The sequence below is a fragment of the Pantherophis guttatus genome, chromosome 3, assembly GCF_059756535.1.
Source record: "Pantherophis guttatus breed Tessera chromosome 3, ASM5975653v1, whole genome shotgun sequence".
NCBI classification, from domain to species: Eukaryota; Metazoa; Chordata; class Lepidosauria; order Squamata; family Colubridae; genus Pantherophis; species Pantherophis guttatus.
In genome coordinates, this window is record NC_142065.1 from 180,114,782 (window position 1) to 180,340,974 (window position 226,193).

At 37.1% G+C, this 226,193-nt stretch overlaps 2 protein-coding genes and 1 long non-coding RNA gene across 5 annotated transcripts; all 3 read left to right on the top strand.

The window, feature by feature from the left end:
- Window positions 1–26,659: 26,659 nt before the first annotated feature.
- Window positions 26,660–202,520, top strand: KCNB2 (potassium voltage-gated channel subfamily B member 2). Of its 2 annotated transcripts, none has more exons than XM_034429967.2 (3): window positions 26,660–27,599; window positions 38,812–39,489; window positions 194,042–202,520. In XM_034429967.2, exons 2-3 carry the CDS (start codon window positions 38,914–38,916, stop codon window positions 196,184–196,186), a joined length of 2,721 nt encoding a protein of 906 aa, XP_034285858.2. In that variant the 5' UTR covers window positions 26,660–27,599; window positions 38,812–38,913; the 3' UTR covers window positions 196,187–202,520. The 2 variants fall into 2 exon arrangements, with proteins under 2 accessions (XP_034285858.2, XP_087746807.1); XM_087890681.1 differs by lacking the exon at window positions 26,660–27,599 and adding an exon at window positions 27,882–28,156.
- On the top strand, window positions 77,850–84,877 carry LOC117672884 (uncharacterized). The gene is made up of 2 exons (XR_004593408.3): window positions 77,850–78,669; window positions 84,536–84,877. It is a non-coding gene; the product is annotated as an uncharacterized LOC117672884 (long non-coding RNA).
- An 11,445-nt stretch (window positions 202,521–213,965) lies between the features above and the next one.
- TERF1 (telomeric repeat binding factor 1) lies at window positions 213,966–224,924 on the top strand. Of its 2 annotated transcripts, XM_060681939.2 has the most exons (9): window positions 213,966–214,293; window positions 215,456–215,551; window positions 216,828–216,958; window positions 217,940–218,026; window positions 219,422–219,571; window positions 220,493–220,614; window positions 220,861–220,964; window positions 222,139–222,209; window positions 223,657–224,924. In XM_060681939.2, exons 1-9 carry the CDS (start codon window positions 214,059–214,061, stop codon window positions 223,813–223,815), a joined length of 1,155 nt encoding a protein of 384 aa, XP_060537922.2. In that variant the 5' UTR covers window positions 213,966–214,058; the 3' UTR covers window positions 223,816–224,924. The 2 variants fall into 2 exon arrangements, with proteins under 2 accessions (XP_060537922.2, XP_060537923.2); XM_060681940.2 differs by lacking the exon at window positions 222,139–222,209.
- The last annotated feature ends 1,269 nt before the right edge of the window (window positions 224,925–226,193 follow it).

Genomic DNA, 226,193 nt, shown 5'->3' on the forward strand with positions numbered 1-226,193 from the left:
GTTAGTTGTGAAGTCGTGTCCGACCCATCACAACTACATTCCTCCAGGCCTTCCTGTCCTCTACCATCCTCTGGAGTCCATTTAAGCTCACGCCTACTGCTACAATGACTCCATCCAGCCACCTCATTCTCTGTCATCCCTTTCTTCATTTGCCTTCAATCTTTCCCAGCATTAGGCTCTAATCCAGTGAGTCCTTCCTTCTCATTAGGTGGCCAAAGTCTTTGAGCTTCATCTTCATGATCTGGCCTTCTAAAGAGCAGTCAGGGTTGATCTCCTCTAGGACTGACTGCAGTCCAAGGAACTCGCAGGAGTCTTCTCCAGCACCATAATTCAAAGGCCTCAATTCTTTGGCGCTCAGCCTTTCTTATGGTCCAACTTTCACAGCCATACATTGCAACTGGGAAAACCATAGCCTTGACTATATGCACTTTTGTTGACATGTGATGTCTCTGCTTTTTAGTAAGCTATCTAGATTTGCCATAGCTTTCCTTCCAAGGAGCAAGCGTCTTTTAATTTCTTGTCTGCAGATCCCATCTGCGGTGATCTTGGAGCCCAGGAAAATAAAATCTGTCACTACCTCCATTTCTTCCCAATCTATTTGCCAGGACATAGTCGGATGCTATGATCTTAGTTTTCTTAATGTTGAGTTTCAAGCCAACTTTTGCACTCTCCTTCTTCGCCCGCATCAAAAGCCTCTTTAGTTCCTTTTCACTTTCTTCCATTAGAGTAGTATCATCTTCATATCTGAGGTTGTAAATAAATTTACTTATATATAAGTAAATAATTGTGAATTAAATTGAATTGAGTACTTTATTTGGCCAGGTTGATTAGACACAGAAGGAATTTGTCTCCAGTACTGAAACATTCAGTGTATATGCAAAGCAACATAGAGTGAATAAAAAGGAAGGACTTGAAACAGTTTATGTTCAGGATATGAGAGGTTTGCAGATATTTTCTCACCTCTCCTTCTGACCCGCACAATATACAGGTCTCCTATGGAAGACAGGCTGGTGGCAATTATTCTTTCTACAGTCTTAACTATCCATTGGAGTCTGTCCTGCCCTGTTTGGTTGCTGTAATTATTTAATTTACTTATAATTAATAAAAATCACTTATATATATTCAAAAGATAAAGGAAAGTAACATCTTGGAAGTGGATAATGACTAAAATATCTGTCAAGAAAAAAGCTACTTAGCATATTGTTCAAAATTCAAAATTACTATATTAACTTTTTCTCCATATGATCAGCACCAAAGCAGAATTGAAAAGAAATGCAACCATAACTTGGGCAGAACTAAAGGCTACATTCCTATAGCTCTTTCGTTTAATTTATTACAGACCTTGTACCCAATAATAGTTTCATTTCAGCTTGGTGATGAGCGCCAGAAAAGGCATTGTACTGTGATATTCATATCTAAAAATAGACCTGGAACACTATCAAACTTGTCCTTTAAATTCTTTGCCCTCCCTCCCCGCTTTTCCCCTAAGGATTTAGTTTGTTAAGTATCTGGGATCACCATAAATTTTGCAGCTTCCAGGCCTTCAAGTCTGAGGCACATTCAACACAAACTGGGAAATATGGCTTCTCATATCTGAGATTCCACACTTTAGCTACCCTCTGACCTGGGAGAAATATGATACCTGTATTAGACTTTACAATTCAGAAATTTAAATCTTTATTAAACATGTTGTTACATACACCACCACCACCACCCTTATATCCTTATATCATCCATAGTACTATAACTATGACAGAGATTTAAATAGATCAGCAAGTTTAGGTCTACTTTACTTGTCTCAGTTGTTAGGAATATAATATAAACATAAACATTCCTTTTTTTACGGAAGGTCTCAAACTTCATTGAGCTTCTCACTGAATAGCCTTCTTTACGTTAAGACCATTCTAGTACAACTACTTTGGGGCATGTTAGAGGTGACAGTCCCAGCATACATAAAGTATTGGTTATATCATGGTAGCTATATACCTCAATTGCTATTTGATCTTTGTTTATTCCCAGGGCAGTGTTACTTGAGTGAGGGTACCAGGTGGTATGGCCACTATGCAGTTAAGCTGGGACTGGACTTTTTACCTTTTCTGAATTTTTTTTAAAAGCTATTTTTTAACTTTCTTTAACACATTTTAGTGGTTATGTCACATGCCACTGAAATTTAATTGTTGAGACTACGAATAAATTATTGGGATCTTCCGTATGTTGTATGCTTTTTAAAGGTATATTTCATAGGCTCCTAGCATTAGAAGAAGACCTGTAGTCCATGCTCATTTCAATGTAAGAATCCAAATTAAGGCATTTCAAAGACCTATTTATCTAGCTTTTTTTTGAACACTTCCAATGAAGAGAAACCTAAAACATTTTTGGCCAATTGGATCAATTGTCAAACTCCTTTTATTGTTCAGAGATTTCTTCAAACCTTCAGTCAGAATTTTTATAGAATTGAATGATTTGCTCCCTAATATTTGGAATTATATTTCTTTTGATGCTGCCTAAAATTATATTTGATTTATTTACAGCCACATCCCATTGCTAGCTCATATTCAATTTGAATGTATTTGTACATGCATTCCTTCAAGAAGCCGATATAAATTTATGTTCCTACTTTAATATTTTGATTGTTATATGCATTTTCATTCATTCATTGCCCAAAACCAATACATGTTTTTATTGCACAGAGCTTTTTCTAATGCTCCTTCTGAGGCCAACATTTTTCTTTAAAACTTATATCCTCCTTTTATATTTTCTGTAAGGTGCCTCCTGAATAAGCTTATGATTCTAAAATATATTAGGCTGTACTAATGTTGGAACTTTGGAAAACAAGTTAATCTTTTTTTGTATTTTTGTTTCTGAAGGAACCAGATAAACACAGTTCATATTCTTTTTTAAACAAAGAAAGTGAGATGTAATCAAGGTTGTGACTGGTGAGACTTCCATATATTTTTCCTAGCTGAATGCTCTTTATTTGTACACTGACTGCTGGGTAAGAGCTCCAGATCTTGAAACATTTCTTTTTCTTACAAAAAGCCCCTCAACCAAATTCCATTTTGGAAAAAAAGTTCTTACAAATGAGTCTTGCAATAAGACTGAGTGAAACAGTCACTTCAGGCAGCAGATTTTGAATGTAATGGAAAGTTAGCGATCGAAATGCAATTAATTGATTCTTTGTACTCTCATACTACCTCCTTATGAGCTCCAGGCATTTGGTTGGCCTTGGGTATAATGTCTCTCAATTTAGAAAATGACAGGCACCTTTACTGTTTTGGGCATATCTTTACTTACCATTTAAACCACTCCTGTCCTGTGTTTATGTGGTTTTGGCAACAGCTTGCAAGGTCTATAGTACAAACTTCATATTACAAAACCTTCCATTGGACAATTCCCTGCTCTTCTATCCCACCACTTTCTCCTGTATAGTATATGTATATGTATATGTATATGTATACGTATACGTATACGTATACGTATACGTATAATATGTATACGTATATGTATGTCTTACATATGTGGGATTCACTACCTTCCCTACTGGTTTGCAAATGTGAGCACATGCACACAGCCTTCTGCGCATGTAGTCACACATTACATCTGGGAGGGTGGGTGGAGCCTCCCACAGTTGCCGCTACCAATTCATGCAATCCGGACAGAACAAGGTGAATCCCACCACTGGTACATACATGTATACACTTACATACAAACTTGTGCAAAATTAAATTGCATTATTATATGTACAGGGGGGCACAATGGGTCAGTGGTTAAAGACTGAGCTTATCAGCTGGAGAACTGACAGCCTGGATTCAAGATCTGAGCTCTGTGCAACAGGATGAGCTTCTGTTACTTGTCCAAGCTCCCACCCACCTAGCAGTTCAAAAGCATGCAAATCAGGTGTGGTTTCTACTTACCTTTACTACCGGTTCGCAATGGCGCCGCGCATGCACAGAAGCTTCCTGATGACATCAGGGTCAGTGGGCAGAGCATCCCACCAGTTTTACTACCGGTTCTTGCAAACCAGTCCAAACCGGGGGCAACCCACCACTGATGCAAATGCAAGTAGATTAATAGTTACCACTTCAATGGGACTGTAACAGCATTCCGTATGTCTTCGACATATAATAATAATAATAATAATAATAATAATAATAATAATAATAATAATAATAATAATAATAATAATAATAATTTTATTTCTATACCGCCCTTCTCCCGAAGGACTCAGGGCGGTGTACAGCCAATTTAAAAACACAAGACACAACAATAATTAAAAATTAAAATAATTAAATAGATTTGGCCGATTTAAAACCCCAAAAATTTAAAATACCCCAATTTAAAATTATTAAGTTGATAGCCCGGCCTGGCGGAACAACAGGGTCTTCAAAGCGCAACGAAACACCCGGAGGTCGGAGATCTTACGTATTTCCGGGGGCAGTTCATTCCACAGGGCTGGGGCTCCCACAGAGAAGGCCCTCCCCCTGGGTGTTGCCAGCCGACATAACTTGGCTGATGGCACCCTGAGGAGACCCTCTCTGTGGGAGCGGACTGGTCGGTGGGAGGCTATTGGTGGCAGAAGACGGTCTCGAAGGTACCCGGGTCCTATGCCATGGAGCGCTTTAAAGGTGGTAACCAACACCTTGAATCGCACCCAGAAGACCACTGGGAGCCAGTGCAGCTCGCGCAGGAGGGGTGTCATGCGGGCACAACGAGTTGCGCCCATAACCACCCGCGCGGCCGCATTCTGGACCAGTTGGAGCCTCCGAGTGCTCTTCAAGGGGAGCCCCATGTAGAGAGCATTACAATAGTCCAGCCGGGAGGTGACAAGGGCATGAGTGACCGTGCGCAAGGCGTCCCGGTCCAGAAAGGGCTGCAACTGGCGGATCAGGCGAACCTGATAAAAGGCCCCCCTGGCCACGGCCGTCATATGCTCTTCTAAAGACAGCCGTGCGTCCAGGAGGACACCCAGATTGCGAGCCCTCTCTGTGGGGGGCAAAGATTCACCCCCAATAGTCAGCGATGGCACCTGCTGACTATATCGGGACATATAGCTATGTTGGTCACATGACCACAGAAATTGTCTTCAGAATGTGCTGGCTCCCTCGGCCAAGAGATGAGCACCTTACCCTAAAGTCAGACATGTCTGACAGGGAAACCTTTATCTTTTTTATTATATGTACAAAATGTACATGCATGTAGGCATATAAAAAGCTTTTTTTTTAAAAAAAATGTTTCTCTTTGTATGTTATTTTTGCCTTATCTTTAACATGACTGCTATAATAGCATAGTCATACAAGCCAGCCCACTACAGTGAGGAAAAGGAGGAAAAAGAGTCACATATACCATCTTGAGGTCCTGAATGAAAGGCAGGGTACAAATATAATGAATAAAGTGTATAAAGATTATGTATTTGTTCCATGAATGGGGAAGACTGTACTATTATTATATAAGTTACTATTATATTACCAATATTGCATTAGGACTGTGATAATTTCCAGGATAGCTGTATGAGTTGAATGCACACACACACAAAAACCAACCCAACCCTAACCTATTTCTTTTAAAGTTGGGTAAAGTTTCATACAATCCAAAATAATGTACATGTTTATAATTCTATGACTGTGGATAAAGGTTTGATGGTCTCTGTCTATTTCAAGATAACTCAAAATATTCATATCACCTCAATATTTGTGCCCTTCTCATTCCAGGACTCGGAACCAGTGCATAATTCATTCAATTCATTCTCATAGGATCTTATCCCTAGCAAAATAAAATAACACTCTCAGGCAGTAGTCCTTTTCCTCCATGGAAGCAGATTATATTCCATGTTATTGTCTGTTTTTGCCCATTCTAGGGATGAAGGAGTTGCTAGTCCAAAAGTGGGCATAGGAAACAATTAAGCAATGGAAAATCACTGCAGGCTTCAAGCAGAGTCCTAAATGTCATGACATATTTTAAGACAAGCAAACAAGAAGTTGAACAGGATCCTTTGCATTCATAGGTGCTCCTTTTCACTTCTTCAGAATGTCCCCAATTGTGTTGATCCCCTTTCCATGTCTGTCTCTGTTCACATAGCATTCTTGGTTTCAATGAAGTTCTGGGTTTTTTTTGACATCAGATACAATTGGAATTGCAGATGCAACTGTCCAGATGAGAAATCAGATCAAACATTAGAGCAGCAGCTAGAATTTAGGGCCAAATAAATGGCCCACACAGCTCTGCCCTGCTGTCAGAGCAGAATGGTTGGATGACCTCAAGAAAAGCAGCCAACAAATGCTTAGTAATCTGAATGTTGCCTGAGCAAAATATGTCACCATAGCTTCATGGCTTGTCTTGCTTGTGCAAGTATAATTTGTTACTTGGGTGCACCCAGCGGAACCACAATCTTGGTGCTTTATCACATGGGATAGATTATGCACAGAGTAGTGATTGCTGACACTTCCCAAATACTAAGGTGACAGTAGAGCTTGAGACCATAAGGCACTACCCTGCAAGATTGTCTTACACAGTTATAACAAAATGAACACAAAATGAACCTAGTACCAACAGTTTTTTTTTTAATTGTCAATTTCATCAAAAGGCATGATTATTTTTTTGCCCATTAAAAACTGACCTTTTCAGAGTATTTATTCATTTGGAACACATTCTTATTAGTCTGAATTTGAATTACAGGATCAATAGAAAACAATAAAACATTAACATTTTAATCCTATCTTTGCTTCAGTCACTTCGTTCAGAGTTGGCATTAGATCACTTCTGTTTGCATGTATAGAGAGAGCAATTTAGCATCTTTATCTGCTGTGTTTGCTCTTTTTTCTTCAAATGGAATTTGAATAAAAGAGAAAACTTTCAAGAGTGAATGCGTTCTTTTGAAATATCCCAAATGAAAGATAACTTTACTTTATATGGCCTGTTTTTAATTATTTATTTTCATCCTCAGAAACCTTTATACCATTGTACTCGTGCTAGGTCATTATCCTGGGCAGTTTGCCAATACAAACTGAAGTAAAGCTCTCTTCACAAAATGAGTGAAACTCACAAAACTATCATGAAAGTTTACCTGAAACTCACAAGCCAATCTTCCTGTGTCTTTGTCTGTGAGATTTTCCAAAGAAAATTATACTCTACTTTGCTTGTACTTACAGCTAGAACATTGTGTTCTTCTCCGGATGAGTTCTTTTGTCTTCCTATACTATTCAATGCAATTTCCCATCTTACTGTTGAGAGGCACTGTACTTGGCTTGGTATCAAATGGTTGTTTGAGAATTGCAAGTTGAATAAGATCAGGAGGCTAGCATAAGTCAAACCAATATAACAAGGCATAGATATTTTACCATAATACATTAAATGTTCTTGAAAATCTACATTTTTAAAAATTCCTCCTCGTGGCATAGGAAAGGGTTACTTGAGAGATCAGATCTCCTTTATTTCATCTCCCCATCCCACCAGACCTCTACTAACAGACCTAAGATAATGTAGATAAAATAAACTTTATTATCATTTTTTTATTGTGGGCACCCTGGCACATATTAAAAATAAAATTCTGTTGCCTGCTCTCAAAAGAAAGTATATACCCATACATAACACACATATATACATGATTGCTTCTGCCAACCTAGCAGTATGAAAGCACATAAAAAATGCAAGTAGAAAAATAGGGACCACCTTTAGTGGGACATGACCACGGAGATGTCTTCGTACAGCACTGGCTCTTCAGCTTTGAAACGGACATGAGCACCGCTCCCTATAGTCGGGAATGACTAGCACATATGTGTGAGGGGAACCGTTACCGTTATACATGATTGATTATATATATATATATATGTTCTGCTTTGGGTACCACGTAGAGTTCTCTTGGAAGGTAATAAGGAAAACAGGTCGTGAAGAGGATGTGTAATGTCCCAGACAATACTAAAGACCCTACTTATATGCTATATCCTAAATAGCAGATATGTTATAGATTTCAACATCTAGGAAGATACATTTTGTGGACTCTAGGTGGTGGGTGTTTTCTGCAGTGGTACCTAGTCTAAGGAATCTCTTGTCTGTAAGATGAGGATGGCCTCATCACTTCTGAGCTTCTATCAGTCCTTTGAGACCTGGATGTGCCAGCATGCCTGGGGGCCCCAAGGGATGGTTGACTTCGTGATGGGACTCCATTAACATCCCTTTGTCTATTATTTCTTTTCTTTTCTTTTTTATGGTTTTTAATGTTTTTATAATGAATTATGATAGTAGTTTTACATATTTATTCATTGTTTTCATACTGCCCAGATTCATTTTTGGTGATAAGGGTAACTATATAAATCAAATAAATTTTAAAAATAAAAAAAACAAATATTTAGAAAACAATTCCAATTACTTAGCAGTTTCTGGGGTGAAATTATAAATGGAGAGGGGGGAGGGAGGGAGGGAGAGAAAGAGAGCGAGAAAGAGAGAGGGAGAGAGAGAGAGCTGTCAGAATATTTAAATCAAAGGTAGGCCACCAAATCTATACTTGAAAAATTAAGTTGATCACTCTATAAGAAATAGCAATAGCAGTTAGACTTGTATACCTCCTGTTAGTGCTTTACTACACTCTCAGTGTGGTTTACAGAGTCAGCATATTGCCCACAACAATCTGGGTCCTTATTTTACTGACCTCAGAAAGATGGAAGGCTGAATCAACCTTGAACCGGTCAGGATGAAACTCCTGGCTGTGGCCACAGTCAGCCTGCAGTATTGCATTCTAACCACTATGCCACCATGGCTCTTTTTTGAGCAAAAAGAATACAGTATGTTCTGTGTATCTCTTAGCTGACATCTACAAGTTTGGTGGGTTTTCACAGGTAGCCTACACTAGACCTAATCAGAAACTGATACCCATAGACCGTTTTAGACATTTTCTCCTAATAGACTTAACTAATAAAGGTTGAAGACTGCCCTCCTTCATGCCATAAAAATACTCTTTCCAAATGACATCAGGAATTTCTGGCATTGAAACCAGTAGCCAAATCAGAAACATCCTTAAATGCCCGAAGAAATGAAAAACCACCATTCAGTTATTTCTGTAACACTTCCTTTAAGTCAAGAGTTTGGATTTATAAATGGTTTCCAAAATATTTTTTTAGTTTAATGTTGACAAAAGCAAGATATTCCTCCTTCCCTAAAAAAAAAAAAAGATCATTTCTAATGTATATCCTGCCCAGAGCCTCAAATTAAATACATATTTCTGGACAAGATCGTGTGGGTTACTGCCTGCACATTACTTTCTGCATGATGTAATTGCATATGAGCTGTTCTTTCGTGTACTTAGAATTGCAACTGAATAGCCTGATTCTATGGACTGGTTTAATTTAGCATCTAAAAAAGAGATCCCTGTCAAAGGCTTAGTCACGTTCCACTGCCAGCACACAGAGGCCAACTGCCTTAGCAAGGCAGTACGTAAAGAGAAATCAGGTTATATGTTGATGTTTTATTCTTTCTCCTGCACAAACAATTTTCAATTTGCCACAGCTGTGTCATATTTCTTCATGAAGGTAAGTGACTTCCTTTCTTAAAAATCAAAAAGCAGGTGAGAGTGAGAGAATTTCACATATAGTAATATTTTGGTGGATAAACCATTGCTTTTTTCATAGAAATCTTAACAATTGTTACAATCTCATTGGTTTAAGATAATGTCCCATCGCTTGCTTTGGTAGAGATAAAACTTTTCTCACAGTTTACTTTTTGATTTCACAGCCTCCTCTTGCCCTTTCCAAATGTTTTGTTCTGAGGGAAAGCACACGTGTGTTATAACAAGAAAGCTATTTGCAGTGGTGACAAGTACAAAAAGAAAAAGCAGGTGTAAAGATAAGTCATACAGGAAAACATACGGTATATCTTGCTGGAGCAACCATTGAAGGCAGACACATATTATTCGGTACTATAACCAAATCAAAGAAAATATGCAAAAACCATCGGTTTCAATAATATCCCAAAATATTAGATACTCAATTTGGTATACAATTAGAGGTGGGGGTGGGTTTATCTATCTATCTATCTATCTATCTATCTATCTATCTATCTATCTATTTATGTCTACATTGTGACTACTTTATATTTATATTTATGTCTACGTTGGGACGCAGCGGCTCAGTGGCTAAAACGCTGAGCTTGTCAGTCGAGAGGTTGGCAGTTCAGCAGTTCGAATCCCTAGTGCTGCGTAATACGGGGTGAGCGCCCGTTATTTGTCCCAGCTTCTGCCAACCTCGCAGTTTGAAAGCACGTAAAAAATGCAAATAGAAAAATAGGGACCACCTTTGGTGGGAAGGTAACAGCGTTCGTGCGCCTTTGGCATTTAATCATGCCGGCCACACGGAGACGTCTTTGGACAGTGCTGGCTCTTCGGCTTTGAAATGGAGATGAGCACTGCCCCCTAGAGTCGGGAACATAGTACATATGTGCGAGGGGAAGCTTTATCTTTACATTGTAACATTTATGGAAATTTCATCCATAAAATTTTCAGTAAAAGTAGCTTGAAAGTCTATAAGATTATGGAGCTCAGGCTTCATTTAGGCAATTAGCAAGGCATTTCAGGTTTATGACTAACCCACTTCTTCCAACAGAATTTAAATATTAGCTCCTTTTAGAACTCTTCCATGGAACTATCTGTGTTTTCACTCAGCACTAGGACACGAATCCAGATGCAGTTGCTATGGCAAATGAATTTTTCTTCCAAAAGTTAGCTCCTATTTAATTATTTGCATTTCTTGTATGGCAAAGTTGATGAGAGGATGTCATAAAACATTTATAAAGTTAACCCATTAATTTGAAGAGAAGCATTTTTGTAAAATATCTTACTATTTCCTGGCACATTGTCCTCCCTCCCTATCCTTGCATGTGATTCATTTCCTAATTGCTCAGCAGATTTACTTGATTGTAAATCCCATTGAATTTAGTGAAGTCAGCTTTTGTTTAGACATAAATCAGATCGACTTCTCTGCTTTCAACAGGAAGAAAGGAAGGCATGGATTACCTTTGAAATATCTGATTCTCCTTTCACATTAAGTTTCCTTGGGTCTGCTCATCTTATTTTGACATTTTCTCCCCAAAAGGGATGGACTAAAATAATCCATTTCAATGCAAACAAATCAGCCCTGAAATTATCTTTTCCATTTTAATGAATATGGTTTAAAATGCTGGAAGATCTGAGTTTTAGTGATAGCGAAGAAATATTTGCAGGAAATGAATCCTTCTCTGCAGGAATTGGCAGGAAAGGATTATGGTAATGTGAGAGAATTTGTTTCCCAGGGCCTTATATGAAGAGGATCCCATCAATGTATGACTCAATTTTTGAAATAATCTGATAGATCAATTCTTTTTATTTAAGGCTATAAAATGAATCACATAAAATATGCAGTAAACCAAAAACTTTAGCAATTTAGCTTTCATTTTACAAACTTGTTTACGAATCCTTTTACTTCATTGGACAAAAAAGAATGGACGAAAAATTACAGTGCTAGAGAAATAGACCGTGTGTGAATATTCTCGTTCTAATAGGACTACCCAGATTTCAGGGTATAAAAAGAAAGCTCATTGGCATACTAACCTGTATAAAATTTGCATGTGAACTTGCCTCTACTTTTAGTTATTTGTGGTAAAAGATTGTGGGGGTATTGAAAAGGAATAGGAGAATAAACATAAGTAATTGGGGTAGCTTATCTTGCAAATGGTAATTCAGTCCAAGCGGCAAGAAACTGAGAAAACGTTTCTAATCCTTCAGAGATTCCCTCTGAATGAACTCAATATAAATAAAAAGGAATCTGGTAGCATCTTTTCCGACTAATAAGTTCTATTTAAACTGGTATTGTTCAAATTTGGCACCATGTAGGGGCATCAACTCCTAGCATTTCCCATCCAGCCAAAAAAAAATAGTTGCATTCCTGGTTTTCTTGGTGTTATTTTTTTTTTATTGTTGTTGTTCTTTCTCTTAAAATAAAGCTAGGTTTGTCTCATTGTTAAGTGTTTGCCAACAGCAATGTGCAGACTGCAGGAGACTGAATAATCTTCAAATTACAATTCTACTGATTCTTATTATGGAGAGAAAGAAAATATTCTTAAGGAAACTTGAGAAATGCTTTATTGTTTTGGCCAGAGGTTTGTAATTGCTTCCGAAAACTGATTGCGCTTTTAATGTCTTTTTCTCTGCCTTTGGAAATGCTGGTGAACTTCATTGATCCAACAATCACCTTGTTCTCCCAGGCAACTACTAGCAATGCTGTTTGAGAAAAATCATGGGAAAGAAAAGTATGCTGAGAAAGTAACTATTACTATGTGTGGTGTAAATGCTGAACTAAGATTTTACTATATTTATCAACTAACCCACTCTTATGGAGTAATATCCAACACAATAGAAAGAAACAAAACAAGGACAGTACTAATAATAAAATAGTAAACAAAAATACAACAAATGTGTAACAAGAGCCTTGGTGGTGCAGCAGACTAAAGCACTGTTAAGTAACACCATCTGCCTGCAATTACTGCAGGTTCAAATCTCACCAGGCTCAAGGTTGACTCAGCCTTCCATCCTTTCAAGGTAGGTAAAATGAGGACCCGGTTTGTGGGGGCAATAAGCTGACTTTGTATAAAAATGAACATTGCTTTGGGGGGGGCAAAGCCCTACTAAGCAGGTATATACAAAAGTATGAAGGCTATTGCTTAACGCATTGTAAACCGCCCTGAGTCTCCGGAAAAGGGTGACATATAAATCGAACCAATAAATAAATAAATAAATAAATAAATAAATAAATAAATAAATAAATAAATCATGCAAGAGCATCTGTACACCAGTCAACAAAACCCAAAACTCATTGAAAAAGCCAGTTTTTACAATCTTCCTAATTCTAAACAAGGAAGGCATCCTTCAAGCTGCCAAGAATAACATGTTCCATACTTCAGGGGCCACCACAGTGAAGACTTCCTGCTTTACACCCAAGTACAAGAGGGCAGGCTCTCAACAGGCTTTTTTAAGCTGGCTGAAGCGGACAGGTAGAACTAATTCTGGCAAATCAGTGCTTGATTGAAAGTAATTAAATAGCATATTCTTGATTTGAAAAGACAGTACAATATTAAAGAAAGCATAGTAATAAATATACATTACCATGTACATAATGGGTATACAAGAAACAAACATGTTTTATAAGTAAGAAGGAAGGGAGTAAAGACAGAGGTGTTTCAGCTATTTCCAGTAATAAAGTTTCATAGTATATCAGTATATCTTCTGTGATTGGGAATGTGTGATGAAATGTTTGAAATGTTTATACAAATTACTAAGCGTGAATAAAAGTGAGAAATGTGAAAATGGTAGTTGGGAAGGACAAGCATAGTGAGATTTGCTATCTTTGTCAGTTTTAGATAAACAAATAAAACTACCCTAAAACTAAAAAAAATAATAATTATTGTTTTTGTATTATTTTTATTAATGTGATATTGATGCAACAACTATTCTCAATTATTTTTAGGATGATTTTTTTTTTTGAAAAAAATGTTATTGTACCACATGCTGATGTAAATCATAAATTAAAAAAGCATTGCTAGATTTGAATATGATGATTCTATTGGCCTTGTTATAGTAATTTTAATTCTGACTAACTGCTACACAGGTAATTTCAAAGTTCCTACTTTCCATTTCCTTCTATGCTTTACAGAAATTAAATAGATAGTGAACCTGGATAGGAGACAGTAGTTAGAATAAGTGTTGGGATGACAAGTTGAATGAAGAATTATTTCTGCTACAGCAGAAATTATGGCAACTCCTCCATACAGCAGTATCTTTACAGTGATGAACTAAGAGCAGGGTTCCCCAAACTTGGCAGCTTTAAAACTTGTGGATTTCAATTCCCAGAATAGCTGGCTGGAGAATTTTGGGAGTTGAAGTCCACAAGTCTTAAAGCTGCCAAATTTGAAGTCCTCTGATTTAGAGCTACATGTGATCTCCAAACTACTATTTCTGCCCTCTAAAGTCCCTCCTGTTGCCCCATCAAATTTCATTTCCTGTTTTCAGGTGGGAAAAACCTGAAATCTTAAACCAGACTAATTTTTAAAAACAGGAAACTTTCTACAGAAGAAAGCCTCATCCTGACTATGTGTACAATGAAGCTATACTCACTTTGTATTATTGCCGTGCCAATTAAAGTTTCAACCACCGTCAAAAAGAAAAGTAACCATGGTTCCTAATTCTTCAGTAGCTGCTAAACATGGTGATGTCATCATGTCATGAGTCATTCTTTCTCAAGATAGTCCTATTTCTTTTTTTTCAGCTTTGCTTCTGTCCCTTAGTTGCATTAAAGGCCCATGCTTCGTCTATGAATCAGTGCTTCCAGATTTGTTTGACATGAGCCTAGAAACTATCATTTTCTCCACTAGACTAAACATCCAAAAAAAATTTTAAGCTGCTGCTCCATTTCAAAACCAACAGAGGGAGCAGCAAAGGGATAAAAGTACCCAGCTATCCCTTTTTGTAAAGGGATTGGGATCACACAACAAGATAGTTTAGGTCAGAGTTTTTCAAGCTTGGCAATTTTAAAATATGGATATCAACTGCATGGATGGTTGCTGGGAAATTCTGGGATATGAATTCCACGTATCTTAAAGTAAGTCATGTTTGAAAAACACTGGTTTAGTTATTGAAGTTGAAAAAATGTTACAGTAGAATTTTTGATTCTACTAAAGAGTTAGTGATCTTTACTTGTGTGACTGTAATGATAGTAATTAATATTATTTGCAAAAGTAAACAATTTGTGAACCATTTTTAAATCAACATTTTTGCACATTCCTAGGGATTATTCTTTTTGAAAAACTGTATTACATGTATAAATGTATCATTCACATATTACTGGGCTAGAAGAGGTGGGGAGAGAAAGAGATTGTTATAAGAAATGTTTAATAATAACAGAATTGAAAGGTACCTTGGAGGTGTTCTAGTCCAAACATCATTCTATGCCATTCCGGCAAGTGGCTTTCCAATCTCTTTTTTAAAATCTCCAATGATTGAACATCCACAACTTCTAAAGGCAACCCGTTCCACTAATTAATTTTTGGGAAATTCCTTCTTAGTTCTAGGTTGGATCTCTTTCAGATAAGTTTCTGTTCTTACTTCTTGTCTTGCTCTCAGATGGTTTGAAGAATAGGCCAGCCTTCTCCCCTTTTTTTTTATGAGAGCCCCTCAAATATTGGAAGACTACTATCATGTCATCCCTAGTTCTTCACTTTGTTAGACTAGACATACTTAGTTCCTGCAACCGTTCATCATATGTATTAGCCTCTAGCCAATATTTGTTGCTCTTCTCTGCATTCTTTCTAGTGTCTCAATATCTTTTTTGTATCACAGTGACAAAAATTGGATGCAGTATTCCAAGTGTGGTCTTACTAAACCAGTACATTCCTGTACTAATACTTCATATGATCTTAATAATATTCCTCCGTTGATGTAGCCTAGGACAGTATTGGCTTTTTTTGACAGCTGCAGCACACTTCTAGCTTATACTTGAGCAGTTGTCCATTAGAACTCCTAGATTCTTCTCAGTTATTGCTGATACCTGAACCAGGTATCACCTATTCTGTACCTGTGCATTTGGTTTTTTTGCCTAAGTGTAAAATCTTACTTTCTCACCATTGAATTTCAATTTGTTGGACAGAGCCCAGTGTTCAAGTTTGTCAAGATTCTTCTGGTGTAAAGTGTTGAATATTCCCCCTAGGTTGGTGTGGTCTGCAAATTTGATGAGTTCTCCTTCTAGCCGGTCATCTAAATCATTTATGAAGATGTTGAAGAGTTCTGGGCATACTTCTCTTCATGTAGATGTAGTTACATCAAGGACTACATATTAGTGTGGTTTCCAGCCAGTTATTTATTTATTTATTTGTTTGTCAAACATGTACAAGATGACAAGTATAGGTATGAACATGAACATAAACAAAGGAAGTAAATACAAATAAATGGAGACAGTAAGACAGGAACGGTAGGCATGCTGGTGCACTTATGCACGCCTCCTTTATGGACCTCTTAAGGGAGTGAGGTCCACGGTAAACAGCTTGAAGTTGAAACTGTGAGGGTTTGAGACTGTAACAATGGAGTCGGGTAGAGCATTCCGGGCATTTACACTCTGTTGCTGAAATCATATTTCCTGCAATCGAGACTGAAGCGGTTTACCTTGAGTTTGTATCGATTATTTGCCCGTGTACTATTGTGGTTAAAACATGGTTATGAACCCATCTGGTGGTGATGCTGTCTATCCCACATTTTTCTATCTTACATTTAGACTTGTTTGATTCAGAAAGGGAAACCATACAATATATTACAAAATTATATTTTTCAAAGTAATAGTTGGACATGAATCTTTTGCTGTTTTTTTTTTTTATTATTATTATTATTATTATTATTATTATTATTATTATTATATTCTTTAAGAGATATGAATCTCAAAGAAAGAAGGTTATTTATATAAAAAACCAAGAACACTTTCTTAGAAGGTGTCATTTTGAACAGAAGGGGACAATCTTGACACCAGGATTAATCAGATTACTCAAACGGATAAAATCTGGTTATTCTGTACTACATAAGTGGAAGATAATATGTGAAAGCATACAGTTTGGTGGGATCTGTTTTAGAAATGTTTGGAGTTATAAAAGGGAGGGTTTACTGGGAGTAGAAGAATGTTTACAAACTTTATGATCTGCAGAAAGTGGAAAAGATGCTTTTTATTCAGTCTACTAGTTAACAAGGACAAAATGTTCAGATTAAAGTAGACACACTGTTCTGAGATTAGTAGTGAAAAGAAAGGGAATTATTTCCTGGAGGTACATCATGCTCAATTGAAGCAGATCATCACAGGAGCTCTGTATCAGTATTTTGATATATTAATTAATTCTCTGAGATTCAGAGAGAAGACATGCTGTACAGTAAATTTCCCTCCTTCATTTCTACAATTACTGGAATAAGTTAGAGACACAAAAAGGAAAGAAGTTGTTGCTGGCAACCAGGATGTTTCTTCCAGAATTGGGAGAAATGTTCCGATTGAAATTTATTTTGTTTTTGTCGTTATTTTTTTGTTGTTTTGAAATGATGATTTATGAGCGAGAACAAGTAGATTAATAACCACACCTAAAGAGGACTCAAGGCCAAATTCTGATGATGTTATTGGCTGAAGAATTAGGATTTTTAGCATCTCAACTGTGCTTACAATTTATGTAGCCTGTATTAAATTGATTTTTATGAAAACAGTAGTGAGATGGGCAGTATAGAAATTTGATAAATAAATAAAATTAAATGCCATCCCCAAAGAGAAAGAAATATACTGATTAAGAATAATATTTTTGAAAACAGCGTGAGTGGGTTGGGTGCAAACATGTATATAAAATTCTAACATCTGAGGAAAGCCTGGTTTAAAAGTCCAAGCCTTAAGATGAATCTTTGCCACATATATAATCATTGCTACAGATTTTCTTAATATTTTCTGGTTTCTTTGGGAGATTCCCATGTCATCTTTTTAATCCTTTTTCTTTGCTTAATTTCCTTTCATGCTTTTTTTTTTTTTTTGCCCTTTTTCTTAATCCTCCCTCCATGGTACCTAATATATCAATCTCACACTGAGTGTCCTGAAGAACATATAGTATATTTTCAATTTAATCAAAAATCATTAATGTGAGTTTGCTGCCTTGATCATATATGATTTTTTTTTGTAGATTTAGGATGTTACACATGGAATATGGTCCTATATTGGACAAAACAATAATTTTCTTAAAGAGGCTGGTTTTCCTTTATCCTTAGTGGAGGTCAAATGCTCAAAATAAGGAAAAGGAAGAATAAGGAGAGAGATATCTACAAACAGTTTGGAGGGCAGCAGAGATAAATGTGGTTAGCGATCATGGATTGGCTATCCTACTCATCAACAAAACTCCAGCATTTTCCATTCACTAAAAAAGATGGAATACTATATTGTAGGAGTAATATGGCAACAACAAGCTGATACAAACTTTGATCTGGTTTGCCCAGAACAGCAAAGCTTGTAGCTGGGCATTAGGGAAGTTATCACTTTATATTCACCAGACCACAACCCAGCAAGACTGTGTAAATATAACCTATGTAGTGCAGGAGTTATATATAAAAACCTCTGCAATCCTGGAGCAATTTTCTTTGTGAATTGGTTCAAAAGACTACCTGCTTGGAACTGTGATATCTAGAATAAACATAGCAGAGATTGAAATTTATCTTGTTCATGAAAATATGGTAAATTAAAACAGAATGGCTGAATATATACATTAATTGGAATCATACATATAAATATTAACTCAAATGTGGGTGAAAGTATAGTCCAGATCTTTACCTCCATGTAACATTTAATAGAATGTCACTTTTTCTATAGTATATAATTTCTTTACAAGAATACAACTCTCCCTGCAAGTCTATGGTTATGGTCATGTAATATTAAGAAGAAAGACTCCTCTTGACTTTAACAACACCCAGTGGGAACTACTGAACTCATGAGAACCACAGATTGAAGATACAAGGAGTGTTTTTACATAAAGGGTTGTTGAATGCAGTTATCAGAAGCTGATAATGTAATACATTAACACTGAACAGTTTTATGAAGCCAGCTACGTGTTACTTTAAAAATACAGCTAAGATTGATTTTTTTAATATGTAGTTGGAGTTTGATTTTTATTGGTAATCCCCACCCCATTTTCCACTAGATAAGGTGACTTAACCATCTAATGAGTCTAATGTTTAAAGGAAAAAATAAGTTATATTAGGAATTCTCACAGCATAATTCATGACCCTCCAGAACTGTCCCATAGTAAGAGAAGCTAAAAATATTAGCCTTTTTAGAGCTGGGGAGTTTAAGCATATCATGCTTAAAATCCTGAACATCCCTCATAAAATGGCTTTTGATTCTGTCTGCTTTTGAAGGGCAGCTCTTGACATGTTATATTTAGCCTGGTGTGGTTCACTACTCCATAGAGTGGAGTTGCACATTGGTGGCTGGGAAAGGAAGAAGCAAACCATTCCTGCCTGAGAATTGGGGTGGATGGGGGAGTATAATAGCAATAACATTAGATTTCCAATTGTTGGAAGAATGGAAATACAAATAGTATTTTATGCAAGCTTGAGCAGAACTGCAAATGTTTGATTCATTATGTGCTATACAATATATAAAATACTCCTAATCATACATGAAAATCTAGGTAGCATTACCTATGAGTCTAGGTGCTCTGTTTAGCAAGGTCAGTGCACAATCAGCAAGAAGTTGCCCTAAGGATCCTCAACACTTAAGTGACCTGTATAAGTAAAGACCAGCCCAAAACCTGCTCAGCTGGTCTTCTATCCCATCCCCATCATTCCAGCCAATTGCATTGTATTTTCACTTGGAATTATTTTTTATAAACTGCTTTAGGAGGATTGTAATACTGAAGTTTAGGATATAAATAATTATGAATAAATATATGAGAGTATTTCCCATTCTATTTCTTCTTGTATTTATTTTGGGAACAAGTTTTCACTCCCATAGTTGTGTAGATTGATTCTGCATGGATGGTTCCCTAAAAAGCATTTGTACTTCCTGCAGATGCTCAAACTCATACACAGCCCATATCATTGAAAATTAAACTTTAGTTTTATTTAAAAACTAAATTAAAATTTAATTTTAACTGGGTTGGAATGTGAGATCTAGATTCCAGTTCCCAATCCTCCAAGGAAATTTACTCCGAAAATTTGGGCCACTCTTTCTCTGTTATCCAAGTCTACCTTTCAGGGTAAAATACAGGAATGCTCATTTAAGCCACTAGCAACTTGCTCTTGAAGGAAGAGGGACATAAATCAAACAAATAATAAATAATATTTTGGGAGGGGGGAGTCTAAGATGTTGAGTACAATATTTTATTTAGCCCTTTCTTTGCATTCCTCAATTATATAGTTTAATCCTGCACATATGGGCAACTGTTGGCGAGCAGTAATCAATAATCACATCAGTGTTCTTTATGTCCAGTTGCTGAAATAAAATTCATAATCGAAACAGAGATGAGAGCTAAGGACTAAGTGTTAAAGTAAGCACTAAAAGCAATCACTCTATAATGCATTTCAGGAATCAGCAATTGACTAATGCAAAGTTTCTATCAAGCTTATTTACTTATGCATTTATGGTATTTTAATGTTATGTCACTATTACATGCCCCAAATAATTATGATTGTACATGGTCTACAAACCCTGAACCATAAATATGCAGAACCCATTCCCTTAGAAAACTGGACTTTGAAACGTACTTATTAGAACAACTTTTAGGTACCTGTTCAAAATCCATTTCTTTCTCCAGGCCTTCCTGATACAAATGCTAGAAGAATGCTTTTTTGTTTTCTTTCTTCCCACCTTTTATTTATTGATTGGATTTTTATATACAACTTTTTAAATAATAAAACCATATCAAATAACATACAATATGCACATGCTTATCATTTATCATTTGTTGTTTTCTGTTGTTTTCATATATAATTATATTTTTATTAATGCTTTGAGTTGCATCTGCATAGAATATACATAAGTATATTAATAAGTGAATAATAAAGCCTAACAAGGTAGCCAAAAATTGCCTACTCTAGGTGTGATGGGAGAGGTGTGATGGCATGCATATTCCACTGAAATAACCTGCCTGCTAAGGCAAAGATCGTCTTGCTCTGCTAAAAATTTGGCTCTTCCAGGAGGCCTTCAGGGACTGTCTGTTGGAGCCATTGGTACAAATCTTTGATGTCTAAGATAAATGATAGTTATTTTATATATTATTATCTGAAAATAACCTATAGCCCAAATTAGGAATGAGTCAGTTGCAATAAATATTGCACCAACAGTAGTTAAGGTAATACATTCTTAATATCAATCATATCAAAACAGTCAAAAGTATATTAAAAATTGGCAAAATCAGATATACAACCTTGTGGCTGTGATTCTCTGGTTTGGTTATCATGGCTAGCAGATTCCAGAATGTAGAGATGGAAACCATGGGAAGACCAAGCAGAGGATCTGAAGGACCCAAACCAACTCAGCTTTCTCATACAGCCCCTTTCTCATACTTAAAGAGATCTGGACAAGCTGTTAATCTAATCTTCATATATTTCATATATTTCCATCTGTTGTCCCAAAGGTGCTTTTTCAAAAGGCAACTGGATTTTCTTTGTTTTTCCCTGAAGATGTTTTGATTCTCATCCAAGATGCTTCTTGGATGAGAAGCAAAATCTCTTCAACAAAGAAAATCCAGTTGCCTTTTGAAAAAGCACCTTTGGGACGACCATAGACATGTTCATCTATTATGTACAGTGAGAAGGTTCCCATCTCCACCCCACCCCTTTCCTTGGGAGAGAAATCAAAATATCCACAAATTAGCCCTTATATTTTCATACCTTTAGTTCAGACTTTCCAGTCCCCACTTATGTCGGACTGTAACTCTATCAACCTTAGTCAATATTATTAACAATCTGTGCTGAACTCTAGTTCCCAGTTAAGTCCCCAAGATAGACATTGACCATGGTGGTGAAGGATGCTGGAACAATCATTCCATATTGGCATGGAATGACAAGGATTATAGTCCAAGTGACCTATAGCTCACCAGACTGGGGAAGACAGCTTTTGTTTGAGGTCAAAAAAAGAAGTGACACATTTAAAATTTAATTACTGAGCTATAGCATAGCCATTTTGCTCCTAAGATCAACTTGTCTATCAACTTTGGCTCATCTCCCATAATTCTGCATCATAATTAAGATGCAGTTCCTGTTGAAAAGTCATTGAGCCTTGGCTTCTGGGCAAAACTAGCCATCCTCATTGATTGAGAAACAAATCACTAATAAGCCAGAATTACCATTCCTGATCTAGGGATGGAAGAGAAATTCATTCACCTCACATCTGAATGTGAACTTTATCTGATTTGAACTTTCTAAACTAATACACAAAGTGAAATGCTGTTATTCAGTACATTTTTTCTGAATTTTATGATACAACAGTACTTTGTATCATGGCTCTTTCAGCAACTTCCCTGATCTGCCATGGATTTTAACTTGGAGATTTGGGGATTTTAAATTGGTTTTTAATATTATTTAATATTTATCTATTGTCGGGTTGTTTATTGTTGTGAGCCGCCCCGAATCCTACGGGAGAAGGGCGGCATATAAATCTGATAAATAAATAAATAAATAAATAAATAAATAAATAAATAAATAAATAAATAAATAAATAACATACTGTACATAAATGTGTACATTACAAAACATCCACAGAAATATTAATGTGCATGAAATTAATATATGAAAAGGATTTTAGGAATTAGGAAACTGCATAAATATAAAATTGGGAAAATATATTCATACATTTAAATATTGATGTAGATTTTAGCTAAATATACGTATTGCAAAATGTGGTTTTTCATTTAATTGAATTGTTCATAATTGTTTAAATGTAGGAATTGGCAAGTTTATCAGTCAGTATTTTTCAGTTTCTTGAATTCCTGATCTAAAGTTTTGTTTTGGAACATCATTGTTTCTGTTTCTAGATATACACGAAATATTTATGTTAATATGTATTTTATGAATATTTCCTAGTATGCGTACCTTTCACATATAATTTTAATTCATTTGTGTATTTTTCTAAAGTAATATACTTACATGTGTACACTATTTTTAGTATGGGTATACAAAATTTAATGTATATAGTTTATTGTAGAGCAAATCGCTTTACAAAATTAATCAGCATACAAATGTGTTCTATATACAGTAATGTGTTTATTGGTTTGTAAATTAGGTGATTTCATACAAATTTTCCTTGGAGAATCTTCTGAAAGAAAAAGAAACCTAATTAATTTACTGTTCCATATTCAAAGATGCCCACATCTGAACAAATTAGCTTAGGCGATGCTTTTTATCATATTATTGGCATTTTCCTATATACTTCAAAGGATTTTTGTCTACTTACAATCTCTAATTCATGCAAAAGTCTTTGCCCTTGCAGCATATTGCCCTTTTTATCCTGTTCTGGCTAAAAAACTGAAAACTTCAGAGCCTTCTCCTAGAGCAGAACAAAGAACACAGGAATCAATTTCATTTTCTAAAAACAGCCCAAACCCTGAATGTTGTGGTTCTTCTGAAAACAGCATCTTGTCCATGATATGCCCTTCCTGGAAGGAAAGAATATTTTCAGTGAGTTCTTCTTGATACTCTTGTCTTATGAGCTTCCATTAATAGAACTGAGAATAGAGAAATCCAGAAAACCACACAGATGGCCTGGTTGAAGTAATTTATCTACCACTAGCACACTGACTTTATACCTGTGACACTGTGTGAGCTAATTTGGCATGTGGATCAACAGTCTTCCTCAGCCTTGTGGCCTCCAAATGTATTGGATGGCTAGTGCAAACATGATCAGCTGGAGAGTTTACCTAATATATGGAGATGAGGGGCATCCATTTGGTGAAGGCTATTTTAATAACAGAAAGGAGAAAAAATCTCCTTCCTGGTTGCAGCAATATAATTGGGATGGCTAGAAAGCTCCTATTAACACCGTCCCTGGTCCAGCCTGGCAAGTAGACAAAGCATTTGTAAGGGAACTCAAGTGTTTTTACTCATTTTTCTGTCCTCAAAAGTAGCTATAAAAATTGTCCGGGTCTCTTTGAACAATGTCTTTGTTCATTTCCAAAGTTTATTAGCTGATGTACCAGCTGAGGATTTCTATAGGCTACATTGCAGTAGGCTTCTCACTGTCTCCCAGGGATGAAGACACCTCATATTTTAATCTCCTTCATTCTGAAAAGGCCCTAGACCAGTGATGGCTAACCTTTTTGCGATCGTGTGCCAGGAGTGGGTGGGTGGTGCGCATGCCCACACCCATAATTCTATGTACCCTGCCCCTGCACATGAGACCCCCCCTGCTCCTGGCATGTGATGGTATGGTAGGCCCATTTTTTGCTGTCCCCAGCCTCCAGAGCCTTTCTAGGAATCTGGGGAGGGCAAAAATGCCCTTCCCCATCCCCCCAGAGGCCCTCCGGAGGCCGGAAACAGTCAGTTTGCCAATTTCCAGTGGGAACTCCTCCATGCCGGAGCTGAACTTGCGTGCCCACCGATATGGCTACGCGTGCCATAGGTTCACCATCATGACCCTAGACAGTATATGTAGTTGAATGAGAGTTGCCCATTTCTTATCCTATATTAGTGAGGCTGTCATTCCTTAAATCTTCATAGAGGAAACAACCGTCCAAACACTGTTGAATTACAACTTTCAGAATCCCTTAACAGTGGTGAAGATTCCTAGGGAAGTTCCAACTTTTATTTCAGTCTTCCAGCCTTCCAACCTTTTCTATCTCGTATTCGATTCCATTCATTCTATTCCACCTGAGACAAATAGCTTTGTTTTCTTGAAAGGTATCCATTTATTAAGTTAGTGGGGAGAGAAATTAGCTATGAAAAGAAAATGTTTTAATGAAATAAGACATATATCATATTAATGATAGAGATGAAGATGGAAGTCACAGAAGATTTATTCAGTAATCCAAAACTGAAAAATATGAAGTGTCATAAAACAAGATTATAATAGCCAAAAATGGCAGCTTTGTAATACCCATTTTAAAGGAATTAGTGAAGGAAAATGGCTTTATAAAAGTAAGAAACATGCAACTTTATTCATTCATTCATTCATTTGTTCATTTGTTCATTTATTCAGTCAACTTCTAGGCCAACCAACTGCAAAGATTCCAGGTGGCCTAGAAACTAAATAACATCTACAAACAATGAAGTTAGAGGAAAAAGGCAATCATTTTCTCACCCACAGACATAGTGCCTAACACAAGGTCTAGGGCAGGGGTGGGCAATTGTGGCTCTTTTACAACCTGTAAAAGAGCCACAATAAGCTTGGCTATGTCAGGAATTCTGGGAGTTGAAGTCCAGAGGTTGTAAAAGAGCCACAATTGCCCACTCCTGGTCTAGGGGAATAGCCACATTTTTAATATGGTTTTAAATATCAGTAAGGTGGTACAGTCATTCTGAATGCTGTTCCAGAAGGTAGGTGATAGACATGACCTTCCTTCAGAGTCCTGCTAGATTGCTTGATTGATGGGACTAGGAGTGAGGAAACTGTTTCAGATCTTATAGGAAGGTTAGAAACCATAGGAGTTAACAGTCCCTCAAATAAGTATTGTAGACCCCAATGTCATGTAGGTCTTAAAGATGATAACTAGCAAACATACATGTAGTACCACTATATCAAAATCTGACTAAATAGGCAAGGGAATAAAGTTGAAGTTGTAACACAACTAAGGGTTTTGCAGTTGCGCTAACTCCTAGTGAGAAGAGAGGAGATGGGCCAATCATTTTGAAGATGTTTCGATGGAAATGTTCTTCCTAGTTAATAGCATTTCCATAGTCATGGAAATAAATATCTTCATGTGTGTGTGGAGTGCATTCAGCATGTCTAGTGAATTATTCTGCAAGCACAGTAACATTAACACCTTATTAAGAAAGAAACCATAGGAAAATCAATTTGGATGTATGCCTAAAATGGTACAATTAGATCAAGTTATAAGTGATGGATTGAGTGTGCCCTGAGGACGAAACAAAGTTTTTTGGGTTTTTTTACCCAATTAGCTTTTTGGCACAAATTATACTATGAAGCTAAAGAAGCAAACGGCAGTTTGGCGTAGCGGTTAAACCATCAGGCTAAAAACTGAGAAACCATATTCTAATCCCATTTTAGGCTCAAAGCCATCTGCCTAACCTTGGGCCAGTTAACTCTAGGAAGAAGGCAATGGCAAACCACTTCTGAAAATCTTGCCAAGAAAACTGCAGACCCTAATCCAGATAGTTGCCAGGAATCGGCACTGCCTTGAAGGCAACTCCCCCACCCCCAAACAAAACAAATCCACCCAATACAAAATGAAAGGAGGATATAATTCCCAACACCTTTTTTTAATAGGCCAGAAGTTATCATTTCTCTCCATGATTTCTGAAAATTGATACTAATGATTTCTGTAAGTTTGAGGAGAAAATAACATAAGTCCTAAAATAAGTCTTCCATAAATTTAAATAGCAAAGAAGCCTAAATCAATTCCCAGAAAGAATTTAAACATCACAATCCCAACCATTATGTTAAATATATAGTAATATCCACTTGACAGCATTATTTCTCCAAAGAGCCAGTTTTGTCTGGTGATTAAGGCACCAAGCAGAAAGCAAGAAACTGTAAATTCTAGTTCTGTCTTAGGCATGAAAGCAGGCTGGGTGACTTTGGGTCAGTCACTCACTCTTAGCCCAGCTCACCTCACACAGTTGTTGGGGGTGGGGGAGAAGGAAGGAAGGACAGGACAGCAAAGAAAATGTAATGATAATGAAAACAACTCTGCGTGTATTTTAAAATGACCCTCACACTTTGACATTCCCTTGGCAAAAAAATCAGGGGTGACATGATAGTTTTAATTCTAGTTGTCAACAGATAATTCTATTCCTAAGGGTAATTTTAAAGAAAATATTTACATTTTGACACGTAGCAAAAAAAAAAAAAAAAAGAATATAAGATATTTCTGGCAGCTATGTGGAAAGAAATACTGACAATATAAACTCTGCTGCACAGCAGATATAAACACACCCACAAGTGAAAGCAGAAACAAAGCCAGCCACTACTGGCTGAACGCATGGAGGCCTGTTGATGACCGAATGGTGAGAGAAAGACGGCTTACACACACCCCAGCAATTCCCCCACCCCCCCAAAAAAATACTTCACAGGGTTCCTCGGGTAAGCTGGAATTAAAAACTTGGCTGCCTAGTGCAAAGACCAACGTAGTTCAACCTGAGTCAATTACACGGGGGCGGGGACGGGACTACGAGCCCTTTGTTGGTGAAAGTCCAGGAAGCCTGCGCCTAAGTGGTTCTAATGTACGTCTGACTTTTGGCCTTTGCACTCGTGTCCCTGCTGGGAAGGCGACCAGATGGGCAAATCTTGCGCGTGTGCGTGTGCGTCCCCTTGTAGCGCTGGGTAGAAAACAGCTGCTTGCTCGGTTTACGCGGCGCATCCACTGATGCACACCCGAACGCGCGCATAGAGGCTCGCTGGCAGTCGCCACCGCCAACACCACCAGCAGCATCAGCAGCAGCACCCAAATCCCATTGCAAACAAAGGGAGATGACGGCGGGGCTGCTGGAGAGCTCTCTCGCCTCCTCCGTTTTGCAAGCGGCGACCGCCCGCAGCCTTTCGGCTCTGCCTTCCCCCTCTCCCTCCCCGTAGCTGTCCTCCTCCATCCCGCAGGCGGTGGTAATTCGGGAGCCGGGATTCAGAGCAAGGCGAGAGGGACGTCGCCCGCGAGGGAGAAGAAGCGAGCGGGGCGAAAGATTTTCTCTCTCTCTCACACACACACACACACACACACATGCGCGCGCGCGCGCAAGGACTCACACAACCAAAACAAACCTCGCCCGCCTTCACCTCGGCGGATTGTCAACAGATCATTTGCAAAAAGAACCCCAGAGCAGGAGCAGCAACCGGAGGGGAGGCGGCGGGGGAATTCCGGGCGTCTTTTGTGCTTTCCCCCCGCCGGTGTTTATGCTGAACGTGGTCTCGCCGAGTAAGGTAAGCGGGAAGGAGGGGGAGAGCAGAGGATTTCTGCCTTTTGGCGGAGTCTGGAAAGAAAGAAGGCGATGCATGAATCATCCCTGCTTCTTCCTACCCGGCGGATATAGTTGACACACGGCTCCAAGTAGTAGCTAAGTGCGGAGAGATGCCTTCAGGTACGGTTTAGGAGCAGGGGCGTGTGAGGGAGGGGGGGGTCTCTTTTCCACCCCTTCCGCTCCTCGTTTAATGCCCACAAAAAGTGTTTTGTTTTGTTTTGCTTTTTATTTTTTATTTGTTGAAAGGCGGAGAGCTGGTTTGACAGACATCACCTGCCTCCCTGAATGACTGCAGCGGTAGGATTGGGGTGATTTCCCGTGTAAGGTGGACCCCTAACAAACGGTGCCATGCATAGTGAGGAGGACATGCTTCCCGAGCTGTCAAAAATGGGAAACATAAGACCTCGTGGCCACTGAGGTTGACATTAAATATAGGTGCCTTTTCTTCATCGTGTCACGGATGTTTCAAAGAGCAGGAAGAGAGGGGGGGGAATATCTCTCCTCCCTTCTTAAGTCAAGGTATGTTAAAGAGGAATAATTTGCAACTTGTCAAATGCCCATAGGAGTGTTAGCTGTATATACAAACAGTGTTGCCCATGTTGTATACTTTTAAGGGATGTCTTCCTTTCAATATTTATGCGGTGGAGCATCTTTTTGCTTAAAAAAAACTTGAAGACCAACAGTACCACTTGCATACCTTTGGCTATCTTCATGGCATTTCTTGGATTTATTTCAAATTGAACTACCCAAACATTAATCTAAAAAATAAATAGTACATTTTACAGCTCCTTTGACATTTTAATTTCCCCCCTCCCCCACGGTCTCCAGCTGCTTATATCCCTACAAATAAAAAAAAAGAATAGAAACTCCTGCTTGCTCCTTTGCCTCTGAAGGCAGCATTAACACACTCAAGAGGCAGGACTGTCACTTTGCAAATAAACAGCGATCAGGCTCCTACCTCTAAGAGAAACAGACTTCAGTCAATAATCCTTCCCCATACAGTAATGCAGAAAAGCTGCCAGGGCCAGTTTAATAGGAGAAGAAGAGAAGCAAAGTAGGCAGGTTTCTGAAGGGAGAGACCAGCTGGAGGCTTGCGAGACCTTGGCTTGTAAGACAAAAAGACTGCCTCTGTTCAAGTTTGCCTGCCTTCCCAGAACTCTTAACTGAGGTTCAAGAAAGAAAAGAAGGAAGATCTGTCCTAAGCTTTTCTTCAAAACACAGTCTGAGGTTAGTGTTCCTGTCATGGTCATGGATTTGAGTAATGGTCATAAGTGGGTATGGTAAAAAGCATTTTCTGAACGACCCAGTGAAGAGTTGGATCAGAACAGTGAGATACAGTCTATCGCCAAGCCCATTCTTTAACCAAACACACACAATTTATCTTTAAAAATCCATCATGAATTTAAACTATTTTATTAAATGTTTTCAATGCCCCAGTCATTCCCTATTCAATGATTGTCATCCTGAGGATTCACCCACCTGTACATGGCTTTTTCTGATAATTGTCAAAACATCTTGCCCTTCGCACCAGGAACTGAATGATGCTGTAAGCACATCTACGTTTGTTTGAATATTTTGGTTTAATTGGACATTCACGATGCCTATTTCTATTACCACTGTTTTTATAAGCTTGATTGGCATCTTGCGGTTCAGCATCTAAAAATGTGAAGTTAAAAAATAAATACAAAAACAGATTCACTGGAGTGCTTATAGTTCATGTTGCTTGCTTTGTTCTCTGATTTTCAACACATAAAGATCATGGTTAGCATGCATTCATTCCTAAAGGAAGAACATTTTATAAACTTTTTTTTAAGCTAGGAACTCCTTGGAATTCTGCATTTCATTTATATCATTATAATATTTTAGAAATGACTGTACAGTTCACTGTTCAAAATGAAGGACAAAGATTATATTTTCTGAAAAACAGCGAAGGCCTTCTGATATTATTGCTGACCACTCCAGAAAAGATTATCTCCTTATGTATCGACAGTCCTTTTATCTCTCTAATATACATTACAGCAGGTATAGAGAAACAAGCAATTAAAGAATCTAATAGTATCATAACTTATCAATATATGTCTATATGGCAGTTATATTCTATTGCTGCCTCTTTTTCTTAATATGCATTCGCTATACCTATACTTTGATTTGAAAATTAATTCAGAACTTGAATTAATGACTTGAATCCTTCAGATCTTTGTTTTGACAATTACAGATTCGATAACTACTTCAGAAAGCACATAAAAATATTGCTGAAAATTTTAACAAAAGAAATGCAACTGAATTCATACATTTTCAACTATAGTGCTTGGTAGTCATCTGTCAATAAATACTTACCTCTCTTGTTGTACTATCTGACTCACCCTTATGAAAGAAGATTCAGTGATGTTAAAACTTGTTGCATCAGATGACATAACAAGCATATTAGTTTGCTTGTTGTGGTATTGCGAAGACAAACAATATTCCTTCTGGAGTTATACTACCCATATAACTTGCATACAGATTCATACCTCACCTTTAAATCAAGGGCTGTTCTGGTTATCAATTTGTTTCCAGTTCAACATGTTAATGATGATCTTTAAAGTCCTTAAGAGCTTAAGTCCAGAATATCTTAGAAGAATTGCCTTTCTCCATACTTGCCTGCCTACAATTCAATACTGAACCTTTTTTTATAATCCTGTTGTGAAGTCCAGGCCAATAGTGTCTTTTTCATGGCTGTACCTCAAATATACCAAAGACTATTTAAGAAGGCATTTGCTTTACAGAAAATATCTCATTTTCTGCATCTGCCTACTTCTTACTGCCTATTCTTTACTTTTAAACTCTACTTCTCCCCTCTAATTTAGTTTTATGATCTTGTATTGTAACTCCCCAGAATGTTGTATAACATAGAAGTTTGCTTGAGGTTGATCATTGAGATTTGTATGGACCCTTTCCTCCCCAAACTTTTGCCGCAGCCAACAAAAGCCTCTAAAACTTGCTAATAAGCAATACTTTAATATGATCAAAGAGGGAAATATTAAATAGATGACTGGAGAATAATTATACTAACTATATTTTAATTAAATAAGTGTTAAAGATAGATTTTTTTGCAGCTCCATCCACTCATTTTTGGAAAGGGTTATACCAGTCAAAAGCCAAGTCCTCTAAGTCTGGAAAACATTGTAATTCACCAATATAAAACTTTGGGTGGGCATAAAGGATTAAATAAAAAAGAAACTTGTATTTTTTAAAAAAAGATATTTTCATAAATATACGTTGTAGTTTAAAAATATTTATTATTTCTAGTGATATGGCTCCCCATTTCACATTCATGACTCTGGATGGCTAACAAAAGTAAGAACTGTGTGAATATATAATCATATAAAAACATATAAAAACCTTAAAAGCACAAGCAGCAGCCTGCATACAAAAACCATCATCACCGATGAATATAACTACTGCCTTCTAAAAAGCCAGTAGGGTAGAGACCAATCTAATCTCCAAGGGAATGAAATTCTAAAGGGCGGGAACCACAGCAGAAAATGCTTCCTTCCTAGACCCTAATAGATGGGAACCTCAGGCATGAGTCTTCTGATATATCAAGTATCATAATCAGAAGGAGGTGGTCCTTCAAATAATGCATCCCTGGGTGTTGAAGAGCTCTGTGGATCATTAAATGGACCTTGAATTGAACCAGGAAGCATTCTGGTGCAACTTGCAGTGGAGAAATGTAACATACTCGCATAACTGCCTGGGCCGTTGCATTCTGCTCCTGCTGTAGCTTCTAGATGCTGTTCAAAGATAGTCTCACGTAAAATGTTTTCTACTTTTAGTCTTTTTTACTTTACATTCATCCTATTATATTGTTATTTAGAAGGGCATAATATAAACTTGATTACCACCCATAGCTCGTATGCTGCATGCCGTTAATCTGTATGACTATGTATAGATGTGAAATCTCGACTGATCAGCAACCATCTATAACTTTTATTTTTTTGCCCTCTATAATCTGTATCACATTTTAAAAGCTTCTGTGACTGCTTATTTTTAGGTTATAATATTCAGTATAAACAAACAATACTGTTCTTTAGGGAGTAAAAAGTTAAAGTTCATGTTCAAAAGAGAGAAACAAATATATGCAGTATTAGGGCTGTGCATTACTTTGAAAATAGTTTGCAAAAGGTCTTCTGAAGTGGACAAAAAGACTCTCATAGCCCTTGTCTGCAACTCTTTTTTAAAGTAGTTCTGTCTTTCCCAGAATCATAATGGCTGTCATTTGCAGCTGCCATGTGCTGCCCGCTTTTGGAATCAATTCTAAAGCATCGTATAACCCTAATATACTTTAGGAAAAAAGACAAGAAGATAAAGAACAAAAACAGCTCCTGTCATGACATGCTGATTGATGTTTAGAACAGATGAAAACTGTGTGTGGGAAAACACAATAAAAGATTTTAGAAAATGAGCATGACTACCTGGCTAGAAGCTTGAATAGAAACATTGTATTATATGTTACAACATTTTATTGCAGATTCCCCCCACAATAGATTGTTTGAATTTTTATTTTAACATCTCTTCGGGAAAATTAAACAATAGCAGCATACAATCATATTTTTTCTGATTTTTTGAGAGTGAAGAGAACTGCAGTTGGTGTAAACACTCTTTTAATTTTGCTACTTTATAATAATTGTACTAATGATCCATACACAAATATGGATCTTCAAGCATATGGATCTTAATCATAGTTCATGTTTAGGAGGCAAGAGAATTTCGAGTATTTCTACTTCTCCTTTTCCTGCTAGTGAAATTGAGAGTCTAATGGAGGGCCATCCACATATCTATGCTCATGGTTAATGGGTAGATTAAAGCCAGGAAACATCCTGCTTGCAAATACCATCTTCCTCCTGTGAAGAAGAATCCTAACTTGAGACTTTATTCAAACTGAGCTGCCTTTTTGGTGGATGCTTTTTATAAGATTTGATTGAGCTACGTATGGATCACTGCTTCTACATTTCTTAGTAAGAAACCCATTTTGTGGTAAGATTGTAGACAAATAAATTGTCACAGCTCATCCTATCGCAATACAGGCTTGTGCCTTTTCTACAGCATTTCCATTCTCTGGTTTGTGCTAAACTGACCTCTTTGCCAGCCTTAATGATATACATACATACATACATACATACATACATACATACATACATACATACGTGCTTTAGCTTCTTTATCCTCTCTCTGTCCCTCCCTCCCTCCCTCTCTCCCCTCCTTCCTTCCTTCCTTCCTTCCTTCCTTCCTTCCCTCCCTCCCTCCCTTCCTCCCTCCCTTCTCTTCCTCTTCCTCCCCTTGTAATGCATTTTGTCAATTGCTCTTGAGAGAGGGTTCTGGAGAGGGAAAACATAAATCTTGGGTAGAAACTGATTGGATATAAATATTACAAGATAGGAAGATTAGACAGAAGAAGGGGCCATAGCTTAGCAAGACAGGAAGCCTCTATACCTGAGCCATCTAACCAGGTGTTTTGACACCACCTGGCAGAGCTAGAAAGCAGATAAGAATTTTCTAAGTCTGTTTGGAGTTACTGAACTTTAAACCTGGAGAGGTCTGAGAGACTTAACTAATGTTTTTATGACTCCTTCTGTAGTTTAAGATCCAGGAGGGAGAGGAAGTAAATTTCCTGCCTGATCCACTGGAAATTTCATATATTTTCATGTGTTCACCAAGTATTTAGTGTTGAGAACACTAGCCAGTGAGCACAAAAACAGTAAGCTGCCAAATGTTCCCAGCAATTCAAAGGCCTCTAACAATTGCTTGCCTTCTCAGAACTGGAACAACCTTCAGGGTTTCAGTCACCTTTCAGTGTTACTTGGAGCTATAAGAAGAGACTCCCAAGGTAAGTCAGTGAAAAGGAGACCCTGACTCAAAGTGTAACATCCAAATGTTTCCCATCTTACACTTGAACTACCTAGATTTTTTAGGCAGAGATATAAAACTTGGACAGTCAGTTTGAGAGTGTTATGGAAGACTAGCAAATACATAACTTCACAAGCACAGAAATCCTCAACTGATTTTTATCAGGGATGGGATGTTAGGACTGTTGTGGGGTAAGGGGAAGAGAGAGAGGGAGGGAAACAGAAAGAAAAGAAGGAAAAAGAAGGGGGAGGGAGGAGAGAGGAAGGAAAGAGAAAGAAAGGAAAAGAAAGGAAAGAAATGAAAAAGAAAATGAAAGGAAAAAAAAGAAAGAAAGAGAAAGAAAGAAAGAAAGTAGATGTCATACCTGTTTTAGTAGAGAAGTTCCAGCCATCCCAAAATTAATTACTTTGATCAAAGAAAAGACTTAACTAGCTTTTTTTCTTGTAACTGAAAGAAATGAAAATTTAATTTTGGGATTTGAAACAATTAGAATTGTTTATGATTATAAAAATATTATGTACTATTGAATTTTAGGCAAATGGTTTCTGTTTGTAACTGTATCAAAGAAAAGTAGAAAGTTACTTTTCTTCTTTTCTTTCTTTTATACCTTGCACTTTCCTTTCTCCTACTGTTTCCCCTTTTAATTTTTAATTATTTTTTATTTTATTTTATCTTTTGTAGAATTTCCGTTTCATAAACACACATATAAACAGAAACATACATACATACTGTGTGTGTGTGTGTTTATACAGTATATATTACAACCTAGCAGTTCGAAAGCACGTAAAAAATGCAAGTAGAAAAATAGGGACCACCTTTGGTGGGAAGGTAACAGCGTTCCGTGCGCCTTTGGCATTTAATCATGCTGGCTACATGACCATGGAGACGTCTTTGGACTGCGCTGGCTCTTCAGCTTTGAAACAAAGATGAAACTAGTACATATGTACAAGAGGAACCTTTACCTTTAATAAAATGGACTCCCATTGATTTCAGAGGGTTTTCTCTTTCTTTTTCCATAATTACTGCATTTCAAACTATAGAGGGATGGATTTTTTTAAAGTTGTGTATCTTTCATTTATATTAGTTGCTTTAGCTTTTTTTTTCTAAAATAAAGTAAGCTAACAATGTAAAATTTAAGCAGGTAATAATTTAGTAATGATGTGTATTATTCATAGCACCCAAAAAAATCTATTCCAAGTTGTTTAATTTATATTAGAGTAGCATACTCTACTCGAGTAGCAATATATTTCATTGTAAATCTGCATTTCTTGGGTATAAAAGGACTGTGATTCTATAGCAATAAGAGCAGTCACTGCGGTAGCCACAGAAGATGTAGGAGTGGTTTTAATTTGCCACCAATCAAAATTCAATTATGTCAGCCTATGTCTACATCTTACTATAATCTAATGTATAAAAATTTAATTCTGAAAATAGAATAGCCTTTATTTACTATGCTTCTGTTCTAGGTTTTAACAAAGGCTGTGCAATTGCTGCTCAAAAGGTAGCAATCCCAAAGGGTCGGTTTGGGCCATTGTATCCTGCTAAGCTATTCCAAGTCAGAGTTCCAGACAAAATTGTTTTTTTTTCCTCACCCCAAAATTTTAAAGGAACAGCCAGTGAGCCAGAAATAATCATAATTAAATAAATCTTTAAAAAATCATTTGTGTTTGGGAGTGTATACACAGGTAGTTCTCAATTTACAACCAATCATTAGCGACATTTGAAATTATGACAGACCTATCTTGGGGTTACTTACAATCCAGATTCAAAGTTCTATCAGTTGCCCCCCCCCCGCACCACCACCACCCACAGTCACATAAGCAAATTTTGGGAGCTTGGCAAACTAAGGTTGTGTTTACAGCCATTTACAGGGTCCCACTGTCATGTGACCACATTTTATGATCGCTTGCCAAAAACTTACATTAACTTTTGGTACATAGCGGCATTGTGTTTGCTTAATGAGCACTGCAAAAAACGTTGTAAAATTGTTTCATGACTGTCATGACTTACAATCGGGATGGGCAGGCTCCATTAAAATAATAAGTCAGGGATGAAATCTAAAATTTGTTACTGCCGGTTCTGTGGGCGTGGCTTGGTGGTGGTGGGTAATGTGACTGGGTGGGCGTGGCCAACTTTTTTTTTTTTACTTTTAAAAGCATTTTTTCTACAACCTTAAGAAGTTCAGAAAAAAATGCTTTTAGAAGCCTCTGACAATCGGGCAAGTCAGCTGGGATCGCCAGAGGCTTTTCAAGGCATTTTTTTTTCCTACAACCTCTTCGGCTGAAGAGGTTGCAGAAAAAAATGCTTTGAAAAGCCTCTGACGACCCCAGCTGAACCGCGCAATCATCAGAGGCTGTTTTTTTTACTTTTAAAAGCATTTTTTCGGTCGAAGAGGTTGTAGAAAAAATGCTTTTAAAAGTAAAAAAAAAAGCCTCTGATGATCGCGCGGCTCAGCTGGGGGTTGCACAGGGATTTTTGCTACCGGTTCTCCGAACCACCTGGCACCATTGCTACTGGATCGAGCGATCCGGTCCAAACCGGGAGCATTTAACTCCTGTAATAAGTCAAAGACAATATATATACACATATATACTTATAATATACATCATAGTTATAATGGAAATTAAAATGGCAGGCCCTTGATGATATATCATAGTACGGGGGCCTAAATATGTAGATTTCAATTGCTCATATTTTAGAGTAGGTAAGATAGAAGTAAATTGCATATAGTGAGGATAGAGTATGCAATGCGGTAAGGCAGTATTTTGCAGCTTCACTCATTTTAAATTGTATAACTTCCACTCCCTGAATTCCTCTGCCAATATGGTAGGAATTCTGGGAGTTCAAGTCCACACATCTTAAAGTCACTGTGACAGAGAAAGACTGACATAATTCATGTGGTGGTGAAGGTGATGGGAAGGTGGTCTCACTTGCTTGATAAAGGAATAAATATGAATGATGAGCTGGACACAGGCAGCCAGTGAACTAAGCAACAAAAGATCATTCTAGTGCTTTGCAAAGCATGACTTATTGTTACAACTGTGTCTGAAGCTAAATTACTATACATCAAATACACGAAAAATGCAAAGAGCCACAGCAGCCTTTATTTTCATAAGAATGAAAAAATATTGCAGAATTGAAATCAATTTTTTTAAAATCTCCACATTTCAACATATTTTACATTCACGTATAGTCTGTCCACAGCGACATGTATAAAAGAATTAAATATTAATTCTAAGTAATTTGTGGTTTTACCTCCCAAGCTGTCAGCAGCATTTTCATAGGGCTCTATTTCTACTCTTAAAGAGATCTCACCTGTCCCCTTCCACCAGCCACCTGGCACTCCCCTCACCTAGCCTTTGGGGTAGAACTAAAACAAATTGATTCTTCACCCTCCTTTGTTCTTTCTTCTGTGTTTATTTTTAACTAATTTCTTGGTGATAAGAAAAAAGTGAAAAGGAACAACTCCTAGTAACTAGACACTATGAACAAACTCAAGTTGGAGGGTTGGGAACTTCTGGTACTTCTGTTTTAGAAGGGAAGGAAAAATCGCAGGAGATGGGAAGCAAGACAGTCAGGATTTCCCACCATGGGGCTCCAGAGGAAACATAACAGAACTATATTCAGTGTGGGTTTTTTCTGCATCCTCAGTTAATCAATTAATTTCTGGAATTAATTGTCTCAGTATAAGAAGAGTGCTGGAAGTGAAGGGCATCATAGGAACCCACAAGAACAATGCCAATACCCCAAATCAATGCTGATTTCCTTTAAAGCAGCATTTTAAAGAGTTAAAAACATAAGCTTTTGGTGAAATAACAGCATAGAAATTTACTGTATACATCCTTTGACTCTAAACCTCCTTTGAAGTTTACTGTTTCTTGATATAATCATATTCTTATGGGGTAGAAAAGGGACTGCAAATAAGAAATAAACAAATCTGAAAGATTAGCAAAGCAACATAGAATGGTAGTGTCAGAGTGGTAAGCATTTCCCAAATCTTTTATATAATTATTCTCCTTTCAGAATTTTTCCAGATTCAGAGCATAGACCGTCTGGACATACATAGGTTGACTAGCTTGTCTATGGCAGCTTTTTGCAAATTGATGTTCTCAGATAGATTGGGTAGAGCTCCTGTTGCTCATGCTGCTTCCAGTGATGTAAACTTTCATGAAAGACATTTTATGAAACTAGGTTCCATGATCTATATTCTGTAATATTCATGCCTTCTGGAAAAGGACAGCTCTTTCAAAGGAAAGTTAAAAACACTATTGAACTAATATGACATTTATTTTTACAAGATGTCAAGTGAAGATCAATGTAGAGAATTCTCTCTATATTTACATGTTTTAGACATTTTTTTCTTTCTCTTTGTTAGAAAAATCAAGATATTTCACAGAAAGCAGGATGGACCTTTTTGTTTTACAATATTGCAAAAACTAGAAGCAAGAATAAAACACCTACTGATATTTGCAATTGAGAGTTCACAGTAAAAACATAGATGAGTTTTATCATGGCTTTTTATGTCTTCATCTGTCCATTCACATTGAATGAATAGTCTGTTCGTCTGAAAATAAATATAAATGTGATTAAAGCCGTTTTCTTATAGTCATCGATGGAGATCAATCTTTACTAATTCTTAGAGAAATGGAAATGATTTCTTTTCATAATATCAAAACAAAAAAAGCTTTACATGTTAAATAAAATATTGCTGTTCATTTCTTTCTTTGTTTATTTATGAGAATTATAGGTTGCCCCAATTTGTTGCAATTCTGATCAATTTACAAAATACAATAAAAAAAACATGGTAGAAACACAGACTATATTATCAAAAAAGAAAGTCTAAGGGGGAAAAAATCATTACACATCCAGACCAGAACTTCACATGGGGGTTCCATCACCCACTCTGATCCAGGGTCCAGGGAGAACCAAGTGGCAAGGGCTTGTTTAAATAGGGACAATTTTGCTTAATATAGATGAAAAATGATGGGTTTTTCCGAAATCTCCTTCAACAAATTATTGTTAAGTATGCAGTAGTTTGCATTTCTACCTAATCATTCTCCCATAATAACATTCCACTGTTTTGGGGAACTAATTTTTCAAATTATTTTTCAGCATTGCAAAAGTTGCTTTCACTTTTTTCTTAAAAATACATGTAGTCAATATGATATTACATGATCCTATAAGAGTATTATCAGAAAGGAATGTTCCTGGTTAAAATATTTATTTATTATAGAACTGAGAGTTGCTATTTTGCTGTACTAAAATGTGCCTTTTTATCCCCTTTTCAGCTTCAGAGATGGAAGAACTTATCTAAGAAGGACCTAATTTACCATATTAGTCAACTTTAATTCTCTTAAAGACTCTGGCTTTGTTGCCACTTCCTTATCAGGATGGCCGAAAAGATTCCAGATATGAACAAAAAGACATCCAGGTCTACACAGTCTCTTCCACCAGAACCAGTGGACATAATCAGAAGCAAAGCATGTTCTAGGAGAGTGAAAATCAATGTAGGTGGACTCAATCATGAAGTTCTATGGAGGACTTTAGATAGGCTTCCACGGACACGTTTAGGGAAGCTCAGAGACTGCAATACTAATGACTCTTTACTAGAAGTATGTGATGACTATAATCTTAATGAAAATGAATATTTCTTTGATAGACACCCAGGTGCTTTCACCTCTATCTTGAATTTCTACAGGACAGGAAAGTTACATATGATGGAGGAAATGTGTGCCCTCTCTTTTGGCCAAGAATTAGATTATTGGGGGATTGATGAAATATATTTAGAGTCTTGTTGCCAGGCAAGGTATCATCAGAAGAAAGAGCAAATGAATGAAGAATTAAGGAGAGAGGCAGAAACAATGAGAGAAAGAGAAGGTGAAGAATTTGATAATGCTTGCTGCGCAGACAAAAGGAAAAAACTGTGGGACTTGTTGGAAAAGCCCAATTCATCAGTGGCTGCAAAGGTAGGAACAGATACTTTAGAATTTGTTTATGTTGCCTATTTATATCAATTAAAAGCCAATCCATATTATTCATTGAATATATTATAATAAGAATTACATCCCATGAAAAGGTGTTTGTTAATTTGGGATGGGGGAAAATATATTTTATTTCAAGACATCATGTGGGCAGCCTGTGCTGTTAATCAGACTTTTGAAGTTTGTCACATCAGATTTTTTTTCTATATATTTTTCATATATATTTGGGTATATGTGACACTATTTAGAATTTATGGGATGTTTCCTTCAGTATAGTAGGAGCAGTTATGATCAGCAAGGTAATAAGTCAGAATGTTCATTACATCAAAGACATCTTGGTATATTAAGTCAGAAATATTTACTTTTATAATGTACAATTTTGTTCATAAGTACATTCTTTTGAATTCAACAAAACTTTCAAGATAATTTGATTAGCATAATTTGGCTTTCATGAATCCTTGTACAAACAGAGTATTGAAAGTATAACAGTATAGTATTATGATCATCCAGAATTGCTAAGTGTCCCACTTATTGTTAGTATTGAAGACTAATATTGATAAAGGTTGCCAGATTGCCCTTGTTTGCAAGAACAGTGAAACTCACCAGAAATGGAAATGAAAGCAATAGCTTCCTTTTGAATCAAAATCTTAATCTTGGAGCCTCATTTCCCTAGTAAACCAAGGAACTGGAAATTAGTTTCACCATTCCAGTACAGAGTCTGATTTGCTTGGGAAGAGACAATCAGGATTCCAGTTTGGAATGTTATGAAAAGCTTTTGCTTTCTCGATGGTTTCTGCTTAGTTTTATTCTTTCCATGAGTGGGAAGCGTTAAGTGAGGGGTTGATTGGGCTTTTTATACAATTTTCAGCATTCTGGATTATTGTTACTTCAAATATTATTAAGTATTAAATATATAACATATTTCATTGTATCTTATTAATACAAAATGCCTCCCCACTTAGATCAGTTGTTCATAATACACTGGCTGTGTTTGTTATAGCTTTGTAACATTGGTTAGTGTTTCCTTTGATTGAACCCTGATGATGATAGGCTGTTGAGTCTGACAAACCTTTTTAAAAGTAAATATTCATTCTGCACATTTTTCTACCACATGCTTAGGCTGATGTTAAAAGATCTGTTCCCAAACTGGCAAGCTAGTAGATCCTTTGCTTTTGTCTCTGGGAAAGACATAAATACATTGTTGTTGTTTGGTGCGAAAATGGATAGTGTTGAAATCTTTTTAAACAGGCAAGTTTTGAACATTTTATCCTGTGTGAAATGCAACAAAATGTGCCTTTTGTTTTGTAAATAGAAAGAACCGTATGTCCATTATGACTTGTGGGCATTACAAATACAGGGTCACATTACAAGTTGTAATGAGAAAATGTAAAGAAGTCTTCTTTAGCTGCTAAACAAATAAAAAAGAACCAAACTACAGCACCCAAACCTCTGGATAGCAGGTTTCTTTTTGTGTCTTTTAATTGTATTGTTCCCTACCCATCCATGCACAAATTTAAGGTATACTGGCTTAATTTCCAAGGAGGATTTTTGCAAGAGCCACCTATAAATCTTCCACATTGACCTGAGAACTCTGACAAGCATTTAGGAGTTTACCAGTGGATGAGGAAACAAGAAATGCCAGGGGTATCTGCAAGATGTGATCAAAAAAGGCAATCATACACTTGTATGGTTGAAACTCCATCTGTTTCTTAGGTGTGATGTATGTACAACAAATAGACAAACAAACATGCAACATTTCTATCACATCATTGTAGACACTGTCTTGAATATTTTGACAAATTTTATTGTGAGAAAATTTGGAGATGTATGGCTAGCCTAGCAGGCTACCCTAGATTCTTAGGCCCATTCAGAAATAGGTTACAATCCTAAAGAGAATAAAGGCAGGGTATGTGTGTGTGTATTAGTATGTATGTTTATAGCAGTTAAGGCACCAGGGTAGAAATCTGGGGACCATGAGTGTTCCTTCTTAGGCACAAAGCCAATTGGGTGATATTGGACCAGTTACTCTCTCTCAACCCCAGGAGGGAAGCAATGGCAAAGCACTTCTGAAAATATTACCAAGAAAACTTCAGGGACTTGTCCACGCAGTCACCAGGAGATGAAAGTTGATTTGAAGATGCACACAGACAAGGCCACAGATTCCTGTCTGGTTCTTCCCTCTTCTAGCACTTAGGATAAATTCAGCTTGCTGTGGATTTTTTCTCTAAGAGCACTTTAAGTAGTTCATGTGAGTTTGGGATGCATCTCATAGGTCTTGCAGTGAACGGAGGTTACATATGTATTGAGGGGTATCTTTTTGCACCAACAGATAAGGCATTTATGTCTGTGATGTCAAACTGAGGGACTTGTCTTTCTGGTACAGTACCGGTAATTCCGTGCATCAGATTAGCAGTGTACTAAATGAAAGCAACAGGTGCCAGCTTTATCTTTGTTGTATACAATTCTGCCGACATTTGTTCTGACTGTTCAAACAGAACTGGAAGTGCTGCCGCTGCTTAACAGAATCCCTCCTATAATTTGTTATTAATTAGCCATTCACCCAAGATCCCAGAGATTAGTCTGTGGGAGATGGGCCATGTCATTGAGCTGACGCATGAAATCTCTACGGAGCAAGGCAAGATCAACATTCCCTGCAACATAGGCAGCTCAGTGATCCAACATCCGTTGATGTTAAGTTTGCAACATACTGCTGATCTGCTTTCATTGCATAAGGAAAGGAGGATCTTTGAATGAAACCAGCCTTGTCTGGGAAATGAAATGGTGTGATTTTTACATCATCTAATACTACTGTTCTTACTCTTGCTTGGAAAAATGCTAGGACAAAGTCTAATTGTCACTTAGGGGGCCCTGTATATCCACATCTCAAGCCTTTGTCAGTTTTATTTGGTTTCCTTTAAAAAGTTCCTTGGAAAGATGCTACAAAGAGGGTGTTGAGGGAAATACTGCTTCTTCAGAGAGCTATCATTTTCAGGGTTTCCTATGTAAAAGGAGTGATTAATGTACCAATTTAATGTTTCAGTTTGAACAAATGGTTTGAAAGAAATAGCAAGATGCTGACTAATAGATACAATTAGAAACCTTAATGCCTATTAGCCAGTCTGTAGCTAAAGTGAAAAACATAGTGAGTCTTTAAGACCTGGCATGAATATACTCATCTGCATTTCAGATTATGCAGGGAAGTGATTTCTTATTGATTTATTATACTTTAGCTGTAATTAATGATTTATTATTCTAAGCCTGTGCGTTCATTGTTCTAATATGTCCACACAGACTTAAGAAATAAAAAGACACAGAACTGTAGTTGCTGATTTTAAATTTTACAATCACAGCAATGACCTTAACTTTGCATTTCTGAAATATAAAATAAACTCTCCAATCAAATAATTTTCCAACCTATGCCCTCTTCTTGTGTTGGATGGGGTGAATGAAATATTCAGAAATTGTGGAAACTTCTTCCATTGCAAAGTATTATTGGGTCATTCATTCTTCTGAAGCATAAAGCGTATATTTAGAAGTAATTATATTATATAATTCTGAATATGAGTATGAGCTGTGGTATTCCACGATGATTAGTACTACATCTGCTGGGATCCCATGAACTGGGATCATGTTTGGAAAAAGTTATAAAATATTCCAGATACACTGCCTTAGTATTTTCATTGTATTTATTATTAGATTTATATCCTGGCTTTATTTTGTACAACTCAAGGTGATGTTCATACTGTTCCCACTTCCTATTTTGTCCATAATAGAAAGTCTATGAGGGAAGTGCACTGAGCAGGTGAGACTGGCCAAAGTTACCCAGTTTTCATGCCTACAGCAGGATGAGAATAATGATCTCCTAGATCCGTGATGGCGAACCTATGGCACACGTGCCACAGGTGGCAAACAGAGCCATATCAGTGGGCACACGAGCTCAGCTCTGCTGCACATGCGCACGCCAGTCAGCTGATTTTTGAGCCTTCGGGGCCCATTGGAAGTCGGCAAACAGGCCGTTTCCGGCCTCCGGAAGGCCTCTGGGAGGGAGTGCGGAAGGCAGTTTTCGCCCTCCCCAGGCTCCTAGAAAGGCTCTGGAGCCTGGGGAAGGCAAAAAAATGGGCCTACCAGGCCCACTGTGCCATCACATGCCAAAAGCGGGGGAAAAACAGGGAGGGGTCACGCACACATGCGTGGGGGCGGGGAGCATAGAATTATGGGTACAGGCATGCGTGCGGCCGACCCCCCCCTCACTCCCCTCACTTTTGGCACGCGATGGCAAAAAGGTTAGCCATCACTGTCCTAGATTCTAATCCAGTGCCATAACCACTACACCAAACTGGTTCTCAGTTATAGCTCACATGGGCTAAAAAGCTATAGGTGAAGTTTATTTATTTATTGGTTTGATTTATATGCCGCCCTTCTCCGGAGACTCAGGATGGCTTACAATGTATTAAGCAATAGCCTTCATATGTATATACCTGCTTAGTAGGGCTTTTGCCCCCCCCCAAGTGGTGTTCTTTTTTATACAAAGTCAGCTTATTGCCCCCACAATCCGGGTCCTCATTTTACCTACCTCAAAAGGACGGAAGGCTGAGTCAGCCTTGAGCCTGGTGAGATTTGAACTTGCAGTAATTGCAGGCAACTGGTGTTACTTAACAGCACTTTAGTCTGCTGCACCACCAAGGCTCTTGTTAGAAGTGCTCTCCTAGCTGACCTTATAAGATTGAGTTCGCTTTCAACATGATGGAATCTAATGCTGAGGTTTAAGCTTTTAGTGATGGCATTGGCATCCTGATATAATATCGAATGAAGGAAATTGATGTATGCTAGGACTTGATGACATATAATCAATCCATCAAAAGAAATTGTAAAACCTGATGCTAGATGATAATTCCCAGTATGTCTCACCATTGGCCATGTGCTCTATGAGATCAGGGGTATCCGGAAGGCCACAACTTCATCATTTCCAGATGATCAAATGATCCTGAAATAGTACAGTGAAACCTCATTTTATCAGACCTTGATACAAAAACTTCACATGTACTGTCCAAACGTTCACTGTGATTTATGCTATTTGCACTGTCATTTCTCAAATGAAACAAATTGTCATTGGTATTATTTTCCATTATTTGTAAATGAGATGCCCTATTCTCCAATTCAACAGCTTTCTTAATATGAATACATGAAAATCAGAATTTACTCTATATTAACATTGCACATGTCTCACAACAAATTAGTTTTAACATTTAAATCCATATTGTACATAAATCAGAGTTCCCCCAATCTCTGGAGAGGGGAGAGGGGGATGGTTCCGCATGAGTGGCAGGCAAGCATGCGCTCACAGCTCCATTCATGCAAGTGGTGGGCACTCGTGCAAATGGAGCATGGACGCACTTGCCCACTGCTCACACAAGTGGAGATGTGCACACTTATGTGTGCTTGCCCACCAAACTTTTCCAAACTGTTCAAAGCCCGGTAGTTGGCCACGGCCCAGGGGCTGAGACCCCTGACTAGATTATGCTTCAATCACTGTTAAAATAATTCAGACTCTTTCCTTGTTTCACAGTTGAATGAGAGAGCATTAGCTGTTCTCTGAACATAGATTGTTTCTTTAAAGTTCCTTTAAACTGTAAAAAAAGAAAAAGAAAAAAGAAAGATAAAGGTTTCCCCTGTCCAGTCATGTCCGACTCTAGGGGGCAGTGCTCATCTCCATTTCCTAGCAGAAGGAGCCAGCGGTGTCCGATGATGCTTCCATGGTCGTATGGTTGACATGACTGTAAGCCGGCGGCCCCAGAAGGCTTCCCAGCTATTTATCTACTCGCAGTTGCATGCTTTTGAACTGCTAGGTTGGCAGGAGCTGGAGTAAGAATGGGAGTTCACCCCATCATGTGGTACTTGGGTGTCAAACTGCCAACCTTCTAGTCAATAAACCCAATATCTTAATTTATAACTTTATAAACTTTAAATTCCATTAAGTAGCTTGGGATATATTAGAGAATAGCAATTGTTTTAGCCCTGGTTGATGAGTTCAGTTAGGTCAATGTTCCTATGACAAACCAAATGAGATAAATAACAAAGTTTTGAAAGCCTGCTGGCAATAAAGCAGGCCTGATAATAAAGCAGATGGAGCACTATAAACAGTGTTATAATCTTTCTTTCCTTCCTAGTTACATATTATTTCACAAAATAAAGGAAGGGCCTGGTGGCTCAGCAGACTGATAGCATTGTGATTAACACCAGCTGTCTGCAATTACTGTAAGTTCGAATCTCACCAGGCTCAAGGTTGACTCAGCCTTCCATCCTTTCTAAGGTAGGTAAATTGAGGACCCAGTTTGTGGGGGCAATAAGCTGACTTTGTATAAAATATACAAAAGTATGAAGGCTATTGCTTAACACATTGTAAGCCACCCTGAGTTTCCGGAGAAGGGCAGCATATAAATCAAAAATTAAAAAAAAAATAGATACGTATTATGAAAAAATGGTTCTGTTGGCATTGTACAAAAAATTTATGGTTATGCCCCAAAAAGAAAATACCACCGTCGAACCAAGTTGATCTCTAATGAGAGCATGCAGTCTTACTTCTTACATTATCCGGTAGAGGTCTTTGTGTTTTTTTTAAATAGGGGATGGATAAAGTATGCATTCCTGGATGAACTTTCTTCTTTATTGTGACTTCTAAATATAAATTCTAGCTTAATCCTAGATCAAGTAAAGCCTTGCTAATGGATTTGTCAGGTATCCAGGTGATCCCTGCTAAGACAGAGTGCAGCACAGAAGCGTAAAGATGATGCATATGGAAATGAAAAGTAGAAGTGCCTGGTAGTAATCAGAACCTTAAATATATACTGAAATTTTTCTTTTGTGTCTGTGTATGCATGTTTGTAGTTCCCTCCCAAATGCTTACGTACAGAAAGAATTTGGAAATAGGGCAAGTTTATTATTGGGATAACAGAAAACAGGAAAGATATACAGGATTTCAAAATGGAGAAAGAGAAAGATATATCCTGAAGAATCTTTTCTTTTGGCCTTTTTCTTGAGAGTAAACATCTTCACTGGATTCCTGATAAAAAACATTCACAAGCTCATGGTCTATCAGGTTTTGTACTTGGTTCAGCTGTAAACCTCAGCTCTCCAGACATTTTACATGGTCAGGATTAGTTTATCTAGAAGGCTCTGAGATTTGATCCAGCTCAATTAATTCCTTTATTGCAAATAAAGCCACATACAAACTGAGGATTTGTCCATGCAGTACACAAAAATCAAACTTGTATAGGTTTATTTCCCAGAGTTTAACTTCTGCTTTTTCCCTCTTGCCTTTCCAAATCCAAATCCACAACATGAAAGATACTCATCCTTGTCTTGTCTTGGAAACCCAGGTTCGTGCCTTGCCAACTGCATTCCTTACATCCTAATATGTGTATTGTAGTACTCTAACTAGTTGAATATCCTCACAAACAAAATCATATCTATCTTACCTTCTCTAGAGAAGCATCTCTTGGCAGCTTACCTCAATTATTACATTTATTTTTAATAATTAAAGTGCAATAATAAATGTATTCCTCAATATTGGAAATTACACAGAAGTTTCATGTGAGGTCCACAGATTATATATTAAGAATGCAATAGAATGCCAGTTGATAATTGATTTTGTTTTAAAAGCTGTTGTATCTATGGTCTGGTAAGTCAATTATTAAAATATTATTTACCATCCGTGGTTTCTAAGCAAAGTATTGTGTAACTAATGATTCAGCATTATTTTTAGCTGGCACAGCTATGAAAAAATAAAACCAGTATCTGAGCTATCTTATCTTAGCAATGTTTTAATGCCTTAGTGAATTATGTATAAGGGTTCTTTTTAAGTCGTAGCTTGGATTATTTGCTAATATAATAGGGCAATAGTATTGTATTGCTGCATATTTTTGGGTAGAGGGAGACATAATAATTGCTAAAAGTAGCCTTAAGTGTAGACAGTTCTTCATAACTCAGTTACGGTAATACCCAGGACTCTGAGCCATAACTGTCTATTTGTGACCTCCAACAACCAAAGTAATGACTCTGCTGTTCATCAAATTTGCCAGAGAAAGGGATATTTTCTGACATAAACTAGGAGGATTAAAGGGTCTGCATTGGTTTTGTAGCTTTGGATAATGACTTATGTTTTAAATTCTGTGGTAAATTTCATTACCTAGATTTCCCAAGCCTAAAATCCAGAATATTTGTTTTATATCATGAGCTAAATATTAACAAAAGTTCCTCATTGAAAACTGAGACACCTAATGGCTCCATCACAAAACTTTCTAGACAGTGTTTATTCCTTTTTGCTGCTTTAATGAATGACCCTAAATCTAAGATGTGTCAAGTAGCTTAGCATTTTATAAATGGATCTTTAAGTCACGTGATATTTACAGTAAATAGACAAACATATTTGATGCTGCCTTTCACAGAATGGCATTGTTGTCATACACATTAATTTAAGTAGTTAGTTACCCGTTGTTTGAAACAGTGAGGTAAATTAATGCAATTAATGGAGTTTTTATAATGTTCTAGGAACTTTCAAGGAACAAAGCAAATTCACAAGATGTTCCTGGGTGCTGCCTTTTACATGGTGATTGCTGGCTTGCCTGCATGATGTAATAGCACACTTGAGCAGACAAAGCCCCAAAGACAACATGGTTGAAGAAGTTTGCATGTGTGTGTTGTTTATACCAGCAAATGAATGAATTGTGAAACCTGCATGCTATTCCACAGGAATATCTTGACATGGGGTGGAAACCTTACAATTCTGGAACCCTCAATGCTATGATATATTAAAGTCTGACTACATCAGAATGTCACAGTTGTGGAAAGAAAAAGAGAATGTCTTATCAGAAAGGTCCGATCCAATTCTTAAATGGAAAGCATCTATATCATAAACTGAGATGTATTGAATGGAAGTCTGTTGTTGTTGTAATGCTGTTGTTAACTGTATCCATTCAATGAATAAGCCAAATCATGCATTCAGATATGCCTCCAAACGTAAATTGCTGGATTAGTGAATATGTTGTATTTCCTATAGGATTTAATATCCTACAAAAATCGGTTTTGCCTGATAGTAATAGGAAATAACTGTTCAGTTAGATGACAGTTGTTTTAAGGACTGCCTTTCAAAATATAGAATGGTAAATTTGGATAAACCCCTATGGGGAGAAAAGTACATTAGAAAGGTGGTTTGATTAGTTTCTTTAGTGGGAACTGTGAAGTGAAAAATGGCAAGATAGAATGTACCCTTCTTAGTTTGTTTGCTTGTTTATTCCTACAACTCATGTTGTAGGAATAAACTTTTAGCAACTTACACTATTAATATAAGAAAATTAGAAATAAAAAATGATTAGAGAAGGTAAATCTTCTCTGAAAAGCTGTAGAGTTCTTGAAGATGGCATTCCTTCATTTCTGGGGTGCTTTCTTCCCATATTGGACAGGCAGATTTTACTCAGAGAGGATGAATATGGAGATATTCAGATCTTGAGTAATGTGACATTTTGATGATGACAACCAATGCCTTGAAATCTACCTGCATGTTAACTGTCAGCTGGTATCACACCTGTAGTAGTGATTTTCTGTAGCAAACCTCAATGTATCTATAAATATCCAGCCTATTGTATTTGGAGATTCTCAGTTATGGTCATGGTTGTTCCAAAGGTGGTTTTTCAAGAGGCAACTGGACTTTCTGGTTTTTCTTTGAAGGCTTCTCACCCAAGAGGCTGAAGAAACTTCTTTGATGAGAAGTGAATCAAATTCCCAGAAAAACTCACACAGTGGCTCTGGACCAGTCATTCTCTGTCAACCAAACCTGTCTCATATGGTGATTCTTGTGGAGAAAGTAAGAGCAGTAATGTCTCCTTGGGAGGGAGGGAGGGAGGGAGTCATCTTTTGGTATCCAAATGTTTATGTTCTTCCCTGAGTGATGAAAACCAACTATTGCAATAGCATAACAACAGCAAAGATCTTCCCCTCTTCCAGAAGTGATTGTGTTCCCCAGATTTCAGATTTCACTTAGCTTACATTGAGTGCCAATTGACGCAACCACAAAGGTTTGATAGTGCTTAAAATAGCAGGGGGTAGGACATGCTAGATTTATCCCAAGGACAGCCAAGTAATAATAATACAGTTCCGGATGTCAGCAGTCAAATCTAGGATAGACTTTTGGAAAAGAGCTGGCATTCTTTGCATTGCCCTGTTCCTTTTAATGTATCTTTGGCTGATGTAAAACTATGCAAGCCAGAATTTTCCATGGTGTGACATATATGGAAATCAAGATCTGAAAAATTATTCATATTGGAAGAAATTTTTTAGAAGTTTATATTTTTTTAAAAGGTACATTCAATCCTGTTCCCTCTACTCTCCTTTTCTTCCTGGGAATGGTTTCAGATTTCCGCTTGTTTATTATATATTAAGAATCTGGTCCATATTTTTCTTGATAGTTTTGTTCCAGAGTATCACAATCATATTGTTAGGTTTGTTGCTCAATCAGCTTTAGTGGTACATAAATTCTACTGAAGAAAATGATTGTAATTTATTGAATATGATGGCTTACGGTTAAAATGAAGAGAGTAATCTGCAAATGATTTCTCAATTAGGTTCATTCCAATTTATTCTTTCCCAGTGTGATACCCTCCCATATGTTAAATTTGGGGGAGTTGAACTTTTTCCCTTTTGGAAAGTACTTATTCCAAAGTACAGGCAGTCCTCAACTTATGACCACAATTGAGCCCAAAATTTATGTTGCTAAGTGAGAAATTTGTTAAGTGAGGTTTTTCTCCATTTTACAACTTTTCTTGTTGTAACTTCAAATTGTCACTAAGCGAACTGTTGTAAGTTGAGAACTACTTGTATTAGAACACAGAAAAGCATACTTTAAATACATTGACTCATCTTATTTGAAGGCTTGCGTAGCCGGTGATGCTTAGACAAATCTGCCCTTCCAGTCCTAGTCTTAGTCTTGCCAAAAGCTGTGCAGCATAAAAATGGTTCTTTAAATGATCAAGTATTGACTATGTTGTTTTACTGGTTTCAGTTTTTGTGTTTTCATTTCAACCTTCCCACTTATATATCCATATATGGTTTAAGGTAATTAATATAAATCAGTTGAACAATCATCTGTGTCCCGTTACATATATTGGAATAACATTGGGCTGACAAGTTGTTATCTTAACTATGCAGCAGTTTCTCATTGGCAAAGGCATTTGCATAGACAAAGAAGAGCCTTTGACTTGGGATATTTGTGTTCCTGCTATGGAAATTGAGAAATTGTGGAAGCTGAATGGAAGCTGAAATTCAACATTTATGGAAGATATTGCTTGCATATTAAGGGCTTAGCCCTGGGTTCATTGGTAATTCCTGGTAATATTCCATTATGTCCACCCAGTTAATCATTTATTTTGTTCTTTGACCAATAGTAGAAAACATACATGCATGCTGGCTAGCTGATCTTTGCACATGTGGGAGCGCCAGAAACCGGAAGAGCAGCTTCCTGGCGCACATGCACGCACCAGGAAGCTGAGCTGCTGGTCTTCATGTATGCATGCGGGCCAGAAACCAAAAGACCAGGTGACCGGCGCACATGCCCACACCGGAAACTGGAAACTCAGCATGCACTCCAGGAAGCTGCTCTTCCGGTTTCTGGCAGTGCCCCCCCCCTCGTGCGCATGTGCTCCCATTTCGGCACTCGGTGCCAAAAAGGTTTGCCAACATGATACATATCTTTAGAGAGGGTACTTGTTTCTTCTAATTTGGAGAACCCAAATAGAAGAACCCAAATAACGTTAATTTGCCAGATCTAATTTTCTTCCAAGTGGTTTGATATTTATACACCAGCATTAAGGGACTAAAACCGTTATAAATAGCAATAGTCTTTGTCAAAAGTACTCTAGCCTACACTATCTGCTTCCATTCATAAAGCAGAATTGACACACTGTTGGAGCATCTGAAAAACTACTTTAAAAATTTAGATTGTTCCAACAGGACAAAAACTTGACAAGAAGACCAACTTGGCTCCACAGGGATATTGCGCCACTGATTTAACTTCAAAGTGTTTAATAACTGAAAGTACATAATGTCTTCCTTTTGTTCAGGACAATTTTGATATGGCAGCAATATAATCCTTTCAGTGCTTTGTGTTTTAAACAAGGTAATTTTACTGACCTTCCTAGTATGGCCTTTGGGATAAGATCAAATATATATTGCTACATATTTTAGAATATAAAATAAAGAAATAATACAAAACTGATTTCTTCTGTCTTCATTAGTGTGTGTGTGCGTGTTTGTGCATGTATGAATAAAATGTACTATCATATATTTTTGTTAAAGTATATCATAATGCCAAAGATTTATTGTAAAAATAGAAATGTCAATGAAAGCCATAAAACAATAGAGCTATTTAATTCATTATAGCTGTTTAATTAATTAAACAGTAGTGAATTAAATAATTCCTATTCTAATAATTGTTACTGATATTATTGGCAATTTTAGAAAATGCAAGCATCCCTAAATATCCTTTTTCACTTTCTGCCTAAATATACAACCTGATCTCTTGGGTAGGAGGTGAGGGAAGGAGGAGGAAGAAAGGAGAACCTTGTTCAGATGAATCAACATTTCTTTCTTAAGGCTTTTGTTTGTATTTCAACGTGAACGGTTTTTTTTCTTTTGCTTGATGGAGTATGAAATTGAAAATAGTAAATTGTTAAATTGGTCTTGTAAAGATGCCATTGGTAGAATATATTTCTGATTCTATATAAGATTTGTCTTCTAGCAGTATTAAGCTGCACATAGGATGGTCCTAAACATTAATTAATTGTAATCCAGGCATCACAAGTATTTTAATTCGTTTGCATCAACTTTACCAAGCCATTAGAAGACTGAAAAATATAGTTGTATTGAACATTTATAGGAAAATATTTTTTCTGCATGTCTCCATACCTCTTTTTTCTCCAAGAAAAGAATTCTGCCAAGGAAAACCGACCATTCAAAAGGTCTGCAATAGGGCAGCTAAGAAAAATACCATCTTTGCTACGATTTCCAATAAACTAGACAAGAATCATAGATTACTCTTCAAAAGGATAACATCATGATGTAGTATCAAAAGACCCTGGAACTGGTAATAAATTGGTGCAAAAAAGTGATATGGAAATACCTTTTGAATGTGTTATGTTTCTGACTGCAGCAGATTCTACTGCCTATAAGAAATTTATGAATTTCTCCCTATCTCCAAGTCTGAAAAAGTATTCTTTCAGTTATGTACATTAACTGTTGGGATAACAAGTTTATGAAGATAGTTTCAGAACAGTATTTAATTGTAGAAACACTGAGATCAGTAACATTTTTTAATTAATCGACTTTCAGAATTACATTACCCATCAGACTGTATTCGTTCCTTCCTTCCTTCCTTCCTTCCTTCCTTCCTTCCTTCCTTCCTTCCTTCCTTCCACCCTCTCTCCTCCCTCCCTCTCTCTTCTTCCTCCTCCCTCCCTCTTCCTTTCCTTCCTTCCTTCCTTCCTTCCTTCCTTCCTTCCTTCCTTCCTTCCTTAAAATGGTCCTGCATTTATAAAGTAAGCAGGCACTGACATTTTCAAAATTAAATCAAACTAAAAGGGAAAATACATTGAGATAAATTCTACTGAAAACTGCATATTCACTTTTAAAATGTCAATTACCATTTAGGTCCATACAGTACTTTAGTTTCCAGAATAGGTTGGTGTTATAAAAGCCAGCCAAACCATACAGTTGGAAAGATAGATAAAGAGATAGAGAAATTGGGAGGTAGGTAGGTGGATGGGTGGGTGGGTGGATAGATTATAGAGAAATCGATGGATGGATGGATGGATGGATGGATGGATGGATGGATGGGTGGGTGGGTGGATGGATGGATGGATGGATGCATGGATGGATGCATGGATGGATGCATGGATGAATGATAGGTAGATAGGTAGATAGATCCCTTCAGTGTAAATGGTGTTATCCATGAAATCTTGGAGTGCCTTCAGTGACAGGATTTTGCTGTTTAACAAAAAAGCAGTGTTCCTATACTGTGTAAAATACTTTCTTGGAGTCTCTGCACCAATCTGTCTGAATGCACTAATTTGCATAGTAATACTTTCTTAGTCAGAGGTACTTGGTGATTTCAGAAGAAAAGAAAGGATTAGAAGAGAGAGAATGCTTTCTATTGAAATGCAAATAATATACACAACTTACCGCAAAGAACTTGATGACTTGACTATATTGGGAAAGTACAATTATAGGGGTTTCCTTTCATTGTATAGTTTCCAGCTTTCCTATGCCTGCTACGATTGCCTCTGCTTTACATTGTGCAGTTATCTAGTGAAAAAAATATTAGAGGGAAAGAACTCTAGGCATTTCAGCTTGTGTGTATTCAAGAAGAGGAGGAGATTTGAAAAGTACCCTAGCACAAAACTCACATCAGTAGTGGCTTTGCATGCTGCTATAAGTATAGCATACCAGGGTTTTCTTTCCCTTTTATGAAGTGGCAAAAAAAGAAGTATTTCCATTTTTAACCATATAAAAATGCACTCTATCAAATATGGTGGACAATACAGGCTTGCAGAAGATTTTATTCAGAAATTTTAAAAGGCAAAAGCAAAGAGGAGACTAAAATCCATATTTTGTTTAGTTTGAAATGAATCACTAGTAGAGGATGGAAAGTTGCAAGACTTTCAGGATTCAGGATGAAAAATACTGAGTAATTTACTGATGGTTTAGTCTTTGATGGGAGTAAAGTAGATAATGGTTATTCATAATTAATTTACCTCTTTTCCTGCTATCATATTTTTTCAGAGTTCCTGAATAGGAAAAAGGAATGATTAATCAGTTCCTTTCTTTGAAACTTCTGGCTATATGATGGTTTTGTACTGCGTTGATCCCCAGTTTCAATAAAGATATAACCCCTGCTGAAATTATACAGTAATCCAGATTAATCTTTCTTAAAAGTACATTTTTTTCATAGAGGAGTAATGTCTGTCACATATCTTGAAGCCAAGAAATAAGAATGTCTTTTAAACATTAATTTTATTTATTTGTCAAATTTATATGCTGCTCATCTTGTGGTGCGAGAGGGCACTGAACAGTTTACAGCATAATAAAACATATTGAAATAAAAACAATTATGAAATATATAAAACAGACTTAAAATGATGATTAAAATTACAGGAGATTAAAACTAAAACCCTATTGATTTAGAGCGGAGGGGTAGTGGTAGCTTCTCTGTTACTACACTAGTCACCTCCAGCCAAAGCTTCTCCTTCAGGGCCCCATAGCCAAGTTTTAAGGAAGACTTCACCTCCCGTGGCAAGGTGTTCCAAATTTAAAGTGATGAAGATTCTGCGATGAGTAAAAACTGTTCACCTACATGGTCTAACTGGAAGAGGATGCCATGAATGTGCACCTTAGAAACAACGACAGGCTTAAGATCCAGAAAAGGTTCCCTTAAGTAGCTTGCCCCTGGATGGTAATTTATGTTCCACCTTTTGGTTTTTAAGAAGTTGGATAAAATGCTCCTGTCTCAGAGGGTGTTTAGTGAGGAAGAATTTAGCTTCATACAGAAGAGATACAGTTTTAGTGTGAACAAGAGTGTATGGATCAGTGGTGAAATGTAAAATTTGTTACTACTGGTTCTGTGGGCATGGCTTGGTGGGGGTGGGGTAATGTGACTGGGTGGGCTTGGCCAACTTTTTTTTTTTCTTTTAAAAACATTTTTTCTGCAACCTCTGACGGTCAGGCAACTCAGCTGGGATTGTCAGAGGCTTTTAAAAGCATTTTTTCTACACTCTCTTTGGCCCAGGAGGTTGAAGAAAAAATGCTTTTAAAAGCCTCTGACAATCTCAGATGAGCCACGCGATCTTTTTTTTTTTTTTTAACTTTTAAAAGCATTTTTTCGGGGCTGAAGAAGTTGTAGAAAAAATGCTTTTAAAAGTTTTTTAAAAAGCCTCTGATGATTGCGCTGCTCAACTGGGCATGTGGGGGGGTGTGCAGGGATTTTTGCTACCGGTCCTCTGAACCGCTCACCGCCATCGCTACCAGATCAGGCGATCCGGTCCGAACTGGGAGCATTTCACCCCTGGTATGGATGCTTTAGTTTTGCACAACCTGTTGCCTAGAATTGCTTGGGTAAGCAGAATATAAATAATGCTAAAGAAAGAATAGAACGAAGTTTGGATTTATGATATTCTAAGTGATTCCCCCACACATTGTTCTCAGAAGATTTCTGATTAGCTTCTTTAATCAATGATTTTTAAAAAAAAACAACAAAACAAAATTTAGAGACTGATTACGTGAAATTTTAAAGAGGAAGAAAATCAACATGCTTGCTATATCTCTGTTTTTTTTTTTTCAAAAAATGGCAAGCTCTAAAAAGTATTTAAAATTATTTTAAGATATTCCTTCCCAAAGCTATTCTATTCCAAATTAAATTCATACATGTCTTGGTTATTCCTAAATTTGGCAATATTACTGGATTTTTTTTAAAGGGGGAAAAACTGTATGTTTTATATTAAAACCTTTTGAATTAAGAAAGAAATATCTTTATATTGGTGATAGGTCTTGTTCAAAAAAGCTGAATGATTCAAGTGCTTTTAATGCAGCTTTTTATTGGTTATGACTAGCTAAGTTTTGTATGGTTTATAAAGGAAAAATAACTCCAAAAATACATTATTTAAAATTATAAGGGCATATTCATTATTACTATTTTATTTTACCGCTTTATTATTTTTATAACTTAATCAAGGCGGTGAACTTCCTCCTCCCTCCCTCCCTCCTGCTATTTTCCATAACAGCCTGTGAAGTGAATAGTGCTGGATAAGAATGGCTGGTTCAAAGTCACCCAGCTGGCTTGTATGTCTAAGTCAGGACTATATAACCATCTTTAAGTATATTTTTTTAAATTTTTGATTAGTAAAACATTTCTAATTGATACATTTAAATCTTATGAAACAGGCCATCATTGGCCTGCCTACTTTTTACAACTTCCTATATAATACTTCTAAATGCTTCCATGTTTACGTTTATTATGAATTTTTCTACTAGCTAGTTTATGATTTTTAATACCTTGTCCAATTACAATATCAATGATTGTAAGTGGTTGATTAGGAAACAAGGGAGATTGTTTCCTAAATGATTCTTGATGTTGTAAATGATTAAGAGACTAGGAATTTATTATTTTCTAGTCACTGCCCATTTCCAGTATCTACTTGCTTACAGAAAAAAGCCTGAAAGAAAAACCAAATCTAGTCTTGTACCAAAGCACAAGAGGAAACGTGATCAATTTTTTACAAGAAACTTAGGGTGGTTCTAGTCAGTTTGTATTTGCCAGATAACTCATTTGCAATAGATCTGCTCTTCTTCTGAATTCTGAATTTAGCATTGATAAAACATTCATATAAATATCTGGCTGAAACACAAAAGCAATCAGTTGCAAAGTTAGGAAATTTTAGACTGGATTTAAATATTTGTTTGAATAAATAAATCTGCCTTCTGTTGATTCTCCAAATGTAGATTTTAGAGATTATGGTCCCAAAAATTCTTTCTTTCAGAAGAACAGTAACAGCAAAAGTGATTTAAAATATGAGTACATATTTCAGTTATACCGCCTCTTGTTTTCAACATATCCTGACCATGTTTTCCGTCCTAAATATCCCAATGAGCTTATTAGTAAATGGTTTCAGTAAATTGTGCCGGCAGTGATGGGAATAGCATGAGACAAGGTTGTTAATTGACTCTCAAATATTTGAGAACTCTGTTTGCTGTCTGGCAATATTATTTTCTGTGTCACTGTTGTTTAACTGAGGGGATTGTAATCATTGGCCCAAATCAATATAGCTATATACTTCTAAATTATGAATTTTGATTATGAGCTGCGGTGGCGCAGTAGTTAGAATGCAGTATTGCAGGCTACTTCTGCTGATCACCGGCTGCCAGCAGTTTGGCAGAACGAATCTAACCAGGCTCAAGGTTGACTCAGCCTTCCATCCTTCCAAGGTCAGTAAAATGAGGACCCAGATTGTTGGGGGCAATAGGCTGACTCTGTAAACCAGTTAGAGAGGGCTGTAAAGCACTGTGAAGCGGTATATAAGTCTAAGTGCTATTGCTATTGCTATTGCTATGTTCTATTATCATGAAATCTTGGTTGGTTTCTGCAATGTTCTGCAATATTTCTTTCTTTTTCAATAACATTATTTTTTCAGCAACTAACTGAGATCCTGGGGGTGGGGGAATGGGCTTATAACAATTCAGGACTTTGTGATCAGGGTCTGTCTGATTATCACATTGACTTGCATTGCAGTTTTGTACTGTAAATACCCCTTCTTCATACGTAGATTATGAAAAGAACTCACACATCTCTAAAGGTTTGAAGTCACGCCGGAGGAAACCAAGATTGGGCAAATCAAACAAACACAAGCCTACTGATGTATTTAGATATGTGCATCTGCTTTTTACATTTTGCTTGTTTATTGAGAAAAATATTGGTATGTGGTCCCGTATACTTGATAAAGTGTATCATAATTGGCATGTAAAGAATGGAAAGAAACTGAAGGAAATCTTCTGCCCTAACTGTTGTATAGGAAATGAGTTATTCATTACTTCCTTAAAATTCATTATAGGAGAAAATCTCCATAAAATAAATTGTGTATAGTACATGGATTTCTTTCAGTACATGGATTTCATTCCAAAGCAACATAAATCCCATGCAAAATGCATTTGGGGCTACTTGCAGCTTCTTACAGTACAAGCTTTTGATATAGTCAAACTGCATATCATGGACATGCCCAGTCACTTTGGGCTGAAGTGTGTAAGAAAAGGATTGTTTCTCTGCCTATTATTTTCAACAACTGAAATGTATCAGGTACTGCTTTCCTTATCAATATGGTTGTTTTTGGATTTGGACAACAGCTTGTTTCTCTCACAATGAATTTGGGAAACAAAAATAATATTTCTTGACTTAATTGCTATGTTGTTATGTTTCCCATCATGTCTTCAGTTGTGATACATTATTACATGTATGCCTGTATTATTATATGCTTCTGATCTCTAAAACAGGGATATTCCAGAATTGAATTTCAGTGCATTTCATTCAGCATCTTGTAGGCTTCCACATGCATCCACTTTTTTTTTATTAAATTTTTATTTATTTAAAAATACAGACAAAACAAAACAAATAACAACAAAATATACAAAACGTGTAAACATGTAAACAAGAATTCAAGTATACATCTTATCCAATTTGTCGCAATTGTACTGTCTATTCTTATTTGTGCTTTTGACTCCTCCTTGTTGGTCTTTCTCTTATATTTATCTTTGTAATTCACCGTTAACCTACATTAGTAGTGTATGTTCCTATTTTTATATTAGGTCATTCCACTTATTTCCTAATCTTTTTTCCCATTTCTATCTTCCAACCATGTGTACCACTTTTCCCATACTAGATAGTAGTCATGTTCCTCTCTGTTTTGTAATTCTTTGTGAGTCTGTCCATTTCTACACATTCCATGATTTTACTAATTACTTTATCTTCTGTTGGTATGTCACTACTCTTCCAATTTTGTGCAAAAATTATTTGTGCTGCTGTTGTTATGTGAATGATTAAGTATTTTATTTTATTTTCATATTGTCCATTTATTATGCCTAGTAGAAAGGTTTCTGGCCTCATTTCTATTCTTGGTTATGCAATTTCTTCTATTTGTGTTCTGATCATTTGCCAGTATTTTTGCCTTTGGGCAGGTCCATCACATGTGATAATAGGTTCCTTTGTGAAGTTTACATTTCCAGCATGTTGGAGGAGTATTGGGGAACATTCTTGCCAGTCTGGCATGCATCCACTTCTTAAGCCAAAGATTCGAAGTATGTGTCCAAAGCTCTTACATTTCTGAAATAATGAACTAAATCTGTCAGTAACACTTATTACACTTTGGTACAACAATGACTAAATTGTTGAAGCCACTGGGTGAGATCATTTGTGGCTTTGGGGTGAGATATCATCAATATGCTGATGATACCCAGTTATACATCTCTACCCCAGACCACCCCAGAGATGCCCTTTCCATGATGTCCCGTTGCCTGGACAAGGTACGGGCCTGGATAGGCAAAAACAGACTCAAACTCAATCCCTCTAAGACTGAGTGGCTGTGGATGCTGGCATCTCGGGTTTCAGAGGCTCCATCACTTTTGATAGATGGGGAAAAACTTGCACCCATTGATAGGGCTCACAACTTGGGTGTCCTCCTGGATGCTCGGCTATCCCTAGAAGACCATCTAATGGCCGTGACCAGGGGGGCCTTCGCACAGGTTCGCCTGGTGTGCCAGTTGCGCCCTTTCCTGGACCGAGATGACCTTCGCACAGTCATTCATGCCCTGGTTACTTCCCGCTTGGATTACTGCAATTCCCTCTACATGGGCCTTCCCCTGAGATGCACCTGGAGACTCCAGCTGATCCAGAATGCAGCTGCACAGGTTGTTATGGGAGCCCCTCGTTACTCCCATATAACACCCCTCCTGCGTGAGCTGCACTGGTTACCAGGGGTTCTCCAGGTCTGCTTCAAGGTGCTAGTCCTCACCTATAAGGCCCTTCATGACTTAGGTCCAGGATATTTGCATGACCTTCTCCTGCCTGCCTCTCACCGTCCTGTTCGCTCACATAGGGCCGCTCTCCTCAGGGTTCCGATGGCGAGCCAATGTCACCTTGCTGTGCCCAGGGGTAGGGCGTTCTCTGTGGGTGCTCCCACCCTCTGGAATGAATTACCTACTGAGCTCCGGACGGCTCCTGATCTCGGCTCCTTCCGTCGGGACTTGAAGACTTGGCTTTTCAAACAAATAGGCTGAGACTGATTCCGGGCTTTATTATTTACTACTAATTAATTATTTGGATTAAATTATGATTTTATTGTACTTGTTTTCTTAACTTGTGTTCGCCGCCCTGAGTCCTTCGGGAGAATGGCGGCATATAAATACATGTAATAAATAAATAAGTAAATAAATAAATAATAAATCACGATCTCATCTAGATTCCAGAGACTTTAATATTATTCTTTATTTATTTACTTAAGTGTATTGGCTGACCAACTCTGGTGACACCATATAATAAATATTTTTAAATCTTATTGGATTTATATTGAAGAGGTCTTCTCAGTAGATTTGGAATGCCAATAAAAGAAAGACAAAATTATGAAAAGTCTTTGGGAAATTAGTATAAATTGCCTAGTTGGTTACAAGTTGCACCATATGAGGGGATAATGTAAAGCAAGGAGATTTGGATTATACATGTGGGCAGTGACCAAATTAACTTTTTCTGAAGGGTTTTTTTTACTGTGGGGGTGGAGTTTGATTTTGTTACTTTTAAAAAAAGCTGTAACACTTATTACTAGGAATTGCACTTCACTTTTCATGTGTTTCCTACTTAAAATTGAGAGATGCTATGTTAGTCATTTTAACACTTACTATAGGAAATGTTTCCCTGGCTATAAAATGAGGGTTTGAGGAAGTGAGAGGAAAGTGCTCTTGGGCCTCAAAGTACCCAAGCTTTCTGCAAGTGGACAAGCTAGATTTTATTACAGCATCATAACAAACCCAACATTCAGATTCTTGTAATTGTAAATACCCAGACATTTAATTCTTATATTCCCTGACATAACATGCTCAGGTGAATATTACTAATCAGAGATGCATTTCAAAATTAAGAGCACAGATTCAAACCAATGAATGATATATTCCCACAGTATTTTCCCTACTCCTGCAAGTTGTTTGACTATCTCATGTAATGCATTAGACACAGTTAACCGTGTTCTCATAAAACGATTCTCTTGAAGTCTAAATGTACATTGGCATTAGCTATGCTATGCTATAAATGCAGCTGGTGCTTTTGAGGGAAACGGAAAAGCTTGTTTTAATCTGGAACAAATGACTCAGATGAGAGCTCTTAAAATACAATCAGATTGTCTTCTACTAAATCATGCTCACTTGCAAAAAGATTTGGGTACAAACAACATAACAAAATTAAAAACAAACCAAAAATATGACAGCTGGCTAGGGCCTGTTGTGACAATAAGTGTCTCACATGCCAGTATTTTAATTTGCATCCAATAGTTGCAACACCATATTCATGCCTTTAAAATGCTGGTGAGAAATTTCTCATCCAAATTCTACTCGTGAATGAGAGCACTCTTCCTTTGAGATATGAGTATGTTAGCATTGAATCTTTTTGCTAAAAAGGCAATTTCCCTTTTTAAGAAGTTTTTTGCTTGCTCCTCCTTTCTGTATTTCTCTAACCTATGTTGAAAGTTCAGAACTGTCAGGACATCACATCTAAAGAAAAATTCATTTAAGATACCTGTAGTTCTCATTTTTCATCATTTTACAGCTGTATAAAGCAAAAAGTATGAAATAGGCATCTTTAAACTTATGCCATCATAATATTATTTTTAGTTTTTCTCTTTTAAAAATGCCCCTTAATTTTCCTATGTTATAAAGAAAAAGCTTAGTTTTCATTTAAGTACATAAGGCTTTTTTAATTAATGTCCATTTATCCCAATAGTTTCAGTGCCATCAACAACAAGAACATCTGGATTGTGATCACTGTTTTATATAGATAAGTTTGCAAAATATTAGCATATTCCAAACAAAGCTACATTCTGCACATCTAAACACCTCTGATTTTAATGGAAAGGATTAAAATATATATTTGGCATCTATTTTGAAATTAAGGAAAGGTTTATATCTAAAGAATACTATGAATTGGGGTGAAATCTAAAATTTGTTACTACCGGTTCTGTGGGTGTGGCTTGGGGGGGGATAATGTGACTGGGTGGACGTGGCCAATTTTTTTTTTTTTTACTTTTAAAACCATTTTTTTTACAACGAAGAGGTTGTAAAAAAATGCTTTCAAAAGGCTCTGACACTCCCAGCTGAGTTGCCTGATCGGCAGAGACTTTTTTTCTTTTAAATGCCTCTGACGATCAGGCAACTCAGCTTGGATCGTCAGAGGCATTTAAAAGAAAAAAAGGTTTTTTTTTCTTTTAAAAGCCTTTGATGATCCCAGCTGAGCCGCACAATCATCAGAGGCTTTTTTTTTAACTTTTAAAAGCATTTTTTCAGCTGAAGAGGTTGTAGAAAAAATGCTTTTAAAAGTAAAAAAAAAGCCTCTGATGATTGTGCGGCTCAGCTGGGCATGGAGGCGGGGCAGGGATTTTTGCTACCGGTTCTCCAAACCACCCGCCTCCATCGCTACTGGATTGGGCTATACAGTCCGAACCGGGAGCATTTCACCCCTGCTATGAATACTATGTTTTTTACTTTATGTTAGTGTAATTGCTACCATTGAAGAAAATTAATAGTTTCCCCTTTTCACCAACTTAGTTCTAAAGATATCCTAAAGTTTGAAAAATAAGCCTTACCATTTTTCTTTGGTCATAACATACAAAAACTCCATAGTAGAATGGTTCTCAATCTTTTCTTCACCATGACACCCCCCCCCCCTTAAATACCTTTTGTCGCCATGGCCATGGACCACCAAGACTTAACTCAAGAATTAAATCATAACATTTCTTCAAGCATTCGTGGACCCCTGTGACAACATCATGGTCCCCACAGGGCTCCATGAACTACAGGATGTGAACCACTGCCATAGACCAATGAATTTAACTATGCCGGTGTATGTATGTGAGTATGTGAATTTGGGGTGGGGGGGGAGGCTGCAAATGGGGAAGGTTAGATATCTTGTGCATCCAATCAAAATTGGACCACGATGCACTTATATTTGAGTATTATACATAAAGTTAAAAGGAGAGCTAAACAAAAAAAATATTTTGATTATTTCAAACTGTATTGAGTTGTTATAACTTTGGAGATTCTTTTTTGTCAAAAACTATTTAGCACATAATTTTTCATTGTTTCCCCCTTATAATGCAATGTTCTCCGATAAAGCCAACATAAAGATTTGTAATTATTTGCTTAATTCATATTCATTTTATTCATGGGTAGGTAAAATAGTCACCAACTAAAAGGATTATATGTTTTAAAAGGAAACAAAACAGCTCCAAAAATATACCAGGTAGTAAAGATTTAACTTGTGCACAGCTGGACTAAAATTTTGGTTTGAGATTTTCTTTAGATCTGCTGCTCTTTTCAACAGATCATGTTTTCCAGGCTCTGAGTTCTTTTTAGAAGCCTCAACAAATCTCTATATTCCATATATTCGGTGTGCCCCAAATTTTCTAAAACTATAAAGTATTCCTTAATGTTCAGAAATAATAGCACAATTCATATCTTGTCTGATGGCATATGAAGAGTAAGATATGAGAGGGTCCAAGGTAACTTACTACTTGACATCTCACATGAATCTTAACCAATTTTTGTTCACTTTCAGTCTAATCAGTTCCATAAACCTCTCCTATACATACATAGGCATCTCCTATTCACTTCCATATATGGTTGATGAAATTTATTTGCCTGTAGAGAATCCTATATATTTTGAATGTTATTATGTGTGAGTAATCTACTTAGAGTCTCCTGATTTTATTATTTACCATTATGTGATCATTGTTAACTATTATCATCAGTATATTTATTAAGATACATAGCTGAAGAATAAGAATAGCCTGCCTGGAACAAGCCAAGGCATATCTTATTCCAGCAGCCCATCCACTTTCAGTGTATTCATAAGCAGAAAATGAAAAAGTATTGCTCTCTTTTAGTTGTTCCCTGCAATTGGTATATAGCTGCTCCCAAATTGGAGGTAACATTAAGTTCCAAGATTAATATTCCTTGATAGACATGCACCACTACCATTTTATGGTAATGAATTCCTCAGGTTAATGCTCTGATGTGTGTAGAAGAGTTTTTTTGTCTGCTGTAAAACTCCTTCCAGTTAGCTTCATTGGATGGCCTTTGGTCCTGGATTTCTGGGGGAGAGACAAAAACTTCCTCCTACTCACTTTTTATATGTCCGTGCCTTATTTCATACCTCTCATTCATGTCCCCATTGCATTTTCTTTTTATCAACCTAAAAGAATCCCAAACATGACAGCCTTTGCTTTTCATGAAACTGTTTGAACTCCTTGACCCTTTTGACTGATTTTTTTTTCCTGCACTTTTTACACAGCTCTGTTATATTCTTTTTCAATGTGGCAACCAGAACTTCATATCCCACTAGTTTCTCTGCATTAAAATTAAAACAAAAAATTAACACCAGCTTAAATGTCAAGAGTTTATGTGAATAGTAAGCTCTTGCCTGCCACTAGAAGGAAAGCAAAATAATGTAGCCTAAGGTGTGCATCCAGAAAATGTGCATGTTTCCATCAAATATGTCTCCAGTAGTCTGTGAGGGTGTATGTATCTGTTTGGGGAGTCAATAGATAAAAAGCATTTCTCTGTTGTCTTTAGGCTTTTAAGCAGCTCTGTAAGGAAGAATAAACTTTTGTAAACAGCCTGGTCAATTTGTGTGGAGCTTTAAAAGTCAATATAACCTGCCCAGAAGTTGGTGAAATGTATTAAAGTCTTTCTTTCCTGTGGGTGTAATTGAAACATGGAAACCAAAGAGACTGCAGTGCCCTGGAAAATTAATTGTGTAATGAAATACAAGACAATCTGGTGCCTCAGAAGTAAGAGTAAGGTATCCATATATAATTCCTGATGATTTAAGCAAGATTTTCTTCTGTTTTATGCAATTATTTTCCTTTAAGATGAGCAAGAGAATCAAATCAGGAAAAAAAATCTCAAAAAAATTATTGCAGCATTAGTTTATGTGCTTGTTTGTGTGTGTGTGTGTGTGTGTGTGTGTGTGTGTGTGTGTGTTATATGTGCATATGGGTGTAAGTGATGTGGCCATCTTCACCCCAAAATCCTGATCTCACTGTCCCTCCTGTTTCTGTTTCAAGGATTAGACCAGTTATGGTTAAGACACCAAGATAAAACCAGCACATGGTGAGTTCTATTCCCATTATAGGCATGAAAAACTGGTTGGGTGACTTTGGACTAGTCACTCTCTCTCATCCTAACTCACCTCACAAAGTTGTGAAGAAAATAGGAGGAGGAAGGAGTATTAGACATTTTCACCACCTTGAGTTATTTATAAAAATAATAAAGGTAGGATATAGGTAAAAGTACAGATGTCAGTCATGTCCAACTCTAGGGCGCGGTGCTCATCTCCATTTCTTGGCTGAAGGAGCCAGAATTGTCCGAAGACAATTTCTATGATCATAAGACAATTTCCATGGTCATGTGGCCAACATAGCTATAGGCCAAAGGTGCACAGAACACTCTTTCCTTCCCACCACTATGGTACCTATTAATCCACTTGCATGTGTATGCTTTCAAACTGCTAGGTGGGCAGGAGCTGGGGTAGGAAAGGGAGCTTACCTGATTTTGTGGCGCTTGGGTCTCAAATCCAGGCTGTCAACTTTCCAGTTGACAAGCTCAGCATCTTTAATCACCAAGCCATTGCATCCCTTTAAAAGTGAGATATAAATACATGAATAAAATTATGGTAAATATCAACAAAATGTATAAATCCTTCTATTATACTATTCAGGTTTTTCCTTAGCCAGATAAGATTGCTTTTGCAAAAATAGTTTTGCAAAAATTGTTTTCACATATTGGTATCTTGAGAGTTACACTTTAGTTTATGTCTTAATTGTACTCATTTCAAGCACTGTTAAACACATCCTGAAGCCCAGTCTCCATTATAAGCACTGAAATGAATACATCTGATAGCATGAATGCATATATCCATCAGCAAATCTGTTCTTTAGCTCAATGTTTTATCAGAGCTACCTTTCCTACATGCATTTTCATTGGGAACACTGTCTGTGTTACAACAATTTATTACACAATCTATACATTTTCCTTATTTAGATAGTGCTTTTAAGACAATATTCTATATATTCTCCAAAAAATCACCTGAAAAATATCACTTGTCTCATGCTACTACAAACAAGCAACAATACACATATACCTCTACATTAATTGGACAGTTGATAAATTTCTTTAAAGAATATATTAATGAGTAAAACTGTTTAATTCAGTAAGAGATTTATTAACTGCCTACGTATCTTATGGATTTCCTGATTTTTACCATTCACATATCTGAAGTGGATGCAACTAATCTATACAGCAAGGACTAAATCTAATTAAAAAGAGTGGAGTGGAGGAAGGTACTCTAGAAATATCTGGAAATCTTCACTATCTTGCAGGATCAGTGTAACTCAACTTCACCTGGTCAAAGGCTGAAACACTGCTACTTAAAACTCTTGTGTTTTAACCATAGCAATAGCACTTTTCAGCACTCTCTGGGTGTTTTACAATGTCAGCATATTATCCCCAACAATCTGGATCCTCATTTTACTGATCTCAATCTTGAGCCCATTCAGGATCGAACTCCCAGGCTGTGGGCAGAGTTTGTCTGCAATAGTGCATGCTAACCACTGCGCCACAGTGCTTTATTTTCTGACAGCTGATGACAGACCTTATCTAGAGTAAGCATGCATTAGCCAGTAGTAAAGTGCAGATGGACTCCTTTTAATCCTATAGTCCTTTATTTATGCTGATTCAAGGGAGAGAGGGAAACTGGATTGTTTTAAAGTAATAAAATGCCCCTCCCCCCGGAGCCAAAGGACATCAAATATTAAGCATTTCCAGGGGTGAAATTCAAAATTTTCCTCTACCGGTTCTGTGGGCATGGCTTGGTGGGCGTGGCAGGGGAAGGATATTGCAAAATCTCCATTCCTATCCCACTCTGGGGCCAGCTAGAGGTGGTATTTGCTGGTTCTCCGAACTACTCAAAATTTCTGCTACCGGTTCTCCAGAACCTGTTAGAACCTGCTAGATTTCACCCCTGAGTATTTCCTCTCAGGAAGAGATTTTCTTCAGAACTGTTCGTCTGAAACTTAAAAAGATGCAGACGGAAGAAGGTCTTTTCCATAGCTACCCTGATCTTATGGGATGGCTTGCCCTTGGGGCTTGGATGGCCTCCTCACTAACTAACTCTTAGGAAGCAAAAAAATACCATATGATTTAATGTTGCTTTCAGAGTTGAGTTTCTGCTGGCTTTCTTCTATTTTTACTTATTTTAATGAAGGGCATTGTTGTTTATAATTTTAATTTAGTTTCTAATCGTTCATTGTTATAGTTGTTTGATTTTGCACTGTTGTAATCCATCTGAAATCTATTGGCTAGATAGAATAGAAATGAATTCATATATTAAAACATGCTGCACTCCTATATATTTAAATAAGTAATTGAAACAGATATTCAGTTTGTCAGGATATTATAAATAGCATAGGAATGGTTATTTATAAGTTGCAGAGTATACTGACTAAACTACTCAATAATATTACTTTATCATATGATGAAATGGTTGGACAGCTTCCACTTTAAAAAAATGAATTCATTTGAAGGGCAATTATCCTTTATTTCCTTTCCCTTGTCATAAAAATATGATTGGATAAAGATTAACAATTATTCAGAAGGAGATGAAAACTAAAGAGAAAAGGCACATCAACATTTTCTCAACACTACTATGTGAGACAATCAAAATTTGTGGAAATGTTGCAAATAGAAATGTAATAGTTTGAAAGCAACAAGTTTAAAATTACTTTTAACATAATAAAAGTTGCATCTTGGAATTGTGACTTTGAATATTAATATGTCATTTTTCCTTGTTATTTATAGTAAGGTGTTTCCTCTCTGTACTGTTTTGCTATTGTTTTTTTAATTTATGAAGGAGGTAGACAGAGCATTACATTGCAGTGTTTCCTTGCTAACTCTTGAATGGAGAATAGAAAACATGTTTGTGTTGATGAAAAATAAGGTGATTTCACTTGTCTTCCTATACTTACCCAGTTATCTTGTTTTTATTGTTTGTTCCTGCACTACCTATTACCTTGCTTTTATTATTCTAAATTCTTAGGCTTAGCATACTCACTTTAAGGATAGGTAATAGAAAACCACAGTGAGAGTCACTTTGGTGTAGTGGTTAAGATCCTGGGCTAGGTGACAACAAATTCTAGTCCCAACTCCACTAAGTTGATAGTATAAAAGATAAAAGTGATATTTATTGCATTTATGGACTGAAATAACTGTTAGAAGGTATTATTATAGATGTCCAATCATATTAAGGGGAAAGGAACTAAATATGGATCTCGTGGCAGCAGGTTACTCCTCCAAATTAGGAACTTTTCATGTATTCATAGTTGTAATAATTTCTTGTCAAGCTAAGTAACTTGATCATGTATAGTAGGAAAAGCTGTTTTTATATGATATACAAATGTATTGATTTCTTCCTCAATTACATTTGAGTCAGTATTACACATGATATCCTGTTTTGTTTTGTTTTGTTTTGTTTTGTTTTGTTTTCGAATCGTAAAATACTTTATGATGGCTTCCATTACTTGAAGATATAACATAACATTGTTGTAGCTATTTCAGCTGAGAGGTTAGTAATTTATTTCACTTCTAATATATTTAATTTATATTATTCAATGAATATACTAAATATTCAGTTAATATTTTTGGTTGCATATAAAGAAAATTAAATAAGTTTAATTTCTGTATGTTTAGCCTACAGATAGTCCTTGACTTATGTATAACCACTATTCCATCATTGTAAATTGAGTCATCATGACACTGGACCTGATTTTATAACCATTTTTACACAGTTGTTAAGCAAATCACATGATTGTTAAGCAAACCAGCTTCCTGAGTTGATGCTTTTTTGTCAGAAAATGTCTAGGAAGATTGCAGGGTGGCCTGTGAAGAGTTTGAGCCCATGGAACCTGAGGAACAAGGCCTTTTCAGCTGTTAGTTCATGCCCTTCTAGGCTTATTAAAGGGCACGAGGAGATGCAGAATTGTTTCTGGTTGGTAGTTAACTCCTTGAAAAAAGGACTTATCTAACCAGCTTTTAAAGAGACGGTGTGCTCCTCCTTCTCAAAGGACCATCACTTGATCCAACAAACCTGGGCATCACTTGGTCCAACAAAGCATTCAGTTTCCAATCTTTATTTCTTAGTGAAGATTGTGTAGAGAGTTGTTACAAGGCAGCTGAGGAAGAGTTTGGATGAAGAAGATTAGCTAGATCTCTTTTAGGTGAAGTTCAGGCCAGTGCTTGGGACTGAGAGGACATCAATCGCACAAATGGATAACCTCTGGCAAGAGCGGCATGACAGAAGCTCATCGATCCTTGACCTCTCAGCATCAATCACATTATCCTTCTGGACCAGCTCCAGGAGTTGGGGGTGACTGGCACTATGTTGTGCTGATTCTTTCTTCCTCCGGACTGGTTTCATTTGGTGTTGATAGGCAGAGAGAGAGATCCAGGCAGAGGCCTCTACTTTGTGGGATGCAGAGGGTTCTGTTCCCATTCCTCTCCTATTTAACATCTACATGAGGCTACTGGGTGAGGTGATCCAACTTTATATTTCTACGTCAGGCACTCTCAGTGATGCTGTGGATATCTTATCCCAGCGACTGAAGACTGTTGGGTTGGGATGAGGCAAAATGGGCTCTACTCAACCCTATTTACTTGTCTTTTCCAAGTAAATTGATAATTCCTTTCTCTGTTGGAGGAAATCATCACTGTGGTTTGTTCTATGTAGATTTATCGTATCAGTTTCAAGTAGTTACTAACCCTTCTGTTCATAAGGAAAGAATTAACAAAGGCTTAGCATCTTGAACTAAAGCTTAACTGTCCTATTCAGCTGCGTGTATTTTATTTTGCTTGCTGAAAAAAAATGTATCAGAATTAAACTATGTTTTCTCCCATAGAAACTGGGAAAGAAAGTGAAAACTTGTTACATTATATGTAAAATGTAATCCAAGCTATAATAATGGGTTTTCTTCATCATATTGGCAAAGCTGTCCTTCAGTATTATGTAGAATTTACATTAAAGCCAAGTTTGATTTCCTTTTTACATTAAATTTGTTATTTGGCTTTTCTTGCTGTCAAGTTTTTGTCTCTCAGTGAAATCAACATGTGGTGCACAGTTGTAGAGATAATTGTAATGTATTTTAAAAGCAACAGTAGTAAAAGCATCAACAATAATGTGATTAGTACAGGGAAACTTAAAAATATCTACATTTCTGCTGCTTTGAAATAGCACAGTTAACTGCAGAAAATAGTATTTTCTGTGCCTAAATATTAGAGTTAACAATAATTAGCTGCTTTCATTCTGTACATAATTACATAATCTTGATCGCACACAGTGTATTTATTTGTTGTAATACAGATTCCACCACCCAGCCAACAGAATTTGAAGAATTCCTTAGAAATTTAGTTGGTCACTGCTCATGCTAGTGACAGACTGTGCTTACTTCTGCAAGAAAATGTTAGGATCAATTAGTAAATAAGAGAGGAAATACTTTATCTTTCTGTTTGTTAAAAAGTAACTTTCATAAATATATAAAACAACCACCCAATTAGCTTCCAATTTATGGATTTAAATCACCAAAATTTTCAAGACAAAAATTATTATTTTGCTGAGAATTTTGGAAATTGAACTCCATGTACTTTTTCGTAACTCAGGCTGAGAAAATGTGATGTCAGGAATAAATGATTTTGTTTTCTTTGGAATATGCTGACTTTACAGTTGTTTTAGTCTTTTGGAAATCATAGATTCCTATTGAATCTAGAGCAAATTCCATGAAGATAGATTCTTTCTGTCTTTCTGTTGTCTGTCTTCACTTTTGCCAACTTGAAATGCTAAGAGTAAAGAACAAGTATCACTGCCCACTCTGAGCTTGTTCAGCTCCTGCTGCAACAAATATCCCTCATACCATTTGACATAAAAGAAAAAATAAAAGAAATGGGATAAATCCAAAATCTCATCTCACTCCTGCTTGTTTGACATGGACAAATGAGGAAGAACTGTAAAGCTATTAAAGTAGCAATTGCTTCTTTGATAGTATTTGACACTGTGGAACTGAAAGAATAGGTGAGGCAAAGATGTTTTGTTTAGTTTTGGAAAACATTCATGTATACAATCTCAAATGAAGATTCTATAGACATTATCAAGTCAGTATCATCTCGTCTGTGATTCTTGACTATCAGTATAAAAAATATTTCAAAAACTGTGTCCCTCAACTGCATTTCTTTACCTTAAGTGAAGGAAGGTACTCTATGCAAGCTTTAGTGTCATAGGCCTCCTATGCTAAAGATGAATGAGGGTTAGAGTTATATAGGTTCTGTCTTTTCTTGACAGGTCTAGGACTTTTCGGCTTGAACCCTTGGCCCTGCCTGATTCTCCCTCAGGGTTTCTCCTCCACTTTATTATCCACAAACTGTGGCGGGGCGAAAGGATGTGGGAGGTTCAGCCGAGGAGAAAAAATTGGATAATAAAGTGGAGATAAAACCCTGGAGAAGAAACAGGCAGGGCCAAGGGTTCGAGCCAAAAAGTCCCATTCCGTTCCTTGACAGCCCAGCAATCTCTCTCAAATACACAGAGCCACACACAGAGGCATAGCTGATGGATATTCTGAGGCCAGGGGAATACTGATTTGCATAAGTATTGTTGCTGTATTCTTGGACCAGGTGTGATTTGGACAAGACATTCCTGTTATACAATTTATCTTTTAGCTGCTGCATGAACAGCAGCTGTCCTTATTTGCCAGATTCTGTGTTTGTTTTATTCTATTATGAATGAGTACATCAGGTGATCAAATAGTATCATCATTTCTGTTAGTTGCATACTTTATTTAGGCTCTGTCTCTTGTTTCCTTGCCAGAAGGACAACATTTAGTAATTACAGTCCTAAATGATAAAATCAGTACAATAATAAAACATTGCAAATTACTAAATCAAGGCCAAATGCAGCACTGGTTATAATCAGAACCTAATCACAGGCAATGTGGCAGAAAGAGAGGCCAATTTATCTTTTGTGCCAAGGCAATAGTATAGGCCCAGGTGCTGGATTGTAGCAGTCCCTGAGTGGTGATGTTTCTGCTGTCCCTGCTTTATTTCTTGAGCATTTCATTTTCATCCCAGCCAACCGTTTTGGCAAGTATTGTTGCCTGGCAACTTCTGGACAGATTCCCCCCAATATTGGCATCAAAAGGGCTCCCACAAGGACAGCTAAAAAGGATACTGAACATTTAATATTTCCTCAAATGATGCATCTGCAGCCTTCTTGTTTTCATCTTTCTTTCTGTATAATGTGGCATTCATTTACCAATGTCAAAATGTATCTTTCAAGAGGAAAGGCCTGTGTTATAAAACAAAGAAAGAGAGGAAAACCCTAAAATCCAAATGTTTCTGTTTTGATCAGAGTGACTTAAATATTTCAGGAAAGGAAGAGTAAAAATCTTTTTCCATAGGTGGAATTTTTCTGAAGACAGAAGGCCCTTTTTAAAAAATGTCACAGTGAGTGCAATATGACTATGACTTCAGTGGTGGTTATGAGTTTAGTCTGCTTCTTGTCATTTTAGAATCAAAATAGATAATGCACCACTAATAGATTCTAGAGGCTGCCAGCAATCTAGCTTTGGAGGGGAAAAAATCCAACTAAATGCCTGTCAACATTGCCAAGCTCATTTTTTAAAAATACATTAAATATCATTACAGACAGCAATATTTTTGTATCTATAAAGCATCTGAGTATCTGCAAAGTGAAGTCATGGAAATATTTTATCAGTTCTACACTAATAAGCATTATTGACCGAGTATAGGGAATTTACCTTTTGCTTTGATAAGTCTCCAGATAAACATCATTTACAGTATAAGAACTACCAGGCAATCAATAAATATGAAGTTGCTAGCTATGACAGGGGATTCAGACATCTTCAGACACTTATGTGATGAAATGGCACTTGCTTAGCAATCAAATTTCATCATGTGTTCCTGTAGAAAATGCAACATGATTTGCTGTCCACACTTGTTAGTGTCCTTCATCAGTGTTTTAATTTGACATGTTCTGTGAAATTTGCTTATATTATTTCTTTATTTATTTGCATTCCACTTTTATTATTTTTACAAATAATTCATGGCGGCAAATATATCCAATACATCTTCCTCCAGTTTTTCCCGTAACAATCCTATGAGGTGGGTTGGGCTGAAACAGAGTGACTGGCCCAAGGTCACTAAACTGGATTGTATGCCTAAAATCCTAGAAATAGAACTCACTCACTTTGTAGGCTGGTGACTTAATCACTAGATTAAACCGACTAGTGTGGTGCTTTGCAACCTTAGCAACTTTAAGATGTGTGGACTTCAATTCCCAAAATTCCCCAGCCAGCACGTTGAAAAATACTAATGTAGGATATTATTTATCACAGGATGATAAAAATCAATTCTTATATTCAGAGGTTAAATTAGCTTTCCCAACCTTTCATTTATTACAAGTTCAAATGTCAGAATTGGGAGTTGAACATCCTGGCTAGGACTTCTGTGAACAGGCTCAAGCATTCTGAACGTTACTAGGGTTGCTTACTTATACTGTACTACTGTAGCATAGTAATTCTTGTGTTCGTTTTAAAGTAATAAATACACTATATAATACTAACAAGTTTCTTTCTGTACATATTAATCTACTTCTTCACATATCTTTCTCCACATGCACACTTAAATTATTATTCTAAACTTTTCTGTGCGGTGCATTTCTCCAGGGAACAGGTAGTGTACAAGCATAAGATTAGTATTCTTTTAGCAAGGCTACTTTCTATATATCCTGTATGGTGGTTCAATAATATTGTGTTCATGATGGATTGAGATTATTATTGTCTGTAAAACCCCTAAACTATTGAGTTATTAGCTGTCAGAATAATTACATATGCAGTATAAATGGCGTGTGCTTGATTGTAGGATTACGCCCCCTTTTCCCCCCTCTTCTTTCACTTGGGAGACCCATATGTGCATATGTGTTTTAAGTTCATCACAAAGATAAGATCAACACTGGGAACAGACTTTATGCAGCTGTTGCATTTATTCAGTGCAGTCCTCATCAGCTCCCTGTCTGCAGAGATTATGGGTTTATACTCCTACACTATTCCTTGGATAATGACATAAACTCTAAGTGTAAATGTAGATTATCTAATTTTAGTCAAGGAGCAGTAAATTATTCTTCAGAAAATGCAGTATATTGGCTTTCTTTCAGGAGCAAACGAAGCAATAGGATATGTACATTTTAGACAAATCATTGTTCGAGATGAACAATTACTATTTAAATAGCAAATCTGTGAACACCTAGAAGCAAGCAAAGTTATAACCAGAAGCCAACAAGGATTTCTCAAAAACAGATACCAGACAAATCTTACTGCATTCTTTGACAAAGTGACAAAATTAGTGGACTAGCTAAATGCTGTGGATATAATTTACTTGGACTTCAGTAAGGCATTTGACAAAATAGACTACAACCTACTACTTGATAACATAGAAAAATGTGGGTTAGATAGCATCAGTACCAGATGGATTCTGAATTGGCTGACCAATCACATTTGACATGTAGTCCTTAATAGATTTGCATCTACATGGAAGGAAGCATGCAGTTGAGTGCCCCAAGGCTCTCTCTTGAACCCAGTACTCTTCAATGTCTTCATTGATGATTTAGACAAGGGGATAGAAGGAGAACGCATCAAATTTTCAGAAGACACCAAATTGGCAGGAAGAGCCAACAGTCCAGTGAATAGGCTCAAGATAGACAAGGATCCTGACAGAATTGAATACTGTGCCCTATCTAACAAAATGAAGTTAAATGTTGAGAAAAGCAAGGTTCTACATTTAAGAAAGAAAAACCACATGTATAAGTATAGAATAGGCAGTACCTGCCTCAACAGAAATAACTCTGCATTGATAACTGGACTATATTATTTCTCTATGGCACTGTAGTTAAATTCTGAGAATTGGCTTGTTTTTCTTGTAGTCAAAATATTTTATACTGAAATTGTATTAGACTAGAAATCTGCACAGTAAAAAATCTCAGATAGTGATTAAGATGTCTAAAAGAATCTTATCCATATATTGACAGGTGCTGAAATTATGTGCTTTGTATGAAAGATACATAATGATCCCAATTTAACCCAAGAAAACCAGCATCCTCCACCCCCTCCATTCTCTCTGATGTTCTCTTTGCAATGTGATTGGCAAAAAAGCTCTTCTATGTCTGATCAATAACCATAGACGTCCAATATGACATTTATTACAATACAAAGTTACTACAATTTTCATTACTCAATAATTCCCTTTTTTCATCAAAGTGGATACTATACAAGACTCACCTTGAAAGTTAATATTTTATTTAAGACTTTAACAGGCATATGCATACCACAAAAGAACATTATTTTCCTTTGCTTAAAATACAGATTTTTGCTTATATTATTTTTGGAAGAAAATAAAAGTATGGCAATAGTAGGAAAAAGTGACTATTTGGCCCATAAGGTTATTTTCTTTGTTCATTGAAGCTGTGCACTGGATGATATGAACATTGCATGTTGCTACAATCTTCATTGATGGTGTAGAAAGTCAATAGAACAAATGTTAAAATTACTGATGTCCTCAAGACATCAAGTGATTTGCTTTGAAGAAATGACCTCAGGTCATGAAGCTGGAGGCCGGATATACTGCAAAGAAACAAAGCTTTTGCGATGTCTGGAGAGACTTAGTTAAGTCCACTATGAGATTAAAAAACCACGTCAATGAAATTGACAGCATAGGCTGGCTCTGCTGTTTTGATTTGGTAGAACACAAAACCTTTCTTTGACTCCTCACAATAAGCCTTATTCCATGTGTATTTTTTAAAAAACATAAAAATATACTGTAGGAAAATATGCTGAGGATCACAGCCTCAGACTATAATCATGGTTAAAAATATGTAAATATGCATACATGTATTGTAGGACATTATTTCATTCACAAGAAATTAAGAATATCAGGCAACTAATGTTACATTGTGAGCCTAGACACTGGGAGAAGAAAGCAATAGTAGCGTGTGGTAGCAAAAATGCGGTGCTTTATCCTAATTTAAATCCTACAAGCACACTCCAGTCACTCTACGCATATGATGAAGTTTGTTCCTATATCTCATAAAAGTATGACATTTGTTAGTCAGAAAAGATGCTACAACACTCTTTCTAACTGTGAGTATAAAGCACCTTTTTCCATTCTAGTGTCCCCCAGCTCTCAGAATTCCTAGCCAGTCTTTTTAATTTTGGAAATTACAATCCCAATATAATTAGATGAAGCCAAATTAGGGATGCTGGCTTTGTATCCCTTGCTATTATTATTTTTTTTGTCAGAATAATATGTAGGGGCACAATAAATAATATTACCATCATTATTGCAACATTATAACAATACATCACCCTATCTAGCTGACTGGATTGGAGAAGATTGTAACACTTGTACAAACAAGATTGTTTTTCAAACTTGGCAACTTTAACAAAATTGGCATGCTGGCTGGGGAATTCTTTGAGTTAAAAGTCCACTGATCTTAAAATTGTCAAGTTTGAAAAATACTGATATCCAGTTAGCCTCTGTTTAATTACTTTCATTGAAGAAGACTCTGCTATTTTTCAAGACAGACTCTATTCTATTGTCACTCACAATGCCCAGTAAGCACTATTGAGCAAAGCCATACATTTCTAAATAGACATGTAGGGTTTAGTTTAGAAGTGTCTCTTTTAGAACCTGGTTTTTTTAGTGAAGGAAAAAAGAAGAATACAATTAGATGATAGTATTGTATGCTAAGATTGGATTGTTAAGAATTAGATGTTGTTAATTATTGTTATAATTAAACACTGTTATCTTCCCACATTCTCTTACAATTTTTTAATGGCATAGGTTGTTGGTTTTTTTTGCCTGTGTTGTAAAACAAAAATTGTAAAACTTTTATCCAGTTTCATGTTCCAGAATGCATTGTCTATTGATAAAAAACTACTTTTTAAACAGTTAGCCAGTTACCACCTCTTTTTTAACTAGTGATTGAGGCTGCTATTCAAGCCAGGGAAAAGACATGGGTGCTTTAATTATTTGAAAAGTGAGTGATGCTTTATATGGGCATCCATATGTTCTGAATGAATTCATTCAAAGGATTTTCACAGTACTAATAAAAACTCTCCATTGCTAGCAAACTCAAACAAATTTGGCTGATCTCTGTGAGTGAGATTTTCAGATTTACAGCCTAGCTTAATCAGAGAAACCCAGCTGCCTTAGCTGATTTGACAGAGCTTCTTCTCTGTCTCCTCTCCTATTTAGAAATGCTATAATCTGTTTAAGTCCCATGTCATAATGAAGATTATGAGATACAGTACGTCAGTGTTCTGTGCATGACAGCAAGGGTTCTCAGTTGTGAGCTGGGAGTGACATTGAAGCAAAGTATTGCCTTCCTTGAAAAACATTCTAATTTTATGGTTTCACAGTGGCTTGGTTCAGCACTCCTTTTTTACTTTTATGTAGAAATTTAGAAATACCTACTCAAATTTCTACTTTAGAAATATCTACTCATATAACTAACAGCAAAAAGACACAAAATGCAAAGACAAAGAAATTAAACTAACATTTTTGAGAAACATAGCAGAACTATTTCTGTTGGGACTAGACTTTGATTTAGAAAGCTTTGTACTTATTGACAGTTCATTCTGCTTTCATTTGAAACTTGTAACAGATAAATGTATTCTTCTCCCAGCAGACTGCGGAGTGGGTCAGGAGTGGGATGATCCCAGATGGTCTGACTGGATACTGAGTCTAATTGAGCTGGCCACGCCTCCTCACGTGTGCCCTGCTTCCAGTTTCTTCGACTCAGTGGATCTGGCCAGACGTGTTCTGAGTTATCTCACTCCTCACTCCAGCCTTCATCTTCTTCCTTTTTGCTTCAATTCGACTGTGATTTCTCCTTATTGCTGTGCGTGCTGGCCATTCCAGTTTAGGCTGGAAACACCGCCACCGCGCCACCGCCGCACCACCACCGCCTCACAGCTGAGAGGCTTTCAGGTCTAGCGGCTTCTTCTAGCGGCTCCGCTGACCCTCTCCGCTATCGCCGCCGCCTTTGTTCTCCCATCTTCGACCGACGCCCAGCTGACGGAGAACAGCAGTGAGGAGGATCACAGCAGCTTGGAGAGTTCCACTCGCCGCTTTAACCTGTGCCGCTTCGCTGCTGCCGCAACAGTTACTACGCCCCTCCAGCCAGCAACCAAGCTCGCTGAGGGTCTCTTTCAGGTATTAGGGCTTTTGCGGAGACAGCGGTTGGCGCTTGCTTTCAGTGATCAGGAGGCGGCCATTTGCATCGTGGCCGTTTTCCCCTCGCGCGTCAGCCATTTTAGGGATCGGAAGCGGCTATCTTGGGATTCCCTCTTTCAGCTGCGGCCATCGTTTGACACGGAGCTGCTGAATTTCACAGCTTCCTCTGCCCTTCCCAGCAGAACTAGACCAGCAGGACTTTCTATTCGGCTGCAGAGCCTTCATTAATTCCTGCAAAAAAAGAAAAAAAATGGACCAGAGTCTCAACACCTTTGTGTGTAATGGCGGATCAACCTAAAGATAGTTCTACTAAATCTGGCCAAAAGGCCACTTCTAAGTCATCTTCCGGAAGGAAGGCCCATCAGCCTTCTCAGACTAAACTAAAGGACCTCCAGCGGCGCCACAAAGCCCTGGAGCGTCAAATTTTACAGGCTGAAAGGGAGAGAGCAGGTCAGGACTGTCCTTCGATTCAGGCCACCCTTGGGTCTCCTGACCAGACAGAGGATGAAGATCTTGACCTCTCCCGGGCGCTGTCTCCAGAAGAATCAGATCAGCCTTCCGTGGCTGATTCTCCTCCCGCCACTATTTATCTCTTGGTGTTCAGCGCACAAGATTAATCCTGTTTCAGCATCTGTCCCACAGGTCCTGGATTTCCTGCACGCTGGGCTCCGCAAGGGTCTAGCGCTCAATACACTCAAACAACATGTTGCCGCCCTGTCCACAATTTTGTCTCCCAGGGACGGCCCCCCCTTCTCCCACCACCCCTCTAGCCACTGGTTCCTTAGGGGAGTACGCAACATTCGCCCACCCGTAGTACATCGGTACCCATCCTGGGACCTTCCACGGGTGCTACAGGCCCTTACAAGCCTCAGGTTCCTCACCTTCAAGGTGGCCTTTTTAGTGGCCGTGACTTCGGCCAGACGCATCTCCGAGCTCGTGGCCCTTTCCACTCGGCCTGATCTCTGTGTCATTCATCCCAACAGGGTTGTCTTTAGATTAGATCCCTCGTTTGTCCCCAAAGTGAACTCCCGCTTTCACAGGGAACAAGAGGTCATTCTACCTAATTTCTGTCCGAGACCCTGTCATCCATTGGAATGTAAATGGCACACCCTAGACGTCCGCAGAGCTCTTAAGATCTATATTTCGTGGACAGCGCCTTCAAGGTGAACTGAGGCTCTATTCATTTCCTTTCAGCCAAGCTCCTTAGGCTCTAAGGTGTCTTCGGCCACTATCGGACGTTGGATCCGGGCCTGTATTGCCCGGGCCTATGAGGCGCAGGCCCTTCCCGCGCCCAGAAATATCACAGCGCACTCCACGCATAGTGCAGCTACCACCGCTGCTTGGGCCACGCAAGCTCCCCTAGACGAAATATGCAGGGCTGCCACCTGGACTATTCCGGTGCCGTTCATTAAACACTACCACCTGGATGTCTTTGCCTCCGCGGAAGCTTCTTTCGGCAGGAGAGTCCTCCAACAGGTGGATTTAGCCTCGGGGGCATCGTCCTCGCAGGCTTCCCACCCGTAAGGCGACCTAGCTTGGGCATATCACACTCCTGACCCACTCTGCAGCCTGCTGGGAGAAGAGGCATTGGACTTACCGTGAACGCCATTTCTCCGGGGGCTGCGGAGTGGGTCAGCCCCTCCCTGCCTGCAAGCCAAGGGGGCATTGTTATGACTGTCTGCCTGAGCTTGTCTTTCAGATCCATCTTCGTCTCATAAACTGGAAGCAGGGGACATGTGAGGAGACGTGGCCAGCTCAATTAGACTCAGTATCCGGTCAGACCATCTGGGATCATCCCACTCCTGACCCACTCCTGACCCAGTCCGCAGCCCCCAGAGAAATGGCGTTCATGGTAAGTCCAACGCCTCATAATTTAGTTTTAGATGGTGGGCGATAGAAAACATACATACAAAGTCTTTAAGAAAAATATAAGGTAATTAGAACATCTTTTAAAATATATCTTAAAAATATTTAAAAGTTGTTTATCTTTTCCATTTCGATATAGATTAGGACTAATGTGCAAATTATGTTAGTTTCAATATATGCATTTAGGTGTTTGATGCATAGCTTCTTTGCAAAATGCATAAGTATATATTTAATCCATTTTTAGTCTGCTTGTCATATCAGAAACATCTCAAAATTGTATACCTAAGGAAAAAGTTTACAAATCAGAGGTGTTATTTAGCAGGTTCTGACTAGTACTGGAGAACCGGGAGCGAAAATTTTGAGTAGTCCGGAGAACCAGTAAATACCATCTCTGACTGGCTCCGCCCCCATCTATTCTCTGCCTCTCAAGTCCCAGCTGATCGAGAGGAGATGGGGATTTTGCAGTATCCTTCCCCTGGAGTGGGGAGGGAATGGAGATTTTATAGTAACCTTACCCTGCCATGCCCACCAAGCCACATCCACCAAGCCACGCCCACAGAACCAGTGGTAAAAATTTTTGAATCCCACCACTGTTTTGACCATGTATTCATTATATTCCTGCTAATTTTTAAAATTACAGCTATGTAGTAAATCAATCTTTTTAAAAGTACAAACTAAACACACACACACACACACACACACACACACACATAATACTTATCAATAGTCATTGACTTAGCAATGAATTCACTACTATTAAAAAAATAGAAGATGTTATTGTAAGACATCCTAGAATCTCTGCTATAGTAACTCATATTGCTGCATCATTTGATTAGTTGAAAATACTGCCTTTCCCAAAACAGATGGACCACACATTTCCAACAACCATTTGCTGACACTTGGAATAATATCATTTTCCAATTTCTTAGTATAATTTTATTTTGCCACTGTTTATGATTGAGAGAACTCCAATTCCTGATTAACAGTCAAATACCAAACTTTGCAAATAGTCAATATTACATTAACATTTAAAGATTTTTCCATAAATCTCTAGACATTAATATACAATTCCAAAAGAAATATTAAATTATCACATGACCGTATCATATGGCTCAAGAAAGCCCTCAAATTTCTTAGACCTCTGTCATTAAAAACCTGATGTTTATCCTTTCAGATACATTCCTAATCATAACTTTTTGTTGCCTTATGTGCCTTATCTGCAGCCAATACAGGAATGTTCAACATTTTTAGATTATTTATCGTTTTTATTCTTAAATTTTATGCTTTAGTTTCTCTTTTGGAGCAATACTCTATGTGACCTTCTGTGTGAAGCTTACCTGATTGGTTGGACTCTACTTATAACCAAAATATTATGACCCTTTGGGCCTCTTGTTAATAAATCCTTCATCTTCTCTTGTGGCATATTTCCAACTATAGATTGAAAGTTTAAGATACATTTTTTTCCTTTCTCTTCTTCTACTCTATTTGGCAGTAATAGTTTTATATCAATAATCCTATGTACTATATTATTAGGACCAATTCAGTCAAAAAGAAGGATAAATTTTGACCAACTCTTTCTCATCATTCATATAACTATATTGTATATAGACCAGTATTTATAGTTATAAAGGTACAGGTAAACTTTTCATAACTCCTTATAAATGAGAAATCATTTGTCCCTTCTGTAGATCATTGTTCTTGACAGTAAATTGGCAAATATTGCAATTCAAGCTGTCATTGTTGATCCTATTATATTATATTACAGTATATAGATTCTTTTCTACATTTTTAATGTTGGCTTATCTCTGAAATACATCTTCCCCATTATAATTGCTTGTCTTTTGTGATCTGAACCAAATAACTTCTGACTGAAAATTTAGAATAATTTCTGCATAGGTTTTTTTTTTTTTGAATTGGTTTTGAAACTTGGAACAAGCAAAGCTTTTCAACCAGTATTAATGCCATTCTAAAAGGCATTCATAATCTTTCCAGAGCACATTTTGTAATAGTGTTGAATAATTTGCATGACAAAAAGTGACTTTGCCATATATAAAAGACATTGTTCAATGTTGATTGCAGCCATTAAACTCAAATGCACTAATGCTCTTTCTTATACATGCACCAAGTTACTTCTTTATGCCCATACTACTACCAAAACTTTCTCTCTACATCTCTCTTTTTCGTTTGTCTTTTAATCACCACTTTTGGCATTAATTTTTCTGTTGGTTACTGCCTAACTGCTGCAGTTGGGAGATTAAAAACACTGAAAGTGTAACTATCATACTTGTATTAACCAACTGTGTTATTTAAAGTTCCTAAAATATTTGTCATGTTGTCAAATATCACAACTTCTAAAACTGAACTATAACTGTGACTGTTAAATATCCAAAATACTTTTATGCTAGACTGCTATCCAAACTGTCTGACATTGTGATACTCAGCAAAAACAACATTTGGAAATCCTTTGAGCCATAATATCTGAATAAATTCTAGGGTATTATACATTGACATTCTAGAGATTTATAATTAGAAATTCTTTGTAGCAGTATTATATTTATCAATTAAGAAAGTCTTACTTAAGATGCAAGTTAAATATCACTGGGGGAAGTAAGTTAGAAGGAAATTCTGGAATCTGAATTAAATATAATTCTGAATAATATTTTTCAGAGTTTGCAAAAACAGTAGCTTGGGACAACTGTAGCTAGAAGTACTTTATCCACTTTAGACAGGGTGTGCTACTTGCGATATTTCCAGAAAACTGAGTCCTAGAGATTGGATCATTGTAGAGCAGTGTTTCTCAAACTTGGCAACTTTAAGATATATGGACTTCAGTTTCCAGAATTCCTCAGACAGTCATGCTGTCACCATCCTTCCTGACCCTATGCTGGCTGGGAAATTCTGAGAACTGAAGCCCACATTTCTTAAAGTTGCCAAGGTTGAGAAACAGTATTGTAGAGTATTCTGCATAGACCTACATATAAACTGGCCTTAATCTAAGTAGTACATTTCATAGTAGTGAATTCATAGGGATGATAATGAAACATGGCTCCTTGGAAAGACATTTGGGCACATTTGAAGATTTTGCTACTTCAAATGGTGACATATCAGGACTTTCTTTGTTGTATGGCATTATTGCATTTTCTTTCAAGTTGTGTTGTAATAGTATTTGTAGACCACATTTTCAACAGAGCCATATATTAGCCAAATCAATCAGTCAGTTAGTTCTCATCTTTGAAGAAGGATAGGGAGTAGACTGTTTGGTGTGGGATGGCAAATAAAATTCCTGGTATCCTGGATGCAAATAATTTAAGGTTTTTAAAAATACCATAATCAATCCTTTCATTGACAACTAAAGATATGTGTCAATAGTTCCTAGATAATTCCTACAGAATTATGTCTCTTTCTCCATAGAAAGCTTTTTCTGGCCATCAACTTTGTATAGACAGAATGTATTTGCTTTAGCAATTAACAAAAAAAAAAAAAAAACCAAACCCAACAAGTTTAACTCCTATAGGCAAAGAGATGAAAAGAAAAATATTATCTGTGAATTCTGCAGATTTTGTGGTTGCTAAACACAAGTATTAGTACTTGCACCTTGAAACAGTTTCCAGAGAGAAATTCATGTTAGTCTATTTCAATATATCATCTTTTTGTGCCATTTTCTCCTTTCCAGAGTTGCAAGGCAGCAGCAGTGGTTACCTGGCAGTGTCTTATACTCTACAGACTTTATGCCTACTCAAGAGTGCCAAGGGCAATAAAAGGGTAGAAGGAGAATGTTGCTACCCTTCCAGACTACCATCTCCCTCAGTTACTTTAGGGTATCTGCAGCTGTAAAACTATTAAAGCTATTGAGCATAGCTTTAAGGGTAACCATGAGACATGGAACTTAATATTTAAAGTATGTGCTTACATATGTGCTTTAGAGGATTTGCATATGAGGAAGAAGTGAAAATCATGTGTGTACTGTAATCTTTTCCAGACAAATATCAACTATTCCGGCAACTTTCAACTATGAAAGAATGCTTAATGAAGGGGGAATTATTGTAGCAAGAATGTTGACCAGCCGATGACCAGAAAATATCAGCACATTAGACCTTGTTGCAGTTCAAAGCCTCCTGGATATAACCCTGTTGATCTAGCATGTAGGAAGTTGATACATGTAGGAAGTTGAAATCACAATAAGTGCTCCTTGTGAAACTTGATTCCAACTGTGACTGCTAGAAAACTCATTGCAATCAGCGATTTGCTATACATCCAATACTAACCTCTGTATATTTTTATCTGAGGACCTTGTAAATAAAGATGACAGGGATTTCCAGAAGCTCCATGTTCCATAATTTCAGCATGATGTGAATTTAATAATTATGATCACTGTATTTTGAGATTAAGAAGTTCTTTGCAGCCTTATACAATCCACAGGTTATTTTTTTATTTTATTCGTATACTGTCTGTTCAAAATAAAGAATTAATATGAGGTCAGCTATATTTAGCATTTTATAAATATAGCTCAGCTAGAAATATAAATGAAGCTGCAATAATTTAGGTCAAAAAGACTATTGGATGCTCTATAAATGAAAAGATTTTGCTTATGGATATTTTTACAAACATTTTAGTGAAAAATAGAAAATTTTAATAAGGCACAAATAAATCATTTCTTATTATAAACTAAGATATACTTTGTGATTCTTTTTGTCATCTGTACTAAGGAAAATGTCCAAAATAGAATTAACATAATTTGCAAAGCTAAAAAAAAAAATCCAAATTGATATGAGATGCAAACTGTAATGATAGTATTGCTACCTTTAGTTTTATTTGGTGTTGGGTTGAATTTGAGACCTGAATTATGTTTACTGCTGCTTTGTAAAGATATATATCTTATCCTTACTTCTAATGCTAATGCAGTTGATGGGGTTGGTAATTTCATATTACTTTGAGATCCTCATCCAGCAGTTCTCAGAGCTGAAGAGATTTCGGTTCCCATGCAGAAGGCAGGGCTTTTTTTCAAGCAACTCTTGGTAGCCTCTTCTAGCTCCCGAACCAGCCAAGTAAGATCTTTGAGGCTATGCGAAGAACCTCAACATAGAGGATTACATTATATTTTCCTCTTGTGAGAAAAATCATTCCTCCAAATCATCTCAAAGGAGCAAAGAACAGCCACTTGTATTACAGTACTGCATTTGGTGATAATAGTAAAAAAAACCCATTATTAAATATTTACATCTACAGTATATTATGCTAATCTATGGTTTGAATAAATTAATACCCTTTGTGTCTATATGTTAAACAAACTATAATTTACAAACCATAGTGACTAGATTCACATATGCTAAGCGAAAGATGAATAACTTTTGTTTGTGTGTGTGTGTTGCATGCACATATTGTATTTTTTACACTCTTATCATTGCAAATATTTTTAGGTCACAATGCTATAATTTCCTAAAACATTAGACTTACTGATGGTTGTTGGGATGTGAATACTACATTTCAATGATAGATACTTACCAACAGGTATCTTTTGCACGCGTAGCCAAATCATTTCATTTATGGTAGCTTAGATGCATTCAGATCAACTTGTCTTTGAATCTTTTAACACCCAAGCTTGCTTTTTCCCCGCTACTCCTAACACCCACACATTTCTGCACAGATGGAGAGATGTGATAGATCATGGAATTAGCAAACCCAAAGCTTTTTTTTCCTTGCTACATTTTTAATCTACTGAAGTCTAAGCACCCCCACCTCTGCAGTCCTTTGATCTACAATTTTATTCAAAGTGAAAGAAGTACTTAACAGGACATCTGTTCATAGCATGTGTTAGCTTTCAGCCCTGAGGTTGACCCTTCAAATGTTGATTCCTTACAAATAGAAAAGCTTAGTTAACATATGTTCATAATAGTTGGTTTATATACATCAACCTCCATTGTCTTATTTCTGGCAATAGAAATAATAGCAGTGCAGGGGTAGCTGATGTTTCTATGTGCCCATGTCTACTAAGAATTACAAACAAGGCTGTTGTCTATGTAGACCTCTTACCTACTCAGAACTGTGCCAGATCTGTAAAGATCTTTATAAGGAAAAATCTGCATTCCAAATTTAAAACATAATACGTAATAACTTTAACTTTGGCAATATTAACTATATTTTATAGTTTTTATTTTAAGTATAACTTTGGCAATATCAATTATTAGATCGGGCGAGTGAGGAGACAGGAGACAGGTCGAAGTGAACAACAACTCTTTAATGTACAGTGAGAATCCAGCAACTTTACAATAGAACAGCTCTCCTTATATATCTACTTGCCAAGTGTGTTAGCCAATAATCATCGAGCTTTTTCCCGCTCTAATTTTCCCTCCAAAATTAGATACATAACACTCCTTCCCTCCCAGAAGGCATTTAGACAGATATTTACATACATAATCATGCAGGTGACTAGGGCGTTCCCTGATTCTAGTTGACCTGCGCAATTCAGTCTGAGGCGGGGATTTGGGCTGGTTGGAGGGACACTTTGTCTCTCCTAACCCAGCCAATGGAACCTCCTGGATTTTTTTATGGGCGTCGCACTCTTTGGATGGGCCTGGCTTCTCGAGGTGGCAGTGGACACCAAAGTCATCAGGTAAATCCTCCGGCCACTTTGGATTTGAGTTAGCTGTTGGATGAATGATTAGTGAATCAGGGACTGGTTTGTCTGTTTTATAACCTGGCTCGTTGGGCATTGTTTGGCCTAGACGTTTTCTTAACTGGTCAATATGTCTGCGCCATACCCTTCCATTACCGACTTCGACAATGTATGATCTGGGCCCGGTAATGTCAGAGATCTGTCCAGCTACCCAGACGGGGCCGTCGGTGTAATTCCTTGCAAAGACCGGGGACCCAATAGAGAAACTTGTAGTCTTACTTTTGGCTTCCATGTACCCCTCAGGGGAGTAATTGGGGTGTAGCCTATCTAGGGTGCAGCAGAGTCTCCAGCCCATTAAAAGCTCTGCGGGACTTTGTCCCATTGCCATGCACAGGGTAACATGTTGGGCTGCCAGGAAGGTATCAATCCTGGCTTGCCAGTCCCCCGGCCTGAGTCTTCTTTGGCTGATCTCATGAATCTTTCCACTTGACCATTACTGGCCGGATGAAAAGGTGCTGTGAGTGCGTGACAGACCCCTATCTCTGCTAGGGACCCCTCGAATTGAGTAGCCGTGAGTTGAGGCCCATTGTCTGACACCAGGGTGTCCGGTAGCCCATGCGTGGTGAATAGTTTCCGGAGCGCTTTAATTATAGCCTCCGCAGTGGTGGAGTGCATTAATTTTATCTCCAGCCACTTAGAATAAGCATCCACCACGATTAGAAAGGTTTGACCATGGAATGGGCCAGTAAAATTGATATGAATGCAGGACCATGGTCCCCGGGGCCTTTCCCACTGTTTGGATGGGGCCATGGGGGGAGTGGGGGGAGATTCTTGACAGGGGGTACACTTGGCCACCCATTCAGCAATGCTGTCGTCCATACTGGGCCACCATACATAGCTCCTCACCAATCTCTTCATCCTCACAATTCCCGGTGCCCAATATGCAATGTGGTCAACACTTGTTCCCTTAGACACTGGGGAACAACCACCCTGTCACCCCATAGCAAACAACCGCCTTGCATAGACAGCTCGTGTTGTTTACAGATAAACGGTTTAAATTATCCACCAACGGGGTCTTTCGGCTACCCCCTATGCACCCAGCCAATAACAGTTCGCAACACAGAGTCTTTAGCAGAGGCCCTTGCAACTTCAGCAGAAGTGATAGGACCAGAGTCCATAGAGTCAATAAGCAGAATAGGAATGCCTGTAGTCGGGTCCTTCAGCAAGTCTGGCAGCGGGCACCGACTGAGGGTGCCAGGCGATGGATGAGTTGATAAGAGTAGGCAGCCAAAAAAATAGCCCACCTAGTCAGACTGGGGAACATGGCTGCCGGAGTGGGGTGATCTCCAGCCAAAAGTCTTAGCAGGGGTTGATGATCAGTAACAAGTTCAAAAGTTTTTCCAAACAGATACTCATGAAACTTCTTAACCTCCGTAACAGCCGCCAGGGCCTCCCTGTCCAGCTGGCTGTAATTTCTCTCAGCGCTGGATAGGATATGGGAGAAATAGGCGATGGGGACTTCTAGTCCATTCGGCAGTCTATGACTCAAAACAGCCCACACGCCAAAAGGGGAGGCATCGCAGACTAAGACAAGGGGAAGCAGTTCATTGTGTTGGATGAGGAGGCTGTCCGCTGAGAGGAGTCTCTTGACAGCTACAAACGCCTCGGTTTATGCCCTACCCCAAACCCACAGGGATTTTTTTGCTAACAATTTGTGGAGTGGTTCAGCCACTGTGGCTTTGTCCTTTAAGAAAATCAAATAAAAGTTTAAAAGTCCCAGGAATAACTGTAGCTCCGCCCTGTTCTATGGGGTTGGCACATTGTGGATAGCTCTGATTTTACTTTCCGTGGGGTGTATGCCTGCCCCATCAACCTTGTACCCTAAAAATTCAACAGCAGGCGCTGCTATTTGATATTTGTCTTTTTTAACTCGCAGTCCCGTGTTTCTAAAAATAGTCAGCACCCGCCTTAGATGGTCCCCTAGTTGTTGCTCGTCTGCTGCAGTGACAAGAATGTCATCAAAATAGGGGATGACCCCCGATAGTTCTTGCAGCAGACGTTCCATCACGCTTTGGAATAGTCCAGGGGAAACACTTACCCCGAACTGTAGTCTTGTGCATTTGAAGGCACCTCTATGTGTTACTATAGTCTGTGCTTCTGCGGTAGCACCATCTACCAGCAGTTGCTGGTACGCCTGCGCAAAGTCGAGTTTAGTGAAAACTTTGCCGGGGCCCAAGGAATGGAGTAGGTGCTGCAAAATGGGGACAGGATAGGCGCTTTGCTTGAGGGCTTTGTTTAGGGTACACTTATAGTTGGCACAGATGTGCACTGACCCATCAGATTTGAGAGGGGTGACTATCGGGGTCTCCCATTTTGCATGGTCGACCGGTATTAGAATGCCCTGCCGTATGAGCTTATCCAGCTCCTGATCTATTTTAGGCTTAAGCGCAAATGGCACTTTCCTTGCCCTCATTCTTATGGGGGCTATATTAGGGTCCAGGTTAAAAGAAATAGGGGTCCCCACATACTTTCCAAGATGGTCATCAAAAGCATCCTGGAATTCGCGGAGTAGGTCATCCATCAGGCTGCCGCTAGTAGAGTGGATTCTGGTGACCCCCGTGGCCAGGGCTTTGAACCAGTTGAGTCCTAGGAGGCTTGGTAGACGTCTGCTGACCACGGTGATGGGCAGCCACTTGTTGAAATGGCTGAATTTCACCTGGAACGTCCCACAACCTTCAACGGGAATGCAATTTCCTTGGTAGTCATTTAGCCTTAAGCGCTGGTGCTTCAGCTGGTGTTTTTTGATGTCTGGGATTGCTGCTTTTAGCTTGGCCCAGGACATGGTGATGGACGAGCCATTTGGCATGGGGATCCCTCAATTTCGACGGTTACATGCAGCTTTTTCTCCGGGGATGTTGTAGTTTGGCCGATGCGGGTCTGGAATGTCTCAGGTGTTTTGGAATAGGCACCTCGTTTTTGCTGGATGTTTCCATCCTTATGCGGTCACAGCTGGCCGGCTTGATTGGCGAATGCTCTCTGTTTGTGACTGGACGGTTAACTCGTTCTGCACACCTGCGCCAAATGTCCCTTTTTGTCACAGCGCTTGCAAATGGCATCTTTGAATCGGCATGTCTGTCTCTGATGGAATTCCCCGCAGCTAGCACAACTCTCTTTCTGGCCATCATCAACCCACTTATTTCTGTCCGTTTTGAAGACGTCCTCATTGCCTTCTTCATTGCTATCAGTCAGGGCTGATTCTCTGTTGACAGGAGTAGATTTTTGTGCTGCCTGGGGTGGCGCTGGCCGCTATAGGGATTCTGCTGCCTTGTTAGACAATTCATGCACTCTGGCTTCATCTAGGGCAATGTGCAGGGTGAGGTTTGTCTTGGCAGCAGTCGCCTCTGGAGGTGAATATCCCGGACTCCGCATATTAGTTGCTTTAGGACGACATCGTCTAGATCGCAGTACTCGCAGTGTGTGGCGGCCTTGCATAGCGCTGCCATGTATGTCTCCTTCCTTCTGGACTCTTTGCCGGAACTCATAGCGCTGAACAAATTTGGATGACACAGGGGCATAGTGTGTGCTCAATGTGGTCTGCAGGACCTGCCATGATACAGACTGCACTGGTGTTGGCTCTGAAAGCGATTCGGCCGTGTCAAACACTTCAGGGCCACAGTGACTCAAAAAGAGGGCTCGCTTTCAATTGTTGGACAGCCCTTGGAGGTCATTTGCTTCGAGGAAGCATTCAAACTGCGTCATGTACAATCCCCACTTTTCTTTCAGATTGAATGGCGTTGGCGGTATGAAGGCGGACATTTCTCTGCTGTGCTCGGCTCGTGCAGACTTTCCCGCCTGATTGGATTCTGTTGTCAGCTCTTATTTGCGCAACCTGTCTACATCAATCCCATCCTCGTCGCCAGTGTTAGATCGGGTGAGTGAGGAGACAGGAGACAGGTCGAAGTGAACAACAACTCTTTAATGTACAGTGAGAATCCAGCAACTTTCCCATAGAACAGCTCTCCTTATATATCTACTTGCCAAGTGTATTAGCCAATAATCATCGAGCTTTTTCCCGCTCTAATTTTCCCTCCAAAATTAGATACATAACATCAATAATTCATTTTTTAAAAGTCAGTATCTTATAATTATCTAATGATATGATAGGATATGATAGGAGTAGGTTCAGGCCTGGTTTCTCTGTATTTTTCTTTCTTTTTTTTAAAGAAAAATCCTCCAGAAAATATATATATTCTTAATTTTCTCCTTTAACTTTTTTTTAATTTAAGAAATTTCCTTAAGAGGTCTAAGTTCAACTCATTCAATCCAGATTCATCCAACCCAGAGGTTTTAGCTTTCATTCTGCCTTTGGCCTGTCCTGAATTGGAATTCTGAATATCTATCCCCCCCTCCCTCCTCATGAAATCAAATTAAAAACCAAAATCTACATTTTAATAGGTAGCAGGATCAGTTCCAAAATTAAAAAGCTGAATATGATTATTTTCAAGCTGAAGCGAGGAAGGTAATGGCCATTTAAAATAAAATAAATCAGAGTGGCATAAAAATAAAGAAGTGCATATCCTATGACCTTTAATCTCTGTATTCATTTGCAGACACAGTTTGTGCAGTTTCAATGGGTTGACAATTGTATTTCTTACAAATAATTCATAAGATTGCTTCCTGTGAGAACGTTTACATCAGGAAGCACACTGGCTTCCACAATACATTGTAGTAAATGCCATGCTTTAAAGCACAGAAATGTTGTAGAATCTGCCAGCTCTATAAAGGCTGGGCAAACAAAGAACTTTGGGATTAGGCCAGAAAACAGGCACACTTTTAGAGGAAGCTCACTTAAAAGCACTTACTGTATTTTAAAAAGATAATATATTCTCATCAGGAACAAAGGGCCTGCTATTTTCCATTTAGAAATGGGTGAATTGCTGTTGTTTGCAATTTTTTCCATGGCAGAAGCAAAAAAACAACAACACTATTTCAAAATAATTGGTGTTCTGAAAGAGGTCCATAGTTGTGGTTGATAAAAAAAGTTCCTCATTCAAACTTACTTTTATTTCAAAAAGTATGAAGAGCAAATATCATCCCGTTCATCCATTGCTTGAACAACTGAAAATATTCTTCAGGAATATACTGTACAACTACGGTAAGTGCCAATTAGAAGCCCATATCAGTTCTTATGAAATTTCCTGAAATAGAATTTGCTTTAGAAATTCTTCAAAACAAAAATGTAACTTTGAAGAAATTCTTATGGGTAACTTTTTTTTTCCACAACTAAGATGATTAAAGGCCTGGAGACAGAAACATATGAAGGATAGTTGCAGGATTTGTGTTTTTCTAATCTGGAGAAAAGAAAGACATGATATGCCAGTATTTGAGCCGTTGCCATAAAGAGGAAGGGGTCAACTTTTAAGAACAATTAACCAGTGGAACAGCTTGCCATCAGAAGTTGTGGGTTCTTCATCACTGGAGGTTTTTAAGAAGAGACTGGAAATCACTTGTCTAAAATAATATAGGGCCTTGGACTAGAAGACATCAAAGGTCCCTTACAACTCTATTCTGATTGATTGATTGATTGATTGATTGATTGATTGATTGAAATGGGCAAAGAATGTATTTGAATCTCCTGCCTGCCACTGTAGAGTCATCTCTCCAGCAATCTCCTTGGCTTCTACTATATCGGTTTTAATTGGGTGGTTTTTAATATCTTGGGCCGAAATTATTTAATTGTTTTTAAATTGTTTTTAAATTTTATATGCAATTTTTTATCTTGGCTGTACACTGCCCTGAGTCCCGCAGGAGAAGGGGGGTATAGAAATAAAATAAAATAAATAAATAATAAATAAATAGGCAGAGACGGGTCCTCAGTGTGCTAATTTCAGGACTGGAGGATTCTACTTTAACAGGACATTGAGCAAGAGACTATAATCACTGATGATACCTAACCGAATTAAATTTGGGACTATGTTGTTTAACATAGGGTCTCCAACCTTGGCAACTTTAAGACTTATAGACTTCAACTTCCAGAATTCCCCAGTTAGCATGGCTGGGTGAAGAAGTCCACAAGTCTTAAAGTTGCCAAAGCTGGAGACTCCTGGACAGATTCCCTTTGTTTCAGAGAATGTCTACATAAGAATAGTACTATCCAACTCCCTATCGCATTCACTGTAGTTCAATTGAATTTGAGATAGAGACATTTCCTCAAGTTTCTTCCTCTTGTTTTCCCACTCACCCATTCAAACCTATTAAAGAGTAAAGTATGAAAGAGATACACAATTTGAATGTCTTTTCACTAGGAATATCAATTGATGTCTCTCTGGAAGAGCACTGTTCTGAAAAATTAACTTGCCATTTTTTCAGTATTGTGTGTTGGTTAAAAAGGCTCCTGTCTTCTTGCCACTGTGAATCTTCGTACCTTTCTGAAACTTATTCTGAATTTATGACGTTGGAATAAGCCTGATGGATTTATGACATTCATGAATCAGATATTTTTAATTAAGAATCTTATGATTCTTTACAAATATATTTTACTTTTTCTTTATGTACACTGAGAGCATATGCACCAAAGACAAACTCCTTGTGTGTCCAATCACACTTGCAGGATGATATTCAGCCGATTCGTACCAGTTCACGTGAACCCGTAGCAGAGATCACAGGTGGGCCCGCCCACCCGCCCCACCTCTATGCCATCCTATTTAGGCACATTTTTGAGGCCGGGCGCATACATGGAAGGTGCGCAAGCGAGCAAAGCACATACACGGAAGGCTGGGCACATACGCAGAAGACGCGCATGCAAAACGAGCTTATGCTCGTGCAGCAAACTGGTGGTAAGAATATTGGAAACCCACCACTGCACACTTGGCCAATAAAGAATTCTATTCTAATAATAATTAAGTAAACACCATTAATGAGGAAAGGACAAGAACATCTGTTGAGATTTTCAAATCAGGAATTATGAACAGTCGGAATGGCAGGAGAGTAATAAAGAGATGTACCCTAATTCTTTACAACCTCGGAAAATTATGGTAAACTTTTGAAAATATCATCCAAAGAATTTCTAAAAGAATACTCAAGCATCCTGAACATGAGCTCACAAAATAGAAGTTTCAATTTTATTGGATAGTTTATGCAGAATGGGATGGGATGCATCTATCATGTAAGGATTATATTAGATAAAGTAAAACCTTTTAATTTTTTTTTGTCCAATGAGTAATTTGAAATTTGACATAAAATCAAAGATGCAGTGGCATTGGGAAGATTGCCTATTTCTCAAGAAGTTACATTTATCAGAGAGTAATTTGACCACGCTGTTTCTTACAGTTTCCTTAACTCCTTTTCTCTCAGGATGGTTTTTTTCTAAGCTTATAGGCACACTTCCAGACAAATCACTAAACCACCGTGGTCCATCATTACAAGAACAAATGGTTCTTGAGGCTATTGCTTTCTTTCACAGCATGCCAACTTCTTGTTCGATTTTGTTTTAATAATAATAATAAACTTTAAGAAATGTTGAAATACTCTACTCATTATTAAGCATGTGCTAAACTAGTTGAAGGGGGACTTTGTGAAGTAGCTGTCCAGATGAAATATCTATGCAAGTGTGGACATTGCTCAGGTGATCTCAGGAACCTCTTAGAGTATTTTCATGGAACCTTCAGGAGAACATAGTGTGTATGCTGAAAATTGTTTTGTGCTGCCCTAAACTGTATTGTACTAGCCTACATTGCACTGATTTTATTTTGTTGCTTCTTTTCAATAATAAGTTATCATTGCAGCCAAAACCAATCAGCAATATAGCAATAAAGGGAAAGAAATTGGCTTGAATGAATAAAGTGCTTGCTGTAAAAAATACAACTTACATTAGATAATGATGGGCTTGGGCATGTAAGCTATTTGTCTTCAGTACTGATCTGAAATAATTGGTCTTTATTCAGCTCAAGGAATCCTTCCATTGACAGTAAGAATCCTATATTATTGTGGCCAAATATTTATGAACGGAATCCAAGAAAATCACTACCCGGTATTTTCTTTAAATGGTTGTAATTTAAATACTTTAAATACTTTATACTTTTAGTTCTAGAGTGAAGATTTCAAATGCTGTGATTCATTTTCCATGAACATTAATTGCTTCCCAGATCCAACTGGAAATAAAAAAAGGAAGAAAGTCACATTTTCAATTTTATAAAGGTGATAATCTGAAGCCTAACTGGATATCTTCTGAAGATTTGCCTTTTGTTGTTATGCCATCCAACTACCTATTAATAAAACTGGCATGTGTATCATTTCACATAGCCATTTCAACTGGCTATGATTTTGCAATATTGGTAAATATTAGAATCATGAATACTTCAACAATTAATCAAAAGTGCTTCACGTGTTAGATCCATGTATGCACGGAAATGTTCTGTATTCATTAAAACAATTAAAACTTTATTTTTCAGTTTTTATGTCCTTTAATGATGAAAGAGAGGATGGGAGGAGAGGAAAATAAAGTTTACTTTTGTAATACAGGTATTGCAAGACAAAATAATAAAAAGAGTTTAATGTAAAAACACAGTAAATTTAGAGTCCAAAGGGATGAGATTTTACTGGTAGCGTGACGTGGATATATTTTTTCCTTTACTTAATTAAATTGACCCAAACTCAATGACCCACAAAAAGACCTTTGACAATCACTACATCTTTGATACACACACACACACACACACACACACTACCTATAAGGATTGTAAGTATGTTTTGTTTTATTTTGAAAAAGTATACAATATATAAAAATTAAATGTGAACTTACAAATCTATATGTAACTATTATTACCATTGTTTCTATCTTATATTCTATTCTATTGATATTCAGTTATTGCAATATTTCTTCTGTAATATACTTTAAAATATACCTATTCTACTATTAATATAACATTTTCCACAAGTATGCTTCATTCTGTATTATTACTATTATGTAATAATATTTTCTTTTACAAATCCAGTTCTGCCTTAATTCCTTTCTGTGATTTCTTCTGCCTTTTGTTGTCTTCTCTGTTAATGGACATTGTGTAGAGTACTTGCACCTTTCTATGTTGTGCTTTGTTTTCGCTTTGCCTGTATTTTTCTTTTTTCCCTGGGTCATCCATTCCTTTTGAAGAGAAAAAAAACCCACCTTTTATTTGGCTGTTTTTCTGTTTGCTGGTGGCTTCAGAGCTTGAGAAATACATGTTTCCTCCTGTCTTGTTATCCCACACTTGTTTGAAGGTTGCAGAATTATTGACAACTCTACAGTGCTGATGTTGGAGAAGAGGCTGAAATGGGAGGGGAAGAAGGCAGCACAAGTACCTGCAATTTTGCTAACAGTTTGCTTTCTGCAATATTTGCAACTGGGCAGTAAAAATAATTTAGTTTCTTTTATTTTTATTGATGATTCTATGGTGGTCTAATTCTATTTGTTTGTTTGTATCCTGCATTTTATTATTTCTATACATAACTCAAGGCAGGGAACATATCCAGCCTCCTATTTTCCCTACAACAGCAACCCTGATGTAAGCTGGGCTATAAGAGAGTGACTTGCCCAAACTCACCCTGCTGGCTTTTTAGGGCTAGGGCGGGACTTGAACTCATGGTCTTTCTCTCTCTAGCCTGGTGCCTTAACCATTAGATCAAACTGGCTCTCTTGATACACAGTATGCTATTCTCTGTTTTTTTTTTACTTCTTTGGAATAAATCTGGCTTCTCATAGTAAAAATCATTGTAGTGAATACATCCACATGCTAATTAGATAAATGATCAGCAAGTAAAGTAGCTTGGTTACCTTTAATCTCTACAGAAATTAACAGTCTATTTTGAGCACAGTTTCCATTATGTAGTATGGAAGATAGGGAGATATATTGAGCTACTATCACTTAATCACATAATTAATCACATAATGCTGATTCCACAATAGGGATATGGTTATTCATTTCATAGCCAGTGTGTATTTAGTCTCCTGACAAATCAGGCAACATTGTTAAATTGTTTAGTTATAAATGCAGAGTCTAGTACTTATACTTCTCCTTCCCCATAAGTATTTGGCAGATAACTGTATAATTTGGAGAGAAAAAGAATGTGTTGTATTGAAATATCTGTAGGATCTTTGATAGCATAGAATATGATACTGTCAGATATACTGTGGACACACACATATACACAAGTTTATATATGGAATACTAATGCTTTAGTTATTTAAATGAAACCTATTATTTAAAACATCCTCTTAGGCCGCTCATTGAAGTGAGGATATAACTAAGCAAAAACACGCTGACTTACACTGAGAGAACACTGAGAATCCATATCTGGCTTTTCTCCTTATAATAATCAGGCAGGGAGTGGTAAGATGGAAAGGGTTTCACAATACATACAATATAAAACTTTAGACCATCTGTAAAAATGGTGAAACTTAAGATAAAGCATGATACTAGCTTTTGAAAGTATGGCTTTATTAATAACATGTGCTTTGTAGCTTATTGTGCAACATGTGGAAATACGCTGTATTTTTTGTAAATAAGTATTTTCAACATATTCCAATAAATAAAGATTAGTGTTTTTACTTATTAGATGATATCTTAGAAGTTCTACTCCAATAAAAGAAACAGATTTGACTAATCAGACCAAAAATTAACACTAAATATAAGCAATTTTATGAATAGGCATTTTGTACAACTGAACCATCTTTCCTTCTTTAACCTGTTTCTTGTGATATGTAGAAAAAATAACATAAATGGAAAATGCCATTCTCCTGTCCCTATACAGTTCTTTGAATGGGACAGATTGCAGAACAAAGGACTCAGTTAGAATCTATCTCCTTCTTCTTTGACTGTGATTAAGTTTTAGAGTGATAAAATTGAATCCACCAAGCACCAGTGGGTCATATTGTAGTAACCATTTCCTGTTCATAAAACATATTGAAAATGGTATAGGACTCTGGAGTGCAGCTATTGTCCAACAAGTAGTCAACCTCCTACCTGATATTAAGCTGGAGGTTTCACAGGATTATTTCGACAACTTGCCTTAATGTTCTTAGGAATGGATAATCTGAAAGCCTATTCCAATAAATATAAACAAGATTCTATAGGCTCTTCTAAAATAAAGACCATATCATCTGCGAAGGCCTGGGTTTTATATACCTGTTGACCAATTCTAAGGCCTTTTATTCTTTCTTCGTTCCTTATTTTACGCAGTAATATTTCTAGTGATAAAATAAAAGTAAAGGGGATAAAGGACATCCCTGTCTTGTGCCTTTACCAATAGGAAATTCTTCTGTCAGGTTCCCATTTATCAATAGTCTGGCCGTTTGTTTTGAATAAATAGCTTTAATTGCATTTATAAATCTCTGTCCAAAGCCCATATGTTCTAACTGCAATAATATAAACTCCCAGTTAACTCTATCAAATGCCTTCTGAGCGTCTATAAAGACTAGTGCGACCTGTTTGCCTGGGTGTTCTTCATAGTATTCCAATATATTTAGCATGATTCTCATATTGTCTCGTAGTTGTCGTGATGGTAAAAATCCATTTTGGTCCATATGTATAAATTCGTTCAGAAAACCTTTTAATCTGCTTGCTAAAATTGTGGTAAAATTTTTATAATCCGAATTCAGAAGGGATATTGGTCTGTAATTTTTTATATCTAATGGGGGGAGGGGTCCTCTTTAGGGATTAAGCTAATATTGGCCTCCCTCCATGAATGGGGGATCTCTGCTTTCCCAAGGACTTCATTAAATAGGTCTTTCATATGTTCTCCCATAACCTCAAACTTTGTTTTATACAACTCCGCCGGAAGCCCGTCTGTACCAGGTGTTTTCTGATTTCCCTGTTTCTTTACTGCTTTTTCAATCTCAGCTAAAGTAATTTCTTCTTCTAGTATTTCCTTCGTTAAATTGGGTATCTTAGGTAGATCAGAATTCTCTATATAATTTTTTATCGTGTCTGTTAAGATCTCCTCTCTTTTATATAATTCTTTATAAAAGTCCACTGCAATTTTTTCTTTCCCTTTTTTATCTTTTATTAAATTCCCTTCCTTGTCCTCTAATTGATCAATTCATCTTGTTTATATTTATTAGAGACAATTGATTTGGGGCCGTAGCAGGTTTATTAATCAATAAAAAGAAAACAAATATATTAACTAAGAACATGTTAAAGGAAGCTAAGAAAGGCCTACAGGAAGTAACGGGATTAAAGGTAGTTAATAAAGTCAAACATTTGGGAATTTGGCTAACTAGTAGATGCTCGAGCATACAAGAAGATAACTACAATAAACTACTAATTCAAATAAGAAAAGACTTAGACAAATGGGGAAAAATACAACTCTCACTTCTAGGACGAGTAATAACGGTAAAATCCTACGTGCTACCAAAATTTAACTTTCTGTTTCAAACCACCCCAGTGAATCTATCTAAAAAATTTTTCATGGACTTAAACCAAATAATAACTAAATTTATCTGGCAGGGGAAAAAGCCAGGATTTAAAAAAATATGATGCAAGAGATAAAAGAAAGAGGAGGCCTGGGTTTACCATGTTGGGAGAATTACTATGTAGCCACTCTGTTAATCTGGGTAAAAGAATGGATTACTTTAGGTAATAGCCGTCTCCTTAAAATAGAAGGTTTCAACCTACATCAGGGCTAGCATATGGCACTTTGGCGATATAATACCCCACAAAGCAAATGGTTCACCCGACATTACATAAGAAATAATTTAATTCGGAATTGGGAAAAAGTTAGTAAAAAATATTATGTTAAAACACCGTGCTGGATATCACCCTTAGAAGCACTGATATACCCCAAACTTTATAACTTTGTGGAAAAATTAACATATAAAGATTTGCTGAATGTACAAGGAAAATTAAAATCTAAACAGGAATTGAACTCCCAAGGGGTACAAGTGGACTGGTGGACCTATCTACAGATTCAATCTAAATACAAAAAAGATAGAGAGAAAGGTATTAATGGTAAGTTACAAGAATTAGACAAAATTTTGATGGGCCAAGAAAAAGGCATGATTTCGAAAACTTATCAATTGTTGATGAAAATAGAGATAGGTGAAGAAATAATTAAGGATACACTGATTGCCTGGGGGGAAAATTTTGGATATTCAATTCATTTAGAGAAATGGCAAGAGATTTGGTGGGAGAATATGAAATTAGTAGTCTCCACGGCATACAAAGAAAACTTCTACAAGATGATATACAGGTGGCATCTTCCCCCGGATAGACTAGCTAAAATGTTTACTGGACAATCTGCAGAATGCTGGAAATGTGGGTTTGAGCGTGGCACCTATTACCATCAGTGGTGGACGTGTCCAAAAGCAGTAAAATTCTGGGGAAAAATAAAAAAAATGGCTGAATGAGATTTTAAATCAAAAGATTGAATGGCGTCCAGAGACATGCCTGTTCAGCTCCAAGCCAGAAAGTATGAAAAGAGATATACGGTATCTTGCATTGCACATCATCACAGCGGCGAGATTGGCGTACGCTCAACTTTGGAAAAATCAAAATATCCCATCAGAGGAAGCTATTATAAAGAAGATTTTAGACTGTGCGGAAGCAGATAAATTGACCAAAAAATTAAAAGACAGAGACCAAACACAAATATGTTTATCATGGGAAAAATTATATAGGTGGCTAGAGAAGCAGAAAATATAACCCAAATTAGATGAGGAATTATATCTATTGAGAAACTTATATAATACAAGTAAAGTGAGGTCAGATAGACCTAATTGTTTTATAAAGGTATGCAAGATGTTCTGTCTTCTCCGGATTATAATATAGATATACAGTACCGAATACTAGATTATTAAGGTACTGCTTATAGGTATGCTTGCTTTTTTGTTTTTTGTTTTTTTTTCTCTGTTTGCTGTTGTTGTCTTGTTTGTTATTTATATGATGTGTTGTTTTTCTTTTGTTTTTAATGGAAAATGTAAATAAAGATTTTTTTTTTAAAAAAAGATAATCTGAAAGCCTATTCCTAAAACACACACACACACAAAAATCAACAGCCTTGGTGTCCAGGTGCTGTTACTCATTGTTTTCTATTCACATCTAACTGTTCCCACAGCACCTTACACAAGTTTATTTTGATGGTTTGGAAGCACATTCAATAAAATAGATGTCAGCTAATAATACAATGCAATAGAAAAATAGTGGATTTAGCATTGTATGCCAACATGAATACAAACTAAAGAAAATATCATTATTAACATTTTTAATAAATGCCAAAATAATTATTCACTAGTCCATAATTCTTTCTCATTTTGCCAAGCTGGAAATCATAGATGCAAATAATTTAACAGGTTGTTAGCTGAAATTGCATACCTAATTAATTTTCCATGCTCTTGCTTGGAAAATTGTTCCTGATATATTAGATGCATTTTAGTCTTGATGGAAGTACATTTTTCTTGCAGCAGCTGCTCAGTAGAATTGGTGTTAAACAAATTTAAAGTGATATAGAAGTCAGAAAGCAAATTTACTAAGCAAATGGAAGGCTGCTTGAACTAGCAGTGTTCATAATGCTGCTAATACCCTGTTCCCCCAAAATACGACATCCCTGATAATAAATCCAATCGGGCTTTTGAGCGCATGCACTAAAATAAGCCTCCCCCAAAAAATAAGCCCTCCCCAAAAATATTTAAATGCAGAGCTGGAAATCAGGTAAGATGGCAAGAGGAGCCCGTCTTGCTCCACGCGCCCCAAAATAATAAGACCTCCCTGAAAATAAGGCCAAGCGCTTATTTTGGAGTTCAAAAAAATATAAGACAGGGTCTTATTTTCGGGAAAACACGGTAGAATGGACAAAAACATATTTTTTTTAGAAATATAGTGTTTATTAATGAACAGTCACAACAATTTGTATCTCATGCATCTGAAACTTCTGGAACTCCTTTGACAGAAATCATATGCTTGAATGCATTATGCAATAAAGCATAACTTTATTGGTTATAAGAATCCAAACTAGACTAGAAGGAGCTAATAATAAATACTAATATCAAACCCAGACTGCATATGTTTATGTAGCCAAAGCCAGGCTAAGTCTGTAGCCCTTGTAGAAGCCAATATTTTAAATAAATTGCCTAACTGATTAGTGAGAAAGGATTCTCTTCTGTTTAGCCAATCTGTCCCTTCTGATAGTGCTTAGTGATAAGCACCAATAACTAAGCAAATAAGTATAATTTATCTGCAGAAGGACTTTCCAGACCATTCTGAATAAAACTTGGGCTCTGTTGTTCTGGGGCCACAATTATAAGAGTTGAAAGCCACACTTTTTAAAGTTGCTTTAAGAATTAAAAAATACTGTTTTAGGCCTGAAACATATCTAGCCAAAAACAAAATATAATGGCAGTCATAAGAATTCAGCCTTGTGAATTAGCCTTGATTCAATTCATAGTGGAGATCTGTATTTTAATTTACTACCACAGATGATAAAAAAATTAGATGTTGTATGTAAAATACATGGTTGAAATTTGTTTTGTTTAAGTAGTTTTATGTGGAGTAGCTTTATTTGAGATGATATATGATATCTGCATATATATTCCAATTGCTGGAGGTGAAATAAGAAAAAAAGGTCCTAGCTTTTGGACCCGGGCTTTTTGCTGCCATATAAGAGAAATAATGCCTGCAGCGTATTTGTAATTCAAATAGTGTCCTTGATTGCATGACAACATGAGGATTCTACAAAATGAGAGTTCTACAAAAGTAACCAAAGATAACCAATATGAATTGGACAAAATCTTTAACAGGTCAGGTCAGGGAAGTTGCTATTGTGTGTCCTCTTTAAAAAAAAAAAAAAAGCAATGAGAAAGAATTCATGGTTAAAAATTAAATAGACTCTTAAATTAGCATTATAACAATTTGCTGGCATTATTGTAAGCATTATGGAAACCACTATAATTCCCTGTGGAATAAATGAGTTTGTAACAGACCATAAAAGCTCCAACTTCACTATTTGGAAAGTAGGATCTGTATTGTTCACCATCCCCATGTCTGTCTGTAGGGTTTTGCGTGCTTTAAGTATTATCTTGAGGTAATACATTGGGTTTAATTAGTCTTTTTAGTTTTTTTGTGAGCATAAAAAGGTGCCAGTACTTTAAAGAACCTATCCAATAAACTGAACATGAGCATATTAAAACTTTTCTTCTTGTTAGTTAGCAGGCCTTGAATTGCACATGATACACAAGCCTCTTTTATGACAGTTTCTTATCTACTATTTTATTGCAATTTGCAAAAGATGTGTGATCTAGTTAAATTTGGAAGACATGAGTGTTAATTAATTAATTAATTAATCTTTACTTTTCCTGTTAAAAATTGTTATTCTTTAAGTTGCAAATGGCATGTATCAAATACATGAATCAAGATATTTTCTAGAATAAAGAAAGCTCTAGAAAAATAAGTCCACTCAATATATTTTTTTCTCTAAAGGATTATTTTGAATGGAATTAATATGCAAAAATCTTCAGGAAGCTATTTGTTAATGTGTAATATATTTAATTATGTCTAATTACATTGAAACAGTTGATTACTTCAGTAAAAAAGAGTGAATGATCCAGGTTGTAGAATCACAAATGCAGGATCCGAGCTCTATAGTATGTTGTAAATGTAAGACATTTGTTCAAATACAGAAATTGTCACAAAGAACTGTCACTGAAAAAGTCCTTGGACTGTGAATTTTTTTTTATGAATTCTTGAACCAAGAGGTCAGTTTTGCTACCAGAAATGATGCTTCCACTGAATACAACAGAGAATGAAATCCCTTGAGGCACTCAGAACAAATTTTTTTCTTTCAGCTAAAATTTGTGTAACTAATTTTTTTTTAATGAAGAACATTACAATAAAAAAATATCTGGGAAGAAAAGAAATCTAGTAGATGTTTATTCTAAAATAATAATAGATTTATCCTTATTTCCCAGTGTTATTCTTCTCATTGAATAGACACAATGAAATATGGTAGGCTAAAACAGGCATAACTAATTTATTATTTAATATGTTGTGGACACTTAAACTATGTCTATGACTTTTTGCTATAACATGTTGTAACATGACTAAGAATCTCCATAGACATTTAAAGATAAGATAAGGCCTTCAAGATAGTCCAGACCAGGAAATCAAAATCTTGACTACTAGACTACCTATGGTTACAGTAATGGAATCTTTCAGAAAAATCTGAAAATGCTTTTCTCCACCCCTGCCTTTACATTACAGAGAACTAGGGAGGGTCCCTTCTAAAGCCTTTATCCACCCTCAATCCTGCTATCAACTCCATAGTGTAAATTTGACTGCTCAAACTTTGAAACTCATTGTAGTGAACATACTGAGTGTTGACAGTCACTCATGCTCTAGTCATTTTCAGATTGGACTACTGCAGTGTGCTTTACATAGGGCTGCCTTTAAAGAGTATCTGAAAGCTTCATCTAGTATAGAATGCAGCAGCATGGACAGTGCTAGAAAAGCACATGTTATACCTCTGCTACTTGAGCTGCATTAATTGCCAGTTTGCTTCCAGATCCAATTCAAAATGCTGGTTTTAACTTTTAAAGCCTTCGTGGTTTGGGACTGGGCTATTTAAAGGACCATGGTTACATCAGTCTACCCCATGGCAGACAAGGCAGGCTATGGTACTATCAGCTAGCGTCATGCAATTGGGGGGTTCCTAGGAGATGTGCCTTCTCTGCTATGCCACCTGCCTTATGGAACTTCCCCTAAAATTAGATTAGCTTCATCTATTATGACAGTTTGGAAGTCTTTCAAGACCTGATAAGTATCAGGCCTGCAGTTCCCTGGGAACCTGAGACAGGCTTAGATGGCTCCATTACTGGGGTGACAGTTTTTATATTTCTATGTCTGTTGTTTTATTGATTGTTGTACACTTCCTGGAGTCACTTGGATGAAATGGGAAGCTATACAATTTTAATTAATAATCAAACAAAGCAAAACACAACAAAACAAAACTAACTAAGGAAAGAAATATAGAATTGAATTTCCTTTTCTCATTTTCAAATTGTTGAATTAATTTCATCCTTCCTAAGAGATAAAAGTTTTAAGAAGAGCTCTTAGAATCAAAGAAAAGGTAGGGAAAATATTCAGCTTCTGTCTCCTACTCATCCAAACAGAATTTCTCCATTATCTTTTTTTAAGGATCAAAGTTACAACCTGTTGTATCACTTTCATCTTTTGTGATGTACAATTAAGTACCAAAATGCAAAGTCAGTATAATAGTGGGCAGTGTTTTTAAAAGCAGAAGTCACTATGTCCAATGTACAATGTATCTGTCTTTATTATCTAAAAGGTCATATGTTTGAGCTGTTTCCTTGATAATTTACACATAGGAGTAGCAGGCAGGTCATGAAAGGACTTAAGCAGATTTCCTACTCATATTGTCAGAAATGACTGGTAAGACAACTGCCTCCTATTACTGCACACTGGCAGTTTCTGTACAGTAACATCCCTCTTGTCATTTTTTGAAAGATTCAACACACCACAGGAATGACCTTTGGAAATTCTTGAATTTGCACCGCAACGGTGAGGTACTTCCATGACAGATAGCAGAAATTGCTTCATTTACCTATTTTAAGATTTATTTACAGAAACAAGTATTCCAAGAAAATTGATATTCTTGTTTAATTCATTAATGATGATTATAAAGAGATAAATAAGTTGTGATAAGATGAATAATAAGATCCTTTGGGATTTGCCCATTGTTGCATTTTCAGCATGGCAAATTCAGTCCAATAACTGTTATATTTTAAGTGAATAACTATCATGCTTAAACTTTAGCGACATTTAAACTTCGCAAACAGAACTCCATGGTCCTAATCAGCTAATTTTATCCCCAGTTGTATCATCTGAAGTAAAGATGTAAAGTATTCATACCAGTCATAGCAAAAATAATGAGTCATGCTAGTAACAAAGGTTTCCACAGGATGTAATCATGACCTTATGTAGATCACATGAACTTTATGTTGATCACATAACACACATATATAATCTTAGCTCAGCCTTCCTCAGTGGGGCACTTCTTAGTTATATTAGATCAATACTCCTAGAAGCCTAACTAAATTTGCCAAAGGTTGGTTGGAAAAGCTGATATCTATAGATATATTATTCTGATAGATCCTATATTGGAGAACTGATGCTAGTAGAAAAAAAGTCAGCCTTTAACATTTTGTTAGTGTCACGCATTTTACAAAATCAACTTGAAGTTCACAATGATATATCTTGCAAACATTGCTATATATATTTGCCTTGTGATCTTTATTCTTGTAGTTTATTCTAAAGTCTTATATTAGCAATGCTCTAAGAATGTCTTCTGTCTTTCCTGTTAGTAACATAGTAAAAAGAATGTTCAGTTTGTTCCTTTCCAGATTAGTTGTTGATCTTTACCATAGCTTCAAGACAGTAATTAGAATTGACTAGAAAGTTAAATGTTTGCTTTTCCATAAGTAATACTTAAGCGTCTGTTGTTGTTTTCTGTATATATAAGCATTCAACTGAAACATAACTGTATGTGTGGACTGAGCTACAGAATGTTCATATTTTCTCTTTTTTACATTAGACTGCATCTGGACAAAGCTATTTTGCTAAATCTAGCTGCCATCTATATGAAAAGTTATCTATTCCTGATTTAAATGCTACTGAAATTAATAGGAACCACATGCAGCAAAGTTGCTTGATGTCCAATCCATTGCCTTCTTTTGTTTTCCCACAGGCAAAGGTTTTTACATTCTTAATGTGAAGCATTCTTCAGTGTAGCATAAGTATAATGTTTTCAGTTTGCTGAAATACATATTGCAGGAATTATCGTATTTAAATTCTGTATATTATTGTAATTTAAGTTAAAAATTTAACAATAGTGAAATTAAAGCCCATTGTTCAGTCAGTGCTCCACGATGCTTGCAATTAAAGTAATGCAGTCCAAAGAAAAGTTTATCTTTCTTGATACTAAGTGGATGGATGAATGAATATGTTTTGTATGTCTTGATGCTGGCTTGTCCTAGATCACTTTTCAGGTTTAGTAGGAAAATACTGAAAGTGTCAAGCAAAACTTGACACTTGTTTGACTTGTTTTGAGTTGTATGTTCTCTCTGCATGGATCATCTGCTGAGAGAATCAAATATTAATAATAAAAATTATGTAACTTCTAGTCATCACATTTTGAAGTATGAATTAAACTGAATTGTCAAAAAGAGTTTTTTCTAGAGAAGAAAATCTTTTTCAAAACCTTTCTTGTGTTTTTTTTTAATTATTATTATTTATTTGATTTGTATACCGCCCTACTCCCGAAGGACTCAGGGCGGTGAACAGCCAACAATAAAATACATAAATACACAAAATTTAAAAACCCGATAAAATCAAATTAAACTTTTTGGCCCAGACAAATTAAAATGCCCCAATAATTTAAAAACAGATTAAAATTTACATATTTTAAAAAGGGAAGAGATCAGGCCAAGCCCGCTTGATGGAATAAAAAGGTCTTCACAGCACGGCGGAAGGAGCGCAGATCCGGGATCCTCCGTATCTCCGGGGGGAGCTCATTCCAGATGGTAGGTGCCCCCACAGAGAAGGCTCTCCCCCTAGGGGCTGCCAGTCGACACTGTTTGGCTGACGGCACCCGGAGGAGTCCCTCTCTATGAGAGCGTACTGGCCGGTGGGAGGCTATTGGTGGTAGTAGGCGGTCCCGTAAATAACCAGGCCCTAAGCCAGGTTTTAAAAGCTATTCCTATATTTAATGAAGAACATCCTGCCATATAAGTTAGAAATCATTTAATCATTTTATATGTTATGCTGAGAGGTGAAGTGGGAGGCTAGGAAATAACATTCTGCCCACTCAGTTTGAGCATTGTCTAATGTTTGGGCTGCTGAGGGCCGACCTGTACTTGTGTTCGGTGCTGCAGGGGCTGGGCTACAGCTACACCGAGCCAGGCGCTTTTCAGGCTCTGGCCCTGGAGGCCTCTGCAACTCTCATGCCAGCTCTGTGAGACAAGTCCCTCACTTCTCCCCCATCCCACCACTCCCCATCTGCCACCCCCAATTTGTGCCCCCCCAGAAAATAAGCCCAAGCCCTTATTTTGGGGTTCAAAAAATATAAGACAGGGTCTTATTTTCGGGGAAACATAGTTCTGCATACAAATGCAACAAACAATAAATCAAGCTGTTTTAAAAACGTAAGAGGATTAGTATTCTTTAGGCCCTATTGACACTGTTTCCATTGCAAATGAAGGCAAATATACATGTCTCAGGATAATGTTGCAGAATCTAATGTGAGTCGGTCATCAGGACCGAATATTTATTCTTCCAAGCTTTCGGGTTCATGCTGGAGCCCATCCTCAGGGAACATCTGTCTCTCCAGAATGACTCAGGTTGGATACTGTTTCCCTTAACTGAAGCATAATGTTATACTTTTCCTCAACTTTCTAATGGGATTGTTTCTAGCCTATGCTGTTGTTATCCCATAACTCCCAGTCCACACTGTGATTGTCCATGAAAGCTGGGAGTTCCATGTCACTGAAAGAAAAAAAACAGCTTGGGTTTGCATGCCAATAATAGATAGTTTATCAGTATCACGCAATTTTATCAAAATACCAAACTTCAGATTCCATACTGAACAACACTCAGTATCCCAAGCATGGTTTTTTCCCTATAAATTTGGCTCATTTCCACTCCAAAGGCATGTCTAAATGTAAATTTGAGGGAAAGCCTTTTGTGGCATTTAGTTTTGTTACAAACAAAATATATTTCATAGCACTGAAATCTATTTGAATGGTATTGTTTGTCCAGAGCTATGGACATGGTGTTTTCCCAGATGTGCCAGTTTACCTATTCTAGTAAATAGAAACTTTGAAAAATGCTTGCTTCAGAGTTTTTACTTGAAGTTGGGTTTTTTTCTGGAACGCTGACATTGTTATTAGCAAGAATGAAAATATCAACATAGAACAAAAGATTGAGAATATTTTCCTAACGTGAAAATAAGAGTAATGGTAGATTGCTCCGCCTATCTTTTTCATTTTGATTCTTTTTGTATAATTTTTTTGGAAAGGGGCTGCTTTCTCTTGCCATTGGTTTTATTGCACTAATCTCCTGTGTCATTCACTTTCAAAATGTCAAAGTGAAGCAAATCAGTTTAATTTTCCCAAATGATAAGCTTATTCGGCTTACACAGAAGACTCCCGAAGACCAGGATTGCATTGGCTGCATTTTCATCTAAGAAAGCATACTGCTGTAAAAGCAATACAAGGTAGAGTGAAAGCTCCATGAACTCCAACCCCTGAAAGAAAACCTTGGGGATTGCCTTGACTGAACTCTCCAGTTCTCAGACTGTAATTTTTTAATGTGACAGTAGGTGGAAGTTATTAAATACATGATCAGAGAGTAATCCTATCAACTATATTAAATTTAATTAAAGTCCCGGCATGGCCTTCAAGGGTCATATAAGGCGATTGGCTTAGAAAAAAAGATGCACATTCCTGCCCAACCTCATTCTATTTTTGTCTTCTTTAGTAAAAAATATATAACATAATTTAGGCTGGAATACTATATTCAGTTGGTTGGAGGAAAGTCCTAGGTAGGTAATCCCAGTGTTGAGCTGCTATTTCAAAACAACTTTTTTCTGCTCTAGAATATTTAAGGTTCAAAACACCAGATGTCTTGGCTTCTGTAGTTTCTTGTAGAGAACTCCTTAAGAGTTTAAAACCTCAAGGTGATTATTCCTATGTTGATATGCACTGTTTTTCTTATGTTTCCATAAATGAAAAAGATGATTAAGAGAAAGGGTAGGTGGTGGATTGCAGGGGTGGAATTTTTCATGCTGAAGAAATGTCATTTTTGAAATGTTCCCCAAATACCAAAGTGACTTATAAAACGGGGCACAAGATTGCTACTAGAAGATGACCTCAAAAGGTCCAATTACACATGGCCTCAGTGCCAGATTGTCTTACTTTCATCCTCCTCCTCTTTTCTTGGTTAGTCTTGCTGTGACAGTGTTCAAGGTACAGATGAAGGAGACAAAAATATCGCAGAACTTAATAAGTTACATAAGATCCATTTTGGAAGCAGAAACTCTAATATACATACATAAAATGATGCTTTTTATTATCATCTTTTTTTCTGTACATTACATTTTTGTAATGTACTGGGCCTTCTTATCCCGTCGTACCCAATTATATTCTTGAATATGTATCTAAGTTTGGATTTGCTTCAGATGCAGGTATAAACAATTCATTTGCTTTTGACGTTTAGATTATTTATTTTTACTGAGTATTTGTCTAAATAACTTGTGCTACAAAGGTGCATAAAACTTTTCTTCTTAAGAATGAAATAAAGGTTTAAGTCCGTAACCTTTATGATATAACAAACATATGATGTAATCTGCTGCAGTTTCTTTTATCTGCCTATCTATCTGCGAGACCGCCTGCTGCTACCGACGACCTCCCATCGACCCGTGCGCTCCCACAGAGAGGGCCTCCTCAGGGTGCCATCAGCCAAACAATGTAGGCTGGTGACCCCCAGGGGGAAGGGCCTTCTCTGTGGGGGCACCTACCCTCTGGAATCAGTTGCCCCCAGAGATAAGGAGAATCCATGACCTCAATGCCTTCCGTCGTGCCCTTAAAACCCATTTTTTCCAGCAAGCCGGGCTGGCTTGAGAAGAAATTTTTTAAATTGTTTTAATCGGTTTGTGATTTCTTAACTTCTGGGCCAAATTTATATATATTTTAAACTGTTTTTAATATTTGTATTTTATGTTCTTATTCTGGCTGTATACCGCCCTGAGTCCTCAGGGAGAAGGGCGGTATAAAAATTGGAAATAAAATAAAAAAATAAAATAAAATAAATAAATCTAATGTTATACTCAACTTTGGATGAAAGTTGAATGAAAATGTCAAATAATTTTATTCTTATAAGTAGACATCTTAAATTGAAATTAATATTTATAGAATATTTATTTCTCTTTTCTTTATTTCCAATACTTTATCTAAGTAGAATTTCAATAATTTAAATTAATATTGTATAAAATCATTGAATTGAAATAATATAATGTATCGAGACTTACAACAATGTTGTAAAAAGGGGGATAAGAATTTTTTTTAAAAAAAGAATGAAGCAAAGGTGTCCACAATATTTGATGCCTTTATCAGTTTTTAAATTTGGTGAAATGTAATAAAATAAAATAATACATAAGTGAATGTTCAATTATTAAACTAAATTAAAAATTAAATGCATACAATGATTATAAACTAAACTAGAAAAGTGAGAAAAATCAATAAAAATCAATTCAGACTATAAATTTATTAAATTTAGACCATGTCCCATCTTTTAATTTTTACAATATAGAGATTTCATAAATTGATAATGAATAGATGTCTTTATCTTATTCCATTATATTAAGGGAATAAATTATCTCATCTACGTGAGTTTGCTCTTCAAACTCAATGAAGCCAAAATTCTTCATTAAATATCAAATTTCAGAGATATAACTCATTATTATACATCTTCAACTAGTATTTTTCCCCAGATCTATATTAGTATATGCTATAACTTGGAACCAAAATGTAGCCCTCCTGGAAAGGACTAAGCTATACAAAACAATGAGCTCTCAAATTTTTTGCAATATGACCTCAAGAAATCTAGCATTCAGTTAACACAAAGCAAAGTATGATGATGAAATAATTTTTATTCTCAATTTAAGCTTCAGTAAGATAATAATGGTTACTTTATTTACACAGCTTTAGTAAGCTAATTAATTATCCAAAAGAGCTAAAATATTTTCTCCATAGAGAAAAAGTTTACATTTAGTATCTACTGCTTTAACTCCTTTACTGTCTTGAGATTCTGTTAAAAAAAGCTAAAGATTCAGAATTAAAATAGAAATCAAAGGAAGCAAAATACTTCGTTTAAAAATAAAAGGAGACAGGTATCATGTTATAGCTATCTGTAACAACTTAGACATACAATATATTCATCGATAGAAATATATTTAGTTGTAAATATATTTAGTTGTAAATGTCAGGTGTGCTTCCTTCAAAGTCCAGGAAAGAATGACCCAAACTCCATTGTTTATAGAGAAAGGTACTTTTACTAGAAGATGAAGTAAACGCAACCAAAGGAAAGTAGAATCTAAGGCAATACACGTGAAAATTGCATATAGAAAGCATCCCCTCCCACTGTCCACCGTAAATCATCCAATCTAAAGGTCTCCCAGGGGTCAGGTGGAAGCACACATCTGGCAGCGTCATCAATCAGGAATGCCACGACCGTTGGCCCGACGGCAGCTTCAAAGATACAGTCCAGTGGCTTAACTATCAGTTTTGTTTTCCTCCAGCACGCTTCCCCCCCCGCTACCTAGCTCTCCCCCCTCCTGTTACTATGGCAGCCAAAGCAGTAAAGGCGGAGGCTGACATTCGGCCCCTCTGCAGAAGAGATGTTAGTCCTAAATAGGGAAAGAGAAAACAACACAACACAGAAATTAGGGGTTATCAGGATATTTAGTGTGAAACAACTGAACTTTCTTTGGCGCCCGGACATCACGTTTATTCACCCATTCAGCTTGAGATAATGGGAAATGCTTCCAAGCCCCCAAATACTGCACTTTACCATGATGCTTCCTAGAATCCAAGATTTCCTTAACTTCAAAATGTTGTTCCCCTTCTATCAGTATGGGGACTGGAGGAGAGTCCTGGTTCGGACGCAAAGAGAACGAATGTTCCGGTTTCAGTAAGCTAACATGAAACACAGGGTGGATTTGTCTCAAATGTTTTGGCAATTCCAATTCAACTATGACTGGGTTGATGAGTCTAGTAATTGGGAAAGGCCCCACATACTTTGGTCCGAGCTTTTTTGATTTATGGGAGGTCTGTAAATATTTGGTGGAAAGATAAAACATATCACCCACTTTGTAAATGTGTGCTGGGCACCTCTTTTTGTCAGCTTGGGCTTTATGTGCTCGGTGTGCGTCATCTAAAGCTTTTCGAGTTACTGCCCAAGTACCCCGTAGTTGTTCGATCCACTCAATTAAAGAGGGGTTCTGTGGGTTATCCTGTGGTAGCTCTGGGATTGGCACAAACTCTTGGCCAGAGGCCACCTTAAATGGAGTGAAACCGGTGCTGCTATGTATGGAGTTATTATACGCCACCTCCGCAAATGGCAATAAGTCCACCCAGTTATCTTGCTGGTAATTTATGTAACATCTTAGGTACTGTTCTAACACGGCATTGGTTCTCTCACAAGCCCCATTTGTCTGGGGGTGGTGGGTGGAGCTTAACCCCTGGGCGGAGCCTATTAATCCTAAAAACTCCTTCCAAAAGTTGGAGGTAAATTGCACACCCCTGTCCGAGATTATACGTTTTGGAGCCCCATGTAATCGATAAACATGTTGAATAAACAATTTGCAAGGGTGTTAGCTGAAGGGATTTTAGAACAAGGGATGAAATGCACTTGTTTGGAAAACAAATCCGTTATTGCCCAAATGACTGTGCACCCCCCCACTCTCCGGCAGGTCTACAATAAAATCCATGGATAGCTCATTCCAAGGAGCATTTGGCCTTGCCACACTCTGAAGTAAACCAGGTGGCTTCCCCGGAGGTCTCTTAGCTGAGGCACACACTGGACAGCTAGCTACATATGACTCTATGTCCTTTTTGAGTGCAGGCCACCAGAATTGTCTTTTAATAAGATGTAGAGTTTTAACAAATCCAAAGTGTCCCGCCGTCTTGGCATCATGAGTGTGCTGCAACACCGCTACTCTTAAACTGGCCGGAACATACAATTTGGGCCCAATCCAAGCTAGTCCATCATGGAGTGTACATTCATTCGAGTGGGTTCGAAACCACTCATCAGTCTTTAGAGCTTCTTGTAGTTTCTGAAGCAAATCTCCCAAGAGGGCTGGATCGGCCCTTGCCTGTGCTTTGGTAGTTACTGGCGCTGCTAGTTGTCTCACAGGTATGATAGGCCGAGCCACTTCCTCCTTGGTACTGTTGTATTGAGGCAATCTGGAAAGTGCATCCGCCATGAAGTTCTTTCCACCAGGAAGGTAGCGTAAAGTGAAATTAAAACGGTTGAAGTGTTGAGCCGAGCGAGCTTGCTTTGGTGACAGCTTACGCAGTGTTTTCAAAGCCTCCAAGTTTTTATGGTCAGTCCAAACTTCAAAAGGATGCTTAGCTCCTTCAAGAAATTTTCTCCACGTTAACAATGCCCATCACACTGCAAAAGCTTCCTTCTCCCATATGGCCCATCTGCTTTCGGTCTCTGACAATTTGCAGGACGTATAAGCACAGGGTTGTAATTTCTGTAACTTCTGCATTCTTCTGCAGAAGTACTGCTCCTACTGCCACGTCGCTCACATCAGCCTGTACTACAAAAGGCTCTTCCATGTCCGGATGTTTGAGGACTGGTTCAGCAGCAAACAACCGTTTCAACTTTTCAAATGCCGCCTGACAGTCCATACTCCATTCAAGGGCTTGTGAGGGCTTTGGTCTTACTTCACCTTTTGTTTTCAGAAGATTTGTTATTGGCAGCGCGATTTTGGCAAACGAGGGGATAAACTGTCTATAGAAGTTAGCAAATCCGAGAAAACTTTGTAGTTGTTTATTTTATTTATTTTATTTGGTTAAATTTCTATACCGCCCTTCTCCAAATAGGACTCAGGGCGGTGCACAGCCTAAGTAAAAACAAAGCATACAAAATTTAAAAAACAGTATTAAAATAATTAAATATTCTGGCCGTAAATTAAAACAACCCAATTTAAAATCAATTTAAAATTTAGCTCAAGCCAGCCCAGCTAGTTGAAATAAATAGGTTTTCAGGGCCCGACGAAAAATCCGGAGGTCTGTTATTATACGTAACTCTGGGGGAAGGTTATTCCAGAGGGTGGGCGCTGTCACAGAGAAGGCTCTTCCCCTGGGGGTCGCCAGACGACATTGTCTGGCGGACGGCACCCTGAGGAGGCCCACTCTGTGTGAGCGTACTGGCCGGTGGGAGGCTATTGGTGGCAGTAGGCGGTCTCGTAAGTACCCTGGCCCTAAGCCATGGAGCGCTTTAAAGGTGGTCACCAACACCTTGAAGCGCACCCGGAAGACCACCGGGAGCCAGTGCAGCTCGCGCAGGAGAGGTGTCACATGGGAGCGCCTCGTCGCCCCCATAATCCCCCGCGCGGCCGCGTTCTGGACCAGCTGGAGCCTCCGGGTGCACCCCAGGGGGAGCCCCATGTAGAGAGCGTTGCAGTAGTCCAGGCGGGAGGTGACTAGTGCCTGAGTGACTGTGCGTAGAGAATCCCGATCTAGAAAGGGGCGCAACTGGCTTATCAGGCGAACCTGATAAAAAGCCCCCCTGGCCATGGCCGTCAAATGGTCTTCTAGAGACAGCCGTGCGTCCAGGAGGATGCCCAAGTTGTGAGCCCTCTCCGTGGGGGCGAGTGATTCGCCCCCAATAGCCAGCGATGGCGTCAGCTGGCTATATCGGGACGCTGGAAGCCACAGCCACTCGGTCTTGGAGGGGTTGAGTCGGAGCCTGTTTCTCCCCATCCAGGCCCGCACGGCCTCCAGGCACTGGGACATCACTTCAAGGGCATCGTTGGGGTGGCCTGGGGTGGAGATGTACAGCTGGGTGTCATCAGCGTACTGATGGAACTCCACCCCGAAGCCACGGATGATCTCACCCAGCGGCTTTACATAAATGTTGAACAGAAGGGGCGAGAGGACCGACCCTTGTGGCACCCCACAAGCAAGGTGCCTCGGGGTCGACCGCTGCCCCCCCGTCAACACAGATTGCGACCGGTCAGAGAGGTAGGAGGAGAACCACCGCAGAACGGTGCCCCCCACCCCCAACCCCGCCAACCGGTGCAACATGATACCATGGTCGATGGTATCAAAAGCCACTGAGAGGTCTAACAGGACCAGGATAGAGGAGCAACCCCTATCCCGAGCCCTCCAGAGATCATCCACCAACGCGACCAATGCCGTTTCCGTGCTGTGCCCAGGCCGGAAGCCGGACTGGAGCGGGTCTAGATAGACAGTTTCATCCAGGTACCGGGGAAGCTGTTGCGCTACCACACTTTGCAGTGTGTGGCGCGGCCCATTCCAATACTGCCCACACTTTTCCAGGGTCCATCTCTATTCCCTCATGTGATATGCGATATCCAAGATAGTCAATTTTGCTTTGGTGGAACTCGCATTTAGAGAGTTTGGCATATAGTTCAGCAGCCCTGAGTTTTTTCAGGACAGTTCGCACCAATTTCACATGGTCGTCCATGCTCTCAGAGTAGATAAGAGTGTCATCCAAGTAAACTAGCACCCCCTTATACAGGTGCTCATGCAGTACTTCGTTAATCAATTGCATGAACACAGCAGGGGCTCCTTGTAGTCCAAAAGGGAGCGCTCGAAACTGGAAACATCCCAGTGGGCAGTTAAACGCGGTTTTCCATTCATCCCCCTCCTTATTTCTCACTCTGTAGTATGCCTCTTGTAAGTCCAGTTTGGTGAAAATTTTCCCCTTTCCTAAATGTGCTAGCATGTCCTTCATGAGCGGCAGGGGGTAAACGTTTTCCACGCAAATAGCGTTGATATTCCTATAATCAACTACCAAACAAAAGGAGCCATCTTTCTTTTCTCGGAACATTACAGGTGCCGCCACCCTTGGTCTGGCTGGTTGGATAAAACCCCATTCTAGGTTTTTATCAATGAAGTTTCACAATTCCCCTAGTTCTCGAGGGGTCATGGGGTAGATCTTTGGCTTAGGGAGCTTCACCCCAGGGAGTATTTCAATGGTACTGTCCGTAGCTCTGTGGGAGGGTAGCACATCTGAGGCCTTTTCACTAAAAATTTCTTGGAGATCCCAATACTCCTTTGGAATCTTTTCCTCCCCTTCGATGTGGCCTATTGCCACTTCCGCCCTTTCATGTTCTACTCCGTCCTCCAGGGGGTTTTCTTCCCTCTCTAGTCTCAGTTTTCCGGTGCGAATGCGCAAAACCCCCGTTTTCCAGTTAACACGTGGGTTCCATCTACGGAGTCAGGGCAGTCCAAGTATGAGGGGTCGTTCCATGCCAGGGGCCACAATAAACCTGAGGGTCTCTATGTGATCCCCCAATTGCATTTCAATGGGTTCGGTCACAAAACTGGCTGGGCCCCCTCCTGCAATCGATCCGTCCAACTGACAGAACGCAATGGGCCTTTTTAACGTTTTTAGCCTCAGGCCCATTTTCTCCACCACTTTCAGCTGATTATACACCTGGTGCACCCAGAGTCTAATAGGGCTAACATCTGCGCATGTGCCCCTGTGGATGGCACCCTTATTTCTATGGGGATGAGCATGGGGCCCTCAGTGTGACTCACCAGATCATCAGAGTCGGAGTTCGTCCCGCTGTCATCTGCGGTGTTCCCAACTCACCCTGGTTTCGGGGAGTGAACTCAATGACTTCTCCTTTCAGGGCGGTTTCGCGAGCTTTTGCGGGTGCTTTGTCAGCCTTCTTTGGTCCCGAGCCGGTAGATTTTGGCACTGGCTTGGAGAAACATTCGCATGTATTGCCTTAGATTCTGCTTAATGTCAGGTGTGCTTCCTTCAAAGTCCAGGAAAGAATGACTCAAACTCCATTGTTTATAGAGAAGGGTACTTTTACTAGAAGATGAAGTGAACGCAACCAAAGGAAAGCAGAATCTAAGGCAATACGCGCAAAAATTGCATATAGAAAGCATCCCCTCCCACTGTCCACTGTAAATCATCCAATCCAATTGGGGTCAGGTGGAAGCACACGTCTGGCAGCGTCATCAATCAGGAATGCCACGACCGTTGGCCTGACGGCAGCTTCAAAGATACAGTCCGGTAGCTTAACTATCGGTTTCGTTTTCCTCCAGCACGCTTCCCCCCCCCCATGCTACCTAGTTCTCCCCCCTCCCATTACTATGGCAGCCAAAGCAGTAAAGGCGGAGGCTGACAGTAAATATCAATAACATAGAGCCAGTCAGATTTAGTGGTTAAGGCATTAGATTAGAAAGCCAAAGACCAGAATTTCTAGTCCTGCCTAACCCATGAGATCCAGCCAGGTGACTCCTCCTATTTTCTCCACAACAACCCTGTAAGGTGAGTTGGGTTGAGAGAAAGTGACCATGGAGAAAATAGGAGGAGAAAGGTGTGTTCAGTATGTTCACTGCCTTGAGTTATTTGTAAAAGAAAAAGGCAGGATATAAATAAGCAAACAAGCCTTAGCAAAAGGATGGAAATACCAGATTATAATCCAGTGTACAAAACTTGGTGTGGAAAACTTTGTATTATTAAAATACACTTCAAAAAGTTGTCTGAACTATAACAAAGGCCTCTTCAGCCTGTAACAAAATTAAGACAGCCAAGTCTGATTTATCTGCCATTATAAATAAAAGTCCAATAAAAGTCCAATAAAAAAAATTATCAGTCCAATAAAAACAATTATCAGTTGAATAGTATATATCCCTGTCTATTTGTTATTTCTTATTAATTTGGACTGACATATACATAGACAGGTATTACATTCTGTGATCTCCACGCTAATGTCATTGTTTGTATCTTGGCATCATGATTAAACAGCAATATTGCTCTAGGTTTTGCACATCTGATAGAATATTTTTTGCTTTAATATTACTGTAATATAAGCCTTAGAATGAAGGAAGGAGGAAGTCTATTAAAATAAATACCTCATCATAAATTTCTCTCTCTCTCTCTCTCTCTCTCTCTCTCTCTCTCTCTCTCTCTCTCTCTCTCTCTCTCTTTCATATAGTCCCCCATATTCTAACTAACCGTGGGTGGTACCAGTGGTAGGATTCAAAATATTTTACTAACGGTTCTGTTGGCATGGCTTGGTGGGTTGGCATGGCTTGGTGGGCGTGGGAAGGATACTGTAAAATCTCCATTCCCACCCCACTCTAGGGGAAGGTTACTGCAAAATGTCCATTTCCTCCTGATCAGCTGAGACTCAGGAGACAGAGAATAGATGGGGGTGGGGCCAGGCAGAGGTGGTATTTACCGGTTCTCCAAACTACTGAAAATTTCCACTACCGGTTCTCCAGAACTGGTCAGAACCTGCTGAATACCACCTCTGGATTGCACCCAATCACAATGGAGCAATGGAGCTTATGTTGTGATGGTGCAACATTGCTTTTGTCATTTTCCCCACAGATACATGGATGCCTCTGCGCTGAGAGAATACAAAGAATAATCACAGAAGTTATGTCTGGAAACCAGTGGTGCTTACATAGTTCATAGTTTAAATCATAATTATTAACTGTTAACAGAGATTTAAATAAAATAATCAGCTTTTCTGAACTTCATATGATGCACTTAAAGTGGTGAAAATTTTAATGTGCTGAAGTTGCTGGCCTGGCCTGTCAATTTGCTGTTATAAAACATTGACTGTAAAGGTTAGAAATTAATTGTATTTCAAAGCTTGTTTGTGGGGATGCTATTTTTAGGCAGGGGTTTCTGAAACTTGAAAATTATTTCAAGAGTTTCTTGTAGGTAAAAAGGTTGAAAAAAGCTGCTCTTGATTGAAGAGAAAACCATATCATTTTGCTTGGCTACATTGCTTTAATTTTTTTTTTGTAAAGTTTTTTTTTTAATATACATCAATATCAATACATGAACAGTGAAGCATCTGGGTATCATTCATTTGGATACAAGTAGTAATGATAGTATTAATAATATTTGTTACTTAGATCATACATATGTAATTGTAATGTTATTATACATATTTGTGTTAAAATATAGGCCTTCATTATTTAATTGTTCAGCATTTTAGTCCACCATTCTAATGAAATAACAATATCATTAAAACATATATGTCACCATCTTTCAATATCTAATGTTTACATCTAGCTACTACTTTTAGTATATTATATAGAAATATGTATAATAATATTCCACCTATTTGTTTCTGCCTCTGTTCTAGTTCCTAGTAAAGCCAATCTTGTATTACAAAACATTTCCTCTATCCATCATCTCTTGTCCATTTTAATATTTCAATTCTTATTCATTTTTTGGTTTGTCTCCCAAACTCCTCCCTTTGTTTACATTGTTTTAATTCTGATCATGAGTCCATATAATGATCTACAAGGATTCTTTTGCTTTGCTTTTTCTTCTATCTGTGTGGAATACTTTAAACTACTTTTTTTTTAAAAAAAGTGGTCAAGATTCTGATTATTTCTTCTGTAATCACAAAATTTAAAACTTAACTCAACTCCCCAATATTCTAAACCTGCTAGAAACATTATATTTCTCTCTGGATACTTGGGATACTTGGGATGAGAAAAAAGGCTATTGTCATCAGAATTCACAATTTTTGATACTGATGCTATCCTTTTAATTTCCTGTGTCTTCTCTATAGGCCGGATAATAATTTTAAAATTAATTTTGCATTGTTTTTCATAGTTGCAAAGAAATACATCGTCAGATTATTTAGATTTTTCACCCAGACTATTTTAGTGAGAACTGAAAGGAATTTACCAGCTGAAAGGGAGAAAAAGTAATATTTTTCTTTCAGGAATTTCCAATAAATGGGTTGAAGTGCTTTGTTCTGTAAATATATCTCTAGACTAGAAAAGTGAAGTGATTATAGGAAATGATTATGTCATTTTTATATTAAGAATTGTTTCAGAATCCCCAAAGCATAAGATTACAATGTAAACAGTAATTATTTTTCCAAATATGTGACCTCTCCAATGAGTAGAGAATGACAGGAGAAAATAATACACGTCCCAGTCTACATAATGATTTCATCTGTCAGAGAAAAGAGATCTAGAGAGGTTGAAATCACAACTGCTATTTTTCTAAAGACAAAGCAAATGGCATTATATAAGAATATAGGACACTACTAATAGAGAATGAGTAAACACTTTCAGTTTATCTAGTCTTGCCAAGATGGATGAAGATGAACTGTCCCATTCCTATTTGATTCAGTTCTCTCCAGCAAAAACATATGTGTTCTACCAAGAAATTTTGAAGGGCAGGATAAAGGGGTATAAGTGAAGCATGAGACTAATAGGAATCTAGTGGGTTTATATTTCCAGGAGTAGATTAATTCTACTCTAGAAAGAACTGGAGAACTGGTAAAGTATCAAATAGGCAAATGTTGTCCCTGTCTTCAGAACGGAAAGTTCTAGCAAACTACAGAACAGTCATGCTATTATCAGTATCTGAGAAGATGTAGAGCAAATCATATGGAGATTGATCTATAAGCATCTTGAAACAATGCAGCAACTCTCAGAAATTAGAATTGATTTTTCAAAAAGTAAATCTTGCTAGATTAATATTACCTCTTTTTTGATTGGATGACTTTCCTTATAGATTGATTTCAGCAAATCATTTGACAAAGTACCATGGGGCATGCTGATTAGCAAGTTAATTAAGAGTGGGTTGGATGTCATAATTCATTTTTATTTATTTCATTTATTAAACAGATTTATATAGCTGCCAAAGTCCAGTGGATATATCCTGTCCCAAAATCATCTGACAGGGTAAATTCCCGATCAAATTGGAGAGAAGTATTGGGTATATTGCCACAAGGATCAGTTCTAAGTTTTCTGTTCTTCAATATTTTCATAAATTATTTCATGTGAAGTGGGGGAATGCTTATCAATTTTGTAGATTACAAAAGTAATATTTGAAATGTTTGTGGAGATTCTCAGTCATCCAGGTCATAGATGTTCCAAAGGTGCTTTTTCAAAAGGCAGCTTGATGGTTTTTTCCCTTGAGGAAGAAGAAAATGTTTTGCTTCTTATCCAAAAAGCTTCATCAATTCTGATGGTGGGGAATGGAAGGATAGATACTGACAATTGAGACTGGATAGTGTGCAGGGGGGAGTGAATATTTTTTTAATCTTAAATTGAAATATTTCAATTTTTTATTTTAAATAAAATATTCTAAATTTGAAATAATCACTTCTTCCTCTTTGGCCACCATAATTGGAAGAGTTCTGTTCAAATGGCAGTGAATATTTGGAAAGTTTATTCTCCTCCCATTCATGCCAGGAAAGCAAGCACCAAATGGTTTCTGTTCTGTTTTGTGGGTCTTTTGAAAACTAGTGAGGAGAAAAAAAAATCAGTCTTTCCTGTCATTTGAGCTAGAAGGCAAGGCTTGACAGAGCTCTTTGTCAATTTCACCCAATAAAAGGAAAAGCAAATGAAAACAGCATTTCCTAATTCTGCTATTGAATCTGCTTTTTTAAAAAAACAAACAAAACCTTTCATGACAGAGGCAGCCTGGTTGGAAATATCTGTCAAAAGTGGTTGTGTTCAAGAGGAGACAAAGTCTTGAATTGATGGCCTAAACAGCCCTTCCCACTGTAATTATTTATAGCAATGGAAACTATATTCATTCTGTGCAGTATGAAAGGATGATTGAATCTTTCAATATCTTTCATCAACTAAGCATAAGTTTTTGCCTTAAATGTACCACATTCCTATTTGTTTGTTTGATTACCTATCACATTAGTATAGCCACACACTTCACATAGTGACTCTGGGTGGCAGACATAATAAAGCAATCCAAACATAAAACCCCTTAAAAACAACTAATTTAAATTACAGTAAATAGATAAAAACAAAATAAAAAACAAAATGGCAGAAAAGCATACAGGAGAGTGCACCTATCATATAACTACCTAGCAAACTGCTACTATATTATAGTTCCCCTAGCCAATTGACATGTTTTAAGGGCTTTTCCATTTCAAGTTTGACAATTACCAGAGATTTTTTCTCTCTCTCTAGAGAAATTCAGACTACTCATCCGCTGAATTCTTCTTCCCAATTCTAATTGCCATGCATTGATTTTGCATCACTTCTTGAAATAATAATTTTAAAAATCTTTGTATTTAGCCTGTTGGGAGAAAATCAATATATTTACCTATTAAACCCAAAATATCAGCACAAAGGTTAAGCAGAGTGTCCTTGCTTCCTGGCAGAAAACACTTTTCAGGATTGAAGAATTACAAATGGCAAATGTCATCTTGGCATTCAGTTTATGAACCACAGCTGACAAGTAAAAGCATTTAAAGAGCATTTCAATCACTCAGTCTGACACCTTTTCAGCTTCTTAGGCTGTCCTCTTAAACAGAAAGAGATTCTTTACAACATTCTGTTGAATTTCTGGAGTAGAACAGAACAGTAAAGGGCAAATCACTAGTTTTCTTGAAACAGCCTTTTTGCAATTGTACTGTGGATTTTTGCAACACATTAAAATAGTCCTGTATATCAATTATGCTTGGGCCTTAAAAATGAAATATTTTGGCTTTATAAATGTTTCAGGTTTATAGGAATTGTAGCTTACATGAGGTTAATATTCATTCATTCGATTTTTATTCCACCTTTATTACTTTGTAACTCAAACCTTTGAGCATATATAATATTCCTTCCTTGTCCTATTTTTCTCAATAAAACAACTTCCCTGTGAGGCTGAGAGAGAGTGACTGGACCATGTTACCCAGCTGACTTTCATGCCAGGTTTCTAGGCTAGCATTTTAACCACTGCTAGGCACAGCTGTGTTCTCTATGCAAGCCAGAATAAAAGCTCTGGACTCATATGAGAGAATATAGCCTTGTAATGGTCTAACTCTGTCTTCATACAAAGAAGGACTTGTTCCGTTTTCAATAGGAAGCACTTTTTTGCCAGATCATATTGATCTTGCTCCAGCCGCCTTGGGTGGCTGGCTGGAGCTGAAATTCACTGTTACAATATTTCCTTCCATTCTTTTCTTAATCTCTAACTAACTCTAGTGTCCAACTATTAAAGTCATAGTGTCTTCTTCTGACTGAGGAAAGGTAAACAACAACAATTTCTCAAAGGAGGAGTTCTGTGAAAAGCTTAATATTGTCATTCCAAGTCCACCTAAGTCCTTAATCCATTGTTAAACTTTCTAAAGTGCATACACTAAGCACTCTTTTGCTACTAAATCCAGAAAACAATATTTTTCAAAATATTTTACAATCATGTTTAAAATTATTTCTCTAAGGAGAAGGAAAGTCATATATCAAATGCTGTATAACTTGTCAATATCAAGGGTCTGAACCCTTCTAAAGCAAAACAAAACTCAACCTACCTCACAGGGTTGTTGTGGGATAATAGCAGAAGGAAGGAGTATTGTGTATGTTTTCTGCCTTGAGTTACTTGTAAAATAATAAAAGCAGAACAAAAGTCTAATAAATAAATAAGCAAAAATCTCTCTTGCTACCATGATCCATAAACATTCTCATTTATTTTATATGTAAGACACCATTTCTTCTCTATCAAATATTCCAGTTTGCTTTATTCTAGAGCAGGAGTCATACATTTCAGCAACTTAATACTAGAAGCTGGTTGTGGAAATGTGTGTGGATCTTGGCACCAAGAGCTTAAAATCTGGGGCTGGATCAAAAGTCTTTCAGTAGAATTGAGTTGACTTTTCTGGCCATGTTTAATTCTAGTTGAAATGCGACCTTGTCTACAGGAGCACAGTCAAATTCTACCTGTGATTATTTCATTTACTAATCTAGAATATGACAAAGCATTAAAAAATAATATTAATAACAACATAAACCTCCAATTTATTTATTTATTACATTTTTTAAACAACTCATCTCCCTCACAGAGGGACTCTGGGGGCGGTGAACAATCAAATATTAAAATATATTGCTCTTTTATAAACCGTGATTTCCACTAGAAAGTGGGCTATTCTTCCCATGCCACATTTGAAACCTTTGAGGCAATAAATGTGAAATGTAGGAATGACCGGTATACGGAATATACACAAGTATTGTATCAGTAGTTAAGTGGAAAAAAATGGACTATAAATATCCACCTGAAGGAGCTGAAATTTATTTCCTTCTTTTGAAAAGTAGGTCTTTTTTCTGCTCAGGGCAAATTTACCACAGTCAGAGACTTGCTAATAATGTGAGAACTGGAGGAGAGGAAGCACACTTCTTCCCTTTGTTTCACACACATATATGTACATATTGAGACAGAGTAGCAAACTTGGTAACACTTATTACCCTACCAGTGTGAATCGTGAGCAGCTTTGAGCATAAGTTGAAAATAATACAAACAAGATTTGAAAATGATTTCATTAAACATGGCTGTTTTTCTGAAGATTTCTATACAAGCTCTGAAAGAGTTGTAAAAGAAGCAAATCAACTATTTATCATTAGTGCAGCCCAGATAAGGCATCGTAAGAAATATTTATTTTTAATTCCATGCTTTCAAAGATTTAGTGCAAAGACTGATGGCTTGCAGGCAGGAAGGCAGTTAAAAAAGGAAACAAGCAGGGGAGCAAATATATGAGCAGTGTAGTCATCACTGAAACAACAAATTGTTTAGACTAGGGAGCCAGGCCAAAGTCAGCCATTCTCTAGGCTTTTCATGGCAGCTATTGGCCACTTGAAAGGGCTCTTGCAGTAGAACTGAGACCAAGCTAATAGCTTTCTTTTGCCAACTCTCAGACACCATGGGGAGTATAATGCATGGAGCCAATTGCCTTCTCTTTCAGCCCAGAAAGGATCTTGATTCTCCCAGACACCTTTTATTTACAATTTCATCATCTCTGACCACTTGCCATACTGATTGGCACTGTCAGAATTTGGAACAATTAACGAAGTCTGTTCTGGAGACAAGAAGCCTGGAAGGATTCACTGTCTGTTTTGGGAAAAGAAGCAACTATTCCTGTTACCATGCTCGATGGATTCCCTTCTTGCATATTTTTCTCAGTAGCACCAACCCCTTTGTGTATCCTGCAAACAACTCGTAGGCATCACTTTCTGAGAATCCTACAAAGTATACATATTAAATCTCAAGTCCCAGAACCTTAGGCAACCTCAAAAAGCTTTAAGTGGTGGCCCCAGAGGAGTTCTAACATTGGTAGTGAAGAGTAGCAGAAGGGAGAAATTATAATATTCATCACTAGAGAATAATCCTATTGACTATATTTACTGTTCTTAAAATGTAAATTAGGTGAAATGAAGCTAAATTTTGTCACTTATTTTGGAATTTGGCCTCCAAGCATTTTCCCTTGACCCAGAAGATGTTGCACATCACTACATAAGAAGACAGACAAGGTAATACTTCCAGTTAAATATAGGTAGCAGTTGGTGAGGAGAGAGGAGGGATTACATGAACAAAACATTTTCTAGCTAGAGTTAGCTGGCAACCTTTATGGAATGGTGGCGACAAACTACGGCAGTCTATTGCAAAGTAAGGTTGCAAAGCATGTTTGCATCTCCTATGTTCTAGTGATGAAATTTCAAATAGTATCAAAGCACTGTAAGGCCACAGTTCTCCCCTTATCAGCTCAGCTGAGACATAGCTGAGCCATCCTATCCCTACCTGTCCTACTGTTTCTGGAAATGAAAACTTGCTATCATGCTGAGAAGGGAATAGGCAGCCAACCAAATGATGGTGGAATGAATTAAAACTAATAGAAACTGTTCCAATGCCTTAATGAAAACTGGAATAAAGCAGAAGGGCAATGCATTAGAAACATGCCAGACATTATACCACTACAAGGTAGCAAATTAGGATGATTGGAAATTGTACTTAGGCCTCATATTATGTCCTCCCAATCAACTGCCTAGTTGCAAATCCATGGCATCTATGGGAGAAAGTCTTGTCATCAGTCAACATCTCTTGCTACATCTATGTGTGTTTCACTATTCTGAGGCCTTCACAATGCTATATTGTAAGGCAAATGTAATATTTTCTTGCATAGGCACCCACTATGTATAGCTCACAGTAACTCATTCTAAGGACCCAATTTATCCCTCAGGAGGTCAGTTCCATGATTATATCAGCTAGGACTGTGGCAGATGGCTGCCACAACGGTACTATATAAATTTATAGAAGCTCTGCTTCCATAAAAGATTATAGAACTACACAAAGACTTACCCTGTATTTCAAGAGCCAGTGCAGTTTCTGAGAAAATCTTGCTCTAATGCCTTTGAAAAAGAGTCTCAAAATACACTCCTTTAGAAGAACAAAGCCCAGGCTTAAATAAATTTTGGCAGCCATCCAACCCAACCAGCATGTCCACTCACTGATCCAAAAACACTGGAAAGTACCATATTGCCTATTCCTATTTCAGAAATGGGGGCTGTATTTATGTCAAAAATTTAGTACATTTTCCCATTTTCCAAAGTAGTAGTCAAAGCAATTCAGAATGCTAAAATGAGTGAATGGGTTTCAATGGTTGAAATGAATGGTCCTGATGATGTAATCTACTTTGAATAATAAAATGTCTGCAAGAAAATTACCAAGCTCAGAGAGCACCAAGGACCTATCATAGGGAAGAAGAATCTAAGCAAAAGCAAAATTAAAAGATTCATTCACTCCTATCTTGTACCCAAGTTATTGAACCAACTGACAACCCATGCTGATAATCAAGAATACCTTATAGGATCAATCATTAACAGTAAAAGTATATATCACAGACTTGCACTTGGTAGAGCAACCAAGAAAGTTTTTGAAAAGGTATTCAAATACTGTGATGTGCCTTTATCTACCAAGATAAGAATCATATAAGCATGGTGTTTCCACTCCATGGAAGTGAAAGCTGGATTTTAAAGAACCAAGCTAGGAAGAATATTGATGCCTTTGAACTTTGGTGTTGAGTATGTTGTGGACAGCCAAGAAAATAAACAAATGTATCATAGAACAAATCAGCTAGGAGTTCTCACATATGGCACAAATGACAATGCCAAAATTATCCTATTTTGGATACATTATGAAAAAACCCAGTATTTTGGGAAAAGTTCTAAGGTTGGGAAAGGTGGGAGGAAAAAGAGGGAGAAGATGATTAGCAGCAAGGTGGATAGATTAATTTACAGTGGTGGTGAGTGCTTTGTTGGAGACTTGAAAGAACAGGCTAGTGATAGATTGTTATGGAGAAAATCTGTGTGTTCACTAATATATATGACTTGTGACATATGAAAATGACTTGATGGCATATAATCAATTTGTTTCTCTAAATTTGACTACTATGTCACATGGTAATGATATGTTTGGACATTGCTGCATATTGTGTTAGTTTTGGGGAGATCTTGGATATTATAGTGATAAACAAACGTAATAAATAAAAATTTGGGGCTTCTCATTTTACCTGAAATCCACAAGGTTCTCAAATATGCTGTATATTTTTTACAGCATTTCAAAAGCTTTTATCCCATGTTCAAATTTTTGTTAAAAAATGAACCAAGTTACTAAAGTTACTTCAGTAGAGTCTGCAGTTACGCCTAAACTATAAATCATAGAGTTATGGAATCACAGAGCTGGCAGGGGACACTGAGGTTATTTAATCCAACCTCTCCACTCCCATTTAATACTAGAATCCAAATTAACCCATCCATGACACATGGCTGTTCAGCTTTGACTTGAACATATACAGAGAAAGGAAGGACAGTGGGGTAGAGAAGAAACACTGGCAGACTTGCCAGATACTGTTATTATACTTTCAACAAAGCAGTACATTGACTGCACCTACCTCAAAGAGATGCCACTGGCTTGCTGTAGCAGTTTGTATCTGGTTCCCATCCTGACTATGATTGATTACAGCTTGCTTCAGACAATTTCAACTCAGCCCCTGTTACAGAGAATCTGTTTTTGGTGTACATATCTTGGATTCTCTGACCATTTTTCACAGCTCTTGCCTTCCAAAGAACTCTTCAGAAGAACTCAGTATACAAACAACCAAACTGCATTCCCTATTCCTCACTTTCTGAACTGATACACAAGTAGACATATCCAGTCTTGCATTTTCATTGCTTCATTGCTTTCGCACTTCCCCACTGATGCCCTTTTTTTTGTTGCGTGTGACCATTCGTTATCTTCCCTGAGCATGTGGCTTTAGTCCCCATCACTATTATTTCATACCAGTTTGAAAACTCAGCAATTTACTTTCGGCAAACAACATTGCATATTCTCCTTCACTGGTAATGGTGAATGGCATAGCACTGCTTTCTAGGTCTTATTCATTTATTTTAAACCAGATGTTTTTAATGATCAGAACAGTGTGATTACAATACAGCCATGTAACTGATAATAGAGGTTTCTGCTTGAGTCAACTGACCTGGCCTCAATGCTTTGTCAAGCTGAACATCTTGAATCCATGAGATGAAGCATTTCTATAATCACGATTGTTTTAATAACCAACATTTTTCACTTAAATGATACTAAAAAATAAGGACAAACAAGAATCGAAACACGAATTCTTGCTGGATTGCTGGATGAGCCATTTCAAAATGTATGCTTTTCCCAGTGCAAAGACTGGGAAAATCTTCTTGTCAGATCGCAACAGGGAGATCAACGGCCCCAGGCCTGCTGGAAAAGCCAGGTCTTCACCGCTTTTCAGAAGGCCAATAGGGTGGGTATGGTCCGGATCTCAGGAGGTTCCAGAGAGCTGGGGCAGCCACAGAGAAGGCCCTCCCCTGCCTTGTTTAGCTGACGGGACCCGGAGGAGACCAACTCTGTGGGATCTTACCGGTCACTGGGAGCTATGCGGTAGAAGGCGGTCTCGAAGATAACCTAGCCCTGAGCCATGTAGGCTTTAAAGGTAATAACTAACACCTTGAATTGTGACTGGAGACCAATAGGGAGCCAGTGCAGCTCGTGGAGAATTGGTGTAATATAAAGTACAAAACATTCAGGTATCTTCTGAAAAATAATATAACTTTAAATTAGTCAGGATTGAGTGTAGGCAATACAGAAATCTCTTTAGTAACAGATATCCAATATCTCTTTTTCTTTGAATCTTTCTTTCTCCTTTTACAGCTTAACTGTCTCTCAAATTGCTGCTCTTCTACAAGATATAAAGCAATATTCAAGGATACTTAAATGCAAAGATCTCACCTTCTTCCTCTCTGTATAAAATAAAAGCAAAAGTTCATTCTTTCTTAAATCCTTAAGAGCTGGGACAAACAGTCCTCCTTCCAGGTAGTTTCATTTTATTGTCAACCATTTGACAAGAACCTTTCAAACCTGTTTGACTTTCAATGTATTACTTTCATATTTTTGGATCCATTATCAATTACAAGCATAATAAAATGAAAGATAAAATCTGTAAATATACATACCACACACCCATACATTCAGTCACAATTGCACTGTTGGATAGTAGGGCACATCCACACACCTTATTTATTGTGGCATTGAGACAGCTGTCTTACTGTTTCTTGAGTATGTGTCCTCGCTATAAAACCTCCACTTCCTGATGGAAAACTATGAAAAAATAATGAATATTTGTGATAAATGGTCTTTGAAACACTCAGAAATAATGGATAGATGTAAGCTAAAGATATAATGGAAGAACAAGATACTCTGAATAAGTTTGAAATTAATGTGAATGTGTGTATCAATATGGCAAGTCATGGAAGAAATGTAGAAAAGAATATACTTGGCTTTCAATTGAAACAGGATGGTGCTTAAATGCCTATAGGAAATATACAACTATCAAACCAGAAAAGAGATTTTTTTTTTACTGATTGTACAAAAGAGATCTGTTAATAGTTATAAGGATTTTTTTGAGAAGTGACAAAAAAGGATGAATTCAGGGGTGGATTCTACTTACCTTTACTACCGGTTTGCAGCGAGGCCGCATGCTCTTCTGTGCATGCACAGAAGCGTTTTGGTGATGTTGGGGTTGGTGGGTGGAGCCTCCCACCGGTTTTACTACCGGTTCTATAGAACCGGTGCGAACCAGGGGCAACCCACCACTGGATGAATTCCTCTTACTGAGTTTACAAATGAGACAAGCTAAGGTTCTGAAAGATTTTTGGTGAGGGAGGGTAAGGAAGAAGAAAAGATAACAAGAAATCAAATTGTAGGACTCTATATGAAAGGTTTACAATTAAGTTTGAATAAAGAATTAAATGTAGGGAAGGAATACAAGGTGGGGTTATTCAATCAAGGTTAAGATAATTAGATATATTTGACAACCCTTACTGGATTTTCACTGATAAAGAATGAAAGATGAGGATTTTGATTTTGTTTTTAGCTAAAACATGAAATTCAGGATGAATATATTATAATTTAAGATATGGCAATAAATTTATTTAAATTATGTGAATTTGTTGGAATGAAGAGGATTTTTTTCTTTTTTACATTTTTTCTTTTTATATTTTTATAGTTTATATAGTTTTTATTCTTTTTGCCTGTAATCTCTAACTAAATTATTTGAAAAAATGCAAAAAGGGAACCAGGTAGTCCAAAATATAGGTTGAGAACAAGAAAGAGATGCAAAGAAGATTGAATATTATTTCTGTGAATAGGGCTTGCTTCCAAAACATAGCAGCCTCTAGAATTCTTTGATTATGGTTCCTATCTTTCCTTCCATAAAGAATTACTTACAAAAAGATTTTGGCTACTTTTGAGTTTTCATAATTGTTACCAATCATATCTGTTAGGTAAAGTATGATAGAAGACAAAATAAACAATATTTTTTTTCAATAGTTCAGTTGGACTGTAGAAGTGGAACTCTGGTTCCACAGGTTCAACTCTGGCTGCAAGGAGGCTTGTTTTGAGCGCCAGTTTGGTCCAGTAATCTAGTGTTTAAGACACCAGGCTAAAAAAAAATAGGAGACTGTGTTGCCTTAGGCATGAAAGAGATATCCAGGCTTTTGCAATCAATGTATGAAAGAGGGAAACTTCAGAGAAGGATCAAAACAGAATATTTCCTAATATCAGTTTGCACTTTTGCTATAGGTAGGAATGTGATTTGAAAAGAATACTAAATTATTTCTTATAAACTTTTTTTTTATTGAAAAAGTTTTCAAATACAAGTTTTTCCCCCTTTTCCCCCCCTCTTCCCTAACCCCCCCTCACCACCCATCCCCCCCTGTGACTTCTTCACAACATTAAGCTAATTCATAACTAATTACATAATATTTTACCATTCCCTTACTCCGTCCTCAAAATACTGACCCTTAGCATAATATTCTTATAACCCCCATTTTCGCAATAATCTGCCCTTTTTCTCCTCCCCCAAACTTATAGTATATTATTACAACAACATAACATTTAATCTTTTATATATATTAATATAACATTTCAAAGCAGCCTTCTCCCCACATCCAAATTTAACATTTATTCAATTCTATCCAATTCCTCCACTCCCCTAAATATATGACTTAAAAATCCTTTTTCTTAAACTAATCAATCAGTAAACTAACCTATTTCAACCCAGTTTCCCGCAAAATTACCATGCACTACAATTCTAAATATGAACCACTGCCCACTCTGCTAAAATATACATATATCTATGTATACATTCCATTTTATAAAAAGAAAAAAAGACAATAACTTTAAATTTATAATCCATATAATATCTTCTTTGATGTCTTTCCACTGGATTGTTGAGTCCATCATCCATAATTGGGTAACATAGCGTCCTGGTGCAACAGTTTGTTCAAAATCTTCAGTCATCATCTGGCCCCATCAGTAATGAATATCCTCATATATATATAAAAGTAAAAACAACCACCCGAGTGACATTATGATTATATTCCATATAGTTGTAATTGTGGTTTTCATCAGGATTATTAATTCCCATCATCCTAGTGGGTAACAGCCAGATCTTCTGCATGCCCCAGCATGACTCTCTTGCCTTGTAACTCGAAATAGTTATAATATATTTATCGGTAAAAGAAATCCAAAATAGATAATTCAAATCCAACAATGTAAGGCTCTTTTCACATCCCAAAATCACGGCATTGCAGAGGTCTGCCACTATCCTCAAGATAGTATTAAACAATACTTCGCCTCCACTATTTTCACATATTCGTTCATTTTTTTAAAGTCCCTGGCTTCGCTGTTGCTTAGTTTAGAAACTACTATTTCTATGAGATCTGTTTCTTTTCTTTTTCTTTTGCGGGTTGAATTTCCATCCTGGTTTCCTTCCTACAAATTGTGTATCAGCTAATTGATCTTGTTGGTTTTGTTTTATTATCTCGTATTTCTTTTCCATCACTTGTATATCAACTGGTTGATTTACGCACTTGTCTGTAACTTGATAATTCATCACATTGGAATCAGATGACACTGCTCTCATATTTATAGACAGTCCAGCTGGGGTATCCAGGGAGTCCGAAGACAATTTATCTTCCACAGCCTCTATAATTTGATATTTTCCCTTTGTTTCCAACTCCTTTTGTTTGTCCTGTATTATGCCTAAAGATGTTAAATTCTTTTTTAAGATTTTTTGATAAAATTCTTCCGCTTTTTCAACAGTGTTCAGTTGGTATCTTACTCCTTGGTGTCTGAATATTAAACCAACTGGAACATCCCACCTAAATAGGATATTTCTTTTTTTTAACTCAGACACTAGAAAACCAAATTTCTTCCTCTCCATTAGCATCTTGGGCGGGAGCTCCTTAAAAATCCAAATCTTTCTTCCACGAAATTGCAAAGTAGAACTAAAAGAGTTCTGCACAATATCATTTCTTATTCCTTTATCAGTAAAATAAATCACCACATCTCTAGGCAGTTGCCTTTGTTTTGCCAACCAGGAGTTTATTCTATAAATTCTGTCAATCCTGCAAAACACTTCATCCGGTTGAACCTTTAAAATCCCAGCCAGAATTTCAGAAGATATCTTCCTTAAATCATCTCTGTCATTTTCCTGCAGACCTCTCAGTCTAATTGCATATTCTGTAAAATTATATTGAATCATTAAAACTTCTCTTTCAATCCTCTGTTGTACATTTTCTTCATTACCAATCTTTTGGTCGACCTCCATTTTAGGTTTGTCTTCTGAACTGTTATCCTGAATGTTTGCCAAATCCTTTTTAATTTTTTGGATCTTGTCATCCAAATTCTCCTCAGTTTCTTCCATTTTAGACTCTTAATAATTTGGTATTTGCATCCAACTGAATCACAAAGTCTGCTAAACCATTAGCTGTTTTTAAAATCTTTCGATCCAAAAAGTCAAACTTAGATTTCACCAATTCACCAATTTCTTTAATTTCCAGCTTAAATTTTTCAAGTTGCTGATTCACAATCTCATCCCTTCTTACAATCTCCTCAAGAAGAAATTCTATTATATTAAAGTCAGGTTTCTGAGACTGGAGAGTTAGAACTTGTTGATGTAATTTGTTAATGGGGGAATCCCCCCCCCACTGCCTGTTTGTCTAACTTTATAAGTCTCAGTGCCATTTTTCCACACAGACAAGATTTACTGGAAAAGAGAAAAAAAAAAGCTTTTTTCCAGCCAAGATCAATATCAAATCCCCAGGAAAAAAAAAAGGAAAAAAAACAAGAGTGAGAGTGAGGTTTTGCCTTCAATTACAGCCAGAAGTATTCACTCCGCTACTTTGTAATAGAAAACGGAAGGACTTTCCCCTTCAGCCTCTCTTCAAGCCGCAGCAGTCACAGCAGCAATCGCCATTTTAAAAATCTTTTTTCCTTTCACTTCTTAAACAACTTCAATAACTTTTCTAAAATAAGAAGAATACTTGCGCTTCAGGATCAGAGGTCCAGCTCACATCTTCTTTAATTAATTTAACAGATTTGCAGGCTTGCTTTTGCCCCCTAGCTCTGCGTGTAGCAGAGATCTCCCAGAGCCCGGAGCATCGGCTGGGGATACGGGGAGTCTCTTCCGCTCCCTCCCAAAAGTAAATAAAAAACTTTTGGAATTAGGCAGAGGACTCTACCCACCCCAGCCGGCTCTATCTCCATTTCCTAATGGAAACGGAGTTTTTTCGAGCCGCCATTCCGCTGAAAAAGGCGGCTCTTACAGGCAGTGGGTTCGACGATCCCGAAGGAGCGTCCGGCGGGGACAAACAGCAAACCGGAAGTCTATTTCTTATAAACTTTGATTTTAGCTTTTGCTGAATCAAGAAACAGTTTTACCAGGAAGGGAAGGAAGGCATATAATTCAGTTTTGTCTTTAGAATACTTTTTGTAGAAATTCCAAACATTGGATTAGACTATTTTTGCTGTAAGAAAATAGACTTCTCAATATGTCATGAAGCATATATTGCTTGAACAATACTGTTTTATTTCTCAAACAATATACAACTAAATTCACATGATCATTGTATCAGGACAGGTTTAAATTTATTTTATTTGTAGGAATACAAAAATCCTAGAAACAAAAATAACCAGTCTGTTGTTGTATAATGGGATCTCGCTTTTGTCTCATCCCAGAAACTCTTGTGTTTATAGCAAAGAAAAGCCAAATTACTGCATTCAACATCCACTGGCTATTATTGCATCCAACATGGCCCTAGGATATCAGTTTTTAGCTGTTATCAGAAAAAGGAATCCACTTCTACATAATATTTGGCCATATTCTAATGTCAGGAAACAATACTTTTAACACACACACTGTCAAGAAATAATAATTACATAGAAATAGTCTTAATGACACAGTTACATTTTGGGCTGCAAATAATTGTCTGATGTTTGCAATGGTATATAATAGTCAGCAGGCATAATACAGAAGGCGAACAAATGAATACTTTTAGGAAAGCACAAACATTTTCTTGAATTTGTCGGAAAGGAATGTATTGCTTCTGTCATCACTGTTTCTTGTATTACTGAGCTACTGAATGGAATACAGTATGCATATAGACACACAAACATAGAGGGAGAGGGAGGGAGGGAGAGGACTAAAGGGGTAAAAGCGTTCATTCCCTTTCTTGTAATGCAATGCCACAGCTCCCACCAAAAGGAAGACCACATGAAATAATATCACAGACAGTGGTGGGTTTCAAAAAAATTTACTACCGGTTCTGTGGGCGTGGCTTGCTGGGTGTTGGATTGCTTGGTGGGCCTGGCTTGGTGGGCATGGCAGGGGAAGGATACCGTAAAATCTCCATTTCTTCCAGATCAACTTGGACTCGGGAGGCAGAGAATAGATGGGGGCGAGAACAGTCAGAGGTGGTATTTACCGGTTCTCCAAACTACTCAAAATTTCTGCTACTGGTTCTCCAGAACTGGTCAGAACCTGCTGAAACCCACCTCTGATCACAAATATCTCAGATCATCTCCAGTTCAAGCTTCTGCCAGAAAATATAAGTGCTAGACCTTTGCTGAGATTTGCTATTTCCTTGCCAGTTATTGATAGTGCCAACCAACAGAGGCACAACACTTACTATCAGTTAATGATGATAAGTTTAATGGAGAGTATGTTGCTGTTAATTCAACAGAGAAGACATGATGATACATCTTTATATGCAAATGATATCCTACTATTTAATTTCTTATGTAGCGGGGAAACAGATCCTTTGGAATTTTCACTGCAGCCTTTATTATTACTCTATAGTATAAATAAAGAGCAGATTGCAGTAGATAGTTGCTATGTCATTTAAAAGCATGTACTTACAACTCTGCTTACACATTAATTTTAAAAGAAACTCTTGACCAGCTTTATAGAACACTTGAAACTTGACTGGGAGAACAGTAAGTCCAAATACATTGTCTGTTTTCTTAAATCAATGGCACATTAGTATGCAGTGCTGAAATATTGATTCCTTGTAATACTTGCAATGATTACTTTATATGACTCCTGCTATTTAAGTCTGCTAATATTTACATTGGTTTGCATAGCAATATTTTTAAATGTAGCTGTTTGATTAAAATGTACACCATAAATTATATCATTTCCCTATCTCTTGTATAAAGATAAGCTTATTTTCATTTATTTAACGAAGTACCATTACGAAGTGCCAGGCTCAATCACAACTCCTGAGAGTTTATATAAAATATAAAAATATGTTTATGAAATTAGATACAAAATTATTTTATATTATAAAATATAAAAATAGTTTTATAAAAAAACAACAAATGAAAACAATAATGGTCCCCCCAAAATCCTATTAAACCTATTAAATCCATTCAAGCAAAATGAGTGGGTTTATGAGTTTCTGTAAGTCTGCAAAGGAAGGTGCCAAGCAAACCTTAATGGGTGTGGTATGTAGACACTGCAGAGAAAGACTGAATTCTCTGAATTCTCTTAGGGGCAGGATGCTCAGCATCTTCTCCCTGCATGTAGGTGCGGAATAGGCAGATTGTAGTTTAAGGAGTTGGTCCTATGGCACTCTGGCATTAAGCATTATGGCTTCAAATGTTAAACCAGCCCTTTGAATTTGATCTGGAAGCCAACTGACAACCAATGGAGAGACTGAAGAACACAAATAACACTTGCAGTAGCAGCCAACCACAAAATAGACTAGAGAATTCTGGACAAAGTAACTCTGTTCTGGTTGAGTTGTTTTTAATCTATCTAAACCCCAGCAGCCTCCAGACATTGATTCAAGGCTTTCACAGTATCTCAAATTTAGCATAGGGTGGAAACATAAAGTTAAGCATCATCAGTGTATTGATGATATATCACCACAAACTGTTGAATAACTTCTTCCAGCAGCTTTATATAGATGTTAAAAGGAGAGAATTTACCAATCTCTGTAAATTGGTCAGTAAGATACCATGATTGATGTTAATAAAGTCTTCTGAAATGTCCAACAAAACAAAGGAAATGGGCTTTCACTTTCAAGATCCTGATATCAGTCATCCACCACAGCAGTGAATGCTGATTCCATCCGTGCCTGTATCGGAACTCCAATTGAAAAGCATCTATATAACATACTTCCTGTAGGGCCCTTTGTAGCTGACACTCAACTTTCAACAACTTTTTCCCCAAAGAGGAGACTAAAGAAACCTAGTTGTCAAATAAAACTGGATTAAGAGATGGCTTCTTTGAGAAAGAGCACACCATTGCTTCTTTCAGGTTGCCAACTTCATGCCATCTTGCAAAGAAATATTAACTTCCCTACAAAACTAACCCTATGTTGATTGTACTATGCACCACCCAGAGCCTCTCCTTGTGGGAGAGAGGCAGTCTAGAAATATGAAATATATATAAATAACCTCTCGTGTCCCATTCATTGTTGAAAAGAGCCAGGGGTGATATAGATCTAAATCAAAGCTAGTAATGTTCATATTGCAGACAACTATGTCCACTACAGTTACTATCCACAGCTAGATAGTGCTATCCACTATCACTTTAATTATCAGGGCTTTAACCAACATCTTTGGAGTATCCAAAAAAAAAGTCCTTTCCAAGTCAATGTCTTATTTGTGTTTTTATTTTAGTTATCTTCTCTTTTTTATAATCCATGATTTTTTAAATTTTTCAATATTTCTAGTTCCAATATTTCTACATCAGGCAAAATTCGCTTCGCCTCATTATTGTATAAATTGAGAAAGAGAAAGGAGGGAGGGAGGGAGGGAGGGACAGAGAGAGAGAGAGAGAGAGAGAGAGAGAGAGAGAGAGAGAGAAGACTAGATAAAAATCTCTGCATGTGTAGATACATAGCTTTGAAAAAAATGACAGAAAAAATTCTGACAAACACATTTGAAGCAGGCCTATCTTGATCCATTATTTAATTAACCTTGAAGAAATTTGTCCAACACAATCAAAGAACTATACGTTTGAATGCTTTTAATGTCATAGCAAATATTAGGGTTAGTTAACACAGATTTAAGGACTTTTTAAGGATATGAGTTGTATACTTTGTTTCCTTGCTTAGGTCATTTAGCTACTCCTGCCAATAAATGTAAGAACCCCTGTCTAATCCCATTCTTACAGAGACTGGGGAATGAGCACATCAAATGGACATTTTAGTAAGCAAGAAAAAAAATACTACCACTTCAATAATCAGAGAATATCCACTTATATCCATTATATTACTTTTCTGAATACTGCAACAATTGAACAGTTTATACTGATCCTTTTGATTAGAATAAGCAAAGCACATTTTCACTGCCCAGAGAGAACATATGGATATAAGCTTAAATTCAAAATCCAGCTCTTCCATGAACTGATGGATCTAGTTAAGTACTTTATCTCTCGGATTCAGTTCTGCATCCTCGACTGTAACCTGAAAATTTTAATTGTAGGATTGAATTACTAATAATTGACATGGAAGAATTTCATTACACATATGGATAAATAACGAAGTACACTGAAAAACATTGTTGTCAGCTTGTGGACTTTGTGGGTTATGTGAAACCAATTGAGGACAAAGGATTTTTTTTTTTAAATTTCAAATTTATATACCGCACCTTCTCTTGAAAGACTCAGGGCGGTGTACAGCCAGATAAAAACATACAATACAAACATTAAAAAACAATTAAAAGGATATATATTAATTTGGCCCCAGTTTAAGATAACAAACCAATTAAAAATTAAAAATATGTTAAAAAGAGATTTATACATTTCTCAAACTCATATTTGTTCCTGAGTACAGATAGTCCTTGATTTACAACTGGTCATTTAGTGACCATTCAGAGTTGCAACAACCTCAAAAAAGGTGCTTTTCAGTCTGTAAAGCCTTTCCAACTGTCCAAAAAATATTGTGTCCCCCCTCCCCCATGGATGCATGGCCACATTTTGAGTGCTTGTGGTCACATCATTGTGATTTGTGACCTTTTTTGGCCAATTTCTAGCAAAGAAGACAATAGGTTTGGAGAATAGTATCAATCTAGACAGTAGGTTTCGTGATTGTAATTTTTACAGTTTTTGCTTCTTTTGCTTTTCTTTGCTTGATGGAAAATCTTCTGGAGAATTCTAAAAAAAAATTATCTTCCTAATAAAAGCATTGCACAGCAGCAAATTATGAAACTGCAGTGCTATCTTAAACAGCAATATTTAATGCAGCAGTAGACATAGAAAGATTTGAGGCAATAGTATAGGTTTAATGCACTATTCTAGAAGCAAGTTGTTTTTGTATCTATCCACATCACAGGTCAACCTCCAAGAAAAAGTTAAGCCAAGCAAGTCTTCTTTCAAAATTCATGCACTACTGCCCATAGATATTTTGTATTACTCCATAACGCATCTTCTGTTTTCTGACTGACACCTGGCTCAGAGGCAATAGGAAACAGACAAGATAAGCAGAGATTAATAATAAATATAGAAAGGTCTGCAGAGGTGGGCGTTTTTATTATTATTACCATCTTCAGCAGAGCTTCAGGATTGTCATCAGTCAGAGCCTGGCATCCATGTGGGTTCTTTCAAAGAAAATACCGTATATGTTCTTCATTTGTCTTCTCTAAATTACAATAGCATTGTGAAAAGAACATGACTGCTTCCTTCGGATTGTCCTGTTTAGCAAATTGGCTTTCCTTTCAGCCATGTGTTGGACACTGAAGGTGTGAAGCACATGCTTGTTCTATGAAGAAGACAGTAAAGATGAGTAATGAGAATATGATTGGGCAGGTGCAGTAGAAATATCCTGCTGCTTCCTCTCAGCTGTCGTAAGATATAAGAACAGATAAATCAGTTAAAATATTTGCTATTTTCAAGTGAATATGGCCAGAAATAAAATTTCTGAGCAATACTATTGATTCCATAAGAGGAAAAATTACTATTTATTTATCAGACATCTTTATATGACCACCCAATTCACACACGGTGACTCCAAAGCTCCGATGTTTTTGAAAGGGATAACCAGCGAGGGTAAATCTATCTATAGATTTTTGGTTCCTTTGTTTATGATGTCATAATATAAAATAAAAATTATGAGGACTTTTTCTTTTGCCAGATTCAAGATTGTTTTCATTGTGACATATGTGTGTACGTATGTATGCACGTATGTATGTATCTCATATCCATGACATATCCATGACTTCTGGGATTATAGGGAGCCAAGAGCCAAGTAGACATCCTGAGCTATCTCATTGCTCATCCTGGGCATATTGTTGCAGCACTATGAGAGCCAAAGAAGAGTGGGAAAACTTAGGGAACAGGTGGAATAGTTGTAGGAGAAAGTATCTTCATGGGTTGACAGGATAGAATTATTTCTTGGTGAAATCAGGCTATTTGGCTTTTAAAAGCAAATAATACCACTTTACTCTTCAGTAGCAGTTCCTTCTGAGGAGGATTCTGGTTCAGGAGCTAAAGAGTAGCTTTTAGGAGTTCCTCGCTCATTGACTTCGGGCTCTGCACTGGGTTCAAGTGGTCCAATTTTGATGGCTTTTTAAAAATAAGAACTTACAAAATATGCAAACCTTTCACAAACAGTATAGAGAGGATTTTTTAAAAGAAAGATAATTTAATTTAATCTGATAATTTATTCCTACATTCTAGTACTAGAAAGGAATATCAGATTTTCAGTGAATAATTCACTCACTGGAGCATTTTGCACTGTTCCTGTGTATGCTATATTTAATGATGAAATCAACAGAAACATAAAGATATCTAAATAACCCAAAAATATCTAATAAATAGACAATAGATAATTGTGCATTGGCTGTTCTAGTGCATTAATTATATTTTAAAAATCAGTTTTCTTCTATTCACATGATAAGGCATTCTCTCAGATAAAATTATTTTTTCAGTATTTATTTATTTATTTATTATTTTATTAGTCATATTTCTATGCCGCCCACTGTCCGAGGACTCTGGGCGACTTACACCAAAGACAGTATACTAAATAGCATATTGCCCCCTAACAATCTGGGTCCTCATTTTACCCACCTCGGAAGGATGGAAGGCTGAGTCAACCTTGAGCTGGTGAGATTTGATCCGCTGATCTGCTGAACTAGCAGTCAGCTGAAGTAGCTGCAGTACTGTACTCTAACCACTGCGCCACCTCAGCTCATGTATGAGTATGTATGTGAAGAAAAATATATACTGTGATTATGTCAAATATCTAATGTCTGTGCTATTTGTATTCAAGAATAGCACAATGTTCTTTTGTTTCAGCCTTTACTGAGAATTTAGATTCATATCAGAGCTGTATTAAATCATCATGTGGTTTAACGCAATTAGCCTTATCTCTTGCATAGAAATTCATAGATAATTTATAAGTAAAATTTTGGGGACAATGTATCTGTTAATGGTGAAAATAATTTACCAGCAATCTATCTGAATTGTAGAACAAATGGCTTTTTCTAATTTTTGAAGGTCACATGCTCTATGAAGCATATACTGGGTCTGTCTTTCAGTACATCTATAGTATTCATCATTCTGAGTTGCTGTGTATCTGAACAGCCAAAGAATATGCAAAGGGTCATAGTCTGTCAGATCAAATCTAATCCAGCATTTTGTTCTTACAGTAATTTATGAGAAATAGTACCCTTCTAATGTTCCTCAGTAACTGTATTTAGAGATAAACGAGTATCTAATACTGGATGTAGTGATGTGTAGTTATTAATAATCCACAAATTTGTCCAATTTACTTTTAAAGTCATCCAAATTGGGAACCATTCTGCATCTATCAGGAGTTTAACTTGTACCGTGATATGAACCATTGTATTTCTGATGTGACTACATAGGTCTTCTTAATAACTGTCTTTACCTGGGCAAATCATCAATTATTCTGCTTATTTTAATAATTTAGGTTGATCATTGTGGTTGGAGTATTATTTTTAGTGCTCTACTTGTCTCTTAATGCTATTTTAAACTGCAAATCTTTTTATTGCATTTTGGATTTATAAGATTATTTTTTGCTATGTTCCCTTTTTTGATAAAGGAAAATTTCTGATTATCCAAATAAATACATGAACACTTTTTAATTTGCATTGACTCTGCCACTTTGATTTATTAAATGGCTTGGATTCTAAGGAGTTAGAGTAGCAAAGTGTTCTGAGATTCTTTTAAATAGTGATGTAAATAGCTAAACCTTGTATGTTCTTTACCACAATGTTTCTAGCCCTTCCTAATCTCTCCAATAGCTATTTTGTAATTTTAAAGCAGATTTCTGTAATCTGGTGGCTTTCATTTGCTGGACTTCAGTTCCCAGAAGTCAACACATTAAAAGGATGTTAGGTTAGGGAAACTTACTCTCAAGCAAAGGGTTGCAAAAGAATTGTACAAAAAAGTAGCCCAATGATTTGATGAAGGTTAGTTGATCCTAGTTGCAAAACATCGTTTTGAGAACTGCTTATTCTGAGTCTGCATTGGCTGAAATACACACTCATATTATAACGTTGTTTTGTTCTGATTAACCATCTATTTTTAGTCTTTCATATGCTGTGGGTCCAAACATCTTTAAAGAAATGCTGTCTGTTGTGTGTGTTTAAAAAAATGACTGTGGAGTCTTTGTCATTTAAAATGAAATTGACAGTGCAAAGGAAGGAGAATTTCCATCCCATTAGGTGCTTTTAATTGCAGTTATTATGAATGGTCTGACTCTTTCATACCTGAGTTGCTGCAAAGAGCAAGCTATTTTTAGCATTTTGTAGCCCAAAGCGACTGTTGCTACCCGACCGACTGAGCCATATCCAAACACATGTTTCCATTCTGCAGTTTCAAGATGAGTAGGTAAATTAAGTGCATTACCTGCTATGTCAGTATTAAAAGAAATTAATGAATATTATACAAATAGGCACTGGGATATAAAGAAGGCATGAGAAATGCAGAAGTGAAGATTGTGCTTAATAAGCACACAAAGATCAAAATGCAGAAAAAATATTTTAAAATGTATCTTAAATAGAAAACTGTCTCCTTTCAGAATATAGAGTAAAGCAAAGAATTGCTTCTGAAGAATTTTACACACTTGCAAATAAATGTAAAAGTGAAAGTCATGGAAGTAGCTTTTGCTTCCTCTGTGTCACAGAATTATTCTGTCAATGATATTTAATTAAATGATATTTAATTATATAAATGATATTTAATTAAATAAATTGTCCATGAATAAGCAAAATTATTGGATAGAGGTTGATTAATGTTAGTAAAGAGAAGGGCAAGCATTGCACCTTGATTCACATTGGAATTAAGTCATTTCACATTCCCTTTTAATAGCCATGTTGATACATCACTATCTTGGCCTAAAAGGAACCAGTATGTCTGTTCAAATTTCTTTGGCTTCCATTAGTACATGAAAATTTAGGAATATGGGTATATTTCATCTTCATTTAGCACCAGTTCATAAATATTTGATTTAATGTTTAGCTATCACTTACTGTTTCCTAATAATATGGACAGCCTGTTGATATTTCTAAGTATTCCAAGGTTATGCCAAAGGTTCTTGAGTTTTATATTTACTTTATATTTTCACCTAGCAATGTGCTATGACTCAGCTAGAAACCAAGATATTTTGTTGCCTGAGGGAAAGGACAAGATGTCATTATCTCTCTTTTCATAGATAGAACTGGCCAGATTGGCAAATTACTTTTCTCTTTTTCAAATTTAAATAGGGTATCCTCTCGACCTCTGCTTGAGGAGAACTTATGGGGTCCCAGAGTTGACTGAATACCACTTTGCTCTCTTCTAGCATCTTCAACTCTTTGTTGTCTGAACCAGCTTTGTCACTCTATCAAAGGTTAAGGCCATCCCTAATGCAGGGCATAAGGTAGGAAGACCATAAAAGATTGCTAAACAGGATTCCAGACTTTCAATGACTACCTATGTTCAATCTAAGATACTATTGATTAGTAGTTGCCTGGTATTCTAGTTATGTTCAGTCTCAAGCAAAAGTAAAAGATAACTGTTCTCTGGGCAATAATGAGGATCTAGAAAACAGTCCTGACATTGTTTTTCTATATTGTGGAGAAGTCAACATAAGTATAGAGCTTCACCACCATCTTCTCTACAAAATAACACAATTTTCACATTTTAAAAAATGTTATAAAGAATAAGGACAAATTCTATGGAGCTAAACACAAATTCCACTGTAAAGATTATGCAGTGTTGTAAATTTAGGGATTCCATTTTTCTTATATTTACTTCAATAAAAATATTTTAATTAATTTCATTAATTCTAATCATCAGAGATTTTCTTCATCACTTTTAATCATAATAATTTAAAACAAAAACAAGCAAGCGGGCATACAATTGAACAAATTACTGAAAACACTAATTTGACAACCATCTTTTGCATGTAGGATATTGTAAAATGCTTCTTATGAGTAAGATATGATCCAATACAAGAGCATTCCTTTCTGGCTAACTTTGCTATTCAAAACAATGCACAGTATGTTTGAAACTAAGTTGTGATAGCAATTGTATTCATCATTTTACCTTATGATACTTGAATAAAGCAACGTCTCCGATTAAATATTTATAGTGTTGATTATACCTTATGGCATGTATAATATATGCATATATGTGCAGTGCACCCACCCCTTTTCACCCTTACAGTAATAGGAATGTGTGCTTACACTTTCTCACTTTTTAAAAATGCTTATTTAATCAGTGTTAATTAAACTCAATTGTTTAAAAAGGCAAGTGTATTTCTGTCAGTACAATCCAAATTTTACAAATTTTTATTCTTGATCTTCAAAACAGGACAAAGATGTTGCACTTTGTGTCAACTACTCTGCATAAAATATTAGATACTGTGATTTTGCATACACGAATTCTGTGAAGTATTGAAAGGCAAGACATAAAGCTCTTTGCAAAGGGAAGATGGCACACATTATTAAAAATAAGAGCTTCCAAAAATATGTGTAACAATGTTTTTAATAAAGTAGTAGAAGTGTTAGAAAAATGATGCATCTCTGTGCTTTCATATAATATTATAATATTATATACATGTGATAATTAGTAATAATTGGTTCATGCTTGATGGATTGGATGTACAAGATCTCTGAGTTTTTAATGAACTTTTTTCATTGTCATACACTTCATGCCATCTGCCACTCAAATACAGCTTAAAGCAATAACTCTATAGCAAGCATTAATAAAAGATACTTTGGTGTACGTAGTGATGCCAAAGCCAAGAAACGATGCAGTTGCTTTTAAAAGTTACAGACCACTGCCATATTTTCACTGCAAATTCCAAACAACTATAATTGGACTTAAAACTGGAGCACTGAACAGCTATAGTTAATCACATGACTATGTGGCAATAGCTCTTATTGGTGTTTGAAGGACCTCAAATTAAATTGCGATTTTTAAATATGTTTAAAATAGAAACAGGAAATAAAATCCTGTACAACTGCCAAATCTTGAAAAATTTTAATATTCTTTCATACACACTCTGGTGGCTCCCCAGTTCGGCGAAGGTGTAGCAGTATTGAGGCTTGTAACCTATGAAAACACCACCCCCCTGGACTGTGGACCAGACAGCTGCAGGGTGGGGCTGGATTTCCTCCACCGGCGCCATGAGAAAGAACAGTCAGGTAGGACCAACATCTCTTCTCGATGGTACTGCATGGAGGGAATCCAGGAATGGGACTTACCAAAGCTGGTATGCGCTAAGGGTGATAAGCAGCTTGGTCCCCAGCCACACCTTCAATTTGGATCCTCTGGAGGACTCACCTTCCAAACACCGTGTCCGCCAAAGCGAAGGTGTCCAGCTTGTAATGACGTATGAAGGAGGATATAGACAACAAGCTGCCACTCGACACGCCTCCTCTATGGAAGCCTGAGTCACCCAAGCCGCTGTTGTGGTCACACTCCTGGTGGAATGGGCCATCACATTCCGAGGCACTGACATATAGATTTACAAATGTATAGAATTATATATATATAGTTTCTGCCCTAAATATTCTTTTCAACAGTGCTTTATATTAGCATTTCAGTTAAATCCTTCCTTCCTGCATATGTGTCATCAGAAGTTAATGTTTTGTTCCGGCTGAGCAGGTACACCCAAGCTAGTTACAAGTCAGTTTATTGACAAGAAGTACTTCAGATAGTTACAAAGGCATGCATAGAACAAGTCATACAGATGCAAGCCATGGGAAAGATAGCAAGATGTAGTATGAGTGGCCAGAGTGCAGGTGTAGAAGACAATCTAGTGCAAGTTCAGAAAAATGGAGAAAGGGAGCCACTTAGAAGCAAAGGTCCATGACATTCCAGAGTTACTAGCAGAGAAAGTATACAACCAATCCAAGAGTCAAGGAACATAACAGAAAGCAAGACACAAGAGAAAGTCCAGGGTCGAAGAGTTGTTTCCAACAGAAGGGTAATCACTAGCTACTGTTCCTCAGTAAGGGCAGCCATGTCTTTATTAAAGGTGTTGGCATGTTTCCTTCTCAAGGAGGCCATCAGTAGCTGTCCAGTGGTGGGTTCCAATCGGTGTTAGCACCGGTTGTCTTAACGCACGCGCTTTGTATGCGATCGCCGCGTTCGTGCTCGCTTCACTCGCACGCGCGCCGAACTTGCTCCACGCAAGCGCATTAGGTTTCTGCTGAGGTGCGGCAATCCACTCTGCTGCGCCTATCAGCTGGACTAAAAAATGAGAAATAAAGGTAGGAATAACACAGGGGTGGGTGGGAGGCCCAGCTCCCAGTCAAAGAGAACCAGTTCTGTGACGTCACATCATCACCACTACCGGCTCGCCCAAACCAGCCCAAACCGGGAGCAACCCACCACTGTAGCTGTCACATTTTGGGGCTGGGCACCTTTCCAGGATAAGGCCCCTCATCACCTGACTCCAACCTTACCTACTAATGATGATTAAATGCTGACTGTTTGATTGTCTACCAACTCCTGAGGCTTGTAACTTGTTGGATCAGGCCTTTGGGTTCAGTCTATGACCTGTGAGCAGTTGCGACTTTGAGTCGCTATAAGATTATGCTTGTACCATCAACAATAATATTGAGCCCTCCTGTTTTCTGCCTCTTTTTCAATTGCCTTAGATTTTTGCAAGCATCAAGGCCTTCTCTAGTGACTATTACTTTTCCAATATGTGTTTATGTTGGGATATTAGGAAGACTAGATGCTTTCAAGATCACACCTTCAATATCTTGCAGCAATTTTCCTTTTTATGACAGGCTTGAATTATGCAGTTTTTTGAAAATTAATGTTCACTGTTTCTATTACTGTTGTTTGTCGAATTAGAGACAATATGGTAAGAAAAACATCTATTACAGCAGGATAGAGAATGTTATTTTTCTTCTCTATGTAGTGTAGCATTTTCCTTTTCTTCTTCCCTCTTTTTCTATATATACTTTCTTATGTACTTTATGACTAAAGGCTTGGCAAATTTTAATTGTACATTCATGAAGGATTCATCAATACTATTAATGCATGAAGAGAAAAAAAAATGTCATCAAGCAGGTTTAATGATCTGGCTCCAGTTCCTTGAAAATACCTAATTTACATATCTATCAGATTTGCTACTGTTCTTTTTTTTTTTTCCCCAGTCAGGTCAGTGATAGATGCAATGAAAACAAAGCCAGAGAGGGAAAGACCTAGGCAGGGGGAACTTTTATGATCATTCAGTGATAGAGATGATAAAATATATAGCTAAGGGGAGTTTCCAGTGAAATCCATCAAGCTTGCATCTGCCTCTGGATCTCTTCAAAAATATGAAAATATATAGACTTGAGGATAGCAGAGAGTGCAAGAAGAGAAAGTTCTATTGCATAAACAAATATGTCTTCAGTTTTCCCTTATTTCATTTTTTCCCCAATTTTCAGAGCAGACCAGTCTCAGGAATGATCACTCCTATATCCCTCAACTTTCATTATACTAAAATTTGTTTAATATAATTCACTCGAAAGAAGGAAAAGAGAGAAATTCATACTCATAGAGTATTCTACTATTCTTTTTAATATGCCTTGCTAGACTTTCACCCAAATTTAGATTTTTTCCTTTATTTTTCATCTTATTCAGTGTAATACATGTAGTACAACTTACTTTCTGTACTGAGATTATCTCTAAAGGTACTCTAAAGTTGCTATTGAAACCCCCTTTAATTTTTCCTTTCCCTCCAAATTGCTTTTTAAAACCTTGCTTTCTTTCTCATCTTTGTCCTGTCCTAACTAAATGTGTCTTTACAATATTTGTGTATGTTCTGGAGCGGGCTTCCTGCTGAATTATTGTCCATGCAGAACTATCATATCTGGGCTGCAGAGTTTTCTGGTTATCCAGAAAGCAGTGGTTATTCAGATTTTTCGAGTCCAGAACTAGAAAGCTGGTAGTCTTAACAACCTGCAAATGGTATCAAATGGAAGAACCACGCTATGAACTCAGGAGCTGAAAGAACCAATCAAAATATGAGACCATCATGAAGAGTCATCAACATTGAATGTATCTTTACAACAATCATTGTATGTAGCAAACACATTTTTTAATTAAAAAGCTGTTTTATTATGCATGTTGCCATGGCATAATTCCTTTCAGATGCCATGGAAATGTATCTGAAAAATTCATATATAAATTCTTTAGTTTTACTGAATAGATACTCTAATTATTAAAAACTGATATACACTCCCAGAGAAAAAAAATTAAAATGAATTGAAATAAAATTGAAAAGCATTGGAATAGAATGAGAGATAATTGTAGAGATCCTTTGTAGTCATGTATGGAATGTTTCTTTGTTAACACATTAGTATGAAAAAGAACAAAGAATTCTAATTAATTTTATTCATTCTAATAAATTTGCAATGACCGTGCAATATGAAAGTAGACAACCAAGTTAGCAGAGCCTTCTGATGTATTCATGTGGATTCCTTTGAATTAAGAATTTTGTTGTATGAAACAAAAATAGTGATAATAACCAATTTATGTAAATATCCATTGGGCAAAGCAATGATGGCATCTAACCTGCTTCATTTGCTTTCAAGACGAGCAAATGAGTATATTTTTCTGTTAACAGATTTATGGCATTTCATTCAAACTTACACTGTTCCTTCACTGTGTTGAACATTTATCCTGTGCTTCAATAAAACACAGAGTTCTTTATCTTTTCTTCCTTTCCAATGAGACAGATAACTATTTGCGATTTTATAAATAGAGTGAAGCATATGTTTTGGCAACAAATATAGTTTTACCCCATGTCAGTAAGATTCCGCAACCTTCACAAAAATGTCTCTATAGAACTAAAAAGAGCAACTCTACAATAAATCATGTGATTTGAGCATCAGATCTACTTGGGACACATTTTTTCTCTTTAGGAATAATGTATTAATTTACATATTTGTTTCTAAGCAAAGGCAGACACTGAGAATTCCAACATCACTAGTAATAACACAGACAGCTGTTTTATGAAAGGATTTATATTGGAATAATCACCAAGGAAACCAACTGTCCTTTCATTTTTTTCAGAGACTGATCATTTTTGAGATAAGAGTTTTTAAAGCTTTTTTATTTCCTTATTTGGCATTAACTATTTTTATTTTAACCAGCTTCTTCACTGGTCCTTTCTGACCTAGCAAACTCCTTCAATACAAAAATGAAATCAGCAGCAAACCTATACTATTATTGGGAATTGAACCACACTTTAAGGTGGTATCAAAGGAACCATACGGAATAACTTGTATCGAAGAGAAGCCAAAGAATGAAAAATGCAAACTAAAATTCAAAGCTACAAGTCCCATGGGATGAGCTTGGATATAACACTAACATTTCTTTCATCAACATTTCTTTCAAATATATCGGTGTCTATCTCTTATATTTGACTATATTGACAGGAAATTATAGATGTTAGACTTTGACATATATGGAGGTGGGGGACATTTCATTCCATTTCCTCCTTTTCTATTTTAAACCAACAGTGACTTCTTACAATGTTTAAATTCAAATAAACCGATTACCCTTTGCAGTGTAGGTTTTGGCTCCCAGGAAAAAGCATATAGAAATTTAGGATTACGTTTTAATCTTTCTTTTAATGTTTCTGTTATGCTTACTAAAAGGTGTTCTGGTGCCTGATTTCATGTGGGAGATATGAATCATTTATAAAAAAAATATTTGAGGATGAAAAAGCAGATGGGGAAGACAGTTTTGAGCTAAAATGAAATATGGTGCTTAAATCTGTCTTCCAAAACTATTGTTTTTTCCCTCCTCTGGAAGAAAAAAAGCTTCTGTGTTTTTATTACATCAGAGGGGTTCTGATTTTTTATGTTGCACTTTCAAGTTATGAAAATGGTGTAGAAATTATTTTGTGACATACTTCACTGCAGTGGTGAAATCCTTACCTTCGCTACTGGTTCGGGAACGGGAGCGTGCCAGGGGTGAAATCTAAAATTTTTCCCTACCGGTTCTGTGGGCGTGGCTTGGGGGGTGTCCTGTGACTGAGTGGGCATGCCCAACTCGATGTCACTCACAGCCACGCCCACTCAGTCACAAGACCTCCTCCCACCAAGCCACGACCACAGAACCCGGTAGGAAAACTTTTTAAATTTCTATTCTGCCACCCACTCACCACCCACTCTCTCTTCACTTTGGGTCGGGGGTCAGGGCCCAGGGATGCACCATTCCCTGGGGCCCTGGAGCCGCCACCTGCTCGCCGCCTGCCTCAACCAGGTTGGGGAATGCACCATTCCCCGATACCAGCCTTGCCCGGAGCCGCTGCTCGCTCTCTCATCTCCAAGCAGTGTGTCTTTACCTTTCTCCCGTGGCTGGCTGTCAGGGAAGGCAAGCACCCAAAAGTTACCGGAGTCGTTCACTCTCCTTCTTGAATGAGCCGCCACCATCGCCTCTCTGGTTCACACGCCAGCTGCACAAGCACACACCCAACCTGCCGCTGATGAATGAATTAAATAAATGGTGTGCGCTTGTGCAGCCGGCACATAGATCAGAGCAGCTCATTCAACAAGGAGAGTGAACAACTCCAGTAACTTTCAGGCGCTTGCCTTCCCTGACAGCCAGCCACGGGAGAAATGTGAGCAGTAGGATACACCGTGTGGCGAAGGGCGAGCAGGCAGTGGCTCTGCAGCAAGGTCTGAGTCGGAGAATGGTGCATTCCCTGACCTGGTTGAGGCAGGTGACGAGCAGGTAGCGGCTCCGGGGCTTCAGTGAATGGCGCATTCCTGGGCCTTGGCCTCTGACCCAAGGCGAAGGGTGAGCGGGCAGCGGGTGGGCGGAGCCTCCAACTGCCATTACTACTGGTTCTCTGAACTACCGGCCAGCATTGCTACCGGATCGGCTGATCCGGTCCAATCCGGTAGCATTTCACCCCTGGAGCGTGCGCGCACTATGTGTGCATGCGCACCTTTTCTGTGCATGCAAAGAGGGTAAAAAATGGTACATAATGATGTTCCGTCAGGTGGTGGAGCCTCCCACCGCCAGCACTACCAGTTCACACGAGCCGGATAGAACCAGTGAGATTTCACCGCTGCTTCATTGTCATCTCTCTTGTTGTCTACACTTCCTGACCTAAAAAAGCCCACTTGGAGATATATCATCATTATATTTTTCTTTGGGATCTAATTGAAGTGAGGAAGCCAGGGACACTGAATTCCCCTATAATGTTAGGCTCCAAAACCCAAGAAAAACATATAGTGATTCTTCCAAGTAGACAGAATCTTGTCCAACTGAAGGCAACTACTACCTACATGAAACATATACTCTGGGAACTATTAGGGAGAGGCTGTTTTCACCTTTTTTTCTCATACAAACTATATGAATTGAATTGTTCTTAATCCTCTGGAATGCACTCTCTACCTTCTGGGAATTCAGACTACAGGTGAAACTCGAAAAATTAGAATATCGTACAAAAGTTCATTTATTTCAGTAATGCAATTAAAAGGTGAAACTAATATATGAGATAGACTCATGACGTGCAAAGTGAGATAGTTCAAGCCTTGATTTGTCATACTTTTGATGATTATGGCTTACAGCTCATGAAAATCCCAAATTCACAATCTCAGAAAATTAGAATATTGTGAAAAGGTTCAATATTCTAGGCCCAAAGTGTCCCACTCTAATCAGCTAATTAAGCCATAACACCTGCAAAGGGTTCCTGAGCCTTTAAATGGTCTCTCAGTCTGGTTCAGTAGGAATCACAATCAAGACTGCTGACCTGACAGTTGTGCAGAAACCGATCATTGACACCCTCCATAAGGAGGGAAAGCCTCAAAAGGTAATTGCAAAGGAAGTTGGATGTTCCCAAAGTTCTGTATCAAAGCACATTAATAGAAAGTTATGTGAAAAGGAAAAGTGTGGAAGAAAAAGGTGCATAAGCAGCAGGGATGACTGCAGCCTGGGGAGGATTGTCAGGAAAAGGCCATTCAAAAGTGTTGGGGACTTTCACAAGGAGTGGACTGAGGCTGGAATCAGTGCATCAAGAGCCACCACACACAGATGGATCCTGGACATGGGCTTCAAATGTTGTATTCCTCTTGTCAAGCCGCTCCTGAACAACAAACAACGTCAGAAATGTCTTACCTGGGCTAAAGAAAAAAAAAACTGGTCTGTTGCTCAGTGGTCCAAAGTCTTCTTTTCTGATGATAGCAACTTTTGCAACTCATTTGGAAACCAAGGACCCAGAGTCTGGAGGAAGAAAATGGAGAGGCACACACTACAAGATGCTTGAAGTCCAGTGTGAAGTTTCCACAGTCTGTGTTGATTTGGGGAGCCATGTCATCTGCTGGTGTTGGTCCACTGTGCTTCATTAAGTCCAGGGTCAACACAGCTATCTACCAGGAGATTTTGGAGCACTTCATGCTTCCTTCCGCAGACGAGCTTTATGGGGATGCTGACTTCATTTTCCAGCAGGACTTGGCACCTGCCCACACTGCCAAAAGTACCAAAACCTGGTTCGATGACCATGGGATTACTGTGCTTGATTGGCCAGCAAACTCGCCTGATCTGAACCCCATAGAGAAAGCATTGCCAAGAGAAAGATGAGAGACATGAGACTGAACAATGCAGAAGAGCTGAAAGCCGCTATTGAAGCATCCTGGTCTTCCATAACACCTCAGCAGTGCCACAGGCTGATAGCATCCATGACACGCCGCATTGAGGCAGTAATTGATGCAAAAGGGGCCCAAATCAAGTACTGAGTACATATGCATGCTTATACTTTTCAGAGGTCCAATATTGTTCTATGTACAATCCTTGTTTATTGATTTCATGTAATATTCTAATTTTCTGAGATTGTGAATTTGGGGTTTTCATGAGCTGTAAGCCATAATCATCAAAATTATGACAAATCAAGGCTTGAACTATCTCGCTTTGCATGTCATGAGTCTATCTGATATATTAGTTTCACCTTTTAAGTTGCAATACTGAAATAAATGAACTTTTGCACGATATTCTAATTTTTCGAGTTTCACCTGTACATTCCATAACATACTATGATGATAATTTAATAAATGCAAGTACGATCCTCAGATATACTTTGGCACCATTGTAAGTAATAAGTATAAGAACATTCTACTACATGTGTAAAAATTACTTAATTGTTTATTAGATTTCTAAGGCTGATTTCTAAGTAATTCACCAATTACAGCTTATAGGGGTTAAAAACAGTAGAAGCCAAACTTCAGATTAAAAGAAAACTATATGGAGGAGGAAAATCACCCCCACACTAACATATTTATTCAATGATTAGCCTAGGAAAGTATATCAAAATAATCTCTGCCTTAGCATCCAGGAACAGAAATTGGATTTTAAAGTGAAAGCAATCCAGTTGATGCAATTTGTGTAACTTTTTCTTATCCTATATTTTTTTTTAAAAAAATGGGAAAATCTTGCTTGCTCTGCTTTCCAATTCTTAAATGTTAAAGCAAATACTTTTGATTGAATAGTAATAGTAAACCATAACTGATGCTGAGCATGATGTGTGAATCTAGCCATTCTGTCTTACCAACTTCGTTCAAACTAACCATGGCCGCAATTGCATATTTTTAATCAATAACTGTTACTTGATTTCTCATCCCTCTGCTGCAAAAAAGTAAAATAAATTTAAGCATAATACTTCCTAATTTATTTATATCATGTCCTTGATCAGTTTATTGTTCTAAGGTGTTTTTTATAGCTATCTCTAATTTTCTTTTATGATTGTTGCCAAGAGTTAAAAATGCATTCCAACAATTATTTTTGTAATAAAGCATCCAAAAGCAGGTTTTGGAAGGCTAATGGATACTGAAAGAATAGAAAGCTAAAAATAATTTCAATTCTATTTATAAGAATGTGTTTTTCCACTTTTCTCTTAGGAAGTGCTAACATACAGTAGGTTAATTATTTATATCTATAAAGATGAAATTGGGGAAAACAGCTTTTAGGATGTTGTTTTTCATTGGTTTGAACAATTTGGAGTTTGAAAGAATATATTTCTATGGAGATTCTCAGTCATCCAGATCATGGTTGTCCCAAAATTCAAGAGGCAACTGGACTTTCTGGTCTTTCTTTGAATAATTTTCCCTTCTCGTCCAACAAGCTTCTTCAGCTCTGACTGGATGGTGAGGAATGGAAAGATTTATACTCCTTGCAGACAGCTGGTCATTTGCATTCTTTTAGAGAGTCACTGAGGCCACCTGGAGGTTTCTCCTCAGAGTCACAGTACTTTAGAAATGTTAAGGCTCCACACCCATTTTGCACTACTCAGGTGACCCTCTAGAGGTTTATCTATGTCATCAGGGTCACTTGAGTAGTGCAAAATGGGTGTGGAGCCTTAACATTTCTAAAGTATTGTGACTCTGAAGACAAATCTCCAGGTGGCCTCAATGATTCTCTAAAAGAATGCAAATGACTAGCTGTCTGCAAGGAGTATAAATCCTTCCATTCCCCACTATCCAGTCAGAGCTGAAGAAGCTTCTTAGATAAGAAGTGAAACGTCTTCAAAGAAAAACCAGAAAATCCAGTTGCCTCTTGAAAAAGCATCTTTGGGTCATTGAAATAATATAATTCTAGTGCTATTTTTTACTCTTGTCAAAAGTTACATGCATGTTGACGTAGATCTTTCTGTGTTCCAGACAAACTTCACACAAAGGAAACAGTGGAAAGTTTGAGCTTTTCTATTCTATACTTCCTTTGAACAGCATACTGTGGGTGGATCTAGGAGTGTACGAGCAAAAAAGCTGTAATCGTATAATTAATACTAGGAACTGAGTCTTTTTCGTAATGTTATACTAGCTTGGGGCAAAAATAGGCTATTAAACTGAAAATTCAATACTTACTTAGGGATATGCTCACTAATTCCATTGGTTTTATTTCTGAGTAGTCATACATAAGGTTACAATCTTGTTTTATTATATTTAATGTATAGCGAGGGACATATTAAGTATTTACAACTGTTATTCCTAATGAGATGCCAGATTTTATAGAGAATTAGTAAAACGGGTAAATAAAGCCAGTTTAAATATACAGTATATGTAAACCTTATAGATAAAAACCTTACATATGTAAAAAAAAAAACTTATATATATAAACGTCATTCTAGAAAGTAGATAATATATTTTCTATTCAAATTGCAGTAAAGAGAAATGAGAAAGAGTTATTTGCTTTTGGTAGGGCAGGAGAGAATTTATTCTAGGGAGTCCCTGCTCATATTCTTGATTGTCTGAGGAGATTTAATTTAACCTTCAGTAGTTTGATGTTCAGATGTACAAAGCAATAAAGACGAGGGAAGGAAGGAAGAGCCATTTTACAATAAAACGCTTACCTCTGATCGATTTGCACCTGTCTTCCACCCTTATGTTAGGATGCCAGTGAAATAATAGCTGAAATGAAATCATGATGGAAAGGTTCATGTTAACACAATTTATTACAGTTGAAATAGATTTTTCTTGAGGGAAAAACAGTTCCATTAGCCAAACTTCTACATTTCATCCTTTTTATTTCAGAGTGGTTGGATGGATTTTTTTTTTTAAATTTAATTTTAGGATGTAGTTTGAGAACTTGTTATTTCTGCAGTATATTATATATTTTAGTATTTTTTGAATACAATATTTATAACAGTTATAATGTGAGTGGATAATATTGTCTAGAATTTATGAATGTCGTTTATTATAGCTACAGATTGATGTTCACTGTTGAATTCAATGTTTGTATGATAAATTAGATGAATTTTGCATTTAGTAGGACAAAAGAGGCAGTCTGGTATAAGTGTTAAGCCATTAAGCTATCAAGACTGTGAGACTGTGAGTTCTGCCTTAGACATAAAGCCAACTGGTGACCTTGGGCTAGCTACATTCTCTCAGCCTTAGGAAGGAGGTAATGCAAACTTCTGAAAACTCCTGATTTACCCAGGAAGTCTTCAAAAATCAAACACAAATGAATGGAAGAAGAAAAATAAAAGGACAAAATGCTCTGCTCTTTTTAATGGATAGCCATGTTAATAAATACTTCAATAATTAAGCTAATTGTGTACTTATAACCCTATGTAAAACATATTTTCATGTAATAATAACTGTTGTTGTTGTTGTTGTTATTGTTGTTGTTGAAATTGCTCCAGAAATTGATACAATTAATGTTATCCTTGACTTGGCTTTTACATTACTTCTGTAATGTTGCAAATTACATTTTTGGGATGCAGCAACAGCCAATGTAATATGTCTCATTCAATCATATAAGCTAGATAAGATGTGACAATTTTGGGAAGCAAGAAGGGAGAGATACAATACCCAAAGATGATAATCATTAAAACCTTAGGGCTTATTTAGAACAGTCTATGAAATGGTCTGTTAATTTCATACTAATATAATATAATATAGAGGTTGAGAGAGGATGAATGCTGGTATTCTTTTTTTTTAAACGAATAAACAGAAAACATTATGCTTTACCTTTAACTTTACCTTTAAGCTATTTAAAGGAGGCAATTGAGAAATACTGGCTAAATCTGTTTTATTCCAAATGCCCAGATGTTCCAAGGATAAGGTGGAATTGCAGTTAAGTCTCATTCAGATGGCCATCTCCTAGCACAAAGGGATGATTCCATAGAAGACATTAAAACACTAAAATATACGCACCTTGGATATAAGTAGGATGAGCTTAAGCATAGCATCTGGCTTTGCAGTGCAAATATTCCATATCCTGAAAAGGAGGAAAGAAAATCCCACCCCCCAAAATCTATTTAATAGAGGGGGAAATGTTTTTTCCAAGCCCAGTTCTACTTAGTGAATGACATAATCGGAATTACAATGAGATGATTTGGAGATTATTTTTGTCCACAGCCTATAGAGGTATTTTTGTTCCTAATATTGCATTAGCTTGAGAAAGAAATTCAGGCTCTGTTCTGTATCTTTCCGGGTATTGATGTTCCTTCAGAAGTTGTGGGAGCTTCATCACTGGAAGCTTTCAAGAAGAGGCTGGACTGCCATCTGTCAGAAACGGTGTAGGGTCTCCTGCTAGGGCCGGGGGGGCGGGGTTGGACTAACTACAAGGTCCCTTCCAACTCTGTTAATCTGTTTGTTTGATTGTCTGTTTGTTTGTTTATCTTCAAAGACTTCTATAGTCTCCAACATAAAATGTTCTATAATGCAACTAGAAATTATAAATTTGGCTGATAGACTAGAATTCGGTCTTTAAGATGTTCAAAGACCAAGATTTCCACCCGATTTATGAACTCTTCTTAGAAGCTTGATATGGTTCCACTGTGCTAATAATGCAAAGAGCACTAGCATAACATGCAAAAAAATTTCAGAGTTGCTACTATCTATCTATCTACCTATCTACTAGAGCATTTAGATGAGATTCAGACCAAATGTTTCAAAACCGTCATGGTATCTATCATTCTTCAAAGTGTTCCTTCCCCAAGCTGGTGATGGGGAAAGATGTCAACTCCATTGTTCTTAGACAGTTATGGCCATGCAGATTGCAAATAGCAGGAATTGAAGTGAAATATTTAGAGAGCACTATGTTGGGAAATGTATTTATGTTCCTGAAAATGAGACAATGTCGGGCCTGCCTCCATTCAAAGCTTAAGAAAGAAAACCCCCAACTCCATTGAATTAGAAAAGAGGTACTTTTACTAACTTGAAATGATAGCAGCGAAAGCAAGGTAAAATCTAAGTCAAAACACGTGAAGGTTACACACTGAAAGTCACCCCAAATCCCTCTCCCTACGGTCCAGCACTGAGAGTCCAATCAACATCCAATATGATGTTATGGGAAAGCTCCTCATCAGGTATTTCTCACATCTAGAGTCTGAGGACGGTTGGCCTTGACAGACTATAAACAACTCCACTCAGCAGCACCATAATTAATGAGTACAAACCTCCCTTCCAGTTCTCATGGGATTACTACACACCAGCTCACTTCTCCATACCAAATGCCTATGTCCCCCTCCCCATTTCTATGGCAGCTGATAGCAAGCACACTGCAGAAACCCATGCTGGAGATCCGGCAGACATTCAGCAGAGTGGGAAATATGCCCAGCCAGCATAGCCAAAAACTATTCTACTTGGGAATTCTGAACTCTGCATCTGAAAGGGGATTCCTGCAAACATTTTGGTCATAGCTTTTCTTCAAGTCTTTTCTTTACAATGCTGCCATTTATCAACCAGTGGTGTGTCTTGTAGCAAACAGCATTTATTGCTCAGATTACTTTTTAATACTTGGAACTTGAATGAAAGAGAAAATGAGGTCATGGCCTGTCTGAACAGATAAATGAGGTATTCATGAAAGGCTTAGACCACATTGAGCAAAAGCAAAATACTGTGTTACCTAATTTATACATGCTAAATACAGTGCTACAGCTTATGAAAACACAGTTCAGTTCAAGGTCTTCTTTCCCAAATACCCTGACGGAAAAATTAATATACATTGGGAAGCTTAGGTTTATTTATTGTGTGTGTGTGTGTGTGTGTGTGTGTGTGTGTGTGTGTATTCAAAATGAAAGTCAGTTTGATGTAATGGTTAAAGGCATTGGATTAGAAGCCAGGATGCCATGAGTGCTAGACCTGCTTTAGGCAAAGAAGCCAGCTTGGTGATTGTAGTCAGTCTCTCTCTCTTAGTCCTAGGAAGAAGGCACTGACAAAACCACTTCTGAAGAGATTGTTCTCATAGTTGCCTGAAGTCAGGATTGACTTGATGGACAATAACAACCAGTAATTTTCATCTAAATAAGACTATATTAGTTTTTAAAACTGCGGTAGCACAGTGGTTAGAGTGCAGTACTGCAGGCTACTTTAGCTGATCACCAGCTGCCAGCAGTTTGGCAGATTGAATCTCACCAGGCTCAAGGTTGACTCAGCCTTCCATCCTTCTGAGGTCAGTAAAATGAGGACCCAGATTGTTGGGGGCCATAGGCTGACTCTGTAAACCGCTTAGAGAGGGCTGTAAAGCACTATGAAGCGGTATATAAGTCTAAGTGCTATTGCTATTGCTAAAATATTCATAATATCAATTAGAAAAGAATACCTACAATGTAATTAACATACTACATTCTAAAAAGTAAAATCTTGCTGCAAATCAAAAATTCTTCTTTAAAATTGAGTTAAGTTTTTATCGAAAGTGACAAATTGTACCCTAAGGAAAACTGTACTCAGACTTCCTGCTGCTTTCAGCTTCTGGTGAAAGATAAGCTTTCATTTTAAAAAAAGTAAACCTATGTTTTTTCTCCTTAGTGAGATATAGTAATGAATACACTAAGTTCTACCAAAGCAGTTCTTAGAATCTGGCATAGGTCGTTCTTCTTTTGCATCCAATATTTCTGTCAGTGTTTCATCAATTACTGTAGTGTTTCAACTTGGTAATGACTCAATAAAATTTAATTTTGTCTTTTAGTACTACAGCTTCTTGTAATTAATGAGTATTTTCTAAGATATCTTGGATGTTCACATCTCTTTTATAGATAATTTCAATTATATTCCTTCTATCTTTGTATATTAGCCTTTTTTAACATTATCAATTCAAGGCTGGAATCTCCTCAGTTTAGAGAGATGTTTTGGAAGACTTTCTTTGATTGGCTGTGTCTGTTTCTGTCTTATATATATTTTAATATCACTTCTTATGTCTTCTAACAGCACTCTGAAATTCTATATTAAGTTCCTTTCTGAGATCTTTTTTTTTTTTTTTTGCTTTGGTTGTTTTCTCTCCTTGCCAATTTCTACCATATGTTCTCACATCCAGTTTCCTGTCTTCTGTTTCTTAATCTTTGGCATTCTCTTTCCACTTTTATTGTAGCAACCTTGGTTTCATTCATAGGTTCTCTATGAGGTTCAAAACTTCAAAGAAATTTTGATGTTCTCCTTGAAAATGGTGGCTATATAGTCAAGGTAAGATCGTGGAATCTGGTTGGCTTACTTCTTCCACTTGACTTGATTTGTAACTTAAAGATGATCATTATGATCTGTTTCACAAACAGCTCCTTTTCACACCTGCAGTTATAACTGATCTCTTCATATCATTATTTTTTTGTGTTCTCTGTGTTCTCCATCTGGTCATATTTTGATAGAAACTGATGAGTCATTTTTTCTGTTTCATTTTAGTTTTCTAGTCCATGTAGTTGAAATACATTTTCTTCATTATTTTCAGCTCTGGTATTCTAGTCTCCAACTACAAGCAACGTATATTGCTTGCAAGTTCTATCCATTTCAAATGGACCCTGATCATAAAATTCCTCCCCCTTCTCTTCTTTTGGAAATTAATGGATGGAAACTAATCAAGGAGAGAAGCAACTTGGAATTAAGGAGAAACTTTCTAACAGTGAAGGCTATTAACCAGTGGAACAGCTTGCCTTCAGAAGTTGTAGGTACTGCATCACTGGAGGTTTTTAAGAAAAGACTGGACAACTACCTATCTGAAATGGTAGTTGAGCTTGAGCAGGGGGTTGGACTAGAAAACCTCCAAGGTCCCTTTTAGCTCTATTCTGATTGATTCTTTTGCATCAATCTTGTAACATGAACTTTGATAACTGTTTTATTATAAGATTGCCTATAAAGTCTAATTAATATAATTTTGACTTCAGTTGCATTGTACGCAAGTTCTGTTTTCTTCCCAATTATAAATGTAATGTCATTCTTTTTTGGTTTTTCGTAAGATGGAATCTTGAGGGTTTTATATGTCTCCAGGGTCTGGTGACATGTCATCTTTCCCCTGGATGGATCTGAAATTTGCCATTTGGGAGTCCTCCTAGACTCACAGCTCCTGCTCAATGAGAGCTCCTGGAAACTACAATTGTTCCAGGATACAGCTGCAAACACAGTGTTGGGTATCTATAGGTTTGACCATATTACACCCCTGTTGCATAAGCTGTGTGGTCTCTCAGTTTCTTCCCAGATACAATTCATGGTGTTGATTGTTACCTTTAATGCCAACATGACATGGGACCTTGTTAACCCTATGAGAAAGTTCAAACAAGAAGCACATATTTGGGGCTGTGCCCCAAATATTGGGAAAAGGTAAGGTTAGAGTCAGAGAGATTATGTAGATTGCATCAGGGGAATGTGACTTTGGTGTCACATTTTTCTGCTGGTGGTGGAGGTTATTTGTTTTATTGTTTTTGTTTTTATAGTTTTATTCTTGGTTGTAAGCCACCCAGAGTTTGCTTTTAAGATACATATCTATGCAAATATTTTAAATAAACACATAAAAATGCTTCTGAGGTTTCATATTTCCAATGTACTTCCCTTTGTAGTTTCAGATTTTCTTTTCCTGAATGCAAATTTCAACAACTATATTCTAAAAGGCTTTAATATAGTCGTGTCATAAACACCGTTGGTATTGCTAAAATAATAATAATAATAATAATAACTTTTCCTGAATTATATGTTGAGTGCCATTCAATCTGACAGGCCTATCATTTATTTATTTATTTAAAACTTATATGCCCCATCTCTCACTGTCCGAGGCAATCATCCAGCACTATATCATCAATCACTTTATATTGTCTGTCTATGTGGCTTTCTTTATTAAATACAGGAGTAGTTTATCTTTGCCTTCTCTTAATGCAGTATAAATGGATATCTTTGCCATTGTCACTAAAGAGATTGTGAAACTCCAACACTCTCCTGTATCATTTCTGCCCATGGTAGGTGCTGATTGCTTTAGCTGCGCAGCTGGCATGATCTTCGTGCCTTGAGTCACCCTGTTGAGATTATATTATATTCATTTTGTTTCCTTTTTCATGTCAGCAATAGATTGCACTCAGTAAGAAGATTTTAGTGAGTTGTGGAAAGGCAGAAACTTGACCCTGAAGCCTTATCTAGATATTCATTTTTCTTGTATGACGGCTAAATGTGCGGTAGGGCAGTAGGAGCACATCTTCAGTGTCAAAGTTGTCCTTTCGTTCAGAAGAGAGGTCTGCTTAAAGGTGTGTAGGTGGCTTAGCCAACTGAATCTCCTCATGACATAACATGGCTGTCAACAATGCAGCATCCACAAAGCAAAATCCACGACTCTTCCTCACAGATTTACTGTATGAGCAGAATTCAGAATTTTGTATTTGAAAGGAGAAGGGAGAAAAGATGGCCATTAGCCAGTGCTTGTGTCTCTAATCTGCTTTAATATGGAGCCAATTTTATTCTGAGAAGTGGAAAAAATGAGTTCAATTATATAATAGCAATACGTAATTAATGCATTATTAAATCATTACAATTATTACAACATTATTAAACCCATAAGTATAATAATTATGGGATGTCCCAAGTGACAATAATATTAATCTTCAAGGGTATTTCTTAACAGCACACTTTAAACAGCAGTAAAAGTCAAGAGAGAAGCCACCATTCATATCTCCAAGGAAACACTGTTCCCTGGAGTTAAGGCCATAATTAAAAAGACAATGATTTCTCATTTTCCCCCAAATTTTCCTCAGGGAAGATACCCTCAGCATTCCTATTCAGGACTTGTATACTGCAGGGATAGGTTCAATTAGAAGCATAGTCTTGCAGATAGTTCTACAAATATACAGGTGCCTAATTAATTAGGGCTTAATAAATCAACACCAATGCTTTGAATTGCACCTAATAGCCTATTAGTGACTGTAGAGAGTAAGGATGATGGCTTTGACAGAATTATGTCAGCTCTATTTCCAAGGTAACGGGGGCAAAATATATTTGAAGCGCACCATAGATGGGTAGATCGGTATGCTCCAAAAACAAATGGGTAGACCGGTACGGGTCCGCAAGCAGTTAAAAGCTGGTAGACCAGTATCTCTGCTAAATCCTAAAGAATTGTTTGTCACATGATCATCAAACACACCCACAAAATAAGCTAAGTCCACAGAACTGATAGAAAAAAAATTTAGAACCCACCGCCGGTATGAGTGATAGATATGAGTGCCAACAAGTAGGCTCCTGTGTTTTCTACCAGTTATAGCTTGCAAATCATCTTCAGAGACTAGTTCATGTAGAGCACATTGTAGTAATCTATGTAAGAGGTAACAAGGGTATAACTTATTCTTCAGGGTTTCTTTCCTAGAAGGCTGAAACTGGTGCATCATCCAAAACTGGTGAAAGTCTTCCCTAAGCACAGCATTCATCTGGGAAAGTTTCTGACGAGTTTGAATTTGAAACTGGTGTAATATAGCACCAAACTGAATAGCATTATCATAACCCAGTATTTCCAATTCCCAACCTTTGAAGATGGACCTGAAGGACATCACGAAGAGCCAAGGTGGCACAGTGGTTAGAGTGCAGTACTGCAGGCTACTTCAGCTGACTGCTAGCTGCAGTTCTGCAGATCAAATCTCACCAGCTCAAGGTTGACTCAACCTTCCATCCTTCTGAGATGGGTAAAATGAGGACCCAGATTGTTGGGGGCAATATGTTAACTCTGTAAACTGCTTAAAGAGGGCTGTGAAGCACTATTAAGTGGTATATAAGGTCTAAATGCTATTGCTATTGCTATCAGTGGTTTCAAATGCCACTGAAAGACCCAAAAGTACAGGAAAGGTTCACCCCACCATCCAGGAGCTTATAGAAGTTAAGCATCAGGACAACCACTGTGGCTTTTGCCTCTGAAGCTAAACTGGAAAAGATCAAGGTAATCTATTTCATCTAGGTCCTATGTAAACCCGCTACTTATTCCCCAACTTTTCCTACAAAGGATAGGTTGGAGATTAATCGTTGTCCAACATGGGCATCTTGGTAACATGACAAACTAACATTTTTTTTCAAATGACCTATAGATAACACCCCTGACTAATCAATCCCCTTCCTCAAGTTTGTAATGTTTCAATGTTCTATAAGTCCCTTGTGACCTAGCTTTATCATCAGGCCTGGAGATCCCAGGGCACTAGGAATATCTTAAAATGGCCCTAATATTGTGTTTAATCTACTCTCCCCTATACCAGATAGTTGTATTTTTAATAAGACTATTTTAATAATTGCTTTTAATTGATTTATTGTTTTATTTTAATAAAACAATAAATGCTGTCCAAAGTCATTTCATGTGAGATTGACAGCGATACAAATTTATTAAATAAATAAATAACATGTAGCACTGCTTGCATTGTCCAGCAGAATATCAACTACTTCAGCCTCAGAATCCAGATTACTTTATAAATAACTCAAAGTGGCAAACATACATAATAGTCCTTTCTCCTCCTATTTTCCACACAACAACAAAAGTGGCCCAAAGTCACCCAATCAGTTTTCATACCTAAGGTGGAACTAAAACTCACAATCGCCTCGTTTCTAGCCTGATGCCTTAACTGCTGGACAAAACTACCAGAAATTAGCAATCTTATATTATCTTGGCCTAGACATCTCGTCTGCAAAATTATCTGAAATATAACAAAATACGTTGAATGACAGTGCTAACAACTTACACAATTTTAGATGCTGTGGAGGTAGTTTTGGGATGCCAGAATTTACAGGAATGCCGTCGGCCAAACCCTGTACTGTATATTGCCTCCTTGATCATTTAGGTCTGAAGTATAAACTCCTTAATTTTTTAGGAACTCAGTTTAGCTCAAACTCACATACAACAGCAAACGCTCCTTAAAAATTAAAGAGAGTCTCCATAGAAATTTGTTTTTTATTAAAGAACAAATTTACAGAAGGCAATTTAAGGTGATGTTTCTCCCTGATGTGCTCTTCCCTTACTTGTTCATACAAGTTCAAAAATGTTAATAATTTGACTATATTAACGCTGATTTTTAATTTATGGAATTAAATCTTAATTCCATAAATTAAATCTTAATTAAATTAAACAATAGGCAATATATTTTCTAAAATATGTTTTAAATCCATTTAAGTAAGTATTTAACCATATCAGTCTCATGAGCATTAGACACATCCTTAAAGATGTTATACCCTGCCTACTACCAAGTGTTACACTGTTACTGAAATTTCTCAGTGGGATTTGAGTAATCATTTTAGTCACTAAGAAGCAGATCAAAAACTTACTGTGATTCATTCATCTTTTTCATGTTTCAGCAATGTATGTTGTCCTGAATTCTGCTTTTTTATTTGATTTGAATTTGATTTTTGCGCTCCTCTAATTTTGTTGAAATTCACAAGACAAAGGAAAGATGGAAGACTGCTAACTTTCAGTATTTATCTAAATTAAGTAATGTGGACATATTACAAAACAGCACATTGTCTTCCATCAGTTTGCCCATTCTAATGACCTGTTTTCTAAAAGGAACTGAAGCTTTATTACACTGAAAATTGAAGAATAAGGAGCAGATCTGGTGTCAAGCTGGGAAAAATCTCTTCAAATAACAAGTAACAGAACATAGGTTTGAGCTCAGAATAAATTACTTCTTTTGATCAAATGATATTGAAGTATTGAAAAGTCAAAATAATATTTTTTGCAACTACCTTTCTTAGAATAAGTTTGTTCAGCATTAATCTTGGAAAAGAGCTTTTGAACACTTGCTCTTTAAAGCAACTTGTAAATTTTATGATGATTTAACATGTGTGATAGGTTTGTGGCTGCTCCATAACATTTACTACATCTTTAATCCATGATTAAATGGACCATAACGATCCATTTATCATTATGGTATTTACTTTATGGTATTTACCATTTTATGTCAACATCAAATATAAATAAAACTGTATAAATATTCAGTACACCATAGAAAAGAATTATTGATTCTCTAATCAAGGGGTGGAGGTTATTTATTATTATTTTATTATTATTTTTATTTCTTCTACATTGTTGTTGTTGTTTTTTTGTAAGGCACCTGGAGCTGCCATGAGCGAGTAGGTGCCTATATAAATTTTCCAAAATAAATAAAGAAATTGATCTGACATTTTGTCAAATTCATTTAATTTGCTAATTTATGTATGCCTTGATGGGCTAATATTATGTTTCTTCCATGCTTTTTACATTTTAGAACCTCACACCCATTTAATATTAATTAGGGGCATGAAACCTGGACTGCAGCATTTGATTAATCAATCACAAGACATAGAATGAAAGATTATGATAGGATAAGTAATAGTGTAGAGAACCAGGGAGATGACCCTGATTAAATAGGCAAAAGCCATTGGATAAGTAAAGTCCAAGAAACAAGAATTTTTTCTTGAAGAAGATTAACTCTCTCACCAACACTGATAGGGCAAGCCACTAATATATATTAAAAAAAACAGCAAGCCACACTTCCATCTAGCACTGATGTTGTTACCTAGTTGGCTAATGAAACAAAAACAACCACGATCAGGGAACATCAAGGGTAGAAGTAATAATATACTTTGTTTTAATCTTGATCAAATAAACCAACATTGTATTCTTTCCTTTTACTTCTAACAGACTTAATCTGTAATTCATTCAACTATTATCCTAGGATTTTATTTCTCTTCTTTTCTCCTTTGTCCCATTCTGCAGAGTTCTTTAAGGTTTTAACAATACTCTTTTGTAAATCCAATAGGAAAAATTATCCACTCTCTTGATTTGTCATTTGTATTTCCATTTTAAATTTAAAAACTTTACCAGTTTCTTTTGTGGGTCCAGGAAAACATCATTTCTAAGTCATTGTCATGGCCAGTCAAAATCCATTTTCAATGCCATCTCTATCTTGTCAGATAAAATTTGTTCTGCATTTGTCATTTCTTCAATAACATGTTTTGGACATAGTCTATTCATAGAAGCAGACATCTTTAATGACATTGATGATATTGTGGTTACTAATTTCTGATTCCATTTTTCAAAAAGTATTCTTCAGTATTTTTATTGTTAGATTGCTTTGCATCATTTTATAGACTTGTATATCTTTCCTCTATCTAATATCTTTAGCCCCCTGTAGTGTCCAGTTGTTGAAATCATGAAATTGTGTGTGTTTTTATGCCATGTAAAAACCAAAACAGGATGTATTTCCCATAACTACACATCTACACTAGACTAAGTGCAATCTAATATGCAACTGAACAATATTTGTATTCAACAAAAGAGAATAGTTAGGCTGTGTAATTCACGGAAGGACAGCTTCTGTTTTAGTTGAAGTATTACAAATAAAAAGTCGATAAAAAATATTGTATATCATTCAGAGATCTAAATTGGGGGAGGGGTGATCTTTTCTAACTTTGTCATCTGGGCATGAAACTGTTCTTCTCTTATTTTATAATTTATAATTTAAGTCTGACTTTTTTCATGTTCCCCTTTTGTGTGAAGACTTTAGATTAGTTATTTTAATCCTTTTTCTATTAATTATTTAAATTATATTACTACAACACTTTCTGTCAGTTACTATAAAACATTTTCTTTAAACTGGTGATTAAAATTTAAATATTGAGTGTGAAAGTCACCAATTAGTCACATATTAATAAATTCATTTGAGACACAGAGCCTTATATTTTTACTGGATTCTAATTTCTTTTGAGAGTGATTGGTAGTTCTTTCTGTTATGAAAAATAATTTCACAGTGATTTAAAGAATAGCATAATTAGGTCCTTTGTAGAAGATTATTGAAAATAACATTCTGGTTACAAAAAGGAAAGTTTTTTCCTCATATTTATTCTTATGAGTACTTTAATCAATTAATCAATTAAAGCATCAATTAAGTACATTCATAAAGGCAAAAGATTCACTTCTGCTTCTGAATGAATATAGTTACTTAGGGCAGACTTCTGTAAATCATTGTAAGTTAATTAACTTAATTTTCATTGATTCAATGGATTTACTTGAAGTCTAATTAAATCTAGGCCAATTCAAGTATATGTAGGATTATTTATAATGAAAACACAAACTTAATATTCAGTTGAAAAGTCTTACTGAATTTGGTGATGTTACTCCCAGGTAGGACAATTACAATTGTAAAACTAAGATTATTTATTTATTTATTGCCTTTGAGTAAGTCTTTATTCCTGTGACTGCACAGCGAAGTGTAGGAAGTTTTCTTGGCAACATTTGCAGAAGTGGTTTGCCTTGTTCCTAAAGCAGAGAAGGATCATTGTTCCAAAGTCATCCAATTGGCTTTTACTAGAGCTAGACTAGTTTCTTTCATACCTAATCCATGCCTTAACCATTAGATCAAACTTCCCTTATAAGAACTATAATTCAGTGCTTCCTATCTTGGCATTGGCATACCAGTTGGAAATTCTCCAAGTCATCTGTCTATGGAGATTCTCAGTCATCCAGGTCATGGTTGTCCTCAAAGTGGTTTTTCAAAAGGCAATTGGACTTTTTTTCCCTCTTGAAGATGGCTTCACTTCTCATCCAAGAATATTCTTCTGGAAGTCATCATGCCAATATAAAAATACACATGCTTGAGCCCTAGGATGACGCTTATATATTTCACATAAGAGATTGATGTTGTTTATAAAAGACATGTAGTAAGATGTGATTTCTCTGATTAATAAACAGATATTGCAAGCAGATTTCAATATTCTATTGTTAGTGGACACTTGCATTTCCGAATAAAATCAGTTTCTGCTTTACCAGAAATCCTTATAATTTACATGTTAATTTAGATGTAAGTCCCCTGTGTTCAATTAGATAATATTTTTAAGTAAATCTGCATGGGATTGAGAATTTTATTGTGAAAAAATATATAAAAGTAGAAAGATGGGCATAGAGGCGGAATTTTAAAAAAAACTAACATTCAGGAATATTCCCAAGTATTAAGAAATACTAGTTTTTCCAGCATTACTGGAAGTACATTGTGAATTTGAAAGTTTGGAGTGATATAGAAAATATTTGTTCTCTCTGTTTTGAAAGATAGTTGTTAATATTACGATGAGGATACCCCTGGAAACAAACTGTTCTGTAGGAAAGTAAAGGACAATTAAGGCAAATTGAATAGGATTCTATATATAGCAAAGATGTACATTCATTCTTAGCACTTTCTTCTTTTTCGAGCTGGTGATGTTCTGATGTTCCCAGGTACATTTAGAAAAGCTTTACATCTTTATTAAATTATCACTCAGAAATGGCTGATTGCTATAGAATTTACTCAGAATTTACTGGTAGCATCTATGTAAATTATAAGAGCCTTGCTGGTGCAGCGGACTGCCTGCAATTAATGCGAGTTCAAATCTCACCAGGCTCAAGGTTGACTCAGCCTTCCATCCTTCCGAGGTAGGTAAATTGAGGACCCGGATTGTGGGGGCAATAAGCTGACTTTGTAGAAACACCGCTTATGGGGGGCCAAAAGCCCTAATAAGCAGGTATATACAAAAGAATGAAGGCTATTTTTTATAAGTGCATTGTAAGCCAACCTGAGTCTTTGGAGGAGGGCGGCATATAAATTGAACTAATAAAAATAAATAAATAAATAAATTCTGAGATTTTCAACAATTAAAGTCAGGGGTAGTTTGAACACACATTTCCACAAATAGTAAACATGTAAAGACTGTTAGTCTTCCTATCTGACATAGGGAATTTAATGGAAATAATAGTTTGAGGACTATGCTTAATTAGGGTAGGCATGCAGATTATGATTTGAGGTTAAATGACATTTTACTGTATCAGTTTTAGCACTTTACCCTTCCAAGCAGCCATTGTTTTCCAATTGTTCTTTAAAGGTTTAATTTTAATTGCTTATATCAAAAATGATGTATGGTAAAGCAAAAGATGTGGCAGAGACAGTTTTTTAAAAGTTTACATGCCCATAACAACAGAACAATTATTCAACAATAATTGAAACAGAAAAAATAGCAATAGTATGAACAATTCAGTTTACCAAATACCAAATTATTAAGGTACAAACATGGCTTGTATTCTTCATTTCAACTCTTCTGATTTAATGCATTCCAGATGCATTGGAGTAATACCCCCAAACTTTTCAGTCAGCATAATTGTGTTGTTCAAGAAGAAAGATGCCAAGATGAAGAAGACTGCTGGAATCACAGAGGTCCTATTGAACTCAATGAGGCTTAGTTCAGAGAAAACATATTTTGTGAGGTCCTGTCAGTCTGCATGTAATTTCTCATCAATGTGTACAGTAGTGCTGAAACTAGAGTGCTTATTCGCCTCAATACTTGATTAGCCAAAATGTCTGGCTATTTATAATAAATGAATTGTGCATGTTCATAAGATACAGCCATTACCGTTCATCAGTGTTTCAACATTTCAGGTATGTAAATTAGATTTTAAAGCTGTCATCAGTCAACTCAGCTCTTAATCACAGGTTGGAACACTTTCCCGCCCATCTCAAATTAAACAGATTGGAGTACTGTGCTCAACTAAATGTTGAAACTCATTGACTTCCGTATTTCAAATATCCTGTTGGGAGCAAATGTGATTAAAAAAAAAAAGAATGTAAAAAAATCATTTGGAACCTTCTTACTATGTGATTTTCCTTTGACACAGAATTGACAAAATATTTCCAATTTATTGTTCCAAATAGAGAACCATTCTTGGATCCCCTTGTGCAAATTAACAATAATGTCCACTTGATGAAAACCATTGATCCCACACAGCCCTAATGAACTCTTTGATGCTGTTGAAGTGCAAAGTAATATTACTGAAAGCTAATTCAGAAGTCCATTCAAATAATATCTGACATATTTACGTACAGTCCTTATATTATAATATCTTTGCTTCGTGTCTACTGTAAAAGTTTGGAAACAATGTTGTAAAGAAGGGCTTTGAGCAGATCTGCTTCAGCTTTCATCATAGATGCTTTCCTGAAACATTTGTCACTTGTACTTTATAGTGCACAGATTTTATGGCTCAAGGCAGAGACTCTCAATATGTTTGAAGTTGTAACAGAATGTGCTCTGTCAACTGCACTATAGCAAGTTCATCAGACAAGATGCTGCTTCTGGAGTAAGCACTTAACTAGCTATTTGATATTTTCTTGTCCTGTCCTAACATTTTAGAGAACTATTATACTAAGTGTACATCACATCATGAAGAATGAAAGGCATGAAATCAGTTTATATTCTAAGCACATAAATAGTTGAGTTAGGATTTAGGCTGAGCAGTATTAAAACCCTTTTGCTACCTCATGCACAAGAACTGATATAAATGAAGACAGCATAATTTTTTGACAATGATAGTCCATTTGGGGATTGAAATTCCAGATAACCACTGGAGGACAGAAAAAAAGATACAGAAAACTTTTAACTCTTTGCTGCCATCTAGGTTGTATATTTGGGGGAAGCTGAAATGTGAATAAAATGGGGGCAAAGACAGAGAGACTTCTTCTTAACCACCAGATATTTGCAGCCATCATTCGATTTCTTTCCCAAACTCCACATGGGAATACTATTTTGTGATAATATAGAATTTCTAGGAGGAAAATAGAACATTTTCTTCCGAGAAGTGTCCAGGGAATTCTAAAATATCATTGCACTGTGTTTGCTCCTAGATTGATTCTAAGTAAAAGCAATTGCCATCAGCCAATATGTTCTCTTTGCCACCGAAATGAAGCTAGCAGGAAAACTAAAAATGACGAAGGAATCTGTTTTTCTCAATTGTTTTGCCTGTTTGCATATATCTCAATTTCAACTTAACAGCTTTCAAATGAGAACTTTTACCACTTCTAAAGATTGTCTTGCTTCAGAGGAAATGAATAAGTGCGCAGAAATGAAAAAGAATAAAGAGTTATGGAGCATACAGTATGAATGCAGTATATAAGGGAATTGCATCAAGGTAAGGTTTTTCATAATGTGGTGACAAATGATGTCACTTCCTGCTATCCAGGCAAACAAAATATAAGCAGAAGGGATTGATTTGAATACTGCAGTAAAAAGATTAGTTATTCTGTACATCGGATGCATCAGTGCAGAAAGAAAAAAAAGTTACTGAATCCAGAAGGATATGAAATGCAAAAAGTACACACTGACAATTACACTGAAGCTACTGATAGATTCTATTGCTTTCCATGAGTGCCTACTTTAAGCTTGTGAATAAGAGGGTGGGGAGGTGCTTGATATGTTTTTCCACAGGTTTATAATATAGCAATAGCACGTAGACTTATATACCACTTCACAGTGCTTTACAGCTCCCTCTAAGCGTTTTACAGAGTCAGTATTGATCCCAACAATCTGTGTCCTCATTTTACCAATCTCGGAAAGGTGGAAGACTGAGTCAACCTTGAGCCGGTGAGAATTGAATTGCTGGCTGTCAGCAGAATTAAACTGCCATACTGCATTCTAATCACTGTGCCATCACAGCTCATTGCCCATTCTAAAACTTTATTCGTTTATTCTTTCTTATGTGGATTGGTCTATTTCTACTAAATAAATAAATAAATAATAAAGATGTTTTGCACATCAAGATGTCTTTGTGCAAACATCACAAAAAACACAATTTGTGTTATTTCTGCAATGGTAATATGACACCATCATGACTTGTTCAGATGTCTATGTTTGTAAGCAGTCCTAACTATTTGCACTATTGCATACACTAGTCTTATTCTTTTTCAGGGTAAATCGTGTTCTGCAGTGCATAAAAAATAATATATACAAATTAATGGCATGAGATTAAAAAAAATAAACATAGCTAAAACTGGTTTATAATAAAAATAAAATAAAATATGGCCCCTCTGTTTAGAACAGCTCCATCTTTAACATCTACCTAAACAGGAATGGTATATGGTTTATTTAAACATTGATTGCTACATCAGCCATAATGGGTTGAGCTGACATGTAGCATAGTTTACAAACCACAGTGCTTTGATTCACATAATATACCAATCTAAAATCAAATAACCCACATTCTATCTTAAATGTGATCTATGGATTTGGAAGGGTATTTTTCTTTGACATGATCAATAAAATGATCATTACTAATAATGTATTTGAGACTTGTTGTTTTTCAATATCTCTGCTACCATTGTGTAAATGTTTCGATTTTGCAGTTCAGATATCCTAATCTTGATGTTAATGAACAGATGTTTTCTTGCAAGTAGTTTTCCTTTATAGAAAACTTTTAATGTTATTTTCTTATTTTAAGAAATATACATATTTTGTTTGCACTTGGAGAAGTTCATCCCATGTTTCTCTGAAATGCACATAATACATCCTGGTTCATACATTCATCTGAAATATTTAGTATAATTTTGTTGCAAAAGGAAATCAACAAAATTCTCCATTCTTATGTAGCTGTATGGCTTAATTGCAGAGAATATTAGAAGCTGAACTCAGGCAGTGTCCATGGTAGTCAGATTATGCTCTGGTGTTTTCTCTTTGCCAGATAGAGCTGATTGTCACCATTATTCTGATCAACTCTTCATATAAAATGTAATAACTGTAGCTAAATGATACACCCAGAGGCTTCTTTTTCATAAGTACTTTTTAAAAGTATTTATTTAAAAAATACACACCGTCAGTACCTAGAATTGCATTTATTGGGAAGAAACTAATATCTAATGTGTAATGGTATGTGAGAATGATCTTGGAAAACATGGCAAAGATATACTGCTTAGGAAACAGTCAGATAAGAGGGAAGGTCTCCTCCTCCAAATGCATAGTGGTTAGAGCTAGAGGCTCAGGAGGGACCCACCCAGGGGTGGGTTCTACTTACCTCTACTACTGGTTCGCAACGGGGCCGCACGCGCTTGCTTCGCTTGCATGCATGCTCTTCTGCGCATGCGCAGAAGCATTTTAATGACGGGGTCAGTGGACGGAGCCTCCCGCCGGTTTTACTACTGGTTCTGTAGAACCAGTGTGAACCGGGGCAACCCACCACTGGACCCACCCTAAGTTATCGGGCTGCAATGGTAATGACGAGAGAAAGGAACTGAATTTAGGCTGAGAATACAGAATAACAGAGTTGGAAGGGACTTTGAAGGTCTTCAAGTCCAAACCCCTGCTCAGGCAGGAAATCCTATACCATTTCAGACAAATGTTTGTCCAATCACTTCTTAAAACTTCCAGTATTGGAGCATTCACAAGTTCTGGAGGCAACTTGGTGGACTAATTAATTGTTCTAACTGTCAGGAAATTTCTCCTTAGTTCTAGCTTCCTTCTCTCCTTGATTAGTTTCCACCCACTGCTTCTTGTCCTTCCCTCAGGTGCTTTGGAGAATAGGTTGACTCCCTCTTCTTTATGGCAACCCCTGAGATATTAGAAGACTGCTATATAGGCAGCATGAGTTTTCAAATTTGTTAGGGTCAGGAGCCTGGCTTGGCTGCAAATTATCTGTCCATATAAATCTCCTGGTTGTAACAGTTTGCATACCGTATAATTTGAAACCATAATTAAGAGTTACAATATAAGTAGAAATGAGACTCTTCAAAGCACTGGATTCATGTGCTTCTGTTCTTTTTCTCCACACAATCAGGAGGAAAAGAAAAAGCCAGAAATTGGTTTTTGGTTTAGCAAATGTTTGGTTAATTGCTATATGAAGACCAAATATTATAGTTCAAAATAAATTCTTGTCCATAAGAATATATAAATTTTGACCTATAGCATATATACCATTATATTCACTTATGATGACATGCCAGAATTGGGGAATATAAAAGTCAAATCAAGTTTATAAGTCAAAGGGATTTTATTTGGGCTTCTCTCTCCTTGCAGTGGAGAGTATATTTTGAATACTAAAATATAAATTGCACTTCATCTAGCAATCCCAATGTTGTCCTAGGATAGAAAGGATTGGGAGGTATAGTGTAACTACATCTGGAATTGTTGGCTGATGTGACTGGGAGAGCAGTCAAAGAACTTCAGTTGCTAATTATAGACTTCTTTGCAGGTGCCAGAGTCCAGGTAGTGTTATTTTGACAGGACAACCTGGTATGTCCAAGCAGAAAGTCAAACTTGAGAGACCAGGCAGGCACAAAAGAAGCGTATATGAAAATGAATGGGATGACTTCAGTAGGCAAAACAAATTTTCCCAACATTGAAGACCTATCCTGTGCACAGGCATAGCTTTGTACAGGACCATAATCTTTGTCATTATCATTGCAATAGATTAAGCTACTTCATATATGATATATGTTAGAAGGTTATCTTTATTAGAAAAAAATCATGATACACCAACACTTGTCTATTGTAAATCTTTTTTTAAAATCATTATAGGTTCAATTATATTTTCAATTTACTAAAAACAAAGATGAATTATTTAAAAGACATATTTATTGTTGGTTTTTTTTTTCTTTGAAAAATGACTTCATTTGTGGGTTTCTGCCAAAGCCTTTGACTTCCTGCCCTGAAATTCTTTCTTGAACACCAGGATTAACAATCAGAAACTGAGTATCTAATGTTTACACAATGGGGTTAAATATATTGATTGTAAAGTGCTTTTAAATTTTGCAGTTCTGTAATAAAATTATGAAAATGGGAATAACAGCTCAATTTTGGATTTGATTATCTAGAGATTTTTTTGCCTTGTTACTCCTAAACTAAATGATATTGTGCAATATATTATTGTATCTTAACTTTATCAGGACTTGCTTATGGTCATTATATCCTCTGGTTACCTTCCATTTGAATTACCACAATGCACTTTACATTAGGCTGTCCTTGAAGTCCATTAAGAAACTTCAACTGGTCCTGAAAGCAGCAGCTCATACAGTAACACCTTTGTTGCTGAGCTGTACTGGCTTCCAGTTTCTTTGTAGGTGCAAATCTAATTGCAGGGCATCATCTTTAATCTACATGGCACAAGGTCAGATTATCTGTGAGACCACCTTTTCCTAGGGACATATACCAGTCATACCAGGTCAGATAGGGTGGGCAAACTTCTAATCACTTATATTCCGCTAAATATTCTTCTTATAGAAAGCTAAGAAGTGTGCATTTTCATGACAACCCCTGTCCTATGGAATGTTCTTGCCCTCTGAAGTTTGGCAGGCTTCTACCCAGGGGTGAAATCTACCCAGAGGTGAAATCTACTTACCTTCCTTACCAGTTCGGAAGTGCATGTACCGCATTACCTAGTAATGGGTACCCCGTAATGTGGGTAGAAAACACATTACTTACTGGTTAAAACCAGGAAGTAATGACACCCGGGTGGGTGGGCGGAGCCTCGTGCTGCCATTGCTACTGGTTCTCCGAACCACCTGCCAAAATCGCTACCGGATCGCCCAATCTGGTCCAAACTGGGAGCATTTCACCCCTGCTTCTTCCCTCTTAGCCTTCCATAAAGCTTTGAAGACCTGGATCTTTCCCCAAATGCTGGGATAAGATTGGATAATAGCATGTTAGGAGGCAGAGTTGGTCCCAGGACTTTGTTGTGTGTATTGTTTTTAATGTTTTAATATTCTAATCTGTTTGGTTTTACAGTTTTAATATGATTTTATATGTTATTTTAACTCTTAATTGGGAACTGCCTGGAGTTGGTGGGCTATATAAATATTTTAAATAATAAATTATTCTTAACTTTTTCTTAAAAGAGAAGGCTAGATAATATCCTGTTTAGTGTTCTACGGGTGGAAATCTGAAGGCAGCTTTCATTTGGGATAATAACCCTTAAAATAAAATCTCAAGACATTGGACTTGGCCAGACATTCCCCTTTATAGTACTAGTCATTAACTGGAATGGACAAACAACAGAGAAGGCAAGGGCACACCTAAACAGGTCTTCTCTTAGGGCACACCAGTCCCAATATCCTAGAATTATCATGCTTTCAAAGGTTACAGGTACAATATTTAGAAAGATGGACAATGCTGCGGTGCAGGCTAACCCTCATACAACAGGACTGTAGTGCATAGATGTACATTACATGACAATTTAGAAGCCTTCATAGTCATCCTATAGGTTACATGGTTCATGTGTTTACTTACAGTATCTATTTAATAAGATACTTTAGTCATTTATGAGGTGTAATCCATGAGTGACATGCAGCATATACTCAAATTTCAATTGTCTTCTGGCTTTGGCCTGCTTAGTGACTCAGTCAATCCCACTGAGGCTTTTGAATGAGCGTGTAGTGCTTTTGATGGAACTCCAAAGGGAGCAAAGAGATTTAAAAGTGTGCTCCATTCAGAACAGAGCTTTGAAAGGGCATATTCGTTTGAATGAAGACTACTTAGCTAATTACAAAGACCGCTTTGTAAAAATGGATTGGCCTTATCTGTGTTTTTAGAAGGCAGCCGGTTCAATTGAAGAGGTGGGGGTGATACATATAGGCCGAAACGGACCATTTGGAAAGCTTCTCTGCTTTAGCATTAAGGAGCCACAGATTACCTTGCAGCAATAACAGCTGCATTGGAAGAAGGGGAAAAAAGAAATTGGAAGAAAGAGAAAACGGATGGCATAAAGATAGATAAGCAAGAGAAAGAAGAGAGAAAGGGGGGGAGTCGAGCTTAGTTCCATCCTCGACTTGGCTCCCAATAGACTTTTCCTATGCTTTATCAGTGATTCATTCTTTCAAAAAAAAAGGGGCCCAGTCCTGCCTTTGCATTCAGCTTTTGAATTAAAGGACCATTTTATATTATGTTTCATTTTCCTCACAGAGTTCTTTGTTGTTAAAATCTGTGCAGTGCAAGGAAATCAAATTCTATTTTTGAGGCTTTTTCCCCAGCTTTGCATTTAACTATATAGATTTAAAATAGAGCTATATTGATGTTCACAAACTGATCCAGCCAGACAGCTCAGTTGCTTAGCCTTTAAAGGACTGTCAGTGGGAGACAGCACTAAGGATAGTATAAGCAAAGAGAGATTTGTCTTTTCAAAATCTGACTTTGTTTTCATACATATAAGACTCCGGAACACTGTTATTTCTGGAAGATTTTCTTTTTTAAATCACATACTAAGACACCTAGATATTTGTTTATTTCTTGGCTCAAACCATTGTAATTTTCCAGTTCAAAGCAATAAAAAAATGTTATGATAAAAAATGTTCATTAATTCAACCAAGGATGTCAGTGGAGGAATGGTCAAAAAAATAATGATGGAAGTTGCACCCACGTGACTGAAATCCTGCCTCTTTCTTATGTGTGTTGAAGCCACAATGTGCAATCCTTACTAACATTTTGATTGTTTTTATACACATTCAAAACCATAAGGACACCTCAAATTCAATTTTTATGAGTTTAATTAGTTGGAATTTGATAGTTATAGAAATATTTATTACCTAGAATGTTTAGTATGGAGTAGCTGTTTGGGACAACCCCAGGTTCGGAGCTTTTATTCGGTTTGGCTCAGGCCACATTGATGTTCGCATCATACCTTGATTTTCATGAACTGTTTTTATTGTAGTAGAAGCATGTCTTCTACTGAATGTGTGTAATACAGAAAAGCACTTCTTTTTAGTCTGTTTTAGATAATACTACATCTTAATATTACAGTATATTATATATGTTCAGAGGATGCGCCAATAAGGACAAAAGTGCCAAAAATAACAGGTAGGCCCCAACATCCCCAATGACTGCTCAAAGTTACAACAGCCCTAAAAAAATTACATTCAACCAGTCCTCACACTTACGACCAATGCAGCATCTTGATGGCCACATGATCAAAATTCAGATGCTTGGCAACAAGCATGTTTTTACAGTGATTGCAGCATCCTGCGGTCATGTAATTCATCATTTATGACCTTCCCAGTCAGCTTCTGACAAAAGTCAAATGCAGAAGCCGGAATAATTTAATAACTGTGATTCATTTAGTAACCATTGCAAAAAAGATCCTAAAATTGGATGTGACTCACTTAACAACCACCTTGCTTATGAACAAAATTCTGGTCCCAATTATGGTTGTAAGTCGAAGACTACCTGTATATCAGATTATATATCAATCTTCTAATGGTTAAGGCACCAAGTATTGTGGCCCATATGCGGTCTGTGCAGCTAGTAGCTGATTCAGACAGCAAGGAGGCTGGTGTGGTGCTGTGCCAGCAGCCTGTGCAACTGGCACTCAAGTCGAACAATGAGGAAGCTGGAGAAGATGTGGTGCCAGAGGCGGGGATTCAGCCAGGGCCTTCAGAAGCTCCCTTAAGTGAAGAGGATGAAGAGGAGGAGCCTCTTCTCGATGCACAAGCGCGCAGAGCTGCCAAAAGGCAGGAGTGGCTCCTCAGGAGGAGGTCTCTTTGAGAGTAAGGCTTGGGGCTAATTGGCCACTCCCTTAGCCTATTTAAGGAGGAACGCTGATTGAAGCAATTTGCAGGGAACAACTTCGTTCACATACCTTTGTGTCTTGTCTTGCTTATCTTATCAGCTTCCTGCAAATTGCTTCTGGGCATTCTGCAGTAAGCTTTCAGTATTATTCTTTGAATTCTTGGCGGCTGTTAATGCAGTTAATTAACAGCCTTTGTTGTAAAAAACTGGTTTATTTAGTAAACTAAGGTTTGAATGGACTTTGTGTGTGCTGCATTCTTTGGGGTCCGTAGCTGGGGCAGAACAGCAGGCTAAAAACAGGAGACTGTGAGTTCCAGCCTCACTTTCTCTGATTCCCTTGTTGCCTATCTTAGTACAAAGCCATCTGCTTTTCCTGCATCTCCACCTGCGTCATGCCACAGTTGAGTCCACTGTCACCTCTTCTGCCATAGACTGGCCCTTTGGACAAAGCTACTTGCCTGCTGCTTTGAAGTCAGGACTTTAAGAGTACTGGAAATAGGGAAGATGATGTGCTTGAGCCTGGCTTTGGGGTTGGGGGGCAAGAACCTGCCCAAGTTGAGGTAAGTGTTGCAGTGCCAGATTGTGACAATTCCAATTTCTCTGAGCAAGTCAAGATTTACAGTAACATCTTACTAGGAAATGCAATGTAGAGTATGCAGAAACCACACAGGCCTGAAATAAAATAAATGCAATAGCCTAATGCAATAAAAGAGGAGAAGATACAGAGTGAGAAAGAAGTCTTGTTGCACTATTGGCCATTATCCCGCTGCAAAGCAATATATTGCACATTGTCTGAACTGTACCTATTCAGCCCATCTAATTATTCAGAGTCAAATTTATGATTTATGCTGGTGTTGCTCTGTATTTGCACAAGATTGCTCTTTCCAGTTTCTCTGTAGTCTGCGTAGAGAAATGATTTTTTATTTTACACCGGATTTTTGGTTAAGTTATGTTTTTACTGCCTTCCTGGGATGCGTGTACATATGTAAGGAGTGAGAGCAAGCAAGAAGAGAGGCATGACATCATTTTAAGCACAGTCATTTAAGTATTTAATAGAAAAAAATTATCAAGCTCCAGAATTTTTAAATAACATGAGTGAAAAGTAAATACAATTTTTTTTATTATACTGATCTATGTTTGAAAAAAAATGAATGAAGGGGAATAAAAGCAGCTTGAAGAAACACTTCAAGAAACAAAAAAGCAGCATAAAGAAATAATTTTATTGTGCTTTCTCCACACAATCAAAAGCCCTGTTGTCTTAACTCTCCTACTTGATGAAGAGAGATATCTGAGTATACAATATGAAAGGGGTGAAATCCAGCAGGTTCTGACAGGTTCTGGAGAACCAGTAATGGACATTTTGAGCAGTTTGGAGAACCGGTAGTGGAAATTTTGAGTAGGCTGGCCCCAGAGTGGGGTGGGAATGGAGATTTTGGAATATCCTTCCCCCAGGAGTGGGGAGGGAATGGAGATTTTGCAGTATCCTTCCCCTGCTAGGCCCACCAAGCCACACCCATCAAGCCACACCACACCCACCAAGCCACGCCCACAGAACCGGTAGTAAAAAAATTCAGATTTCACCCCTGCAATAAGGGCTTTAAAATTAATAGACTCTGCTTAGATGGGTTCATGCTGGTCTAATATTATTTACATGGAAATGAAAATGATTCCTATGAGGATGAAGGCTCATTCTCCGAGCTTGTGATTTGGTTTCCGAACATTTTGTTACCAGGCTAGGTAACATCTTCAGCGGAGTTTAGGGACTGTCAGTATCAATGTTCTTCTGTTTATAAGAATGATCCCTATTCGGTATTTATTGATTTACTTACTAATGTTTGTTTTTCATACCAACCTACAAAGTGTCTGTAAGAAAAACAATAACATAAATAAAATCAATAAAAATGGATAGTGAAAACCAATAAAAGCAACAATTTAAGTAATACATATCAGTTTTGTAGAATGATAGTGCATCTATGTATAGATTTTGGAATAAAAGCAAACAACATGGTTTTTGAATGCAATATATGTTTAAACAATAAGATTGCACAAAGGTTGTTACTTTATATTCTGTACCTTTGAACACACGTGATTGGTTGCTCTAGAAAACAGGGAGGTTAGGACTAACAAAACCAGGCTGAATAATCTGGATAGAGATAGATAGCAGTAGAGAATTCAAGTTTTTTTTTTTTTTAAGCGACTATTTATTTCAAAAGTGTACATGACCACCTATCTTAATCAGTTTGGAGCCAGTTCGGTCTAGTGATTAAGGCACCAGGCTAGAAAGCAGGAGACCATGAGTTCAAGTACTACCTTAGCCATGAAAGCCACCTGAGTGACTTTGGACCAATTACTCTCTCTGAGCCCAACCCAAATGACAGGGTTGTTATTGAGGATATGTTTGCCACCTTAAATTATTTATAAAAATAATAAAGCCAGGATACAATTAAATAGCATAAAATGAACCTAAAAACTCTAGGCAGCTAACAAAACTCATCCATAAAATAACACAGCAAAAAGCCATAGAAAAGCCATAGAACCTCCTTAGACTAGTGGTGGGTTGCTACCGGTTCGCCCTGGATCGGGCAAACCGGTAGCGGTGGTGGTGGGAGGCTCCGCCCACCCGCCTGGATGTCTCTGCGCATGTGCAGAAGTGTGCGTGCATGTGAGCACGCACCCGTGAGCAATCCGGTAGCAACCGAAATTGAAACCCACTACTGCCTTAGAGATATAAAAGCCATAAGACAACAAATAATTTAAAATAGCAGAGGCTCCATGTTTTTTTCTAGAAGGCTTTAATCAGTGGAAGGATCATGAAACTAAAAGACAGATGGTAGAACTCAAAATCTCAAAGACCCTATCCATTTGCTCAGGAGTAACAGTTTCAAATTCTCCCCAGATAACCAAGGAAGACCATGCTCCAGTCAATTCCATAGGACCTTCATAGCCAGAATTCAGTTCCAAGGAAATCTGAATGACAATTATGCATTGTCAGATTCACTCTTTGCTTCCTCTGGTAATGCTCTAGACATCTCTTGTGCTATTTCATCTTTGAATTCCTAAAAGAACAAGGAAGTCTTCTGGGATCCATGAACTCAGAGAATCCATCCAGACACAATCTTATCCAAAGCTTCCACCATTCCAAGGCCTCAGTTAAGCCAAAACTTAGTTACAGAATTTCAGGTTTGCTCCAAGTTCCCTCTGGTATCTGGAATGGATAAATTGGTCTTTCCTTACTGCAGTGGGAAGCAACTGCTGAAAACTCCAAGTCCACCAAATAGTAATCTGCTCATGTCAAGGGTCTGGTAACAACATCCAGTTCATATCATCACTGTGCAGATCTAATATCCTTCTCCCTCTCTCTCTTCCCCCCTCCACAAACTGTAAATTGGACCATGATCAAGTCCATGTTTCCTATGGTGGCCATGAACTTCTAGGCTGACTTTGTTTCAGCCTAGAGAAGGCAAGTTGAAACACCCCCCCCCAAACATAAGTCTGAAAACATTTACTAAACATTTACTAAAGATCAGCTTTTATTATCCCTTTCACGTCTAATTGAGCATTTTCAAAGGGAAGAAAGAAATTCTAGATAATTAACATCATTTCTATTTGTGATCAAGTTTGTTTTCACAAACTTTCATTCAACCTTTAAATGATTATGCTTCAGAACAACAGATAAATAGTAAAGCATGCTTTAGGAAGCATTCTTCTCCAGCTTGTATGTGTATAGTTTTATCACAATGCTTCAGAAATGTTCTGTTAAATATTGCAATAAATTGCTTCCTCTCTCCCCCCCCCACTTCCCCCCGTAAAGGGGCACTCCATATAAAATAGTAGATCCTGTAGGGTTACTGGTATCAAAAATGAAACCGAGGGGACCTTGTCCATTAACTACGACAAATCAAAAGTCTTGGTGTTCTCTAGTGCCCGGAAGTTACACAACTGGGCTATTAAGGGTAATGCTGTTAAGCAGGTTTCCCATTTTAAGTATTTAGGTATACATTTTCAGAACACTGGTGCTTGGACTAGACACCGAACCCAATTGCTGAATTCAGCTTTTTGTAGCCATCAGCAGATTTTAAGATTCTTCTATACCCAAGGTGGCCAATTTATTCCTTCTGCTCTGCGTATTTACAAAGCCAAAACCTTGGCCCAAACTCTTTATGGAATTCCGATATGGATACAGGGCTTCAAGGAGTGTATTGAAAGAACCCAGGCTGCTTTTTTAAGGAAACTTTTGGGTCTCCCTCCCTGTGTTGGCTTTGCTCCGATGTATCTGGAACTGGGCATTCGATCAGTCGAATGCATGGCGTGGATCAACACCTTTAAATGGTGGTTTCGGGCACTCTTTTTGGCAGCCCCTGGCAGCTACCTCTCCCTGGTGTTAGCTGACCCCTATACGTCTCGATGGGAGAGGGATCTGACGAAGAAACTCCACCTGTTAGGTTTTTCGGGGGATGCCATGGGAGACTATGGCCTTAAAGATGCCCAATGTAGGGTAGTCCAACGGCTTGTGGACATAGACTTACAATATCTGAGAGCTAGAGCCAATAAAACCTGCTCCCCTCTGGTCTTCAGCCAACTTAATAATTTTGGACTGAGGATGGCCTCATATTTCTATACTCTAACCATCCCTAAGTATAGAAGAGTCTTCTCCCTTGCTCGTTTTAACGTCTTGCCTTCAGCATTGCTGGACGGTCGATTCAAGAGGCTTCCAAGGGGCGAGCGGCTATGTCCCTGTGGTAGAGCGGAGGTTGAGACTGTGGAGCATGTCCTTTTACACTGCCCCATGTACAACGTAGCCAGGACTAATTTGATGTCTCTCTTAGAGACAGATTTCTGTGGGCCCAATGATAGTGATTTGGCCTTGTATTGTTTAGGGGATGGCTCCTCATACACTACCTCTCAGGTCTCAAAATTTTTTCTAAGAGCCGTAACCATTAGAGGAGAGCGCTGTGGTCCCTCTCAGCCGGGGCTTCTGGTGGCCGGCTGTTCGTGATGTTCTTTTTCCTATGTTTTTCTGTAGCTATGCTTGCATTTTGGTCTGTGACCGTAAATAAATTTATTTATTTATTTTTAATAGAGGAAAAGAAACCGAGGGGACCTTATTTCAATGGATAAGAAACATTTTAATTAGTCAATAGATACGAGGAAATGATGCCGTCCCATGCCAAAAGCAGGGGGAGCGCAGGGGGAGTCGCCCGCACACCCATAATTCAATGCGCCCCCCCCATGCATGCACGCACGACCCTCTCCTGCACTCCCCCCGCTTTGGCACACGATGACATACAATGGCACAGTGGACCCAGTAGACCCATTTTTCATCCTCCAGAGGCTTTCTAGGAGCCTGGGAAGGTGGAAAAGGCTTTCCCCTCCCCCAGAGGCCCTCCAGAGGCTGGAAACAGCCCGTTTCCCGACTTCTGGTGGGACCGGAAAGCCCGTTTTTCACTCTCCCCAGGCTCCAGAGGCTTTCTAGGAGCCGGGGGAGGGCGAAAATGGCCTTCCCCACCCCCCCTGGAGGCCTTCTGGAGGCCAGAAATGGCCCGTTTCCTGACTTCCAGTGGGAGCGGAAGGCCCAAAAATCAGTTGGCTGGCATGCACATGTGTGCTGGAGCTGAGCTAGGACAATGCTTGCATGCCCAGAGATATGGCTCCAAGTGCCACTTGTGGCACGCGTGCCATAGGTTCACCATCATGGTACTAGGACTTTAAAAAGAAATAGAGCCACACTCAGCAATATACCTTAAAACAAAACGTAGGGAATGACTCAGCTCCTGGTTTGAAGAAATCCTGTTCCTTCCATCCTTAACAGACTTTTCGTGCTCATGTAGTAGTGAGCAGGACTTTTTTTTTCTGTCTTGCACTAGTGTTGCAAAGCAATTATCAATAATTGATTTATCCCTTATCATGTTTCCCTAATAACACTTCCCTAATAACACAAATCTTCATTGATTTATCCCTTATCATGTTTCCCTAATAACACTTCTGGGCTGAAGTAAAGTAGAACTTGGGGTGAAATGAAAATGATGGTGTCTCATTCATTACCTGATATTTTATAAGATCTACCCCAGAAAAAGAATGCTTAGAGACCAGGTGTATTTTAATTGGGCTCTCCTAGTCCTGTGATGGTGAACCTATGGCATGCATGCTAGAGGTGGCATGCAGAGCCACCTCTAGCATGCGTGCCTCTCTGTGGGCACGCATGTCATTGCCGGCTGCTCTTCCAGTTTCCGGTGCGCTCTGGCCAGCTGATCTTCGAGTTTCTGGGGCTCCGGCGCACACACATTCCGGTTTGGGAATTCGGTGCCGCCATCACTGTCCTAGTCTATAGACTTTGCCCTATCATAAAATTTTGATTAAGCATTTTCATTTTATTGACATTTCTACTGATTGTTTTATGTGATGAATTTATTTTCACAGTTCAGGACTGCCTGTTTTTTTAATTAAAAGCTTACTGGATTGTAAAAGACAATGTACTAAAAGATTTTTCTTTGAAGTCATTTTACTTTCCCTCATTGACTTACCTGTGAACAAATTCCACTGAAGTCACTGAAGCTTAAATTCTATTCAGATATAAATAACTGCTGAATACAATGCAGTTATAAAGTGTAATTGTAATGATGTAGATATCATTGATCTCAGTTTTTTGTAACATGCTAGCTGGGGACTTCTTGAAGTCTACACATCTTAAAGTTGATACATTTGAAAAAACACCTATTGAAATCCAAATTTATGCCATAATATATAAGGTGAGGGACATCTGAGACTTTTAAGTGATGTATATCAAGAGTAACAGCAGCTGGTTGGAGAAAAGTAGCAAAAGGAAGTTATCGTATTTTTCAGAGTATAAGACACTCTGGACTATAAGACGCACCTACCTTTTGGGGGAGGAAAACAAGGGGAAAAAATCTGTCTCTGCCTCTGCCTCCCAGCAATTTGCCTCCTTGCAGCAAACATCATCCTTTAATTTCATTTTCAGTTTCAGCACAGTCTGATTAGCACAAAAAAAAAAATCTGCTTCCCAGCAATTTGCCTCCTTGCAGCAAACAGCATAGGCCTGCCCAGCAATAGGTAATGGCAATCCCTGCAGCCTGAAACAGCTGAGGGTCAGGAGGCCAATCCAACCGACAATCAGCTGCTTGTGCTAATAAGGCTGTGCTGAAGCTGAAACGGGCTGTTTGCTGTTTGCTGCAAGAAGGTAAATTGCTGGGAGGCAGAGGCCAAAGAGTGGGGGCCAGCGGGTGGGTGGTGCTACATTTGGTGTATAACCCAAATTTCATCCTCTTTTACGGGGGGGGTGGGGAGTGCATCTTATACTCTGAAAAATACAGTAACTATTGAGTATGAACCTGGCATACTCAAAGTTGTAGTTCAGGAACTGATTACATCTTCCAGAATCCCTCACCATTGGCCACACCTATTATAACTTCTCCGTGTTAGCAACATTTGGGAGGGCATGATGCAAGCCAGTAAAATTTGTGAATTGAAAGATTTACCTTCCTGTCCCTCATTTATTAGAATGTTTAAACCTGGGTCTACCATTAAGGGTTTTTTCATTATAAAGTGTCATTTCAGGTCCAATGCAGGTTATTTCTGTGCTCAACAGTTAAAGATACTGAGTTGTCAGCTGGAAAGCTGACAGCCCAGGTTTGAAACCCAAGCACCACACACCAGGGTGAGCTCCCATTCTTTGCCCCAGCTCCTACCCACCTAGAAATTTGAAAACATGCAAATGCAAATAGATTAACAGGTATCACTTTGGTGGGAACGTAACAGTATTCAGTGCACCTTTGGCATATAGACATGCTGGCCACAGGACCATAGAAAATGTCTTCAGACAGTGCTGTTTCCCTCAGCCAAGAAATGGAGATGAGCACCATCCCCTAGGGCCAGACATGACTGGAAGAGAAACCTTTACCTTTACTTTTGCAAACAAGCAAAAACATTCAATTATATTCAGGTGTATGGTAGCCACAAGTATTGTTACTCAAAGAAGATAGGAAGAATGCACTAGATTGGTTTAGCTGAGCATCCTGCAGCATCTATCACTTAACAAGTGCATAGTTTAGTCTAAAGAGAGATTTTCTGTGCCTATAATGATAGGAAGTAGAAACGATAGATGTAAACGAAACTCAACAACACAAAATCAGGTGAGTCTTTAGTGGCTGCAGTCATAGTTCATTATTATATTTTATGATTATAAGGGTAGAAGAATTCAAGTAATATTCAAAGAGCCTATTATAATAACAATGCAGAGATGTCAGCCAACAACTGTCTGTCAGGCTATTAAAACAGAAAATAGGGAAGGAAGGAAGGAAGGAAAAGAAGGAAGGAAAGGAAAGGAAAGGAAAGGAAAGGAAGGAAGGAAGGAAGGAAGGAAGGAAGGAAGGAAGGAAGGAAGGAATTTTACTGGGAATCAGGATAGCAACAGAAATACAAGTTTCTCAAGCTTATTTTCTTTAGTTTATATTTTTTTATTAAGTATTTTTATTGCAATAGTACTGTGTTTCCCCAAAAATAAGACTGGGTTTTATATTAATTTTTGCTCCAAAAGATGCATTAGAGCTTATTTTCTGGTTAGGTCTTATTTTGGGGGAAATAAAGTACTAAATGCACCCGTCTGGCTGACAATCTTAACTGGGGCTTATTTTTGGGGTAGGGCTTATATTACGAGCATCCTGAAAAATCATGCTAGGACTTATTTTCTGGTTGGGTCTTATTTTCAGGGAAACAGGGTAAAAACTAACGCATACCAAACTTAAAAAAGAAGAAAAGACTAGTGAGAAAGAATAAACAGTGTAAGAAAAAAAGAAGAAAGGAATATGATAAAAAAAGTTGCTTCCCACTTTCATTATAAGTATACAAATTAGTACCTCTTCCCCCCCACCCCCAAGGTTGCAGATATATCTTCATCTCTTATCCAATCCTTTATCTATAAGCAAATTTATAAAACATCAATTTTTATTCCTGGTATCAGCAAAAGTCTGTAATTTTTTGTCAGAACTTTACAGATAAATGTCTTATTAATCTTGATCAAATAAACTAACTTTATACTCCTTCCTTTACTTCAAACAGTCGCAATATTTATCTTATTCAAATATTGTTGTAGTATCTAATTTCTCTCTTCTGCACAATTCTTCAAGTGTTTAACAAGCCTCTTTTATAGATCCAATAGACAATATTTTCAGAGTCATTCCAGGTTTGCCATTTGTATTTCCCTTTTAATTTTTAAAACTTCAGCCAGAATATCCAATAAAGTGTCCTTTTCCAAATCATTCTCTTGCCCTGTCATTTGTGATTCTACTTGAGAAACTATTTTTCTCATGTCAAACAAAATTTGCTTTTCATCTGTCATTTCCTCATTAGCATCTTTTGGATGTAATCTATCCATAGAATCAGACATCATTACTGACACTGTTGATAATGATAGTTATCAATTTCTGGCTCCATCCTCAAAAGATATCCTTTAATACTTCCACATTATATGTCATTTTGTAAGCTCCTTATACAATTATACAATAACTGACACTAAAAAGAAGCTTCTATTATTTTCCCTTCTACTTAGATTCTTTAGTTCCATCTAGTGTCCAGTTTCTAAAATCATAAATATGCTTATCTTTGTTATGAGCCAAGATAGCCAAAATAATTCTAATAATATCACAAGAAGCTATTTTTTTTATATTAATTCCAAAATCTCATAGTAAAAGACAATATTCCAAATTTAACTGGACTCTGAATCCATTTGTAACTTTATTAGATAAAAATTATTTAGTTTTTGTTGTTTATTTAATGTTCGTTAAGTGCTTAAGCTTGCAATTAACATTACTTTTGTCCAGAGTTGAAACTACCAAAATTCACTAGGCAACTTTTCAAACTTATCATCCCAAATAATACCTAATACTTTTAAGATGGTAAATAGGCAACTTCCCAAAGTCTTCAGAAAATGAGACTTATGCTAATACATATTATTTTCAAACATGAGATTATAGTGTGCATTATTACATTTTCCTATGTAGCCACTTCAATCAGAATAAAGCTGGAAGGGATTCTTGGAGGTTTTCTAGTCCAACCCTCTGCTGAAGTGAGCTCTGGTGGCTGAGCAGACTAAAGCACTGTTATTAACATCCATTTACATCTGCTGCCTGCAATTACTGCAAGTTCAAATCTCACCAGGCTCAAGGTTGATTCAGCCTTCCATCCTTTCTAAGGTAGGTAAAATGAGGACCCAGATTATGGGGACAATAAGCTGACTTTGTATAAATATACAAAAGTATGAAGGCTACATGTATTTCTTAAAAGCATTGTAAGCCGCCCTGAGTCTCCGGAGAAGGGCGGCATATAAATCAATTTAAAAAAAAAAAAAAAAAGCAGGAGATCATGTACCATTTCAGATAGGCCCTTGATCATCTTAGTTGCTCTTTTTTGAACTTTTTCCAAAGTCTCAACATCTTTTTTGTAATGTGGTGACCAAACCGGATGCAGGATTCCAGATGTGGTCTTACTTAGGATTAATAAAGTGGAACTAATACTTCACATGATTTTGATTCCATGCTTCTTGTTTATTCAACCAAGAATTATATTAGCTGTTTTGGCTGCCGCCGCACACTGCTGGTTTATGCTTAAGTGATCTTCCACTAGAACTCCAAGGTCCCTCTCACAGTTACTGTTTTTGAGCCAGGTTTTGTCTAATCTGTACTTGTATCTTTGGTTTTTCCTGCCTGCGTGTAAAACTTTGCTTTTCTCCACATTAAATGTAATGCTGTCGGATACGGCCCATTGTTCAAGTCTGTTAAGATCTGTTTGGATCCTGAGCTTGTCTTCTGGAGTGTTGGCTATTCCTGGCAGCTCAGTGTCATCTACAATTAGTCATAGAATATTTAGATTTACAGGGGATAGGAGACTGTAAGAGATGTTTCTGAAATAAAGTATTTTGAAGTTATTAGAGATGTGGGACTCTGGCACAGAATTCAACAAATAATCTTTTGAGCAAAGGCAAGGATATAAGTATTGATAGAAAGGCCTTTTTTTTTAAGGAAAAACATTTTTTCGTAGGGAGAAGAGAGAAAGAGATGCATTATTATAATTGTTATCTTTCCAAGGGCAGCTGCTGTCATGAATTCCAGGATGGTATAGTAGAGACATCTTCTGGTGAAAATGGGAAAAACTTCCTTGAAAATAATTCACAAGAATTCTACTAAGAATTTTTGTGCAAGATCATTTTTGTATGGTAACAAACAATATTGGAAGAAGATTCCATTATTTTCAAAAAGTGCAACATGAAAATGGCAATACTGGTTCTAATATATTAGTTTTCTATGTGTAATTGAGTCGTTTTCATATATTTTGTATTCCAGACTTAAACCACATGGCACATTTGCTAACAAGAACTTCATTGCATGCAACAAGATTTTTCCCACAACTGTTCTAGAGCATTTTCCATGGTTCCAATAGTTTTAGAAACTAATTATTTATGTTTACCACTGCAAATATACAGATCAGTGGTGGGTTGCTACCAGTTCACCCCAGATCAGGTGAACCAGTAGCAGTGTCAGCGGCGGGAGCTCCGCCCACCCTCCTGGACGCTTCTGCGCATGCGCAGAAGCATCACATGTGCAGAAGCATTGCATGCGCGGGCCCACAAGCGGACTGGTAGTGACAGGTTTTGAAACCCACCCCGATACAGATATTCAATCTATTCAATCCTACCTTTGAATGAATCATATTGTCTTCATTCTTCTGTATATGTGCATAGAATTGAGGCTTTTTACAGTGGAATGAAGCTTTGAAATCAGCCTTAGTATTGCCAGGCAACTAAGGAATCAGCCAAGGACAAATCTGAAAAATAATGATAGTTTAAAGCATTGTATATTCAATATGTCGTTGAACAAGAAAACCTGCTGACAGATAATGATACCTATTGTTATTTGGAGAAGTTCCACTTTTGTGTTCATGTTATATTATTATGCTTTTGTCAAACTTACAATAGTTAGAGATTTAAAAAAGAACTTTGGCTTACGATGCCTTCAACTACATTGGAAATGTAAAACTAGAAGCATGCATATTCTCTGATTCAAGTGGTAAAAATAAGGCCCAATTAATAATACTTGAAAGCCAGTGTTTTTAATGGATAGGATGCAGTAAGTTTTTAATTTTTAACATATTTTTTAAAATATGTGTTGATGCAGATGTTTGACTATACAATCATTATTTTACAGACTATGGCTATTTTGCACCATACTCAATAAGTTACTTAGAATAATTATTCCTAAATTTCCATAAAATCATGTGTGTGTGTGTGCGCATGTGTGTGTGTGTGTGTGTGTGTTTCCTTCTATTAATTCACAATGCCTTCTCAGATCTGCAAAAGTTTCAGTACTTACTGAACTGTGATGAAGGTTAGGTGACCTTGAAGTTTTTATCAGGTAATTAATCTGTTTTAAAGGGTTCTATAAGATTTGTCTATTTATACATTAATTGATTAGAAGTATATTCCCATTTTGTAGAGGAGATCAAAGCAGCATACATAGTTTTCCCTCCACTTTATTGGGCTGAGAGACACTGGCAACTCTCTAGAAGATACAATGTTGATGTGGATGGGATAGCCTCGCCTGAAATAAATAAATAATAAGTCTAATTTAGCACAATTTTATCAAGTTTTTTAAAAAAATATTTTAAAATTTTAAGTTCCAGAGCTCGCAGAATGTCTGCTTCTTTCTTTACATATATATATAATAATGATATAATAATAATACATAATAATGAAGTTATAACAAACATAACTTTGTAAAATCATATACCGTAATTGCTAAATTGTAAATACCACTAAGTACTAACATTAAGCCCATGGGGAATATTCAGCACTACAATTGTGGACAGCTCAATCAAATATCTCTGTGTGTTTCTTTTCAGCATTAATACTGAACTTTGCACCTTACATTTTTGTGATTACTTTTCATGTTAAGTTAAAAAAATTTAAAATTAGGCATGCAGCCTACAACATTTGATGGCAATTCCTTAAAAAGTCACTAAAATAATAGTTATTTTGGTTTGTGGCAATTTTGTATTTAAAAAGGTCATATCTTTTAATATACCTACTGAGATTATATTAGAATGATGCAGAATTCAGAATGACTCATAGCCAGCCTTCATTAAAGTGATGTTCTTTGAATCTTATACTTTCACTTCTGGCCAATGTAGCCAAGTACACAAAACAAGTTTCCAGGCTTTCCCAAAACTAGCTCTCTACTTGCTTTTGAAAGATAGTTAGTTTAGTTAGTTAGTTACTTTAGTTAGAATGTTTGCAATTAAAAATGTGTCCAGTATGCATTTAGCAGGAACAAATTTCATTTGCTTTTTTTGTTACATCAAACATTTACTGGGCACACAATTTAGGATAACAATAGGAAAAAATATCTTATCTTGCTATGAACTGGGAGTTATGGTCTAATGTACTATTCTTGGAAAGCAGCTGATTGAAAAAAATGCTGAACTGTATAATCTAATTAAGCTTCTGAAATAATTTGAGTTGTATTAATGGATCTTATTCCCAAATATGTACACCTTTCGAATTATTTAGGATAGCATTGTAGCATAAATTAGGTTTTCAGTGGAACTATTATTGTGGACTGCACTTCAGATGAATTAGTTAGGGGTACTGGCAATAGAGAAGCATATCTAATTGCAGTGAGTCAAGAACAGCGGCCTGTAATTCTCTGTAGAGATTCTCAGTCATCTAGGTCATGGTTGTCCCAAAGGTGCTTTTTCAGGAGGCAACTGAACTTTCTTGTTTTTTCTTTTGAAGACATTTTGCTTCTCATCCAAGAAGCTTCTTCAGCTCTGACAGGTCTTTCCACTATCCTGTCAGAGATAACAAAGCTTCTTGGATGAGAAGTGAAACGTCTTCAAAAGAAAAAAACATGAAAGTTCAGTTGCCTCCTGAAAAAGCAACTTTGGGACAGCCTGTAATTCTGTTATTGTGTTATTTCTTTGGTTAAAATATAAGCATTCTTTGTGATTTATTAACCACAGTTTTCTTATTTATCTTTCTTTTTAACAGATTTTGGCCATTGTATCCATATTGTTCATTGTACTATCCACCATTGCTTTGTCACTCAACACTCTACCTGAGCTTCAAGTAATTGATGAATTTGGACAACTAAATGACAATCCTCAGCTAGCACATGTTGAAGCAGTGTGTATAGCATGGTTCACTATGGAGTACCTTTTGCGTTTTCTGTCATCTCCAAACAAGTGGAAGTTCTTCAAAGGTCCATTAAACGTCATTGATTTGCTAGCCATTTTGCCCTATTATGTCACCATTTTCCTCACAGAGTCCAACAAAAGTGTGCTGCAGTTTCAAAATGTCCGCCGTGTAGTTCAAATATTCCGTATCATGAGGATACTGCGGATCCTTAAACTTGCTAGACATTCAACTGGACTTCAATCTTTAGGATTTACCTTACGAAGGAGTTATAATGAATTGGGTTTATTGATACTATTTTTAGCTATGGGAATTATGATATTTTCCAGTCTAGTGTTTTTTGCTGAAAAAGATGAAGATGCTACAAAGTTTACAAGTATTCCTGCATCGTTCTGGTGGGCTACCATCACTATGACCACAGTAGGTTATGGTGACATTTATCCCAAAACTTTATTAGGTAAAATAGTTGGTGGATTGTGTTGCATTGCTGGAGTGCTAGTAATAGCCCTACCCATTCCCATCATAGTAAACAACTTCTCAGAGTTCTACAAGGAGCAAAAGCGGCAGGAGAAAGCCATTAAAAGAAGGGAAGCGCTTGAACGAGCAAAGAGAAATGGAAGCATTATCTCAATGAATTTAAAAGAAGCCTTTGCTCGCAGTATGGAACTGATTGATGTAGCTGTTGATACTGATAAAACTGAAGAAGCAGCCAATTCAAAGGAAACTCCCGATGACAACCACTTATCTCCAAGTCATTGGAAATGGGCCAGAAGGACAATGTCTGAGACAAGTTCTAATAAATCCTTGGAGAACAAATACCAGGAAGTGAGCCAGCAAGATTCACACGAACAGCTAAACAATACAGCAGCAACCTCCAGTCCTCAACACTTGAGTGCTCAGAAACTTGAAATATTATATAATGAAATTACTAAAACTCAGTCTCAGCCTAATCTGAACTCCACCTACCAAGGCCCTTCAGTGAAACCTCCCCTCTATGAGGAAGAGATAGAAATGGAAGAGGTTACTGGACAAGGAGACGCATCTATAACAGGACCCAAAGAAGTCATCACTGATATGAGAAGCACTTCTAGCATTGACAGCTTTGCCAGCTGCGCCACTGATTTCACAGAGACAGAACGGTCACCTCTTCCTCCATATTCCAGTTCTCATTTGCAACTAAGATTTCCCATTGAGTTTTCCCACTTAGAAGACCAAACAGCAAAAGATTCCCAGCTTTTACCATTTATGAAAGATAAAATGTTTGCTCCCAGGGATACCTGCTTTGATTACTCCTCAGTCAATACAATGATGAGCTCTGAGAGCTGTCCTCATCCTCTCCTTCATGGTCACTTTCACTTTGACAATGCCATGGAGAGTCCCAAAAGTTCTTTCAGAGGAAGCAACCCTTTAAAATCAAGGTCCCTTAAAGTTAATTTTAAGGAAAACAGAGGCGGTGCTCCACAAACCCCACCAAGCACCACAAGGCCATTGCCAGTGTTGGCAACAGGAGACTTCCTACAATATACCCCTCAGCATATCAGCACTATCCTCTTAGAAGAGAATTCACCACAGGGAGAAAGACCCGTGCTGGGTGCAGATTCTTCTGGAGCTTCTAAGCAAGTATGCCCTTTGTTCCCCAAGCAGAAACGTTTTTCTTTCCCTTCCAAGGAGAGAAGTTTTACTGAAATAGACACTGGTGAAGAAGATGACTTCTTGGAAATCCCTGGCATAAGGCACAACAGGCAGTTGGATATCAAGGCAAATTGCTTTGGGGATAAACTTAAGGATGGGAACTATGTAACAGAGGACTCTGAAGTCAGTTCTTCTTCACCCAAACATTTGAGTCATAACTGCACTCAAGACATTTATCATGTTGGAAGGGAAATAACAGGGGACAATAATCAAGAAGGTCACAAAATGGAAAACCATTTGTTTCCCCCAGAAATCCATACAAATCCTAGTGATCCTGGTTACTGTCCCGCAAGAGAAACCAGCATGTGACTAATTAGGACAGCAATAATGACAAAACTTATTTCTTAAAACTGGAATTAGCAATGCCTATGAATTAAAAAAGGGAAGCCTCGAAAGTAAATAAAATATTTTTTGCATGGCATGAAGACTTACTTAGTTTAAGTACAATTTAATTTAAACATTTTTTTTTCTAACAAAAGGTAAATCAGGAAAAATGTAACAAGAACTGAGTAAAATAAAATGCTCTTTTCAGAGATGATCTTCTGCAATGCTTAACACTGTTAATACTTTCATTTATGGTTGTAGATAATTTTAATTAACTTTTATTTTTCCTTTTGAATTTCAGAATTTGCACATGAAAGGATGAAATGTTGATTCATATGTTAATAATAGTGTGAAATAAGGTGCTTTGAGTCTGCAAAATGCACATTTTGTAAATAAGTTGGATTTGCTGGAACATCTCCAGTCGTCAAGGATTTGTAAAACAAAAACAAAAAACCAGGTTTCTTGGGGCAGAGACTTCCTTCAAGTCCACTGTCTGGAGGATTTGTATAGACTTATGTTGCAGAATTGCAGCTTATTCTTAGAGCATCTTACTTATCTTGTTTTCTCTTTAAATCCCCATCCAATGTACGCTGTTTGTTTAAGAAAATTGCAGTGTTTTCTCATTTCTTTGTGAAGTGAACCATAGCTTCAATTATTTTTATTTACATAGATGTCATGGATGCACTTGCAGCTTCTTGGGGGCGGGCGGGGGGGGGGACTTCTTAAGACTCTGCAAGATTTAATGACCAGAAATTGAACTTTTGTCATACATGCCAAATTGAAAGCAAACACAAATCCATTACAAGAAATACAATTATTTTTATGGTAATAAAATGTGCCAAATGACATGAAAATGATTATTTTATCGTAAGACTTTAACAATGTTGCTTTACTAAATTACTTTAGTAATGTTGCATTATTGTTAAAATCTTACTATTTGTAGACTTCTTGTTATTGTATATCTGCTGTTTTCTTTAACAGTAGTGTGTCATTTGCACATCATTTTTCATCCCAATTTAGTTACTATTTGGTTTCAGAATGCTGTACCAATATCATTCCATGAATCAACCGAAAGAATTGTCACGTATGAGAAGTCAGAAAATTTATCTTTCAGAGGAGATTATTGAGGTTCACACACTGTGCAAAGAAGTAATGCAGATTATTTGTGTTTAGTTTAGAGTATGCTGTGGCCACAGTGGTCCATATACTGTGGTATAGGTCTTAAAAATGTGTAAAACCTGTATAATTGTGCTTATTCAGCAAAATGTCTGAATGCCTCAATTTTGCACAAGGTACGCTGAATGCAGATAGGTTCACTCATAATTATCACCATTTCCATGTAATTATAGCAATTAACATGCAGAAAATGGAATATTTTGAAACCTCCATTGTTCATCTTCATGATATCTCTCCCATCACAAGCACTCTAGTCAATCTTTTTCTTTTTCCCCCAGATTTCTATAACTAATTTTGCTAATAAAGATTTAATACATTAGTTATTTTAGAATCAGAAAATTCAGTAGGTTTAAACAGCATTTTGACTGTGTTACTTTTTTAAAAAAAAAAAAAGCAACAACTTTATATATTTCTCAGGGCCAGGGAGCACAATTGGAATTTTAGGAACTTGTAGGAATTCAAAGGGGGGACTAGAAGTACCGTCAGCTAGCAAAACTCACTTAGATCAGTCATTTTCTCTAACAGTCCACCTTACAGCTATGCAGTGTTCTCTTATGGGATGAAGTAAAGACAGATCCCTGTGTAAGTCTAGGAGAAACAAATGGATATAAATCTAACAAATAATATAATAAACCGCATGATGCAAATGAGAAGATATTTTCTATGGCTCAATAGATCTCTTTAGAATTATAGTTTAGCTTTATTAGCTTTCCCTAATGACAATAGGCAAGTGACACATTTTCAAACAAAACATAGGCTTGCAGCCCTCCACCAATGTTATTTTCTGAGAGTGACCAATCCAAAGTCTTTTTTATGTTTTAAAAATGCATGATACTAAAGGCCCACACATGGCTTTGCAAAGTGCCAACCCGTGTACTTTTTTTCCAGTTAAAAGAAGATTTTTAAAGCACATTAATCACTGAGGAAAAACATCTGTTGCTGATTTTTTTTGTATAGATAAACAAAGCTCAAAATTTCCCCTAAACTTTTTTAAAACACAATTTTTCTTTTGTTATTTGCACCAAAACAGCTTTCAGTGGAGAAAATGTACTGTACAGCTCATGAATTTTACTTCTCCTAAATACAGTTCCACAATTGCAAATTTATATTTCACTCTTTGGACCAAATATTAAGCACAGGAGATTATTGGTTTCAAAAAAATATTTTTTTAAGTTCCTCTTAAGACTTCCTTTTTCTATTAAATTATATATCTTCAGATCCATATTTTATTAATTTATATACTGGGGCTAAATGTCATTTCTAAAGCAGCCAATGTCTGGTCATTAAGTCTCAAAGTATTTATTAGTTCTTAATGAAAATCAAAATTACTTTTATTTTTGCATAAGATTTGACTTAATTGCATGGCAATCCACATGATCTGTTTCAATTACTTATATTTTGTTCCATAAAGCTCCTTTATTTGTTTATCTTCTTTCACAGTTAGATATTCCCATGAATGGAGAGCAAATGCTAGCTAATACTTTTTGGGAGATGTTGTTTATTTATGTCCCATATACAGTTTCTGCCTGTATTCCGACAATTGAGTAATAGTCAAAAATAAAAGCTAAATGAAATGTTAGCCTTAGATTAAAAATAGCAGTTTGCTCAGTAATTTCAATGAAATCATGATTTCCCTCATAATGTCTACTCAAAGAAAACTCTTGGGAACTACCATAACTTCTGAGTTAAAGATCTAAAGTTCAAAAATGAAAATTTGTGCTTCTCAGATTGAATGATGAATATCTTTCTGTCTTTATAGTCCTGATGTTGTATCACATGACATGGACATTTTAAGTTGCTATCTTATAGATGAAAAAAAGAAACTCGTGTATTTTCTGTAGATGCATTGAAATATTGTAATGTTTCCCATACCAAGTCTGTTCAACTATCGTTTCAAGACCGTCTGCTACTGAAAATATAGTTTTTTAAATCTTATTTCAAATATGTTTGCAAAGTAATTCAACTGCTGCTACTGAAAGCTGATCATCTGCTTAGGAAAAAAATTGAAGATTTATGAATTGCTCTTATAGTAGTGGTAAAATAAAAGATACTTCTTTCGTTCTGTAGGGATACTGCTACTAAATGCCATGTGCTCTTATTCTAAAGCAAGTGTTTAGAACTAGCACCTCATTAAAACAGTGACTGATTCTAAGGCAGAAATACAAGATCTATGACTTTCCTTTCTGCTGAATTTAAACTCTCAGCTATTTATTTTTGGCCATAATGGCTAGAATTGCTGAAATTGTCCAGCTTCCCCAACCCAGCAAAAAAAGAAAAGAAAAGAAAAAGCCATTTGGCCTGATGATTCAGAATGGCGCCCAAGCCACTAGGAAAATATACTTACATTTTTCTGTAAGTAACAAAAGATTGTTACATTGTTTAATTTTCACAATCACAAGCTTATGAAATACATTAATGATTAGCCCAAAGTCATTAAATGGCTGGAATCCTAGGGAGGGATTTGAATCGAAACTTATCCTACTCTACACTCTAAACTAGTTAGCTAACTAAATAACTAACTAAATAACTAGCAAACTCTAGCATTTTTCATTCCCTATTGTCTAAAATAAAAAACTCTCAACATATTCACAAAGAAAACTTTTGCTTGATTTGGATATTTGTGTCATATTATCAATAAGCCAATCAATCAATAACATGTGTAGCAAATATCTTAATTTGCCAAGGTTCATTTTTCATGATTATTTCAAAAGCAAGCCACATTAAGATGAAAAAAAAGAATGTAATGTTTTCTTACTTTTAAAGTATAGAACATTTATCATAGAAAGTGATTGTAGTACTCAGCTATGATGGATGTATATTTGGTGTGTTGTTTTTTTTTAATTATGCTGTAATTCTGTAAAATATTTGATCCACTAAATGTCTTGAAGAAATTGCTGAGCCAAAGCCAGTATGGAAAAAAGGAGAAAGAAAAATAGAATTCCTGTGAGTATGCGTAACAAGTTTTTTAAAAATTAATTTTTTATATATTTGCTTGTTAATTATTGTAGCAAAGAGCAATATTAAAATTTTTCATTCCAATCTTCTTACATATCAGTTATAATTGAAACCACCCTTTTAAAAATATCAATTAATTACAGTGGTCTATGCTTGGGCATTCAGGTTCATTCTTCTAGCCAAGTTCAGCTGAAGTCAATGGGCAAAAGAAAAAACAAATAAAAGTATCATATTTATTATGTTTAAAATGTGAATAAATAGATACGTCCAATTCACAGCAAATTTTCAAGGAAGGGAAACAAAAATTATCTATAATAAAAATGTTTACAATCTGGTCTTAAACATTTCCCTTCTACTCTAAAAAAGAGTGAAAGCAGTTTCCCCACTTTTCACATTCCCCCATTGTATTGACAATCTGTCAGTCTAGCTCGGGGCTGTCAAAGGCCGGATGCGTCACGTGCTGGTCATGCCCACGTCCGGTTTAGCAAAGGGGGGGAAAATCCCGATACGTCATGTGATGACGCCATGACAATATGTGTTTGACACCCCTGGTCTAGCTCTAATCTCAGTAACATCAGTAGTTGTGCAAAGTAGAAATCAGTGGTCCTTCAGATGTTGCTGATACAATCCCCAGCAGCTCTCATGAGGCCATGTCGGCTTGGGTTGTTGAGAGCTGCAGTACTGAATTGCTCAGGTTCCCCAGTTTATGTATTGCTACTAAATAGTAGAAAATAGTAAAACAACTGTGTATTATGCAGCTCCTCCCCAACCTGGTGTCCTTTATAATTCAGTTTATTGCTCATCCACCTAGAAGGGAAATCCCTGGCATTGGATTTAAGAGTTCTTATACTGGTGTAGGACAGGGTAGGACAACATTTTCTTCCACAAAATGCACTTCCAGATATCAATGCTGCTCAAAAAAACCCACTGCTCTTATCCTCAGAACTGATTACTTTTAGGAAGGGTCTGGTGCAGCTAGGTGAAAAACTGCCATACCTGCATAACTTACTCTATGTGATGGAAAATATCTTTTGCTCACATCTAAGGGGAGAAAAAAGCTTACAGTAGATTTTTTTTTTTTAATTCGCCTGGTCCAGAGCACTAAAAAAAATTGCATCCCAAGTCCCTGGATGTAGAAGAGAAATTGAGACTTACGCTTCTTTATAGCCTCAGCAAAATATGCAACTCTAGCCACGGATACGATATACAAGTTTGGTTGTGCTGATGATTAAATACATAGGGATAAGTTTCCTAAAAAGAATATTGCTTATTACATTGAGATACATAATTATTAAATGATGAAATACAGTCTCATGTTTATAGGTAATATGTTATAACTGATATTTATTTCTTATCTACAAGTAGCAGGGATTCCATTTATTTTAATTTAACATTGTTTTCTTCTGAATGCTACGAATGCTGAAAGGGGAAAAAGCACAACAGTATTTGATGATGATGATGATGACTTCTTTTGCCACAATATGTCTTTACTATTCAATTTCAAGGAATGACAGCATTTTATTGTGAATTGCTAAATTATTGTAACAAGTTATCCTCGTTTTTGTTTTTAAAACTAAGAAATGTATTTTCAGTGGGAGATAAAGACGTACACATCTTGTCAAATGTCCTTCTACTGCCTTTACAATGCCCCATATTTTAAAATGGAAAATTTTGCTAGTTTTGTTGAGCATCTTATTCATCTTTTAAGGGCGGCTGCTGGGCTGAAAATAATACTCATATAAGACACTGCAAGAGTATTTGCTTGCATTATTTATTAGGAAAGATTTAATTTCATCATTTTGTATGCCATCTTACCCCTTACCTTCTTCTGTAGTAAACCATTAATAGAATTTCACATATAATAGTATTCATTATCAATGTGTTTGTATGAATGTTTCCATCTCAGCTGCATTTAACATCATGAAAAGGAAACGTGATGTTTCAAAATTTTCCTTTCCTTTCCTATCCTTTTTTTCTTTCTTTCTTTTGAATTCTGTTACATTTGCTGATCAAGTAAATATTTGTGCACAAATCAGCATATAAATATGCATGTTGTAGCTGTATTGTACAATTGTTCAGCATCAAGAGACTTATTTATTTTCTGTCAAATGTCTGTAAAATAAATGGCATTGTTCTCCATTTCCGTCTGCCAGAGTAAGCAGAACAGTAAAATAAATGTGTAAATGAGTCATCTGTGTCTCATTTCAGTTCTCTGCATGAAGCTCCTTTGCCTTCAACATTGCATACATATCAAAGTCCCAATCCATAGCAATTTTTAGTTTCATTTCAAGGAATGGGGGAAACTGTAGAAAGAAATATTCGGAATGCTGAGAAATAAGAGAGGCCTGCCATTTTCATCACTTGCCTTTTCTTTCAATAGTTACTTTCTAGACTAAGCATGTATGGCAGCAATTGCCATGAGACTTTTCTGGAATCAAGCCCTGAGTCAGGGGGCTAAGCCTAATGATTTGAAACAAGGCTTACTTCACCATTCCATTTTACAATAGCCTTTTTTTTTTCAATAATTGTGGTCTTACATTCTTGACCTGTGCATGCCCTAAAGCAGCAACAGTGGGACTGCAGAATATTGCTGGTTCTACCTCATAAAATTAGCTTTGAAGAAAGGCTGCTAGGGCATGTTTCTCAGAAATGGCACTTCGTTTTGGACTGGTTGCCCTGAATCAGGCTGCTGCCTTCGGGCTGGAGTGTGGCATCCCACATACCTATGGCCAACTCTCACTAGGTTCCTCATCTGATGTTAAAACAAATTGACTATTTTCCAGCATCTTGATTTTCAAAAATGCCTCTAAACCCCAAATTAGTTCCATGAACATTTTTGGAATTTAATGTTTTAAAAGATCCCTGGCCATAGTCTAATATTTGTAAGTATGATCAGTAGCCTACAAAAATAGCAAAAGCAACATTAGAATAAAGTAGGGGGAAAGCTATGAGATTATCAGTTAATAATGTGATAAATTTATGTTTTGTAACCAGTTATGTTTCCTATGGCAGTCATTTCTTCAATGAGAAAGCTCCCCAATAGACAACAAAAGATTGAAGATCTCTGTCCTAGGGCTTCTTCAGTATCACTGGAACTTGTGTATCTCTCTCTCTTCAGTAAGTTCATTATCATCTGTTACAACAAAGACCTGTAGATCTCATTGTGTTGAATATAGAAGAATTATTTACAAAAGCATAATTATTTTACCTTTATAATACTGTAGGTTTTTTTGCAATATACCTTGAGGAACAGGAGATGATATCTGGAAAGACTAGGGAGATTTGAGTCTTTTCTACTTACTAAGCTGTGAATGGCCATTTGAAAGAAATTTGGGGCTTGAATGGAAATTAATGAACACAATACACTGGTGACAACATGATTCAAGCGCATAGCCTCAGTGTGATCAATATTGAGAAAAACATTGTCCATAATGATATTTAACATCTTCACCAGCTCATGCATCAGCCCCTAACTAATTGTGGATGCTCTCAAGAATAACTAAGCAAAGTTGGACTTGATTGGTATTTAGGTTTGATTGGGAAGTCTATCAAACATCCCTTAGGAAGACAATGGCAAACCAGCTGGGTGCATCTCATGAATGAAGGCAAATATATGTGTCCCAGAATAATGTTGCAGGACCCAATCTGGGTCGGTCACTGGATCAGAGGTTTAGTTTTTTGAGCTTTCAGCCTTGTGCTGGAGCCCATCCTCGGAGAACTTCTCTTTCACCAAAATGTTAGCGAGACAGATTCTGGTGACAGAGAAGTTCCCCGAGGATGGGCTCCAGCGTGAGTCTGAAAGCTCAGAAGACTAAACCTCTGGTCCTGGTGACTGACCCAGATTGGATACTATTTACTCCTGTTCAGAAAACAACACTGAAGTCATGCTCAAGAAAGTCTTTACCTTAAAATTCATCTAAGGTTCTATTGCTGTGAATATCGTAAATTAATTTTGTACCTGTTTAGTAGTAGTTTCTTTTTGGTGTCAGGAATTTGTTAATTAATTAGGTGACACACACACACACAGACACACACACACAGTCAGTAGCAACCAATCAGATACAAACTTAGGCAGTCAGAATGACAAATAGAAATATGCCTCAAAACCTATTTCCAATTTAATCTTTCCATTTAATTCAATCCATTATTCCTGATACTTTGACACTGCAACGTTGCCAAGTGCAGAGGTGTCAAATGGTGGCCTGCGGGCCGGATGCGTCATGCACAGACCATGCCCACCCCAGGTCCACGAAGGGGGGAAATGTTGCAATACATCACATGACAGCAATGTGATGCCGCAAGTTTGACACCTGTGGCCTAATAGCTTCTTGTTGCAGGACTGTGGATTTTTCTCAGGAGGCCACTGAGTACAACACAGTACAATGTGGCTGGTAGTATTGGACAAGATCCCTATCACCCATCACCATTGGCCATGCTGGCTTCAGTCAATGGAGGGGAAGTTCAATATCTGGATGATGCCTGCATGCTAAGCAACTGTGATGTATCATGTTGAGGAGTTATTCTGAAGTTCACAGTTTTAAAATGAGTCCATATCAGCCACTGCCATTCTAGAATTTCTAATGAAATCTGAAAGAAAGCATTTTGACATTGCAGTAACAAAAAACCAGAATCCTTCTCTTAATACTTTATCCAACAGCCTACATCAATATGTACTTTTCAGATATGTTAGAGTAAATAGTTGAGTAAAATAACTAGCTAATTAATTATTTCAGGCTAGGAACAATGGTATTTGTAGTCCAATTCATCTGGAGAATAGGAAATTTGAGAGTCTACTTTGTTTACTATTCAATGGTAGTTTATAAACTATCAGGCTGACTAAAAAGATCCCAAAACTCATGTATTCTACTAAAATTCAACTTGATTTCTGCAAATGCTCAAAGCCTGCCTTTTATAGCTATAAAAAAAAGAAAAAAACATGAAGTAATCCTAGCTTTACCTTCTATCTTGGTAAACATTCTAAGTAATGAATGGAATAGAGTAAGCATCTGTTGTAGACATATATTTGTTATGCCTTATCTTAAATATATAAAAATGGGTTTTATCTAAATGCTAAAAAATATTGCATATATGATTGGGATCCTCTGAAGAAAAACGGTAAGTTTAGCCTGGTTAGGGGGAAAAAACAGACGCATAAGAAGACAGTTGAGGTAGGTGACTTAATTTATTTATTAATTTTTTATAATTAAATGAAATAGTTTAGATACCTCACTCCTTCAGATTTTCAAGAAATAAAGAACTACATTAACTACACAAATTCATTTTAAAATCTAATTTGGAATTCAAAATGTATTCATAATACTGAGTATTAGATAGGCTTAAAAGACAACTGTGGAACAATGAAATGCTGGACATTCTTATGAATCATATTTCAGCCCTATCTATACTCCAAAACTGTAAACAGTCCAGAAATAATGTATAAATAGCCATCACTGATAATTCTACCTCGGATTGGTATTCTATCCATTTTTTATCTGTATGAGGTTTGCATATATTCACTCAAACATTTACTTTGTATAAAAAACAAATATTGGCAAGAAAAGGTTAAATTAACATTTAACACATTTTTCCTAAAGATAAATATGTCCAATTATTTCATTACAGACAATGCATTATGCTTCACATTTTTATAAACTGCTCCGAAATAAAATCTCAAAGAAATCCAACATCCAAAAACTAATTGTGTCCCTATATTTATTTTTACATAGGGTCTGCCATTATATCAATTCATAGCGAAATAACTCAGTCTGATTTCACCAATCATAGTACAGGTAGTCCTCAACTTACAACCATTCAGTTAGTAACCGTTCAAAGTTACAACGGCAATGAAAAAGGTGACTTATGACCGTTTTTCACACTTACAACTGTTACAGCATCCCATGGTCATGTTTTTATGAAAGTTGCAGTGTCCTGGAGTTATGTGATCACCTCTTGTGACCTTCTGAGAAGCAACGTCAATGGGGAAGCCAGATTCAGTTAACAACTGTTACTAACTTAATAACTGCAGTGCTTCACATAACAACCATGGCAAAAAAGGTCATACAATGGGGCAAAACTCCCTTAACAATTGTCTTGCTTAGTAACAGAAATTTTGAGCTCAATTGTGGACGTAAGTTGAGTATTACCTGTATGACAACTGTTCTGAGTGAGAAAACAATTTGAAGGAGGCAAGTGGATATTCATGGATTAAATTTAGACGATATTCATATTTGCCACATAAGGGAAATACTTTGGACCCAATTTCAGTGCCCTGGAATAAAGCATACCCAGCCTCACCTCTCTCATTTCAGAGCTAAATGTCCACAAAGCTCTCATTCCCTTTGGATTTCTAGAATGTTGACATCCTACAATTGTGCTGGAGATGATCAAGAAAGAATAGAATTATATTTCAGTGGCTGGAAGCGTCCATTCAATTGGGAGGGTCTCTAGTGACCAGACAAAAAAGTCAACCCTTTGACCAAAGTCAATGGTCGTAGGGGATATGATTCATTTTATTATAATTTGCTTATATGCCTCTATGTTTTGTGTTCGTGACTGACTGCTTCCTATTTTGGCTTGTTGTCTTAGGTGATTCTTAATTGTCAAATTGATTGCTCCTTCATATAATTTTTAAAAAACTTTGGTTGATTTTGCTTCTTCCATTAAAGACTAGCAATATTATGTTACTGTTTGATATTGTATTGGCTATTGTATATACTGGTAATGTTAGACAGTTTAGTGTTAGAATGTTTTCCTGATTCTCCACTGGTTAGATTCACCTCATGTAGTACAATATTGAGTTTGGCCTCTTGTATCATAGCAGAAATCTCTACGGACCTTTTACATTTGCTTGGATTATGTATTTTGCCGGGTATCATTTTACCTGGGTTTACAATAATTCCAGTTAACCCTTAAGCTATTTGCAACGAAACACCTTTTCCCCACTGTATCCCATAATATCATATAAAGATCCAACTAACATAGCCACTATTCTTCCTTTGGCTGCTACTGCTAGTCAAAGTTCAATCTCACTTACTTGTAATTTGGCATTGAGGGCATAACATCCTGTAGCTATAAAAGTCCAGCTAATTGTAGCATTACATCACCTCCTGCTGTTCTCGATGCAACCTCACTCACCTGCAGTCAGGATATTAAGACTACACTAAGATGCATTCTAACTGTCCAACTTCTCTATTTATTTGTCCATCTGCTTTGCAGTAGCCAGAGATAGTTTCTGGACAAACAATGTTTTACAAGTTCTTAGGTTCACACTATTGGGAAATTATTGAAATTTTCTCTTTCACAACAATACGTTTGCATTTCTATCTAAAATTTGATATTGTGGTCCAATACATTGAAATTAAAGATACATCCCCCACACAACAATGATTTTAAAAACTGCATCATTTTCGGTGAAATTCAATAGCTTTATCTTGCAAAGTGGATGCAAATCCCATTCTATTTGTTTTTCAAAACTAAAATCTTTGTTTTTTCCATTCTAAACAAGGTAGATTAAGCATCAGATTGAATAAGAAAATATGGTACTTGTATGTATTTAACAATGATTCAAGACATTCCTTAGGCATCACATCAATTTTCCGAGCCACATTTATGTTAGGTCAGTGCAGACATCTGCTAATATTTTCTCAAGCATGTTGTAATTAATAATTTCAACAATTTGCCACTATTTGTATCTTTCCTTGATCCCAATGTCATTTCTTAAAGTGAAAGAAAGTGTACCGTATTGGCTGCTTTTTTTTTTTTATTTAAAGAGCACATTTCTATAAATGTTAACTGGGAATTCAAAGGTTCTTAACCCATGTAAAAGGCATAATGTCAAATAGGTCATATAGTTCCAAAGCTGCTCTATCAAAAGGCAGTTGGGCTTTTTTTTCTCTTGAAGATGTTTCACTTCTCAAGAATGTCTTCAAGTAAAACAAAGTTCAATTGTTTACTTTATTGTCATTGCACCCCATACAACAAAATTGCCTTTTGAAAAAGTATTTTTGGGACAACCATGACCTGGATGACTGAGAATCTCCATAGATAAATAGGTCACACCCAACACAGGTGTCATGCTAAATTATGGATAACCTATTTGCTACTTTTAAAAAATTCTGCCTTCAAATACAAGTCAATGTCCTCCTGAAATATTGGACTACACAAGATCCTCCAAAATTTTCCAGGTGGCAGCTAACTTAATCTTTTCACTTGTTCAAAAACAAATGCAACCGTTTCTCTATTAATTAAAGTATCTCTGGTTAGAGTTTAATATATATTCTTGCTCATACCCAGGGATCATAGATAATCATTTTTGGATATCATGTTGTATGTGTCAATGTCCACATTAAGAATCATGTTTATAAAACCCATCCATTTCTTTTTTTCTAATTTGATTCCCTCTCTCCACCCGACCTATTCATTGTCCCTACCCCCATCTAATTTCATTTTAATCTGTTTACCAAAAGTTGATGTCAGCTGAGGAAGAGGCATTACAAAAGGTTAAATATCCTGAGAAAGTAATTTTCTCTCTTTGCAGCAAGTAGCTACAGATAGTCCTTGACTTACAACCACAGGTGGGACCAGAATTTCTATCATTGCAGCCATAAGTCAAATCAGACTTGATATTACAATTTTTATAGTGGTCATAAAGCAAATTCAGCTTCCCTAATGGTTTTTGTTTTTTTTTTTTTTTGCTGGAAATTGGTAAAAAAGGGTTGCAAATCATGGTCATCTGGCTATAGGATACTGAAACTAGTCATAAATGACAGCCGGTTGCCAAGTGCCTGAATTGCAATTATGTGATCATGGGAGTGATGCAACTGTTGTAAGTATGAGTACAGGTCATAAGTCTCTTTTTCCAAGGCTGCTGTAGCTTTGAACCATCATTAAATGAATGGTTGTAAGTCAAGGACTATCTGTAAATGGAGTAAAAGAAATGTTTTGATCTTGTGTTGGAGGCAGCTTCGTCAACTCCTCAAACAGGAGATGTAAGTTCCCCCTGTAAATTCAGCAGAATAGCTGCTCCAGGCATAATTCCTGTGCATGGGGTGCAAACGTTATCCTTCATTTTGGAGGGAAGGACTTCACTGTATGTGCTACTTGAAGTTGTTTCCTCACCAAAGCTACCCATATAGCCCCCTGAAATCACAACCCCAAATCATTTTAACTAGGCCATTTCAACCAATATATAACACTCAATTAACTATAATTGAACAGCAAATGTTCAATTCTTTTTTTGTTTTCATGTATTGATCCATACTCATTTATTTGTATCATCTTTATATGACAATAAATCACTTGGGTACTGTTACAGTTGGATTTTTACAGAAGAATATGTGGAGTAAAAACAATGACATCAAGGTAGGGCTTGAAAATATCTTAAATCACTTTGGTGCTAAATTTTCTTTACATTTGTACTTATAATGGTTACAAAATAATAAAATTTTCTAGTATGCAGTATCCTTGTCCTATTATTTCCTCTACTGAAACCATGGTAATATTTTAATGGGATTTGCTAAACTGTTCAGTTGCCAAGACACCTATTTTCCTCTTCAATGGATCAGAAAAGTTATATGTATAATGGTAGTGTTTTCTTTTCTGTCATGGTTACGTTCACAGCTGCTATGTTATTTTATGTTACTTCTGTTGTTTTATTATGTTTTTATTCTGTTTAACTGTTACTACCAGACTCATGAAATAGGGAACCATATACAATTATTAAATAAATAAACAAACAAATTCCTAACACTTTTGTTTATGGTAGAAAACCTTGATAGAAATTTAAGTCAACTGGGGTGTCTTCTGAGTAATGTACAGGATTATTCTGTGCATCTGAGTCTGTTTTTTTACGTTCTCCAGATTTACTGCTTTTGTCTATTAAGTAGGAATGCTCAGTAATCACTTTTTATACAAAAAGCAAGTATTCATGATTTTTAGTCCCACGGCTGTTTGTTTGTTTCTCAGGTTTAAGTACACCTGACCCTAAACATTTTATTAGATCAGTACATAGGGAAAAACATGTGTATGAAGCAGAATATATATCAACATGTTTGTGGCAAGTAAATGGCTCATAATGAAAAGCAAATACTATTTACTATATTTATAGAAAAACAATTCAATAAATAAATACTAACTGAAGTATAAAAAAATGACAGAGATTATGAAGCTAATCTAATCTGTATGAGAGACCACAAAGAAGAAATGGTGGAAGACACAGAGCAATTGTAAAATAACAATGTTTTCATGTTTTTTATTTTATTTTACTTAAAAAATGGCTACAATGTAGATTTCCTAAAACAGGCTTTTTAATACTGAAAAATTAAGATGTTGAACATTTTTACTAAAATAAAATATTATTATTATATTGCTATCCTGCCTTTTTAATATCCAGATAGTCCTCTTTAATGTCCACTTGTTCAGTGACTGTTCAAAGTTACAATGGCACTGAAAAAGGGAACTTATGTTGGGTCTTCAGACTTGAAGTTGTTGCAGCACTCCTGTGTTCACATGATCACAATTTGTACACTTGGCAACTGGCTCACAATTATGACATTGCGGTATGCCATAACCAAGTGATGGTTGGTCAGCAATTGCATCCTTCACTGCAGACTTACGACAAGCCAAGCCAACAAGGAAGCCAGCAGGAGGGTTGCAAATAGTGATCACATGACTGTGCCCATGCAGGATCCATCAGACAACAGCAACTTGGGCTGCCAGAACTGCTGACATAAACTGGCAGTCACATGACCTCATGCATTACAACTGCATCACTTATAGACAGAGTTCCCAGTCTCAATTGCCAACTATAAGCAACCATTATATTATATTATTATAATTATATACCATTACATAATGGTATATACATTATTATATGGTATATACATTATATACCAAATACTTCTGCCTCTTATTTTCCACAAACAACCCCAGTTGCATTAGCTGTTATGCAGCCTAACCATTGGGGTTTTTTTAAACATTCTCTTCCTACACAAAAAATATTTCATTTATTCATCTTATTTCCAAGTTTAGGAATAGAGATGTGGTTGTCAGAAAAAGGCACACAGGCAAGTAGAGAATTGGTGTCCTTGCCAATTTTCATCTCTTGAAAATATTATGAAACTTATAGTGAAATCATAACATTATAAAGAATAGGGTTCCTTCCAATAAGAAGAAGAAAAAGAAAAGACAAAAGCATAGAGCACACAGAGCCTTGGGAAGCCTTAGGAAAGAAAGATGTTATTAAATAATAGAAAAGAAAAACTTTATTGAATCGTAGGATTCCTAAGGAATCACTTTGTAATGAACCTGAAGAGAGTATACTGTACTTTCAAACTATTAAAACTTCTCTCTAAATAAATGGTGCTATTGTTCATATAGTAATCAACTATTGAAAGAGGTTGCTAATCTTGACTGAGCAAAGGGCAACATTGCTAAAAAAGTTCAGAATAAGACCATGCTATGGATTAAGAGAGGGACGTGGTGGCTCAGTGGCTAAGACGCTGAGCTTGTAGATCGAAAGGTCGGCAGTTCAGCGGTTCGAATCCCTAGTGCTGCTTAACGGGGTGAGCTCCCGTTATTTGTCCCAGCTTCTGCCAACCTAGCAGTTTGAAAGCACGTAAAAAATGCAAGTAGAAAAATAGGGACCACCTTTGGTGGAAAGGTAACAGCATTCCGTGCGCCTTTGGCGTTTATGCCGGCCACATGACCACGGAGACGTCTTCGGACAGCACTGGCTCTTCGGCTTTGAAACGGAGATGAGCACCGCCCCCTAGAGTCTGGAATGACTAGCACATATGTGCCAGGGCAGGGGTGGGCAAATGTGGCTCTTTTACAACTTGTGGACACAGGTTGTAAAAGAGCCACATTTGCCCACCCCCGTCCCAGGGGAACCTTTACTTTATGGATTAAAATTAAACATTTATTAGAATGACAGTCATTGGACATAGTGGAATTTCCACTGGATGAGTACATTGATAGTCCATTTATCCTTTGCGCTTAATAATTATTTACAGCTCTTAGCACACTCAGCATCGCTGACACAATCTCCAGTAAGGAAAATCGTGGGACCAAATAGGATGCCGCGACATCTTTCCGACTTCTCTAGGTGCACTCACATTTTCCACGCATTTCAGCTCTTTGTGTGATCTTAATTCAGCCTCGCCCAGGATCAGACTTTCAAAGAGCTTCTCCGCCCGTTGACTCGCTCTACCGCGATTTCTTTCTGCAATTCCCTCAAAAAAAGGAAAGTTTAACGCGAGACCACCTTCATGCCCCCATCCCGCCGGCGCAAAAGTAAGAGAACATTCATCATTAAAAGGCTGTAATGTCTTCAGGAAGGGCAATTATGCTCCTCTCGTGTCCGCTTCTTCCTGAATTATTTACGCTTTCCACAGCATCATGAGGAATATTTGAACTGAGATCAAGTCGTTGCTCTTTCCATCGACGGGCTTACTGCACTCGTAGTGCCTCCTCGGTTCATTTTACATGATTTACCCAACCCCGTGTACCGATTCTCATGACACACCAAACCTTCTACTAGACAACAGGCTAAATTCACACAGGTCGCTAAAATGATCTGAAGCTGGCTAGTTTATAACTCACTCTATTCCCAAACAAAAGGATTTACTTGCCAAACTTTCAGGATTATCGTTCATTTTATGATTTTAAGCCAGTCCCTTCCATCAAGCCTTCTCAAGGTAGGGATTAGAAATGGGCACGTGGAGATCACGGTATACACTATGTTAGAAGCAAAGATAAACCAATTTAAGAAACGAAGGGGGCATGCATGTAGTGTAAACCAGCATTTTTCATCATGTCTTCCAATACTTGAAGAGCTGTAACAGGGAAGAGGGGGTCGATTTATTCTCCATAGCCCTTAAGGGCAGGAGAAGAAGCAAGGCTGGAAGCTGGTCAGAAGAAGATTCAACCTGGAACTAAGAGGAATTTCCTGACAGTTAAAACAGCAACAACAACACTGGAACAGCTTGCTTCCCAGAGTTGCAGGTGTTCATTCCTGGAGGTTTTCAAGAAAAGATTAGACAATCATTTGTCCAGGATGGTAAAAGCCAGAGGTGGGCACCTATGGCCCTTTTATGACTTGTGGACTTCAGTTCCCAGAATTCCTGAGCTAACATGGCTGGCTCAGGAATTCTGGGAGTTGAAGTCCACAAGTCATAAAAGGGCCATAGTTGCCCACCCCTGGTATAAGGATTCCTGCCTTGACAGAGAGTTAAACTACAAGACCTCCTAAGTCCCTTCCAGTCCTATGATTCTAAGCTGTGTGGACTTCACTTCCCAGAATGCCTCAGTCAGCAGCAGACTGGGTTGGAGAATTCTGGGAGTTGAAGTCCACATATCTTTAAAATGTCAAACTTGCAAAACACTAGTGTAAACTTTCGCGTTTCATTCTGCGATGGGAAAGGCATTACGAATTACAAATGTTTAATGCGGGAAAAGAGGCAGAGATTTAAGCCGAGCTGGTCGTGCGATTCTTGCAGCTTCCACTCTCCCCGCAACAGAATTTTGCAAGCGGGACCCAGAGAACGCTCCGTATTTCTCCTTCTCTACAGAGCGAGAAGCGCGAACAAGGCACGTGACAAGAGAGAAAGGGGGGAACCCGCTCGGCCAATAGCTCGGAAGGAGGGCGTGGCCAAGAGTGGAGCCCTTCGCGGCAAGGACCGTTGTCATAAATGGCGGCGTTTGGAAAAGCGGGGTGCGAGATTTGAAAATGGAGCAGGCAAGTGATTTAACTGTCGCGAGCGACGCCACGTCCGTACCTCGGACGCCGGCGCGGGCGGGCTTTGTGGATTGTGGCGCCTCAGAGGGTAGTTCTTCGGACCTCTTCGCTGAAGTGGAGTCGATAGCCGCTGGATGGATGCTGGATTTTGCCTGCCGCTGCCTGTGCCGCCATTTTTGCGAGGGGAACCGGATCGACTTCGAGAGGAGCAGAGACTTGGCTCTGGGTAAATTGGCAGTTTGGCGGGATGTGGGAGGCTCGAGTTGTGGCCCCTTTGCTGGTGCTGGGAGCCCCAAGCCCATAATGCATGGCTCAGCAGACTATAGAACAGAGGTCTTCAAACTTGGCAGCTTTAAGACTTGTGGACTTCAACTCCCAGAATTCTCCAGCAAGCTATGCTGGCTGGAGAATTCTGGGAGTTGAAGTCCACAAGTCTTAAAGCTGCCAAGTTTGAAGACCTCTGCTATAGAAGCTGCTTGTTTCCTCCCTCTTGGCTTTCTCTACAACTAGGGCAGTGGTTCTGCCAGGCAGACGTTCAACAGCTGCATTTCTTTTCTTGTCGTGGTGACGCTTTTTTACACTTCTTCGCTTGATTTAGTTATATACGCGCTGCCTTTTAAAAAGAAATGTTTCTCGGAGCCACTTTATATATGTGGCTGCCAATCTCATACAATGGCAGCTGTCAACAATCCATCAACCCTTTTCTCCCAGGACACCTTTCAATTACAATGGAAAAATCTTTTTTTTTTTTTAGTCACAGTCATTTCTTTTGAATATTTGTAATTTTGGAGGTGTTTGTTAATGGAACATTTGTTGTTAGTTGCGAAATTGTGTCCAACCCATTGCGACCCCATCCAGCCACCTCGTTCTCTGTCATCCCCTTCTTCTTTTGTCCTCATTAGGCTCTTCTCCAGTGAGTCCTTCCTTCTCATTAGGTGGCCAAAGTATTTGAGTTTCATCTTCAGGATCTGGTCTTCTAAAGAGCAGTCAGGGTTGATCTCCACTGGGACTGACCAGTTTGATCATCTTGGAGTCCATAGGACTTGCACAGCATTACAGAACATTACAGAATAACAAATATTTGAAGAGTTCTATTTTCTCTCTTCATTGATGTTCATTAGTGATTTATAGTACAAAGCAGTAGTGTCTAAGGGACCAAAATAACTACCGGTATTTCAAATTGTCACATTGGGGGACAGATGGGTTAATTGTTTACTAACTAGCATAAGTATAAACTATTCAGTATAAACTGCTCTGAAATGTTTCAATCTTAAATACAATTATTTGGGAGTCAATTCTATTTAGTATTATAGGCAAGGTTACTGATAACCACACAGTGGCACTGTAGGAACAAAATCATAACTGATATGTCTGCTTTCTTTTTTCAGCTGTTATTAAAGGGTTGCACAAAATAGAACCTCATCAAAGGGAAACAGTGTGCCTCTGTCAGCTGTTGACATATATTGCGGAAGGAAAAATATTTGGTAAAACATTTTAATGTTTTGGCTTTGGAGAGAATTCTTAATTAGATGCTGGCAATCAAATGCTAACTATATGCTTATTTATAGAAAAACATGTTCTTTTAACTAAAAAATAACTCTTGCAAAAATGTATACACACATAGTCTACACATTTGTATCTGTCATTTATCTTTAATTGTTAAAATATAAACTAAAATTATTAGAAATAACCACTGTTAATAAAAGCAAAAGAGGTCTGAAAATTTGGTAAGTTGATTGCAACAAACCATGTTTTCTGAAATATGGCTTTGTGTTCTTATGCTCAGCAATGACGATTATCTGTACTAGTGGCAGCTTCAAGTCAGCAGCATATTTTAGTATTTGTAAACAAGTTGTCCTTAATCTTGATAGGCTAATACTGAGGATATCTTGCCAACTTACTACTTAACCAGTAACTTTATATAAACTCCACAAATACTGTGCACTCATAAACCTAGTCCAAGAAGTCTACATTTGATGTCAATGGAACATATCATAGGGGCAAAAGATGAAGGAGCTAACCTACATATATTTTTGGCTAGAGATTAGGCATTAGTTCTTGATGTGATTGTATATCATAGTTCTCTGTGTCTTAAGGAATTACAGTCTTGAGCACAGTATGGTATGATTTTGATATAGTGATTGCTATTGCTAAATTCCTCATTTTCAATAAAAGTTACAAAAATTATTTTATACTGATTGCTTGAATAGACTACTGTGGTTCTGGAATTCCTAGCTCAAAGAAAAATAATATAGAGAGTTGTAGGGCTAATCTTGTAAAATAATGCATGTTGTCTTTAATCAGGCATAAGCCCATATCTTGTTTAGAACTATTGTTCTGAACTGAGGACCCTAGATAGTTTATTGTAGTTTTTCAATTCAATAAAAATTGTTACTGTTAACAATGAGTAGCAAAATAAAATTTAAAGGATCTTTTATTCTCTGCTATTTGATTTGCTCCCTCTCTAAATTATATCCACAGTTTGGCTTGGCATTTGACCAGGCTCTGTATAACAAGGTATTAAAAAGGACCTGAGGATAACTTTTTAAACCAGAGATTTCCTAAGATTGTTCAATCATCTCCCTAACTACCTCAGTTGAATAGTTGCTCTCTATTTAGCAAGCTTTCTTCTGTGAACCAAAAATCAAAGGAAGAAATTGACTTCTAATATGATGACTGTATTTTTTCTATATGGAAGTTTAATTTTTTGATCTTTAAAATACTACACTGCTATTTTTACTTCTTCTTATTTCTCTTAAGATTCTGATTTTGGAGATGACCAAAGACTTTCACCACTGGAAAATGCTTTGTCGGTTTGGATTTCTTTCCTAAAAACACAAAGCAAACAAGATAAATTGCAGAAAGATATCAAGTACTTAATTCAGATTCAGGTTTGTTTGAATATATTGATCTACAATATATTCTATAAATTGTTCGTGATTTCTCATGGGTCAGATCAAAATGGTCATGCCATTTGAGATAGGACGGACAATGTTTAATATTTTAAGTTTTTTTCCCCCTATGTTAGAAACTACTTCAAAACAATCACTATGTGTAGGCTATCCCCACAGTAATTTCCATGGAAACTGTACCATTCACAAAATACAAAATATAATTCTTTGTTTTCATCAAATCCATCGTTGCATCTTCAAAATTCACTTAGGAATTTAAACATTTACATGAGTTTACAGTTAATTGGCAACAGCATGAAATCTCATGACCATTTATAGTCTGTGGCATCATAAATGAACAAAAAGATTACTTAGAAGCTCTATCCAGTTGTGGAAAAGAAGAGCAGAGTTCTGCACTTGGATTAGTCATGTTGGATAGCCAAAAAGCATAGGAGAGAATAGCACAAGGGAAATATGGGAAATGAAAGTGTTGAATAAGATACTCCCAGGATCAGTTCCAGTTATTACACTAAGGCAGCTGGACATGCAGGAGTAGCAGCTGTCATAGTCTGCCTCATTCCATAGGCCAAACATGCTTCTTTTTTCCGATTCATTGTCAATATTGCTTAATTCATTTTACATGTGGAAACTCCTATATCCACACTTAAAATCAGGCAGGGAAAGGATAAAGCTGTCTCCAACAAATGATCCTGTCTGTAAGAATTCTTAGTAGTAGCAGGGAGGAGATTTTCCTGTCCTCCGTACCAGTTAATGGAATTAGTGAAACATTTATTTGGATGATGGATGCCTCCATTGTGCTGAACGGGAAGAACAGAGTAAATGCTCTTTGGCACCATACATCAAGTTGAGTTGCTACAGAAAAAAGTAGAGTTGATCATAACATTAAATTGCATAAGTTTTCTTGTTCCCAGATTTATTATAAAGAATGGAAGTCGTTACTTAAAAGTTGTCTCTTTGTAGGCAGTGGCTATATATATGGAAAAAGGATATTTTCAGGAGGCTGCAGAAGTGATAGAAAGACTTTTTCCAGAATCTTCCTGCAATGAGGTAGTATGTTCAATATTGAATTAAATTAGACAATTGTTCTGAAGTCTTACAAAATAAAAATGCATGTGATATTTGTAAATGATTAATGTGCAGATTTACTGAGCTAATAAAACAACTTTCAGGGTTTACTCTGTTCTAGTCATTGCTAATTTACAATCTATGAAGTCATTAAACTTTGGGCGAGCAACCTGTGCCCCCAACCTGGTTTTGTGACCTTCAGGATGTATTACTGAAATCAGTGATTAAAAGTATTTTAATATTGCAGATAATTCTGCAATATGTTCACTGTTTTATCTGTTACATTTTGGACAGTAAAATAGATGCGTTACATTTCTGGCACACTGAATGCAGCTATTTTCAGTAATGTCTAATAGTAAAAAACCCTAAAATTTTAGCTTTACTGACTAGTTACAGTACACCAAGCAGCCTTTTGATCGATCCATCTATGAAAAGTGTCAAAAATAAAGTTATCCTCTATTCTATTAATGTTAAAACAGACATTAAAACCTCCAGGAATTTTCAATAGTCATACCTTACCAAGTTAAGGTTTCTGATCCAATTTCATGTCTTCTTGCCTATTCAATTTCTCTGTAATAATTTCAAATATTATTTTACTGCCATCTAAACTTCACCCAATTCTATTAAAGTTTTAAGGAAATTAGATTGTGGATTTTTAATCTTGTAAACACCTGGAGTCACCCTGTGTGAGTTGGGCAGCCATATAAATATTTTTAATAAAATAAAAAGGAAAAATTCATACTGGTGACATTGGCATAAGTTTTTTGTCAGATCATTATATTTAGTTACTGTATGTTGTATAATTTACTGCTTCGTTGCTATAAAATCTTGGAAAGTGACACCATATATTTATTGCTGGGTTGGAAAACTAGTTGGAGGAAATAAACTTAAAGGCATAAAGAAAAACAGAAATTAATACAAATCATGATATATGTAGGGTGGGATGTTTAATTGAGATGTGGGTATTTAAAAATGAAGGAATGTAAAGGAAGATTAGAGGAGGATGTTTGGCATGAGATGCATTGCTTTGGTTGCCCAGGAGTTTGACTAAAGAAAATTGAGAACCCTGAACTAAAGAAGCTATTACTATTGTTGTATCATCTTATCTGTGCACAGTTGTGTGAAAATTATAAAGAAATGCTGAAAACTTTTACAAAATCTAACAAAAGTGAATTTGTTATTATTAGGAAAGATAATTTGCATGTACTTACCACTTATATTGTATTATATTATTTATATGGAATAATAAAGATTTAATTTCCTACATTTTGGTTTCTGGAGGCAAAACTAATATTCTGCTTCTTTTAAAATATGGCAGGATTACTGTAGAAGCACAGTATGTAATATTTATTGTATTCTGACTTTCTTTTCCTGTAGCCTTTAAGAATGAAGCTTTCTGCAGTATCAAAACAAAAAGATCCATATCATCCATTTCTTCAATTTTTCAGTTTTAATCTTTTGACTGAGAGAATTAAAACTTATATCAATATTTTCTTGAAAAAAGAAACCAACAATTTTTTAATGAAGGTATGTTGAAAACCATAGTAAAATAGAATAAAAGTAATGTATACTAATTCAATTATATAAATGTTAATTATACAATTAACATTGTATATTTATAAGTGACTGAATGTCTTACTCATTAAAATATTGGAAAATATTAGAAAACATTCCAATTTTTAAAACTGTAATACTATACAAACTACCAAATTTTAAATAACATCAGAATAATAGGTGCAATAGACCAAATGCATAGCATTGCAACAATTTGTAACTAGGATGGAATTATTTAAAGGATTACTTGTGTCTCTGGACTGCCTGGACTTTAGAGATGCCTGCAGGGCAAAATTAGTGATTCTAGTGATTCAATCAATAGATACATCCAGATTCTTATCTTCTGAGGCTTTCTTTGCATTACTTTCAGTTCCCACCTGATGTGTTGATTGAATGTAGCCAACCATTTTTGCTTGCCCCTTGCTCTTCATATCTGGTAAACAGTTGTAGCTAGATCCAGGAAGTTATAAATTCCTACCTACATAAAAAACCTCATTAAAGTGGTTATTAATTTTGGAAGGGGGAATAATGGAACGAGAAAATCTAATTATTTCCTACTTGAATAAATATCATACTGCAGAAGTGTGTGATGGCTGATTCATCTTGACTATTGGTCTGAATCTACAGTTATTAGGCTTTGCCCTGCTCTGGTTATGATTTACAAGAGCTTATTGAGGTAGCAGGAACACAGGACTTGTCTCTGATTCATTACATCTCTTCTGAACTGAAGCATTACACAACTCTAGCTGTTAATTATATTGCTGTCTTCATTTTACATTTTTATTAATCTCGTGTTTTAATTTCTTTCTAGCAGTATATGGTAAAAAGTGTTTTAGGAAGACTGGGAAAGATATGAAAAGTAGTATTTCTTAAGTAAACATTGCTGTTTTACAGGAAGCTACAAAAGAGGTGAAAACAAAAAGTTCAGAAAACATAATGGTACCCATACAATGCGACAGTACAGTTGAAACAAACAAAGAAAATCATTTGGAAAACACACCAAACACCGTGTTAAAGTATGACTTTCCTTGGAATTCGCTAGTTTTATATCAACATTAGTTATCTTGAAGGTTGCAAAGTTTTCTTTTCAGCTTTAACATATTCTGGTAAATAAATGACTCTTTTCCTAGTTAATTTTTTTAATGTATTATATGTTAGAAATGTAGGCGGATAGTGGAATTTAACAAAGAATGATATAATGCAAGTTTCACCATCCATATAGATGTTCTCTATCATATCTCCTTTCTTTCATTCTCTTATAGATTACATAAACATTCCTGTTCTTTACCTGGTCAATCATTTTGGAAACCAAGGCAGAATCCGATTTCCCGCAAGCCCCAAAATACAAAACGAAAAACTCTTCAATGTAAGTACTACGTAATTTCAATATATCTGAACAGGATGGATATATTGGAAATATGAGGGGAATCAGATTTCCTTCCCCACAATCCATGCTTCAGAGTCCCACCTTTCACTTAAAAAAATAGTCGCTCATTGAAAGCAAAATATAGACCAAGGTATCAATGATCATTCTTTTAGCTTGGCAGTCTTTGTGCTTGACTAGGTTTATGTTGACTAGGTTCAGCTTTATTTGGGCTAATCTCCATACACCTTTGAATCTTAAATCTAATACACGACATATCTTTATTCAGAACATTCTTTAATAGGCTTTCTTTTTCCCTCTTAAAAATGATATCCCTTTGTTTTATTTTTTATTGATTTACTTTATTCTATTTGTTTTATATGTTGCAGTCCTGCTGCTAGTCCCCTAATTAAGTGAGTTTAATTACCATATTTTTCAGACTATAAGACGCTTTGGACTATAAGACACACCTAGCTTTTGGGGAGGAAAACAAGAAAAAAATATGCCTCTGCCTCCCAGAATTTGCCTCCTTGCAAGCAAACAGCAAACAACCTGGTCAGCTTCAGCACAGCTTGATTTAGCACAAGCAGCTGATTGGCGATTGGATCGGTCTCCCGGAATACCACCTATCAGCTGTTCTAGGCTGTGGAGATAGCCACCGTCCATCGCCTCCCATTACTGCCACCACCTATTGCCGCCTCTGCATGCCCCATTTTTGGCCTCTGCACATCCCGTTTTTGGCCCGTTCCAGGCAGTGGGGATTGCCACCGATGCCTATCCCCGATGCCTGGGACGGGCTGAAAATGGGATGCGCAGAAGCGGCGATAGGCGGCAGAGGCGATGGGGAGTGGTGATCCCTACAGCCTGGAATAGCTGATTACGGTATTCTGGGAGGCAGATCCAACCGCTAATCAGCTGCTCATGCTAAATCAGGCTGTGCTGAAACTGACCAGGCTGTTTGCTGCAAGGAGGCAAATTGCTGGGAGGCAGAGGCTGAATGGTGGGTGGATGGGCGGGGCTTCAGTAACATTCACTCTGTAAGACTCACAGACATTTCCACCCACTTTGGGGGGGACGGAAGTGCGTCTTAGACACCGAAAAATACGGTAGTTATCCATAAAAAATGCACAGTATTTCAGGGTTCAAAAGAGGTGTTTGTATTATTTTTCTGAACCAGGTAAAAAAAATCTGAAAAATACTACAGATGCTCTACAAGATGAATTTCTGCCAGCTTGTCAGAAGAAAAAGGTATAAACAAGAAAGGTTCAAAATAATGTATTAATATAAAATAATATTAGTGAGATTAACCAAAGAAACAGCATTTTTCCAAAATATTTCTCTGCTTGCCCAAGAAGACTGCCTGTCTGTAAGTATGGTCTGATACATACAAGATCCGACAAGATAAAAGTACTTTGTTATTTGCAATCCAGCATGGCCATGCAGAATGTTCATATTTTCATATTTATTTACTTCTTTACATGCAGGTATTTCTTAATAATACAAATTTTGGGGGAGGTTTGCAGTAAAAAAAATAGGCTAATATACAAGTAGGACATAAAAATAAAATCTAAAACGGTGAAATTTAATAAAGGACAGAAAATACAGTGGTAGAAGGTAACCTTCCCCAATTGTTCCAAATGTCTGGAAATTCAATTTGTATAATACACAGCTAATATGCCTGAACACTGTTGGCTTGGTTTATTGGAATTAAAATCCAACATATCTAAAGTCACTCCATAAATGATCTACATGCTATTGAAACTGTGATCTTTGCATGTTGCCCAAAAGGTTGTGTCTATAGTATATCATAATAGTGTATATCTAGCCAATTATCAGTGAAGAAGCCAAGGTGCCTTCTTATTTGGCACTTCTGTTACAGCTGGTTAGCAAAAGGAAAAGGAAAGAATTTCTGCTGTTACATAATTCTCATATATTCAGACCCACAAAATACAAATATTTGTCAGTGGGTTTGGCCCCTCAGATTTTGGAAACTGGTTGTCTCTGGCTTTTATCAGCTTTCTATTTCAACTGTCCCAAGTTCTTTGGTGTTAATGATATGATATTCCAAGGAAATTGAACTTGCTAATACATATGCAAGAGAACTCTGTTCAGAAAAATGTTAATGTTTCCATTCTATAATGCAAATCTAAATGCATATAAGCAGTGATCTTTGTAGTCTTCTGCTTCTTTGTCCTGCTCCTTTCAAATAATCTCTATATTGGAGTCTGTATTTTGATACAGTGTAACAGGTTTGCAACTCAAATTGTAATTTTAAAAAATCATGACAATCACTACATTGATATTGGAGATAAGACTTATGATACATACAGAAATCAAGATATTGCTGTAGCTTAAGAAAACAATATTGCTATAAGATGCAAGTGGCTGTTTTATAAATATGAATAGATGTGTGTGTTTGTGTTTAGAATAAAAGTAATTTCTATTTTTCCCTGTAATTCTCATATCTGAAATAATCATTTGCTTTTCAGAAAGCTTTTTATTCTTTATAATGGAAATAGAAGAAATAGTTCTTAAAATGCTGATTTCTTGTAAAATGCAAATGCTATAGGCTTTAATTGTGCTTTCAAGAATGAGAGTTAATAGAAATATGTTCTTGCAGCAATTGCTAATTAGGCTAATAATTAAAGTGCTTGAAAAGATACATGTTATAATACCTTATTTTAATTTTCTATAGCCATGGAAGTGGGAAGAAGACCAGAAATTAAAGAATGGTGTACAGAAGTTTGGAGTTGGAAACTGGATGAAAATTCTTCAGAATTATGATTTTAATAATAGAACCAATGTTATGTTAAAAGACAGATGGAGAACTTTAGTTAAGTTAGGCTTGGCCTAAATTGTTTTTTCCTCAGATACTCAGCCTATTATTTGCCTCTTTATATTTTGATGATGAGGTCATGTCTTAAACGAATAAACAGGAACCATTTTATGCAATTATAGTTCCTAAAAATAGTTTTTGGTGTCTTCGTTGATTCTTGAAAATATAGAGGTGATAAGTTGTTAAATTGAAGTCTGTTACCCAGTTATCATCTGAATAAATCTGCTTAAGACAAGCAACTTTAGATTGATTTACTGTATTTTTTGGAGTGGTAAGACACACCGTTTTACCCCCCCAAAAAAGGGTGAAAATCTGGGTGCGTCTTATATTCCGAATGTAGCTACGCCCAGCTTCTCAAACAGGTTTCAGAGGCTGAAAAAAGCATCAGAAATGGAGCTTCAGAAAAGAAGCCGAACAGAGCTTCAGAGGTTTTTTTCTGAAGCTGTTTCGGAGGCTTTCAGAGGGAGAAAAAAAAGTTTTTTCTGAAACAGAGTTTCAGAGGCAGAAAAAAAAGCAAGGCACAGAGCTTACAACCAAGGAATCTGTTGCTAAAATTCACCTCTGGGAACAGCTGATTGGGGGTATTCCGGGAGGCCGATCTACCTGCCAATCAGCTTTTTTCTTATTTTCCTATTTTTCTTAGTTTCCTCCCAAAAAAATAAGGTGCGTCTTATACTCCGGTGCATCTTATACTCCGAAAAATATGGTAACCTTTCATTCTGGAGAGCTTGTAAGAAATTCAGGGTAATATCTTGCAGGATCATACAAATACTGCAAAGTTAAGACATAAGTAGAGTCTTAAACAGACAAGTTTAAGATCCATGTTGGATCTGTTTAATAAGGACATCTTCATTGTTCTATGCAAACAGGACAGGGAGACTAAATTTTTCAGTGCAAGAAATACTTTAACAAAGAAATAATGCTTTAGAACATAGGAATATTTCTGCAACTTTTTCCATAATATTTTTTATATGGCTCGGAGACTGATAATTTGGCTGCCTACAATACTTTATTGAGTTAACTATTCAAATATGAACCCACTATGTTCAACTTGTGGGCAACACTGAAGTGAAATGTAGACTGTACGTCTGGAAATTCTAACAAATATATTGTGTTATTAAGTTCAATTCAGAGTGCTGCATTTTTATTTTGTTAGCTATATTATAGTTTTTTGTGATCAATCATATTAAGTAACTTCTTCTCTTAATCAGCGACTCTTCTATTTTAAGGAATGTCCAAAGAACTACATAGGAGTTGAAAAATCTCATGAATATAGGCATTTATTTAAATATCGGTCTTGTTTCCGAAAGTCAATTTGTTTTACAGATTTGGTTGTCATTTGATGTGAGGCTTTGATCACTAATAACACTACTTTTATAAGCTTGCAAGGGATTCATTCTCAAATAGCAAAGGGTAGTTAATCTGTTATCCTTCAGATAAAATAAGATAGGATAACCTTTATTGTCATTTTTTACTGTGAGCATACTGGCACATACTAAGAATGAAGTTCTGATGCCTGCTCTCAAAAAAAGTATATGTGTGTGTACATATACACAACTCAGACTAAGCTGAGCACAACCAAGCCCCACCCAAACAGAACACACCCCCACCCAATCAGAGCACAACCAACCCCCCATCCAATCAGAGCACAGCCAAGCCCCTAACCAATCAGAACACACCTCCACCCAATCAGAACACAGCCAAGTCCCCACCCAATCAGCTCACACCCCCACTAGCAGTTAAAAGGAAGAGACAGCTGCGATCTCACATTGCTCCTGGAAGCACGAAGCCGAGAACACCAGCCTGAAGATGACGAATGAGACTTCGTCGAAACGTCGCCAAGAAACCTCCAATTTTACGTGGGAGAAGACCCGAATAACCAAAGACCTATATACACAAACATACATACATCTTAATCACTGTCCGTTTTGAATACATAGCAGAAAGAGGAAACTTGAAAGTTCACAAGGTTGATACTATATGGAACAAAGCTGAGACTGAATCTAGATATTCTACTTCCAATAACATGAGGCCTCCTCCAAGAAGGTAACAAGGCAAACTGGTCACGGAGAGGTTGTGTAATGTTGTCAATGACACTGATGCCAAAAATAATGAGTGCACCAGATTGATCCTTGCAGTACTAAGAATGAAATTAAAAATGTTTTAAAGCTAAATGATTCTGTAGATAAAAGTCCTTCAGTATAGTCATCACAGTGACTTTTAGATGATAATGCTGAGTATCAACTCTGGATACCAGTTAGTGTCCTATCCTACAATCTGCTTCTGATTTTTTTTCCCTACCATGCATGGAACCTTGCTATCTTTTTAATTCACATGGAGCAGACAGGCTGCCAATGGCTTAGTCCTAGATTTGGCTTCTAAGAAGCTGAGGGATC

Excerpts from the sequence above, each read along its gene's own strand:
- TERF1 (XM_060681939.2), top strand. The coding sequence starts at position 214,059 with ATGGAGCAGGCAAGTGATTTAACTGTCGCGAGCGACGCCACGTCCGTA. Across the intron at positions 215,552-216,827 it reads TGCGGAAGGAAAAATATTTG|ATTCTGATTTTGGAGATGAC; the intron begins GTAAAACATTTT and ends ATTTCTCTTAAG. Across the intron at positions 222,210-223,656 it reads CAGCTTGTCAGAAGAAAAAG|CCATGGAAGTGGGAAGAAGA; the intron begins GTATAAACAAGA and ends AATTTTCTATAG.
- KCNB2 (XM_034429967.2), top strand. The coding sequence starts at position 38,914 with ATGGCCGAAAAGATTCCAGATATGAACAAAAAGACATCCAGGTCTACA. Across the intron at positions 39,490-194,041 it reads ATTCATCAGTGGCTGCAAAG|ATTTTGGCCATTGTATCCAT; the intron begins GTAGGAACAGAT and ends TCTTTTTAACAG.